The sequence below is a fragment of the Falco rusticolus genome, chromosome 2, assembly GCF_015220075.1.
Source record: "Falco rusticolus isolate bFalRus1 chromosome 2, bFalRus1.pri, whole genome shotgun sequence".
Classification (NCBI taxonomy): Eukaryota; Metazoa; Chordata; class Aves; order Falconiformes; family Falconidae; genus Falco; species Falco rusticolus.
Genome location: NC_051188.1, coordinates 15,570,268 through 15,858,625, shown reverse-complemented (window position 1 = coordinate 15,858,625; position 288,358 = coordinate 15,570,268). Strand labels below are relative to the sequence as shown.

The 288,358-nt window shown below is 37.6% G+C and overlaps 2 protein-coding genes across 7 annotated transcripts; one reads left to right on the top strand and one right to left on the bottom strand.

The window, feature by feature from the left end:
• Nucleotides 1–50,775: 50,775 nt before the first annotated feature.
• DYNC2H1 (dynein cytoplasmic 2 heavy chain 1) lies at nt 50,776–227,265 on the bottom strand. Of its 2 annotated transcripts, none has more exons than XM_037375820.1 (89): nt 227,056–227,265; nt 225,165–225,344; nt 224,024–224,159; nt 223,587–223,705; nt 222,871–223,015; nt 221,866–222,098; nt 221,470–221,604; nt 221,261–221,374; nt 220,955–221,066; nt 220,647–220,771; nt 218,683–218,858; nt 217,106–217,301; nt 215,825–215,920; nt 213,877–214,029; nt 213,668–213,766; nt 211,481–211,620; nt 211,161–211,389; nt 210,567–210,694; nt 209,181–209,296; nt 207,795–207,922; nt 204,311–204,460; nt 203,334–203,539; nt 202,281–202,436; nt 202,075–202,189; nt 201,508–201,678; nt 200,939–201,321; nt 200,042–200,174; nt 199,832–199,949; nt 199,556–199,668; nt 199,348–199,467; nt 197,033–197,183; nt 195,315–195,517; nt 194,637–194,819; nt 194,255–194,437; nt 193,873–194,096; nt 192,998–193,113; nt 191,061–191,260; nt 190,127–190,391; nt 189,586–189,793; nt 189,076–189,205; nt 187,512–187,667; nt 186,220–186,479; nt 183,765–184,011; nt 182,869–183,020; nt 182,197–182,341; nt 180,870–180,972; nt 178,734–178,880; nt 178,477–178,601; nt 177,092–177,340; nt 176,152–176,260; nt 175,025–175,138; nt 174,098–174,240; nt 171,733–171,814; nt 170,255–170,409; nt 168,430–168,567; nt 165,917–166,030; nt 164,514–164,674; nt 164,234–164,357; nt 163,299–163,420; nt 162,517–162,603; nt 161,053–161,179; nt 159,195–159,336; nt 158,558–158,667; nt 155,461–155,559; nt 154,114–154,237; nt 151,091–151,254; nt 149,716–149,835; nt 147,275–147,409; nt 146,360–146,503; nt 144,989–145,078; nt 141,308–141,373; nt 137,780–137,830; nt 135,583–135,660; nt 134,304–134,435; nt 132,301–132,373; nt 129,566–129,726; nt 124,818–124,943; nt 121,432–121,542; nt 119,857–120,012; nt 117,782–117,857; nt 115,480–115,691; nt 113,534–113,638; nt 89,847–89,963; nt 83,119–83,328; nt 80,585–80,674; nt 64,940–65,049; nt 64,518–64,599; nt 56,083–56,199; nt 50,776–51,345 (listed from the first exon to the last, which is right to left on the bottom strand). In XM_037375820.1, the coding sequence occupies exons 1-89, from the start codon at nt 227,254–227,256 to the stop codon at nt 51,187–51,189; spliced, it is 12,909 nt and encodes a 4,302-aa protein (XP_037231717.1). In that variant the 5' UTR covers nt 227,257–227,265; the 3' UTR covers nt 50,776–51,186. The 2 variants fall into 2 exon arrangements, with proteins under 2 accessions (XP_037231717.1, XP_037231716.1); XM_037375819.1 differs by having other exon boundaries at nt 178,734–178,901; nt 227,056–227,256.
• Nucleotides 227,225–246,514, top strand: DCUN1D5 (defective in cullin neddylation 1 domain containing 5). 5 transcript variants are annotated; one of them, XM_037375821.1, is made up of 8 exons: nt 227,538–227,559; nt 231,969–232,051; nt 234,603–234,673; nt 235,038–235,129; nt 241,073–241,181; nt 241,275–241,379; nt 242,396–242,498; nt 243,255–246,514. In XM_037375821.1, exons 3-8 carry the CDS (start codon nt 234,632–234,634, stop codon nt 243,308–243,310), a joined length of 507 nt encoding a protein of 168 aa, XP_037231718.1. In that variant the 5' UTR covers nt 227,538–227,559; nt 231,969–232,051; nt 234,603–234,631; the 3' UTR covers nt 243,311–246,514. The 5 variants fall into 5 exon arrangements, with proteins under 5 accessions (XP_037231722.1, XP_037231721.1, XP_037231718.1 ...); XM_037375822.1 differs by lacking the exon at nt 227,538–227,559 and adding an exon at nt 228,911–229,319; XM_037375826.1 differs by lacking the exon at nt 227,538–227,559 and adding an exon at nt 228,912–229,052.
• Nucleotides 246,515–288,358: the final 41,844 nt, after the last annotated feature.

Genomic DNA, 288,358 nt, shown 5'->3' with positions numbered 1-288,358 from the left:
AACATAATGCAGATTCTGATTAATGCAGGACCAGCACCCAAGAAACAGAGGAAGAAAAAGCAGATTTTTCTGAATTATAACAAAAACTAGCTTAATTTTATGTAAGCAGGCTGATCTGATACAAAAATAGGTAGATAAATCAGGGAAGGATATTTAATATCTCAAGAAGGGAACTTAAAATCACTTTTTGATTCTATTAGTCGAAGCAAGAGTTAGGAAGACATATACATTCAGATGGCAATGTAAGATGCCTTGAAAGAGTCTTCAGCCAAAAAAGGGGTGGTGGAGAAACCTTTGCTAACTAGAAATTAGCAAAATAACGATTTGTTCATTTTCTTACCTGTTTTTCCTTAATTGACTTCTTTGTCATGTGAAATTTACAACCCAACTTGAACCAGATCACAATAGTACGTTGTTAATGGTTCACATAAATCAGGTAAATTAGCTATTTTTACCATTTTTCTTCTTGAAAGCTTTAAGATCAATTTGTGTTGTCTGCCCAGTTGGAATTAAAATGTGTGTGCCTTTGTGTGTTGATAATGTGGGAGCTGCAGGAACTGTTGTATTAACCCGGCTGTTTCTAAACATAATGATTTTCCTAAAAGTGTTGTGATCACCTGCTCTAGAGCTACCTGACCCTGCTTTCTCATAGTACTGGGATGTGCTCAGAGCTATGCAGTGGGTATAAAATAACTTGAAAACATTGTAGTTCTCTTAAGTCTCGGAGGAAACACTGCACAAGACTTTCAAACATGGCAAAGTGTTACTGCTTCTTTCATCTTGGAGGTGCCTTGTTTCAGGATCCTTAAAAAGCCCCTGATTTTCAGAAGGAAGATGCTGACCTTGCTGTCACCTTGGACACTGGTTCCTTTGCAGTTAGTTGCTAGGTGATTTGACCATGACCACAGAAAGCAAATCCATATTCTGTTTCAGATTAGTGAATGTCCATGATCAAACCAGGAACTGAACCCTGATTAGGGGGGAATGACAGGTAACTATTATAATCACTGATCAGCCTTTCTTTTTACACTGGAATTAAACTGTTCCACCTTTGTTAAACCAAATCCTGCTCTGCTCTTTATACTTCATGTGCCTCACGTACATCATGTACTTCACCTGGCATGAAAGTCTATTTGGTAAGCAATGCTCTGAGGAACGGTCTGTCCATCTCTACTGCTTCCATCACCAGTGGTGGAGGGCATGTCATGATTTTGGGGTAAGTACTGTCAGCTTCCTCAAGTCCATAACGTGGTGTCTGTCCGCAAATGCATGGTGTCTGTGCCCAAGTTTCTCCCTGGGAAGAAGCTACCTTTTCCAGCCCAAAAGTAACTAACATATGTATGTAGTATGGACCATCAGGGCGTTGCACTTGTGGGACGGCCTGGTTATTCCTGCATACAATAAACCCTGCCATATTTTCCCACTTATTGCTTCAAAGCATGTATTATTTTTGTTTCACTAAACACTCCTCATGTTATCCCGATAACGCCAAAAAAACTTGAGCAACAAGGAGGAAATCTTAGAGACGTATTAAATCCAGCCAGCAGAATCTTCTGCTTTCCCAGTAAAGACAGCAGTGGTGTTTGTGATACAGCTGAAGAGCAAATGCTGTCCACAGGGTTGGTGCCACTGTGAGTGAGCAGGACTTCAGCCATCCCTGCAGCCAAAGAGAAAGGGCTCATGCTGCGGAGTCTCACCGACCCGCTGACCCATTGATAGGCTAGACCTACCCACTATAAACTGCATGAATCACTGATGAACAACTAGAATGGATAGCTAGGGTTGTTAACCTATGAATTTACTGCAGGAGGTTTAAATACAACATATATAGGAAAAAAGACAGCCTCTGCAGGCCACTGAGGTCGATATTCATATAGCATTCTTTCTTCAGTAGCATGAGGGCAATCATGGAACTGGAAGGCAAACTTATTGTACTGTCACACTGCATGCCACCCAGCAGAGACAAAGGTACCATACATTTCCTGTGTTGGCATCAGTTTATTGTGTTAGCACTCTTCGGGAGTTGGCTGCTGTTACAGATGCTGCTTCTCTTGACAGAGAGAAACACAGTTATAAAACACCAGACATCTCTACCATATACTGCTGTTAAGGAGAACAGTATTTGGGGGCAATAGTATGTCCGGAATTATTTCAAAATTTCATTTGACTCAAACAGTAAAGATTTTTTTCTGCGATTCTCTTGTTTTTCATGAAAATGTGGATTTTCATGTGAAAATTATGAGAATAAAGAACATAATATTTGTCATATGATCAATTTCATGGGATAAAACTTCATTGTGAATTCATCCTTGTGTTCATTCTATTGTGACCATGTTTGCGCTCCTACATTTCAGGATGCTGGTGGTCATTTCTGTTGGGACTGCATTAGATAGCATAAACTTAATAACTAAATTTCCATAAACTTAAATTCCTTGTTTCATTCAACCCTCTAACTTCATTTCTGCTGAACAATTTTAACTCTTGTTCATACAAGCAAAAGTGGATGTAAAGCCCATAGCATGTTTATGAGACCATGCAGAACATATTCAAAGCTCTTCCTTCCCTGTCTCCTTCCTCCTCTCCACACAATTGGTTCAGGAAGAGAAAAAAATGCTCAGCCTCAGAAGATGTTGGAAGGCTAGAAACATTAAAGGGAAAATATGTATGTACATGCAACTGTGAGATAAAATCTGGTTTAGATTCACCATCAAGCTGCGATCTAGGACTACCCCACCTTGCCAGATCTCTCCCCATCTCTCTGGACTCTGGAGAAGACTTCACCTTCAAGCTTTCCCTAATAGTCAATAAAGAGACACCGTCTTCAAAGGTCTAATATCTAAACATAAGAGACTAATACCAATGTTTCTTTCCATCCATTGACTTTCAGCGGCACCCTAAACATCTGCTAGATTGTTGAGGTGGTGGTTAGTTAGAAAGAGGTAGCTTCCTTAACAATGAAAAGTGGCCATTTATCATCAATTATAACATTTAATATGAATGCATGTAAAAATAATATAATTAATGCCTTCAGAAGACAAGAAAGATTCTTGTCAATATCTGGCTATCAAAATAGTCTCCAGCCTTATGCATGGGCAAAACACCGGAGTGGGATGGTGCTGCCGACAGCTCTGTCTTTGCATAATGCAAATGTGTAGAAACATGTTCTGAGGGGCAACACACAGGCCCATGACCAATTCTGGAGGCTCTCAGATGCAGAGGTGTTTGGGGATCACAGGTCTGCACCATGGGATCTTGCTGGCTTATTTTGAAAACAACAGCAGATAGCGCAGATATTTCTTGCCAAGCATTTCTGTTGGTATGTCAGCTATTTGTATGTTTACTGGAAAGTGCGCACCATTACACATGTCCTCACATCCACCGTATTCCCACCTACCTTTCCTGTATTGCAAGCTGCCCAGAGCTGGTCTTTGATATGTCTCAGCCAGGCCCCCTTCCCTCTCCTCTTTGCCTTGGGACATCCTCTGAGCTGGTATGGGGCAACTGTCTGGCATTTGTCCTTGATGTAGGAAAACTGAAAATGGGACACAAAAAACTGGCTAATGCAAACAGCAGGAAAGAGATTGTGGGTTTTTTAACTCAGTTTGAACCTTGTAAGAAATTCAGGTTTCTTCTTTCTTTTGTAAGTCAACAGGAATTTCCAGAGAACAGTGATAAGTGGTTCTGGGGGCACTTCTTAGAAAGGGCACTTAAGCCTTGCACCAGACAAGGCATTTCTAATCTGCAACCACAGGAAAATATTTCTCATCCTGCAAAACCCAGGAAAAAAATTTAGCACCAAGGATGGCTCAGAGAAATAAGGTTTTCATTGTGTGAGAAATGGCAGCATTCTGAAATGAGTTTCTGCTCTGAATTAGATTGTTTATGAAGAATGTTAAAATCTATGGAAAGAAGAATGCCTCTGCTAAAAATAGGAGATGCCAGTTAAAAATGTTGGCATTTTCAATGCAAGTGAAAGTATTCCATTTGCTGAAAGAAAATCAATTTGAACCTGACAAATGGATGGTGAGTTCCTGTGTCTTACTCATTTTTGAAATGTTGGCTCCAATTTTCCCCTTTCTGTTTTCATCATCAGATTTGTATATATATAATGGAAATTAAGATTTGGTCAGAGAAATTATTTACCTATGTTACAAAATCATGTTTGCTGAAAGGAATTTTCCTGTGTCAATAGCTTCAAGAAGCCTCAACCACAGCATGTGACACGTGCTTGGTGCGTACCTGCACGCCTCCACACACATGGACCTCATTCTTTCCTGGAGGACTCATATGACATCTCTGATTCTTAAAAAACGGCTTTGTCTTCCATTGTGTCAGGCTCCCAGCAGCATCTCTCCACCTCACTGAAGCAGATTTACTGCTCGTATTAAGCTTCGCTGCTCTGCAGTATGTATGCACTTGCAAAATTAATTCTGGCTACTGAGATACTACTGGAGCACCAGTTTAAGCATGGGAAATATAGCTAGAATTGGAAATGCTTCTGAAACAACAGTGAACTCCTGACGTGTGCCTACTGTTTTTGTAAATTACATCTGCCTGGGAAATGTAACGGTATACGCTTTGGGATTTGTTTTATTTGGCTTGTTGTTTATATAAGGCTAAGACCATAAGCAAAATAAAAGCTAAGTAACTGTAAAGTTTGACTGTGAAATAAAAAGCAAAGGAGACACATTTCTTTCTTTTAGTCTCCAGGTGGAAGGTTATTGCAATCAAGATAGTTATTTTCCTAGCTTCTTGATCATTCTTTGGAAAAAGCTAGCAAGTACAGACTTCCCAAGATACAAGCTCTCTTCTGCCCCCCAGAAAAATATAAAAATAAAAGAAAGAAACTCCCTTTCCTCTAAACCCCAAAGCTACAGGAAGCACCTTGGATTCAGATTTGTCCTCAGCTTTTTCAAAGGTTTTGTCAAATTAAATTCCCTTCATGCCCCTCAATAGTTAGCTTTCTCCTGTTTGCACAAGCTATCCACTCGCCATTAGCATGATGTGAATTTTTTTCAGATGTCAGCCTCTACTCTGAGTCACTGTGCTGCTAAAGCATCTTGACTAGGGCGTTGGATGCAGAACACAGAGTGATTTGATTAGGTTCCATTTTAAAAATCTGATATGGGCAACAGTTTTTACATTATCTCATAATGTGAAAACAAAATGAAAGCCTGAAATTAATAGGCTATGGAGAATTGCAGCAGCTGCATGAGAGATAGGCTAGCACTGCAGTGTGCTATATTTAACCTTCAGACTCTGGAAGCCTTAAGAGCATGCTGACCACATAGAGCAGGGCTAATGGTTATTATCAGGCTGGTGTTTATCAACAAGGCTCACAGTGTTTAGGCACAATAGTTTATAATACATCAAAGGCTTAAGTTGAGTGAGTGGATTAGCAAACCAGGAAGTAGGAGCAAATAGCCTGGAGAGCTATGGCAAAACAGCAAAAATGCTCAGTGCATGCCTGTTCTTCCTCCACCGGACTGACTGGCTGTGCTCCCAAGTAGTGTCAGCTCCAAGATATAGTGCGTCTCAAATGCACATCCTAGGGGTGACAGAGGAACACATTGCTTTTTTCAAACAGTGTCTGAGCAAAAAGTGATAGAGGTTTGTCAAGAGCCATGAGGAGGCAGAACACTGTCGAGGAGATTATATGGATTACTGTCAATACCATCTGAAGCACATAACGTGCTACTTGCCACTGAACAGACACCGTGTTGTGAAGCCAAAAGAAAGAAAAAATAACAGCCATCTCAGACCCACAGAAGTCATTTGGTGCTGTGATGCACATATGATGGGCCTTGGAGGGGTGATTGCAGCATGAAAAGTACCATTAACAAAACAAAACTAACATAAATTGTATTAAAAATAGACTTTTTTAGGTCACATCAGCAAGAGAGAGCATGCCAAAGGTCAATGGTGAAGCATATCTCTCTATAAAAGATAACTGCAGAAGTTCATAGATGTAGCTTTGGCACAAATTACAAGATGGATCCCATGAAATATGACCCTTGTCAATGTTGGGGACCTAAGGATGTTTAATAAAGACAATTCATTTCTGCTTTATACTTCTTAAATTTTCAGACCAAAGCCATCTTCCTAGGGAACATTACTGCTAAACATATTGATTAATTCCAGTTTTCTCACTCAACCTCCTGACATGATAAACAAGGTTCATTGGTTTGAAAAATCTTTTTATGAAAAACAAAAAAACTCATCTTATAAATCCCTCAGGAGCTGGAGCCTCACATTTGACAACTGACCTCACAGAATCTTAAAACCACAGAATCACACAGGCTGGAAAGGAGGCCTAGAAGTCATCTGGTCCAACCCTTCCATGCAAACCAGGGCTAACTGCAATGCAGATTAGATTGCTTGAGGTCTTGGCCAGCCAAGGTCTGAGTATCTCCAAGGATGGAGATTCACAGCCTCTCTGGGCAACCTGTGCAAGTACTTTACTATTATTGCTCTAAAGATTTTCTTTTCTCCTTAATGCAACTCGTATCTGTTGCTCATTGTCTTTTATAGAACACCTCTGCAGTCTGGTTTCTGCGCATCCCCTGATCAGGTATTTGTAGACACTAAATAAGATCCCTCTGAAGCTTTTCTTCCCCAGGCTAAAGAGTCTTAGCTCTCACAGCCTCTCCCCCCATGTGAGATGCTCCAGGCCCTTCATCATCTTCATGGCCCCTTCCTGGACTTGCTTCAGTATGCCCATGTCTTTCTTGTACTGGACAGCCCAGCATGGACCCAGCACTCCAGATGTGTCTCACCAGGGCTGAGCAGAGGGGAAGGATCACCTTCCGTGGCCTGCTGGCAACACTTTTGTCGATATAGCTCAGTACATGGAAGCTTCCAGGGCACATTGCTGACTCCTGTTCTGTTTGTGATGCCTCAGGTCCTTCTCTGCAGAGCTGTTTCCCAGCTGGTCAGCCCCAGTATGTCTTGGTGCCTAGAGCTGCTCTTTCCCAGGGGCAGGACTTGACATTTGCCCTGGATGAGCTTCATAAAGCTCCTTTCAGACCATTTCTCCAGCCTTTCCATGTCCCTCTGAATGGCAGATCTGCCCTGCAACTGGTTGACTGTTGCTACCAGTCAGGCAAACCATGTATTTGTACTCATTCCCAGAAAAAAAAAACCAAAACTCTCTCTGAGAGCAGATCCTAAGAAAAAAATAAGCAAAAGAACCCACAAAACCAACCCAAAACCCACCACACATCTCCCACACTCGTGCATCACCTGAAAAATACATTCCTGGAAGAAAAGTCTCTGCATAAAAGGGGTACATCCAGAAATTACCCCATATGCACAACACCTCAAATCCAATACCATCACCTGAAGGTCTCTCAAGACCTTCAGTTGTTATCACTGGCAAAGAGTGGGAACACATTCTGAAGCGGCACTAAGTGCTGAGCACTGGCTTTGCCTTTGTCATTCCCTGGTGTCCCGAGCTTCAGTTCAGCTGGGACAGGGAGCAGCCTGCACCCGTGTGTGCACCCTTGTCCTGACCTTGCTGCCTACTGGTGTTTCTCAGTAGGTCTGTGCTGATCCAGTTGTGGGCTGTGATGTAAGAGAGCTACTGAGCGGTATTTTTATACATCCAGGATGACTGTGCTTTGTGAATACCGATTTCTTTCTCATTGCATTTCTCTTTTCTTTTCCTAAGGTGTATCTGAGCAAATTCACTTTCCTGACAAATTGCTATCAGCCACTCAGCATTAAAAGTGGTAGCTTTTAGGTGACAATCAGCATATTTTTCCAAATGAATAGAACAATCAAGGTAATATAAAAAGAAAGTCATTTTTACTTACAGTACATTTACAAGCGAAGTGGGGGGTAGACATACTGAAGACCATGAAGGTTAACAATACCTGATTTTGCACTACTGGCAGAATATTTGTACTGAGGGGGGAAAATGAACATTTTTCAGCATAATGGTACTGTGATTGTGATTCAATAAAACCAAGAAAGTCATGGAACAGGGAGATAATGCTGGTTTAATCTATGACTAGCAGAGACTGATTTCCATTGAGAGCAAAAGCAGGAAAAAGGCTAATGTAATTACTTTTCTTTGGAACAATACAGTCTAAATGAAATAGCATATCTTTATTTTCCATAGTTTTTTTATGTACAACAGAATAATGTTGGAAAGCAAAATATTTTGATGGTAGGAATACGCAGATTGTATTTTATGATACAGGAGAAACCCTGCACAATGCAGAAACCTCTTTTCTACATACTGCACTTCTGAAGCTAAGGTCTGACCGCCTGCAAAGCATGGTTTTCTTGTCCCTTACAGTTTAAATACTGACCTGTGTAAGGTCTGTTACAATTCTGAGGCTCTTAATGGTGTTCCCATTTCCTACAGAAGACACAGATTTACGGGGAGAACAGATATTGTAAGAAGCAACAGCCTTAAATCAATTATTTTAACATACTGTAAATTAATTGTCATCATTTTTGTATAGTTTAGAGGTCACAAGAGAGATCCGATGAGTTAGGATGATTTGCTGCATAGCACAGGCCACAGCTCACAACCTAAAGCTGACTTCCAGACCACAGTGAGTTACATACTGAGATAAAAAATGCCCTGAATTTTCACTGGTGGTGCTCAATGTTTATTCATAGAGACAGACTTTGCAGGATTGTTTAGAAAAAAAAGATTTCACAAAATATCAGAATTTGGGAATTTACTGAGATTAGGTGCTCCATGGCAATAATGTAAGAGCAGCCGAGAAGTGCTGAAGCTGCCGGGGCCACCTGGCTTGCTGTCTCACCCCCATCTTTCAGGCCTTCCGAAACTTTCAGGTATTTTCTCAGCTAAATGGGGCAGTCCCCTTGAGCCCTGCCAGCAACTGGCACCGGGACCAGCAATGGCACTGGCAATCATCAGGCCCATTTAGGGATAGCCTCCAGATGTATGGAAATGTCAAGCTCCCCGGCAGCCCTCCAAGTGAACCAGGAATCCTACCCATGGTTTCAACACCTGAAGCCAAAGTGAACTCAATTGGATTTTGGAGTCTGTAATTTTCCATGTTTATATTTTTGAGCAAACAAGTTTAATGCACATGGGAGCGTGAACAGGCTGATATAAATAATTTACATTTGAAAACATCTTTTCAGCAGAAAAAATTCAAAGCACAGGTATTTTATCTTGGTGAGATCTTCATGGAAACAAACAGCGTAAGTCACCTGTAAGACTGCTGGCCTTGCAAGAAAATATTAACTGACTTTTCTAGCAGGGAACAGTTTTCTGATACCGAGTTTCATGCAATCTGTTGGCACAGAATGCTTCACTTTACAAATTTAAGCATCTACAGTCACATGCTTTTTTCTTCGAGCACAGCAAGAACAATGCTGTACTGCACATCAAAGGCTCTTTTGCATGCACTGTCTCATTATTTTACACCTGCTGAGCCCTCCAACGTTTTGCTTACTGTATCGAAGTTGAAAAGGCTTTTACTAGGTCTGTAAAAAGGAATATCCTCAGGCACACACCTTTTGGAGATAAAGGGAGATGTGTACCACATGATCTGCCTTTGATAATGGTAGATGAAGGTCTTAGTTAATTTTTCAAAGTGTTGATAGCAAGAAACTTTTGTTTAAAGCTCTACATGACATAGATTGAATAATGAAATACATGTTTTCTCTGTCTTCCTCATTGGTAATGATTCTAAATGTCAATTTGGTCAAAAAAAAAAAAAGTATTAATACAGGATTTCACTGGCAATTAATCTTCAAACAATGTACCTACATGAGTCAATCTTGTAAGACAGGGTGGACCAGAAAAGCTGAAAGAACTGTTCTGTAGCGGACTGTTAAGTAATTCCTCCCAAGTCGTATGGTGTAATGGGTTCAGTCTGGTAATGGCTCCTTCTGGATCAATGCTTAGAGCTAAATAATGCAACGGGTGGATTTACATGTGGTTATTGAGCAGGCTCAGGACTGATGAAGCTGATGCTTTGAGGGCTGGGCAAGAGGAAGACTGCAATTAACAGTGTGGGAAGCACCTGAACAAATAAAACCTGGGGCCTGACAAGGGTCCCTGCTTTGACTTGGGACTACATATGACAATAATCACAAAGTCAGGATGTTTCCTGAAAGGGCAGGCGGGTGGCACCAAGGGCAAGAGGTGGCAGAGCCACCCCGAGACGACAGGTTCTGGCTCACAGGGGCCAGCGGCTGGGCTGGAGGCAGGCCTGCCGGGCTTGCATGGCAGGAAAAGGCGGTGGAGAGGGGAGCGGTGGAGTACCTGCCCGGGAAAACACTCAGGGCAGCAGACACCCTCCCATGGACAATATTGTATTTCCAGGAACAATGTCCTCAGGAATGTGATCCTTGAAAAGTAACTGAGTTGTGTTCCCTCTCCCTTTCCTTTAATTTTTCCTTGCTTTCTGTATGTTCCCTCTGACTGGTCTCCCTGGAGAAGCAAGTTCACTTTACTCACAAAGGCTTTATAAAACACAAATGGCTTCTTTATACAAGTTAGAGGCCACAGACGTGCTTCTCCAAGGCTTTTAACCCTTGGAGCAAAGGGAAGCAGTGTTTACCCCCTACACAAAGCTTTTCCTAGATTGATGATTTCAATATAATGGAGCCTTAACTGAAATGCAGTAAGGCTTATTACACTTTTAAAGGTAAAAGCCAGTATTGAATTATAGAAGAAATAACAATTACCCACTCAAAAAATGATGGCCCCCAATGTATTTAGATTATTGTGCTTTTTTATTTAGTTCAAATTTTAGCATCGGTATTTGACAGTTTACACATTTTGTTGTATGGTGAAACTTCTTCATTGTTCTATTTTTCCTTTAATATAGGCCAGTTCTGAAAGGATGATGTCAACATCAGACATGAATACTGATTGTCTATGAGATAATTAAACAATTGAGTAAAATGGGAAACGTAAACATTTTAAGAAGAAAAAAAATCATCTCGCTATACTCCAAAGTTAGAAAGGAAATCAGAACAATCCACAGCTTCTCAGTTTAATCTAACACCAAGCAGGTGGTAGGACTACAGACTGTCTGCGTTATCTTTCAACCTGTATGATGTGCAATTCTATAATGACAGAAAAAACCCAGGGCTCAAATATTGTCCCAGAGTAATCTATAGGCTAAGATGATGGATGCAGATGATGGATGCAACACAGGCTGCCCTAAGTGGTAGCACACAGAAGGTATGACCTCCCCGTACAGGTGGGAAATATCTGGTGGCTCACCATTGGCACACCTTGCTGCTCCACCACTTTTCTTAGAGGTTTATCTTTTTTTAGCAGTGTTCTGCTACACTCCTGCTACGTATGATGGCCAACGGTCCAAGCTGCCAGGCTGAGCGATCACTGGAAACACAGGCCAGCTATGAAATACATATTCAGGCCAGCATATCTCTCTCAGATACCACACGCCTGCTTGGCTAACCTGCACAGCACATGGGACTAGTGAGAAGTCTCTGTGGCTGTGCAAGGTGAATTCTCGCTCCTGATGACTCCTGGGCAGCCTCTTTTTACCATGCCAGAGGAAAACATCACTAGACTATCCTTGGGCTGAAGTGTGGTTTTATCCACACTGGGTCCATACATGCTCTGTTCATTTGCTCAATTTCACATTGTGCAGGTCAGGCTTAAAGGTCATCCATGCAATATTTATGAAGAACTGAGGAAGGCTTTGCTGTGGCTTGTCTGCTGCAGATCTGATGTCCTGATGCACTGCACAGTGTTAAAGCTTGATCTTCCCCAGGAAGAAGCCCTGGAGCTCTCCTAACACTGCCCTGGGGCACAGGAAAGCAGTGTGCATAGTTCAAAGTTAAAAAGAGGTTCAGAGCCACATTTACATGATAGCATAAGGATGAACAGGAATACAGATGGCTCCTGTGGTGGGTTGACCTTGGCTGGATACCAGGTGCCCACCAAGTTGCTCTATCACTCCCCTTCCTCAGCAGAACAGCAGGGGAGAAAGTAAGATGGAAAAGTAAGTTGTGGGTCATGATGAAGGCAGTTTAAAGAAACAATAGCAAAAGTTACACATGCGGAAGCAAAGGAAAACAAAAGATGTTTTTCTTTACTTCCCATCAGCAGGCAGTGTTGGGCTACATCCTGGGAAGCAGGGCTTCAGTATGCGTACTGGTTGCTCCAGAAGACAAATATTGTAAATATCAAATGACCCTCCTTCCTTCTTCTTTTGTTTGGCTTTTATAACTGAGCAGATGCCATATGATATGGAATATCCCATTGGTCACTTTGGGTCAGCTGTCCTGTCTATGTCTCCTCCCAAGATGTTGCCCACCCCCAGCCTGCTGGTGACAGGTGGAGAAGGTTGGAGACACAGCTGATGCCATGGGAGCCCTGCTCAGCGGTAGCCAAAACACGAGTGTGTTATCACCCCCTTTCTAGCTAACAATGTAAAGCACAGCACTGGGAGGGCTGCTGTGGGGCTCAGACAGACCCGATACAGCTCCTCATGTACTGTCCTTGAGATCTGCTTCCAGACTGGTCCCTGCTTTTTGGGCCAAGCAGCATGGGGTGGCTTGTGTCCACACTGCCATCAAAGGCAGGCTGACTGCACCATCCTGCAGCGCATCTGAGAGATGCTCAATGCATATCCACACTCAACACTGTGCTGCATACCTATGACACTGTGAAAAGCATGTCACCGCATGCTTTATCTGATCAGGGTAGTTTCTCCCATGGACAGTCCTTTTTACGTGTCAAGCAGCACAGCTTGGGGCTATGCTTGAACCTTTCAGTATGAGACCACCTGCCTGTGTCCCAAGGTGGCCATGAAAGTCCCAGACACCATGAGCTCCAGCTATAATTGAGGGCACTTTTCATCCCTTTTGAGGCCCTTTGATTCAAGGACAGTTTGCCATTTAAAATGCTTTTGGAGGTCACATTGTGTTATGAAACAACGAGAGGACCAACTCTGCGGCAAACTGCTGTGTTTGTTACCACTATAACATAACACATGGGTGAAATGCCAACAGAGCGTGAAGGCATGCTGAAAGGAAAGGCATCCCGGAACAGTCATAGAATCATAGAATGGTTTGGGTTGGAAGGGACCTTAAAGACCATCTGGTCCCAACCCCCTGCCATGGGCAGGGACACCTCCCACTAGACCAGGTTGCCCAAAGCCCCATCCAGCCTGGCCTTGAGCACTGCCAGGGATGGGGCAGCCACAGCTGCTCTGTCCACCGCCTCACCACCCTCACAGTAAATAATTTCTTCCTCATATCTGATCTAAACCCACCCTCTTTCAGTTTAAAGCCATTCCCCCTTGTCCTGTCACTACAGGTCCTGGTAATAACTCCCTCTCCAGCTTTCCTGTAGGCCCCCTTTACGTACTGTCAAGCTGATCTAAGGTCTCCCTGGAGCCTTCTCTTCTCCAGGCTGAACATCCCCAACTCTCTCAGTCTGGCTTTATAGGAGAGGTGCTCCAGCCTCTGATCATCTTTGTGGCCCTTCTCTGGACTCATTCCAACAGACCAATGTCTTTCTTATGTTGGGAGCCCCAGAGCTGAATGCAGTATGCCATCCAGGTGGGGTCTCATGAGAGTGGAGTAGAGGGGCAGAATCACCTCCCTTGACCTGCTGGCCATGCTTCTTTTGATGCAGCCCAGTTTTCAAGGACCACTTTGAGCCAAGGCATCAGGATGTGGTGCAGTCCTATCCACCCTGCCAGGTGGAGCAGTCTCTGGACCCATCCAGCTACCAAACTATCCACAGCTTTAACTACCTATTTCTTCCACACTCTACGAATTTTTTGGGGGTAATACAGCATGCAGGCCATGGTCAATCAGGAAAACAAGGTCTTAGGTGAAAGGAGGAGCAGTTCAAGCCAACCATGTAAACATAGCCAACGGTTGCAACACTGGTAAAATTTTTTTCATTGTTGAAATAAACTTTGAAATTCTGGAATAGCTTTCTGAACATGAAGTATGACAGGGCTGGTGATGATCCACATACAATTGTTTCAAGCATGGTCTGAGGGCTTTATGGTTTCTGTCTTGCTGCTCAGACCAGCTCTCCTGACTGATACATGAAGTATCCTAACTCATGCCCCAGTCCATGGCTAACTAAACACAGATCATTTATTATAGAACAATATATATGGGTTCCACCAAAATTCTAGCAGAGCACAGACAGCAATAGAACCTCTCCTCCTCCCCTTTCCTAAGTTGGTTCTTTAACCTAAGGCTAAAGAAGTCTGAAAGATTACTTCTGGATGAATTTAATTTCCCTGTTCACTAGTTTTACTTGTATTAATTAAAAGCAAATTCTCAGTCACATCTTATTTGGCTGGGAGAAAATACCTTAGCATAAAAACCTTTCTGAATGAAATATTCTTTCTGGTTTGAATAAGTTCCTCCTCAAAAAACTCCAGTTAAGTTATCTAGCAACGTACATTTAATGAGCCCATCCCATTAGTATATCAGTCAATAACCTAAAATCCAGAATAAAGTGTACTTCTTGCTGAGTTTAGCAAGATTCCTGTTCCAAGGAAATGTGATCATCCTTTCCTGAGATTTTACTGTATGGGAATACATTTTAAGTGGATCTTTTGTTGCTTGCCCTAAAGGCACCTGCGAATTGCATTTTGATTTGTGGTTGTAGAGCATGACAATGTCATGGACACCTGGGATCTTCCTCCTGGTCAGTCTCAGGAGTCCTAACAAAGGAAGACAGGATCTCACAAGGAATTCAAACCTGGATTTGTCATTGTGAAAAATTCCAGTTTTACATGTTCATTTCTGGCAGTCCCTTTCATGAGGAATTCTATTTGATGAGAAAGAATGGGCCATTTTAACATGATCTTCTCTTAAAACTAACACTGTAATACACCAGACAGGACCAGTCAGACTATACTTTTTTACTAAAAAATAATTTTTTACTAAAATTTTGCATAGGGGAGTACATTTGTGTAATCACAAATTGAATCTCTTCTTAAACAGAACACAATGCCTGAGCAGCAGAAAGCTAAAAGCTCTGTACAGTTCGTTCAGACTTTGCTAAACAGCCACTGAATTTGCAAGTGTTACAGAAGCACTTAGTGACAAGCGTGGAATTTAATTTTCGTTGCAGGACTTGCTTAACACACAAATCATAAGCACAGGCAGCCTTTCAGGTGCAGACTGGAAGCCCATCAGAAGGTATACACCCCAGAGAGGTGTTCTGAGCTTCTTATCATTAATACAGTCATGGTGCTCACTCTGTTGTTTTTTAGCTCATCTTTCTACCACAACAATGTGTTTTCACACAATTGGGACCATGGTATGGACAGATTCATAGCCCCAGCTAGGTCCCTACTCTTACACCTCTCTCCCAAGTTGACAAAAATCCGTACGTTCCGTAGTGTGTCCTTATAGTCCTATTTGTCTTTTGCCAGAATAGTTAAGTTTCCATAATCGGTAACATGTCTTAACAATTTTTATTGGAAACTTTTCTGGTCATGTCAGCTCTGGTAGGAGGTATCATGGGTTTAGTCCTCCTTGCTCCCTGCAGGGGTACTTCTTGGGTGTTCAGAGGTATTTTAAATTCAGTTCACAGCTCTGTGTTCAAGATGTCGATGCCCTGAGCAGAAGGCATTGCCATCCCATACTGTGCAGATAGCGGTCATTCTCAGATTCTGTGGATTTACATACCCTGCCAAGCAACTACTACCATAAACTCGACATGGCTGGTGAACTTTTATTATGGCAGCATGTTCAACTTGTAGAAAGGCTGCCTTTGTAGTTAAATGGCTGGGGTGCTTGTTAAAGGCATCTGTCTTACTGAGAATGCCTTTCTTCCCTCCAGGACAACACTGCCAAAGTCTTTGAACATTTATTATCCAGTAAGTGAGTTATTATCATAAAATATTGTGGAAACTATCGACTGAAGAAAACTAAATCTTTCTTAACATATAATGAAGAGTCCAGAACAGCAAAAATAATTCAATAATTATGAATGGACAGAAGAGGTAATGTGCATTATATCAGTTCTCTAGTAGATACTGATCACAAAGCTTATCAGATTGAAATTCTCTTGTGTGTATAACACACCAGGACTGCAGTAGTCTCTGAGACAAGTACAGCTGAATAATCCAAGCTGACATCTGTTTGGGTGCGCTATCACAACTTGTTCCTTAAATTCCTAGATGCTGGTCTAAGATGTTTATTCACATCTGTGAGCACTGAATGAACAATTCCCTCCCAAGACAGGTGGCCATTAGCGAAATGGCATGCATCGTTTGGCCTTAAGCACGGGTGACAGCTAATAAAAGCATATGAACATGTGTTATGCATATATATGCCATAAGGCATAATCCTCTTTGCTCCATGCAGAAATATTTCCTATTGCCCCGATTATTGAGTGCTGGGAAGTATTTCAGCATGGATGATTATGTCCGTAACATCTGTGTCCAGGCTGGAAACAAGCAAATATTGCAGAGTGCTATTCACAAACATCCATTTAGAGGTTATTCAGTTCCTGCCATCTATTGACAAATACCAGCCATATAAAGACAATTCACTGACACATGTTGCTTTCCTGCCAGCTGTCACAGTAGCTGCTGCTGGTCCCTGGCAGTGAGCTAGGGCTGACAAGTGGCACAGGCAAAAGCTGATGCCCCTTCCTGGTGCAAAGTTATAGTCCAGGAAGCAGAAGTTGTTTCTCTGGGCTACTTTCTGAAGCAAGTCATAAATGGAGCATCTACCCAGTAAACCACCAAGTAGGTTTCAGCATTTGTGTCCAATTTCTTTCACAATGCTGTCAAAGGAGATGTGCAAACACCTTCTAATATCCTCCCTGGTAGGAAAGATAAATTTTGGTTTAGTTTTAAATTTTTTGTTTTACATTTTTTGTTTTAAATCTTTTATGTGACACTATGTTTCACCAAGTAGATCATAAAAATTTAAATTACTTAAGAGGAGGAAAGAAGATATGCAAGTGCTACGAAGCTTACTGAGAGCTTATACAAATGCAGCAGACTTTTCACTTTGGCAATTACAAATGCAGCAGACTTTTCACTTTGGCAATTGCTTTCTGTCTCCCAGAGAAGAACTCTTCTACCTCAAAAAGGTTCCAGCAGCGGACATTGATTTCAGCTGCATCTCTGCAATACAGCTGACTGTGATGAACGTGTCAAAACTGATATCCCCGTTGTATCTGAAAGCAAGCTGTCTCAAAGCAGCAATTGTGGACCTCCCGCTAGATGAGTTTTCCGTTACTAAGTAAGGAACTCTGTTATATAAAGCAACAAATTATTTTCTTCACAGCTGGCCAAATTAAGAAGTCTGTGGGAGTGTCTATCTTACATACTTCGACACCAAACAATTACTATTACTATAGGACACCAGCTCAGTAGGAAAAAGAAAAGCATGAGAAAACATCCTTCATATCACGAATCTGGTTAATGCACCTGACAGCCCAAGTTAACAGCCACTGAATCTCAGCTGTAAGATTTTCTAATAATCACCGTCAAGCTTCCTCCAAATATATCCTCAAAATTATGAAAAAGTTCCCTTAACCAGTCATGAATGCTCTGCGGCATTGACTTCCCACAAGTTCTTTATAGATGAATGATTACAGAAAATAAATATCCCAGCCATGCCTGTGTAGTGTTCATGATGATAAATATTCTTTCACAACTTCTTCATACTCCTTATCTGTATGCAACACTATTATACATTGCACTTTGATTGTACAGGCAGATCATCATTGCCTTCTGGGTTTGTGTGCAGCACTTATCAAAATGGTACATTAACTCACAAAGTCTTGCCAGATGAGGATTCAATAGCAGGGTGCTGCAGCTTGTATGGCTGTTAGATTGACAGATTCATAGCATCATTTAGGTTGGAAAAGACCTTTGAAATCAAGTCCAACTGTTAACCCAGCACTGCCAAGTCCACCAATAAACCATGTCTCTAAGCACCGCATCTATGTGTTTTTTAAACACCTCCAGGGATGGTGATTCCACCCCCTCCCTGGGCAGCCTCTTCCAATGCTTCACCACCCTTTCAGTGAAGAAATGTTTCCTAATACCCAATCTAAACCTCCCCTGGCACAACTTGAGGCCATTTGCTCTTGTCCTGTGGCTGGTTATCTAGGAGCAGAGATGGACCCCACCTGCCTGCAGCCTCCTGTCAGGTAGTTGTAAAGAACAATAAGCACTCCCCCACCAACCCCACCTCCCCTGAGTCTCCTCCTCTCCAGACTAAACAACCCCAGTTCCCTCAGCCACTTGTTCTTCTTCTCTAGACCCTTCACCATCTTTGTTGCCCTTCTCTGGACATGCCCCAGCACCTCCATATCTTTCCTGAAGTGAAGAGCCGAAAACTAAACACAGTATTCAAGGCACAGCCTCACCAGTGCCCAGTACAGGGGGCGGTCACTGCCCTGGCCCTGCTGGCCGCACTGTTTCTGACACCAGCCAGGACTCTGCTGGCCCCTTGGCCACCTGGGCACACTGGGGGCTCATGCCCAGCCGGCTGTCAGCCAGCACCCCCAGGCCCTTTCCCACCGGGCAGTTCCCAGCCCCCTGCCCCAGCCTGTAGCGCTGCCTGGGGCTGGTGTGACCCACGGGCAGGGCTCGGTACTGAGCCTGGTTGAACCTCATACAACTGGTCTCATCCTATTGATCCAGCTTGCCCAGATACCTTTACAGAGCCTTCCTACTCTCAACTTGGTGTTGTCAGCAAACTTACTTACTGGTGGTGTACTTGATCCCCTTGTCCAGATCATTGATAAAGATATTAAACAGGACTGGCCCCAATACTGAGCCCTGGGGAACACCACTTGTGACCAGTTGCCAGCCAGATGTAACTCCATTCACCACCACTCTTTGGACAACCAGCCACCTTTTTACCCAGCATAAAGTACACCTGTCCAAGACCTCCAGTCTTCTGGGACCCCTCGTGTTAGCCAGGACTGTTGATAAATGATGGACAGTGGCTTGGTGAGCTCCTCTACCAGCTGACTCAGTACCCTTGGGTGGATCCCATCCTGTCCCATAGACTTGTGCGTGTCTGAGTGGAGCAGCAGGTCACTGATTGTTTCTTCCTGGACTCTGGAGACTTCATGCTGCTCCTTATCCCTCTTTTCCAGTTCAGGAGGCTCAGTACCCAGAGGTACGCTAGTCTTGCTATTAAAAACTGAGGCAAAGAAAGCTTTAAGTACCTCAGCCTTTTCCTTGTGGAAACATATTTTGGACATACAAAGAGGCAGCTGATGACCAGCTCCTCCATCAGGGCTTCACAAATATGTCAAGGTCAGTGTTTCACAGCATAGTGCCCTTGAGCATATTGTAGGCCTTACTCCTTGTGCATATTGTAGGCCTTATTCCTTGTGCTGTCTTAGCTGCAGTCTTTTCCTCAGCACCTTTGTGTGCTTCTTACTTCTCTCATTTTTCATTGTTGTTTTGTTTTCTTGATCCTTGGTTTAGCTTCCAGCCATCTTTTTACCCTGCTGTGTAGACCACCGCCTACCTTGATGCCCTGATCTCAGCCTATAACCTTACATAATAAAGGAAAAGGGGAACCGAGAAGTTATTTGCACTCACTTAGTACAAGGAGATTCACAAGTGAGTATTCACAGGAAGACCAGGACTAGCCATCAGCTTGGGAGCAGAGGTCACGCTGGTCATGGTGACAACAAGGAGGTCACTGAAAAAGAGGAAGCACCAAGAAGTGCTGCCAGGAAGCTCCTCTGCCTGCAGGCAAAACACGCACAGGTGGGTGAGTGGGGATGCCTGGAGGGGACCATGTGTGGTACAAGGAGCTGGTGGTTCTAGTCTCCCAGGCCCTCACCAACACGGAAGGCAGAGCCAAGCAATGGGACCCAGCCAGACAGCAAGACTAGTGCATGCAATCTGCTGAGCAGACAACCTCTTTCCAGGAGATCATGCAGCTATATGCATATATCTCTCTGAAACTGAGGCACAGACCAGACCAGAAGTGTGTTTGTTTAGAGCACAGAAAATATAACAACCAGTATTGCGATTTGGAAGGCTTTCAAAACTGTTCTCTGAGCTGGAGGCAGATGCTGCAAACCACAGAGTTTAATAAAGCAGTCCTGACCTAAGGTTTGCAGCACTAAACTGCACACTTGAGGCCAGATTAGTAAAAACAGATGGGCAAAATATAAAGCTGCATAGACTAATTGGGCGCCCTGTTGGTGGACATTTCCAGTAATCAGGGGAGTTTTGAATGACATATGTTTATCTTTTCCCCCTCCTTGGGATACTGTTTCATTATACACAGTAATGAGACACCTGGCCCAGTGATTGCTGGGCTGAAAAGCCTTAAGAGGATTTTCACCTGCTGTGTGCAAGCTTTTCTGTTGGTAAAGCATAGATTCTCTACCCTGACCACTCCCTGGGGCCTGGCAAAGGACCGGCTGTCTGGAAATCACTGTGACTGGAGTTAGTAGCATTTGGGATGCAGCTCTGCCTTGGCTGAGAAAGGCAGCTGGAGGTCACTTTTTAGCCTCAGCGAGGAAAGGTAGAGTGGGAAAAGGAAGAAATGATGTGGAAATAATTTCAGACACATCACAGGCAGGAGAGAGAGAGCAGCAGTGAGCGATGGGGTTCACAAGACTCCAGCTATCACCCTTGTTCAGAATTGTAAGAATTGTAAGAATTCTGCCTGGTGCCTGAGCTGGCTTCAGCTGGGACAGAATTAATGTTCTTAGTAGCTGGTGCAGTGCTGTGTTTTGGATTTGGTGTGAGCACAATGTTGATAGCACACTAATGGCTTTGGTTGTTGCTGGGTGATGTTTATACTGAGCCAAGGACCTTTCAGTTTTGCAGTTCCTGCCAGCGAGAGGGCTGGAGGGGCACAAGAAATTGGGAGGGGACACAGCCAGGACAGCTGACCTGAACTGGCCAAAGGGATATTCCATACCATATGAGATCATGCTGCATATAGATAAGCTGGGGGAAGAAGAAGGAGGGGGGGATGTTTGGCATTATGATGTTTGTCTTCCCAAGTAACCATTACATGTGATAGAACCCGGCTGTCCTGGGGATGGCTGAACCTGCCTGCCCACGGGAAATGGTGAATGAATTCCTTGCTTTGCTTGTGTGTGCAGCTTTTGCTTTACTAGTTAAACTGTCTTTATCTCAACCCATGAGTTTTCCCACTTTTACCTGTCTGATCCTCTCCCTGATCCCGCTGGGGGGGGGAGTAAGTAAGCAGCTGCATGGGGCTTGGTTGCTGGCTGGGGTTAAACCACAACAGTGCCCTACAGCCCTTTGGGTGGCCCACCACTGCTTGGGGCAGCCACAACACTGAACCAAACCCCCACCGTAATCTACATGCAAACAGCAAAGCTCTTCCTCCAAGAAGGCTGCGTGCGCTGAAGCCTTGGTGTGGAGGTTTTTGATTTCTTAGTGATGCCCAGACCTTTCTGTTCATAGCCCCTGTTCTAGCAAGGGACCCTGTGATGGACATTTACAGAACTAAGTGGCCATTTCCAATACTTTAAAGGACATTTCTTTCTTCCTGTGGTACAACATCCATCCCACCAAACATCTGATGTTTTTGTATGGCAAGAAGTACAAGACAAGTCCATTTATGCTCCTGTTCATTCTACTTCTACATACATATTCATTGCACCTGGTGGACACAAGATACTGCCACCTGCCCTGGGATGTGTGTCAAAGCTGGAGCAGGGCAGGTCTGTATTGGTTCCCACCCCTGAACACCAGTGAGATTGCTGGTATCAGGCTCCAGAGGGGAGCTGGCTCTGGCCACAACAGCTAAACAAAGCTCAACACTAGCTGAGTTACTGGAGACAGCCACTGAGTAATCATGTTCCTACCTGTATAAACTGGAATCAAATGTGAGTTATTCAGTCAGTGGAAATAAATGGATTTTTCCAGCTGGTGTGGCTGGTGTGTACTGTGTATATCACATTTATATATCTTTCTTCCCCCAACCAGCTCCCCTTTCAATAATCAAGCTCTATAGCTATAACAATTCTACTGACTGGAAAGAAATGTGTGTTCACAACATGCACCAAGAGATAAATCCTGATATAGCATTGGGAACACATTCCGTGCATTACATGTGCCAAAGGAGTAGGATTTATTCGGGTCATTTATGCTCCACTGGAGTGGAAAAAGGAAAAAAAAATAGGCCTTGCTATAATGAATTGGACTCTCTGAGTCCTGCAGAGAATAATCCCTATGCATCGGCTAACAGGGATTGCCATCCATCGAGGCAGCAAAGGTGGCTTTGTAGGACAGGTCTGTTCTGGACCCACAGCCATGTGTATATATTATCTCCTTCAGGCTCCAGCTGGTGCCTACATAGACCCTGCTTCCTGCGCTGCCAGTCCCTGCCGCACACCCCCATACAACCACGGTCAGGACCATTCCCATGCTTCACAGGACCACCTCCCGCAGCCCTGTCCCACATGAAAGCCCTTGTTTCAGCTCTCTGCCCTTTCTGGACAGGCCACTCTGAGACAGTTCAATATTGCACAAGTTATTGTTCGTCCTGCAAAACTGCCTGGTGCCTGCAGAGTAGCCATTGTCCCATTCTGTAGAATTATAAAGGAATAAAGGCAGGTTAATTAACAATGATAATATACAGCTGTGGGCTGGCTTCAGGGGCGGTGCGTTGGCTGATGTAGATAAGGTGCAGCTGTGGCTGGTTCTGTAAGTAGTTAAATAGCTCTAAGGGTTACAAAAGAGGAGCACTGGATGAAGCAGCAGAGGTAGGAGAGAGTGTGCCCGCCCGCCTGCCCCAGATACAGGAGAGACAAAGAGAGGCCCCAGAAGAAGGGGGCTGAAGAGGAGCCCTGGATGAAGAGAGAATCTGGACACAGCAGAGGCAAGAAGCAGGGTGGACTGGCCTGAAGAGGATGAAGAAACAGCACAGACAACAGATGAACTGTTGAAACCTTGTGGGGGGTTGGTGGCCATGTTGGGGCAAGGCGTGGGAACTACTTATTGAAGTTAACCTGGTATGGGATGGTAAAAACCTTGTTGCAGCTGGCTAGTTTTGATACTGCTGTGACACTATTCAGCTGGGGAGCCACAGAGCCACAGGCTCTTGTGGTCTAAATAGAGCAACAAGGAGAGAAAAGGGCAGAGGAAGGGGACACAGCAGGTCAGAGCTACAGCCAAGAACAGAGTTGCCTTCAGATCCACCACCACCTCCTCTTAAGAAGAAAGAGAGACTAAATTATAAACTTCTGAGGGTTACTGCTTCCTCTTCCATCTATCCCTATAGCCATGAGCCCTCAGACCAGAAAACACCTCTTCTTTGGTGTTAAGAAAACAGCTAGCACATTGCAGCTAGTGCTGAAACTACAGGGTAACTGGGTACACACCTGCAGGCACCTTGTTGGTATTTCACAGCTGCTATGCATGCTTATGCACCAGCATGTTTTGCTTCTTCATCACACTTAAAACGTTGGTACTGGGAAGAGGAGGCCAAGGGAGAAGAACAAAGCAGGAAAAAAAGGCCAAAGTTGTGTATTTGTGCTTCATCATCAAACAAAATAGACCTGTCAGGACATCATGGGCTGCCTATCCCCACACTGGGAGAAGGGGCAGTAACTTCACCTCCTCTCTGATGGGAATAGCATCAATGGTGCTTTAACCCTTACTAGCTTCTGCTTTCCACAGGAGACACTGAATGAAGACAAAACAGCAAAAAACTATCAGGGAATGCAAATATACAGGTGGAGTGTTGTGTTCATGGGAAGTTCAAACTGCTCTGTAGTGTTTGAAAGTGAAAATTGAATGCATTTTTCTGGGTTACTATCAATGTAGTTATGTATGTACAAATCCAAAAGGACATGCTCTTTAGTGTATCATCATGATGGTATTCTAGCTAGGAAACCCTACACTAGAGTGTAGACATTTCCAGTTTTTGCGTAAAAAAACCCCTGCAGGCTTCCAGAATGACACATGTCAAAAAACTTCAGGCTACACAGGAAATCATCAGTTATGTATTTGCCATTCCAGCTGCCTACTCTACATCTGTACCAAAACGGGTAGGAAGAAACAAGAACTATTATACTGTGATTAAAACAGTCCGCTCCTGGGAAGGGACAGTGCCTTTCAAAGAGTGAGGGACATGGTTGCACAGATCCTGTGTGTCTGTGACACTAAACTTCCTGGTTAGTAAACTTTCCAGATTACAGCATTTCATACACGTGTTCTTTGCACTGAGTTCCTATGCTGCCATAACATAAGAAGTGCTGGGGAAGGGTGACCGGGTACATAGCGCCCCGCTAGGCAGAGAGAATTTTAAAACTCCTCGACTGATAAGCCAGCCCAGACCTAGTCTGGCTTGTTCTTCCATCATCCCATCAGCTTCAGTGGTCTGGCCAACTGAAATGAACAACAGATACATGGGTATGCAGAAGTGAATGGGAGGGGGAACTGTAAAAAATTTCCTTTTCTCTGCCATTTTCTCTAGAGAATGGAAGCAAGAAACCTATCTGAGAATGACATACTTTAGAAGATGTAGCACAGTATTTAGGCCACGTGATGGAGAAGGATAGTAGATGGCAGAGGATCAGCAAAGGAAGGGTGAAATACATAAGTAGCTCAGGACTTGGGGCAACCTTCTGGGTCACTGACTCTAGCTGGCAACAGTCCCTGGGGTCTACATCATGTAATCCCAGTCCTTATGTGACCACACTCCATCTTGAAATACTGAAGGATGCTCCCATTGGAGAGAAAAGGTGTCCCAGAGACCCCTTGCTCTTGCAGTCAGAAACCCACCAGTTATTCTGTCCGATCTTACCCACAACCATGTAGGTTGCTGTTTGTTCATACAGACCTTCTCTGCTCTTGTTTAAACTTCTCTTCTACTGCCCCTAAGAAATATCAGTCCTAAGACTGTTTTCTGAAAAAAATCCTACCCTGACATGCTCTATTACTGCAAGTTTCATTTTATGCTATTTCATCCTTACCTCCATGTGTTCAGTCTTTTTCTCATTCAAAAGTGGGTTTATGTTTTTAATTTGCAGGTTACTGATGTGTGTGTGTAGTTGATGGGATATGGATGCTTAGGCCACGCTTTCCCCTTTTCTTAAATGGGAACGCTGTGGGTTTTTAGTTCCTGAGAAGATACATGAAAGCAAAATGTTGTAGGAGGAAGAGAGATGAACACAGCATGATACAGTTTTGGGGTGGGAAATGCAGTTGTGTCTTTCACATGGAGGCATACATTGAACTGCAGCTCATGTTCAAATATGTATAACGTATATGTTTACCTGTAGGTGCACTCTATAACCAATGTTTTTAGAGACACAATTAGGTAAACTGTTTAGAAACACAAGGGATCTGAAATGTCTTTTCTTTCTGAAGAGAATTGGAACTCGACCTTAACGTTGAATCTGCAAAACCACACAAAAGGCAAACTGATTCACATTTTTGGGGTTGCGTGTTTATCCCTAGGACAGTAAACATATTACCCAAAACAACCTACAATGAAAATAATTAACGCAGATATTCTGAATATTTGTGAATGTCCTGGTACTTCTGCCTTGCTGAAATCGGTAGGAAAGGCAGAGCATGAACCTGGAGCTGCAGTACAGCAGTAGCTCCAGTACAGTCGGTAGAATCCAGGTGCAATGCTGGAACAGATGGCCCAAAATAAAAAGAGTTGTCAGCATCTTCAGATAGACAGATCTGAACAAGCAGTCCCTGATGTTTTTCTCACAACTCCCCTCCAAACCATGGTAAAACTTAGAAATACGCCACTGGTGAAGTAACTGCTCTGTTCTTAATTCAGTCCCAGGCACAATGGCTTTTACAGCAATCCAGACCTCTTTCCCAAGGCATTGCAATGAACGCAAAGAACCAAGAACATGCACAGGCTGGCAGGAGATCTCTGAAGTTTTCAATGGGTAACTTGTGTCCAGGCCTATATCCCACCAGGCAGTTCAAGCTCTGCTCTTAGCATGGCTGTCTCCACAGGCTGGGCTAACTTAGAAGTTTCAATGTCACTGAGTAGAGCCCAAAAAGGAGTGATAAGGCTACCACTGCTCATGCTTTGAGATCCTCCTGACAGAAAAGCAGGGCTTTCGCAGGTGAATTTTGTAATAGGATCAATAGTGAGCCACTGTAGTTTCTCTTCTGCCATATCCCTATGCATAGATTACCTAGAAAAACTATCACAGAAACAGAAGACTAACGGTGCTAATCAGGATAGCATATTAAATATTCTTGATGCTTGGGGGGTGGGGGTGGGTGTCAAAGGTAAATGTCCTGAGAAGAACATATTTCCATAACAATGAAACCTCAAAATCAGTCTCCTGTTCATTTCAGCAAAGGAAAAATTTGCATACCTCCAGATATTTTGGGTCAGTGGGGATACCATTATAACCTTCCAAATCTGCAAGAGCCGTTTCAAGCTGTATTGTTTTATGATGACACTGTCACTGCAGTGTGACAAAATGGCATGGTTCTTAGTTTAGACCAGTAGATGGGGATTAATCAAGCTGTTATTCTTGCTGTTGTATACCACCAGTGGAGGCTTTTAACTAACCAGCTGAGAGACTTATGAGTGTGGAAATTGGGTTTTTTGCATATTCATTAAGAAGGAGAATTGTTCTCCCTTAGCAGAGCAGTCTGCACAAGAGCAGAGGACCAAAACTTCCAGTGGAGTCAGGCGAACAGCCTGCTTACAACTAAACCACATGTCTGGCGTTGGGAATGAGGGGTTTGAGTGCCCTGGGAATCTGGAGTACTCTGTAAATAAGAGGGGCTTTTCCTTGCAGACAAAACCCCTGCAGAGTTCAAAGGGGCAGCAGGAAGCACTACATTTTCTCCTGAAGCCATATAAAAATTAGGTAGAAATAGAAGAATTTACTGTGCAGTCCTCTCAGCTGCACTGTCAGAGACCATTACCTGGAGACAATAAATTTGAAAGAGGCACAAACCCCCCTAATTCATCAATCTCTAGGATAACACTCAGGGAAGAAACTTTAAGCTGCTGCTGGGAATCTCTGATTGGGTTTGGGAGCAGAAGAGGGGGAGTCTGTGTCTCTAAAGGAGACAGCCTGGTAGACACAAAGTCTGGACATCTGAACCAATCACCTGAGATAGTTATCTTCATAGTCAGCCAAGGAACAGGCATCGCCAAACACAGGTCAAATCATCAAGTAGTACATCTGACACATCAGATGAACTATGCCCCAGATCAGTCTGTGTCTCTCTACCACCCCTAGCTCCCGAATGCTGCCTCCTAGCACTGGTGGGGGGCCCCACTTTGTTAAGGTCTAAAATTTGGTGAGATAAACACCACTTTACATTTAAATCCAAAAATGAGCCTTGAGATCCTCAGGCAGATGGACTTCTTGTGGTCTTTTTGCAGCCTCCTCCAAGACACTGCAAAGCCATGTGCTACATGTGCCCATAGCACACAGTGTTCCTGGGGTGAGGCGCAAACAGAAATTAGATGCCCTGGACCAAACTCTGCACAGTATTTAGACAACCATTGAATTCGGAGATAATTGATGATGAAGACAAGCTTACCGCATTTGGTAGGATTATATTTTTATAAGTCATGGCTCAGACTGGGCCTTGAGAATCTATTTTTCAATGTCAAATCCCCTAGGAGTATAATTTCCAGAAATGTTTAATGACTATTTAATAACAACTGCATAAAATACCTCAGATCATATTTTAATATTCTCCATGATAGAATTGTTCAGTGCTGAAGTATTTTGTGGTTATAAAAAATACATCACTCCTTTTTCAGAGAGCTGCCCTTAAACCTTGGCCATGCAGCGTGACCCTCTCCTCCTGGCTGGAAAGGCAGCCTGGGTATGAGCTACATGAAACGGAGGGAGGAGATGCTCTGTCTGTTCATAGAGCTCTCCATGGCAAAACCTCTGACTGGCTTTTTAGAAAGGCTAGAAATTCTTATCATGTAAACATTTGCAAGCAGGCAGGTGAAGACAAAACATGGGTAATGAGTTTCCTTGCTTGAGGGCACCAGCTGATCACCTCTGGGGTGCAAGGCAATAATTTGCCTCCCCGACAGCTGCCTGAAGAGCCCAGAGCAGATGCTGATACCAGTTACTGGAGTGCTTGTTTTTTTCCTTGAAACATAAGTTGCTGCCCAAAGGTGGGATACAAGCTCTGCAGGAGGTTTCCACACCCCAACTGCACCTAACCTCTCCCTTGTGAGCAGCCAAGGCTGAGCAGGCACAGAAGGTGCCACCAACACCTCCTGTCTGGTTTATCTGAGCCTGCCAGGGGTAAATGGGGCTCCCCGTTGTGTCTGCCAGGGTTGCTGCTGTCCTCCCAGCTCAGTCTGGCTGTCTTTCCCTTTGCTTTTGGTCGGGGAGCCAGAGCCTGCTAGCACCTTGTGGTGAAGGGCTCCCCCCCGACCTCCCCACTTAAGCCGTAACGCCCAGCGGGGTTGTGATGGCTGCATACAACTTTGGAGTCTGGGGGATGGATGGCAATGCAGTAGCCAAGGGCTGTATGAAATGGTGACCCAGACATCTTCCTGGTATGCAAATATGACTACGAGTCAATCATCTCACTCCATAAATAGTGGACAGCCCAGAGCCCACTGAGCTCTCCTGCACAGCAGCGGGCTGCACGTCAGGGTCTCCCCTTGAGCAGGGACACCTCTCGAGGTTGCTCCTGGAGGCTGAGAGATTCCTTGCCAAAACAGATTCTGAGTAAATGAATAATAGCGTGCTAAACCTTGAAATCTTAGCTAAGTGGTATGAAGGGCTGATTGTGCATATATAATCTGTTAGACAAAAACTGATGACTGAATCTGGGACTAGGCCTGGATCCAGCCACACCCAGAGTCCCCTCTGAGGGATTTAGAGCACAAGGGGGACCTTTCTGAATGATTCAGCAGGAGGGTCTCCCTGACAGTTCCATCTGACCCTGCTCTCCATGCAGTAAATAATCGTGTACTTGCCACTGAATCTTGTCACACCACTGTCGTATTTAGCACTGAACTGTGTTAACTCACTTTTCTATAGCAACAGGGTATACGGTTGCTTCTCATGAGTGAAGCACATGATTCCATCCACCACACACCTACACCTGTGAGTTAACTTGCCTTGTGAGATGTGTGCCATGTTCACGTGAACCGAGCTGCTTGCTCATGGAGATGTGATGATATGGTAATGTCTTCAGGGCCAGATCTGCCTCATTTAGCAGTTCTTATTCTTCCGTAGCTGGATATCACCTGGAGACAGCTGATGACAGCTCCCTGCTCCCAGGCTCGGAAAGGTTTGGGTATCACTACTGACCATGTACCCCATTTTGTGCAGTGGCTGTTGGGGCCCACAATTACTCATAGGGACATCTGTAATAATCCTAAATAGTCTCTGGTCCTAAACAGGACTACCTGCAGGTCAAGCATGCGAGGATGTTTGCAGCTTCAGGTGGATGAAGGAAATGCATTAAAGCAATTCCCCTGGAGTGAAATGTGTAGGTGTGTGTTTGTGTGTGCGTGTGTGTATGAAATAAACCAGAAAGGAACAGAAAATTTACATGAGTTTTCAGACCATTAAAAGCCAGTTTCTAGTAATCAGATTATCAGCCCAGTTTACTCGGATTCTCAGCTTCTGTAATTTTTTGCCAGTTTTAACAGCTTCTGCTCTTCTCACAATCAGGTTCCCGTGAGCTAGGGAAGCAAAATACATTCATAAAGCACTTAGCATTCCTAAAGGGGACTGAAGTAATCCTAGACCTTGTTACATTTCCATTTTTAACCGAATTAGTGATCCTGTTAATATGTGCAGCAATTAGACTTTTCCTTGCAAATAGAGATGATTCCAGAAAAATATTTTTTTTAATATATCTATCCTCATCTCTACAAGGAAACCATTGTATCTACATTAATTACATGTGCATTTAAATTCCATTTTGAATAGGTTTCACCAGTCTGAGACGCTTGAAGCGCAGCTACCTCTTTGGACAAAGCACCCATAAAAACTATTCAGTTCATTGCAGAGGATTCATAGAGAAAATTCTGCTGAGGGTCTTGAGTGTTTATGCCTGTTCTTGCAAGAATTCTTATAGGATATTTATGTGTATTTGGAATTGACATTTTCTAAGGCTGTCTATAAAAGAACATTCCATGGCAACCTGGAGGTTTTAGTTTATCTGTTCTGGCTGCTTTCTAAAAGGGAACCATTTCTCTTTATAATTCTAGCATTTACAGTAAATCTGAGCTTATATACAAAAAACCATTGTGAAGTTCATTGATTAGGTATAGATCATCTTATTTTTACCAAAGGAAAATGCAGAATTTCCTGTATGTAAAATATTTCTTTGTGCACTGTGTTTTTAGTACAAGTTACATATCCATTCCAGAGAATTTACCTGTACCATTCTTTTGAGTGAGGCGAGTGACTGATGCGACTGATGCATCACATGTAATCTAGACTTCTTCCTTGCTGTGTTGCATTAAGCAACAGGGCATAGAATCCTCTCGTTTCTGCATGTGGAGATGCTTGGTCAGCCAGCTGTACAAGAAAGCTGTTTTATAGATTCTTACAGTACCTTGATCTATCATCCTTTTCTAATAGCTGTCTGACGGCTTACACTTAATGAGTCTTACAGGGCAATACCAAAATGAGTACGGCTGCTGTGTCATCCTTTGAACAGCATCCAGATCACTATGAACAAGTGTTGCAGTTTAACCCCAGTAGGCAGCTAAGCCCCAAGCAGCCACTCTCTCATTCCTCCCCAGTGGGAGGGGGGAGAGAACTGGAAGGGTAAAAGTGAGAACACTCCTGAGCTGAGATAAAGACAGTTTAATGGGTAAAGCAAAAGCAGCGCATGGAAGCAAAGCAAACCCAGGAATTCATTCACCACTTCCCACGGGCAGGCAGGTGTTCAGCCATCCCCAGGAGAGCAGGGCTCCGTCACGCATTAACAGTTACTTGGGAAGACAAACACAGTAACTCCAAACACCCCGCTTCCTTCCTCTTCCCCCAGCTTTTATTGCTGAGCACAACACATGGTATGGGATATTCTTTTGGTCAGTTGGAGTCAGCTGTCATGGCTGTCCCCCCTCTCAATTTCTTGTGCACCCTCAGCCTACCTGCAGGGGCAGCATGAGAAGCAGAAAAGTCCTTGACTCTGCAAACACTGCTCAGCAATAGTTAAAACACCCGTGCTATCAACACTGTTTTCAATATAAATCCAAAACATAGCACCACACAAGCTACTATGAGGAAAATTAACTCTATCCCAGCCCAAACCAGTACAATAAGAACATTCAAACACAGCTGCAAAGAAGGATCATCACTGCCTGAATGGATGCAAGCTGGCTCTGCTTCTGTAACTGAAGAGCAAAGCCTGTCTAAACTGACCTGGCTATTGTGAGATATAAGATTAGATAAGACCAAGAGTATAAGCACACCACTTGCTTATTGATACTCCCTTTCCTTCAACATGGTGTTTCAAATGCTAAAGAAAAATATTCATTGGTTTGGAAAATAAGTTAAGTAGAATTCTGTGGTCTCAAAATTGAAAATACGAAGCCTTGCAAGACCCCTAGAGCAACAAGGACTTACAGTCTACAGATGCTGAAAAGGAAGCAGTCCCGTAAGCCTCAGGAAGCCAGAGTGGTTCTTTATTCTTGCTGTTTATGTAGAGAAATCTCTTACGTACCTTTTTGGTGGCAGAGTTAAAAACTCAAGAGAGTCTGTACAGGTATGGAGAGAAAAGGATCTCTGAAGCAAATTTGAGACAGGTCAGGCTGTATGACCAAACACTTGACTCATGACTAGTCAGAGACCAGAAAGGGAACGAGATGAAACAGTCTTTAGTACTTTGATATATCCACCACCAGATACACAAATGTAATCTTTCTTCTCCACTCCAAAAAAAAACCCCGCTAAACAACTCCAGTGATTTACTTTTTTAAAAAAAAATAATTGTATAAATTTACTATCTTGGAACACTTTACAAATTCCCAGCGGAGAGATCATAGAATCATGGAAGGGTTTGGGTTGGAAGGGACTTTTAAATATTATTTAGACCAACACCCCTGCCATGGGCAGGGACATCTTTCACTACACCAGGTTGCTCAAAGCCCCATCCAGCCTGGCCTTGGACACTTCCAACGACAGGGCATCCACAGCTTCTCTGGGAAACCTGTTCCAGTGTCCTTCTGACCTCTTCATGAAAACTTTTTTCCTTATGTCCAACTTAAATCTACCCTCTTTCAGCTTAAAACTATTCTCCCTTGTTAGGCCCTGGTAAAAAGTCTCTTTCCATCTTTCTTAAAAGCCCCCTTTATGTATTGAAAGGTCACAATAAGGTGTCCCCAGAGCCGGTGGGTCTGTATCCATGCTGTGGAGAAATGGGGCATGATGCTGTCTTTGCAGACAGAGACATTAAGAGTTTTGCCTAGGGAAGCAAAATGAATGGGCAGGGGGGTTTCACATTCTGAGCAAGACAGGCAGCCTTGCTTCTGTGCAGAGCCTAGTGCCGGGATCCCTAGGGGATCTCTTCTCCCACCCCAGACACTGGTGCTATGCTGAAGGAGACTGCTTGACCTCTTACATAGATACACTGTGGCACTGTCCCAGGCAACACACCCCTTAATGGCTGGCTACAAACCCAGATCAAAACATCTGCATCCATCCAGAACATGCCCAGCATCAGCTACACGAGGCACACAAACGTGGGGAGATGATTGTTCGGCTGTTGCTTCCTTGTGGCACTGGGAAGTGCACAGTGACTCCCTTCAAGATACCTTGTTAGGACAGAAAGAGCATTTTTGAACAGATATTTGTGAGCCAGCCCTCCTTTGGTCTGTTTGCATGAGAGACACATGGCTGTTTTGAAAGGACTCTGAAAAGGATTTATTTATTCATGGGATGTCTGAGAGGACTGGTAGGTATCTCCTGCATTGAGCCGCTGAGGACTTGTCCTGTCACATTGTCTGAATCAAAACACAGCTCCTAAACCTGCATGACTTCAATAACCTTAGTGGAGCCTTGTTGGCTTTGATGGAACAAGTGGATGTGACATCAGATGCCAAGGACTTGCTTGTCATCTCCATTGTACCTTCACTTTGGGATGCTTGCTGGGCTACAGAAATCTGTCACAGACTAATCTGCCTGGGATGTCAAGGAAGCCGGAGCTGAAGCCTTGATGTATGAATCTTCTGTGCTGATAACTCTCCGCTGAGCTTTGATGAATGCATAAAGAGTTGGCAGATGAGTGGAGTTTTTGATTAACTGTGCTAGTCTATGCACACTCAAGCTTCAGTGAGACTGTATATTGTCAGCCCGCTGTCTCCTGTGTGCTGAATTCTCATTTAATCTTTTGTATTTAACTGGAAATTCTGATTTCTCTTTCACTATGGAGTTTAAAATGAAGTTCAAATCAGACACAATTTACAGCATTATAAAGACTGTGTAATATTTTCTGTCTCTGTAAGTAGCTTTGAGATGGAATTACCTTTAATGTTGGTAACTTCTTGTATTCACATTTGCATTAATGCATTTTCTCTAACAAGATAAAAATATTTCTCCATGGAGCACATCTGTTTGGAGTTGTGCTCATGAATAATTTTGTCCCAGGTATCAAGTTCCTCCATTTCTGAAAATAAAGAAGTTAACTTCTGCTTTTTAAAGGGCAACTTGAATGTAATTGAATCATCCAGACACAGCTGAAGACTTAATGATTGCTAGGAAGATCAAAATTTAGATCACAACACGCAAAGATGAATAGATGCATCCTGAGCAAGGCAAACAAATATACAGCAAATTACGTATTCCCAAACCTATAAGCAGGAGACAAACAGTGCATCCTGCTCTTGTAATAACACTGTTGACTAAAGCAGTGCCTAGACAGCCATCGAGATGGGGAACCATTATCATAATCACAAACAAACGTAACAGGTTATACAGTTTCTGTTCTGCTTTGCTTGTGTACTAAAAGCGAAGTGAGGCTGTAGCACATGAGGACAGACATGTAATACAGAAATAGCCAACATTGCAAGGTGCAAATACGTCTCCAAGGTGCCTTGCTGGGTTTTATGTTCTTATTTCATCATTTGCAGTTTTGCTATCCTAAATATTGGATCTGTTCTTACAGTCCTTAGTTTTCATCAAGTTTCCATCTGGTCAGTGTGTCAAACTATCTGCTGGTGAAAACCAGCCTGTCTTAACTACAGTGTTTTACTGATTCATATTAGCTGGAGTACCCCCCAATACATTGCACAGAAACCTTTCCGAACCAGAACCAGATCTTACTTTTGTAGCATAACTGTGTTGACTATAGGAATTAATCCAATTTACAACCATGTAGAGGGTACCCTGCTCCTGACCCATGAACTTGTACCTCTTTATACTTGACCTCAGCTTGTCCCTATGACTGCAGTAAAGCATCTGTCTGATGAAGAACTATACGGCTTCATCTGCTGTGTTTGTATGTACAGTCTCCCTAGCTGCTACACATTTTCTCCGATAAAATCACTATGGAGCATTAACCCAGCAGTATGTGTTATTTAATAATTATTATATATTACACTTACTTAATAACTGTAATATATAGTCTCACTGCTCTGTCTTGAGACCTCTGTCTGTTGGTATTAGGCGTAACCTATTTGTAGGAATGCCATCTCTTTCAATTTTTATTTGTGTACAGGAATCCTCTAACCTATTATTTCAGTTCAGTTAAACTGAGCATAAAATCTAACTCAATACAACTTAAAACATCATAACAGAGCAATCTGTTAAGGTAAGTCATCTTCGTGGTATGATACTCCTGGAAAGGAAGGGAAAAGAAAGGAATAGCATGCACTGGGTTTTACCTGCCGTGTTTTGCATTCCTGAGTGCACGTTTCAGAGAAGCCTCTCAGCCTTTTTTCACTCCTTTTCATTATGATGGGTAATGGTAGCACTTATTGCCTCTGCCCTCTACTGCTTCTGAGCCATGTAGGACTCCAGTCAAAATTTATGATCTGGGTGTGCTACTGGGCTTTTGCTGCTGGTGTGGTTATGCAGCCTGATGCATTGACAATGTTTAAATGTGAGTGTTTACAACCTCTGTACATCCCACCAGCTGTTCTTTCTGCAGAAACCCGCAAGAGGTCTTTAGGGAGGTCACAACTGAAGAGGTTTGAAAACAGAATTTCCACTGGCCTTTGTAGGAATGGTGCCATTTACAACTGTTTCTGGCAGAATGCCCCTCTGAGCCCAACAGAACCAGGAGAAAGCAATGAAGTGTGGCTGAAATCTTTCTTTCATTGCAGTGGGGATCACCCAAGTTTTCAGCTAGAGATGAGGAATTAAAGAAAATACATTCCAAAGCCAGTTCATTTCATCTATGTTGGGATTAAAAAGGTATTAAAAGGTCTGTCTCCTACTACCAAAGCTTGATATGCATGATCCATTTGCTTTTAACAGTCAGCCTGTCTATACTGAAAGGTGTCTGAACCATTAAATGGTGCAGAAAAGAGAGTGAAAAAAGGACAACGAGTAAAAATCCCACACACTTCAAGGTAACAAAGGCTCTCATTTGCTGCTGTTGAACACCAGCTAACATTTCCAGCACGCCAGAATGCAGTGATTTTTTAGGTGTATTTCAAAGTGACTGAGCCTATTTCAGGGTGCACCCTCCAATGCTTGGGGACCCTGAACTCTGGTAACAGCTTTCTTAACTGGAGATCATCCTTTCCTACCTTACTCTTTTTAAGTTATACCATCTAGTTGAAATTTCATCACTTTTTAAAGTTTTAAATAATTTAAGTATTTGTCTACTTAGAGTTTCTCTGCAAAGTCTGTGATTTTATACTCTAAATACCTATTTTAAAAAGAAAAAAAAACACATTTGAAGACTGCATTTTCTACAGTTCCCAATACTTTGGTTACTTTGCTCAACGCACTTTGAAGAGATTGATTTTCATAAACACTTTCTTGGAGCAGCAGTCCCCTCAAAAATATCCGTCGAATTAGTAAATGACATTGAACACCATGGATGCATGCATTTTACATAAAATCTTGCTCTGAAAGTAAGGTGTCAAGACATCAAGACATCATAGCTGGCCATTTAGACTTTATCTAAAGCACTTGGAAAGAAAGAGGCATCTCTTTTCAGATTGAGAAAAAGGCCTTTAGTGAAGACTTTGTAGAGGAAAATATTGATACATTCAAAAGGTGGTGCATTCCACCTGCCTTACATACTAATGTTAGCCTAATATGAAAGGACTGCTTCCCCTTCACTTAAAATAAAATAATAATAATAAAAAAAAAAAGGCTGCAAAGCAAAGGTGAGTGAAACCCAGTCACAGAGAGTGTTTTGTGATAGCTGGTGCCAACACAAGCCGCCCTGCCACCGCTCCCAGGAGGCCAGGTCAACTGGGGCAAGACTCTCAGGGCTGACAGCTACAGAGGGATTTTAGGTCACTTTTTGACAGCTGACAGTGACTTACTAGCCCACGTGAAAGCCATATCTGGTCCAAGTTTGGACTGGTTAACTTGGCTGGAAAACACTCAGATACAGAGGAGAGTAATTTTGTGTCGAAAAAAAATGCCCTGGAAATACTCCTGAGTAAAAGCTTGTGTCAACATTGCAGTAAAACCATGGGAGATCCAAGGTTTGCTAAGTATCCAATCCTCATGAAATCCTTCAAAGCACAAGACAGGATTTCTCATAAGGTTCATAATTCCAAAGGATTAGTGAGCCTGAGGCACTTCTCAAGCCCTGTTCATAATTATCAAAATATCACATCCCATATTCTGAATTCTGAAAGGAAATGTTAGTGTCTGTGGTTTCAGAATTGTTTTCTGTACATTGTACTGTGGGACACAGTCATTTTACTAACTGAATTTGAAATTTTAGTACTCTTATTTGTCTTAAAATATATAATTTTTTGTATTTCTGTTCCAGCACCCAGAACAAACACAAAATATCGCAGTAATCTGTATGAACAAAATATATTGAAAAACCAGAGCCTAACAAATAGAATCATAGAATCATTTAGGTTAGAAAAATCCTTTAAGATCATCTAGTCCAACCGTTAACCCAGCACTGCCAAGTCCACCACTGAGCCACGTCCCTAAGTGCTACATCTACACTTCTTTTAAATACTTCCAGGGATGGTGACTCAACCACTTCCCTGTGCAGCCTGTTCCAATGCTTAACACACCTTTCAGTGAAGAAATTTTTCATAATATCCAACCTAAAACTCCCCTGGCACAGCCTGAGGCCATTTCCTTTTGTCCTGCTGTCTGTTACATGAAAAAAAGAGACCCACCTTGATACAATCTCCTCTCAGTCAGTTGTAGAGAGCAATAAGGTCTCCCTTGAGCCTTCTTTTCTCCAGACTAAACAACCCCAGTTCTCTCAGTCTCTCCTCATAAGACTTGTTACATACATACATACATAAATACAGTGAATACAACCTATATCCTATCATAAAGCCTGTTTCGCTGTACTGTATTACTCATGCTAGTATAGTCTGGGCAAAACTGTTTCAAGCACCACATGCTTTAGAGTCATAAACAGGTAGACAATTAATTCACAAGGGATCTAAAATTGTGGTCATATTTTGGAGGAAAGGCTATGATATGTACATTCAGTGTCCAGACTCTTGAAAACCAAATTCTCTAATGACAGGAATGGGTCCCTGAAGTCCACAAAAAATGTACTTATGTATCTTGGGTTAAATCAGATCTCTGTTTACAAAGCAAATAAATTATCTTGACATATAATTTTAGTGTTAAGTGCTTGAAGGCACTTTGTTTTGTGACTGGATAATATGTAAAAGAAACCAAATTAGACTCATCCTAGATGTTTAGTTTAATTTATTTTGGTATCCTTTTAGATGTGAAGAAATATGTTTAGATTTCAAAACAGAAAATTCCTTTGAGCTGAGGAATATGATCTTTTGTATTGCAGCTATCTGAGAGGGAGACACTACAGTCTTAAAAACTTCTTTTTAAATCTTTTCTTTAGGACTGGTTTCAATGTACTTTCTTTCTCTGGAACATTCTGCTTCTAATGAATCATCATTTTCCAATGGAAAAAAGAATCAGCGTTAATTTCTTAATCAGCTCCATGAAAAAACCCTAGCCAATAAGTTCCGCTGCTCACAACAGCCATGGCCCCCGCTGCACACGTTGTTTAAGGTCAGATTAATTCAGTGAGGCATTTCATCACCTGGCCTGAACCAGCAGAGTTTCCCTGCAGACAACAGGGACATACTGACTTACAGTTGCTGAGAGTGTCCATGTAAATTTTCCAAGTTTTCCATGGCACTTTTCTAGCTCCACCCCTTCTGATGATTTATGTGAATGATGCTCCCCTAGACAGGTCTTCATTGTGGTCAGAATGGAATACAAGTAACAAATAATTTCTGCGATATGAGACCCACCGTAAAATCTCACATGGATTAAACAACTCACACAATGGGTCAGACCAAAGATCTGCTTCCCAGTCCTCCCCTACCTCCAGCAACAACCCACAGCAGATGCTTTGAGCTGAGGGCAAAGATTGTCATTCAACAGATACGTATCTCCCTTCCCGGCTTTCCAAGAAAACCACCACGAGGCCTTTCTTGTGCTTTGGAAATTCCTTCCATAATGTTAAAAGCAGATGATGCATAATATGCTAAGGAAACAGATAAAATGTCTTTGCAGTTCTGACAGAAAGTGTATCTCCTGCCTGCCTTTAGTCTTTGTTTATTTCTGTTCTGTTAAAAGGCTGGAGCTTGGCAGCTGTGGCAAAAAAGTGTCTGCCTGCTCTGGGCAGCTGGAACCCCTGGGAATGGAGGGGATCTTCCACCTTGGAAACAGCCAGACCTTTGTAGCTGGAGGAACCGTTTGGAGAGTGGGGCAGAGAAAGCAGACAGAGGGCAGGGACCCTGATACACCACCAGAAACTAGGCAGCCTCTGTAAAGAGCAAAGAGCAAAGCCCAGGTCTCCAGATTTGAAGGAAAGTCAATTTTCTTGACAGGTCCAGAGAAGACTGTGTGTTACTATTGCAAAATAATTGAGAATTTAAAGTTTCTTTTACCCTGAGCATTTTTGCAGAGAAAATAAGAATTTCTCTGCAAAACACCTACCTCTGAAGCAGTTCCATCTGTAGGTGGGAATGAAATGTGATCTGTTTAAAAATAACTTTAAAATGAAAAGGTATTTTAAAGGTAGATTTGAAGCCAATGTTGCTTTAAAGTAAAATTGCAAAAATAAGAAAGTATTGGCTTAATGGAACTTGGCTAACTCCCTTCATCTAATGAAAGGTGATGGGCAACCTCTAATGTTACAATATTTGGCTTATCTCGTCAATGAAGGAGCACCGGGATAGTGCTGTTCAACAGCATGTGAACCTTCTGGGAAGCAATTCACTTGAGTATGTGGACACCAACTGAAAATAAAAGATGATATGGTGGTACCTGAAACATTTTGACCACTTGATCATAAAAAAAAAAATCCAAAAAGAAAAAAAAAAAAGGAAAAATATACTTCAGAATAAAAGAAAACTTAGCAAAATTAGTTTAAAATTATTAGATGGAAAATAGCTATTTCTTTTCTAAACCCCTCTGAAATTTTGTTTTGTTCAGGAAGAAATTATTAAGAGGGGATATCTTAAACATGTATGAAGTAAAGAATCTAGAAAGAAAATTCCAGTTCCTCACAAGCATCTCTTGGGCTCAAAATTTCAGACGACTCAAAGGTTTGTACATACATATATATGCATTACAGGAGCATTCACGGATATACTACTTAACACAGGATCCCCTGGAAAGGGAATTAAATCTTTGGAAAAACTAAGACAACCTTTAGTTTGTAGGAAAGAGAAGGAAACTTAAACAGCTTTACTGTATTCCTTTTGCCTATTGCTGGGTACACTACCATATTTTAATAATATTTCATAGTGGGCACTGGTCAACAGTGGTGTCATATGGATCGGTTGGCATAGTCCTGATCTAAACCAGCAGTTTTCACCTTCCATTCAAGACCTGATCGGGAGCTTCCTAAATTTGACTCATCTTTGCATAATTCTACTGCTTAAATATTTTCTGTATTGGAAGACAATTCTTCATCAAGTTGATATTTTTATTCTGTGGATTAAATTCTACTCTTCAAGGCAGCTGGCATGATGCCAGCGGCTGACTGGGTCTTCAGACTGCAATTGCATCACATTCGAGTAGTGAAGCACTCCCTATCATTCCTCAACAAGCACGGCACAGTCATTATTTGGGATTCCGCAAAATACGTTTTTTCTTCCATTTAATTTTTAGCTTTCTTTTTATTTATTTTTTTCTGGTTTATGAACAACTTTTTACTGGTTCCCACATTTCACTTCAATATTTGAAGTCTGCATCAGGTTTCTTGTACTTCAGTTTAGACTGGTTTCTGGTTTCACCAGTTTGGACCTTTTCATTTCCATCCAATGAAAGAGAATGAATTCAATGAATAGTAGAATAAAATACACTTCAGACATGTAGTTTGAACTATTTAAAAATGAGCTTTACATGGATTAATTACATTGGCTTCACAGACACATGACAGTATTTTTTACTCGCCTGTAGCAAAACAAATTTCACATCTCATCAGCTCATCCCCAGATGCAGCTTCATACTAGGAAGTGATCAGCCTGAAGCCTTCAGGTCTGTTCATTGTTACTTCAGGAGTCCATCAGGAAGTGCAGGCAGGGCACTTTTATTCAGATTCATTCCTATGATTATGTTGTTGCTGCTCCAGGTGATTCAGGTGTGATACAGTCCGTTCTTTTATATGCGCTGGATCATAAGTGCCAAGATAAAAGATTCTTCATTCTCTCCTAACACTTCTTTAAGTTAATTTTCCCCTCATTTTAACTTACCTTAATGGCCAACCAGATGTCAAACGAGTAGGGAGGGAGGGAGGGAGGAAGGACACGTAGATCTCTCTTCTTACTTTAATGTATCTTGGCACCAATTATTTGACAAAACAGCAGTATCTGAAAAGTAAAAATTGGTTGTTTACCTCTTCACCACGTTTCAGTATGATCAATTATTTAACATCTGAGAGAGAGGCACAGAGGGTACACAGGTTAAGAGATAACCTACCCTTGGGGACAGCATGCCTGAATATAGTAAAAGCAGTAAAATTAACACAAACTTCTCCCTGAAGAAGTATGCTGTTGTACTGAAAAGTGACAGCAAATATCCTGGCCTGGGATTCCTGCTCTGGTGAAGATCATGAAGATAGGAAACTGAGATCCTCAGCTGCTGTAAAATAGCACAATACTACTCACTGTCTCCGTCTCTCTTGCTCTCAAGCTTTCTGTTCTACCAATTAATTACTTTTTCCCAACATTCTCCCAAATTCTCCCTGTACACTGTATCAAATCATTTTCCTGACTACACCAATAAGTTTAAAGCTCTTTTAAAAGTTAGTAAATTGTTCCTTGTAAAATAAGACTTGAAATCCATACTTTTAAAATAGTTGACTATCAAATTTTATTGGTTTACAATTTCAGTAAGTTTTGCAAACATAGAAAAAAGTTTTATGGAGGACTGTTAAAAAAAAAGTGAACTTTTTATTCCCCTAGAACCACAGCCCGCTTAAACGGTGGGTTAGATGTCATACTGAGTAGTAAGGCAACATTATGCTTGACTTCCTTGAGTTCCTTTAAGACTCTTCGATGGGGACTATCTGCCCTGACAACTTGTGATTTACTAGTAATTTTCTCAGTTCCTTCTAAAACTTCTTATTTGGATGGGTGAATTTAAGATGATCCCTAAGGTTTCATCCCTTAATTAAGAAAAGGAGAGAGAGAGAGAGAAATCAGTGTGGGAACATCCCTCAGCTTTTCTGAAACAAATACTGATGTAAAGAATTTACGTTTGTGTTGTGGTCTTATCTTCCCCAAGTACTCCTTTTACACTCCAGTCATCCAATAACCCAATACTCTCCTTGGCAGGCATCCTGCTTCTGATGTGTTCAGAACATTTATTTTTGGTTTTATTGCCTTAAGTGAGGTTCTTCTAAATTGTTTTTGGCCTGCCTTATTATGGTTTTACATTTAATTCATCCATTTATTCTGTGAACTACTTCATTTTCCATTGACTTATCCCTGAACTTACTGATAGCTTATGAGGCAGCAGTAAAACCGAAGGACTTGCAGGTCATTTCTATATGCACAAAGTAGAAAAAGCAGAGTGACATTATTTTCTTACTGTAATTTATACACTTTGCTTGGAACAATAAACATGTAACTAATCTGTCATCCTTTTGTTCAGAGATAGAAGCATAGTATAATTCATCTTAGAGGAGACCCTGGGAGGTCCCCAACAGCAGGGTCAGCACTGAGGTCAGAACAGTCTGCTCAGGATTTTTGTTCAGTCAAGTTTTCAAAACTCCAAGCATGGCAACTGCACAACCTTTCTGGGCAACCTGTGCTGCTGCCTGACTGTCCTCATGATGAAAATATTTTTCCCTCTATACAGTTACAACATCCCCTGTCCCCTGTCCTCCTGTCATGGAACTTGATAACCTCCTTGTAGTCAATGGCAAGCTGCTAATATGTCCCTCCCAGCAAAACTGTCGCTTCTCCAGGCTGAATGAGTCCAGTTCCTTAAGCCTCTTCCCCTAAGGCATGTGGTCTAGCCCTTTGAGCATCTTGGTGGCCTCCACTGAACTGTCTCAAGGTTTCCAATATCTTTCTTATATTGGACAACTCAGAACTGTCCAGTCATTCTTGAACTAAGCATTCCTCTCTTGCCTCTGCAAACTGCTGGCTTCTGCCACTCTCTTTCAACAGTCAACCACAATTTTTGGTGTCTGAATGCTGTTCCCTTTCTCCCAATGCAGCTTCTAAGTATTCCACAATCTTAGCCAAAAAGAGCCATGGAATTTATGGCTATGTCTAAACTATGGGAGCTACTAGTGTGTCCAAGTTACGTTGTCAACATTCCTTTTTAATGAGAGAGATGGATTGTGCATCAGGCACTCTCTCTCATCCTGATTTCTGCAGGAAAAAGCAAGGAACACGTGGACAGTGAGTTGCTATATGATGTAGTTCAGTGGATTAGTGTAGGTACTACCCATATGATGTGAAAGGGAGTGGGGACTGTTATTCCCCCTGTGTGCAGCTGCTGAAAGTACAACTCCAAAAGGTCTAAAGAATAAAAACGTCAAAACAGGACGTTAACTACTTACTAACATCCCTGTAAAGCTTTGCAAAGCAGTCATGGCATTGTTTCCTGGTTTTATTTCAAAATTTTAATCATAGCTTTAAGGTGTGACCGCCAAAAGTGAAGTGCCTTCCCCAGACAATCCTACTGATGAGTCTGTTTCCCTTTTATTGTGAAGGGCACAAAAGCAATGATCACACTTTCTTAGGAGCTCACATGTTCCTGCTAATTCTTCACAGAACTCTGACTACAAGAGGAATTATTCGTGCAAGAGGATCTTTCTTTAGTGCAAATGTCATTTTCAACAACAAAGAACTAATTAGGGCATTTAATCTGATGCCAAAAGCAAAAGTGTAATCTCTCCTTCCCATGTTGTTTTGTGAGGATGGTGTTTCAGGAAGTCCAGTGAAGTCACTCCTAGAGAAAGGGCCTGAGGGAAAAGTTCCTAGGTCCTCTACAAAGAGGAGAAAGAAAAACTGGAAGCAAAAGATTAGAAAAGAGTAAGAGGTGATTTCATGTAGATGATACTGGAACGGAATTGGCCAGTGTCTGTTTTCATTTAAACTCCATTGAATCAGTAACAGATCACTGTGCTCTTTATGATACATACGACTTTTGCTCCTTCGTGTCCTTGCATCCCATCCCCTCCTTAACTCATCAGGACATTCTTCCCAGTGTTGATGTAACCATGAGTGAAGCTCCTCTTTCACAGGACGTAGGCTACATGTCCTAGTGCTTTACATTGTGTTCAAAGTGATGAACAAAACCTGTTTCTGGATAGATGAAAGTCAAATATGTGCTTACAAGGGACATTTTGTGTTGTCCAAATGCCTGACAGTTCCTTCCAATAAGGAAAGTTCACACTGAAAAAATCTCATCTACAAACATTTTTTTCTTGAGTATACTTTGAAAATGCTGAAATTAGAGTAAATATTGGTTGGCTTTTGACTTCCAGTTTTCTGGCTTTTTCTCTGACATTTTTCTCGTGATTTGTAGAAGTTATTTTTATAGATGCCAACTATTAGAGCAAGTGACGCAAACTGTATATATAACTAAAGTGCTGTCTTCACAGTATCAGTGAGATGTTTGCTGTATCTTTATTATGTTGGAAATGTACTGGAGTCCAAACATCCTTTTAAATTCCAATTTACTAAGTTTTTTTCCAATTTTTTATATGCAATTTTCTTACAAAAATCAGAAGAAAAGTATTTCAAAGCCAAATCACTAAGAACAAGATGGAGTGGACAGGGCAGTATCAGCAAATGATACTGGGATTTTCACTCATTTCATCCTTATTGGAACCCAAAGGATAGAAACATCACCTCCGAGACCCACCTACAATGAACTTGAAGGCTCAGTTATTTACTGGACGCTTGTCTTCCCTAAAATGGGTTTCCTGTTCTCACATCACAGTGTTCCTGATACTAGTAGCTTAAACGGCTCCTCTTTGCTTCCAGCCATTCCACAGGATTACACAAACACAGAACAGCTGAGGCTGGAAAGCACCCCTGGAGATCATCTAGTCTTACCCCACTTCTCAAAGCATAGTCATCTAGAGCACACTGCTAAGGACTGTGTCCAGTTGGGTTTTGAATATCTCCAATGATGAGACTTCACAACTTCTCTGGGCAGCGAGTGCCCATGCTTGGTCACCCTTAAGAGAAAAGAAAAAAATTATTATATTTAAATGAAATTTCACGCGTTTCAGTTTGTGCCCATCATCTCTTTTTCTTTCACTGAGCAACACTGAGAAGAGTCTGACTCCATTTTCTTTACTCCCCCTCATCAAATATTTATAGACACTGATATAACCCCCCTGAAGCTTCTCTTCTGCATGCTGAACAGTCCCTGCTCTCACACCATCTCCTTGCGTGTCAGATGCTCCAGTCCCTTCATGGTCCTTCTCTGGACTTGCTCCAGTATGCCCAGGTCTCTCTTGTACTGGGTAGCCCAGCACTGGACAGTGAAGTCCAGATGTGTCTCACCAATACCGAGCAGAGAAGGGTCACCTGCTTTGACCTGCTGGCCACGCTCTGCCTGATGCAGGCCAGGAAGCTGTTGGCCTTCCATGATGCAAGGGTATACTCCTCCTCACTGTTCCTTCCTCCCGTGCAGACACTGAAGATGTACAAAAATAACTGCAAACAGGCCAAAGTGGTGAGTCAATACCTCACCTACTTCTAGAACCAAGGCATGTCCAAGTACTGAGACATCCACTTGGTGAATCACTTATTTCTAAAAAGAACTACGTCACAAGGAACTGTAAGCATTTTTTAAAGACATAGCTGCTTATTCAGCACTGCTGATAAGAAAATTTCCTTCGGAACTGGCAGTTGATGCAATGTTACAGACACTATAAATTACCTTTACCTCCCAAACCCCCCTAGCTTTCGGTGCCAGTCTCTCACGCGGGTCTAGCCCACAGTGCCATCTAGTGGCAGAGCTGGATATGACCATGTCCATCACAAAAGCGCCCCTAGCCATCCACACTGCTCAGCAATCTCAGTAGAGATAAAATTGTATGAAACACCCTCTTATGCTTGGAAATAGTACCATGTGGGACAGCATGAGAAGAACTCACCTTGTCAGGGCCTGAGAGGAGTTAGACAGCCCTGACGATGAAATTGCCTATCCAGTATGCTTCATAAGGATGATTACTAATTACTTTTCCCAAAGATGACCCGTTCTCTGCTGCTCTGGAAAAAATAAGTGAATCTAACCGGGCAGAGTTACAAGAAACATTTCTTAAACACTTTTTGAAGACAACCAGGAGAGCCTGCTTTCTTACAAGATGCAAAACCAGCAGTAATTCTGACACAGTCTTCTTTAGAAACTGTTTCCAGAATATCTGACATTCATCTCGGGCATCTGATTATTGCTGTTTAGGTAAATTTACAGGATCACCAAACCAGAATGAACACTGGACAGTATATTCACACTGTACTCAAATTATATGTGCTCCCAGTTAATTTATGTGTTGAACAAGAACACAGTAATGTGGATGGTTTTGATGACAAAAAAGTAGAATAGTAACGTAACACAGAATGAATACCCAAATTCTTGCATTGACTAGCTTCACATATCTACAATGTCAATCTAGAATCAGCCTGTGCAAAGATTTTTGGATATTCTATTGTGATTCTTTATACATTATAAAGTGGTCAAATAAATTAAAACACATGAATTTAAATTTAAAGAAAGGAAAAAACCCACCCCAACTTCCACAAAGATCATACCCACGAACTATTCCTCAGGCAAACTGCAGTCCATATTAACAGCAATTACTGTTGTGAAGCTGTTCAAATAAGTAACACCGACTTTATTCTTTGACTTTCTAAAACACGTTAGTGAAATGTCTTTCTGATTGTATCAAACCTACTGAAAGTGAAAAAAACCCTGTCCTATTGCTTTCTAGGCATCTTACATTGAAGGTCATGAGAACTAGAAATAAGAAATCTAGATTGCAGAGAGGCATTTCTTGAAACATGTCAATTTAGTGAGCTCTGCTATAAGCAGCTTCAGTGGTTGAAATGAAAAGAATCTACAGGGAATGGTGCTGAGTTATGCAGCCTCACACTCAGAAGGCAACGTGCTGCGTTGAAGGAGGATGGCCTCTCAAGCAGCACAGTTTCCAAAGAAGCTTCTAATATGTGAAGAACTCAAGTGCACTCATGAAGTTGTACACCTTCGCAGGAGAATGCAGCATAAGGACTCACAACTTGTTTTCTCAGATGTGAACTACTCTTTATATGTCTTCAGACTCTTCTACGTCTAGTTGCTTATTCACACCTTTTGCTTTCAAAGGATTAAAAAATGTAAAAATTGAAAGTATTAAAATGTTTATGTAAACTTTCATACAAGAATTTCTAGCCCTAGTCAAGCCTGCATATTTTTAGTATGGTAATTGATATTAAGTATAATTTACGTAAACTCATTTTTGTTGGCAAAAGACAGTCAGCTTAAGAGGTCTTATAATGATTTAAATCTGATGCTTTTGAGCATGGAGTTCAGTTTTTTTACCCCCTTCAGCTCTAACAATTATCTAGCTGTTTTGGAGAGATCACTGCTCTTCTAAGTAATGTTCTCTGAAAGCTGAAATAAAGAAATGGAGGAGGAAAGACTAAATCTGCATAACCAGTTCCATTTGTACTCAGCATAACTTAGATCCCTTCCACTGCAGCATTTGGATTTCAGTGAAATTGTAAAAATATTCTGGAAAAAAACCCAACTTAAACAATTTGAGGTATTCTATCACAATCATAGGTTATGTTTCTGAAATGTAGTTTATCTCAAATGACAACTAAAAGTGAGTCTGACTCTTCAACAAACATGTGTTCTTCTGTTTTGGAACACAGTACACTTGCCCTGTGACAGTACACTTGCTGTGAACTTGCTACATGCACCAAACAGCACATCTTTGGGACAAGAGATGACAGCATCAATAGTTGGCAAGTACTTGACTGCTATAAAGTGTAAAAGGAAGAAATTGTTACTTTTTAATTATAAAGTAAATGCATTTGTAAAAAAAATAATACTATTTTAAACACTCAAGATATTACTGCACAAAGGTAATTATTTTCAAAGGTTTTGTTATTCTTTAAAGCTTTTTCACTTTGTATTCTTTCACTTTGATTTCTATTGATAACAATTTGCACTTGATCAATATTTCTCAAGCCTTCAAAAGAGGGGGTTTACAGGGTAGTAATGTGTGTTTTCTGAGATCTCTTTATAAAATATATAATTTATATATATATATATGTATATATATTATTTTTTTCCAAGTTCCTATGCCCTTGAAACTGAATTGCAGAACAGACTTGTTAAAATGCTAGTTAGACCATTAAGGTGTTTTTGATGTTTTTATTTCTTATGTTTCCTGATTCATAGTTCTGAATGGCCTATGCTTGTGATACAGCTGCACTTTGGTGGTAATAAACACTACAGTTCTGTCTTTTACTACCAAAAATATAATTCCTATGATATACAGTAGTAGTTACCTATAGTATCTTTCATTTAGATTACAACACTGTGTAGAAAGAAAGCATACTCTACAATGAATACAGCCAATAAATATCAATAAAAACATGACAAGTAATCTCTTTTTCCTCTTTAGGTCACCTGGGAGCCTTCTAAAATATCAGGGTTATGACTAGAGTCATGAGAAGGAAAGATCAGTGAATCACTTATTTTGACTAAGTATCAAACACACTGCTTAATACACTGGGAACACAACGTACAGCTCTCAAGTTTTTTATGATGATAATATTATGTCATTAAAAATCTACTGGATTTCAAGCTCTCAAACTACCTTGAGATTTACTTCAATCATTTTTTTATCCCATGCTAAAAAAAATGAGCACATCAAAGCCACCTAGGAAGAGAGCACCTTCTACATTTGTAATGTAGAACAGTCTAGATGAGCTCCCAAAGGACTTCTGCCCAAACAAAATTACAATTCAATGCTCTAGTTATAGCTAAACATTAAGAAGTTGGTTTTTTTCTTATCATTCATGGAAGGACTCAGAAAGAGCAGAAGCAAGCAGACAAGTTTGGTAATGTGGAAGGGCTCTAAACCAAGAGGTGAACCAAACAAAAGGGGATTTAATCAACGTGGCTAACAGTACTTTCTACTCACAAAAAGAAGGCTCCCTGACAGGAATACATGAATCCATGTCCTGAAGGCAAAACTCTTGATGGTGAGAGCTGAGAAATATTCTGCAATTCTGTACGTGAGGCAGTAGGAGGTGACAGATACAAGAGGTAATAAACCTCCAGAGCAGAGACAGGCCAGTTCTGATTTAAGATTAGGATATAGAGAAGTTATTAGTAAGAAATCGAATCAGTTCCTGACCCTGAAATAGAAATAAAGATAGTGTGGTAGGTCTGGAGGAGTCTGTTATATCTGCATTTTGTGATAAAGTCAGTATCTGTATATGAATAGAACCAGTAAAGACTTCCTGACTAAATATATAAAAAGAAGAGACTTGAAACCAGTGGCTCTAAATAATATTCATATTTACACTTGGCAGGATGGAAGGCATCTTTGAAGCTTACAATCAGGACAGGAAAAAAACCCTATCCATATCAAAACATGAAAATCCTTACAACATTCTACTAGTGTTTTATGTCAGGGTTTCTACAACCCATTACAGTAGATTTTTATTTCCCGTAACAAGCAAGACCGGTCAAACCCTCCTGCTACCTTTCTGGTTTCTACTTCCTATGCAAGATAGGTTAAAACATGATATCTATTTTCCAGACATTTTTCCCCTAAGGTAGTTATCTGAATATCTGTATTTCTCTACCTGTCCGCAAAAAAGAAGCTGGAATAGTAGTAGCCAGTAGATCCCTCAGTTGTGAGAAATACAGAAGCTAAAAGGCAATCTGCTTTATGGAAGCATGCTGGATCCGAAAGGGAAGGTTGCAACATGGTCTTTAAAATGTGGCTTAGGGAATTGAAAGCACAGTTGCCCTCAGTAAAACTTGTTTCCTCTTCCAGTGTTGTCTTAACAAGAAAACCTAGTATGACAGATTACTTTCTCTGGAAAAGTCATGCTTTTTATCCTCACAGAACTTGTACATGCATTTATACGAATGCTTTCTGTTCTGTTGAAACTTTGCCATTTTCTTCCAAAATTTCTTCACAGACAACTGTTTTCCAAATTTGCTACATTTTTATTCTTCATGTATCAAGAAAGATGAGACAATTATCTGAAAAGTATCCAGTATCTCTATTCTGCTTTTAGATAGGATTCAATTTGAAAAATGTACCTGCATTCGTATCAATTATTTTAGAACATCTTTCTATTACAAGAAAAACTGAAATGGGAAACTTTCCAAATAGAAGACATAAGACTAGGTTTAAGGGATGAACAATATAGTGGAACAGAGGAAAAGACTTCCTTCAGGATGCTAACCTGGAGATGTGGCTAATCTTTTCTCTGCTTTCCTTCTCCCTCCCTCAAACCACCCGTGAAAAATAGCAAGCAAGTGAAATATAGCCTTAATTTAAATACTACTTTAAAATAAACATAAAATCTATCCAAGATATCACAGCCAAGACATTTATTTTGCTTTCTAAGCACACCAAGAAAGTGTTTTTATTCTTTAGGCTTTTAAAAATATCTCAATGAGGTGACTCTGTAATTGCTGTTCAAAATTAAACATTTTCAGTTCTTATGCTGAGACTTCATTATTCTTCAGTAATGATGCTTCCTGCTGGATTTTGGGTTTCCTGCTTCTTTTGGGAGTCTTAACTGCACGCCAAAGCTACAGCAGCATCCCAACATGATACATCATGAATCAGTGAAATCTAACTTGAGTATCCTGCACTAAGAATAAGACTCCAGGGGTCATTTCACATCACAGACCAAAAGCATTGTTATATCCCGTTGTTAATCACTTAACAACTGGGTGAAACCCATTTACGTTTGTTTAAAGAATTGTCTATCTCCGGCATTTATGTGCACATTCTTACTGGAATTCAGTACAGTTTCAAAAAATTTTTTTGTCAGTAACTTCTAGATAACAGCCATGATGGTAGTCTATCTGAACTTGTAACTCCACATTAAGTTTATGAAGCTCCTATTATTGAAAAGAAATACAAAGAAATATGATTACAAGTAAGACATCATTAAAACAGACTGAAATATTTATCATGATTTTTATATTCAAGTAAAACATTCCATTTCAATTACAACAGGTAAGTTTTATCATTTTATTTTATTAAGTAATAGAGGCATAAGAACAACAGTTCAAAAAGGATAATGAAACTAACCGATTAAAGAAAAAGCACTGACTTTGATTTTATATTCAATATTTATGGGCAAAACAGAAGAGATTTCAGCAATTTTGAGAAAGAAATACAGCACTTTACAATCTAAAGCAACAGTTTGCTGAATAGTGCCATGTTAACTTTTACAATATCCCACAAAGATACTATGAAGGTCTATTCAAATAGAATTAATTTTATATATCTTAAAAAAATAAATGGGAATTTATAAACTGTTTTTTTTAAAAACGTTTAAGGAAAGAATCTAAAGTTTTCTTTTAATAAGAAACAACCGAGATGTTGAAATGGTTAACTTCAAGAGTTAATTTAATGCAGTTTCAAGTTACTGATTTTTTAAAAATAAAGCAGCACCACATTGGATCCACTGGTCTTGGTTTCCTCCACAAGGTACATCAATATTTGTCACCACACGATCTCTCTCCATGCTAGCGTAGACTGGTAACAATATGCATTCCTCTGGAGAATATGGACCATATGCGCTCTGCCAACAAACAAGTACTTCGTTATCACTTAAGCAGAAAATGAAGCATGAGGAAGGAATAATCTCCAGTGATACGGTATCTGAAGGTAGATCCTAAGACACAGTTTAGACACCGCATGCTTGAACAGGTAACTCTTGGCCCAGGCTACAAAGAAGACGGATTACTAACAAAGCAGACTTCAGAAAATTTGTTATATTACTCCATAACTAAGCCTCTACTTTTTCCCTCCAGTTTGTTAAACTGAAAACACAAGACACTATATAATAGGGGTGATCCTATGAACTACACACCAAAACCTTCATTCAGCTAAAACCCCCCAAAACTACATGTCGAAAGCTTCTGCAAACCAGGGGCAAGGGAAGTGCTGAACAGTTCCCAGAGAGGAGAAGTGACCTGTACCGCAGGGGCAGGCTGGAGCCCTGGGGCAGGCAGTGCTCAGCATGCCCTCCCTGCCGCACGACCCTGCTGCTCCTCCTGTGCCGCAGCCCCAGCTGCAACCTGCGTCTGGGATACTGGCAAGTGGGGTACTGCAGGAACCACGCCAAAGAAAAAAATCTTACCCCACACTTACCAGGCTACTTTATGGATTTAAACAGTGATTTCTAACGTAGGTGACTCCAAATATTAAAATTGTTCTCTGATACAGAGAAAGCTACTATACCGTACATTAGAGCCTCACAGGGTCCCCCCTTAATGCAGGATATTAAGAGGAACTCAGCATTAACCACAATTTAGTTAGACCAGGACTTAAAAAGCCCCAGTTCCCTAATACTTCCCATATACTTCTAGCACTTCAAGACATGCAATCATATGTAAAAAGCTATATTATTAGTAAACAAATAAGTAGGTTTGATGACTTTTTTATGTTTGGTTTTTTTTAATTATTGTTTTTATATGCCTTTTATACTAATACTGATCACAGTCCCAATTGGGTTTCTTTGCCCCTTCTGGAAAACAGGACATTTCCATTAAGTGCTTAAATAGGAAATTCTCAAGTTAACTTTAAGGATTCAGATTTGAACTGAGTGCTTTGAACTTCCAGCTGAATTAATTTAGTTTGTATTTTTCTACACATGTACCTTTCTACTGCACAATATTAGCAGTACTACTACTACAAATTACAATTGCATTGTAAACGCTGCTCAGGGAAGGCCCTTGGTTGGAACCATGGTTTTACCTCTCAGTCCGTATCCTGATGGGCAAGCAATGCTCTAGCCTGAGCACAGTAATCGCTCCTCTCTGTACTACAGTGTGTGCCTTGGACGTAGCTCCCTTCTAGGGCTTTGCACAGGGCATTGTCCCTATGTATGGCTATAGAACTGAGCTCAGACTCAGTCTAGACTTCTTAGAGCAGGTAATTTGGGTTTCAACCCATGATGTATTTATTGCGTGTAAATAATCTGGGGTTTGATTCAATTGATTTATTTTAAGCATGTTTTCTGTCACACTCAAAATATCCCTTTCTCTCAAGAGGAAAATGTCAGAAGATTTTCATGAAACAACAAACCAGCTCACTTGTCAGAAAGGAATTTGAAACAAAAACAGGGGTCTTTTTAATGCAAATCACATCAAATGTGAGTTAGGGAAGCTTCAATATTAGAAAATAACTGAAAACAGGAAAAAGGGAACATGCAAACAATAACTGTTTCAAGCACTTTGCCTTGTAATATCAAGTGTAAGCCATTTCTGAAGAATTTTGTTGTTCCTTTTGAAAATCAGCTTCCCATGTCTTTTGACCATCAGTGTTTAAATCCTTGCAGAAGGCCTGTGCACTCTACAAGTTGTATAGAACAACTTAATAATCACAAGTATGTCATCAGAACTCAGCTGTTCTCAGAAGGATTATATTTATTATCCCTTGGTTAACCCTACTGAAGAAGACAAAATGCTGGCCAATCTGTAAGGGAACTGTCAGTCAGAGAATTTAAGTTTTGCCAAAGCTGAGAGGCCAAAAGTTGGCCAGTTTGCTTTCAAGGACCTCTTTTTACACCTTTTTGGGTCAAATTAGCTGTTCTCACATCTTTCCCAACCCCACTGATGCTTTAAGGAATCACATTATTTCAGGGTTAAAACCATTCTGTGGAAGTCTTTTTGAACCACAAATCCTTATGTCCTTGGCTTGCGTACAGTCCAAAAACTCTCTTTGCCTAGACTGCCTCACACACAGCTCCACCCCCCTTAGTGACATCCTTCACAGCTTGGGATCTATCAGTGGATCAAAACTGTAAAGGATCTTCACAGGTTAATGAGAATAAGCATCATGTTAGTAGCTCAAAATACTCCAATTTGAGCACTGCAGCATTTTGAGGGGGTTCTCAGAGAAATCCTACATTTTTTGGGTTGGCTTCCCGCTGCACGCACACACAGACTCATAGACAGACAGACAGACACACACACAAGAATTCATTTTATTTTACTTTGGTTGAAAATGACGTCAAAGCATTGCATTATAAATATACAGATTTTTGCTCACTAGATTTCCTAAGAGATATTTGTGGGGAAAAGAAAACAAATTAAAAACCTGAGAATCATAAGATAATATGTTCTACTTGATGCACTCTTCTCCTAAGGAGAGGAGAATGAGATAAGGGAAGTGCATAATGTCCCGACTCTGCCTTGCTTTCTGAGTACAGCGTTTGATTTTGGTCAATTTTTACAGTGAAGCTCATAGCAAAACAACTTAAGAGCAGAAAAATTCAGAAATGCTCTCCTTAGAGATACTATATATTTTAAATCGGGGCAGCTGACAAGTTTTAGTTTGCATTTGAAAATAATTATATTTTTTCCAACACAAAGATTTCAGTTGCTATTCATTTCGAATATGAAGTTAATTGGAAGAAGTTTAATTCCCTGATCATTGAACTATCTCACTTCTATGTTTTATAAAGCTCTCTGCTGATGTCACATATAACTTGCCAATCTTACCTTTGAAATGTAAAGAACATAGACTCATTCAGAAAAAACACTTAAGAATCTGTTTTGTCTCTAACACATGATGAATGTTTTTCAGGGCAAAGAGAGGATTACTTAGCAGTCCTGATTTTCAGTGTGTGTAAGATAAGCATTTGGTGCTACCATGTAAAACTGTGTATATTACCATCCTTCCCCACCCACCACTGAGTCTATATATTAAAGATGTTTGGCAATTCAGTGTTTATCGCATGCATCACTTTTCAAGTAAACTAGAAATTATTTCTCTGAACAAAACAAATCTTGTAAAATACTAAAGAGCTGGAAAAAAAATCTCACTGGTCAACTTTGTAATACATTTTGCAGTGGTTTGGTGGTGGGGTTTATTTATTTATTTATTTGCAGTATTTTCTTAACTATCAAAGCTGGGAGCAGTAGTACAGATGCCAGCTAGTATTTACTTGAGTGTTCAAAGCCTTAATCTTGACCACTATACTCCTAATGCTGCACTATAATATAATGCTATACTTCCAGTGCTACAAATAAAAATGGGGGGGGGGGGGGGGGGGGGGGAAGAGTGATACAGTAGTGTGTTAGCAATCCTTGCACAACATCTATCACAATATACCACAGATCTCATGATTGCCATAATTTATTATAACAAATAAACTCAATTCTAACTGAAATTTCAACTACTTGGGTCCAGTGAATGTTTTAACATTCTTCGAACCAAATCTAGCCTTCTCAAAAGAACTCTGCAGAGTTCTCTACGTTGCCAAATCACAAACTCCTCCAGTTAATAAATTCATTTTCTTGATGAGTTAATGTCTACAGGACAGGATAAAAGGTGACATTATTTTTCATTTTTTATAAACCGATAATTTGAGATTTATTGTGATAAAGAAGTGGGAAAAACTGCATCCACACCTGTTTCTCATTGTCTACATTTACATTTGATTTTTGGTGTAAAATCTGTATGTGGGGGGGTTTCTCACCTGTCTGTCCCAGAGTTAGAGGTCTAGGCTTTCTCTAGAGCCACATCTAGACAGACATTTATCCCAGTTAACCTTATGATGGGGTGGACTTCCTGAGATGCCTATCTTTTACTGAGACCAAAGAAGGAGCTAAGGCAACTAAGTCATACCAGGTAAAACTTTTAGACAGCTAAATTTAGATGAGATGAACTCTACCATAACCTTTCTTTTAGCTATAAGACTGTAAGCATATGAATTTGTAATTCATACACACTCTTGGATAAGTTCTATGCAACTTTTTCCTTTATTTTTCAGAGATTGCTATTATAATTTGAGAGAAGCAGTAAGAACTTGTACTGTTCAGATTACTTCACTTTCATCTTACATAGTTCTGCAAGCATTGGCATTTTTTTAAATTAGTGTAAGTAGGGGAAAGGCCTCCTTTGTGTACAGATCACATTATGTTTGCTATCCTTTTATTGCTGTTGCATTTAAATTTAATGTTTAAAATGCGAAAAAAATATATTCTAGGAAGAAACTCCCAAACTCATGTATATATTTACTAAATAAACTTTTGAAAATACGTTAATGTTTTTTAAAAGACAGGGAAGGAAAAGTATGAGTGAAATAAAGCCCTTGTTTTAATCTAAACAATAGTAGCTAACAAATATTGAGAAAATGATAGTAAGTTTGTTTTGCATAAAAGTAGTAACTGCTTTTCCTATTAAAGACAGGGGTTTTTATTTTGAAATGAGGAGGAAAACAGGTCAGCAATATCATACTGAAATGCTACTACACAGAAAAAAGCAAATTAAGGGTCTTGAAAGTTTAGGGCTTTTAATAATTTAGTACCTGTGGAATCCAGGCCATGTAACAAGGGAGAACAGATGACACACTGGGAGAATCATGCAGATTTTCTGAAAGTCGATTTCCATCAAAACTGCAACCTTCCAGTTGTAAGCCACTGATCTGCCATGGAAATATAAAATATTCAAACATATATAACAGACTTGAAATGTCAGTAATGATTACACTATGCTTTAATAAACACTGATCCTTTTACTGTGACCAAATTTTAGAAGAACAGGAAACTAATTATTGTAATGTTCTGTGTGAGAATAGGAAACATGATTTAAAAGCAAGATCTGGACCATGATTCAATGTGAACTTCCTCTGATTTGGATTCACATTATTTTAACTGTTAGAGAAAAATACCTGTAAATGTCATCATTTATGAAACTGCAGTTGCCTGGCATTAGACTAATGGAAATACAATAGCAACAGCCAAGTACACAATCATTACAATGTCAGAAGAGAACAATCACTGAAATAAGCATGACTTTCTGCTTGGAAGTCTCAGCACAGCTTTCAAAGAATGGAATGCACAATTACACAGCTTCTGCAGTGGCAAACAAAATATATTGAAATAATACGAAAGAAGATTTTATTTAACATAACTCAAGACTTCTTACCTAAACTATTGTTTGGAAACATTAAATAAGAATCCCATATGCTTCTATATGTAACTACACAATGCTTATATGTAACGTGGTTTAAGTGCTTTTTTTTTTTTAATTAAGTACTTTCAGCCTCAGAAATCAACATTCCTTTTTTTTCTTCACTGAAGATCTGCATATATTAATGACAATGATATCTGTTCTGGATTTCTTCCAAGTAAAATTTTCAGTATCTGTTGATCATTTTATTTTCCCAGTACAAATAATTATAGTTTGCCAGTATAAATAATAATAACGATAATAATAGTCAGTTTGGCCTGCTGCAGTGAGAACTTCAATTTCAGCAATAATAAAACTGAACTCAGTAATAACTTTCATGCACCTTTTCAAAAGGCTAAATCTTAAGCTGGAGAAGATGTCTAACAAGTTACAATCTGCAAGTCATGTGCCTATTATATTATCATACTAAAGCCCTGAATTAAACACCTAATAACAACCTAGGCTTTCGCCAAACACAATGTTCATAAAGCAGCACTGGAACTAGGAAATGCAATGCTGTTGGAAACTGGATGAGTGACCACAAAACCAAAATGGAGAAAAGTACCATTTTCGAATACATTATCTCTTGCAAGAAATTTCTAAAAGTGTACTAAATTTTAAAAAGTGGTTAAAGTATGATGTTACAATGAAGACTGGTATCACAGAAGATGTAATGGAAATAAATTGTTCTAGGTAATTACAGTATTCTAAAATTATTTATTTGACAAGAAAAGTTGCAATTAAGCAGTAACACAAGGGAGGTTACTGTCATGCTCGAAAAGCAATGCTTTCTTCCAAAGTGTTGAGGTCTTTTTGTTAATACTCTACTAACTGTACAGTAGCTAAGTTTACATTTTGCATTTTTATTAACTAATTATTCCTTTGATTGTAGGCAGGCATTGCAATCTTCAAAAATTTGCTTCTCTGAAGTCATATTTCTGTTCTTACCCTGAGCTGAGGACTCTTAAAATGTGCAAGATGCGTATATACGTATCCTAACATGAAAAAAAGGTTATAAAAGATTGCATTTTAAAAAGCTACAGAAAACAGCTGTGTTTCTCCTTGAACAGACAATGACCAGAGAAGTGGCAACATTCTTCAAAGCAATATGTGCTCCATACAGACTAGGACTCACAGTAGAGCCTCCAAAACTGTGGATAACCTGAACCAAAACAACCTGAAATGGAAAGCTTAGAGTGGTATAACTTTAACTTCCACAAATTTTTATAACAAGGCCTCAGTGAAATGAATAGATTAAATTTTTCAGACTTTTGATTTGGAACTGCAAAAACTTTTTTTCTGCTTCAACCTCTTGTCAAAAGCTTAAGGTCTTTTCCTCATTATGAAAGTGTGACACTCCTCTCCCTACTCCTATTCCTTCTCCTGCCAAGTTTATTGTGATCTTTCCTTTAAATCTTCCCTAAGATTTTCAGGTCTGTTGCTTTTCAGGTACAGTGTTGACATTTGATATTTTATAGTGTTTCTTTTCAAACTCAAAATCTCTCCACATAGAGATATCTTGGAAAAAGATGGCTTTATCTAGTAAAAGAGAAGTTTGTGTGCCAGTCTTTAATGACAGCCTATACATATTCCAGTGCCACTTCTTCTGTCTTGCAAGAACAAAGAATATGAAGAAAAAAAATCATAAAAGGAACAAAGTCTTAATAATGATTATACTGAGGCTTCCCCACACACTCCTTCCTACTGCTCTCTGTTGTTAACATTGATACTTAAGACCTCAATTTATTATGTGCACAGGTCCTATATTACACTTTACCTCACTACACTTTTGATTGAATGCTTTCAAAGCTCTTACTTATCCCTATCACACAAATATTAGAAAGATTAATCTCATGTTCTTCTTTCTGCCCTTCCTGCACTCCACAGGGATTTTGCTATGGAGTTTAGTTTGATAAATATGAGAGTTTGGCAAACTTATTAAGGGAAGACTGGTCTGATGAAAAGGTTTTAAATTTTATTGTTAGGGTGTTCAAAGGCCATCTTGAACATCTCTAAAAGAAGTGGGTTGCTATTGAAAAACCTCTTTTTCCTGCACCCACATTTCTTCTTTTGATAATGGTAGTTCCTTTGACATTATAGTTATGTAAAATAAGAACATCTGATCTTCTGGAAAACTTCAACCAATCACAGAAACTCCTTTAAAGATGAAGACCAAAATTTTTACTTTGATCCAGTATTAAAAGACACTGAAAAAAATAAAACACCAGAACAATGTACTTTCAGATACTGCTTGGCTGAGTACTCCCACAGCCATGTTCTCATTTCTCTGACAAACAGTGTGAAGAAATTACAACTAATACGAAGGCCACGGATTTCACAGTATCTATAATTAGCATGCATAGCATTTTTGCAACTCAGCTCAGACTAATGGCTGGAGTTAACCATGATATTTAGAAGTTTAATTCTTACAAGGTGTTTGGCATTTTGCAACTATTGTAATAGTTTAATTTCAAAAAAGCTATTGTTACACATTACAGATTATGTTTCTTTAAAATATATTTGTAGAAAGTGTGCTGACACCATGGTCCAAAGCATCTCTGTTTCCAAAATTTCAAATTCTCTGCAATTAATTTTTCCTTACTATTTAATGTCATAATTTCCCATGATATTATATAAACTATAGCAGACTTCAGGAAGTCATATTTTCACTTCATTACCTCAACAGGCCTCCCCCATTTATTTCTTTATATTTCATGATGGAAGTATATTGTAAAAAAAGACCTCTTAGGATGCCTTATAATAGTATTTCTGTCAATTGCTGAGAGCATATCAATGTTGATATTATGTATTTGAATACAGTCATGCGATAAATTTTTGTTTTTCACTATTTATATTAAGCTCTACCAAAGCTCATAGCACTTACTACCCAGAAAGTTTCTTGCCATGTCTGTTCCTTTCTTTCACTCTTTTCTACAATAACCGAAAATGGCACATGAAGAGGAATGACTACCTGCTTTTGTACTAAAGTACAATCAGTGCACAAAGCAAAGAGTTCTATGTGCATATCAGTATGTGATTATACTGCAACAGCCATACATTTTCAGTACCTTTCACTAAAGCAATCTGAAGCTGTATTAAAGAAGGTGTAATTTTATACAGACTGATTCTAAATTAAATATTCATCGCATCAGCCTAGGAGAGACCTACTTCACATCATATAACTAAACTATCACCTGAATTAACACCGATAATTTAACATTGGATTTGATAACCCACCCAGATTAAGGTATATTGTTGGCCTGATTGAGAGCTCCTCTGCCTACTTTGTAGTTACCTTGACAGTTCTAGCATTTCGTACTTCTGATTTACAGATGATCACGGGGTATATTATTTGAAATTTTTGGCACACAGATCATTCCAACTGTCTACAATTGCTGAAGCATGATGCCATTTTTTAAAAATACAGGAAGACTGAAAAAGCATTTTCATCATACAGATCATAATGAGATTTTCACCTTCTTTTTCTTATCAGAACAAATTCTAAGCCAGGAAAAACTTCTAAAATTAAAGGTAAGAAAAAAAAATCTCAAAGAACATGTCTTCAAAACAGTCACTAACTGATAGTGTAACTAAGAAAGTTATAAAGTATGTGGTGAATCTTAGGTGTAAATTTAATGTTCATACATATTCCTAATTGTTCCAATCCTTCAATAAAGATATTCCATTTGAATAATTAAATATCCATTGATTCAGGGACTTGAGGACAACTCTGCCATATCCAAAAAAAGTGTCTCCCAATCATGTGAGTACAGAATCCAGTCTCTCAGTGGAAATAGTCACACAAAGTGAAATAGCACCATTAGCATAAATTCAGATAGATAAACATCAGAATACCATGATCTGGTTCTTGCAGGGGATGTGAGAAATCCAATTTTAAACCTGTAGTCTGAATCATGTGAAGAAGGACTATGCAGTATCAACAAATCAAATCTTCTGAAAAAAATAAATCACATTTACCACTTCTACCAATTATTTTATCACAAATTGATAGTTTGAAGATCTATCTTATGTAAGAAGAGGGTGACTTAGCAAAGAGAAATGGATGCAGGTTCATGCCACTTTGATAATATAATCTGAAAACTGGAAGTCGCCAAGGAGGGGAAAACAGTGGGATTGGGTATATCTCAGTGTATATTATAGACAAAGATGTATGATCGGGTAGGTTCTAAGCTGAAACATGATATATCATAATGAAAAGAAAATTTCCAAGGGAACTCAAAAACCTGTGACATACAGAAGTTATGTCTATGCATATATACTATTAAATAAATACATCAATAGATGCATACACAATAGGATGCCAAGAAACATTTTACATTTTTTTTTATTTATCATATTCTGCACACATCTGAAATGGAAACGGTTCTACTTTCATTTATGAACTGAATTTTTAAATGGGAAAAAATTCTTAGTAGCCTTATCTGTAGACAGAAGTATATTCAGCGAGGAAGTTACAGTTAAGCATAAGGCTGAGATACACGTCACACCTGTAGTGGCCCAGTTCACTGAGGATTGTATGTACTTAACTGGATTACGTGTAACCTATGCCAGCAAAAGCAGACTTTTTTGCTACCACTTTCCACCTTTGTTTTACAACATCCTGTAGTGATCATACTTTGTTTTCTTCTATTTTACTCCTATGTAAGATTTTCTGTTCATGGATTAGACTTTCTATAAAAGAGATCTTCTTATAAGCACTGGTGCTTTTACACAATGATGACATAATCCTTAAGCAAGTATATAACTGGTGTTCTTCATAATAGCACTATATAATCTTAACATATTACTTGCATATATTCTGGAAAATCTTTAAATAACTCTTTCCCTGAGCCCTACAGCTCCACGACACCTGTTTATTTAAACTTCCAAAATGTGAGAGGTTTTAAAAAAAACAAAACCTTTTCCCTTTGGGTAATTGAGCAAAACTACTATGGCAGGACCATACCAATTGTAGATTTCCTCCCGTCAGTGGAGAAAGACAGATAACTCCTGAAAGCTGCTTAATGATGATTAGATGTTGAAATTAAATGAATAAGTATGTAAAGATGTTGTAACCTCTCATGAAAACTGTATAAATTACCTGACTTTTTCACTGAAAACTTCAGAGCTAGTTTGCCTGGTGCAAACCAGCTAGCTCCCCAATGTTGCACAAAATAAATACCTTTGCTGCTTAAAGCCAACCATTGGTCTCTGAGCAGTTACTTTGTGCCCTTTTGGCATCATTAACTCATTTTTACTCATTTAAGATCTGAATTGGTGCATGCCTTTCTTCATTGACAAAATGAGGCTGGTAAACTCCAGTTTCTAATTTGGGTATCTGAAGTCAAGTGGGATAAAACAGGGTCTCAGCTATCTCACCACAGAATGTGTTTAAGGAGTTATCTATTCTGCTGATTGATTTTTTTTTTGAGACCCCTCTCAAAAGAGCTTTTCATTCTATAAGATTAGCCTGAATTCTTGAAACTGAACATACAATATTAACCTTACCAGTATTAAAATTCATATTGTTCATGTGAACCAAGCTTAACGTGAAATCCAGAGGATCTTTATCAAACAAGACATATTTTAGACGATGATTTTTCTGAATCACTGACATTTTTATGCTCTAGTTACAGTCCATGTGGTATTTAGCTTTACTAATGTGAAAGTTTCTCCCCCGTTCTCCATGAGCATGAGGAAGGAATCATGGAAAGGAATATAAATATTCAGCATGGCAAAGCATTCTACAGCCTTTCTGTACATCAAAGATTTAAAGGAGCAGGGAAGATGCTGATGAATACTTACTAATGCAGAATCACTGAATATTGTTTTTACTGAGGAAAGGATAATATTCAAATCAGGTGAGTAAACTTGTCAGGATTCTCACCTTTTGTTAAAAACAACCACTCACCTAACTGCTTCTACTACTCCTGTGGCAGAGAATAAATATGCTTTTCAAACAAAATTGTCCTTTTATTTTTGATTCCTCTTGGAACATAGGACTCATTCTTGTGAAGTAATAGAGAATATGTTAACCTTTTGGCCTACATATAACAGCGAGTGCTAACTAATATTACCAAAAATTACCACATAAATTTGCACATAACAAAGAATTGTAAGTTTCAATACCCCTAACTGGAGTGTTGTTATAAAACTCTTTCCTCTAATAACCCTTTGTTTCTTTAGTTTCCAAGCAGCTATTTCAGTCTAGCAACTGTAAAATATTGTAATATTTTTTAGCACATGACAGTACCTACATGATTGTATTCATGCATGAAGTTCAGGTATTTCACATTAACTTCTGACATTTTTCAAAGACAGTAGGACGGTTTTGAAGAAGTCCAGGCTTCTAGGATCTGCAGCTGATAGTTAGCCTGCTAGAATGACTGGTTTGAGATGTGAAACTCAATTTTGGCTCACTGCTATGAACATAGAATTCTTGGCTGAATTTGGAAGCTCAGAACATATGATTTACAGGCTCCAAGGTTTTTATCATATCTCAGGTTTAACCCAGGGAATCAAAGTGCCCTGAAAGTCCCTTGGTTTATTTATCTCCAGGTTCTAGACTCCCATCTGCTTGTCGTTAAATGAAGTAGGCAACCATTACTCTTATTTAAATATAAAGATTGAATAATTTTTTAAATATATTCTCTAGCTCCAACATGAATTAATTCAACAAAGTTCAAAAGACTGTATTGTGTAAAGGTCAGATTGGATTATTACAGTTCTCTTGTCTGGCTTTACAATCTATTAATATTTTAGAAATATGAATTCTTACACATTCTCTATTAATAATTTTAGATAGTGTCAGCAGCCAACCCAGAACCCTAGTAAATCCCACAGCCTTGTGTCTGCCTGCGTTATCAGCCTAGAGAAGGTGCCATGCCACTTGCTTTCCCGTTTCTAGGCTGGCAATCTTTCTGCTTTAGCTGCACATCAGTATACAGTTGCATGGGGAGTGCCCTGCATTATTCACCCGTGTTTCTCTAAGAATGCAGTCTTAAGTGCCACGCTCTGTGCTGAGCACAGCGCTGTGAGCTGTGCGGTATCATCATGGGACCAACGTACCTGTTGAAAGGCATAAGCATAGAGAACTTACTTTGCGAATTCCCTACAAAATTAAGTATGAAAAGGCTGCAAAGAGATCTGGATTCAGCCAAAGTGACAGTGCCAACTGAAATGTTAAGAAGCTAAACTAAACCATTTGAAGATTTATTTCTACTTTGCTGTCTAAGCACTCATTAGTTACTTTATGGCTGCTGGCTGTAGCCCTAAGTGCCTATTAAAAAATTGTTAGGTCTTTAGCATATCAAAAGCTAGTCATAGTATAGTTTACTTTGGCTTGCTTACTTGTTAGAAGTCTCTTTTCAGAGAGAAATTTTCTCACAAATACTAACACATGGCATTAGACTTACAGATTTACATGTGTATTTCTTCTTGCTACACGCCACAAGTCTTTCTGAACTACTTTCTGGACAACAGTTAGGTATTAACTAATCAAATTGCAGCTTCACTTTTTATCTAAGAGGTGGTTGAAGAGAATGGAGCAAGAATAATTTATATAAGCACTATGACTAGGGAGGGGTAAAAAGATAACTGCTTTCCTTCTCCCATTTCTGTGCAATTTTTGCACTATTGTTTTTGTAGCTATATACCATTAATCAGCCTTTATATCTCATGTACGCCGATGTATTTATAGCTCAGTTTTCCATAATGCTTATGGACAGATGACTTGGACTGTACTTATAAAACGTCCTCGTAAGATTCTAGTAAAACATCCTAGTAAAATACCTTAACTTGGAGTTTGCCTTCCTCTATTCGCCCTTTCCATGATGCTGTAAATTTAAGGCTGTCCACTGAACAGCTCATTACTCTGCAAGGGAAACATACACACAGTCTATCTTAGAGACATATAACAGTAGGAAATGAAAAACAAAACCAAAGCCAATGTATTTTCAATGTGCACCATATCATACTAAGTCTTACTTTGAAGAAGTATAAATTTTAAATTTCATCTATTAAAAAAATAATCATCAGCATTTAAACAAGTAACTCACAGCTATTCTACTTCAGTGCAAGTAATAAAAATGAGATGACTAATGACAGCAATTGACATAATTTGTCAAATCTGTGTCCTGAAAATGAAATAACCATCTTCATGAATAGGGAACAATGGCATATTAGCACAAATAGGTAGATTATTTTTCTCTCACCTTGCAGTCTCCTGGCGTAAGGCATTGAGAAATGTGTCTGGATGAAATAGCTCTGAAAGGTCAAGGGTGTCTGACAACAGTTTCTGTTTTTCAGCTTTTTCTACCCAGTTCTAAAAGAGGAAAAAAAAAAAAAAAAAAAAAAAAAAAAAAGAAGAAGAAGAAGAAATAAACCAACCAAAGAATCTTGGAGTTCTTGCCTGATTTTTCAACATTTTGAGATAATGTGGGTTTTTTAATTATTATGATTAATGAAAAAAAATGTTTGTGTAAATATACTGTAAAAGATTAATATTAATTTCAACTATTTCAAACTGGTCAACAGAAAATAAACACCATATAAAAGTATAAAAAACCCGAGCAGTTTGTGTGTAATGTGACGCGTCCATCCTAAATAAACATCTGTTCCATTCTTTGTACGGTGCAGCTCACTTTGTACCATGGAACTTTTATCAAGTTTCTAACATTCTGTTGCAACGGTTTCCTTTACTAACAGGAAAGTTTATGTTTTCCATCAAAACGGTTGTCATTACTGTCTTTGCTTTACCAAGTTCAGGCAAATAACTGCATTCCTTCTGAGTATGTTTTAAGATCATTCTTTTATGTAACCTGCATATTAAATTCATGAAACACTTGACTTTCAATCTGCAGTAAGAGTTTTTATAAGTACTTATCAACAATTGTTTTTTTTAAAATACCTCTTAGTATTACGTTGATGCTGTCATTTTTAGTGCATTAGTTTGAGACCTGAATTCACAGAATTTCTGATAAAAACTGGCCTCTGTTATATTTGGTAATAAATGAAACTAAGAGGTTGGGAGAATAGCCGGCCTCAATTATCCTCACAGAACACATGCCCCAACCTACTTCTTACACCTTGTCTTACATGTAGCTATGAAGCCTGTTACTAGGAGTAGCAAGCTTGGACTTTCCTATCAACACAACACATTATGTGCCAACATGAGAAGTGAGACACACCTTGCACCATGTGTCTTAAGTAATGAAATCTGAGTTTGATACTCAAAAACACTAACAAACTCAGACTAAGGAATTTATTATTTTCCAGCAAGTTATTTAGGTAACTGAGTGGTTATGTGACAGTTCACACTTAGAACCCTTTGTTTTGAAACTTTCATACTGCACTTCTGTGGTAAAATTTCTTTACACGGTATAGTCACAATCTTGACTATGGTACTGTCTTATAAACATTAAATTACTGTACAACCTACTTTATAAGTAGTTGCAAAGCATATGCTTCTGCACAGAAAGATTAGCATTAAATACTACACCAGAAAATAATCAGAGACTAAGATTCTACAAGCTATCACTAAACAGAGAAAGACAAATCATGCTCCTTTCTAAATACCAACTACTAGAAGAATATTAAATTACTCTAGTCACGGAATAAAAAACCTTGGAAGCTACACTCTCATTAAACAAAGCACCTGCCAGACATCCATATCTGTTTAAAAAGTACTTTACTGTATTCTTTGAACTGCTGACAGAGCAATAATTCCATAAGAAGCATCTTGAAAGTGACAAAATTATCCAAGATACAAGCAATTACCACTCAGTTTATTTTATTTCATCTGTGTGTCAGACATATCTCCACAATGTTTCCACCATGTTCAAACATTTAATGGGTGACCTTTCTATCTGCCACATCACTGATTATGAGCCCTCAACCCAAATGATTATGAATCAGTTAGGAGATCTTTGCTTTCCATTTTCATTAGGAAAATGTACATAGTTAATGACTCTTGTCTGCATGATTCTTTCAATGATTTTATGTAACAATCTCTTTTATCATATAGCAGTAACTGCATCCTGGTTAGGACAGATTTTATAAATTATTTTGTGTAATAAAAGTAGACACAATCATTTCAACTTGTATTTAATGTAATTATTCCATTGCTGTCATCAAATAAACTTTTAATGTAGCTGCTAAAGAGAAACACTGTCAGGAACACAGATGCTTATATTCCACCCAATTAAAAGACCAGTATGGGTGATACTAATTCTGAACTCATATAGTTAAGCAGCACTAAGAAATACACAATAACAAAAACTGTCATTAGATCACAGAAGCAAAGTTTGTAATTGCTTGCACTGCTCTACATCAAGCTGAAGACATAGCTCATTCACAACTGTTTAATAAATACTTTCAGAAATAAATGCAATAAAAATGATCATAAAACGTATTTTACAACAGAAGTGTAAAAACTATTATTATGCTTATTCTCTTTTTCATCTTATATGATGCAAGTCAGTGAAGCACTCTCTCAAAAGACGAGACCACTCTATTAACTGGATCATTTGTCACTAGTACATTCACTGCCACTGCCATAATGCTTGGAAGAGATCAGATCTTGAAGGGAAGGAAGTTTAAGGTAAGCTGTAGAAAGATGGGAGTGAGGTTTCTTGAAGAAATTTCTGGAAAAATTGAAGAAAATTTCTGGAGAATTGAAGAAATTTTCTAGAGAAATCCTGTAACAGATTAGCTATAATATCTTCATTTTCCTCCCCTATCCCAACTCCAGTAACATACAATGACTTCATTTGTCAAAGTGATGCAAAGTTGTTTTACTACTTACTGATCTTGGATGGCCAAAGCCATCACCAACTCAATAGAAAACTTTATCTTTCCTGCCTGGCAGGCCAAAATAATCCATGCATTTGTCACTTGCCAGCTGGATTACAGTGAGAAGACAACCATCAGCTCCAGGATGGTATAAAATCTACCTACTTGTCTCTTCGTGGCTCAGGCCAACACCCACGCTTTCCCAACTGTTGCCTCCCTCCTACCCCCCATAACATGGTCTTTAACATGCTTCCTGCAATTAGGATTGATTTTTCTTCTCCAAAACAGCTAATAGTCAAGATCTAAACTCGCTAAAAGCAGCTTTCAGTGTATGAATTAATGACACAGCTTTAGTTAGATATGGCAGTTATAACAACTGGGAAAACACATATGAAAGCTGAAATGGTGTATGACATTAAAAAAAAAAAATCACACTATATCAATAATTTATATTATACCAATAATGTAGTCTACAAGTCCAAATACCCTAACCCAGAAAAGATTAATATTACAAAATAAAATTAAAAATTACTCATACACTCTTTGTAACTTTAGTTCAATATTTCAATATTTCCTGAATCTTTCTTATTACAATGAAACTAGAAATCTAAGTTTGAACTATCCATGACAGATTAATTTAGCATATGATGATTATATAATATCAAAACCTATCAGCAATATCCAAAATGCTTGCAAAGCAATTCCTAGCAGGATATTTCAAAACTTCAATTAATGTCAGGTTTTGTTTGGTATAATAAAAGGATTTTTTTCTATTACAAAAATAAATCTCTAAGTGCAGTCTCAGGTGGTTCAAATACTGTTTTTTCATGTATCTTAACATCCAAGAAGCATCTATTCCGTTTTCAGAAAAAAGCCTTCCTTATTTTCTATAACCCCAAAGCAAACTAAGCACCTTGTATTGAACTGTGGAAGGAATAAAGAGGCTGCCAGATTTTCTCATTACCATTTATACAACTTTAGGATCACAGAACCCCTCTAGAATGAAGCAAGTACTTTTCCTTCACATGTTTTAATTAATTCCAAATGTATTCTCTTCTACTGTGTTTTTCTGATGGTGTGGTCCCAGAAGAGAACTTATAATCGAAAGAGAAAATCATATAAATCACTACAGAAGTGATTTCATTTCTGTGCCTAGATGGAATATTGTATTCAGTGATATATGAATATGCATAGCCAGAAACCATAGAGTACAATTCTGGTTTTCCACTAGCTTTAGAGGGATTCAAAGTTACCAGGGAAAAAAAAAATAAAGGCAGGACATAGGATAAGTCTGAGAGCAAATGATGGTAAGTAGCACTGCTAGGGAGTAAGCATTTAGTTAACCAGATTTCAGATCAAGCAAAAGTCAATCAAGCAGTTATGCTAAAGTCCTATTTCCCTCACAGTGCAGCAGCTGTTCCATAGGTCTGCTCCTAAGTCTCAGCATTCAGTGGTAAATGCCAGCAGGAGTAATAGTATTGCTCTCCAAAGAAATGAAATAGAGGTAGTTTTTTTCTGGGACTGAGCACAGAGGGGGTAACTTGTAGCTTCTAAGGAGCAACTGGTGTACAACAACTCTCTCGTGGTAATTTTTTTTTTTGTATGTGAAACCCTTGAGCTATTATTCTTTAGCTAGTTTATCCTTTATTAAATGAACATGTGAATACTGCAGTATTTCAGGTATATGATAAAGTGTTGGCACATACTATCTGTCAAATGGTAAACCACACAGTAATTCAATTTTGAGTCTTATTTTTGTTTTAAAATGTCTCCCCCTGCCCCAGCATGCAGACCAAAACTGCTGGTTAGTGCTTTAAATAAAACAGTATTATTTATTTCTTTCAGTTTGAAATGCCTCAGAAACACTCATTTATTCAGGAAGTCTGAATACTAACACAATAGCACGGTGTTGGAGCATAAAAATTCCGAGCCCATTAGCATAAACATGCTAGCTAACAATGTGCCAGAAGCAGAAGTGCAGTAAGGAATAGCTGAAGGAAGCATTAGCAAATGTGATCTAATTCCAGTTACTGTATTAATTTATTTTTAACAAAACAGGAACTTAACTTTCCATGTTTTGCTGTTTCCTACATTTAATAAGGACACCAGAATGATACTACTGCATAAGAACTGTAACATCATACTGACAAGTTCATGATTGATGTATGCCAAAAATAACCTACTGTCAGATATCTCTTACATGATCACTAAACACAGATTCTAGTTAGACAATACCCTTATGCTTCATGCCTTCTAGACTTTTCTTTCTGCACAACTAAATACAGACACTAGGTGCTAGATTGCATTTGCAGTCATGCAGCATATAACTGGGCAAGGAGGTATAAGAGCTGGTAGAACCAGAAACTACAAAATATGCAGAGCAAAGGGGACAAACGTTCAAAGATACTTCAGTGTCCTCTTCTTCTGAAAGAGATTATGGTCCTGCTTCCCACCTCCACTGGTAAAAAGTTGCAGGGGAGGGAAAAGAGTGATATGTAATATTCATTTGCAGGTAATGGACAAGACTGACTGCTGTATCCTTGGATAAAGGCAGGGCTACATCAGGCATAATTCCTTTGCAGAGCTCTGGAGCAGGGATGCTGAATTCTATGTTGTGATGATGGTGTGACTAAACAAGGGTACAGAATACTCACTATATTAGGCACTAGTAACGATGGGGTGCACTGCAGTAATTTGTTTTATAGTACCAGCTTGAAGGCTACGTTACAATAAGGAGAGCCAACAGAAAACTGCTGTGGTTCATTTTCTCTGGTCAACATCCAATGAGATCCAGATTTTCCATTAAGCATCTCCCTCACAGTCCTTGTTTCTCTTCTGAAACAATGACCCCTTGGACTGCAGTCACCAGTCTCTCCAGTCTTTCTCTTTTCCCCTTTTTCTTTATTCTTCTTCTTTTAACTGTTTACCAGTAATTTATTTTCTGCTAAAACCCTCTCTGGAGGCTGTCAAAATTCAGATAAAATCTCTCAGCCATGCCTGTGTCACAGAACACTCCTCTATGAGCAACTATTAAGGCTTAACACACATGCAATGTTTATGAAACACACTAAAGCAATCTAATGAGAAATTGTTTAACTCTGTGAGGTATATATCCCCAAATACAACACAGTGAAAAGGCAAAGAAGGAAATCTATTTTTCTATAAGGAAAAAGAGGTCACAGAATGGGAACAGTGGCCGATGCAACCCCAGTCTAAACAAAGGAACTATGTGATTGCATGGCCACGTCTGTGTCATGGCATCTTGGGACACACAACGCTAGCTCCTACTAAAGCTGCTTACACTCCATTGAACAGAACACTGCAACATGGGATTACTGCTCAGACTATCAAACGGTTTGTTCAACAAAGCATAACTTTGTGTAGACACAGAAATTAGTTTTTTTTTATTTGCTGTAATAAGCTGCTATGGATTCTTGCTTGCTCCTACACGGTAAAGCCAAGGCATTTAGAGCGAAGATACCTCAAGTACAGTAGATGAGCTATTTGAAGCCCACAAAATGTTTCTTTAAACAAAAAAGAATTTTTTTTTATTGTGGCCAACCCCAACAGAACAGTTTATCATTAAGGCCGTAGGTCTCTTTCAGATGGCCTGTCACACTTGAGGGTTAAGAGAATGGTGAGGAGCATTGCATGGCATGAGGCTTCATTCAAATCTGGTCTCACGAAGTAACCCAGAGAAACAGATATTATGGAGTAATTTGGGGAAAAAATATTGCGCATTTTATTAAACAGCAGACTTTTTCTTTTGTTTTGTATTTAAATTCATTTTCTTTTCTTTTTCTAGATACAGCAGGTTTAGTTTTAAACTTATTTGTTATAGAAATAATTTGTTAATAAAATTAAACATTTGCCAGCAATAATACCTACTGCATGAAAATTTAAAGTATCCTACACTATTATGGAATCATAGAATAATTAGAGTAGGAATTTCTGTTCTGGAGAACTTCTAGTCCAATCCCCTACCCTCAAAGAAGGGTCAGCCTACAGCAGGTTGCTCAGGGGCTTGTGCAATGGTATTTTCAATATCTCCAGTGACAAAGATTCCACAACCTTCTCTGGGCCACCTGTCTGACCACCCACAACATGATTTCTTCCTTCCAAATGCCTAATCAGAGTTTCCCTTCTTGCAACTTGTGTCTGTTTTCTCTTGGCTGATCTTCATAAGTGCCATTATGTATACCTAAGCAATACATGAAACATTTTAAACTTTCAGGGCATATAACTACATATATCATTACTCAGTTTTTAACTTCTCAGAGAGAAGTACTATGCTGAAGTGGTAAAAATCAAGTCCATATCCATTAGAGAAGATTTGACCCAATAGGTATAGTGGAGAAGTTCTAAATTACATTTGATCCCATTGCAGCTCAAAGTAGGGCCAAATTCAATGTCAGTTTAGGTTGCTCAGGGCAGTGTCTACTGTAGTTTGATGCATCTCCAAGAGTGGAGATCCCACAAACCTCTATGGGCAAACTGGGCAATGTTTTTTTTTGACCAAACAGCCAAAAACTGGTCAAATGGTTCAGATATGGCCTCAAAAGTGCAGAATAGAAATAAATAACAACTCCCTTTGTACTTTAATAAGCTCATTAAGAATTCTGTGTTTCTATAGTATCATGATATCATGGGCGACACATTTTTTTTTACAAATTCATAGCTAACAAGAAACACAATTTTATTTTTATTAACCTAGTAATATCTTACTGTATTTTTTACTTGATGGATGCTTCTGTTGATATATTCAAATCATCAGTTTTGACTTTCTCAGTCTGATGAGAATAAAATAAATGAATACACATGACTGAATATATCTTTCTTCTAGCTTCATAATCTACATATCTGAATAAAGAACAATATTTCATTTAGTTCTAAATTATTTACTGCATTTTACCTGATATGTAGGTAATTTTAGCTGGTCAGATTTTCATATAGGATCACGAAATATCAGAATGACACTGAAAATGATAATTATAAAGCACCTATAAAAAAATACATTGTATATATAAGAAAAAGCATACACAACACTATACAACGGTACATACCTGATGGGGATTTCAAAACTCAAGATCAGATATAGAGAATTGGATGATAACTCTCTTTAGTTCTGGCTGACTATGTGGAATTAACAATATAAAAATATCACTGCCTCCAAATGTGCTCTTTCACATTCTCCTCCATGTAAGGGCACATATTTCAATTAAGTTGTTATTTACAGCACTGGGTAATGTATTATAGAGCAGAAGGATATTTACCCTCCCTGCCTCTAAGCATCCCTTTGTCATCCTAATGCCTTTAAGGGCATTAACATGCCCAAAACAAGGATCTTAAGCTTCCTACCACTCTTAAGAATGCTTCACCTTTGACTCAAGATTTTGGGTTTTTTTCCTCAATTATTTACCTTGCTAAACATTTAGAGACAAAAACCACACCAAAAAGAACTCACTAAGACCAAAAAAACCCACCACAAACACCAAACCCGCATGCCTCTGTGTTTACTCCAGTTTTAAAATAGTTATGATAACAGAGTTGGTGAATGCACTTGCATCCTGCACTGATTGCTTTATTTGAATGTGACTTCCCAAGGGTAAAACTACTGCAGATACAACAGATAAACAGGATTTAGTCAAGAATTACTCTCATGAAGCTTTTCCCTCACAAACTAAATTTAAGATGACAGCTCTGAAACTTTAAATCTTTTTTTTATATTTGTACTGGAGTACAATATGAAACTATGTTATCATTTCAAATTCAGCTATATGGAATCTCCTTCAAAGAGAGAAAGATATGTCAACATGCAGCTACATTTCTGCCTTCCCCCAAAGAAATAACAAAAATATTGCTAATTATGGATGACGCTTGCTTGTGGAATAGAAAATGGGCTTACTTTTTTAACATATATCTGCAAATGCTATTTGTGGAATATCGTATTACCATTGATCTTGACCAACTAAAACTCAAATCAAGATATGAAATATTTTGTAAACTATTTCACCAAGCCAGTTCCCACCAAAACATCTACAGTTCAAAACAGAACCATGATCACATCTAGTTACTTTTTTAGTTACAAAGTTGTTTTATTACTCTAAGAAATTCATTTGTATGTATGCACATGACTATGAAATCAGAATTATAAATTAAACAATAAAGGATTTTGAATAGATTGCTTAGTATTAGCAGACACAGTATTTGTGTCGGTATAACGATGATCAGAAGAGCAAGTTACTGTAGCCAACGTGTCTAGAAAAAAGCAAAGCAGATTGATGGAATGTATCTGCAAACTGGTGTATTAGCAATTTCTAATTCCAAAAGTTCTCATTTATTAAGGGCTGAAATTTAAAATTACCAAAGTCTTTGACAGTTTACCATAAGGAGATTCACTTTCATATGCAAATGATAGCAACTCCCTTTCTACCATTTGTACTAAAATTAATCTTTTTTCGCTTGAGCTTTTGTCAGACAAGCTATCCATTTTACTCTTCTTGCTTTTGCAGAAACCTTTGTCCATGCTAGACACAATGAAAACCAAGTTATTAGAAACCAATCTACACTTTACATTTTAACAATTTAAATGCATACAGTTTATTAATATTTTATCATTGTATCTTTTCAGATTTCTTCCTTTATTGTGAAAATGTATCTTGTAGCTTACTGAGAAAAATCAATGAATGGTGATTATTTTATTACACTAAATAAAGAAATCAACTACAGCTTTAAATCTTACATAAAACATGATACAATCTCTTGTAATTTATGGAGCATATAAATACTAACTTGCATCCATACAAGAAACACAGAGCACTAAGCCTAATTCTTATAAAAATCTTTTCATGAGTGATCATCTTCTGCAATCAGCATTCTACAATCAGAGCTGAACAACTGGTTAGTGGTATGATAAAGGATGCTGCTCAAACTCCTGCTTACAAGGTAGTATATAATAATTTAAATAGAAAAGCCATTCTCACAAAACATGCTTAGAAGTCTGAGAGTTTAATCAACAGGAATTGAATTCTGTTGAAACAGATTACTTTTGAAAACATTTATAGAAAAGCCCATATCTTACGGATGCCTCTATTTAAGACAGCATCTAAACTTCATTGGGATTAAACTACAAAAACTCACAACAAAACCAAAAAAAAAAAACCCCAACGCCAAGTAGAGATATCTTTCCTTTTCCAATGCTGCTTCTTAAAAAACCTTTTTTTCCATGCATAAAACATATTGTTTTCCCAAAACTTGAGAGAATCCTTGCTCATTGACAACCAAAAATATTTCCATTGAAAACAGCAAAGTCTGCAGATTTAGTATGAAAACCTACTGTATTCATTGAAAAGTTATTTCAATACAAGAAATAGTGATTTCAGTAACTCTGGAAAGTAAAGTCTAGAATTGGTACACAAAACAGAAAAGAAAATTTAAGGTATCCTTCCACTTCAGGCAACCATGCATGAATGCAGCTTTCTGAAAGTCACAAAGAGCACACAAACTTTCTGAGTATATAAAACACTTCAGCTTGTGCTTTACCTTCCTTGGAAACCAGACCTTATTTCAGTGGATGACTCTATGACCCATAAAGTCCAATACTTTCACCTTACACTCTGGGTGGCCTCCTGTTTGGATGGTGTATCTATTTATAAAGCACTATTACTCTATAAGGGCCACTATTTAATCAATGCAATCTAAATGAAACAGTGATTAAAAAGGGGCATGATACAACACCTGGATCTATCAGAGCTTCAAATATTCCTATTACATGCCAGACACTGAAAAAAAATCTACATTTTTATAGCAGTACTTGCAAATTTCCAATTCTTACAAAGCAGTTATCACTTAGATAAAAGGTTTTGAAAGATGTATCCTGGCTGATAAATTCTGAACAAAGGGAAATCATGCTGCAACACGGTGAGAGTTGTGGGAGCCAACTGAGGCTCTGTCTCTTAGCAGATAATGTTAGGCTACAGTTATATTTTTGTTTTGATATTCGTGACAGCTGAAGAGGAGAAGCCAAGAAAAGCATCAGAAAATCAGTAATTCTTCAGAATAAGGTGGAAATTTGAATTAAAATAAAGGAATAGGTGGATTTAAACCATAGGATTTTTTTTTTATTTTTGTGCTTTGATATTAGAATACTAAATCTGAAGTATTCTGCAGTATACAGATACCTAGGTAACAGCTGTTCAAATAGAGTGCTGAAAAGAACAATGTCTAAGGTGGGGAATGCAGCCAGCCTAATCCCTCTGAATCAGCTGCTCCTAAAACCACAACAGATAAACCATTAAACTAGTGTCCCTGCTGCAAAATCTGCTAAAGCAATCTATTAGAAAAAACTCTGAAATGCTATGCAGACTAAGTGGGATTCCTTAAAGGGGTACAGGCCTTGTTATGGAGTGCCCAGACAGGTGATTTGGGAACTCAACATGACAATTCTGGGATTGTACAAGACTTATTATGGGTTATTTAGGGGAAGGACCAAGGGAGGGGAAGGACCAAAGGTGAGGAAGGGTGGGTGGGGGATGAACAAAAAAAGAGATATAAAAGGGCAGGTCACACATAGGGAGGCTGCTGGTCAGTACACTTTGGCCAACCTTGAATCTGATCCCCAGAGTTTATCCTCTCCTCCTCTTAAGCTGTATTTTTCGGGGTTTTTTTTTGGCAAGTGTGTTTTCTATGTGGGGGAAGGAATCCACTAGCAAAATTCTAGCTGTACCAGCCACCAAGAGGATGAGAAGTCTGGGAGCTGTGTGCTGCAGATTGAGCCACTGGAAGCAAGACAGTGAATAGACCAAAAATCCGTGAGACTGGTGAAGGGTGTTTTCCTTGAGCAATGAACCACAGAAAGAGGATAGAACTATTCGTGCTGTGTTTGTGCAGCTGCCTGTAAAGGTACTGACCTCTGTTAGCCTGTGTGTGGTTTGCTGTGTCTGTACAGAGTATGTATGCATGCCCATTTTTAGATTCATGCTCTGCCTCTATTTTGCAGATTTTATGTGCATTTCATGTACTGTTGCATTAAGACTGATTTATAGGCTGGTCCTCAAGAGTTCTTTAACTCAGTGAAAAGTCAGAGGACTAGACTTCCTTAGCTTTCTAAGAGCAGACTTTCTGCCTGTTATCAGTGAATGAAACTTGAACTTCTTTGCCTAGATGCTTCGTGTGTGAAGGAAGAAGCCTGTGTCTTCTATTCCCAGAATGTTTTCTAGGAGCTTCAGCAGGCAATTTCCAAGAGTTCAAACCTCTTATACCTTGAGTGTCCAATCTAAATTTCTGGAGACCCAATTGTTGAAACAGAGGAATAGCAATGATTCCAAAACAGAAAGTCATTCTACCTCAAATAGTAAAAAAGTAGTAAAATAGTAAAAATCTTATTGTAGGGGGTTAAACTGGTATTGAAATTAAATATTACTAGCCTAGATTGCACTCAGGATGGGAGGGGACAAGAGATAACAGCATCCCAGACAGATACATACAAGTCTTTTGCTAAAATATGAAATACAACTTTTTTATCTAGTATTAGGAGTACTTTATAAACACATTGTCAACAACAAACTTTCATAACTTATGCAAATAAAAACTTTCAGAATTCATAAACATTTTCTTGATCAGAACTCTGAAAGTACTGTTTATGCTTCTGAGGTTAGTCTTGATTTTCAGTGTACACTACAAGCCTTTTAGCAGCTGCCTGACGAACCAGCTATCCAACGCAGAACTGTTTTTACAGATGACTTAAAAGCAGGCGAGTCCAAAAGAATGAAATAAATGTTTTCATTTAAAAGATAAGGTCTTGTTGGAATAAGAGGGTTTTGGGGTTTTATGGAAGAAGTGGAATTAGAGCTCTTTACTTGGTTCTTGTGGAAACAAAAAGTAAATTCCAGTTTGTTGACCTCAACATTTTTTTCGATATTGATATTCATCTGACATGTGCCTGGGCTGCTGTTTTGCCTCTTAACAGTTCTTAAAAACAGTTCTGGGTCTCTTTCTCTCCTGCTAGTATCTATAGCCATCAGAAGACAACAACATCCCAGAAGACTGGGATGGACTTACATTTCATTATACACTGCTGTATTTTATTACTGAGCTGTAATCATGTACCACGAGAGAGGGAAACCACAGAACACATTTAAGATGCCACCATGAGGAAACTGAGAGTATAAAGACCAAGAATTACAACCACCAAAGATCTATCATGATTCATAAGCTTCATATCTTAATGTTGATAGCAAATAAATCACTGTAGATGGATAAACTGAACCATGATATTGTAAAGTTCAATGTCAGCATTGCTAATTGAAAGCATTCAGAACTTTCTATCTTAGAAGAACGTTCGATACACAGAATTTTTGTTTTAATTTAATGCAAAAGTTAACTTCCAAATATCAGAACTTCCACCTGGGAAGAAATATATTTCCATCAGCTCTGTTACCACAACATAATACACAGCAAAACATGGTTCTATTCCATATACTGATTTCTTCGCACTTTAAGTAGGCAGATTTAATTTTTTTATTGTGCTTTTACTGAGTCAATTCAGACCTGAGAAATGCAACACCTGTTGGTTTTCTGTCTATTGTTTTGTAATGCTCTCAGAAAATCTTTACACTTCTATAAATTCTGCTATTATTATTCTACCATCTGGCCTATATTCTGGATTCCTCCCTATCCCCATTAAATGTTTGTAACAAAACAGTTAATTTTATTATTTTCTGCACTGGCAGCAAACATTCTGACAAGTCAGCTTTTAACTAATAACCTAAGTAGAGACTTACTACATCCTTAATAGATGCAATCTTTCAGTACAGTTTTGATGTTTCAATGTCAAAATATCTAAATCAAACCTGTCTCAAAAGAGAGTATCTTACAATGAATGAGAGAGAGGGAGGTATGAGTAACTATCAAGAAATCAGGATGATTGAGTCGGGCATGTAAAATAAACCAATCCAAAACATGGCCTTTATTGAAATATAAATCTGAAGGTAATTTAAAGAGTTGAGAGAAAATCTTTATTGAAGCCTTTAATCAATTTGTGAATACTAGATCTAGAATTAACCGTTGATAAATTATGTTTATAAAATCAATAATGAAGTCATTAAAAAAAGAAAGTTAATTAAAAATTATAAAGGCTAATCAAAATATTGGTGTAATATGCAAAAACATGAATTGGAATAACTTTTAAGAAAAAAATTATTCAACTGAAATGGATTATTAGGAATAATCAAAGTTTTTCTGGTAAAGTACATACAAACCCCAAAATATATAAATTGTATTTCAGACGTGATCTGACTAGAAGCTTGAGAACCAAAACAGACTGATAATGTATTATTAAGAATTCCCACAAGTAATTCAACTCCCCCCCCCCGCCCTCGTATTACATATTTGACATTAAAAAACATATAAAAGATATAAGAAGCAGTATTTGGTCATCTGTTGCTACTTTCTATTGTGACTAACAAAAAATTAACACAATTTACTGCTTATGGATACAGTTAAATATCTACTGTAAAGCTTCACCTTAATAATCTGTCCTTCTCTTACAGTATTTAAAATTATAAATTATTTCTTCATAATACTTCATAAAATTTCATAAAAATTACTAATCCAAATGTACAATTTTGTCAGCAGTCTGAACAATGAGAAAGGAAGATTACTATGATGGTAATAAAACACAGCACATTTGTCAATAGTTGACTGGGATAATATATGGAAATAAAAACTCTTTGAATATTCTTGGTTGAAAAACATCTATTATTGTTAATACTAATTTCATCCTGTTACACTCTGCCACATTATCTCCATTTTGTATGGAGGTACATCTGCACAGAAGCTTGAAATCAAATTTCAGGCTTGCATCTAAAAAAAAAAATTGCATAAGAAAGGGAAATTGCATGCAGTTTGGTCACAACCAAATAAAGGTAGAAGTCACAAACTGCAAGGTACTCTTGAAGATTATGAACACTACTGAATCAGCCACAAATAATGCTTTTTAAATAATAATGACTATAATAGTCATAAGAGAGAAGGGACTAGGTTCAACTCTGGTTATATGACCAAACAATATCTGAACATGCATTATCACTTGTTGCTATACATATCTTTACACTTTATTGTCCATAATTTAAGCCTTTTTGTGAAGGAAAAGATAAAGAAATATTAAGCATTAGCGAAAAGAAATGGTTTGCATAACAAGGATCTTATTAACTCTGGAAATATCCATTTGACAGCTTCTTTAAAAAAGTAATGCCTAGAAGTCATGTACCACTCAAATCTTCTTTTTGAATTTGACAGAACACTAATGTTCACAGAAATCGTATCCTACTGGACGAGACTGTGTTAATCAAGGTCAAAACTAGCAGCTTTCTATTTATTGCCCGGAGGCAACAGATCTAGCCCTCCTAAAGGAACCTTCCTCTATGGAAGGTTCTTGCAGTTTCCTCTCTATGTATCCAGCACGATGAAATTTGTTTCCTTAAATACTAATTGATTTAGATAAATGACATTTTAATTTGTCTGCCTATTATCTTAAATATATTTCTTCTGTCAAACAAAGTATAGACAGATTTACACTAACTAAAAATTATCTTCTATAACAGACAGAGCTGTTGTTGGACTCTGCACCTTGTAAACCTGTAGAACGCAAATGTTTTATTTTCTTCAAAGACTAGTCTTCTATGAATTTCTACATTACCTTTATTAGAATTGATTCACTTTACCTCTTTATATGTATCTCTCTACCAGATTAAAGAGTGTGTCTTGACTTAGACGTAAAGAATCATCTGAGTAAATAAATCTTTTTTCCATACAGTTCATCAGAAAGACTAATGAGTAAAAGCTAAGAAGTAAATCTATTGTGAAGTAACATTACTGTATTTAAAGTTACTGACTTCAAATTGCTCAGTCTGCTGTCTTCGTGTTTCTCATCCATCTTTACATTTTTACATACCTTTTCACACATTTAAAGCTCTTTGGGACTTTGGTTTGGAAAGGCCTACTGCAGTGCAATTCACATAATATACATGTGACACCAGCATACTGAAGTAAAGTGACTTTAAATTTACCTGTATAGCAAGTGCTCGAGCTACAAGACTTCTAAGATATTGTAAAGGATCTTCTGGACCTTCCCACTTGCTTTGCCATGTGACAGGACACTGAAACAAAAATATATTTACTGAAAGTATCTATTTCAAAATCATCATAATGACATGTTAAGCTAGGAATTTGAATGAAATTAAATAATCTGGAGATCAAATGTATATACAAAGGAAAAAGGCAATACGAGCTATATAATGATCAAAGCATACAATAAGGATAAAACCATTAATTGTACCTACTCCACAGGAATCTGTGAAGCACACTGAAATTGACTCTGCAAGATTCTCCTACTTACGGGAAAGAGAATACATGTAAATCATTACCTGTGAAATATTGCGTAACACTGAAGATGCTGAGCAAAATAAATAGTTCATACTGTTTAACATTTACAGTTGCATTTTTAAGGAACTTAACAATCAAGTAGCGTATGGGCTGAACAGATTTTCAAAATCTGCTCACAGAAGCTCATAAGAAAAACTATCTTTCAGAGTAAATACTCTATGTGTACCTTTTGTAGATAAAAACCTGAAAATATCTGGATTCAGGAACACGAATTAATAATGAATTTAATAAACTAAAATATATACAAGATGATAAAGCACATTTACCTGCATGCTTTTTGCATAATTATGATTTTTTTGAAAACTTCTTGTATTTGAAAGTATTTTCCTTGCATTTTTTCAGACTCTTTTGCTCAATATGCATTTACAGGCAGCTCACCAATCATTTATAAGTCATTCACGTAATGTTGCTAATATATCTCTATTTATCGCTAAAACTCTATATTACTCTAAGTTGAAAATAATAGCTTAGCTAATTGTTAGTATGAAAGCATATTTCAGATGTATACTAACATACCAATTTTGCATAAATAAGGCACATTGAAACCATTAGAAGTCATACATTTATTGAGTTTTACATTTCTTTTGGTAACCTAGCAGCTTCTGCAGGTGCTATAATCTTAAAAAAACTATAATCTTGGTGTTTTTAAAACCAGTTCTTTGTTACATATTGTGTGACTACACTAAACTAAAGAAGAACTCTGTATAGAAAATACATGAAACAAATCACTTCAAGATGATAAATATAGAGAGGTTTAGCTGCCAGCAGATTTAGCTGCCATGCCAAGAGCATGGCGTTAGCCTCTCTGGAGGGCTGCTGAAAAGATTGCTTTATGGTCACAATCCAATAAAGTCATCTAAGTAAGATTCTAGGTAAGTAGGTAAGTAAGCAGACGAAATGCCAGAAACACTTTGTTCAGTACATCAGCAAGCACCGAACTGATGTCTGTGAGAGATAAAAATGCACAGAATCTTTAAGTAAATTTTTTGTGATGGTGATCAGCTTCATATTTTGGAAGCTGCTGCTTCCAATTTAAGAGTGCAGCTTAAGTGCACAAGCAAGCCATACTCTCTTGCTCAGTAACAAGAAATATAACTATAAATACTAAAAAACGGCCATTACATGTATCATTTGCATTCACTATGACTTGTACTTAGCACCAATTCCTACCACACAGTCAAAACTTGTTTAAAAAAGCAGTAAGATTGCTAACACGAAAATGTTAATTTATTCTAATTGTACTGCAATTTTGTTAACAAATGCTGCCTGTGAATCTGAAAAGACAAGAAATTTAATCATTGTTTTAATTAGCAATATGATAGATGAATAGACGCATAACAATCTTAACAGTACTTGTTCCTCACATGAAGATAAACAAGAAGTTAATAGGAATTATAGTTCATTGCAGGGCTAATCTCAGTATCTATGCATTAGCACCATTAAAATTTATCAGCTTCTGCAGGTGAAAAAAACCCACAGTTTCATGTCAATGTTTGACTATCTTTGGAATCCAATTATCTATTAATGACAGCATGTAAATTTGCAGTCACTAATGGTACCAATTTATCAAAATGCCCAGTTTACTGCTAGAAAACATGGAGAAAGTGCTTGTATAAATTCTGGTTGCTTTTTTCGTATATTAAGAATACAGGGTGAGATGATACGTTGATATGATAGGCACAGCTTGTGTGGTATGATATGGCAATAATCCATACTGGATAAATGCAGAGAGCAAATTGTGATTACAACTGCAGCAAAACTTAAATCTTAAGAAACTGTAAAAACTAAGAAAAGGGACAGATGTACATGTTCTACTGGCTAATATATTTGACTTTTCTAGCATGATTTGGCATTTGAAATGGAAATAGTATTCCACAACTTCTAATCTTATTGGATTTGTCCTTAAAGGAAAGCTTGATAAAAGTATAATATACTCAGAAGCTTCTGAAAGTACTTGAAGCAACCTTTTTCTGTGTTTTCATTTCCAGAACATGGTTCTGTTTTAGAGTCACTATCAACAAAATAACTCCATTTTAGCATCTCTATCAATAAAAGAACTTAGAACAAATGATGACTTGAAAATATGTATCAGAATTTTGTTCAGTATCCTTGGGTGTTTTCATTGTTTACAATGTAAATTTACGACAAAATCATTTACCTTCTGACTTAGCAGAGCGCTTGCTAGTCTTTGTACTTCAGAAGTCAGTAATGAGGTACCTCTGATGACTTTACTTAAAGAAGCAAGTGACTGATGGACACTTTGCACAAGGCGAATGGCACTGAATTGTTCCAGAGTAATGAATGATAAGACTGGAGATCCCTGCTGCTCCACAGGAGGAGACACCTTCTGATGAATCAGGTTAGAATTCTAAAAAAGAACATGTGATGTCCAGTTAATAAACTCAGGGAATCTATTATGTTATACAATGTATTATTTGTTTAATTCTTAATACTCCATATGAACTTATTAGCTTTTAAGTAATTCAGATATCCCCCCTTTTCTGACATGGGATTAAAACTATAATGACACTTTCAACATTGTCTGTGAGGTTTTCAATAAAGGCATCATTCTTCTGAGACAACTCTCTACCCAATTACTTCAAAAGTACTGGAATTTCTGAAAAATCTTCACTTAGCTGAATCACTACTTTTAGTATTTGTGTTAATGTGTTAGTATAAAAAGCAGTAGTCTAACTCAGCATAACAAGATTGTACTGGGTACTATAAACCATGCTGCCATATATAGCCCTTGCTTTGATAAGACTAGTTCAACCTAGCAGCAGATTAAATACAAATAAATAAAAAGTAAATATAATACTATGTGTAAATACTGAGTAACTCGGACTCTGAGAGGTACTGCTCTTCTCTCACTGATATTTTTATTACATACTTCCATTCTGTTACTGCCACTGAAAATCCAAATTTATTCAGTAATTTCAAGAGATGGTACCATTTTTTCAAATCTTAATTCATATGCAGCTTATTACATAAATATATTTTAGCATGTGCTATGAAACTACCAATCTGACATGTGACAAGATGCTGCACTGAATTCCAGTTATGAAATTTAAACCTTTACTGGAAAATTCTGCAAGGCACAAATGCAAAAAGAAGACCCTAGCCTTTGGGGAAAAAAATGTTTTGCTATTTCAATTTGTAGTAATTTATTACGGTAAAGTCAGATTTTACTCCTTCTGAAGTATCTCTTCTGAAAATATAAGTTGTTTTGACCTTTTTTTTCACATTAAATAAACTTCTAAATTGTCACATGGCATCTTGCTTCCCAGGATGTCTGGCACATCTGTCTTGCATACAGAATGTCTGCCACCACAATCATTCCCGGGCACTGTAGGTTTGTCAGAACTTTCATGTGTTTTGCATTTCAAGCTCATACTGCACTCAACTACTAGGCAAAAGTATGAAAAAAACTAACTGAAAGAGTATACTTTGGTTTATGACAAACAAAAAAGTGAAGGATAAGGTCTTCCTTCCCACGTTATTAAAAAGGTATACAACAAAGTTACTGTTGAAAGTGTAAGAAACACATAGTATTTAGACATTTTATGTTTTGTATTTTGTCTTTGCATGTATCCTGAAATCACAGTACCAGTTTCACTTTAGTATTTCTGGACTATAGTTTGTGGAGTATATATAAAATATAATGTAAAACTAGCATAAGCTAGTTGATAATTTCTTATTGGAGTGTTTAATTACACAAAAAATAAAGAACAAAGACATTGCAAAGTGCGGGCTTTGCTCAGTTTGTCACATACACAGTCTTAATTAATGAAAAACTTCTGAAAGAGAAGGCCTCCAAGTTCCTCAATACTGTCCTTTACATAACAGTCTTGTAAGAATTGCATATTCATTTCATCACTCTTTCTAATGCTTTCTCCTGAGAATTTGTTAAAACAACCCATCTGTCATTCTTATAGGAAAATTAAACATGAATACCAGTATCAGCTTATACATTTAAAGTTCTATTACATTCCCTTAAAATCCATTATGCATATAATTCACATCAGCTTTAAAAATATCCTCGTGACCTGCTTGGGAATTCAGATGAAGAACTGCTGAAGTACTGAGTGTTTTTCCAAATTGTAAGAAACTGAAGCTAGGTTATAATCTTTAATATTGAACACTATATTATGCTACCAATATTAAATTAGGTGTATTTTGAGACTTTGATAATTTTCCCTCTATCGCTTCTATACTTTTTATTATCTCAGTACAATACAAGACTTCATGTAGTCTCGCCTAAGATGCTCCAGATATTTCCTTTATTACCTTCCTAAACTCAAATGTGTTCCTAAACTTCAATATGTTGTGAAAATTGCCCCATCAGAAATGCAACAAATATAATGAAAACAAACTCATATGCCTCCACTAGTTATGCATTTTATTAAAAAATCAGGTTTGGTGGTGGTGGTGGGTTTTGGAAACCTCCATTGCCCTTTTGATGTACCTATTCTGCCTTGCCCTTCGAGTCTCTCTGCCTTTTCTTTTAGATATTAGCCTCTCTGTTTATTACACACATTATTTACTGCTGAAAATATAAGAAAGAATGACCTTATATTTCTGTTTCACTGATTTTACTTGGTGAAAAAAACACTGTTCTTTCATTAAAACTGAGGTTCCTAATGTTTTAGATAAAAAAGCAGCAACCTGTTAATTTTCAAAACTAATTTTGCAATTGTCTTGCAGCATCATGCAACTTTATGAAAATAGTTAGCCTTCAGTTTACAAACACAGCAAAAGATAAGGTAGAAGGCATCATGACAGCATATGATCATATACTCAGGAAACATAATTTTGAAGCAGTTGCTTCCGAATTTTCATTATGGGTCGGCTTTCTAACTTTCATAGAGGTACTAAAGGGTGTCTTTGAAACAAGGCAGAAAACGCATCCTACTTACAAGAAAAATACAGCACTGATTCCTGTCTCTTTCTGCTCATGACAGATAGCCATTTGGACATGATGAAACAGTTATGCAGCCCCACTGCATCCTGCCATTTTTGTGCTTCTCTGAAAACTGTCATATGATGAGCAATGGCTGAGTTCTGTTGGACAGTAATTTCCAACTGATCTAGTTATGTGACAATTAAGTGCTTATATAGGTCTTGTTCTACATTCTGTCAAGGCAGAAGGCTATGTGGGAAGAGAACGGACATCAGGACAGAGGCTGGTTCAATTATGCTGATGACCCAGCCCTGGCCATCCTTTTTTAATTTCCACATTAAGAAATATCTTTTTTTTAAATTTGTATAACCCTTGTTTGACAAGTTATTCAGTGATGGCTTCACTTTTTCAGTAAACAGTCTTTCACGAAAACTTATACTGGGCATCTGAGTATTTGGGTTTTTTTATAACTTAATGGCAGGTTCATGAGAGTTTAATTAATTTGATTAGTGTTAAGTTGTTATTAAATCATGCTGAAAGACACTGCAGAAGCAGTCTTAGGACAGTATTCATTACAAGAGTGTTTTCAAATGTCAAGAATTAAAATGTATTTTTTCAAATGAAGTTAGATAGATGAAAATGTCAAGACATTCTGTACTAGTCCAGAAGAGCTAAATAAAGAGGAAGTTTGCTTGTGTAACTTTCAACACAGGAGTGCACTGATTTGAACCAGACTTTAAGTATCTATTTCATTTAAATTAAAATTCAATTAAAAATTCTGGAGCCTGCATTCTGGCTAGACCAGGGGTCCTCAAACTTTTTAAACAGGGGGCCGGCGCGCAGATGAAGTGGCAGGCAGTCATCTGCGGCTGCTTGGTTTCCCCCCCCAACCCCCGGCGGGGGGTGGTGGGGGGGTTCTGTAAATACCACGGGCCGGATTGAGGACCCTGGGGGGCCGTATCCGGCCCGTGGGCCGTAGTTTGAGGACCCCTGAGTTAGACTAATAAACCGTGGATGAAGGAGAGGCAGTTTCCATGATTCTATTGTTATGGATAGACAAAGAATAATAAACTCTCCAGCTCAACAATTTCAAAACGTCTGAATAATTGGTAGCAACATTTAACAGAGCTTTGCAAAATGTATGCCACTGAGAAGAAAAATAAGTTCTACACATTTCCAGAAATATTTCTTAAAAAGTAATAACATGTAAGTCCTCAGTACTGTATTAATGTATAAGAAATATTTCCCATTTCAAAATGTCAAAAATGAAAAAGCTAAAATTTCCAATATATATCTGCCGTTCGGCCACAAAGACTGTGATAGCTCTAAAAACTGAGCACAAAGGACTACTATTCACAGAGCCACCAAACAGTTGAGGTTGGAAGGAACCTCTGGAGACTGTCCAGTCCAACTCTGGTCAAAGCTACAGCAGGTTCCCACAACTGTATCCAGTCAGGTTTTCAGTATCTCCAAGGATGGAGACTCTACAGCCTCTCTGGGCAACCTGTTTCAGTGTTTGATCATCCTCACAGTAAAAATAAAAAAGTTTTGTCCTGTGTTTAAATTGCATTTTCAGTATTTCAGTTTGTGCCCATGGCCTCTTGTCTTGTCACAGGACACCACTGAGAAGAGCCTGGCTCTGTCTCCTTCACTCCTTCCCATCAGCTGACACACAATGATAAGATACCCCTAAGCCTTCTCCTCCCCTGGACGAACAGTGCCTGTTCTCTCATCCTCCCCTTGTATGACAGATGCTCTTGTCCCCTAATTATCTTAATGACCTTTGGAAATCCTTGGAAATAATTTCCAGGATGATTTGCTCAATTACCTTTCCAGGTGAAGCTAACTGATCCATCATTCTCTGGATCCTCCTTTTTGCCCTTCTAAAAGAGTGACATTTGCTTTCTTTGATCCTCAGGAATCTCCCCCAACCACATGTACCTTTTAAAGATAACTGAGAGTGGTGTCACTACGGCAGCAGCTAGCTCCCTCAGCATTTAAGGGTGCATCCTGTAAGGTCCTGTGGATTTGTCTATATTGTTTAAACACTCCTTAACCTGATCCTCTTCCAAGAGTAGTCTTCCTTGCTCTGTACTTTCCTACCACTTTTGGGACCTGGGACTGGTGAAGGCCAGACTTACCAGTATGGAGAGGCAAAGAAAGCATCTAGTACTTCAGCCTGCTCCTCATCCTTTGTGGACAAGTCCTCATGTCCATTCAGTAGTGGGCCTACACTCTTCCTGGTCTTCATTTCATTGCTGATGTACCTTTAAGTTCCCGCCAAAATACCAGGTTTTGAAAAAGTGAGGCTTCTTCCAGTTGTGTCAAGAAGGTCTCATCTACTTCACAATGTTGGCCAATATTAGGTAAAATTTTTGTTTTATCACTGATTTCTGAAATTCACTGACTACATAAATTCTATAGACATTCTGACAATTTAGCTTCTTTATATACTCTAAATTATTTAGACTGATTTTTGTAGGATGAAACACTGATGTTCAATCCAGAGAAATACCCTGTCAAATGCGTCTATTATTTTATCTAAACTTGGACACTAGATTACAGAATACAAAAGTGATCATCATACAGTATTGAAAGTGTACAAATAAAAATATGTCCACACTTAAATATTATGATCAATTATTCCAGTGTAAATTCTACAGCACAAACCTATGTCGAGTGGCAAATTTTGTTATGCTTCAGAAGCATCTGCGTATTTTTTTAAACATTTTTATTCCAATGCTGAGTATGTGAATCAAGGATTAATTCAAAAAGAACTATTTTACAAATATCTTGAAAATAGTTATTGTACATCTTGTTTAGCTGCAGACTGTTTATTATAGAATCATAGAATGGTTTGGGTTGGAAGGGACCTTAAAGACCATCTAGTTCCAACCCCCCTGCCACGGGCAGGGACACCTCCCACTAGACCAGGTTGCCCAAAGCCCCATCCAGCCTGGCCTTGAGCACTGACAGGGATGGGGCAGCCACAGCTGCTCTGGGCAACCTGTGCCAGTGCCTCACCGCCCTCACGGTAAAGAATTTCTCCCTCATATCTAATCTAAACCCACCCTCTTTCAGTTTCAGTTATTTTGTATCAAAAGATTATTTTGACAAACCCACAATGTGTCATACATCTATTTATATGGATTAAATGAGAATTTAATGAGGGATTTCAAATTCCAGCATGCACCTCATGTCTCTTCTTTGTATGTAGTTATTTGAGTTAGGGAAACATTTTTCTCATTCCAGTGCTGTTGTGTACAAGATGTGTTTTTAGGACATGCTGTCTGTTATCTGTTACTTATCGCTAAGGGGAAATAATAATGCTAAATTATCTAAGTAGGCTCCTAGTGTGAGGTGAGAGGGGTCCTTCCCAAGTATGTGTAGCATCTGCTTTCAGAGAGAATTTGCACACATTACAACTGAACAGACAGTCACAAGAAGAATTCAATGGTTGGAAATCAAGCTCTACAATATATGTAAAAAAACCCCCAAAAACGTGAAACTGAACCAACCCAGAACAAGAAAGAAACAAAAAGTAAGTGAAATTGGATATTGCAAGCATTGTAGCAAGGATTTTAATAAACCTCAATTTAAAGCTAGCACCGTATTTCATTACAGGAAAAACTTAATTTAACTTTTATTATCACTCAATATTGCCTTGTGAATATTAGAGAAATTAAGAGACTAAATTCAAATCTAAAATAATTAGTGGTGTTCTTGGAAACACACACAAGATGTTAGTCTCATGTCTTGTGAGTGTGGTATCATCTCCATATGAAAAAAAAAAAGTGACAGCCTGTTATCGTACATACAGACTTCATAGCTAATCACACACATGTAAAATTGTGCATACCACCTCAAATGCATTTAATTTACTTTTTTACTTCTTATGTATCAATATGCAAGATAATTCATTAGACCTTACATTTAATAAAGTTACCTGGGAAAAAGTTATCTTTTCAAATTAGCTACTTTCCTACCTGATTAAGTTTCTTCCATAGGTTGAGAACAGGAGAAAGTTCAGTAGACCATATTTCTCTGTCAAATTTGCAGCCAGCAGTTACTGACCTGCTCAGGATCCGAAGCTGTGAAATGACCTGAGTGATGAGAATACAAATGCAGTCTTGAAGAAGGATAAACAAACTTCTTCTAGCACAAAAATGCAATACAATAGCAAATACTCTCAGATATAGATATATCTATGGACTTAACTTTTCGGCATACTTAATTACTAATCATGATCTATCCAAAACATAAAAAAATAACCATATCCAAATACAGAATATTTGAGCTTCATTCATATTAAGCCCCAAAAACCCAAACAAATACATATTTTCTTATCAGAGTAAAAGTCTTTGTTCCACTATAATTGAAAAACTAATGAGGTGTATAATTAATTAAAAAGCCTCTTTTCCACAAAATTTAAAGACAAAATTCAAGTTCTGCCTTTAACTAGGCCCCACCTGTAATTAAAAAACAAACACAAACAAATAAATAAAAAAACCCCAAAAAACAAAACCCCTGGAATATGCTACTAAATACACAGTACATATCAGGCATCAAAACTCCAAGACAACTATAATATATTCATTCTGATCTTCCACAGATCTCTTACGTGCTTAGATATACGTGCCACCACAAATTTATTAGTTTAAAGAAAGACAGAAAGCAATTAAAAGAATAATTGTAAAATTTTTAGAAAAAAAAAATGGAACTACCTGTTCATTAGATCCAACTGCCTTTGATTGTTAGTAACCCTGGTAACTCCACACATAAACCGATCAAATATATTTATACATTTACAAAGAAAGAATACCAAATTTCAAATTCTTCAGTGATATTGCAGTCTGTCCCTTAAATTGCGTATAAAACCCCTAGTATTTTTAGGTATTTTAGCTAAATTTTAGTTACTTTTCACAGTGCATTTTTTGCAAGACTTGTTAGACAACAATTTACTAATTCTCTCCTCTTTTACTTGACTATAAAGAATTAAACTTGATAATAAAAAAATTATTAATTGTTCAGAAGGACTTTATATTATTGTTAGATGGAATGAGGCAGGAAGTCAAGTTGTTTCCGCTGGGTTTTGACTTATTTTCTATTCTTGAAAGATTTGCAATAATGTAGTGTTTTCTGTTTTGTTTCTCATTTTCTTTTGCTGAAGCAAACAGCAGCTTCTTATTTATCAGCTTTGATCAGGTCTATGAAGCACTACAAGGTGACTGTATGCTGAACCATTATTTTAACTTCTATAACATTTACTATATTTTTATTCTTATATTTTTACAAGATATAAACCAATAAAGTATAAATATATAAAATATCTCTGTATATAATAAAATCATAGAATCATCTAGGTTGGAAAAGACCCTTAAGATCATTAAGTCCAACTGTTAACCCAGCTTTGCCAACTCCATCACTAAACCATGTCCCTAAGTGTCACATCCACACATCTTTAAATGCCTCCAGGGATGGTGACTCAATGCCCTCCCTGGGCAACCCTTTCAGTGAAGAATTTTTTCCAAATACCCAATCTAAACCTCTCTTGGCACAACTTAAGGCCATTTATTCTTGTCCTGTGGCTTGTTATTTAGGAGAAGATATCAACATGCACCTCGCTACAACCTCCTTTTGAGTAGCTGTAGAAAGCAGTAAGCTCTCCCCTGAGCCTCCTTTTCTTAAGGTTAAACAACCCCAGTTCCCTCAGGTGCTCCCCATAAGACCTGTGCTCCAGACCAGCTGCACTGCCTGTCTCTGGACACACTCCAGTGTGACACACTTTGGTGCCACATGGATCTCCATCCCCTACCTCCACTGAGACAGATGACCGAAGGACCTCACTAGTAAACCATCCCTCAAACACTGGTGTGTTGCCTCCAGGCTTATCTCTAATGAGCCTCATTTTATCCCCTTCCCCCTTCAAATCAAGTTTAAAGCTCTTTCAATGAGACCTGCTAACTTCTACATCAAGATCCTTTTCCCCATTCGAGACGGGTGTCTCCTGTCCTGTCTGTTGCCAGCAGGCCTTGTGTCCTGTAGACTGACCCATGATCAAAAACCCAAAAATTCTGCTGGCAACACCATGCTTGGAGCCAGGTATTCATCTGCTGGCTCTTCCTCTTTCTTTATCAACATCCCCTGCAGCTGGAAGGCTGGAGGAGAACACTACTTGTGCTCCTGATCCCTTAACCTGTTGTCCCAAGGCCCTGAAGTCTCTCTTGATTGGCCTTGATCTTCTTGTTGCAACTTCATTGCTGTCTACCTGAGAAATCAATAATGGATAATAATCTGAGGGCTAATAATGGATAATAACCTGGGGGCTGTACCAGGGTAGGAAGCTTTCTCTTCATATCTTTAATCTGGGCCACAGGGAGGCAACAGACTTCCCTAAGGAGCGGGTCCGATCTGCACATCGCGCCTTCTGTTCTGGTCAGAAGGAAGCCTCCTATGACAATGACCCGTCTTTTTGCCTCCATAGAAGCAGTTCTGATGCGAGGCTGACAACCTCTGCGACACCTCCGAGCCAGATGAACCATCGCCCTCGATATCGTTCAGTTCCGCTTGCACGGCCTCACACCTATCATGCACGGGCACCTGGGCAGGTGGGGTGCTCAAGAGGAGACGCGCCTGCTGTGCCAGGCAGGAACTTGTCACCATTGCCCCCGATCCCTCAAGTCACTGTGCTCAGCCAGGCAGAGGGAGGATAGAGAATCCGCCGTCCCACGTGTCCTGTTTGCCTGTTGGGCCTGTCTCAGGGAAGGCACAGTGCGATTGCAGCGGTCTGCCTCTCTCTTGCACTCCCCGATACTGCTCAGCCTACCCACCCCCTCCCAGAGCCCTGTCACGCAGCGGACGAGCCCCCCTACCCGGGTGCACCTCCCACAGGTGTGCTCACCGCCGCCGCCCAGGACTGGCATGAGAGCAGGGCACGGCCGGCAGCCCGGCACTGGGGTGGCAGCACGTTCCCACCAGAGCTCTGCCTGGGCAGCTGCCTCAGGCCTGGTGGGTGCAGAGCTTGGAGGCCACGGCTTTCTGCTGGGTGGGGACCACTGCCCCCTGGTCGAGCTGGCAGAGCTTCAGTGCCCTTTCTGCACGACTTTCCATGCAAACTGCCACGCAACACCCCTGCCGATGCCCCATGCCCTGTTCGCCCGCCCTGCTGGCAGCGCTCCTGGTTGCTAGCGCTCCCTCAGAGCTTCTCTTATAGGTGTGGGGGCTTGGCTGCCATTGCTCCTGGCCCCGCACAGGTCCCATCAGCCACTGTCATGCAGCTGACCTATAAACCTATATTTAGGGAAAAAAGTATAAAGGTACTTTTAATTAAGCTAAAATAGTATTCTTTTTCATTAAAAGCTGACTTCTTAATATAATCTTAATTCTGAAAAAAAATCTTTTTTAGTTCCCTCAGAAATGACGCTATTATAATCTGTTGTCCTAGAGAATTATGCATAGTCTGTGATTCCAGATCTCAAATACGATGAAAATAGAGATTTGTATTTCTCTGTTATATTTAGGGAATTAAAGGTAAATTAATTCCAAGTCCTAAAAAACAGTATTAGTTGCCCACAGTCATAGCCTATTATAATAAAGTACTTTAGCCATGACCCTGCAACTTGGTTTGCCAAGAGGAACTACATGCATACCTAATTAATATCTGGAAGAAGCATCTTACTGTATTAAACCTTTACTTTTGTCTAGTCTGAAGTAAACTGCCAGAAAGGAAAGCAAAGAGAAGTTGCAGTTCAAGGCAAAGGGGTAGCTGGAGTGAACAGAGCTTTGCCTAGGACCAGGTTATGAGCCAGCTAAGAGCTTACAGGCATAGATCAGACGACAGACCAACACATGTTGTGCTTCAGTAGGTGTGCGCTACCAACTCCTTGATCAAGAAAGCAAAGGAAGTTAGCTGTCTTCTGACAGCTTGAAGGAGCCCAAAAATCTCAGGCCTTCCTACTCATGAGAGACTTCAACCAACCCAGTATCTACTATGAGGACAATATGACAGTGCAAGGAATGCAGATTTCTAGAATTTTTTGAAGACAATTTCTTCATAGAGGCAATCGATTAGCCATCCAGTGGAAACACTCTACTGAATCTGTTGCTAATGAGCAATGAAGAACTGGTGGAAGACGTGAAGGTTGAGGGCAGCCTTGGCTGCACAAACCATGAAATTGTGGTGTTTAAACGTTGATAAGAGCAAGGCAGGCAGTAGAACAATAACCCTGGACCTCAGGAGAGCACAGATTTTAGCTTAGTCAGGGATCTTCTTGGCAGGACCCAATGGGCAACTGCCCTGAAGGGCAAAGGCGGCCAGGAGGGTTGTTTAACTTGAAGAAAAAACTCAAAGCACAAGAACAGCCCTTTCTGATGTGTAGGAAGCAAGCATGATAAGGAAGCCAAAAAACAAGCATGGCAGAAGATCAGTATGGATGAAGAGGAAGCTAGTGATCTCAAATGTAAAAAGGTAATCCACAGAATACGGGAGAAGGGATGGACAGATTTAAAGACATTGCTCAATTGTGTTAGGATGGAGTGAGGAAAGCCAAACCTCAGCTGGGTTTGAAACTAGCAATAGATGCAAAGGCCTACAAGAAGGGCTTCTGCAAGCATTCTGGTAGCTAAAGGGAGGAAAAGAAAATACGAGCCATTTCTCAGTATAGCTTCTGTTACGGAAAATACCATTTAATCCTCTCATTCTCAAAACTTAGTTGTAAACCTTAATAATTCTTTGTGTGCTTTAGCTATTGTGTATAGCAGAAAAGATTCTTGTTTAATCTAGCAAAAATTTATTTTCTCTGATTAATGTTTTGATCATAGTATCTTTATCATTCCTGTTATTCTTCCTCCTTTTTACTCTGCACACATGCAAATGTTCTGACAAACAATACAGATGACAAACACACATTTGTGCCTTCCAGATATCATTCTTTTAGCTATAGTTCTGGCTCTTACAATTTGTTTTTTGATAGTTGCTTATCATCATTTGCAAAGAAAGAAAACATTTATAGCAAATACACTTTAACTGGTAATTCAGTAAGCAGTACTTTATATATACTTGCATATTTACACTATAAAGCTGCAAAAAGTTTCTATGATTGCTTTGTGGATATGGGGGATTGAAAATATTAAGTATTGTATTCTTTTTTAAACTGCCTTCATAGGTATATATGCTTAGCTCCATAAAGCCGAAATGAGTTTGAGAAGTAGTGACTGCAAGATTAAGTAATTAAAGCATTTTATAACTCTAGTATAGGTTTAGCTGTCTATTTCTAATTATCTAATTATAGAATTTGTGAATATAATTTAAATAGAAATGCACTATCTATCCATTTTTTCAATCTCTTTTTCTTCAGTGCTCCTATATCTGTTTCTGCTTTGTGTATTTTACCAAAGTAGGTCAAAAATACTGGGATGTTTTTTATCAAAGTTAAGCATTAAAATTAAAAGTATTGAATAAAAAAAAAAAATCAAGTTTTAACTCTCAGTGTTCTAGAGTACTGTTACATACTTTATCAAATATTCATGGAAATTATTTACCTCTTTCCAGTTCATCCCATTTCCTCTCTAAAGTATAACAGGTATGATGGTAGCATAACTTACTACTAAAGTTTTTATGGCAGCACACTGTTTCCAATTGACTGTAATTTTTTTAAAATAATGGGTTGGGCTGAAACTGTGTAATGGGTGGCTGTTTCGGCCTGGATACTTTTTGAAAATTTTAGCCTAGAAGAGTCATCCACCTACAATAAACACAGGAAAATACATTTAAGTCATGTTAAAATACTCAGGTTAACCTCATTTTTTAACTGCTTCAGCATTCTAAACTTTTGCTGAGGGACTGCAAATTTGGTAGACATTTTTTTGTGTGCCATTTTTTTACACCCATTAAATCTGTCCATATTTAGGAAAGAATTAGAGTGTAAACCAGTAACTTATATTACTGCTTAAGTATGATGACAAGTTTGATTTTAGAATTTAAATGGCATAAACATTTTATTCTCACAAATCACAGAGAAGTTTCTTACAGTGCTGACCAGTCTATGCTACTCCAAATCAGCTAAAGCCTAAGAAAAGGTTTACTCAGTACTCTCAAACCAGTCTCTTTCTGAATGTTATTCAAATGAAAAGGGAAACTGTTCTTTTTTAATAGGATCATAGAACAATTCAGGTTACAAAGGACCTCAGGAAGTCTCTCGTCTAACCTCCTGGTTGAAGCATGGTGAGCTCTGAGATCAGACCAGGTTGCTCAGGACTTTATCCAGCCTGGTCTTGAAAAATCCCAAGTATAGAGACTGCACAACTTCTCTGGATGACCTGTTCCACTACCTTACCATCCTAACGATGAAAAACTTTCCCCTAATATCTAGTCTGGGCCTTTCTCATTTCAGTTTACGTCCTGTAAAAACAAGAGAGTCAAATGCACAGACTGGAACAAAGAATGTGTTAAGATTGGGAATTACCTGAATAAAACCATGAATGGGATATATTTCTCTATTAGAATTACCAGGTGTATCATAAATGCCTCCCAGGTTATGTGATATGTTTGCAGTCACTCCGTGGAAGTGTTTTCACCTCCAGGCAGGAGAAACAAGTTTGAAGTTGGAAGGGAAATTGGATTTAAAAGAATGAGGAGTATCAGGAATACATTCCCAGGGGCCATATGAAAGACAAAAATGGCCCCGTAAAGGCAGTAGGGCAAGAACAAGCACACAGATGGAATGAGTACCTAGGAGACCTTGACTCAGCTGAGAAAGAGAATATGGTTCGGGATCTGTATCTAAGGAGACAAAATAACTCTTGGGTTGAGAGGGGGAACTGTACATAGTCACTTAAATCAAACTTAATACAGACAAGCACAAATTCACTCTATCTACACTTCGGCACTTACTTAAAGCTTACTTAAAACTTACCTAAATAACCAAGATTACAACCTTAGCCTCCCTACATAATCAATAGACAGATCTTGAGCGGGCTCATTTGTCACGTGGAAGGCTCTCCTATCGAGTACATAGGAAAAATAAGTTTCTTACATTAAGTACCCCAGATAGATGCGTTTCTGTTGTGGAAATTAGTATAAGGATTTTCATTTCCTGCAAATTTAACTTCAAAACACAAGAAAAATTCAGCTTCTCTCACTGCATTATATGTATATGCTACCATCATGTCAACGTACAATTGACTTCACATATTTACTCTAGAATGAGATTAATTTTGTCTTAAACATGATAGTTCTATGACCACAAAGAGAGATTAGAAGTGCCTAGCACAGATGTAGACATCTAGGTCTGTTGAACCATATTCTTTGAACTCCACTTTGGAAAGGTACCAAGTAATGTACTTATAATACTAAGGAGACTGAAAATCTAATCATAGCTGTGTAACACAGGGTACTCAAAATAAGACTACTTTTATAATACCTAACCTTTGAATGTTCACCTTTGCTATTGCAACATATTCTTTTAACATTATACACTAACGCTCTTATATGTTGTCCTTGCCCAGTCCAAATACAAGTGTAAATATTTTGAATAATGATGAGTGAAAAAAATCTACTATATAGCAGGAAAACAGTACCATCACTGAAAATATGAGAGGGAAGGAAAGAAAGGCAATCAAAATATAAAAGCAATCAATCACTAATAATGGTATGTTTAAAACAGGGTGAGAAGATTATTCAGAACCGTAAGTCTTTGTAGAAGCTGACTGTTTTAAGTAAGGTCAACTAATTATAACAGCATTTGTATTTAAAATTCAACAGATTAATTTATTTGTGAACAGTGCATCTAATAAAAGCATACAGGAACTGCTACTGAATATTTTTTCCATTCTTAGTGGAAAATTTGTACACTATGTTTCTTTTGCATGGCAGCACAGAAAAGTATAAATTGCATATATTAATAAAGGTGAGGTAGTTAAACTGTCAATACTTATTTACCTAATTATTTATTTAATTGTGCATCTCAGCTTTTTAATCTATTGTTAACTTTATGAGTTTCTGTGGATATATGGTGCTATGATATTGACCAACACATTATAGTAAAATCCCAAGCATTTAAAGAAGTTAAGAGATAATGAGCAGAATGGAAAGCAATAAAGACAATGAATGATCCCATGTGGCTTCATCTGGAACTACTAGAAATTCATGTTTGACCTGAAAAATCAAAATAAAAATTAATGGGGAAGAAAAAAATAAGGAAATCTTAATATTTTAATTTTTCCTTCTCTGGAACTTACATAAAACCAGATTTCTAGGAACATAAAATCTATTTCTATTCTTTACTCATGAACAAGATGAGGAAAAAGTCATTCCTTTCAGTCATTCACAGCTACTTCAAAAACTGCTACTTCACAAATACAATATATAATAAACACAGGCTTATATCCAAGTACTGTATTTACTTCAGAAGCAATCTAGCCTACAAGTCATACAACAAAATAAAATTTTACACACAGTTTTACAATTTGAAAAAGAGAAAAGCAATGAAGTCAAAAATATATTGTGAAATTTAAAAAAAAATAAAAATCTAAGATCAATCATTTCTGAACTAAGTAAGATTACTGTTCAAAGAATATAAACCAGAAAAGATATGCTAGTCACAAAACTGCTATTTTTTTTCCAAGCTTATGGAACAGATAAAAGGAATTTTATTTTTGTACAAGCAGGTAACACGCTCCTCTTAGTAAATCTACAGACAATGCTAAAGCAGATACTCTATTGCCATCTACCGGTTTTAAAAAGGATGTGGTCTTAGCACAGAAACCACTTCTATGCTTCATTTCTCTGAATAAAACAATACATCCGTTTCACACAGCTGTTCAAGAAGATATTTCTGGTTTTATAAGAATTTACAGCTCAAGCTAAAAGATGAAGTTATAAAATAGTCACTTTAGTAAATATTGGGAAAGTAGTTACTCAGTGTAATGCAACTATGTGTTCATTGTGTCAAGAGAGGGCACAGGTTTAAGTTTGATATGCCTTCTGACAGAAATACATGCTTCCATACTGTTCCTCATAGTTCGGTTTCACATGCTGTGAAAGTAGTCTAAGACTGAGCTGTCCATCAGACTTCCCTGACTTTCAATCACTCCGTGTCCCTCACCTTCTCTGCAAGAATAGGGTCCCATGGAGGTTGTTAGAACGAAGGTACTTTTAATGGCATTCATAACAAAATCATGCAGACTGCATGTGGATGAGTACCAAACAATTTAAGTCTATGCTTGCTCTTTTGTTGTTCCCTCAAGCCCACATAAAGCGGCGCTCTCACCTGATAAGGATGTGAAGTAGGACTGGACTCAATACAGAGATATATGCCTTCTGTCAAAGTGCAAAGCAAATGAGGGAAAGGCGTTGACACCACCTCTATCTTCCTCTATACAGAAGAGGATCATATACCTTTGACACCAGTGAGATCCTTTGTAGAGCACATGTTCAGTGGATTAGGAAAGAAAAACTGCAGGATGCTGCAGATAGCTCAAGACCACTACTGACCCAGCCAGTATTCTAGTTGCATCTTCTCCCAAAGAATAATGAAAGGTTTTACTTCCTGGAGATCTCCAGGATACATATTACCTAGAGAACATAATGCTAAAAGGAAGGCCAGAAGAGGTGGCTGACCTTAGCTAATTATACAATACAACAAAATTTAAGAAAACCAGAAAATTGCAGCCTGTTTTTAGAAGAAAACAAACTTCTCGTAGGTAGAGCACCAACTTATTCTCATACACATAGCACCAATCCTATGGGAATTAATAAGGCTCCCTGAAGCACTGCACTGATTCACTGCAATGGTAAAGAGCTGTGTTTTCTGTTTGAGCACAGTACTGTGGCTTCCACTCCACTGTGCCGCACAACACATTTCCTTCATGCAACACCACCAGTATATACAAAACACTCCCCACATTTTAGAAGTTCTTGTTAAGCACTCAGATCGCTCAGCTGCAGGGTAATATTAAATACAGTTTGGCATAACTCATCAGTTTCTGCTAAAGCCTATTAGTCATGTATTTGTGATGTCGGATGCATTTAATGTCAGTAATTATATGCTCTGCATAGCTGATACAAGGGTTATATAGACGCTAAATTATTTTAAGAAAATAGATTTATGTTCATCTTGATATATATAGCAATAACATAACAAGTTAAAGAATAATTTCAATTGCATGCTTTTCAATAATTATACCCTTATTACTTTATGTTGCATGATTAGAATCATGGAGGAGCAGTAGATATAAAATTAGGTACAGTGCTCAGAGTCCTGTTGAGCTAGATTTTGAAAAAATAAAAAATAAAAATTAGTCTGTTGACAAACATGTAAGAAGCTACAGCTGTCATTATATTACAATCGCACCTTGAAATTTAACCACAAACTGAAGTCCCACTATTCTATATACAGCAGAAACACTGCAGGCAGATGTATGACTGTAAGTAATATCAGGTATACTTACTCACCCTAATTTTTCTTTATCTGAATTGAGTGATAACAGCAGTGGAGACTTGGTGTATAATCTCAAGCATGATCTAGCAATCAAGTTCCAGGTGTCTTTGTACACCCTCCCCTACACATGCTCTCTCTGTCATTCAAGGTAAAAACCACCAACTGGAACTGTACTACAATCATACATCTGACTACAGATACGGGAAGACAGAGCAGTTTTAACCTAAGTAAACAAGATATGCAAGGAATGGTGGGAGGAATCAGCCAGTGAGTTGCTGAAAATAAGAGCAGCTCAGCAACTAAGTTTAAAAAAAACGCTGAAGGATAAAATACTGTTTACTGAAGTCAATGATATTATTGCCATTACATTTGATGAGGCAAAACTCACTTCATGTTTCCTGATGTATGTTCGTGCTGTGTTTGCCTTATTAGATTGTCCTGCACTGTTTTCTGGTATTAGTTTACTGTTAATTTTGACTCAACAAGTATTCATCACAAAATAAAAAACAGCTATAAAAAAAAAGATAATTGCGTTTTTCTACAACATTTCTAAGTTTCAAGCACAGACAGAAGAGCAACAGTAATTATTTTAAGTGCTATATTTAGCAGCTACACTAAGGTATGATGAGCTACTCCTGTTTGACTTCTAATAGATTTCATTAAAGAAATTATTGTTTCTCTTTAAGCAACCACATCTATAAAAAGCATGCATTCAGTGTGACATTTCTGTGCTAGTATCATTTCTGTATTGTTAGATAACATGCTTTTTGCCTGATTTTGTAGACCTGACTTTGTTCAGATATTATAATTTACTTAAGTCATCCTGATATAATGTGTAAATATTATTTCTGCATGTTGAGTTCCTGCTAGAACAAACTCTTAAGTTTTAAAATTACTCAGCTGCCATTCATGACGAGTATGAAATGTTACAGTATGAATACATGAAAATAAGTATAACAGACACAGGACATTTCTATACACACTTAAAAATTCTCTATAACAATGTGCATTCTAGTCCTCTACACATCAAAATTGATATTTATAGCAGCGATCTGCAAGACTAGATTTTTACTCAGTATGACAAAAAAAACAGATAAGCGTTATACTATGTCAAAGAACTGCATCAACAAATTTTTCATGGGAATTATATCTTAAAAGCTTGAACAAAATTCATGAGACCTGCAAGCTTATAAATTTTTAAGAGTTACCTTTCAGTCACAGAAGCCCTTTTAATACCATTACTTGTAGCTGTATATCTTTATATTTCAAAATGTATATGAAAAAGCTGTATTATTAACGTAAACATTACTGAAGGAAATTTCTAAAGTGCTGGGTTAACAGCCAACATTGCAAATGCAGGCAGGAATTATAATTTATGTTTATATATACGTTGAGGATAAGCATGAGGTAAACTGCAGAGTTAAAATTTTGGACTTTAGGAACACAGACGGTGTCTATTTAGGGAACCATCAGCAGAATCCCATGAGAAGTAGGCATAATGGAGAGGGAAAGTTTGAGACAGTGTAGTGGACAGCACATTATTTTCAGCTAATTAAAAAGAACAGGGAAATAAAGGAGTATTTTTGAGTGATCTTCAGAACAAATCACCTCATTGTGCAGAAAGACCAGGATTTTCAGCAGAATGGCTGTGTAAGCAGGGAGTGCCTCAATGGGTTGAAAAGACAAAAAAAGGAACATACAAGAAGCAAAATCAAGGACAGAGAAAGAAAAAAAGATAAAAGCACTGCTTAGGCATTTCAGGCTGAAACTGGAAAAGTCACAGCCCAAATGGAGATAAGACTAGCAGGGAACATAAAGGCTGAGATGGGTTTCAACACATGCAAAAGGTCAAAGAAAACATGGGACATTTGACAAAAGCACGAGAATAGAAGTGAGGGATGGTGCATAAAATCCTGAAGTACTCAGTGGCCTCTGTGCATGGTTTAGGAAGGAAAGGAGCAGCTAATAATGGAGAAGAAACAGTCTGCTTAGACAGCACGAACATACTCATCCATGAACATGGAGTTAAACCCAGCTGGCAACCAGTCACAAGTGGTGTTCCCCAGGGCTCTCAGTACTGGGACCAGTTCTGTTTATCTCTTTGTCAATGATCTGGACGAGGTGATTGAGCGCACCCTCAGTAAGTTTGCAGATGCACCAAGTTTGGCAGGAGTGTTGATCTGCTTAGGATAGGAAGGCTCTGCAGAGGGATCTGAACAGGCTGGACTGATGGGCTGAGGCCAGTTGTATGAGGTTCACAAGAAGAAGTTCTGGGTCCTGCACTTGGGCCACAACAACCCCATGCAACACCACAGACTTGGGGCAGAGTGCCTGGAAAGCTGCCTGGTGGAAAAGGACCTTGGCGTCTGGCTGACAGCCAGCTGAACGTGAGCCAGCCGTGTGCCCAGGTGGACAAGAAGGCCAACAGCACCCTGGCTTGTATCAGAAACAGAGTGGCCAGCAGTACAAGGACAGGGATTGTCCCCCTGTACTCAGCACTGGTGAGGCTGCACCTCAAATCCTGGGGTCAGTTTTGGGCCCCTCACTGCAAGAAAGACATTGAGGTGCTGGAGCGTGTCCAGGGAAGGGCAACGGGGCTGGTGAAGGGTCTGGAGCACAAGTCTGATGGGGAGCAGCTGAGGGAGCTGGGGGTGTTTAGCCTAAAGAAAAGGAGGCTCAGGGGAGACCTTATCGCTCTCTACAACTACACAAAAGGAGGTGGTAATGAGGTGGTTGTTGAGCTCTTCTCCCAAGTAACAAGCAATAGGACAAGAGGAAACAGCCTCAAGTTGTACTAAGAGAGATTTAGATTGGATATTCGGAAAAATTTCTTCACTGAAAGGACGGTGAAGCATTGGAGCTGGCTGCTTAAGGAAGTGGTTGAGTCATCATCCCTGGAGGTATTTAAAAGACATGTAGATGTGGCATTTAGGTACATGGTGTAGTGGTAGGCTTGGCAGTGTTAGGTTTACAGTTGGACTCTGTGATCTTAAGGGTCTTTTCCAACATAAATGATTCTTTGATTCTATGATTCCATTCAAATCAATGAAATCCAGAGAAGTTCACCTGTGGCTACTAGTCAATATGATGGCAAGGCCGCTCTGTACTGCATATGAAAATTCATGGCAACAGAGAAAATCCTTACTGCTGGTAAGGGTGACACTTATACCTGCCTTAAGAAATGGAGGGAGGATTCATGGAATGATAGACTTCCCACTGAATCTCTGTCACTGGAGACATCATGGAACACATAGACATGGAATCCACTTTCAAACATCAGAAGGAAAAAGAAGGCAATTGTAAACATCCAAAATGGCTTTATCAAATGCAAAAAATGCTTGACCAATCTGATTGCCTTCTGTGACTGAACAACTAGTGGAAAGAGAGAAGAAGAGGGGATACTGCTAATAGGGGTTTTGAACACCATGTTTGATTGCTTTCCTATTTTGAAAGCTTAGGAAGTAAGGACTTGAAGCATGATCTTGAAGAATCGGCTGGTGTCCTGGTTTCAGCTGGGATGGAGTAAATTTTCTTCTTAGTAACTGGTGCAGTGCTGTGTTTTGGCTCTTGTGAGAACAATATTGATCAAGTACTGATGTTTTTAGTTGTTGCTGGGTGAGGTGATGTTTATACTAAATCAAGGATTTTCCAGTTCCTTGGGCCCTGCCAGCCAGAGGGCTGGAGGGGCACAGGAAACTGGGAGGGGACACGGCCAGGACAGGTGACCCAAGCTGGCCAAAGAGGTATTCCATACCATATGACATCATGTTGAGTATATAAACTGGGGGAAGAAGACGGAAGAGGGGACATCTGGCATTATGGCATTTGTCTTCCTGAGTAACTGTTACCCGTGCTGGAGCCCTGCTCTCCTGGGGATGGCTGAGCACCTGCCTGCCTGTGGGAGGTGGGGAATGAATTCCTTGTTTTGCTTTCCTTGTGTGCACGGCTTTTGCTTTACCTATTAAATTGTTCTTATTTCAAACCTCGCGTTTTACATCCCTTTTCGATTCTCCTCTGGGTGAGGGGGAGTGATCGAGCGGCTGCCTGGTGCTTGGTTGCCAGCTGGGGTTAAACCACGACAGCTGGTAGAAAAACTGCCTGCATTCCTGGGCTCAACTGGTAGTGAACCAGGTCTGGACATATGGCTGGCAGCTACTGAGAAGAGAAAGAAATCGGGGTTTGATACTGGGGCCCACATAGTTCCAAGAATAAGTTGGATGATGGCACACTGCACACAGACAAAGCCACAAACAGTGTTGGCAACAGTTCCACTTAGAGAAGAAGGCTGGACTACATAAACCATTGAGTTCCCTTCTAGCCAACATTTCCATAACTATGTGATCTAAGAAAACTTTCTAACCAGGATTCTAGTCTTCATGCTACCTCATATTGGTGTGCATGGCTTTCCTTCTGTTTCTCATGTGTTAAAATTAACTTAAGATGGCATTTACATTTTTAATTTGTTTTAAATTTTTTTTCTTAATCTCAAGCTGCAATCTTGAAAAGTTCCAGTCAGTGAACAAGAAACAGGTCAATCTCACAAGACATCATTAATGTGAACGATGGCCTTGCCTAAAGATGCACAATTAGTTGTAGAAACCATTCACTTGCTTTAGCAGTTGTAACATAAAACTGTAACAAACAAATTAAATTTGAAATGTGTTGGTCTTTCACTGCCCTGGAAAACAAACAAACAAACAAATATGTTTACTAATTAATAAAATCCCTTTTTCACTTCTTGGCATTTCTAAGAAAATTATGAACATTTTTGAGAGAAAGCAATGCTTTAAGATGCTTGAATTTTCACTTTGTATCGTTACAACGCTCAATGCAGAAATGGGAGAAACAACTATGTTTCAATTCCTGTCCCAATGAATACCTCATTTTTCAAATACTCCAGCTTCCAGTAGAAAAGATACCCTCCTATTCCTGCGTGACCAACCACCTGGTAGTTATGGCAATTTTCTTTCATCTCTTAAATAGTCATTAAAATGTTCAATATACAATTTTTAGAAATACCGTTGATATTATTTCAGAGCTTGACCCAAAGTTCAATGGGAAGAAATAGGTACTTCCAATTGATGATTCACCCCCCCCTTTATTTCAGATGCCTAGCTAAGAATGGCACAAATTGTTCCCTGTAGCTGCTTGCCTTTCTTTAGTAACAAAAAAATGGATAATTAGTTGAGGTGGCTAATATTCCTATCTTTCAAGTTAGATAAGAGGAATTACACTGGGGCTTTTTTTTTAAAATCCAATTGGCTTTGAATTGGCCTTATATTTTTCTTTCCCAGTACCTAGACATTTAAAAGAAATACAAATTCACATGAGATTATTCTAATATTGATCAGGGGAATTTGAAGTGGTTTCAATCATTAAATACATCACAAGTCTTTTCTAGTAGTATTTAAACAAAATATCCTTTAAGAGTTGAACTACAAATCTGACAGAACCCCTCTGTGTATTACAAAGATACACTTTCATTTCACAAAATACAATTTTTGAAATACCATTGCCTCATGGAAAATGTATTAAAGAATAACATGTAAATAAAGTATTTGGTATTAACACAGGAGATATTTTAAGAAATACTAAAATATTAACTGCAGATAGTATTAATGAAGAAAACAGGATTTCACAGGTCTATATAATTCACTCTGTGGCCGGTATGAATGTGTTATTCTTTGGAGATGGACTGTAACATACAGGAAGCCTAGATAACCATAAGATTAGGCACCTAATTCTGAGAAAAATAAAGCTTTCTTAGATTAATAGCATCCTTAGTATAGAAAATGTTTTTTTGTGTTATGTTAGTTTATCTGCCATCCTGTATTGAGCACCTGAAAGATTATGTCCATACTGGTAAATAAAAGAAGGTTGTGACTTCCAGCAAGAAGGAAAAGGCTCTTTCTCCACCTGCAGATGTGCAATTGCAGAATGAGTAGAAACAGGTGAAGAAGAAAAATTCTGCCAGGGAGGCATGTGGGCTACCTGAGTCTGACTCATGGATCAGAACCAGTGCCATTCAGAGGAAGTGGTAGATGACCCTGGCCATGGGGACTCAGGTGGTGTTCTCCCCAGTTCTGCTTGTGAAGGGAATGGGACACAAATGGATGCATATGACCATGGAACCAGGTCACAACACTTAGTTGCAGAGCTGGGCTGCTGCAGACATGACTTTGGCTGTCATGGCTGTTACACCTTGTCTGAGAGAGACTGACAAGCCAGGGGCAGACAACATCATCCATTTGACAAAATGTAAAAAGAGTATCTGCCGACAGGCTTGCTACTGGCAAGCAGAGCTTTAAACTAGGTTTGTTCAGGTCATGATGACCAAAGTCCAAAGAGAAATGGAGGGACAGAAGGTCAGAAGAGAGCACCTAGAGTATACCATGATGGGAAAGGCATTCATTTAAATATGTCAAAGAGCAAGCCAGTTCTCTTGTTAACAATAATAATAAAAAAAGCATGTTAATGTTACAGGAATTGTTTCACTCTTCATAGTTTTATGGTGCCTTCATGAATACCAGCTAGATTCAATGAAGATATTTTGAGAGTAGTTAAATGGGACAGAAAAGCAGAATCAATTACTATCAAAGAAGCTGAGATAAATATCTAGGATTAAAAGAAAAAGGAGTATTGCAAGGAACCATCCTTCTGCAATTCCTTTCAGATAATAAAAATAACGGACTTGCTAACTGGGAGAAGTGAGAGGGATTCCCATCACTCTGAGACAAAACAGGTGGAGACAAGCATGCAACTGTGTTTGAGAGAAATGTATCTGGGAAAATTAAATTGCCCTATATCCTCTACTCTGCCACAGAAAATACTAGTCTGATTTAGATTATATTCGAGACTACAAAATTTGTCTGAAACAGGTTATTAAAGCAAGTAATGCTGCTGCAAAATCTGAACCATCAGAAGTGCGGAGTATCACTGGTTCGGTTCAAAATCAAATAAAATTACAAAGGACAAAATATAGGAGAAATACTCCCAGCAACTTCAGTTGGAATGAATTGGAATCCACTTATTTGAAGTTATGAGTATTCACAGTTCAACATTTTAATTGGTATATAAAATCGATAATTAAATAATTTTATATTATTTCATTTAAAAATTGGTAAGTATAGTCTGTGGGCTCTTCAATCTGAAGCCCAAAGGATTATTTTACATCTGTGATGCTTTTAAGCACTTTGAAGATGCGGTGGGTTGACCTTGCCTGGCTGTCAGGTGCTCACCAAAGCCACTGTTTCATTCCTCCTCAGCAGGATGGTGGTGGGAGAAAATATAGCAAAAGGCTTGTAGGTCGAGTTAAGGACATGGAGATGACTCAGCAATTACTGTCACAGGAAAAACAAACTTGGCCTGGGAAATTAATTTAATTTAGTACCAATCAAATCAGAGCAGGATAATGAGAAATAAAACTAAATCTTAAAACACTGTGCCCCCATCCCTCCTTTCTTCCTGGGCTCATTTGCATTCCCAACTTTTCTGTCTCTTCCACCTGAGTGGTACAAGGGGATGGGGAATGAGGGTTGCGGTCAGTTCGTGACATGTTGTCTCTGCCACTCCTTCCTCCTCATTCTCTTCTCCTGCTCCAGTGTGGGGTCCCAGTCATAGGAGACAGTCCTCCACACAAAGTTTAAAATGCGGGTTTCAATTAGGTATGCACAATCACCCACAAGAGGTCCTAAAACGTGAACTGTAAGTCTACAGGCTTGCCTTCCACTTGCCATTACTGGCATGGTGGACACAGAAGAATCAAGATGCTGTACTAGTATGCAGAGAGACTGTAACTATCCTTTATCCTTGCGTGATATGTGTGAGAAAGCGTATTCATTTGACCATGAAAATACCAAAAAACCACATTCTCTAACCTTACTGAGACTTACCTGTGTCATACAATAGTCTCTGTGAGGCTTTATGAATCTGTATGTGTAAAAGAACACCGAGTTCCTGATGCAAGATATTATTAATTATAGACAGTATTCTATATAGAAATTAGCATTAAGCAAACTCACTGCTAGCCATACTGATTATCATCGGCAGTCATATTGAAAGAGTCTTGGATAACTTGGCAGTTACTGAATGGCTTTTTTCACAAAATGTTTACTATATTATTGGAGAATGTTTCATTTAACCAGTCAACTGATCATACATAGCTACTAGTTACAGGCTGTAGTCATTTGCAGGCATAGCCATTTGACAGGGTTTGATGGGATCACACAGCGCTAACAGAAGGCTTCAAATGTTACACTCTCTAAGGAGTGCCTGTAATGACTAAGTCTGCTGTGCAAAGAAAGGAGGGAGACAAAGCAATGGCCCTGAGTTCTCATTTCACCTTCCTAGGGTGGTTACTGGCAGTAAGACATATTAGTTGCAAGTATAATCCTGCACAGAACAAGATAGCTCTTACTGCTTATCTAAGTGTAAAAATACATACGCAGGCCTGTCTGTTTCAGTCTGTAAAAAAATCTATTTATCACATATGATAAATGTTATTTTGACTAAGACACTTTATGTATGGTTCTATTAAAAATTATAATAAAGGATGAAATTGGTTCATAGGAATTCATGAAAGAACAGAAATATGGTCCCAAGAATAAGAGACAAGTACATCAAAGCCAAAAGCCTGCTTTGCAAGAAGGTGACTGGGGAGAGATCTAAATTACAGACCCTTCTCATCCATCTGCAACCTAAAGCAAACCTCCACATATTCTGACTGCTCTTCTCATTGGTTATAGGTTAGACTGGGAGATTAAACCACCTGAACACAGGCCAGTATGCAGGCAAAAATACAGTGTTTATCAGACCAGAAGAAAGGAGCATGACTGCAACCAAATGGTGAGACCTCTTGCTGAGTGTGAGTAAACTTGGGTTGCAGCTGTACAGAAAATCTCTACCTGGTGTAAAATAGACAGGACGAGCTATGTCGACTCCGGCAGCTGCACTGTCAGCTGAGTTCTTTTCTATTTTAACTGCACTGTTCGGCAGAGAGAACAAAGCAAGAGACGGAAGGCTATTCATGACTATATTCAACCTAAGGGATGATGTATCAAAGGCTCGTTGTGAGAGTAGGTAAGGCAGAACCAAAGAGCCACAGTGAAATCTAGAAATACGACCTCTAAAAATTTACCTAGCTCTACTTACATAAAGCAACTTAGGACAAAATATAGAAAAAAACGTTGTCATGTTTCTGAAAAGATCACATTTATTCAAGTCTAATATTTCCTTAAAAACAAAACGGCTTTTACCCATATGCACGCAGCATTAATCCTCTCTGAATTACACTACAGAATATCGTAAGATGAAATTTCTATTAATTGAATTCTAGTAATTGCCAATATTAAAATAATACAGCTAGTGATATTCAGCTTTTAAATTAGAATTTAAGTTCTCTGCTGGAAAACAGAAAAGCTGTGAATATAATCAATATTTACAAGGTTACTGAAAAAAAGTCCATTTCTTTTTAGTGCTGTTTTAGGTTTAGCCAGACATCAGCAATGCAGTAGGTTACAGAAGAAATCTCTGCATGACTGCAAATTGCTGCAGTGTGCTGCAGCAAATTTCTGCTACAGCAAAGTGTTGCTGCATCAATACAAACTACCATTTCTATACATCAAATGTAAATAAAATTAATAGCAAGTCTATATAAAAATCTACATTTCTATTATCCAATTCTATCTTGTGTAGTGAAACAATGTAATAAAATATTACCAGATTTCTTTTAACAGAATTACATTAGTTTAACTCTGTGGTTAATAGAATAGATCATAGTGCTACCTGTTTCAATATTTAGGTAAAAAAATTTTGAACTGATAAAAAGATTGTTAATTAGAATTTATTTAAAGTCAATGTATATCCGAATGATTATTTTAAATCTCTGAGCCCAAACATATGACTAAAGTCAAAATTGCTATCAGTTGGTTTAGACAAGTAACTTCCAAGTATGTAAGTTTCAGAGAAAAACTACTTCCCCTAATTCTGTGTTCAGTGGTGAGGAAGATACAGTTCTGTGTATATCTGCACAAGGAAAAAGATGCTAGTAAAAATACAGACAGAGGAATGACAACAGCTAGTAGATGAGAAACTACATGGGACAGTAGACATGAATTGTAAGAGAATATACCACATACTTAGCACAGAATCAGTGAAGTAGAAGACACCGTATTAAATTTCACCTTTCTGGTGTTAGTGACACGGCGACTGAGCTGGTAGCAATTTATTTCTCACTACCTTATTCATTCAGCTTTTCTCTGCTTTAGCTTGACAATGGATTTATGAGAAACACTTCTGTTAGAAGGCAATCATTCCATTTCAGATTGTGAACCATGGCATGGGATCACCTATGGATCTAAGACAGCTGCCAAACTGTTACGAAATGGGATTCATAGCTCAGAAATAAGAAAGTAGGATTCATGGTTGGTAGAAAGACAATTTAAGAAAAATCTCCCATTTCAGTTACCTAAATTGCCTAAAGCTTAAAGAAGTACCAAAACTATTACTGGAAGGATAAGGAAATCTCTCATATGACAAAGAAGCATCTCACAAACCTGTAACTACAACAGTCTCATATTTTCAAGTTTATAATCCGTAGTTCATAGGTTATAATCAACGCTATGATGAACCAGTTCAGTAGAGTGTGAGTCTGCATGTAACTGCATTCATTACCTATTTCCTTTCACAAAGGAACTATGAATCTATTCTGATTGCATGGAGGTTAACTAAGGACTTATTTTCAAATACTAACATTTTTAACAACTGCAGCTCTTAACAAGTTATGTGAGCGTACCTGAAATAAATAAAATAATCAGCAGTCTACAGTGCATCTGACAGAAACAAAAGTGTTTAAAGTTAATGTTTACATAAAAGATATTAAGATAAAATCAGAGAGGTACATTGAGTCCTGCTGCAATTTTTGTCTTTGGAATAGAGGAGTTCTCAAGCTCAGTGTATTACCCATGCACCCTCATCCTACTGATTTGTCTTTATATAGCTTTACAGTTTTGTGTGCTACTAATAAAACAAATAAATCCATAGCTGTATTGTCAAGTTAAGTGAACAGATGTATTTAAACAGATTTACCAGTACTATATTTGATATTCAACAAAGCCAATTTTTTTTTTTTTAACAGAGCAAAGGTCTATACCAACAAATTTCTGCATGAAGCCCTTGTTAGGCGAATGTGAGCAAACAAATAGATACCTTTTTTAAAACTGTAATTCTAAGTCTTGAAATTATAGGGAATTCCAATTATAGGGAACTTCCATTTGATTTTGCCAAGAAAGGTTGGACCAGACAGTCCTTGAAGTTCCTTCCAATCTGGTATTCTATGCTTCGATTTTTTTGTTGGTTTTTTTTTTTTTTCCCCCACGTAATTTGTACTTATATAAGACACTATGCTAGGGCTGTGCAGAAAATTAAAGAAAGCCTTAATATAAAGACCAGTTCACTTCACAGCTCTGATATAAAGTTCTTAATTTCATGTTATCTGATGCAATTTACCAATCCAATAAACTATGCTGATCACTAATTAAAGATTTATGTTTAATTGCATTTATACAGTTATCGTGTGCTCTCACCCAGACTTAACTAAAAAGCAATGGGAAAAAAATGAAATACAGAATTTAAGCTTTGCCTCAAAGTCCTGAACTTGCTCCATATTTGAGCTAAAAGGTATTAGAATGCCCAGCAAACCTGAATAAACAAAAGGTGGACTTTAACTTGCCTGTGAGCATTACCAAATTTTAACTCAAGCTGAGATACAGCCACTTCTCAGTCAAACTCCTCCCTGGACTCTAGGCCTTAATGGTTCAATTCAGTTGTTACACATAATGCCATTTGAGAGTCTGTATGTTATCCAAGAAAATGTTAAGGATAGGCAGATATTACACAGGACCTACAGATCCATGCTTTTCCTGGATCAGGGTACACAAGCTGTGGGAACCAGTTATTTAAACACTGGCTTCTAGTGCCATTTTGCCCCTGCCTTCCAGTTGCTAGCCCGACAAGAAAAATTATTCACTTGGGTCCTGTATCATATGTGGCAACTGCTAGTAGGTATATTAAATACACTAGGGCATTTCCATATGATGCAAGATACCAATTTTTAGGCAACTGAATTGACACCTAAGGGAAGTGGTAAAGTATTGACTATGAAAAGCTTTGTCCAACAAACCAAACACCATATTGATGATGAAGCCATTCAGAGTTCAAATCACTTCATCTTTTCCCTTCTTAAATTGACAAAATAGAAATTATGAGGAGAATAATAGAGACACTCAGTATTTTCTGGCTACACAAATGGTGAGAAGAATAGCTTCCCAGCTGTGCCTTTAATAGTACCCGTCATAATGGGCGACCCACGTCACTTACCCAAGTCTGAGGTTTATACATACAACTCTAAAACAAGGAGGTGAATTTTTTTTTATTATTGCCTATTACTCCAGCACTAAAAGAATTGCATTCTCACATATTAAACATATATTCAAATCTGGCACTAGACTGCAATTAAATGAGAGTTGAGAATTTTTGACTATAATATAGCCATCTGCCGTATCTTACGGCTAAAGCAATAATGAAAATATTTAAATTTTTAAACTAAGATCTACATAACCCCTGGAACATACTTTTCATTATGTTGAGAATTTCATTATGACATGCCTAAGTAGTTATATGCTATTCTCCAGTAAGAAGACTTTTTTTTCTTTTTTTTTTTTCCCCAGAAGAAAATTTCACATTTTAATAGTAAAGATAGAATTCTGATTACTGGGGAATTTCTTCAGAATTTCTCCTTCAGAAAAAGCATAAAATGTTACTCATATTCTAGCTGTCAAACTACTGTATTAGAATTTGATGACCAAAACTAAAACCATAACTTGCAGTGAACAGCAGCTGTAAGAACTATACCATTAATGGGAGTTAGATCAACAGTATAAATAGAACTAGTGATACTACTTATATACATAGATACTATTCAATATGAACTGAATTATATTGCTGTAAACTTTCTGAATAATTCTTTGTTTATTTAAATCCTAAACAAATATACTTGTAACTAAATACAACTGTTATTATATTAATATATTCTACAGATAAAAGCAACATATTCCAAAACCCCCTCCATTTACTCTGACTTTCTTAAGGAAATTCATATCTATGAACAGGTGGTTGGGTTCTCTAGCTTATATTGGATGCAGAAAAGATTCAGAGGTCAATGAAAAATGAAACTTTACCTGGGAACTGATTATACGTTGTGATGAACGAGCAATATTAGCAGGCAGGCCAAAAAAGTCAGGTTTATCATCCTCTGGAAGGCTTTCAATAATATTACGATAATCCTGCATTAAAAGCAAAGAATAAATGTAATCGAGGGAACTTTTTTTTCAGCTCAAGAAATTAACAGTGTATGCTGAAAAGAATTTCATTAAGTGCACTGCATAACACAAAGATTAAAGCAAGTATATAACACATGACATATCTTGGTAACCTTATTTATAAATTTCTCAATTTTATTTAATAAAAAACTATCTTCTTTTATACAGAGTTTCCACTCTAAAAAAGCAAAAAGTAATTCTCATTACAGTGATGCTATCAACTGAAAAGAAAAATATGCTGACTGACTCTGAAAAGTATTTACAATACTTCTGTTGAAAACTTAAAAGTAAGATCAATATAACAATATAAAAAAAGATTCTGACATTTGGAATTCAAATAATAGAGTATAATACATATTTATAAAATGAAGAGCATTCACTTCTATTTAAATCTATGAATATATTACCACTCAAAGAAAGGGAAATAATTCAGGTAAAAATAGGTTTGTGTGATCACGGGAGATGCAGAATAGCATCAATAGTTGTTATAGTGTAATAGTCACTAGTGATGTCACTCTTGTACAAAACAGAAAGAGGCCTTGCAGACTAAGGTAGACTAATGGTGCTGAATGTCTCTTTTATGTGGCTTTGAAGGCAAAAATATTTATTTGAAAGTATGGCTCTTCCCTATTGCATTGTATCATGTGCCTTTTGTCCTTGGCTTGCAGGAGCATGTCCTAGGTGTGCACAATTTACTTTGACAGGGAATCTCACTTCAGAGATAACAATAGTAGCAGACTTCTACACCAAACACCAAGGGAACGCTATTTAGTAAGAGATATTATTCCAATTAACTTTGGTAATAAAAACTTAGCTTTATTATTAGTGTTCTACTAATCAAAACTAGTTGCAGAAAATTATTTAAGACATAAAAGTACGAACTCTCACATAAATAATCATACAACTAAAGGAAATATATTAAATGCATTGCAGGCAAGAAGAAAGGTTCATCTATTTGACCGTATTATCTACAAGAATAGAGACCAACTTGATTCGTTTATTCCTTCTCTCTTTATGGTATTAACTCAGCACAACTATAGAAAACAATTGTCATATTTAAAGTAAAAAAATAAAGCACCCCCAAACCTAAACACTCAGAATCCAGGTAGAGAATGCCAAACAACAGCAATTTATTTTAACTGGTATAATTCCATTTACATCAACTCGTATTGAAGATCTAGCATGGAGGCCTACATTAAAATGCAAATGAATCGTAATAGTAACAACTGTATGTGAAAGGATAGGGAGAAATCAGTTCTTTAGACTGTCGAATTCTCTCTTGTTTACACTAGAGGAATACTAAAGGAGAATCAGAATGCATATTCATCTCGAAATAAAATGTCATCCACCCTTCAGGGCATGTTAGCAGATTCTGTCAGAATGTTGATATATTTTGCAAATAAGGAGATATATTTAGATTTTCCCATATAATCTGGAAGTTATAAGAATGCTTAGTAGTCTGTACAAAAGTGCTATTATGTTAACATATTAAGTTATATATAAATGTAATGATATCTGTCTTTGCCATAAATTGACCCTATTTCTTTTACTCAGCTCTTCATAACTATGCTGCTCTGCACCGTAGTCCAATCAGGTATCATAAAATAGGAGACTGATTGAACAGACTAGCAGAACAGTTCTGGCAACTTAAAAATTAGTGCTCCACACAAAAGAAGTCTTAAATAAATGGAGGCATCCTTTGGATTGTAACGCTGGTTTTCTTTGTGGGAATACTTTCAAGAATAATCCCTGTAAATACCTTATTTTGGTTTTTCTATATTAGGTGATAGAAGATGTATACCTACCAAAATACTGCAGGAATTCGGTAAGGAGATTGCATACGGGAAACTAGTCATCTTCTTGCCTCTAGCATTTAAACTGCCAATGACTCGTGAATTGAAAAGCTGCTCCAAGTAGGACCGAAGAACCCTCATATCGAAGTAATTATCTACACGGCCTCCATAAATTGCATTTTCAAACAAACCATGCACAAATTCCCACTGAAAATCTTTGGAACCTATAAATTATTTAATTAATATTAGTTTTGCATCAATGGATAGCATTGCATCATAAGCATTTCTTCTTGTCATTGCAGTTCTTCAATGAAAAATATAAAGACATTAAATAATTAAATTCAAATTGTTTTTCTTCTATAGTACCAAATAGTAAGAGTTGAAGAAACTTCAACAGGTTTGTAAATACATGTCATTGATAAAACAAATGCTTACTGTATTTCAAAATGAGTTATTAGAAATATTAATTAGGTCTTGAAGTGCTTTTTATTGGAGATAAACCAATTGGTTATATGCATTTCAGAACTGATGCTATTAGCATTTTGTGTTCCTCTGTCATAAATAAAAACAATTTCCCTTGTTCAAAATTTTGTACACTATTTTGTGTCAAAGTACCATCTGATCTCATAAAAAACTGATTGACTGAAGCAAAATGAGGTCATGCTCAAAATAGATAACATTACTGGAAATGTCATATCTTTCACACACAAAGAGGTCCAGGACAGGTACTCTGTAAATCATTATAAATCACACAACATAGCACATAAAACTAAGACGTTACTATTAGTTTCCTGGCCAGACTGATGTTGCAATTACATTACTCTGGCTTAGTTATATCCCACAAGTTCAAATTAACTTATTTTCCCTCCCTTCTATCACAGTTTTCCAAAATAACAACATGGGACAATGATCTACTTATACTCCATAGCTTTCACACGCAGGTAAAACTTGAGCAAAAAGGTATTTCTTAAAGTCCCTTGAAAAAACGAAGCAGTAATTACTTTTTTTTTTGGGGGGGGGGGGGGCATTTATTGGTGGTAACTATTGTTTCCAAACACCTCAATCATTGCTTTCAAAGAAGAGTTATCTTCACAGCAACAGTTAATGATTAGATTAATGATTATCATTGATGGTTAATGCTCGAACTTCTTTACATGACTGCGTTTCAAGTCTGTATAACTAAGGTGCAATTCCAGAAGTATTAATCATCCATAAATCTAATTTAAGTCAATGATCATACACCATCTCTAAACATCAGTTCCTAACTTTACTTTGAAATTATATAAAATGCAAAGATTTTTTTTAATTATCTATTTCATATTAACTAGCATTAACAGACTACACTACTTAACAGAACAATGAAGTAGGCTCTATCTAACAGTGAGTTTCGTTATGAAGATTTCATTGATATTCAATTAATTTTCAATTCATTTATTCAAAATATGGGGGACAGAAGACTTCATCTTCCAGGCACTTCTGTTCATCTTCCAGGCACTTCTGCATTTCCTGTTTATTACTCTGGACTCAAGCTCAGCAGAACAGTTCTTGGCACAAAGAAACTATTAGTTTATCCAACCTCCCAAAAATGGAATTATGATTCACCCTGTGTTTCTAACTTTGCTTACTGGTGATGAGCCTTGCAGCATCTTCACTGTTACCCAAGTGTTGTAGAAAGATCAAGCTCTTCCTGCAAGTTCTCTACTAATGGTAAAATGGACAGGTCCTATTTGCAAGGTCAGATGGCACAAGGTGGCTTGCATCCATACATCTAAACTCTCTTTTGCCCTGAAATAAGGTAACATCCTACCTGCTGCCTATTGGAGAGTCCCCAGGCTCTGCTATCTGACAAACCATGCCTTGTTGCTGCCTACAAAAATACCAGTCTGTATAAGCAAATATAGGAAAAAAATAACCTGATCATGGAATAGTTTTTGAGTCTGTGTTCAGCCCTTACTCATTTACTAAAACAGCCATATCCCTCAGAGTCTGGATCTACATCCAGAAAAGTCTAATAAGCCTAAATGCAGCTGTTTGAGGGTCAGACTATTTCCCATACTGAAGTAATTACCTACCTACCTCGTCATATGTTTATATTTGTGAAAATGTTCCAATGAAGATTCAAATGCAAAATGTTCAAAGCAGCCTTTAAACAGAATGGCCCCACAGTCCAAACTCAAAACAAAACAATCAGGCAAGGAAACCAGTTTATAAAAATTACTGTGAATTTTTTTAATATTCTAAGAATTTTAAAGGAGAGACATTCAGAGGGGTAACATTACAGAGGTGAGAAATCTTTCCTTAAGAAGTGGCTTACCCTCAAAGAGTCTATCAATAATGTCAAAACCAGCACGGAGATCAGACAAAGAAAATTCATAAAACTTGGTCCAACCCTACCATTAAAAGAAATCCAAAGAATTTAATTAGTCACATGATGATGATGATGAAGTAAAATACAAATATTATGTAATTACTGAATACTGTAAAATACTTAATAATGAAAGAAGAGACAACCTATGTCCTCTAAAGTGCATCTTTGAAAACATTCAATCGAGGCAGTATAAAAAAAAAATTCAGCTCATTCAGTACGTATAAATTTACATGATTACACAAACTAGAATCCATTCAGTATGAGGAATGTAAACTTAAGATTATATTATTTCCTAACAGTATTCACTTCAACTAAAACTGGCTGACATCTGTGATTAGGTCATGCATTAAATTAAGATTTTATTACTGAGGGCTTTTTTGTATTTCAGTTTCCTTTGGATTTTCATAAATAGGTACGATTCTTCAAGCACAGTCTACATTATACTTTCATTATCTTATTCCTTAATTCATGTCACTTCTCTACTGACTTAAAAAATTATAATAAGAAAAGCAATGACTGCTACTATTACAGCACAAATGCTGACCACCACTTACATATTTTAATCACTCTCAATTTGTACCTCCCTTCTGTTCTTGGTGGCATTATTCTTTATATAGCATTCATGTGTAATGTGTGCGTAATTCTAGCAAAAAACTTTACATGTAAATGGATAAGTATAAATAAATATTGATATTGATATATGACACAGAACTCAGGAAATTCAGATCTCAAAGGTACCTCCTGTTGCTGTATCTTCTTACAGCTGTACCTTGGCATATGCACCATATTATAGGAACAGGTGTATATGATTCATGATGAAAACCGTGTAAATGTTCCAGATAATAGGCACATATCCAGTGAGATGGATACAGTCTCAGGTCAAGACTGCAGCTGCTTCAAAGATCACAATCAAACTATCACCAGTCACCCTGAAGGTCACAAATTGGAAAGATGCCGCAGTCTCCCAACAGTGTATGTTTTTTAGACAGGTTTGTACATGGACTCCAGACAACCTGAAATTCATTATAAAATACAAGAGCTTCTAGTTCAGATTAAACTGCAGTCCAGCAATGCTGGAAACTGGTAATCTTAAGTAAAATATAAAACCATCACTAAGCATGCACAGGAGACAAACAGTCACACTGGAATTATGGAGAAAGCAGTAATCCTAGTTTGCGTCACTTGGAAAGCTGGTGGTAAATGAAATTGAATTTGAAGAAAGCCAAATGAGAGTTCATGTGACAAAGAAGTACTTTCAATATTTTCACCTAGTTTACTTCTTGAACACCATATTCAAAGTCTGTTACTGGAAGAGGCAAACAACCTTATAAACCACAAAGTCAAAACTAGCAAAACACTCTCAAACATTCCAGGCTCTATGAGATCAAGTCTTTCAGATGACAGGTTAATTTCACCCCTAGTCTGAATAAAATAAACAAGACATAGAATAGTTTGTTGGCTGGGGTTTTCTTCTGTTTAATTTAAGCATCTGCAGCCAGAAAGAAATGTTTGCTTTAAAGAAAAATTTATCTAAGAAAAAAACACATTCTCTGAAACCCATTATAATCCTCACAAGAAATGAGTTCCCTCGTTCTTCTCTCCTTGAACAGGGTTTGTGTGCAGAAAGAGTAGACAAAGTCATCTCCTTCCCACCAAAATGTCTCTTTTCTCATATCTTCCATTCAATCATGTACGTTTCCAGACTATTCTTTCCTGTTCTAAACAAACTGGATTCACAGAATCTTTTCCATGGGACCTCACTCTTGCATCAGTATCAGTTAGGACACAAATCACAACATAATCCCATGTAGGCAGTAGCAGTTTTCAGAGGGACAGAATTTAGGGCACCAAGATCTTATTTTGCAATTAATTCAGAGACAATAATGAAAGCAGGCGCTAGAAGTATACAAATTTTCTCACCTCTGAACATGACCCAACACATACCTGACGAAAAATACTTCCAAATATAAAACCTAAGAAATGGGGTAAATTTTAAAAAAAGGTAGCAAAAAATTTATTACCTGAGGAATATAATTTCTTCTTTCTTGGCATATAGCGTGAAACCATGCTAAACAAAAGAGAGAATGTGCTCGAGACAAGTTTCCCTTTTTATTAATTTGCTCTGGTGTCCAGGATTCATAGGTTCGCAAGAGATTCTTTTTGAGGCCTGGAGGTGCCTGCATTGGAAAGAAAAAACACTGTTCTAAACAGAAAACTCAATACTTTTACGTACAGCTTTCTTAAATTCTAACTTACAATTTTTAAGTTAATGATATGACAAACAGTACTTCATAGAATTTAAGGAGAAAAAAAATCTGCTTGTAATAAATGGCCTAACAACAGAATGATATTATACTGAAAATAACTTAAACATACTGAAGGAAATTGTAACCAGGACTAACTGACAGGACTGACTACAGAAGAAGAACTTAGTAAAAGAACATATCAAAATATGTAAGCATAAAAGTAAATTCAATGTATTCAAGAACAAGAACCTTTCTTCTGATTTTACAAGCTCAACTACCAATTATCATTTCTTTGATCAGAGCCAACTGACCTTATGTCATCACTGCACTCTATTAGCTAGCATATAAATATGGTATATATGTACAATAATATGCCAGTTCCCTGATCTAGTGGTAGAAATGTGACAATCCTACACAGTGTTGCAGTTTCTGTACCATTGAAAACCTCAGTATAAGCAAGAAGGTACCTCAGAAGTTTAAAAACAGCTGCAGTCAATATAGAAGTGTAACAATTTTAGCTTCTTGAAAGTCAGAAGTCAGCAACGTTTGACTATAAAAGGTCAAAGCTTCTTGGTTTAGCTGTAGGCAAAATCTTCATGCTCCATAACCAATGGAAGAGTTAGTAGCACTCCTGTTCATGATTTCCATAATGAATATTAATGCATATGGATATTAATGGTTAGAGCACTTTTCAACAAGTTGGAAGAGCATGGTCGCACCTATTCCTTAGGCTGAGCCATTTTGAAAGCAAGGCTCTCAATTTCTAGTAAAGGCCTTTAACAGTATGTTCTGATGTATGGGAGAAGAGACATTTTTGTTGAAAGGGCCCAGTGAATATAAAGGTAGGGGAGTAGGCAGGGGGGTGGTGTGTGTGTGTGTAAAAGGAAAGAAAGTGTGATTCCGTGATATTCAGATGAAGATATTCATCAAGAAAGAGAAAATCCTTGTTTTTCATCCACGTTCCAGTACCTGTGTAGGTTTTTTCTTTTAAGAAAAGCTGAGTAAAGGCATAAAAGAATTTGGAGCACAAAACAGAAGAAACACTTCCCCCAGGTAAATTTATTTTCAGTTCAGACTTGTAACTGGAAAAAAATCTGCAAATAAGTTTTACAAATCTTCCCTTTAAATCACGGCTTCTGTAGATATCCACATAAAAATTAAAAATGGTCATCAAAAAATCTTTCAAGATAAATAGCAATTTTTGTATTACTTCTAATTGAAATATAAGGCAAAACCAGTTATGTAAACAATCCATCATTACCCAAATATTCTATCTAAATATATAGTTTACTATACATACAAGTTCATTCATTGTAAACATATAATAAAAGCTATCCAAACAAATCTTACCTCATAAGTGATTTTCAGACTTGATTGAAGCAAAATCGGAGTAAATTTGGGATGAACTTCAGTAGTAAGCCAAAGGCGAAAGTTTGGTTGAGGCTGTAATGCATTCAGTTCCTATTAAAGACATGTCATATAGTGAAGTAGTTTTGGGTTGTTTGTTTTTTTAAATACAGAACAGTATTTACAAAATTATAATATCCTAAATTAGAAAGTTAGGATTGTCAAAAATTTCTTCAGTAGTTTTTTTACAAGTAAGGTTATTCAAAAGGCTATATAGTTCAAGACATGTTGTCTCCACGCATTCTATATGGTCACTGTGCTCAAGTTCAAAGTTCACCCTAGCCGTGTCAAAATATTTGCACCTCAGCCCCAGATCCTAAATTCAAAACATAAAAATATATAGCAGTTCTTTACTTTACATTAAGTAAAAAAAAAACCCAACAACAAAAAAAAACCCTGAAAAGGCTACATCTCAAAAAAATGAAAGCTTGGAATGTGGGCTGCATATCAACATCAGATCTCAATGACTTTCAACTGTATACCTATATTAATTTCTTCAAGTGTTTGTTGTATGCACATTTCATGTACCATGATTCCTTAAAAAAAATGAAGATAGGAAAAAGGAGTTCTAAGAAAATAAATACTGTCAAATGCTGTATAAATTATAAAGGCTTCACAAAAAATATGTAATTACTGAATGTAAGAAAACATATTGCTGGTTCTTTATGTGCATCTGAAACAGACGTATTTTCCACTGAAAATACAAAAGTTCTTTGAACATTGACTTGAAAACGATGTCAGCAGTTTTGTGTATGTGTCTTGGAAGAAACATAGAGCTCAAAAATCTCTTAACAGATTTTCTCACAATCCTTTCATTTTGATAATCTCTAAAACATAGTAATTTTGTTTTCAGTGGTTTTAGAGAAGAAGAAAATTCTGTCAACCCATTAATTGTTCTGCTCTTTAGGCAAAATGACAGCTGTATCTGGTACCTAGGATCACAGAACACAGAGGCTGGAAGGAACCTCTGTCCAGTCCAACTCTGGTCAAAGCTACAGCAGGTTGCCCACAACTGTATCCAGTCAGGTTTTCAGTATCTCCAAAGATGGAGACTCTACAGCCTCTCTGGACAACCTGTTCCAGCGTTTGATCATCCTCACAGTAAAAAAAGTTTTGTCTTATGTTTAAATGGCATTTTCTGTATTTGAAATTCTGCCCATGGCCTCTTGTCCTGTCACAGGACACCACCGAGAAGAGCCTGGCTCTGTCTCCCTTACACCTTTCTATCTGCTGACACATGTTGATAAGATACCCCCTAAGCCTCCTCTTTCCCTGGCTGAACAGTGCCTGTTCTCTCATGCTCTTATGTCAGATGCTCCAGTCCCCTCATCACCTCTGTGGCCCTTTACTGGACTGGCTCCAGCATGCCCCTGTCTCTCTTGTACTGGGTAGCCCAGCAGACACAGCACTCTAGATGTGTCTTACCAGGGCTGACCAGAGAAGGATCACCTCCCTTGACCTGCTGGCAATGTTCTGCCTAAAGCAGCCCAGGAGGCTGGTAGCCACCTTTGCTGCAAGGGCACAGCTGTCTCATACTCAGCTTCTTACCCACCAGGACTCCCATTTTTTTTCCTGCCAAGCTGTTTTTCAGTTATTTAGCTCCCAGACTGTCTGGTTGCCTGGAGTTATGTCTTTCCATGGGAAGCACTTGGTATTCCCTTAGCTGAACTTCATGAGGATCTTGTCAGCCTACTTCTCCAGCCTATCAAAGCCCTTCTGAATGAAAGCACACCAATCTGTTGTATCAATCATTTCTCCCAGGTTTGTATCATCTGTACTTGCTGAGGATGCACGCTGTCCCATTATTCACATAATTAATTAAGATGCTAAACAATGTTGGCCACAGTATCAATGCTTAGAGCACACCACTGATGATGGTCCTCCAGCTGGATTTTTTGCCACTGACAAAACCCCTTTGAGACACAGTTACACCAGTTTTCAATCTACTTCACTGTGGTACAATCATGTCTGTTATTTCATCATTTTGTCTATGAGGATGTTACGGGAGACAAACTAAGACATAAAAATGATCCATAGCCTTGGAGATTTAACTAAAAATAACAAAAGAATTTACACGCTGGTTCAAGCACAATCACCTACAGCATGCATGCTCTGATACATTGTGTTTGGCTAGAATACAGCTAAGGGCAGTCAGCTGAAAGATGATACCTTCACATCTTACTATTGGTAAAGTTCACATTGACCAGAAGGCATATTTCATCTTCTCAAATGGAAAGACTGTGAGAACTAAATGTATATACCTGGATGGAATTGAGTTGTAACTATGCAGGTCTCTCTTAAGAGGATGTTCAAACATATGAACTGTATAGCCTCACACTGGCTAATGGTATGCTAAACAGACAAGGGGATGTGCTGAGTCAAACATCAGCAAATTTCAGTCTCTATTAAGCTCAGCAGAAGTTTAGCACATTCAGTATTATGTTCTTGTGGAAACAATAAGAAACTTCTGATACATATCCACATTTTAATATTTGCAAGATCTGGAAATTTATAATTGCTATGAGGCTTACAAACACTCCTTTACAGTTCATTACGACATTCAGAGTAGATGACACATGTCAATGTTATCTCCTTTTGCCTCTCCATTTTTTCAAAATGGTTTAGAAGAATGTTAAAGGTACTTAAATGCCACATAGCCATTACCAGACAGAAGACAGACTGCAAGCTTATGTGCATGGAGTATAGTTTATGAACAATCCCTCAATCATTAGAAACTGGAAAATTAAGACTGTAGTAACTGTTTATAGGAATTCCCCACCTTTTTTATTTTTTAGTTTGTTTGTTTTATGGATTTCAGAGTGATATACCTGTAAAGGCACTTTGATTTAGTTAGCAAGTTAACGATTTTACATGCTCTAAGTGCATTTCTATAAAACATCAGACATTTCATTTCAAATTAGCAAAAACCTCTTAGTGACTCAGACACAAGTTACACTTATCAAAAAAGAACTACTAAAAATAAAGTCCTAGAACTGAAACAAAAAAAGAACAAATTTAAGCATATATAGATGCAGAGTTCAGCAAACATGGGCACTATCCCATAAAGTATCAGAAATCCTAATGGGAACATTTGTTCACTCATTTTTCAGAAATACTCTACACTTCATGAAAATTAAAGTGCTCACACAAAGGAAGGAGCTGCTTAGGTATGAAGCATTTCACCTTATTCATGACTGAGAAACCCGCAGAAGTTTATTTTTAAATTACTGGAATTTTAAACATCACCATGGAAAAGCCTGAAATGCTTCAGAAATGGTGCATGCTAATTTTGTCAGGTTTCCAATACATTCTTCTCTAGTCACCCTCACCTTTTCCAATACAGGAAGCCAAGATGTAACAAGATGCAGGTTCTTTAAACACAGCCATTCTCCATTGTGTGCACATTCTTTTAAAGTTTGAATAGCCAGGTCAGCTTGGCCTTGGCCCATTGCAATCTGAAATGACAGACACAGTTGTATCACAAACTTATCATACCTCATTTAACAGTATAATACAAAATTGTTATTTCCAAGTTAGAGCACATATGTAAAAAAGAAGGTGTGCTAAAAGTAACCAGAATTTTCTCTAATGCGATAGGCTACTAAAGTAGGGGGGAAATTAAGGAAAACTTAGTTTTTTCTTTGCAACCTAACCAGTCTGTTAAGAAACAATATTACCTAGTCTTTTTTATGGAAAAAACATGCATCACATGGTGACAGTGATGGCACTCCCTTAGAACTCAAAAAGTAATTTCAGTATCAGTCACTAAACTGTATTACTGCAGAACTGCTGATACAACAAAAACAAGAGATAAATGAGAACAAAGTTTATTTTGACTGCAAGTTAGGAGTACTTCCTTTGAACAGAAACACTCAATTTCATACTAAGATGAGTGAAAAACTAAGGCTGCTCTTTTTCCAACTGGGAAATACGAATAGCTTAACCAACAGACTTTTCTTCATTTTTTTTATAGTACCATATTGCTGCTAAAATAAACTTGGATCTTCAAATGGATCCAAACCCACAAAGATCCAAAACTGGATTTTCAGACAAATTAGTGAAAACTGAAAATAAAGGACTTGTTCTGTGACACAATTACTGCAATACAGACTACCTGTAGAGTACATTCACCTTAGTTCTCCCTTAGAAACTCATTGGAAGCTGTATGTAACAAAAAACCCTGAACCAAACAAGTTGAAAAGAAAGTGGTTTGAGTCCATCAGAAAAGTCTTGTCTTGGCATTACTGCTACAGCAAAATAAAATATTGTGATTATTATGACTTCATCAACTATCCCCCAAGAGGAAATCCATCCTGGTTTTTTTATCCTAAAACTGTACTGAATCAAAGAAACTTGGGCCCTTAGCTTTATATGATGATACAAAGATATCATCTGCCTAAATAAAATTGAGCATATCATCTTGAAATTACTTAAAACAGCAAAAATAAGATAACTGAAAGTCACCAGACAATATGGTAGTACACTGCACAAATTCAGTGGTCAGTACTTTATCCCATATGAGAAATAATTCAACAATGAAGCAAAATTTGACCTATGTTCTCTTCAAATTACATGAGAAAGTGCAGGGAAAAAATAACAGCCAAGTATTCTCATTAGTAGCACAATTTTCAGATGATTCAGCTTTGAGTAGCACTCCTTAATCAAATACCATGTCATGTTACATTTTAAAAGTCCAACTTTTAAAGGATATTTTAGATAAACACAAAAAGCCATGTGGCAGAGTAGGAAATATGCGTTCTGAAACGTTCCCTGCTAGATAAGCTGGCAGTAGGATTTAAATCTTCACAATTTGATAGGAAAAATATACTACATCAGTGCACATTCCAGGAAAGGAACAATTTCAAGGACTATTTAAAAGCAACATTAAACTTGACATTTTCCATTTCTATGCTAACCAGTGATCACCTAGGCAGTAATTCCCCTCCCCTGAATGTTTGAAATGACAAAGGAAATAATGTTTTACAGAGAGATATAAAGTGTACTGGTACTGTGTATTAGGAATATTAGGAAATCACTTGTTTCATAGAACAATTTGAGTTGGAATGGATCTTGGAAGGTCTCTAGTCCCATCTCCTGCTCAAAGTAGGGTCAGCTGTGAAAGATCAGACTACGAGCTGAGGGCTTTGTCCAGTGGACTCTTGAGAACCACCAAGGATGGAGACTGCACTGGGAAATCTGACTGTTCTCATGGTGAAAAAGTTCCTCCTTACATCCAGTCATAACTTATCCTGTTACCATTTATACCCATTGCTTCTTTCCACCATGCCTGACTGCAAAGAGTCTGGGTCCATTTTCTCAATCACCTTCTTGTAGGTCTTGTATTGACCTGTTATTAGGTCATCACCTATAATAATTATTATATTGGCTGTTATTAGGTCATCACAAAGACTTCTCTGCTGACAGGGCACAAGGTTGACTCATGCCGTTTGTCATCTACAGAAACCCTCCAGTCCTTTTCAGCAGAGGTTCTCCCCAGACAGTCTATCTATGGCCTGCATCATTGCAAGGGTTTCTCCTTTCACAGGGAGAGGACTTCACATTTCTTGAATTATATAAGGTTCCTGTCAGCCAAGGAAAGCCAAGGACAGTTGCAAGCCCACTGCTTGGTGGGGCATGGCATATAATGACAAAACACATGGAAAAGGCTGAGGTACTCAATGCCCTTTCAGTCTGAGGTTTCACTGCTAAGGCTTATTCTCAGGCCTCCCAGGTCTCATACACCTACAAGCAGGAGTGAAGCAATACCCACAGTAGAGACAGAGATTTAGGAATCACTCAACACACTTAGAAATAAAAAAGTCCACAGGACAAGATGGGATGCATCCAAGAATGCTGAGGGATCAGCTAACGTCACTCCCTGCTCTCATCTTCAAAAGGTTATGTTGATGTGGGGTGTTTACTCATAGAAAAGGAAAATGTCACATTTATCTTCAAGAAGGACAAGGAGAAAGATCTCGTTGATTACAGGCTAGCCAGCCTCCACTCAGTCCCTGCAAAAGTTATGGAGCAAGCACTCTTAGAAGCCATTTTTAAACACATGAAGAACACAGAGGTGGTAAAGAGTAGCCAATACAGATTTGCCAAAGGCAACTCATGCCTGATTGACTTCATTGCTTTCTATGATAAGGTGACTGCCACTGTGGACAAGGACATGCCAGTGAATACTGTATTCCTTGACTTTAGTAAAGCTTTTGACAGTCTCCCATATCCTCTTTATCACCGAATCAGAGACATATGGGCCGGAGAAGTGTAAAATAAGTTATGCACAAAAATGGCGGGACTGCTGGGCTCACAGGATGGTCATTGGTGCAAAGTCCAGCTGGCAGCCAGTAACTAGCAGTATCCCTCAGAGATCAGTACCAGGACAAATACTGTTTAATATCTTCATCAGTGACATGGGTAATGTGACTGAGTGCACTCATGGATAACACCAAAGAGGTGTAAGAAGGGTGAGCAATCCATACGCTGGAAGTCAGGGTTACTACTCAGACCTGAACAACCTGGAGAAACAGGCTGGCAGCTCATGAAGTTCAACAAGGTAAATGCAAAGTCCTGCAGCTGGAATGGAATTATCCCATGCAATAGTAGAAGCTAGGGTCTGCCTAGAAGCAGCTTTGGGGAAAAGGAAACCTTAGTGGACTAGTTGGATATGAGTCAACAACGAGGCCTTGCAACAAAGGCCAATCCCATAACAGACTGTATTAGTAAAAACATTCAGCAAGTCCAGGGAAGTGATCCTTTCCCTCTCTTTGGAACTTGCGAGACCACATCTGCAGTACTGTGTCCAGTTTTGGGCTCCCCAGTACAAGACAGACGTGGTCATATTGAAGTAACTAACTCCAGAGCAGACCACCGACATGATCAGGGCACGCTTAGCAGGTTTTGTTTAGCCAAGCAATCAGGAGACCTTCTTGCTGTCTACAACTAACTTACTGAAGACTGCACAGAAGATAGAGCCAGACTCTTTCAGAGGCACGTGGTAATAGGACATGAGTCAATGCAAACAAGCTGGAACATGGGAAATACTGATGTGGTATTAGGAAAAACATTCTCCTGTGAGAGCTGTCAAATACTGGAACAAGTTGCCCAGAGATATTGTGGGATGATCCCCACCCTTGGAGGAAGGATCTCCCTGCTCTGAGCACAGAATTGAGACAGATGATATCCAGAAGTCCCTTCCAACCTAGGTTATTCTATGAATTTAACAGCTACAGTAAATTCCTTCTTAGAAAAAGAAAAGTTGTTTTCAACACCTCTGCATAGATCTAATTTTGAAACAGACATAGAAAATATAAAGTGATCTCTTAGCACTACAGCTCTTGATTAAAGTGACTTATTTTCACCCAGTTCAGTTTTGTGTCAAATGCAAAACTGGGAACAAGCTGTATACCATGACAAAAAGCAATTGTTATATTGGCTGGGCAAATATTTTTAATGTTGCATGCCTATTCCTGAAATCTGAGAGCCTTCCTGCATGGTTGATCTTAAACACTTTTTTAAAAAGACTTGAAATATAACAGTTCTGTTCAAGGACTCCCATCAGCAATTAATTGGTTAACACTTACTTGTAAAACTTCTTAAACTATCTTACAGAATTTCACAAAATACCGAAGTGTTCACAAACACTGAACATCTGATTTTATGTTTTCTGTTGAATAAAGAAATATGCAAGTCCTACAAGCAGAGAAAATTATGCAGTCTAGTTGTTGGTGGGTTTTGTTCATATTTCAATTACTCCACACTAAAACTGATAATGTTTCAGCATGTATGACAATTCTTAGTCTCTTTTGTTCTCCTCCATCTACTCATTTTTCCTTTCTCCAAGTTGGAGGAATACCTCTCGTGCTGATTCTACTTCTGTGAGGATCGTTGTGTCTCTCCAACCCATTTTGCCAATGATATCAGAAGTTCATGGCAAGATAGGTGGGAACAACAAACACATAGACACCCATGCTTTCACATACTAACTTCATTAAAAACCAAGGTACAACAGATATTACTACTGTAAAATTTTACACATTGTGGTTTTTAATCATTATGCTTATCTAAGACTGACCTGATGGTAGCACTCAGTATTTCTTTCAACACTGGCAAGTTCTTGCAACTCTTGAGAAGGATCGGCACCAGGAGAAATAATTATTAAGATGGGCTCAATTGCCAGAGTCTCTTTATACAGACGTTTCAAATGCAGAGGCGATGGAGATAATTCTTTTATTCCTAGAATTAGAATTATCATGGAAATAAAAGTGATTACACAGGATCGAGTGCATCATTAAGCACTTTAGAAATCATCTGGCTGTCAAAGTTATGTTTAATGGAGATCATAAAACTGGTCCTATACAGTATGCAGGTAGAAGGTACCCTATATTGTTAAGAAAAAGACACAAGCATCAAAATGGCGCCTGGCCTTCCAGCTTGATGAATATAAACTGCAGTCTTTACAGTAAAGTCTTCAAGAAAACATACAAAAAGAGAAGAGCTGGAATATAAGAATATGAGAGAAGCTATATGCAGCCAGGACTATGTTTAGAGAACTGAAAAAAAGGAGTCCAGTGTTTTCAGGGTAAATAAATAAGCACTCATATTCCAGATAATAACTATGCAATCAGAGTGGGAATTCCTGACATACTTTTCTGCCTCCATGTTATATTCTGACAGAATTTCTTAAATCTTAACTATCTAAACTGACATCTGGACATGAGAAGAAAAAGCATATGTGAGAGCAAGTAACTTTTCAGAAAATGTCTGAAGTGGGAAAGGGAAAACAAAGGGGAAGACAGACAGACCTGACATATAAATACAAAGTTTGGCAGAGGGTGCAAACTTCACATTTTTCATAAACAGATGAAGCTTCCAGCAACTCAATGAACAACTTTTCACAGAACTTGTCTACTAAAGACAATGCAATTAAACCAATTTACAGCAGCTGGAACTTGAACTCAAAATGCTTGTTAAAATTCCTTTAGTTGGTGATCTGTGCATAGAAAAACAATGTGCAAAAATAACCGTAGATGTATTATTACCATTAACAATGCCAATAGAGAAAGCAGGAAATATTTTTATCATTATTATTTTGCAAGCAATTTTATTTTGGCTTAGATGCAATGTGACCATGAGAACTCTGATCTACTTTATAGAAAATGGTGTGTGAGAATAAAACACTTGCTTAGCCTGCACTGATATTCTTTCTGTGTATCTTTATTGCTTTTTTTAAGAATATGAACATGTAGGTAATTAAAATTAAGCTTCCTTAAATACTACTTCTGATGTAGCCAGACTCAAAAACTAGGTTAAAGCAGATATGAAAAAAACCCAAAACAACTCAATGATCAATATGGAATGATTTGGAAGTATATTGTCAATATGATTTTTGCTAACATAGTGCATTTCAGTATAGCATGCAAAATAAAAAAACAAGCATGCTTCAGGTGCCCACAAAACACGCTTATAGAAAATTCTTATGAACTTTATCTTCAAAAGAAATTATTTTAATTTCCCTTCACCCATAAATTTAAAAATATATGTAAAAGATGAAAAAAGGAAAAAGCCATATCTGGATGGAACAGAAGCGGAAGGTTTTCTCATAGGCGATTACAACTCTTTCGGAACTCTTTTTTTCTCACAGGAAAACAGCCAAAGGAGATTGGAAACTTAATAGTTCCCTTTTGAACTAAGTGAAACAGTTTGTTTAAGAAGTTTCAGAGCAAGGACCCTGAAAAAGACATGGCAGAAAAAAATATGAAAAAAAATATTCGTACAGGCATGAACCCTTTTATTAGTTGGAAAGTGTTAGTCATGATTTATGACATGATCTCAAAATAAGATCTCACTGGTATGCACGAAAAAAATCTGTGGATGAAACTTTGCCTACAAATGGTGTGTGCCTTCCTCAGTGAGGCTGTAGTTTCATTTACCAAAAAAACATTCCCTTGTAGAATGCTTCCAAGGAACTGGTATCAAGATAGACCTAGCCAATTACATAATACAGTGCGGTCTGGAAGACAGTAAGTAGTTAATCTTCTTTTTTAATCTCACTTCTGTCCCAACACTGTACCACATTAAAACCAAAAATTTCTGCCTTGTCCCTACGTAATGCAGGGGTGACTCTTAAAACTATAGTGTCCACCCCAGTAAGGCACTCATCATTCACTATTCATCTTCCATACGCATATTGTCATTAACTGTTAAAAGCTTAAAGAAGGCTTTGGTGTGGTATATTGCAATATTAAGATTATTTGGAATTTTAAGTCCCAAACTTTGAATACAATAGACCTCAGAGAGAAAACAGACAGGCTAGAACAGGCAGACAATCACAGTATTGAAACACTCTAAATTATGTGTATTTCTAAACAGACAGTAAGAATTGTATTACAGTCCAAGAGACTGACAAAAAATTACTGCAAATATGAAACAATCTTTTGAGATTCAATTTACAAAATCTCACACCTAATGTTTTTTAAATGGTAAATTACATTAGATGAAAGTATCTTTTTGGAAAATTTTTGTCTTGAGGAAAATGATGCAGTGTAAAACTTCTAGAAAAATAGCTATCCTCCTTTCTTAATCACTTCAGTGTTCAACAATTCATTAAAATAAAGTAATAGATCTTTTATTATATTTCAAATCACTATGCAGCATAAACCAAACCATTTTAAAAGCACTTCCATGCACAGCATAAGATCAAACCCTAAAACTTAGGGATTTCATAAGAAGTATAAAATAAAAGAGAAAACATAAAACCAAAAAACAAAACATTATTGTGTAGAAACACCTGGTAAAAAATTAACTTACCTAGGGTTTTACATGCAAAAAGAGCCAAGGCACTCTGTAGCCTGTCTGGTCGGACAGCCTGGACCACAAGTACCTTAAAATAAAACATATTCAGGGGAGATGAGTTTACAAAAGTATATTGTGACAATTTAAAAAGCAACGCTCTTCTAAGAAGGCTGAATTCTTTAAACTTCTTCTCAAAACAAAGTTATTTTCTCTAAAAATATAAAGCTATCTCATCATTCTCTTCCAAAATAATCTAATGTAATTGTTCTTTTGTAAGTAGCTCATCCTACTAATAGAATCAGAAGATAGATCTACATCTAATATCTATTTGTAAGCTGGAACATTTTCTACAATGTTTTCGAAAAAAGGTAGCTACATGGGTAGCAAGAATGACAGAAAGCAAACAGTTTTATACAGGCAATCTAAATTCTATACCTGTATTTAGGCAGTAATGTCCTAACTGGAATACTGATGTTTCTGATTTCAGTGCAGTACTACAGCAAAATAATCAGTTATGAAAGAATTTCCTTTGTTTAAGCACATTTTAGAGTTTTACATCTAACTTCTTTTTCTGAGGCATTCTGACTTTCAAAAATCCTATTTCTACAGATGCTTTTACTGTTCTTCAAAAGACTACAGAACATGAAGAGCTAATCAATTCAGATACAAATTAAATTAGCAGTTCCCCGACCAGCTACCTCTTTGTCAGTTAACTTCTTGCAAGTGTTCACTGCAGGCAACTGCAGGCAACTAATTCAATTTCAGTAGAAAGGATTTGTTAAAATTGCCACCCTTTCTTCTACTCCCTTACTTGCTGACCTGCAAACCACAATACTGAACCTATCGCCACATTCTGGTTTCCAAGTCTGGAATATCTGGTTTTAGTTTTGGAGGAAAAATTGAACTTCATTAAATTTTTAAGAAAGCACTACTTTTTAAGCTTGGGATTACACTAAGTGCTACTGCACTATTTTTAAGTTTAACATACAGTTTGAAAGAAATGAAATTATGAGTGACATAAATGTAACCATGTAGTTTCAGTATATTCCATCAACAGAAACATTCTTAATACTTTCTACACAAGGAACTAGATAATATGCTGATCATTCCAGATTTACTTTCCTAGAAAAGCAGAATTTTTGACAACCCATTGCACACTTAAGAATTGCTCTTCTGCATTTCATCAAATCAAATATGACTCAGACAAATTTCTTTCCAAAATAGTTTGTTCCTAATTCCATGCATGCTATTTTAGAAATTCTCCTCCTCCACAAAAACTCCAAATAGAGAGCCCTTAAGTGCTAAATGGCATGGAATTACATTGTCTTATACCCCTTCCCTTCTTTGGACAGGCCTTCATTTTATCTGAAGTGACTTCAATGGAAAATCACTGCATCATCTGAACATAAGTGAAGTTCCATAATCACAAAAGGAATAACTTTTTTCTCTTCCAGAGGAGAAGGTTCCCTCCGTGGAGGAAGGAACTTCCCTCTCCAATAGTTCTGGCGAGTTCTTTAATCATCAGGCTTTCAGGAAGAGCAGTATTTCCTGACTATTATCCTAAAAAACAGTGGCTGCTACCGCATTTTGTGGCTTTCAGTCAGATGTGTGAGTCTGCACATTTAACAATGAACTAAACTGATGATGCTCAACAAGCTGACAAATTCTGCAGTAACAAAGCAACCAAGAAAGAATTTTAATACTTATTCATAAAATTAAATCTGTGAATATTAATAAAAAGCTTGTTTCCTTACAGGGTATACTCAGTTGCAGCCAATACACCAATACAGAAAAGACAGATAAGAGAGAACTAAATAAGCATTATAGAAAAAATATAAAATAAATAAATATTAAAAAAAATATAAATCCTTAAACTAAATAGTTAAGCTGTAAGACAATGTAGATACTGTCACTGCTTATAAATCAACCAGGCCTGAAACCTATATTCTTCAGATATAAAACTTGTTTTCAATGCTGAACTCATAATTATTTAAAAGAATTTAATATGAAAAGATTACCTGCTGAAACAATGAAATTCTTTTCACAATAGTAGATGGAAAGTCTTGTTCACACACAGAGCTCTGAGAAAAAGTGCGCCACAGACCTTCATCTTCAAAGCAAAGTGTCTGATACAGACCTGGGAGAGAAATCTACGAAACAAATAATGCATATTTAAAAATAAAGAATAGCCATTTGGACATTGTGTAATTTATTTAGTTTCCAAATATCACTGTGACCCTAAACCTGTAAATATTTGTGCATATCACATAATTCAATTTTACCCTCAGAGTTAAAGAAGAAAGGGGTAGGTATTAAAAGTAACCATTTGTTTACCTATTCCCTGCAAATGCTAAGTCTGTATTTGCTCTATTTTTTTTTTTTAAACTTCTAGGTTCTTCACTTTTATTTTTTTTCCTTTAATCATAACCAGGCTCTTTTTCTATCAGTACATGCTACTGATTCACCCAGTTACTCTCTGTTTGTTTGTTTAATCTCCTAACAATCATGCTTGCCACACCATTATTGCAATTGTTCGTGATTCTTGGTGAAGAGAAATGAAAAATAATGAACTCTGGATTCAGCAGCAAAAGTCCTTGCCAAAAGCTGGTCAAGGTCTTCCTTCTTGCCGCTGAGCTACATGCAGAAGAAGAGCCTAGGACAGAATTTCAAGGACTAGTATTTTCATTTTGTTCCCTTCAGGATCAGAGGGCTTCAACATTGATTCTTGCAAGGTAAACCAAACAAAGTCATTTTTGTTTTAGTTTGAAATTACTTGATCTGAGCAGTAACAAACTGTGAAACACCTTTAAAGATCTGCATGGAAATCTGGTAAGTAGAAAACTAGTTCCCCAGTTAACAGTTTATGGTTTTTAATACAATACGAAGCAGTTTGCAAAAGTCATTACATAGGAGATACTTGCAACTATTTAAATATTCTTTGCAATTTTTCCTCTATATATTTTTCTTTCTATAGAAATGGCACTACCTTGGGCAAGCTTACAGTATTTTCTAATCTCAGTAAGATGACATGTTCATTCACGTGCACAGAAATTCACGTTAGATGGAGTAGAGAAGAAGAAATGAAAAGGCTCAGAAAAAAAAGATTAAGAAAAAAAAAGTGGTTTTTTTTTAAGTGTGTATATATTAAGGCATGGTTTCTGAAAGATAGAATAAACAATTTAAAATAACAAAATATTTCCATCTGACAAATACATATTTGAATATTCAAGTCCAAATTAGTATTTGCTAAAACGAAAGGCCTTTTAAGTTAAATTCAACCCGCCACATGACGCATACCTTCAAAGATGCTACTGCCCAGACTTGGTCCTGTTCTATCCAAGAGGGAATCTGGTCACGAACACTTCTTTGTGAATCCTTATTGAAGCAAGTTACGTTAAACACATAAGTTATGCAAACTTTTTTTTGCAAACACTATAGTCGCTTATAAGACTGTGAAACCCATGTTCTTAACAAAAATAGCATTCACAACAGCAATCTTTCTGTGGTCTTTTGATAAGTTCATAAATGGCATAACAAAAGCTACCAATGATTTAAATCTGAGATATACTGTTCACATTAACATTTGCTTAACAACCTGAGCCTGAGAATACTTTATCTTTTAGAGTATCTGTACAAGATACTCAACTCTTAAGTAGTTTCCTTTTTTATTAAAAACAAATGACCCAAATGACTGGCTATCTGCATATGCACTTCGAGCAACTGACTTCAAAAAGTAACTCCACTGCACATATTTGTAGTCATGAAGACGACAGTTCTTCACACCAAAGTCAAATCTGTGGTAATTCATAGGCAAAGCATTGCTTCTGGACGTCTCTGTACTGGTAAAGTTTGACCACAGTTCTATTTTTCTGCTCCTTCAATGCTGGAGATGGAGGAAATTCTAAGGATGAACAACATAGCTTAAGCTCCAGTAGAATCTCTGTATTCACTGTATCATTTCTATAAAAAAATCTTACAGTACCCATTAACCACTCTGATAATCTTTGTATGGAAATGTACTTGGATCTCTCAACCACTGAACAACTTCAAGAGTAATCTTAAATGTTCAGTAGAAAAAAGGAAAGCTTTCTTGTGAAAGGATGTCTCAGCCATGAGTTATGAAGTTTGAGAAAGAACAAAAGTAGGAAACCTGGAAGCAATTCCAAAAAATAGGAATAAACTTGAGATGGGTCTGCAATATACATTCCAGTTAGAAATGGGGTTGAATCACGTATGTCCACAATATTTCCAAAATTTATGGTTGTGTGTTAGGTGAGGTAGAGGTAGGACTGGCGTTAAATTCCATTCTACAATCAGATCTCACATAGCTTGAAATGGCCTACAGCAAGAAAATACTTAACGATCACCAAGTTCACTAACATTTAATTGAATTACAAAGACTCCACAAAGGTGAAGAGGGGACTTCTATATTCACACTGAATTGCAAAACACCATAGAGTCAGCTAAGGGCTACAGAAAGGGAGAATTTAAGGATCTTTTAAGCAAACGACTGCCTAAGTAAGAAAATTATTGTGTTTTTTTAAGTGACTTGCCACTTCCAGCAGCATGCATGTGAACATGGTGTCATGGATATTCTAAAAACAAGGTACTCACACTGTTCCTTGTCTTGTACCAGGGGTGTACGAGATACCTTGATAGATATCTAAACAAGGCTAAAGGTTTAAAGTAATTCTGAATGATGAAAACTGCAGCTAAGCCTGATGGAAATGAGCTAGCCTGACACTGAATGAAGGAGGAGATTAGCAAAAGAATAGGCAAAGACTGAGCTCATGATTCCTGATCAGGCTCGTGTTTCCTAAAAGCACCTTTCAAACCCTTTGTCAAAATATTTGGTTCAAAGAGGAGCTATAATGGGTAAGACTACAGAAATCTTAGCTTTCTCTAACTTTTTTTACCAGAAGTTTATTTTCAAAGCATACAGATTCAACAGAATGGAGGGACACTTGGTAAACTACAGCATGATTGGTCAAAAATACAACTGAAGCTTTTTAAGCTAGCTCTGTCACCTAGGAAAATATAACAATACATCTCCAGATGTAGAGCTCTGAGGCTGGGGAAAAAAGCATGTCAAAGTTAGCAAAGTGTGTGGACAATCCCATCAATCCATACAAAAAGCACAACTCATATATGATACCAGGAGAGAAAGATACTCAGAAACACTGATTTTAGTTGCAGAAGAGGGCTTAAAACCTCCTCAAACATACCACCGAAAACACAAATTGTAATCCTGGTAACAGAAACAGGAAGAAAAAAAAGCAAGAAAGGCAAAAAGCTATGCAAATTAGAAAATGAGTGGGTACATTCAAAAAGCTCAAAAAATTTTAATGTTTTTATATTACTACAAGAGAAGGTTTTTTGTTCCTTTAAGGTATGTATACAATTAATTAAACAATATAGTAAGAATAAAACTTTCACTTTCCAGGATTTATCTAAATGTTCCTTATTTCAAAATACACACATAAACGTAACTTACTGATTTTCTTATGGTATCTCCAATCATCACCCCTGTAAAAGTCTCCCATTCCTAAGGGGAATAAATGAACAACTTGCTAAGTCACAAGACATCTTTAAGAATGAAGACTAATATGTAGTAGCATGTGGGCAAAGCAGGAACAAATTAAAGCCTAGATTCTGAAAGAGTTATAAGACATTTTTAAAACTCTAGGTAACACTACCAGTATACAATTCCTTTTGTTGAATCCAATCTAAATGACTGCAGTGCTTTATAAGAAGACGAAACAAAAGCAGAAGCCCTATCCTTTCTTAGCACCCACAGCTCCCACCCAGATTGCCCAACTATAAGCCAGCAAGAAGTAATGTGCGTGGCTGGCAAGGACACACGTACTGCCCGATAGGGCACCAGCAGCCCACATAGAACAGGTAACTACAGAATCCATGTGTTGATAGTGTTTCATGTTATAGTATCCAACAGGTGCAATTATTAGAACAGGAGGAATGCTTGATATAATAGATTGCTATTAGGAATACTTTGGTTGCATTAAGAAAGGGAAATTTAAGTTGCATTTATGTATGATTAAATCTTTTAGACTTGGTATTTATATCCAGGAAGACATCTTTTAATCATTTTAAGACAAATTAGGTAAGTATTTAAAAACATACTAGAAACGGCATAATCCTGTATTTGAATGTGGTAAAAAATACACTAAAAAGTCTTCATAAGTGTTTAAATTTAACATAATCAGTATCTGTAGTTCTAATATAAACATTTTTATTATTATTAAAGAGCACAGTAACATTCCAAATGAAAAAGTCAATCAATTAGTACTACTCTGATATAGACCACAGCATAGCTTTTTGCTCCCATCTAGCTAAGTCCTGAAACCACTGTCTCCTTCAATTACAAACTGATGCTCCTCTCCCAATTGCAAAGAAAATGCTCATGCACAGGATAATATACATGAAGGCTTCTCAGTTTTTAAACTAGAAATCATGTAATATTGTTGTGAAGAAAAGCAGAAGTACCATATGTAGAGACATGTAAAATTACCTCAGTAAAATCTATATGTATTGATTCAGAAAGAGAATGTCTCTACTAAGAGCCAAGGTATTTGATAGTGTAATGTTGAAGTTCTACTATAAATTTCTCATCACTACACAAAAAATTTCCAAGTGCAGAAGGTTGAACTCTTGGGACAGGGACTGAGAATACTAAATTCTCTAGCAGCATAATAAGTAACTTCTAGCCTCATCAGATTAAAAGCTTTAAAAGAAATAACTTTAAAAGAAAAAACACTTCAGCTTCATTTTCCCCAATAAATATTTTGTACAAGCACTCTTTTCTTAACAATTTAATTAAAATAACTTCTACCTTTCAGAGAAGTAAGAAAATTATTGATATTGTTTGCCTGTTTTAATTCTAGAGTACACAGATACCGCAGGAAAGTGCATTATATTTAACCTAGATTAAGCTGGTTAAGAGCTCCAATAGCTGACAGAAATGCATGCTAAACAATAGGAACCAACACATAAAGCGGTACTTAAAAAAAACTTTAGAAGCCTAGGCAGACAGGCTTTAATTTAGTCAGAAAACTATTTGCAAGTTGCTGCCTTCACCACTTTATAAACACAAAGACTAGAAATATGTTTTCAGAAGCTGAAAAGAAATAATAAAGATGAATTAGGGAGGTTCTCATAATGAAGAGTAGCCAGGGTATGCCTCTACCAACATGATTAATTTCAGTTATTTTTATTAGGCAGCTTCATTGCTGAAAGACTGTGGGGTTTCACTTGGTCAGTTCCATATGTCTGCAACAAAACTGCACTGCATTCATGATATCAAGAAGTTTCAACCAACCTTTCTCAAACCTTGTACCTTAAACCCACATCTTTCATATAATCAAGTTACATTATTTCCTTCAAATGTATTATCTGATTTTTACCTTTTACCCTATAACGGACTCTCCTCTAGTGAACTGACATCTACTATCACTTGATACTCCTTCTGGTCTCCAGCTTCTAGTACAGAAAGCCATTATCTTAGTCTCCTCATTCCATGTAGGTATTTTAGATAATTAAATGCGTCTTGATTCCTGCTAATCAGCCATGTTGAAGCAATATTTAGTCAATAGTGCATATTGTTCTACTGCAGGCAGACATTAATTTCACTACAATATAGACAAGTACAACTTCAGCGTCTACATCTCAGCCAGCTAGTCTAGTCTACCTGTAAGGGCAATGGAGAGCAGTAATCAATTTTAGTGGTGAACTATATAACCTATTTTATAAAATTCATTTATGATCAAACTAATTACTACTTTGACAGATCTGGTTTTTTCCCGTTTCCTACAAGGACAGCCTAGGATAACCTGCTCAGATTAATTTCAACAGGTGTTTAAATTTTAGTTACCAATTCAATCACTACTGAAATTAGCATTTTACCAGAAAAGTGTAAATGAACTATGAAACTCCACATTGGGCAAAAACCTAACACCCAGAGAGGAACATGCTAAAACCGAGACATGTGCTGCCCTATGGAAATAAGGATTAGCAGTACTAAAGCTCTGCTGCATTTTTGTTAGGAATAGGTTAGCATCTAAACAAGAGGTAAATTCCCCATAAATTAGACATTTGCAGATTAGGCCTCGTTCAGACCACTGTCAAAAATAACACGACACCTCTCAATTTTTTGTGAATATACCAAAAATGCAGTGCTTGCCCGAAAACGGAATGGACAGCCATTTTTATTACGTTTGAACCTGTATCAGCTGCATGCCACTACGCTATAAAAAATATAAACCATTTCAGGCTGAGTTCATCATTCCTCTCAAAGACAGGCCATTATGGTGCAAAGAATCCAATACTTATGCGGCTGGAGAAAAATATACAAGGACACTCTTTATACAGTGCACTCTTGAAGACAGTGCTGCAAATAAGGACATTAATGATCAATGGTCCAGGGATTTCTTAAGACACTGAAGAACCAATGGCTGATATGCACAAAAGGTATATTCATTATTTCACCTTTCAGAAAGATACTTTGCTTTAAGTGTCTTCAACTGCAGGTTGCAGAACCAGACTTTTATTTAATTTCTCCCTAGGTCTTGCACTCTTTTTCTGCATTTCAATATAAAGACATGATCTGCAAGAAACCCTTGGTCAGTGTGAAACAGGTCTGTATCCATCACTTTACTTATAAAGGAATATCTGTATTTAACTGAAAGGATGGATAAATGTCTAGAAACATGGTGGCAGGAAACACTGATACAGTGCCTTCAAGAAACTGGAAGAACTCTCTATAAACTTTTTCAGATCCTAGAAAATTTAAAAGGCAACTATTTACCTACCTTTCTCATGGTAATCTTCACTTTGAATCTAATAAACATAATGTTGACATCCAAAAGTAACTATCACAGAAAAATAGTAGCATATAAATCTAAAATTCTGAGTCCCACGCTTACCGGCAAAACCTTTTTATCTACTTATTTACTCTTCATATTAAGTTTAAGCAAATCACTTGGGGATTTTCTCCTTTAGCACTTACATTCTCTTGAAAAAGTTCAGGGTGCATTCCTCGTACAAAATGCAGAGCAAACATTAGCTGATCTGCCTGAAATAAAATCAGTGAAAATGTATTTATACATTCATCAAAAGTCACCTTTCTGCTTTTTTTTTATAAGTAACAACATTTCATTAATAAAATACCTCTAATTCCATAGCAATGACTTCATGACATATATCCTAAATCACCCCAATAATGTTCAAAATTGCTACATACCTCTGCAACACAAACACTAACCCCAGCCCTGTATCTAAGTGCATCTAAATTCAAGTGAAAAAGAAAAAACAGGTTTTTGCAATAAAGCAAACATACTAAATAGAATCCATTATTTTTTAAACTGTGCATAGGAAATGCTTGAAATCTTCTTACAGCCAATTTTTGAAACAGAATTTGGGGGGGGGGGCGGAAGACAACTGTAACCTCCTTGCTTTTTCCTAGGTCTGTTGCATCACCTGAATTTCAAACAGTCTCTAAGCACTGGAGCAATAAACCAGGAATAAGGATTTAATGGAGCCATGTACTAAGGCATGCAAACATTCAAGACAATATTTTTTTAAAAGAATATTAGCTTGTTAAAACTGGGATTTGCATATTATAGATGCATTTTACCAAAGCTGTGCTGGAAAGCACAGATTACTAATGAAGTCAATGTCAAAAACTGGAAGCTGGTACTCTAGAAAACCAGGATCACTCAGAAACCTAGACTGAGGCCTCCAATTTTCAAAGTCTGGCTGGAATCTGGAAGATTCATTTTACTGTACAATAGAAGATAAGCACATATTTTCTCTCATATAAAATTTTAAGTAAGCATAAGGAAGGTAGTACCTCTTCTTTTGCTTTCAAAAAAGTGAAACAACTAAATAGCATAAAGCAGAGGTGAAAAGGAAGACTAAGAAAAATCAGTGATGTACGGGATTGGATTAAATCTGCAAAGCACAGGCATCTCAGCTACCTGATAAACACAACACACCTGCACTTCTGTAAATATCAATTCTATTCTTGACAATGTTGTTTGAATTTCCCATGGTGTATTTCCCACATACATCCTTATGTATACCTCAAAATGACAGCCTGATTGTCCTTAGCGTCAGAGAATTACCAGATCTGAGGAATATTAAATTACCAAGAATATTACTGAAAAATTAATTGCATGGGACTTCTCAGAGGAGACAGGACCAAATATGAGGAAGCATACTCTAGGAAATACTATGCACACATTATAAGTTATAAGATGAACAGTTTGACTAATAATTGGCTTTCTTATCTGAATATATATTATATTTTTAAGGTCAAATTCCATGAGGGCCAAATTACTTTTTTTTATTATTACTGCTTTCTCAAACAGATGCCTTTTTACAAGCCTGACACATCAGCCAAGAAACAGATACAAGAACAAAAACATGGAGTATGGGTGTTCAAGACGTTCATCATCTTTGGGAAGTTTGCTCATGTGCAGTAAAAATAACAATTGCATCTGCATGTGTATTTTGATTAATACAGATGTATTATTTAATAGTTTACCTCGTTGATTAGGTTCCAGAATTATGACTGACTGACTAAAGGGACATATGTGACTTAGAGATCATACCCTTATTAGTTGTAATCGCCCTTGGAATGACCAACCTTGGAAACTACCAAGTTAAATATAACTTGATTCATATGAGCCACAGCTGCTTTACACTGGATTTGGGTAACTGCAGAAATGCATGATGACAGCCACAACAAACTCTTGGCATAATTTGTATCTCTATGGATACCAATATATAAAGTTGTTGCTTGCTGCTTTAAACAGTTCTGTTTTATTAATACTTTCAATTACAAAACCGTATGGTACAAAGTATCCCCAAGGATACAATTAAAAAAAATAAAAGGACATCATATTTTATTTTTGCATGCATTTACTATTGATTTTGTTACAGGGGTAGGACTCGAGGGCAACAGGCCCCAACCAGGAATCAGGGTCAAACCATGCAAAGCACTAAAGTCCTCTTTGTATCGATAAATAAAATACATCCATGAACATCATATGACACTGAGAACAATTCCACAACATTCAATTCTTCCATCCTCTCAGACAAGGTCTGCAAGCAAATCCAAATGCAAACTGCTCCCTGGATGATTTGGTATCCAAAACTCAAAAGGGAATTGTTTGGAAGAATGCTAATTGGCCCAAGCCAAATCTATGACAGCAACGATCTTGACAAATTAAGAGTACAGGTGGGCCATTTCCAGTGCTTAGGAAATTTATTGGCACCACTCCACTTACTAGCATACATGAAGTCTATGTACACACAAACATAAATATAAACCACAGATAGACAAAACCATCCTTCCTAATTCTAACATGTTTAAAAAGGCATAAATTTGTATCAGCTATACCACTTATGAAGGCACTAATAAAGCCTCAATGTCACAGCAATCTTTAAAATTTACCAGATGGACCATTAGTCTGAAGCTGCACAGTAACACCTTTCAGTATATTCCAAACTCCAATCTGATAATTCACAGTGAAAATCTTTCCTACTAGAAATTTCTCCTCTGTGCCTTGCTTTTGAAATTTTTAATCTTTTCTGATACATAAAAATAGCTGCCTTCCAATATTCAAAAGATGCGAAGACTTATTAGAAGGCTTCACATACTCATGACTTCAAACACAGACATTAAATTATTATAAGAATATTTCATGAAAATCCACTTGGAATTCAATAAACCAAAATCCTTAGAAATATCTGCTACCTCTGCATCCTCAATATAGTGTTGCTAGACTGGGGGGAGAGGGGAGGAAGTGTTGTAAAATATTCCAAGATCTCTCCATTCCGACTGATCAAACTCCAGACATGCATGATTTGTACTACTGCTCAAATCATCTATGCCAACCTACTATGCATTCTTCAGCTGGGTACTGTGAGACAAACACCTCCTGTTATGACAGTTTCATGTGAAAGTAAAAACTAAAATTGAATGTGAAAGGCATATCTGTTCTAGGTTTCCACCAAGAAAGCAAGAAGAGAAAAGCCACCTGATTCAAATACAAAGCAAACAAAAAATACATTAAGAACATTATATGGAGGAACAGGGGAACAGATAGAAACAAAGAAGCTAGCAGGTAGAGATTTGGGGCAGGATGTGAAAAGAGAAAAAAGAATATTACAATGGGTGTGTGTGTGTGTTTGCTTTTAAAAACAAAACCAAATAATACAAACCACCATATAAAACCTTATCATGACAGCTAGGTCAAACACTCATACCTAGGAATGCTAGAAATAAGAGTGAACAGAATAAGAGTGCTCAGAAGACTGCAAAGCCTGGGACTGGCCATGAGGCCAGAAAGAGGCAGAGATGAGGAGCCAGAGTTAAAGCAGAAGCAGGACTAGACTGAGAATAACTTTGTCCATCAGAAAAATGATCCGTGGAGAAATGTGCATAATCAATCTTAATTCTGTCATATCCTAATTTTCAGTCCTCCTCATTTTGCAAGTTAAATATTGCAAGTATAAATTTTTGCATGTATTATATATGTACTGCCACAATACCACTTACTTGAAGTAGATCAAGTGTTGGTTGCTGAAAGAATACTTTCAAACCCAGTGGATCAAGTGTTGGTTGCTGAAAGAATACTTTCAAACCCAGTGAACATAAAAGCCAGAATAAATACAATCTTACCTTAAACAAACAACGACAAACATATTCATACACTGTATGTTTCAATGAGCAAATAAACGACTTGATTCTTTCTTCAGTATTACTTGAATCCTATAAAGAAAATTTGGATTTCAAAAATTCATGTGGAAGTAAAAATCTTTTTATGTACCTTGTGAATTTCAGCAGAATGACAGAAATAATCTGGACTCTATGTGTCACATACTAGTTCTAAAAACACATAAAACTTGGCTGCAGCTATCAATGGGTAGATGATAAAATGAGAAGTTCATGCTGAAACATTAAGACATGAATATTTTGGCCTTGAATATTTTGACAGTGAACATTATAAAACATTATATATCAGGTAAATATGTTAAGAATGACAGAACAGTTTCTTTTAACATTAATATCCTTGAAATCTCATAGGAAGGAAGAAAGCAAAGAAGGCAAAACCAGAAGCTGAGCATGAAATAGGTAACATAATAGGCAGGAAGAAAAGAAATTATGAAAGAGTGTGAACGTAAGAACAAGAAGTTAGAAGCTCATGTTATGGAAAAGAAGTAATATGTACAGAACTTTAAAAGAGGGCAAGTTCGCATACTCAAAACCATTTCTGGTAATGATTGGAGCTGAAGAGAAGTTGTAAGGACAGATGCCAGAATAAAGAGGAATCCAAAAGCAACATGATGAAAGGCTGGTGAATGCCTTTTTAAGGTGGAAACAAAAGAGAAATAAGATAAATTTTGGAGATGCTGAATAAAAAGAAAATGCATCGTTACTCAGTGTGGGCTTTTAGATCTGAAGAGCCAGGTGACAAGGGATAAATCCATAATTCTATGCTTCAGTAACAAAATTATATCACCATTAGAATACAGAAAAGTAAAAATTACATTTTCAACAAGACAGTCTGCATGTATGCTTACAAACTGTATAAAAGTAGACAACGTGTTGATCTTCCTTTAGGAAACTGAACCATGTAGAAATATAGGTCTTTTCTTATTCTATCCCTTGTTGATACAATTAAGAGTTATTTGCAGATCAAATCATTAATGTATTTAAATAAAGCCTTCAGTAAAGTTATAATCAACCCTGGTTTTCATAATTCACCTTAGACAAAGAGCAAGCCTGAAATTACAAATAAGAGGGTTGTGTTTTTTTCAGATGGCACGGCAATTTTACAATTCATATGTAACGTAAGATCATTAAAAATTCCCTGTGTCTGTATTCTGAATATCTAAAGTACAACAGCTCAGCATCACTACTTGTTATACATTTTATCATCACTGATTGTACATTATTTTCTAAAAATCTCCAGAGCAACTAAAAAATTCTAAGGATGAAAGCAGATTGATTCTTCCTCAGCATTAACAGCTTCAGGAAAAGAGAAAATACCTGTTCGCTTTGCAGAGCCCTTTGGAAAAGCCGCAGGAAAGATGCCAAACTAAAACGGTACATATTATTAATTTTGGACAAGTCAGAGATAATAAAGTACATCTTGCTAGCACTCTTAGCTAAGGGGAGGTAAGCATCCCTCTCCTGTGGATAAAAAAAAATATATATTAAAAAAACAGTACATTACTGCCATCTACTGATTATTGCACAAACATTTATTCAACCCTTTTAAAAAACATTTGGATGAGCTCCCACTGCTTTAGAAAACTGAATCCTTCCCCAGTCTTCAAATTGAGGGGCATGCACTCAAGACTTCAACACTATTTTTAGTTTTCAAAATTGGAAGAAACCATTTTTAGTAATTTTTTTCTTAAAATTTATGAAGAACATTTTGGGAATTAAACCCTAGGGCACTGAGGTCTCTTCGCACCGCAGAACACATCCCAAAATTCAGTAGAACATTTTAAATTAAACAAATAAGAACACAGAGATAAAGCTCTGTAACGTGTTACAAAAACAGTATGCCAGATGAATAGCATCACCAACGACCTAAATTTTTGCAAACACAAGGGATATATTAAGTAAGAACATCATACAAGCCATACTGTTTGCAACCAGAGATAGCAAAAATAAAGGCAAAACCCATTACTTGCCAATAAGTCCTTGGGGAAAATTGCACTAATTCAAACTGGTAGAATTAGAACTGTGTAGCTATAAAGCATGTGTAAAACAAATTAATTTTATTACTGAAAATACCTTCTGTACTTGCATATCCCAAATATCTTTTACTCAAAAAAAATTATTTAGTGTGTTACCAATCTTATACTCCTTTGGATGTATATAACCTCTCTATATAGAGAAATTGCCTTTTAGTAGGGAAAAAAACAGCAATAAAAGATTAAGATATTATCCTACCTTATCAAGGAAACTCTGAAGTTTGTGAGATTCAGCAAGCGATTCTTGGATCAGTGCACTACTTGCTTTAGTCTGATTCAAAGATTCAATCAGATCCTTATTTTCTAGAATATTGCCTTGTGATGTTGCAAGCGTCTGTTAAAAAAAAGTAATCTATGTTAGATTGAAAAAACCCAAACATGTAAATAACCATTTGGAAGTTTTGGAAGTTGTCCTTCTTTCTGACCTGTATGTATTTCTGAAACACTGAATGCATCAAGAGTACTAGAAAGCAGGTGGTTACTCCGAAAACTGGGATGTTCCTTTAAAGAAGCATACAAACCCAAGCACAAACTCCAAAAATGCAGACTGCCAGGTTCTGAAACTTATTGTCAGAAAGCTTTTGACAATGATTTCTATGACCAGAGTCTTACGCACTAACATCCCTGTGATAAATATAAATTAGGTTAATTTTTTCTTCTGTTTAACTACCAATTTAAAATGAAATTGGTCACTTGTAATGAATTCCTGTACCCAGTAATTCATAAATTCATTTTCCTTCAAAAACATCCCAATATTCCCTACAGAATTCAGTTCTTATTTAAAAGTGAGATGAATATTCACAATTGCAACAATTTCAGTTTTGTAATTAGAGATCCCTTTAAAATCTCTGAGATCACCCCACATTTTCCCTGAGTTCTACTATGCAAACAATGTCACTTCTAATAAGAAGTGAGAAAAGCTTGAATGATTATTTAAGGGGGTTTACTAACCTTCAATAAATACACTTCAATACAATTTTTTAGCCAAACACCACAAAATTGGCTTCTTATCAGTTAAGTCAGTTCCGAACAAATACCTGTAGGACAGCGTTTCAGGATATTTGGAGGCAAAGGTTCACCAGTTGGAATAGTAGAATATACTTAGATCTCTAGTTGAAAAGAGTTTAGGACAAGGACAAGATCACCTGTTTTTTCAAGGAGTCCAGTTTTGCTATGAGGAATCATAGTGTGAGCTATGAGATAGCCACAGCATGTATGTCTTTACTCCAAGGCTTTCGGAAGAAAATGAGTACATACTTCAGATGGAATGCTAACGTTGCTTTAGGATCGACTTGAATTTAGCTAGACCACCTCCAGCAGTGACAACTTTGTTGACAAAGTCCATGTAGCACCTGTCAGTTTCCACTGAGCTTTAGGTTTCTTCAGGTCAAAGTAGATTCTGATTTCAGTGCTAACAAGACCAAAGTTTAAACCAACCTTGGTGTTAATACTTGGCCACTTTGTTGCAGGTATCTTCGTCATCAATTATTTGAAATTTTTTACTTGACAATTCAGATTGGACAGATGTGTAAGATTTTGGAGTTCCAAGATCACACAAAAAGTCTGTTCTAAATAGTGGATATTTTTGTGTTGCATTTCTGAAGTCTGAGCTTTTGGTAGACATTAAGATGCTAAACAATGATCAACTTTGAATATTTTTGCAATTTTTTTAGAAAACAAGTTTCCCTCTGTCTGTCAGAGAAATCTGCACCATCACAGTTTTATAAAAGGTTTGAGCTTAGCATTCAAGATTTAATAGGGACAGTAAACATGGAAATGCAAATCACAATAGATAATTATGTGCAAAATTCTAAAATTCAGCTATTAATGGCCAGATAATAAAGTTCAGTTTATTACTTTTTGAGGAATCTGTAAAAACTATTAATTTCTGCTCAAGTCCATTGTGCTGGATACTGCAAAGTTCTATGTCTCAGCTATGAACTGAGGGTTTTGAGGCAGCAGGTCAGTCCTCTTCCTTGGAAGCTACCTTTACTTACAGGTGTACAACTGTTTCTGAGCATGATTACTTTCATTAAAAGGTGAACTGAAAATTGAGTATATCAATTTTAAATATGAGAAAGGAAAATTTTAATTATGAAGACTATTACAGTTCATTCTTAATAAGAAACAACTGAGGAAGTATAAAGTTTTAAATGTCTCTCAACAAATCTTTCCATTTTCTACTGAGAATTTTTCTCTCTTTTTTTTTTCCTTTCACAACATAGAATCATTTCTCAACTTGAGAAAGTATCATTTGACATGAGTCACAAGCTTAGAACTGTGGCTTTCTTTAAAACTCTATTTGAAAAAGAAATAGTATAATTTTAAACAAAGTTTTCTCTTTTTTTAATGGATTAAAATTAATGAAATTTCTAATCAATCTAAACCAGTCTATATCTAGCCAACAATTCATACACTTAACTTTGATAATGCTTAATCTATTGAAATACTACCATTTCATGACAGATGTACATTATTTATCTACTTTACTCTCCCAACAGCCCCCAGGCAAAAAATGCTTTTATTCTCAAATCAAAAATTCTGAGGGCTCATTCCAACACTTTCACCATCTTCGTTCAAATACCTAACAATATGAATGTTATCTTATTGATAAATATAAAACAGTTAAGTTTATTTCACCTCCAAAAGAGACTCCTCAAGCTTAGCTAACTGTATCTTCTTCTCTTCTTCTTGTTGTAACAATTTTGTCTTCTGCTCTTCCAAATCAGGCTTTTCATGCTGAATTGTTAAAGCCAAAAGCTAAAAAGAAAGAAGATTATTCAACAGGATAAAAAAATACTCTAATATTTCATAATATATATCCATTATTTATATAGCATAATATATATTCATTAATAATACTTTTTTTCAAGTAGATTTCTGAGGGTTTACTCAATTGCACCACACATCCAAGAGCTTTAAATCTATGTAGACATCCAGGATATCCTGCAGTGGCAAGTATAACTCAGGAACCACTGTGAACCATGCCCTTGTGTATAACAACAGATGCAAGCCAGGGGAGACATTTAAGGACATCCCAAAAGGCACTGGATCACTTTATTAAGGACAGTGATTCATACCCTTTTTATGCTGAGACCTAAACCTTTGCACCTCAATCTGAATCACATCTGTATTTAAATGATTGGCAGTCTGCATTAGTGTATATATTGTTATCAGATATTAAAAAAAGTAGGTGATAAAAAGCACAAACTGGCAAGAATGGCAGCAAATTTCTTTCCAGCAAACCTACAAAAAGTCAAACCCCCCTCCCATCAACAAAGAGAGGAAACAAAAAAACAAAACTATTTTTTCTGTATTTCCACTTAAAGAAGGAGTAATTCACTTGGTTACATTGTATGATGTATGATGTCAATTCCCTATCTCCAGTGGAGAGAGGAAATCCATATAGTTATTGTGCATTTTGCATTATATCTTACTTATCAACAACTTATTTACATCCCATTCTAAGCCTCTTATTTGTTTGGAAAAACTTCTTTCATACCAAATAAAGAGGGTTTTTTCTTCCCTTAATTTATCTCTTTTTTTTTTTTCCTCTCTTCCATCTGCACCCTATATTTTGATCATAGAAAAAAACTCAAAAGCTGCTAGCATTTTGGGGGAAGTAAAATATACAGCTTTTTGGTTTCCTTATTTTTTTCCTGTACACAAAGTATCTCGATGCTAGGATTACTCTCTAACTAGAACAATAACAAAAATGTTTCCACTATACCATAAAGGCATCTTGAACATAAAACAGAAGCTTATCAATTAATCTGATGCAAATGAATTCAGTAAGACAGTTTCCATTTTCTCTATTGGACTCACTACTTGGTTTCAAACTGCATAAAACCAAGATTTTAAAATTTAAATTTAGTTTCAGCATCAATTTTACAATTTATATTTGTGTGCTAGAAAATATCTCTGTGACCATTAATGCAAACTGGGCTTCTTCCAGAAGCTGAATGTAGCTATGAATGTCTGTTATACATACATTGGTTTTATTCTAAATGCCTACCTGTCCTCTTAACCCACTTGCTGTTGTGGTAAAGTTTACTTCTGTAACAATAGAAGAAGCATCAGGTGGAATGAAGGGATCCGGGTTCCTTGTTGATAGAAAAAGACGGAACTCTTCATTATAATCTATCATTTTTTCACCTATTTGTATAGCATAACGGGGACCTGTAAATAATAAATAGACATTATATTTACTCTGATTAGAACATTGTAGAATTATCTGAAAATAATGGTATTTGCATAATACTTTATGACCAACAGATTCAAATATATTTTATAAAATTTATTTACAATTTTTTAGAAGGAAAAATAAATTTTAACAAATTTAAGGAAGATAACCTATCCTGCATTGTTAGACCAAAAAAAAGCAATAGCATAGCACCAGCATAAGAAAGTTACATAGTGAGAATATTTATTATAACAGGGTAGTTTAATTATCCTTACCCAGTACAAAAAGCATAAATGGGAAAAGAATACACTTGAAGTAAAAGTAAATACTAATGAAACTTTGAAATCTTCAATCAATAAATAGGAGAGCAAACACCACAGAAGATGCACTGGAGAATTTCCCTTTTTGTGTAAGAATCCCATCATAATTTAAACATACTAATTCACATTTCCACATAGGTATACCATTCTACTGAAACACACTAGTAATTAGTGGCTTACTAAGATGGCTCAACGTTTTCTGAATGTGATCCAAAACCATTAGATTTCATCTCTGGATCTCTTACATTTATTTGCAAACAGTTGATGTTGCTGTATAATCATTGCTACTTTCTATGATAATTGTTACAGAGAAAGTCTATGAAATGAAAGATGCTGGAATATCTAGTCATTAGATTGAAAGTAAAAAATCCATTAAGAAATACCCCATCAATTTGTCTTATTATAAATACATTTAATTTAATAACAGTATGAAAGAAACAATAATTAAAGTTCTGCTGTCATGTTTTCAATCTCTGTTTATATTCCAATTAATCTGACATTTCTCAATGTGCCTTTCACAGAATGAAACTGAATGTATTGGCCTATCACCACTATCCTTCCGACACAGGTTTCCATTCTAGGAGGGTCAGAAAATAGACTCAGTCAATCACATGACTAGAGCAAGATTTTGCCTCCTGATGCTAAAAAAAAAAGGAAGAACAGAATTGTATGATGAAGAGTTTCAAAGTGAAAATACCCTTTCCACAGAAATTTCTGAGGTGACATAGTTAGATGCTTCTCTATTTTTAGCACTAGAAGCAGATCAGAAATGCTCGAAGTATAAATCTCTTGCTAAAACACTGGTAGAGATGAAAATCACATAACAATTTTGCTTCTGTGCCAAGGATCAGAATAAATTTTAGGCTTATGCTGTAAAAACATCAAACAGAAAATGGAAGCTGTACAAAGACAAATTTATTGCAGTATATATATTCACATTTTTCTTAACGTTTCATTCCAAGTAATGAAAAGACGTACAGCCACTGCAAGCAAAGTAATGCAGACAGGCCCCAACCTTAATGTTTTGACAAAGAGGTGTGCGTGCTTGCTTATGAAGTGACTGAAAGGACTCAAATAGTGGTTCTCCCTTTTCAAAAAGCAGCTCCCTAGTTTGGACTTGCACAAACCTAGCATTAACATAGCTCATTAACATGCAAAAGAGAATTCCTGAGTGTTATGAGCAGTTTCTCTGAACAAACTGGTATATTTTAATTTGTCTACTTTCTCCACAGTTATGCAGACATATTCATGTCTTAATCTGATTCCTTGAGTAAAATCAGTTAAGATGCCTGAATACCATATCTCTGCTTTCCAAAGTTCAGCAGAAGCTAGTGAAAACAAAAAAGTTGTTAAGAGGTTCTACCTAGACTTCGGCAGACCCCTGAAGTCACCACTTTGGTGGTGCTCTCAACTTTTACTGAAGATAAAAAAGCAAGTGCATCTGTAATGGAAGAATGATTTAAGCTAACATTTTCTTTTCACTAAACAGACCTTTACGATATAGGAGATAAATGTATAGAAGAACTCTACAACATTTGCATTTATTTTCACCATGTATTTACATTTAAAGAATTACTGCTACCTCACCGACTACTAGATCTCAATATTAGATCAAATGACAACAAAAGGAGTCTTGAGCTGTTTTCAGTGCCCAAAGTTCATACTGCGAATTACATGAACAGGCTGTGGTACATGCTGAGAGATTAAAACTTGAGGCAGAAATATAATTACTAAGGATAATGTAAATATACTTTAATAACTTAGAAAGTATTTACAACATACATTGTTATATTTTTTTTAATCCACTCGGTTCTTTTGATATAATTTCAAAATACGCAACACAATTCAACATAATATGTGCTGAGATACTCATATAATTACTATTTACCCTTGGCAAACTTTCAACATATCACTCTTTTTAAAGCAACTAAATCCAAAGCAGTTACAAATAGTTATATAGAGTATATTATCTCTCCAAAGCAGAGATAGTGTAAAATGTTTCTTTTTTTTCTCTCCTTTCATTGCATCAGTTAGGGAGACTCACTGAATTCCACCATTTTGCTGATGTCTATGCCCCCTCCATCCAAAGTCACACCAGGGACAGACCTGTGTGCCTTCTGTAGTTTCAGACAAATAAAAGAGAAACAGCAACACCACCGTTCTAAAAGTGATTTCTAACTGCACAACCAGTTGTATAATTTCTGGTCTGTTTAAGGTCCAAGTTCCTAAGTAAAACTATGCGTTTAATATTACCACTAGAAATTAATTTAACATTTAAATTGTGAAGAGTTGATAAAAACACTTTATTCTAATTCCATATTTTTTAAAAATTAAATACTTTTCAATATTTTCCCACTTACTAAACAGGAACGTATCTCCAATGTATTGCATGCACTGAAGTGTTAGCAGCAGGTTAAAGAGGAAAAATATACACAATAGCCATGTATTCAGAAAAATCAAGTTTTATGTGATTTATATATAAATCTAACCTACAAAAGTTTTGAGCAAGTGTTTGTAAGGATCTTGGTCATTTACCTTGAGCAACAAGATCTTTTCTCAGCAAAGGGTAAAGTACAGGCTCCACTCCATCCATTTCCTGTATAATAAGTGTTTTCCCAAATCTCACTGCCAGCTCAAGAGCTGTTAAGAAGTTGGTGTCCTGGGCAAATAAAACCAAAATCCTTTGATTCGTGTTTTTTTGACGTATTAACACTTTGTAATGAACATGAAGGCACTATCCCAGAAGTCTAAATCTAAAAATCGGTAGTATGGCTGAAAAATTCCATTACAAGCATCATATGATATTTCAGAGTTTAGCCACAAGTGTTTAAGTTTGATCTATTCAGCTACTGACAAACAGGCAACTTATTTAATACACCTAGTCCCCCAAGTGCTGCACCAGAAGAAAGCAGATCTACCATAGGTTTTGTGTCATGTCTGTCAGGTGTACTTGGAAGTCTTGGCATCAGGAAATCTCAACATAACACATATCAAATGTTAGTAGGTAGCTATGTCTCAAAACTGAATGAAGATCTAAGGTCAGAATTCACATTCATATTAAGATAACTAAATACAGTCTTTCACGTGTAGATGTCTAAACATGCACACCGTGTTTAAGATTCCGTTACAGTCAACGGAGATACTAGACAATGCAAACAGAGCCTAAAAGTTAATCAAGGCAATCCGCTAGCAGGGAAAGCATTCAGTCACCCAAAGATATGTATCTAGTGGCACAGAGAGTATCTAAAAGGCCTGCGCAGAGCTAGCAGGGATCTGTGAAAGACCTACATTCTGTTGAAGCCATATCTTGAAGCCAGGTGGGGTTCCATAAAGGACTTCTGAATGGCACTAGATGCCTGCCTGTGTGTGTCTGCCACTGAGCCACACCTCACCACCCATGTAAACAGTGACACGTAGCAGTTAATCTTAGATACCTTAATCTCAAACTGAAATCCAACTTCCAATGTAGATAATACAACACAAAAATCACAGGGAAGAAGTGTATAGATACCCCCTGAAATCCAGTGAACTGCAACCAAAAATACAAAAGACCTCTCTGTTTACAAATCTTTTACTACTTCCCTCTCAGCAGGAAATACTGATATTCTTGGAGAGGGCAGCATGAAGAGGCAAAATGTACAAGTAACACCAGATGTTGACTCTCCACCTTTAAATACTCTGATCTCCTCCCTGAGTAAACAAACTTTCAGTACCATTTAAGAAGCATTGTAACCTAGAACTATGTAAGAAATTATATATATCATGTAATATCACCCAATTTTGGTGAGTGCTATTATACCCCTTTAAAAATTGCTCTCTAAATTCTAGAACACAGTGAGCTCAGGCAGAGCAGATTTGTAAGACCAAGAGTAAATACTGCACCTGTTGGTTAATAACTTCCAAACGTGAGTCCTTCAAATGTGTCTTCAACCACTCAGTAGCCCGGAAAGAAGGGTCTATCAAAAATGGGCAAACTTTACTCTAGGGGAAAAAGATAATTTTTAATATTATTTACTGAAATCTGTCTTGTTAAAGAATAAAGTCCTTTTTTATCTCCCCAAACTAATGGTATAGTAATTTTAAAATATTTTTCATTAACAAACTCTTTAAAGAAAAAATAAGAGCCTAAGAACAAAATGACAAAAAACCCAAACAACCAGTAGAAAGAATTTTCTTCAGTTTTACTTCTTCAGTTTTTTTAAATAAAAGAAGAAAAAACCCAAACAACTAAACCTAAGATTCTCAGATGTTTATCCTGCTAAAGTTAGGCAGTTCTTCACCTTCTCTTAAAAACAGGACTCTATTCAGTAACACACAGCTTTTTGTTATTCATAACTGCTTTGAAACTTAGAAGAGGTATTTATTATTTTTCCTTTTTCTTCCTGTAGTGGGCAAAGGAACAGCACTTCTGGTTTTTGACCTCAGTGCATTTTAGAAAGAGTAGTGAATGTAAGTATTTTGCCAGCATAAAGATACAAGTATTGTTTTACTTATAATGGCAAACAAATATAGATCTCAAACTTGCAAACACTACAATGTAGAATATTTTGGTGATATTGCCTAGTAACATGTATACTGACGAGACAGCAGGTTTTCATTTTAATAAAACCTTTATTAATGTGTGGTTCCCATATTGGTACTATGCAAAGCTTTACTATTTTATTATATAAGATACGTTATGCTATACATATTGCTTTCCAAACGCTGAGATTTTAACCATCAATATACTAATTATGTCAGTGCTCAGAACTTACGCAATGGTCACAACAAAGAGTGACCACAGAGATAACAGTAAGTGAGGCAAGTGAAAAGAGACCTATTCACAGTTGACATGTGCATTTAAGATTTCACAGAATCACAGAATGGTTGAGATTCGAAGGGAACTCTGGAGGTCATCTTGCCAACACCCCCACTTGAGCAGGGCCACTATAGCCAATGGCCCAGGACCATGTCCAGATGGCTTTTGAGTATCTCCAGGGATCGAGACTGCACCACTTCCATGGGCAAACTATGCCAGCGTTCAGTCATACTTGCTGCAAACAAGTGCTTCCCGATGTTCAGACGGAGCCTCCTGTGTGTCAGTTTGTGCCTCTTGCCTCTGGCTCTGTCACTAGGTACCAGTGAAAACAGCCTGGCTCCGCTGCCTTTGCACCCTCCATTCAGGTACAGAAATTGAGAAGCTCCCCCTGAGCCTTCTCTTCTCCAAGCTACACAATCCCAGCTCTTCCAGCCCTTCCTCACAGGAGAGATGCTCCACTGCCTTCATCGTATTTGTGTCCCTTCATTGGACTGTCTCCAGTACATCTATGTCTCCCTTGGGCTGAGGAGCCCAGAGCTGGACACAATTCTCCAGGTGTGGCCTTACCAGTGTTGAGTAGAGGGAGGGGAAGAGTCAGCTCCCTTCACCTGCTACCAATACTTTGCCTAATGCAGCCCAGGATAGCATTGGCCTTCTACTCAGCAAGGGCCCATCACCAGCTCAGGTACAATCTGCTGTCCACTAGGACTCCCAGGTCCTCTTCTGCAAAGCTGCTTTGCAGCTGGGTGGCCCCCAGCATACATTGGTACATGGGGTTATTCTTCCCCAGGAGCAGAACTTTGCAATCCCCCTTGTTGAACTTCATGAGATTACTGTCATCCCATTTCTCCAGCCTGTCAAGAACCCTCTGGGAGACAGCTTGACCCTCTGGTGTTATCAGCCACTCTTCCCAATTTTGTGTCATCAGCAAACTTGCTGTGAGTTTAAATGTGTATTTTCAGCAATCCTCCGGTTCAGTCTGATAGAATCTAAAAAAACCCCAAACCCTGAAACTGTTCTGAGTCCTACTATTCAAGACTGACTGACTACACAGATCTCAAACTGAACAACAGGGAAACACAGACAATATCCAAGAATCAAAAGCTGATGAGCACAAAAGCTTGAGAACTGTACTGTAGATGACATTGGTAAAATACCATGTCCAATTCCAGTTTTAAAAGGATGTGGGGAAAAAAACCTGTGTACAAAGAAAATCATTTGAGCAGAGGGCGGGCTTGAAAAAGCTCTTCATACACAGTAAGATTGTTAAGAGCTCAATCTATTCAACTAAGGAAAGAGATGAAAATAAGATTTGATTATAGCATGTAAGTAGCTTTAAGTGTACAAGTTCATATTTATTGGAGAGCTTTCCAATCAAACTGAGAAAGGAATAACTAGATCTAGTATAAAGATGATAAATTTTAATTGGAGAAATGGCTGTAAATCATTTGACAGAAACATCAATCATCAAAGCAAACTACCTGTGGCAAAAGCAAATTCTCCTCATGGCATTACATCTTTACTTTCTAGCAGATCTAGTAACTACCTACATTATAACTACAATATTATGTACATAACTGTGCAGTTGTGTATGTATATTTATTATATGTTATATATCTTTATATAATTATATGATAGAACTGAATCATGATTATAAGCATAGTATTATCATTCTTTTCCCAAATATTAGTAGCTACTGGCCTTAAGTGAATGGCATTTTGTATCCTATATGACAGAGCTAACCTGATGAAATTCGAACGTTTAAAATCTAGATGTTTTGAAAGGTATCTGTATATAGACTTTTCTTTTTACTGACAAAAAAAGTATTAGAAATGATAAGTCAAAATGAACATAGATGGGACATCATCTTCCACTGATTATACTGGTGTTAATGATGATTCACACTTCTAGCCTCAATAGACTGACATCAGGTTTTGTCTGTTTGACGTCTGGAAGAAAACTTTAAAGCAAAAAAAGAAAACATGTATTTTGTTTAACTGCTTTTTTCCTTTTGCTACAGAATACCCAGAGTTACATAAGTATTTTTTTCTCTGTGTGTGTTCTGTGCTGCTAATAAAATAACACAAATGAAATAGTTCAAAATTCCAGAAAGATGCTATATTACTGAAATCTGTAGAAGTTTAAATACTTCCAAGACAAGACAAAACCCCCAAAATTTACCTGCAAGATGACAAGAGCATTTTCGATTGAAAGATCATCTGAAGGTAAACCTTCACTTTTCCAGACTAACTCCTCACTTTCTGTACACAGGAACCGATGCAAATCGAACTCTGATAAACGAAAGGGAGTAAGTTCGTGCTAGAATTTATAGTCTTCATAATTTTTACGGACTTACCACCCTATACACAGTGCAAATCTATAGATTTCCCTGAAATGTATTATTTTATTGCTTAAACTTATTACTATTAACTAGCTGATGTTATAAAAATATTTAATGGCGTTATTAGCATACTTAAATAAAAATCATTACTGAAAAAGCAGACCAATTCAGAATGCATTGGCAAATTTACAACAGTTAATGTGAATACATTCATTCATGTAAACTGTTCTTTTTTAAACAAGGACTATGGAGCTAAATCATAAAAATTTAGAAGTATTTATAATCTTAATAATTAATAGAATAATCCCAAGAAATAGTCTGTCTGTACATGCAAATATTTCTTGAGTATGAAAATGTTGCTACTTTTCATTTGGGAACACCAAGACAATTGAGACTGTTCACTGGAATTCACTGGCATTTTTCATTTCCTCAATCAAGCTGAATTACTTACACACAAACACACACACACAAAATTACTTTCAAGGCCTGCTGATTTGGTCCATTCATCCAAGCTGGTTTTCCTCTGATCCTCAGGAGCAGCAGAAAGATAGGTAATAAATGCAGCTGCTAACTGAGCCCTTTTAGGTAACGTAGCCAGTTCATCTGTTATCTCCGACACCTTCAAAAAAAAAAAAAAAGTGTATTGCACAGAAAAACTATGTTAATATTTTGCATCAGTTACTAAAAAGTCAGAATTAAATTTGCCTGTTGTTAAAACTACAGTTGGGACAGTCTCTCTTTTGCATTTTGGGTATCTATACCTAGCTAACCCACAGCAACACACATGAAAATATAGGAGAAGTTCTTTCTATCTCTGGGCTAGAGCATGGACAGATGTTTCTGAGAATTTAGCCACTAAAATCTATGAATTTGACTAACAGTTCACCTTGTTACTTATAAGTAGCTGGATATATAGTATTTATAGTAAGAAAAATAAGAAATACATGACCCTAGTCACATTCAGCTAGTGAGCAACACTTACAATATGCATACATATACCAAATACTACATGTACCTATTACACTTAAAAATGTGATTCACTACACACTTGATAAAATACATAGATCATACATCTTCAAATAATTTATCTGAACTACATCATCTCTGCTTTGAAATGTTCTGGTGTTTTGGAGAAAATATCTCTGTTTAAAAGTATTGTCAGTTTTTTACTTTAATCAAACTGACATTACCAAAAAACCCCCAACTTTTTATTACTTCCTCCTTAATTTAAAGAGAGAGGAATACTTCTTTTTCACTGTCTTCAATATGGGATGACTTCCTGACTAATGTATCTACATTATTCCAGACTAATGTGTCTACAGCATACCATTAACAGATAGTTCGAACTTTCTAAAGACGAGGATAATGTACCCGAGTGAAAAACTGTCAAGAATCACTTTTAGAAGCGTTTAAACTCTGAGGTTAAAATATACCAAATCCTTATTACAGCAGATAGAATAGCTGTAAAGCTACTTTCAGAGGAAAATCTTCCTTGTTTTTTCATTATGCTGGTCAACCTACAGAAGGATTCATCTAACGCTAACTTTGGTTCTTCAAAATGCAGGCAATTAGTCTAATTATTTAGTCTTTTTTCAGTGTCAATGGAGAGACAGGACTATGTCTCTAACCAAGAGGAGTTTTTCCATTTTAAGATACCCAAGAAAGTTTGGTATTGCTTTCTGGAGGTGACAGCTATTTTCAGCTTGTCTATATCTTGAAATTTTCCTTTCTTTTTCAGACTGAAGAAGGGCCTGCATGTCCAAAGGCTTGCCAGCTTCTTCCAAATGTACCACTTGAGCAAGTAAGATATGTTCACTTCCCTACTTTAGAATCAAAAAAATTTCAAACACGTAAGTGAAGACTTCAATAGCAACCCAACATTTTGGGTAGGTCGACATTTGCATTTCCAGTATTGATCCCACAAAGGAGATATGGTTTAAGACTGTGATTGCGTAATGCTTTCCCAAAATCTGTCCCTTTTGATTGTATCTCAACTTGGAGGGTCCAACTGCTGACATGTTCAGCCATCACAGCAATTACATTATTATTGTGATTGAAAAACATCCATCAAAGAACACTGTATGTTCTGTATTAAATGGGGGGCAGAGCAGGAGCTTACACATTCTGTAGCTATGTGATATAGGTAAGGTAACTTGTACAGTGAAGTAAATGTAAGTTTCAGAAGGAAGAAAAGCTTTTATTTCTAATGAGAAATCAGATAAATGTACACTTAGTAGACATGCAGAATGGCAATAACTCACATTCTCCTAACAGTGCAAAACCTGTATTTTCAAATTATCAGCTAGAAAAGGTATTAATGAAAATTTTCACTAACCTGCGTGCTCCATCTTTTGTGTTCCCTATCGAGTTGATTTATCAGTACCTCTGCAGCTTTCAATGTTTTCTGAGCTTTACTTAGTTCTGCTTCAAGTTTTGCTGCTTCTGTCGTTCTGCTCTGGAATCTGTAAAATAACTACTGTTTGTAATTGCTATCATGAACTACTAAACTTATGGACAGTTATTTTCAAGGCAGCTTAACTGCCTGAATTTATAATTAATTCCTTCCTTATGGTTTGTTCATGAAGAACACAACTGCGTATTTTTTTTTATACCTTCTGGTTCTAACTGACAGATGAGCTTATTAGACTTTTAACTAACAAAATTTAGATAGATGCACACATGAGATTTAAAAATACATTTGCAATATAGACTATAATGTCTGAAAATCATTCCTTCTTCTACTTAAACAGTATGACTTGATCTTAGTGATTGTGTTGAGTCTTGTTCCACACCTAGTCAGGACAATAGCAGGCTCAACACCATGCTATTTGTTTGTAACTTTTTGGTAAATTTAATCTATGAAACCTTAAAAGGAGAATATTGCTAATTCACTCAGATGACACCAGTTCAATGCACGGTACTCTTATTTCCTAAACTACTTCAAAGTAACAGCATGCCCTAAATAACAGGCAAGGTTTAGGTATTATTTTGTAATGTTTAATAACTAAATAGCTTATATTTTATTAAAATAATGTATTTAATAATCCACCTTTAAAAGGTAATATATTTAACTGTAATACATAGTATATAATATAAAGTTAAGCTAAAACATCACTATATAGCTGAATGACAAGAAGAATACTCCAATTATTTTTTTTTTGCAGACTACAAAACACACCTTTTAGTAATATGCACATATGTCAGGTTGTAATGTATCTCCTATACTAACTACATAATAGAAACATCAGGCTAAAAGACTTGGATTAAACTGAATTTGGAGAAAGTTTAAAGGTTCACTACAGCAATTTTTATGCCATTGTGAGTCACATACATGATGAGATGCTAAGAAAAAAGGAGATGGCTAACTGTCAGAAAAGTAGGCCATCCTAAAAGAAACAGAACTGCTGTTATTCAAGTTGTAATCAATAGAAGTCTTGTATAGGAATGTTTCCAAAGTCTTAAGCAGACAGTAAAGTCCTCTTGGATTTAAAAAGTGAGACACATACTGCTATACTGCTTATCTTTGACATCTACAATGTCTGCACTGAAGGCTTCCAACACAGTCAGTAGTGATAAGCAGGTACTTTTAAGGAGCATTTAATCTGATCGATGAGATGAACTGTATTCTAACAGTATTTATTTACCTCCACCGAGTGTATAGACAGCCTAATTATCACTACTTCTGATGTAAATGTTTTTCAGACTAGGGAATTACATTTGGTTAGATAAATTTCATTATTCATACTATAAAACCATCAATATTTTTATTTATATCTTGAAATAAACAAACCCAACTTACTTATCTTTCAGTTCTGATACTCTTTGACCAACAGAATTCAGAAGATCTTCTAACTTCTGTCTTCTACTTTCAGTTTTCTTGAGATTACTACAAAAATGTAATATTTATTTTAAGACTATGGATCCAAAGGGAAAAAAACAGTAAAAGTAATAAAAAAGTCATTTACATAGAGATAGTTCAGAGACAGTTCTTTATTGTGATTTATATTAATAAAAATCTGGGTTTATATGTAAAAGTCTTGACTATTTCTCATGATATAGCTTTAAAAATGGAAACCAAACACACCATTCAAATGTATTCCTAAAGATCAGAACAAATTCTTCCAATACAGAATTTTAAGACCTGGCAAAACAATTATTACAGATTCCTCAGGCTATGGAAGGTCCTGAAACTATGTCATATCTTTTTGATCCTAAGTAGAAACTGATTATGCTTGGTAGATGACCAAGAAAAGTCAAACAATTCATCTCAAAACAGCATGGGTTTCACTGACAGGATACATTTTAAGCATAACTGTGATGTTCATTCCTCCCTGATACATTTCAGCTAGGACAGGTAACTTGTGACAGGCCAAAAATTATCCAAGACACACCTTCCAGGGGAAACAACATATTGCACACTTACTTCTTCTGTCTAAGCATGAACATTTTATCACCTATGGATGAGATACAGTTCCTTGTATCTTTTGTTTTTAATAAACCTCAATTCCTCCTTGACAACTTTAGTTTCACCTATCACCATTGGAATTAAGAACATTTACTTTGTAACAGTGGGTAACTTACACTTCCAAGCCAGCCTTTTCTTTTTCCAAAGGCTGAATTCGTTCTAGGACGTGGGAATACTGGACATTGGCATTCACCCAAGCCGCTAATGGAGCAGCTGCAGCACTAGCTCGTTTAGCATTCTGAAAAAATCAGAAACGCTTACAAGAAAGTCCTTGAAGTATAATGTAGATAAGATTAATACAGAATAAATAACTGCAACAGATTTATGAGTTATCAACTCAAATATGCCAGTTAGCCACCTAACTGGCACTACTAAGGACTGCTCCTCTGAATTGTTACCAAGAGACTATATTATAGGTCATCAACCCATGTTAAAAAAAAAAAAAAAAAAAAAAAGAAAAAAAAAAGAAAAAAAAAAGAAAAAAAAAAAGGGTGTCTTTAGAACTATGAAGCTTCACTGAAGTTAAGAAGTTTTAAATTAATGCATAATTTATCAGTGCTCCTTCTCAGGGAGCTACCACCTTCCTTTTAAAAATAAGGAACTAGTATACAAGAATTCTTTTTTATAGCTACTGCAAAATCAGTTCTCAAAGATCACCCATACATTTAATCATCATTAATCCTCCTTTTTCTACTTAAGTGTGCTGTTAAGACTCTTAGTGCTACAAGGAGGCCAAAAAGGAGCCAGTTAAAATTGCTTGATCTGAGTTCTAATTTATACCAGTGACAAAAACCTCTGAGGACTCGACTCCGTAGCGACTTATCATCCCACCACTCCTCAGTCACCCACAAAATTTTCACTGCTGGAGGCAGTACGCAACAGAGTAATCTCTGCTACACAAAGATCTCTTATACTGACAAATTCATCAATTTTTCTCTAATTTAAGTTAATTCTAAAAATTATGTTGGCAAATTAGACCATCATGGAGGTTTTCTTTCTTTTTTTTCCTTTTTGTCTTTTTTTCATTTTATATAATGCAATCAGGAATTACCTTTGGATCAAAAGATGTTCTGTTTTTAGAAAGAAGTTCTTCAACACTCTCTCGTATTTCTTTTGGAATATTACGGGCATCAAAGGTTGCTATGTCCTCCCTCACACCCCTTTTTGCCAGGAAACTGTAAAAAGAATTAAATAAGAAACAAATGTTAAAGAGGTTATTTCCATATGAAACAAAAGAATCCTTCACACATGCTTTTCCTGAATATAACAGAAAGTATTTGATATTATAAATTACTGTTTAAGTTTAAAGCTTTATTAAAAAAAATCCTCACCTCTTCATGCTCACCCATGATGTATCAAAAATCCCCATCAGCCGTAACACTCCTTCTAGTATGTCTCTGATTATGTCAGGGGGCATCCGTAGTGACCGGATTTCTGACAAAGACTCTGGCTTTATATTTCCAACTGCTAATTTAGCTTCATTAACCAATGGCTTAAAACATAAAAACATATTAAAGGAGAGGTGATGATACAAGAAACTGAATATTTGCCATTTCAGTTTTAATACAATTCCTTGTTCTTTTTACATATTTTATTAACTAACCATCATTGATGCATATTCATGTGCACAAATAATTAAAAAATTGCCATGTGTTTAAGTGACAATAAATATATTTCCATATAAAACAGCATATTATAATCCTGACATTCCCTAACTCTTCATTCAGCACATAATTATTTAGATAGTATCAATCATGTTTGTTTGCTCTTTCATTGCTTAGAAGTTCATTGTGATAAAGATATGTTCTAATAATGATGCTAATTACTATTTATAGGCATGCTTGAGGATATCTTTGTAAAGATATGTGGAAGAAGAGGTCACAAAACCTTTCTATTTTCAGTAGCTAAAAAAATCCAGACAGACTTTGCCCTTATCAACAAAGCAACAAAATTATAAGAAAACAGAAGAAAGTTAAAGATTATCATTAAAAACTGTGCACCCTTGCACATCCTTCATATTTGTCAAAGACCACAGAGAGGGATGTACCCTAATCCTGTAGTTCTATCACTTTCGATACAGTGATATAATTCCTTGGCACCTATGATATTTAAAAGGATAAAAATTAAGTTACTTGCTTCCTCCTTAGTACAATTTTAAAATGGATGAGATGAAAAATAGAGATTAAAAGCAATGTTTGAACACACATACCTCCCCAAAAAATCATGGTTAATAGCTTGAAGTTTCTTGAACAAGCAGTTTGCTATGGCACAATTAGGATATATAATTTTCAGGATATACTAATAAATGGAAATGTATCTCCTAATAAACTATTTCCATTCAGCTCATAGAACCAAGCCCTATGATATTACCAGCTTGACCAAGGCAGAGGAATGTAGTTGGTCTATATAAGATATTAGTAATTGAAAAACATTCCGTAATATCTGCAGAACTCAGCTGCAGACCATGGCAGAATAGAAATAGCAACTGGAGGTAAGATTTGGCCTGAAAATTCTTTCTGTAATTAAGGTCTAATAGAATATAAATGCCAAAATGACAATCTAAATCTGGCAAATAGAATACTGTTTTCTAACGCATAAAAGTTTTAATATCAAGATAAATCAGAGCAAAATTTAAGAAATACAGGGATAAATTTTGCACAACCATTTTGCATGGCAGGACTTAAGTCAAATAAAATCAGACTGAAATATATTACATTTCCTTATCAGCTCTTACCTGAACCTCTTTTAGTTCATCTTCAATTTTTCTTTTTCTTTCTTCTATTTCTGCAGCCTCTTCTGCTATCCGGTGTTTTATTTTTTCCATTTCTGTTTTTTGCTCACTAGCACTCTGTAAAAAAATACCTTTAGTTTTCAAATTTACACAGGTTTTATACCTTTAGTTCTCTTATTTATTTTAATCTTGATTATAACACAATTCGCACAATATCATATGATAAAATATCTGAGACTTTTTGATACTAGACAGGTTGACTAGGTAACTAAATTATATGAAATAAACATCTTTCGCTTTTACTGTGTCTCCTTCCCTTTCTTTGCCACAGACAAGACCTGTACCTCTATTTTTGAGGCACATTATGATTTCTTTTGTCCTTGCCTTTGATTTTCCATTCCTTATCAAGATGTTAGTCCCCCTCTAAAAGGGTAAGAGTGACAGCCCCTATAACATTCTTACTACATTTGAAAGTAGTATCTTCCTGTCATTGTCTTTGTAGCTGCTCACTTTTCTGTTTCTTTCATGACACCATTAAAACGCTCCTTTTCTATAACGTTCATAAAAGCGCCAGTTGTGTTGGAACTACAACCTATTAGCCTAAAAATATTAATACAATATTTACTTCTAAATTTGCTCCCATCTGTCGGTAAAGATACCTGTCCTACAGATACACTGTAAGCTGTTTGGGTTTACAGCTTTTTTTCCCCTGGATTTGTATTGTGCCTACCATATAGCAGACAGTAGCTACCAAGTACCTCCAGGACTCCTAAGCACTTCAGTACAACAAAAAATACCTAGTATATAAAATGACAATAAAAAGGACCTTACATATCCTGAAGTTAACAAAAACAATCCCAAACAAAACAGGGACTACTAATACCATTACAAAAGCAAGTAATTGAGGATAAATGCATAAAATGTATAACATAAAAGAAGACTAATTTCTAGACTCGGTTCAACTAAAAGATACAAGATAACAAAGCCCAGAGTTTCCATTTTGCCAGTACAAAACGCATTATTGCAACCAGCAGATGGAGCTGCGTTGAATTTGTAGCAGAAGATAACATGTATATAAGCAGAGAAAACTTTGAGATTAACAATCTTCCTAAGCACTTAACCCAAGCTAAAGACCAGCATGTCATTGAAGATTACATTCAAATTCATAAAACTTTAGCCACATAAAACTAGATTAGACATTTCATGCAAATGTACATGTACTGAGTGATAGCTCTGAATAAGAAAACCTTAAAATTCAGTTGTAGGTCAAAAGCCTTGCTCTGTAAGAAGATTAAAAGAGCCTGTATGTATTAGAGTCATCTCTCTTACATGAACTAGAACATTTGAAGTGACATTAAAATGTTAGAGGGCACCTATACTTTATGCTAATGGAAATAATCAAGAGTTCTACTGAAATTTTTCTGATATCAGTGGCCCCATCATGTTTCATTACTTTTGGCCTATTTGACTTTGTCCTACAGTGTAGTATGTGCTGGCCACACAATCTGTAACTCTACTGGACAACAGCAGACACACATTGAAAACAGAAATCAGGGAAAATGTCAAAATATATTCTTTGAGGCCAGCAGTGAACACACCAAGCCGATCATTACTCAAATCCATGTACAGTAGGCAGATAGCGCCTAATAAGTATAAAAAATTGCCAACAGAAGTAGACTTACAAAAATGAGAAGTAATGCTCCTTTAAAGCACTGTGAACCAAACTCTTTGAAAGAGCAGGCACCTACTTTAAGCATGCAGGAAATGTCTTTGACGTTGAGCTTCTTTACTGAAGTTTACTTCAGACTGACCAGACTACACCAGTGACAAAACAAAGAGTGTAATGACAGCAGACTCATTACAGCTTATCTACATTTATGATTCCTGGAAGTATCAATGTAGAGATGTATTTTCTGCGCAATTATTTTACTTAACTGAGAAAACACTACTAAAGAAAATGACCTCCTCAAAAAAACCCCCATCCATCCACCTCTGAGCTGAAGAATAAAAATTCAAGGAGTGATGAGCACAGAAGCACTATTTAACCTTCTTTGAGGTTAGCTTCAGAGGATCGGACCTCATGAAATACAACCTTTCAGTAGTCCACAAATTTAATTCCTGGTATCTGTTACTCAAAATAGTTCTACTTGTCAGTATTTTGTTTAAAGTTCCTCTCTGTAATAAATGTTAGAAAATGGATCAGTTTGGATTTATGAAGTTCTAGGAAAACCTTCAGACTTAACTACAACAGTAAATACTACTCAGGTGCAAAACTTGCACTGGTCTCTTCCTACTCAATCAGTTCAAATATGATTTAAATTACATAGTCCTCTGCTGGTTGCACACTTATTCAAACCTCAGGGCTCATGCATTCCTTTAAGTAAATTCTTGTAAAAGCATCAGGTTTTGTATCCCTTGAAAGGAATACAAAGCACAGACAGTGATGGAGACCAAAACTAGAAAAACATCTCTTTCCCCCCACCCCACCCCACTTTTGATGCAATTGTATACAACACCTGCATGGATACTGTAATTTCTTGAAGGGCAGCATCAGCCTCATCCTGCTTTGTTTTGAGTAAAATGCTTTGTTCTCCAGCTTTTCTGTTCAGTTCATCTACCAGGGCTTTAGCTTCATTCAGCTTTGAAACACCTGCCTATAAAAGTTTACAAGAAGCAGTTATTTAGCAATTAATTTTAAATGGATTTAAATGAAGTTTAGCTACAAAAAGTATGCACAAACTAAGAATGATGTAGACTAATACTGTTGTATATTCCACATATGCTCGATATTATTTAATTTTCTTAGTATTATTTAACATAAAAATGAGATTTGACACTTCTAGATGTGTCACTGCAAGATTTATTACTACATAAAAAACCTGAAAACAAAAATCTCAAAATAATAAACTTTTAATGGAACAGCAGCTAGTACATAGTATTTTCCTCGTTGATTCAATAGCATTTTAGTTAACTGATACCAACTCCACATATTCTCATCTAAAAGCAAGTCTACAAAAATTAAACAAATTGAAAGATTATCCTATTTCTACATATTTTTACATTCTCTAAAGAATATAGATGTACACAATACAAAGCCTCGATTATGTTTAAGATTATTTTCCTTATTCACATTTTTAAAATTATTTATTTTATAATACTCAGATTATCAGAATTATTTCAAGATATATTTGAAAAAAAATACTACCTGGAAGATATTTCGATTTAGCGTAAACATCTTTAACTTTCATGTAAATTATGACTTTTATTTAACCAGAGCATTTAACAAGTAAATGAGTGTTTGTCACAAACAAACCACAACTACTTTCTAAATAAATAAAAAGGCAATTTCTATCATTACAAACTTAAATCTTCTTAAATTGCTTACTACAGTGATAGAAAACGATTCACTGGCAGAATAAAAACAGTGTAGAATACAAGGCAAGGAAGCAATGTGGTTTTGACAGATGCTTTAAGAAGAAATACAGCTTTGCAAATGTGGTCTCAGATTAGCAGCAACAGTCACTGGGAAAAGGAACTGAAAGGGGAGATAGAAGGGTAAAGACAAAAGTTACATGTCCTAAAGGATCATACAGATCTTTCCAGAAATATTCTGGGGGTTGTGGAGAGGGGAGGAACTGGAAAGATAACAAATAGGTTTCAAAAATAAGCATGTTATGCATACGTAACAGGAGTAAAGTGAATCTGTGAGATTAATTGGATTTGGTCTAGAACCATGTAAAGGTTTGATGTGTGGAAAATGAATTCAAAATCAATTCCAAACACAAAATGAGAGAAAATCACAACAAAGGGAATCTTGGCCAAAGCTCTACAAGACTTGACACGTGTCCTGTCACTTAAAGATAACAGCTTAAACTAGAAGGACACAAGGATCACACAAAGAAGGAAGTTATTGCAGAAATACAAAGAAAAGGACAGAATACCAAGCCACATGGGGAAAATTTATACAAGCAGAGGCAGGACTTAAATTGATGGAAAGATGATGGGTTGTTCGCCATACAATTCCAATACATATGGGTGAAAAAATTTAAAGCACTTTGAAGTAACTTACTCTTCGAAGAGAACATACCCAGTCCTATATATTCTTGAGGAAAAATACTAATGAAAACAAGAAACCGCTATTCACTCTTTGAGGCATCTGAACAGAGCCTCAACGTGCATTAAGATTCACCCTATTCCTCTCCTGAAACCGCAGCATGAGCATATGTCAACAGAGGACCTCACACTGCCATGTTAGCAGCTACTGCCCATTAATGCACAAGGCATTTCCAAATGTGAGAGTATTTTGAAAAGCCGTATGTTAAAAATGTTTTAAATACATACCTGCAAGTGGTTTTGCCGTTTTATTAGCTCTCTTCTTTTACTGTTATTGATGGTACTGTACATATGAAGGAATGTCATATATCGGCTAGGTGTTGCTCCATACATTTTACATGATTCATGGATTGCCAGAAATGACTTCAGAAAATCAGAATCACCTGTACAGTATAATTCGTTACACAGATAATAATATACTCATTCTTATCTCACATTAAAATAACTAAGGAAGACCAACAGAACACATTTTTTGAGATATGAATTAAGGACATTCAAAATATCAAAACGAATGTTTTTTCCAAAGTACTGTCAGGGAAACAACATATAATTTGAAAAACATTTGAAATACATATTCCTCAAAAAGAAATATACTGAAATTGTTCCAAAGCTGTTAAATATGTAATTGTTTCAAAAAGGAAGCAACATTAACTGCACATTACTGAGCACTAACCATAAAAGAAACTTTACTTCCACAGAAATTAAATTTGAAAATACTTGGGACTTTTTTAGAAAGGAACCCCATGTGGTTTTGTCTTCTTCCTTGTCTCGGATGACAGGTAGACTAAATGGTTTTTCTGAACAGTCCAGGTCCTTCAGTTTGTTGAACAGTTTCTCAAAAGAAACCAAATAATACTGTAAAATAAATTGCATTACCCTACAAAATGAAAAATTGCTAAAACATATCTACATATAAATGGATGCCTTTAATAGGTACTGAGGCATAGATTCCATACCATGATCTAGGATGAAGATAGATGGTAGCAAGAACACTAAATCCTAAATTTGGCCATTATTCTTATGGGCCGGAATGTCTATTTAAAAAGCAATACAAAACAAGAAACCCCAAATGAACCACGTGGCATGTTATATTCAGTTGGCTCCATGACTTCTAAGTGCTACTTAGACTAATGCTTTACACAAAGCAACTAAAAGCAGTACTATGCAAATGAGTGCTGGCACTGGTCTCCAAGATTATGTCTGACACCCTATTTTTAAAACGCTTAAATTTGAAGTTTTATTACAAAAACAAACTATTCTGAAAAAGGGGCATTACTTACAAGGAATTAGTTATTGGAGATAAAGAATTACTAAAATAAAATGAACAAGCCTAGGACAAAAATAATGAAAAAATATAGACTGAAAAATTCTCAAAATATCAGATTTTGAGGTTGTGAAATAACATCCACATAGAAGGAAGACAAAGAGCAAACCAAACCAAGATGCAGCTTTATCAGTCTATGAAACTGTATATAAGTAGTGATTGCTTGTGATAGAAGAGATGGGGTTTGATCAGCCAGGGTGTATGTTCCAGACCAATGTTCCCTTCTGCAAAATGCCTGCCAAGTGAACAACACTAAAGTCTGTGAATATGCTGGCGAAAACATACTCAAAGTATACATCTATGCTTTTATCTATGCCCAACAGAGGACTGAATAAATGTTTAATAGTAAGTAATAATAACTCGTGGTCCATCTAAGAATTACCTGAATGTTTTTTCTTAAGTTCTTTATGTGATTTTCCAGTCTTTTCCTGTTCATCTGAATCATACAGAAGCATTTCAGGTATCTAAAAAAATGAACATGAGTTTTTGTATAAAACTTACAAAAAATGAAAATTTGAGTTTAAAATGAAAGAAACCCTTCAGTCTATATTCTCATTTGAAAAGACTGAATATGATAGCTTTATTCAGAATAAAGTATTCACAAAATATGTATAGCATTAAAAAGATCAGATTTGCCTTTCCCTGTCACTGAAACTTCCTGTTCTTTCAAGCAGAGGAGCTTTTGCTGGCTGTAAGAAAGAGCAACTTATTCTCAAAGGACTCTTACAATAAAACAAAAGTCAAAGATATAAAAAGATATACAACTCAACAGGAAATCAGACAGTCTTAAGTACAACCGTTGCAGATACAACACTGGAATGAAACAATACCTAAGTAAATCTTTGACGTCTTTTTCATGGTATAAGAGTGGGCTTACCTTTATATGTTTACAACTCTACAACGTACAGTGGTAAAAATAAAGTATTTTCAAATGATAAGACTCCACTTAAAAAGAAATAATCCCTACTGAAGTGAATGTGAAAATACTGTGAAAAACATTTTTTAAGGTGTGGACAGAGCTGGTCCAAACGTTTTTGCCAATAGAAACTTCCAATACAACCTGCTGTTGAAACTGAAACACAGTGGCCAGTGGAAGAGCCCCAGTAACCCAGGCAGAAACGGATACTCTGCACCATCTGCTCCCATGGCTTTCCCAGGAGAGCGACCAAGCCCGTGGCCCAGGTGTGAAACACATCATGAGGCAACAGGACAGGACAGACCACCTTACAGACCAGACTGAGGGAGTTACTGCATAGAGGTCTTGGGACATGCTATGGGATGCAGTAGAAGAGCATTTCAAATTGCACAAGACTTACTATGGTTTGGTGAGGCACCCACAGGAGCTCACTGAAGAGGGACTAGAGGGTCTAGGCCAACTCCTGAGACACAGGGGAAGAGGACGATGCCAACGGTGCTGTTAGTGTTTGTGCAGAGGGTTTCTGTTTGTGCTGTTCTGTGTGGCCCACCACATGTACGTGTGTGCTATATATGTGTGTTTGTGTGTGTGCCTACTGGGAATACACGCTCAGCTTCACCACTGCTTCAAGTTGGGGCCATGAAGCTGTGGCAGCCTTGCATCTATCAGGGTACTGGGTTTGGCAATCTCTTAACATATAGCAGTGCAGGTGGATGGGGAATGGGGGCTGCGGTCAGTTCATCACACACTGTCTCTGCCCCTCCTTCCTCCTCAGGGGGAAGCTCCTCACACTCCTCGTGCTCCACTGTGGGGTCTCTTCCACAGGAAACAGTCCTCTGTGAACTTCCCCAATGTGGGTCCTTCCCACGGGCTGCAGTTCTTCATGAACTGTTCCAGTGTGGGTCCCTTCCATGGGGTGCAGTCCTTCAGGAACAGACTGCTCCAGCATGGGTCCCCCACAGGGTCACAAGTCTTGCCAGGAGCCTGCTCCAGCCTGGGTTACTCCCTCCACAGGGCTACAGGTTCTGCCAGGAGTCTGCTCCAGCACGGAGCAATCCACAAGGTCACAGCCTCTTTCAGGCATCCCCCTCCTCTGGCATTGGGTCCTCCATGGCCTGCAGGTGGTTGCAGGGGGACAGCCTGCCTCACCATGGTCTTCACTACAGGCTGCAATGGAATCTGTGCTCCAGAACCTGGAGCATCTCCTGCCCCTCCTTCTGCACCGACCTGGGGGTCTGCGGAGTTGTTTCTCTCACATATTCTCACTTCTCTCTTTGGCTGCACTTGCTGTCGTGTAGTAACCTTTTCTCCTCCTTAATTACGTTACCCCAGAGATGCTACCACCATTGCTGGTGGGCTTGGGCTTGGCCTGGGCCTTGGCCTTGGCCAGCAGTACGTCCGTCTTGGAGCTGGCTGGCATTGGCTCTGTTGGACACCAGGGAAGCTGCTAGCAGCTGCTCACAGAAGCCATCCCTGTAGCCCCCCCGCTACAAAAATCTTGCCACACAAACCCAATACAGTTGGCTTTAACATTCTGTTTGCAATCTATTTCTATTTTGTTCTTAAATTCTGTGTTTGTTGAGAGCCATAATAGTCAGCATTTTGTTCAAGTCAGCCCACAGAGAAAGCAAAATATAATGTTACTGGTAAAATAACAATGCTAACTGTTCTGCAGAATTTTCTGTCTTTGTACAACTACACTAATGTACTAAATAAGCACAGTGACAATAACTCCTTCACAACTTTAAATATTTTGCTCTTATTCACCAAAACTCAGTTATTTTTGGAGGTACTAGTTTAAACAAATCAGTTTTTAATTAATGCAATTTACCTTTTTCATACTGTTTTCTGACCAGGTTTCCATCCACAAAACCTGACACTTCTTATACAGTGCTGGATTACTTTCACAGTTTATTGTGAAATTTAAATTGGTAGAATCCATGATCAAGACAACATGCAGATTTTGTTGGATCCCTAAGAAAATGAAACATATTAAATATTTACTAGATAACAATCTGACTACATGACAGTAGATTTATTGCAAATCCAACATAATTTACTTCAAATGTCATAAGTAATTTCTGAAAAAAAGATACTATTACACCACATCACACTATGGCAGGAATGTTTATAAACAGGACTTAAACAAATTGTGTATTTTTTTAATTTAGAAGAGCTGACAGTATTTAAATAGATATCGTGAGTTCTCATTCTAATCAATACAGAACCATAGAACCAATTAGAAGTAGTTCCAAGGCCCATAAGTATGACTGCCAACATCTGTTTTCTCTCAGTCACATTCTTCTATTTATTTGTAAACTATCTAATCTTCTTGTTGGCCCAAGGGAGAAACACAAATAATTAAGAAACCTATCTGTAAACTTGCTTATGATTACTCAGAATCCAAAGTGATTTATAGGTATAATTAAAAAATAGAAGGAAACTTCTATTACTAGATACATAAGCTAAACAAACCAGAAAACAATGGGGACAAAACCTTTCTCCATTCTAATTACTTTCAACAGCAGATTTCATAACAGCTTTGTAGAACGTTCATCAATACAAAATTTCAGCTAGAAGAAAGAATTTTAAGTTGAGGGTTCTGTGCCCTCAAATATCACACACTATAATCATTATTCCTGCCTGGTTTTAACTAATTGTTAAAAATACAGACAAAACAAGGACCATGTTAGAAATTATTTTTCCATTATTGTACCACTTTTGCAACAAATTATAATTTATAATTCTCTTCACATACGGTATGTGAAATAGTTGAAAATTGGTCCTGTAAATCCATCCTGTGAAGCTTGATCCTTCAGAGGAGATAGCAGTGGTTCTAATTCTTCTATTTTATATAGCCCAGGAACCTCTCCTATTTCAAGAATGAAATTAAAATGTTAGATCAAATATACTACAATTCTTCCAATTCCTTTGAAGTGCTCCCTTGCATCCCCTGTATAGAGAATTTGAATATGGCAGTGTTTACCTCCATACTTTCATGAGTATCATGCCATGCACTTCATAATTCTTTTCATGATATAGAAACTACAAACCAAATTATAGTGATTGAATTTACCTTAAACAGCCTACTTGGTTTTTATTACTAAAATAAACTTCAAAATCTCATTCAAATCTACCCAAATACAGAGATGCAATACTGCATACAAAATAAATCAAACCAGACTGTTATACACCAGAAAACAGAAACATCAAAGAGTAGTATCTTGGTCCTCAGACACTGAGGTTAAACACTGGATGACAAGAATCTTGAACTGTAAAGAGACTTTGCACCTAGGAGACAGGTAAATCTGGTGCTCTTATCAATCAGCTCTTAAACTACTGCAGTTCCAAAAAAAAAAAAAAAAATCTAGTAAGTTAGACTCAGTCTTTCAATAATCTCTCTGATTGAGGAACAAAGCTAGATAACAAGTGAAGTCACTTTATTTTTTGTTATTATACATCACCTCATTACTTTCAGAAAACTGGGCTTTTCTGGTGTTCACTTAAGTAAAGGACTCCGTCTACACAATCTAGTAAAACATTAGGACACCTCTCAATTTTGAATTTTATTAGAAAAGGGAAGCTGTAGAGTAGAATACATTATCATTTTGTTGTTACACTGTTATAAAGAACTCCTTTGAAGTAAGTTACTTAACTTGCAACTTCGAAGAACTGAAAGCACCCATATTGTAGGGCAGGTTAAGAGATAGCTAAATGAACTTCAAGTCAATTTCTCACGTACAAGCACTTCAGCTACAACAGTGTAGAAATCTAACTCACTCTTCTGGTATGGATATAAAGTTAGAAAACATCATCCAATTCTGCCTCATTGAGTTAAGTCTGTGTGGTAAAAGTAATGCTATAATCTTTTTGGACTTGTCTCACCTGAAGACAGTAAACTGTTGATCATTTCAAGGAATGTGGAATGAACAAACTGATAGTCTTCAAGCAGCAATACCACCTGCTGTGCTTCAATGCCTGCAAGCTCCATCACCTAGAAGCAGGGAAGACACTTAAATCTCAATATATGGAATACATGTATTGTTCATAAGAGAATGACAATCTTTTCTTGATTATATTTTACCTACATTTTTTCTTCACAGCATCTACACTACTATATATTTACAAAAGATTACTAGGTGATTCAGTAATATGAGATATATAGAAATATAAAGAACATTCTACCTAGGTGTAGAGCTTGGTAATGAAAATTACCAATATTACATAATTAAATAAATTAATTAAATAAATAATTTAACCAGACTCTTTCATAAAGTATATTTATGTTCCAGATGTGACTCAACTATAGAGTTATATTGCTCTTTTTTATGGGCTCTAGGTCTAGAATTTTCTTTAGAATTTGAAGGTACTAGGAAACTCCTGATTCAAGTTTTGCATTTGTTTTTAAATAAATGTACACATCACTAAATCACTAAAATTTTACTTGATTCAGCTACTATTCTATTAACTGGCAGACCACAGAAGAGACAGAAAATAAAAATATATATAAATATGAAAATATACACATGAAAAACACCTTTCCAATATTCACAAACTCAGAATTTATGAAGTCCACAACACTCATAAAAACAGGTCTGGTATTCAAAAAAGTAGAGTTTCAGGTAATTACTATAAAGAACAGCATAACACACATCTAAACACTGAGAATTTCTAAAAGTCTACTTGTTTCATTGAGACTGTTGACATTTTGCTTTTCTTAAAATACCTCTTCACGCAACACTCTGTTGTCCTTCAAAATTCCCCATATTCTTTTTTTTAATACACATCTACAACACTGAAAAATGGAAGACACTGAGTGACTTACATATTTAAGATCATTTTTGAACTGCTTCATCTCATAGCCTCTGGAAATTTTGGGAGTAATCAGAACAGCTCCATGCATATGACTAACTAAAGAGGTAACTGTTCGACGACCTATACCACTCCGTCCTGCCAAAAGAAGTGATCCTCCAGGAAAGCTTAGTACTCTGTCCACTTTAGACATATAACTGAGGACTTCTTGGAACAGTAAAATCTCTATCTGTTTTTTGTCTCTGCCATAATGAATAATGCCCTTTAAAAAAACCAAAAAGAAATGTTTTCAGCAATAATCAATAATAAATAAAAGTAGTAAGATATGAAAACATCCAACATTTAAGTTTAGAAAAGAAGGGCTTGAAAGCTTAAGAGACCATGTTGGTATTCATTATAAATAAATTATTTATATGACAGAATTTAAATACCTTGCATACCTTTTCCCAGTAATGAACAGATCCCATTATCCCCAGCACCAGGATGCTCTAGAATTTTTGATATATTGAAATAGAAATCTACCACTGAATAAATTAAAATTAAACAATGGACTAGAACAAAGTCTGAGCTGCGTCTCTGACTACAGATAATTAATACATAACTTAGAAGAGTGGTTTAGGCAGCTAATTGCTGCATAATTGCAGATTATGGAATTTCCTAGTGAAACACACATAACAACAGATCCTAAGATCAAATTCTGGCCTTGTTGTATTTAATAAAACCTCATCTTTGAAGCCTACTGTAATTGTGTAGTCAGGAAAAAAACTGATTACTACGGCTACTGAACTTCATCATTTCCCATGTTGTCTCTTGTTCACAAATTGACAGTTAAGGAAAGGGAGTAGATTCACATCTACGACAGCAGTCCATCAAACACTACTAATAAAGGGAGATGATCTCAAAGCTCTCATCCTGAAGATCAGTCAGCCTAGCAGAGTTAACATATTTGCATTTCCTCATTAGGTTCATTTTTGTACTTTACTGTTTAAAGCATGCCAGATCTCCAAACAATCCATTTGTATTTCTTGAAATAAAAATTACATTAGACAATTACAAATTCAGAAGATAAATGTCTAATAAAACACTTTGGTACTCAAACAATACACAGACATATATGCACATCAATGTTTCTTAAAATGTTGTTCATCAAACTCTTATAAATCACCAGGAAATGTGACTGATGCCCTTTCATTAAAATAACCTTGCTGCATGATACTTCCTACTGCCTGCCACATAGCACCACAAATCTTCCCTCACTTGAGCAAATGCAAAAGATCATTCCTTGAACAAGCAGCAGATCTCACCCTAAACCTGGTGCTAGCCTGTTACTTCCTGCAAAGAATGTCTACAATAATTGCTGTGAATCCTTGCTGTGTTTATTCCTTAATCTCGTCTCACTTTTTGAATAATATCTTTCAGGTCTGTCGAGTTTAGTCTGCCAAGTGGCCGCCCATGTGGTGGTAGTGCTTGTCCTGAGGTGATGAAGGCCTCTTGACTAGCTCCCCAAGTTACGTAGAAAATATCTGTGAAAATAAAAGGAAACATTCAAAAGTTCAGGTTCTCAGTTCACATGCTATCTGACTTGATCAGACTGATTTGATTAGGCAGTTAAAAAAAATATTTCAAATTTGTGTAGTATGCCTGAAGTGGTTTACCTGCCATATTGTCCAGAACATCTGAGCCCCAATCACCTTGAAACACTTTTATCAAAACATTATCAAATACATTAAGTTCTTTGACGCCAACAATTTTGTCACGGAACAAACGATGTGCTTCATAAACAACAATTTCCAAAATATAGTCTGCAGTTTGGATCGATGATCCTACAAAATTTAAGGAGAGATGTAACTTTATATATTTATAATAAATCTTACATTTCTCAAATTTTCCATTTCAAATTATGAAATTGAAAATGAGTAAGTGAAATTACATACCAGCAGGACAGCACCAGTAAGGAAGAAATAAAAAAAAAAGTAAACATTATGAAGTGTTTTTTTAATAATATCTTTATGAATCATTACAAGATAAAATGAAACATATTATATTAAAACATTCTATTCTCCAGTTTAGTGTCAGCATTCTAATGAAAATGAAGAAGGTGTTGCACACAAAAATTAGAAGCAAAATTCCAGGCAATGAACCCAAAAAAATCCAGAAGACTGTTTTAAAGGGGAAGACTGGTAACAAATACTAAAATAACAACGAATACTCTAAACAGTCTGTATTACAAAATGCTAGAGAATACAAAGCTTCAATATTGTTCACAAAAGTAAGAAGGAAGATGAGTAAATGACATGCCATATTGTTCACCACTGAAAAAGCATATGCGTATGTCATCCTCAAATACAGCAATGGAGTACTTAAATGGGTGGATATCACCCATTCATTGATGGTCAGTGTAGCTTTTCTGACCTCATTCCAGCTGCATTTATACTATCTGATGATGCCAGAAAACAAATGGAAAGTGAGCACAACATTCTTATCTCTTTTATACTCTTTAAGCAGCCCTCTAAGTGACCCTTTAATTAATGTAAGAGCTAAAACACAATAAGGAGTAATTGCTAATGATCTAGTAATAATAGCAATTTCAGAGACAAAAACAAGAGTAAAGAGAAGTCTATGCTGTCTATTTGGAAAAGCACACAAAACTGAATACCATTACAAATTTCACCACTTCCAAATTCGGAAGAGGGAAAGTGAGAAAACTCATGGGTTGAGATAAAGAGGGTTTAAAGCCGAGCACACAAACAAAGCAGAACACGGAATTCATTCACCACTTCCCATTAGCAGGCAGGTGCTCAGCCATCCCCAGGGCAGCAGGGCTCCCTCCATCACACACAATGGTTACTTGGGAAGACAAACACCATAACTCTGAACGTATTTCCCCCCCCGCCCCCCCCCCTTTCTTCTTCCCCCAGCTTACATACTTAGCATGATGTTCAATGGTATGGAAAACCCTTCTGGCTAGTTTGGGTAAGTACCAGCTGTGTCCCTCCCAATTTCTTGTGCCCCTGCAGCCTTCTTGCTGGCAGGGCCTGAGAAACTGAAAAGTCTTTGACTCAATATAAACATTACATAGCAACAACCAAATAGTGTGCTATCAGCCTTGTTCTCACACCAAATCCAAACCACAGCACTACACCAGCTACTATGAAAATTAACTCTGTCCCAGCTGAAAACAGGACAACTAATTATCACGCATTCCCCAATTGTGAGAATACTTAGACTGTTATATAGATATTTGTAAACTTTTACACAGATGAGATAGAAATCACCTAGAAAACTATGTGTTTAAGGGTAGTCATATTCTTCTTTTGTTAAGTAGGTCGTAGATAATGTGGATCAGTTGTAGTTCCACAATCACCTGACTGGGTTTATACAACCACGTATAAAAAGACAAGCATGAGAGGCAAGTCTCTGGGAATTGAGAAAAAAAGGCTTACGCTCAAGAAAAGCCCAACCCAAAACCTAAAAACCCAGAAAAAAAAATTGCAGAAACTATGGGGTATACTTCAAGTTCCCATAGTAGAGAATGCAGTCCCAACCTACTAACTTCTCTTAATCTATAAATAGCTCCCACACATATTTTAAAACATCATTGGAATTCTTTAAACTTGTTTACTATAAGTTATGGAATAAACTGTCAGGCATTTGTTACAGACATTTGACAGTTTAGGAAGAGTACCATAGGTGAATTAGTTGCATGTGGAGTCGACAGTAAGACTGATATCAATAATAATTCAGGACATTTTAGAACTGCTTTATCAATGAAAATCAAGTAAGTGACTTACCACCTGCTAATTCATATCTGAATAAACCAAGAACCCACTGAGTAAGAATACGTGGTGTAAAAAGATAATGACTGTGATCATCAACTGTGAATTTCATTCGTACCTAAAAATGGAAGTTGGGAGGGAAGGAAAATGATGTTTTAAAATGGAAAGCACTTGGGAATGTATCTTTAAATTTTTCTACAAGAACAGATAAATTAGTGTTCTATTTGGTCTATATATTTAGATATTTTATTAATGCACTCTTTAGTTTGTTTGCAAAGTACAGAGCTGAATTGTTTAAAACTTGTTTCTGACCCCAGAAGATTTTCTCATAATTAGAACATTTCCTTTATACATTTTTGATGCAAACAACTGCACATCACCTAGGTCTCTTAGTACGGTATTATTAGACAAAACATATATTTTAAAGCAATAACAAATTTAAAATGCAAAGGAAATACAAAAGTATCATAAAAATCTACCTAAATCAGTAACACTTAATCACTGCAAGACTCACAGAAATGCTAACTCTCTTTAATTCAAAGAATAACTGCCTTACATCAGTCACTTGGCCCTAGTGTGATGAAATTTAAACTTAGATTTCCTAGAATAAATTTATAATATCATATGAAACTCCTGCTAACCAGCACATGCTAGCCAGTGACTATACCCACATCCCAGTCATAAAGACCAGGTTTACATCATGGTTCTACCTAGATGGGGACATGCACACATTCTTGGAACATACATTGAGCACTTACATCCCCACAGTACCTGCCTCTGTAAGGCTATTTACATGATTAAGAAAAGCAAGTACTTGTTTTGCTACATAGAAGTTAGTAAAATCGTAACTGGGAGAATAAAATAAACTTTTGTGTCTAAACACCTATTTTTAATAGTGTAAAATTTTAATAGGTAGTCCTTGATGTAAAGGACTATACTCTCATATATCTCTCTTCTCTATTCATAACAGCATCCATAACATTTAAGCACATAACAATCTTTAAAGTACACTGTTTCCTCATCCATTAGGTAGGAAAACACTAGTATCCACATTTTATAAATCAGCAACTGAAAGCATAGATGGGTTAAGATACTTGTCAAAATCATAAAATAAGCCCGTGGGAAAGCAAGAGCATTTACCACTTCCTAAGTTTGCCTCTAATACGTAGGATTCTCTGCAAATAAGTAGCTCTAAAATTGATATCAACATTACGAAAAGGATATAAACCTGGTTTTTAAAACTGATAAACCCTTTTATTATCTTAATATCAAAAGCTATTTATTTAAAAAAATAAAATCTGAATTCTCCATCTCCTTCAAACAAGAAATTAAATTTCCATACCTGTTCATATACATGAACCATAGATCCTGCTAGCTGATGTATTTTTGGTAAAGAACCCCAAACAGGGTGATTCTTTAGGGTTTTTTGTAATACAGGTTCCAAGTAGGCACTATAAATAGTTTGCAGTTGGTCTCTTTCTGGATAGCTACAATAGAAAAAAGAAGTAATCGCTATGGACTATTATTGTTAGGTTTTTTATTGAAAAAAGATTCAAAGTTATATACACAACTACTGAGAAATTTCAATGAATAGTATCTACATCTAGCAGCTAACTAAAATTATAATTTTATTACAATAGGCCACCCTCAGAAATTTTCTAAATTCATCTGTAAATGTGTTCAAACTTAAAAACAAACAAACAAACTTCTTTCCAATTTATCTAATTTTGTAACCAAACAGCACCTTAATATAAAGCTACAGAATACAGTTTAATGAAAGCAAAATCATCTAACAGGAAACATATTTCCAACACTACACTATCAAGTGGTTGCTCCTTAGCTGGTTTCTCTTGCCAAGAGGCACCAAACAGTACCAAATCTTAAGATCTCAAGCTGTTACAAAACATGAAACACTAGAACAGCAACATCTTCATAAAGACTGAATTGATCAAGGGCCCTATAAACACAGGCTAAATCGGAGTTCTGACAGTCAAAACAATTTCCACATACTTACTCAATTGCACAGAGACGAACAATAGAAGTAAATCTGGAGCTAAGTTTATGTCTTCCTAATGTTCCTCCAGCAGACATGGAAGCCACAATTTGGATGTTTTCTAAACCAACCCATTCTAGATTTTCATCATAAAATCCTTGATATGTAAGAACCTTTAATAATTAAATAAAAAAATCATTAAAAGAAAGCCAACAGAATATTGTACAAAAAAAAAAAATAGTAAGAAGTATACCATTATTACTGTTATCTTAATTGCAAGAGGTATACTACTACCCCCAGTTTGGTATCAGCTGCAAACTGACTGAAGGTACACCCTGCCCCATTGTCCAGATCATTATGAAGATGTTAAACTTGTACTGCCTTCCAGCTAGGCTTTGTGCCACTGATCTGGGCCTGGCTGTTCAGCTAGTTTTCAACCCACCTCACTATCTGCTTACCCAGCCTGCACGTCAACAGCTTTTCTGTGAGGATCTTTTGCGAAACAGCATCAACAGCCTTAGAGAAGTCCAGGTAGACTATATCCACTGCTCTCCCCTCAACTACCAGCTCCTTCACTTCATCATAAAGTTTATCAAGTTGGTCAAACATGACTTGCCCTTGTTGAATCCATGCTGACTACTCCTGATGATTCGTGTAACTAATTATATTTATATAACTAATAACATTATAACTGAGGTGAACACCGTCTTTATTTACTTATGCATATACACCAAATAAAACCAGTATCTTATTTTTGGCTGACACCTACATATTCTATCAAAATACAAACAAAACTCATGTCAATACAGGTGCAGGATTTTAATTCTGAAAATAATCAATACAGGTATTTACTACTTACGCAAAATTATTTCCATTATACATAAGTCTCTCTATAGTTAACAGACATAAGTGTTCACCTGCTGCAGAAAAGCCACAAGAGTGCTTGTTCCCCATTTATCAGGTTTGGGTAGATTGATGTCCTTTAAGTACAAAACAAGCCTTTCACAGTCCTTTGGTCTGTATACTCGTCCAGTGTTTGTACTGATTACAATGCAAGTTTGACTTAATTTTTGTAGAAGATGTTGAGAAGTAGTTTGTGCACTGCAGTGAATGGTAGCAATCTGAGTGGATCGGAGTTGAGAAAACGCATAATGAAGCAGCATCCTAGAAAAGCAAATGTGTACATACATATATGCACAAGTAATACATAAATGCATTAAAATACTGTGTATCCAAAGATATTGTATAGCTTTTGAATGAAAAAGCATATACTACATCCTGTATTAATGTAATAAGTGATGCATGAGGTTTGCTGAATTATAACATCCTTATGTTTAAAATTATAACATTTTTCCGTTCAAAAAGTTCAACAGAAGTGCAGTATACAGCTACACAAAACAAACACCTGTCCTAAGTGGAGCAGCAGGAAACTGTCAGTGACCTGTTGCTCCACTTTGACATGCACAAATGGGATCCACCCAAGGGTACTGAGGCAGCTGGCAGAGGAGCTTGCCAAGCAACTCTCCATCATTTATCAATAGTCCTGGCTAACTGAGGAGGTCCCAGAAGACTGGAGGTTAGCCAGTGTGATGACCATCTACAAGCAGGGCTTAAAGCAGAATCTGGGGAATTAGAGGCCTGTCAGCCTGACCCCGGTGCCAGGGAAGGTTACAGAGCAGATCATCCTGAGTGCCATCATGTAGCGTGTACAGGACAACCAGTGGACCAGACACAGCCAGCATGGTTCTGCTTGATGAACCTGATCTCCTTCTATGACAAGATGACCTGCCTAGTGAACAAGGGAAAGGCTATGGATGATATCTATCTGCACCTTAGTAAATCCTTTGACTCTCTCTCCCACAGCATTCTCTTGGAGAAAGTAGCTGCTCATGGCTTGGACAGGTGTGCTCCATAATGGATAAAAAGCCAGTTGGATGGCAAGCCCAAAGAGTGGTGGTGAAGCAAGTTACATCCAGCTGGCAGTTGGTCACAAGTGGTGTTCCCAAACACTCAGTATTGGGACCAGTCCTGTTTAATACATTTAACGATGATCTGGACAAGGGGATTGAGTGCACCCTCAGTCAGTTTGCAGATGACACCAAGCTGGGCAGGAATGTTGATCCACTTGAGCGCAGGAAGGCTCTGCAGAGGGATCTGGACAGGCTGGACTGTTGGGCCGAGGTCAATTGTTTGAGGCTCAACAAAGCTCAGTGCCAGGTCCTGCACTTGGGTCACACCAGCTCCACACAACGCTACAGGCCTGGGGAAGGGTGGCTGGAAAGCTGCCTGGTGGAAAAGGACCTAGAAGTGTTGGTTGACAACCAGCTGAACATGAGCCAGCAGTGTGCCCAGGTGGCCAAGAAGGCCAACAGCATCCTGGCTTGCAAACAAAATAGTGTGGGCAGCAGGACAAGGGGAGTGATCACTTCCCCATACTCAGCACTGGTGAGGCCGCACCTCGAATCCTGTGTTCAGTTTTGGGCCCCTCACTGCAAGAGTGGTATTGAGGTGCTGGAGCATGTCCAGGGAAGGGCAACGGAGCTGGTGAAGGGTCTGGAGCACAAGTCTTATGAGGAGTGACTAAGGCAACTGGGGGTGTTTAGTCTGGAGGGGAGGAAACTCAGAGGGGACCTTATTGCTCTCTACAACTACCTGAAAGGAGGTTGTAAACAGGTGGCAGTCAGTCTCTTCTCCCAGATAACAAGTGGCAGAACTAGATGAAACGGCCTCAATTTGTGCCAGGGGAGGTTTACATTGGATATTGGGAAACATTTCTTCACTGAAAGGTGGTGAAACATTGGAAGAGGCTGCCCAGGGAGGGGGTGGAATCACCATTCCAGGAGGTATTTGAAAAATGCATAGATGTGGTGCTTAGGGACATCTCTACTGACGAACTTGGCAGTGCTGGGTTAACAATGGGACCTGATGATCTTCAAGGTCTTTTTCAACCTAAATGACTCTATGAATCTAAATACCTCATACAATATGATCCAACCTTCTAAATAAGGACCCTAAGACAGGCAACAGGATGAGGTAAATTCAGTTGCCTGCACACAGGCACATAGTGCCTCTTGAGATGATATCAGATACCTCATGTGCCTTTCAGCTGTTGCTCCATGACAACACAGGTTTTCCAAAGGTCCCATTTCATATGTAAAAGACTCATTCAGATGTCTTAAATGCATAGTGGAAGCCTGAACTTTCCCTGTAGATCTTCATAAGTATTTACTTATTTACCACTACAGAAAGTTTGTTTCATTAGTAGCCTAAACAAGTGATATTCTAGCAGAAAGTTGTATGATAAAATCATTATAACAAACTTTATCAAATAGCTAGAAGTATATTTTGCTTAAAATAGGAAATACTCTTTACCCCTTTCCACATCCTTCAGGACCCACAAGAAGAAATGGCTGTTTTTTGTTAAAGTCTAGCCAGGGTCTAAAGTAATCTAAACCTCTCTGCATGTCAGGGGTTTGGATGACGGGAAGTGTTTGGAGATTATTGAAGTCCTCAGCTGTCAGATTTTCAGGTTTTTTCAGCTGATATAGCATTAGCTGTCCAGTGTTTGTGTCATAATATGTGTCCAGGGGCTTCCTCGGATCTGGTGGAGATTCTCCTGCCCAACTGAAGATCTTTAAAAAAAATAAAGCTTCAGTTAAATCCATACTCCTAATGACAAGATCTACAATTTTGAGATAATCTAAAGGATGCTCAAAGAATAATTCTTTAAATTTAAACATTCAGTTCTTTGATTTGATAGTTTTAATGCTGTCTTTGAAAATTCAATCATTATGTATACACTTTATGATTAAGTCCTTAACTAAACAATAACATATTACTCTTCTACATATTACTGTTTCATAATATAAAGTGCAAAAAATAAATTGTATTTAGCAAAGCTTTATATAAACTGTCTTTCATATTAGGCAATGTACATAAAAATTATCATGAGAACGAGATAACTCTTTCACATGCATCAATAGCTAATTCCAGAAGCTGAATCTAAACCTTTACCATCTGCTCTGTATATATGGTTTAGCTTCAGGCTGTGTTTTGGAAGGAACTATTTCCTTCTCTCCAACACAAAACTCAAGTGTGATTGTGGAGATAATTATCTCCAGGGACAGACTTTTGTAGACCCTATGGACAAGTATACCCACAGTTTTCCAACACTAACCCCTAGTCCTTATGCCCTCAAGTATCTACACAAAGATAGAACCACATCCCAGTGCATACAATACCTAACTTCAAAATAATGCTTTAAGAACACCTCCCTGATGAGGTGCAACAAAGCCCTCACATTACTATTTCAAGCATTCTGAAGAGGAAAAAACACACAAAATAAATCTGTATTACATATACAGACTCAGAAACTGCTATAGTGGGTCCTTGCATAAAAGAGTGTGGACAGAGGCCATTCCATATCTCTTGGTGCATCACCAAAGGATTGCTGTCTGGGCTGGATGCACTTAGCAGCCTATCACTGAAATAAGAAACATTCCTCCACTTCTCAGCTATTTCCCTACAGACAACACAGATTGCAAATAAATTAGAGCACAGATATTCCATTACTGTAAATCTGCATTGGTTAGAAGACAGAAAATCACTACTCCTATTACATATATTGAGAAGTTCTTAAAAAACTTGCTGAAAAAGATTATTACCTCTTTTGCAAATTCTTGTCGTGATTTCATGTTGAGATTGCCACCAAGACCACGTAACAAGTTAATAATAAACTCTCCACGATCTGTACACCCATGAAGATGAGACAGTCCATTCATCACAGTTCCAACTAAACTTGTTTCTACCACAAAGTCATTCTGTAAATTGCAAGTTGTAAGTTGTAGTAGATGTAAATATATTCCTAAAAATAAATGTGATTTATTGCTAGCAGCCTATCACTCATTGCTCTTTGACACTTCCACAAACAATTAAAGATCTCAGCACTGAAGTTGTTCTACAAAATTCACTTAACAAGCAATTATTTTTAAGCATTGATTTGGAAGTTTTAATTCCAGACCAAGTATTGATGCATTTTAGGATAAGCAATCAGAACTTTCCTTATAGATTTTCAGAATCTATAAGAAATCAGCATAACTGTACACTGAAAACCCCTCTCCTGTACAGATTCTTTATGGATTTTGCCCTTCAGCACCAACGGGGATTTGCAGCCTCAGGATCAGTGTCATGGTTTTTCCTCTGCATCTCCCTGAAGATACTTTTAAAAGTCTAAAAAATCTCCATGGGTGAAAGAACCAAGAGAGGAAATAATATTAAAAACACAACACGACCATATACGTTCCCCAAGGGGAAGTAATGCAAGTCTCCCAAACACTAGCTCACTAGCCACAGCAGTGGGGATGTCTCCTAAATAATGTTTTGTGCATCACAAGCCATTTGTTCAATGCAAATGCAACTCCAGAAGCAGAAGTGGAGGTAGGGAAACATGTAGAATCCTTAAGAAAATCTAGCACATGCAAAACAATTATCTTGATGTAGACCCCAGAATCACAGAATTCAGATAATGTATAAGGTTTTGGACTATGCTTTTTTAATATTGTAATTACACATTACCTTTTGTCTATTAAAACATCTTTCAGTTAAGGTTTTGAGTAGAAACCTAAAGAGCTAAAGTTATATATTAAATCCAGGACAGATTAGTGGAAGCCATTAATATTTAGCATTCTGAACAATCAGACTACTTTTTTAGATATGCCTTTACCAATCATTTTAGGTTTCTAGCATTACATTTCTCCCCAGCCTTTTACAAGCTTCAGTCTACATTGTGCATCTTTTCAAATTTTAGGGTTGGTTGTTTGGGGTTTTTTTGTTATAGACAATAACTTATATCTAGAAAAACAATTTCTTTACTTTTCCATTTTTTAGTTTAGACATTTGTACCTTTCAGATCTTTGAAAACATATAGAAAAATGTCTGGTATGGAACATTAGAGACAGATCTCAAGTTTCATAGAAATATATGCAGTTAATTAATTAAAACTCTATTAAATGTTTCAAAAATTTCAGTACAGCAATTAGGTTTTGGAAATTGATTAGAATAGTTCCAGTATTAATCTTATTAAGAAAACAGCTATCAAAAAAGCACTGAGGTTTGTTGTTTGGGTTTTTTTACTTAAAATTTAAAAATATTAATAATCTCTTCAGTGTTACACTAGAAAAATGGATTGCTAACAGAAGCTGAAATTTGATTAAATATTCAGTTACTAACCTTCTTCACAACCCAGTTTAAAGCCTTTTCAAAACAGTCCCCAATCCAGTTTTCAAGGTTGTATCTGCATTTTTCAGGCTGACTTCTTAGCCAAGATTTTATCAGAGAATTAAGATCTGTATCTTCATCACTAAGTCAAAACAAAACAAGATTCAGACAAATACAAGGCATCCACATCTGCACATAGACAGGTTCAAAGGAACAACAAAATTCCACGAAAAGTTCAGGAAAATACCTTAGCAAGAATTTCTAACCAATATTTGGGCTCTCTAAGGGTCAAACACAGACAAAGAATCCACCATGTCTTTTTCAAAAAATCTGATATATATTAGCCAAAAGATTATAATATGACAGAGCAGAGGGGACATGCAACCTAAAGCAAACTTCCCTAGTGATTTGTTTTCTAAGTGTAAGCAAGTAATTAAATTGCTCCATCTACTTCAGACTACCTTTCAAGAAAAGTAAGTACATTTGCTTACTTTAAAAGTACATAATACTCCTGTGACTTACCTCAGAAAGATCATTCCCATTCGAGATATTGTAGCAGGAGAGGCACAGCTAAGGTCATGGGTTTCAAATATAAAATTGACATTTGAGCCAAATTGAATTCTTTCTCCACTGGGCATAGTCAACAATCTGTTGTCATCCAAAACGGAATTCAAAGATTCAATCCATTCAGGATCAATATCACCATCACAAATTATCCATGAAGTAACATCTATTTCCAGACACAAAAATAAAATATCAAATCCTAGAAAAACACTGAGAACATCGTCTCTTGCTATTTTAACACTAGTTAATACTCTTCCTTCATTATAACTTAAACGTAAGTTCTATGAAGATATTCCTTACATGCTTTACCTGCTGCTCTTTTTGCTTTCTTATCATAAAATTTGGAATGTATATATCAGTGTTCTTGAATATGATTGTCACCAAAAGTTTTTCTTACCTTACGCTGTCCACAAACAATAACATAATATAAAAATGTATCTCAAAATCAACAATTTCAGTAATTTAAGCATAATGATGTATAACTCCCTCACAGACATACCTCGAGGCTCTCGTACCACCTGTCGAGCACTATTTGTAAGCACACCATCAGACCATTCTCTGGTATCCATGTCAATATGGCCTAGTAACTGATGTCGAGGCATAGCTTTAGGATTCATAGTATACTGTTTCACTACTTTCCCAGTTTTACCAAGTGCTGTCTTTAACATCCGCCAGAGCGTTGATTTACCTCCACCACTTGGACCTACAATAACTACACCCATTCTTTGACGTAATTGTTCATATAATTCCAAAGCCTTCTTGATCTAGATAATAAAAGAGATAATGGCTATGTGAAGTTGCAAAGCAAAAAAAATCAATCATGTTTTTTTAATGTTTTTCCAATTTACTTTACATGCAGTCATTTTGTTTCTAGAGTTTTATTTTTTTAAACACTACACTAGATATTTGCTTAAGTCATTAAAGTTATGATACTAAAGAATATCAAGAAATTTAATTTTGCATGTTAGAAGCCTTTCACTAAATTACTGATACAAAAATATTAGCCCCCTTTAAGCACATTTTTAATGAGAAATTAATGAAAATTTAGTCACAAAAGTTTATCCAGCTCTACATTAAATAAATATGAGAGACAAAATTGACTGATAAAAACAAGTTTTCACATGTTTAATTCTTTCACTGTCCAAAACATTCATTGGTGTTTGTACCTGGCTTGAACGAAACTGTGTCACATGTTCACATCTTAATTTTCCTTGCACTATTTTTCTTTCAGTTATACAACTGATCTACCATTCTTCAAACACACACATCTGTTTTTTATATACATGCAATTAGAATCTAACTATCAGTTATTCTTGCTTTTTTATAAAAGATTTGTTTCAAAAGTAAACTGAAATGAGTCAAATGAATGCAATATTAATCAGGTCTAAATCAGACTAACTCATATATCTTTTGTTGCTGTAGTTGATGTTTACCTGGGTGCTTATAATTTCCAAGTTTGCTTCTTCAAAGACTTGTTGTAAAGCTGTAGTTAACTCAGCATACTCTACATCTTTAAAGTCAATGCCAGGAAATACATCTTTAACCAGTGCATCAAAACGGGCGCAGTCCGCAAAGGTAAGCTTTGACATGGTATTAAGCCGCAAAGCTTGAACCACCATGTGACTTTCATTAACTGGAAATAAAAGCAAAGAAGTCAGATCAATTTTAAGCCGTTTGATGGGATTTTTTTTCCATGGAATGTATCAGCACTTGAGCCCATACTGCTAAGACACTGAAGGTGGAATCAGGGAGCAGACTATATTCTAGTTCATGTACTGCTCTACTTGGAAGCTAGACGAGTGCCTTACTATAAGTATCACATATGTTTACAAATGCATTCTATACAGATATGAGATGGTTATGATGCTGGCCAGATAGTGCATAATAACCTATACATTAAAGTGGGCTGAAGAGTAGCAGTGCACAATATCTTACTTGTTAAAGGCACTCATAAAAGAAATTAAGGACCCGGATTCTAGACCTTAACTGTCAGAGGCGGAGTTGAAGTCCCATCTCAAGTGCATCCTAATTAGCTAAGAATATTCCAGAAGTCAACACTCCACAACTCCTCTTGAATCTGAATTACCATGCAAATGTAAGTGTTTTGGGACCAGAATGAAAACAGCCACAAGAAAGCCTTACTCTGCCAGAAAAATAAAGATGCTCATAATGGGAAAGGCACAGGGAAATTTGGAAAAAGTTCAAGGATTTTAGTCCTGAACAATGTCTTAAATGCAAATGCTTCTACAGACAAATTTTTTAAACACCATGATAAATGATTAAGAGGAAATACATTGACATTGAGGAACCTGATTTAGAATGGTTGAACTGCTTTACTAAAAGAAGCAATATACAGTTTAAGCAACATTTAAGAACACAGCCAATACACCAAAGGATTTTGATTCAAGACAAGCAAAATAAAATCCAGGCAAACGTAAGGGAACAGGAAACCATATTTGTTGGGAATATCTTGAACTTCCCAAGCTAAGAGATTAAAAAAATAAAACCAAAAAACATCACACACACAAAGAAAAAATGGGTTTAAAACATAGGTAAATCCATCCACCATGCCTTTCACAGGGTTATTGAAAAATATATTTTAAACCAGACCACACAAATTTCAGCAAATTTCACATATCTAAATATGAAGCTAAAATGGCATAGCAAGAAACAGTGATACTAATGTGCCCTAAAACACAGCACTGGTAATCCTTCTTTGGCAAATCCAAACTCAAGTCACTAACAAATTCTTTAAAGTTGTTATGCCAAGATTTGTAAACCAAGCCTGTCTCTAAAAACTTTCAGATATATGCTATTTAAGTGAGCAAGAAGCAGCAGTATCCTAAAGATGTAAAACGCTCATTCATCCCACACTTTTAATTCCTACTCGTTTACCATCTAAACAACAATTTCAAAAATCTTGAAAAAAATAGTGACCCAGTCTAGTCCAATACATTTCTATCATTTCTACCTGTCCTCATATTTGTCTCTGTCTACCAATCTGAATCTAATGCCATGTGACAATTTTAGCAAACCTCAAATAGAATCAAAATGATCTGATCTCTCATGAATAATGACAGCATCAAAGGATCAACTTTCCTGCCCTAAGCCAAGTGAAAACAAAGAATCTTTGAGAACCCCTCAAACCCAACCCAAAATAAAGCCCTATATCTATATTCTTGTCATATAAAAGCTCAATCTAGAATATGACAACAGTCTTTTGTGATCTTTCACAGGTACTTTTTTCTTTTCTAAATTGCCTCCAGATACAAGCCATAGCTTCTTGAAATTCCAGCGAACAAGAAAGCTGTAATGAATGATACCTGTACGATATGCTAAACAATCAGAAGTTTAGCATGGTTAACCTTACTTTCTTGCTTTGCTTCACTTTTCTTCAGCTGATGAAGAAGACTGCCACAGCCTCTCAAAACAGTCTTCAATGCTCGTAAACCCCAATCATAGTGCTGCTGTGGTGTCAGAAGCTCCCTAAATTAAAAACAGCAATACTGTAATAAGCTTTAGGCAACAGCACCTGAAGTTTTTGTTTGGTGAATGAATACGCTCATAATATAGTTTTGGACAAAAGAGAAACTGGCGAGTAGCACCATCTGAAATTCATTTGAAAGATATAAGCAATGACACTCTGAAATTTTCAGAGGGAGTATACTCAATAGGCAATGTATTTATTATTGCCCCTAACAGCATTAATTACAACCTCTGAACTTTGTTCTTCCTAATATGCATACTTATAACCAAAAAGCCGTTTGAGTCTAAATTCAACACAATCCTTGTGAGTATTCATATACTCACATTCATATTTAGTAAGTGTGATGGGGGGCAATACTTTGCCACCTTGAGATTATAACTGCATTCCAGGTATTTTCACACCTGAACCTCCCAATATATTCCAATATTTTTATTTTATAATTTAAATTAGTATCTACAGAGATTTAAGAGCTGTATTGAATGTAAAATTTTGGATGACTGAGTACCGGCAGTTTCATGTCTAGTTTTGTTTCCAACACATAGCTTTCTGCAATACCCAAATCATAAAATATTATAGAAAAATAACAAAAAGTATGCATAAATTGTATCCCTACAGTCATGCTTTGGCATGGACTAGACGGAGAAGAAACAAGATGGCAGTGAGATAAATAAAAAGATCAATGCTGAAATAAAAGCAGGAGGGGAGAGAATTACAAAGGTAACATGACAAGGGGGACAAAAAAAAATAAGCAAGCTCACCTTGCCAGACTGAAAATAGCCACTAATTTTCTACCAAGTATTTTGGCATCCTTAAAGCCTTCTGAATACAAAATCACTTCTGCAATAAGTTCGTTGTCTGGATGAGTCATAGCAACTGGCCTGAAAAGTTGTTTGAGGTTATCAGGAAGCTTTTGTCTTCCTCCATAACCTTTTCCAGCAGGATTCAGAGTGATAAAAATTCCAGAATTATGATCCATTTCAACCTAGCATTAGAAGTGCATTGTAATAGTATATTGTCATATGAAGCAGTATTGAGAAAAGTGGGGTAGACTATGTTTAGTTACAGTAGTCAAGTTTTTAAGCTTGACGCAGTCATTTATGGAGTATTTTATAGGAAAAAAATAAGTAAGTTTTGCTGTACCTTTTTGCCAAGCATCTCACATACAGGACTATGATTCTTCAATGCATGTTGAATTGTCTGAATCTGCATGGATACTGCAGACAATACAGCTTCCTCAAGTCTATTGAATTCATCAAAACAGCCCCAGGCACCACACTTCACTAGGCCCACAAATATGCGCCCCATCGACTGCACATCAATGCCCTTAAAGTTAAAAAGAATACTATCAAAATAAGAAAATAATAAAAGACTGCCTTCCCATCTATTAAAAAACATGCCATTGGAAAGAGCCATAAATTCTAATGGAAATTGACAAATTATCAAAAGTATTTCCAGAATATAAAATTGTTTTATGATATGTGAGCATAGACATCCAATTCCTGAATTATACAGAAACATTCACCTCATCACAATTAAAGACTAATACTTGTCTTCCAAGAAGTCCACCCAAGGCCTTTACTGATTCTGTCTTTCCAGTTCCAGCTGGACCATAGGGATTTCCTCCAAGGCCCATCTTCATAGCCTGAGTAAGAGTTAGGTAACACTTATCTGTCAAAGGTGTATAAACAAGTCTAGGGGAATTACCCTGCAGAAACAAAAAAAAATTATATTGATTGGTAGACAGAAATCATTGATGATGTAATTTCATTAATTTCATTCAGAAGTCATTAACTTGAAAATATAACACAATGGTCAAGATTACTGTTTTATTAAGTCTACGCATTTGTTTACAGCTATGAAGTTTTCCTGATTTTATAATCAAGTTTCAAAGCATTGTGCAATTTTTTTTAAAATTACAGAAAAGGGGACAACATAGATGAAACTGCACTCTCATATAAAAAAGTAGAAAATATTTATGTGATGTTACTGCTTTCCATCTAACTTACATTTACCCCATCAATATCACAAGAATGAAAACAACTACCCTAACTTTTAGCATTTTCTGTGAAACAGCATTCTAAGGACACAAGAAACTTGAAAAAAATGGTAACAGTTGGGAGGCAACCAGCATCATGTATGAAATGGGAAAGTGTTTGACACATTTATGAAAGCCACCATGTAGAAATTAAAGATACCACACCTGATATTCGTATGTATACTGGAGTTCAGCATCTACCATCTGAATGTAACATTTTTGGTCTTTCATATAAAATCTCAGCTGCTTCTTCCAAGCCCAGTCTTCAGCATTGTGAACCTGAGCTTGATTCAGTTGCTTCACCACATCAATGTTATGAATGATATCAAGAATCAAAGCTTTAAGCTTGAGCTCAAGGATTCCTGATTCTGCAAATAACCACACACACCCCCCAAAAAAAAAAAAAGAAACAAAAACAAAACACAACAGTGTAGTAAGGTACATTACCCATTTTCAAGTTCATTGTGCTGCTTTCTATTTACCAGCAGACTTTATTCAGATCACATTTCAATTAAGTATAGAAATATTTACTATCTAAAGCAAGCAGCATAAAATGAGATCCTGACAGAGAATGTGAATCATATGTAAATTCAGTCCATTAGAACTGATTTTGTCTGCCTCTACAGTCAACAGAGAGATAGAGGTTTTTCTGGAAAGCATTTTATTCCAGGAGTATTTACAGCTATGTCGACTTCAGTACTTAGCGCGGGACAATCTGTTAATTGATCTGCTAAGGATCTGAAAAACATACTATGCGCTCTCTGGAAATTTTACTCAAGACTAATTAGGGCGATGTGCAATTAATGTTCATTAGCAGATTGAGTGCATTAGGTGTACTCTGAGAACATATTGTTTAATCTAGTTCAATTTGAAAGAAATCCAGTTTATGTGCTATAGTATACCATTCCACGATGGGAATTAAACCAAAGCAAGTGGGGATAATCAGGCAACTCCCTTCAAAAATTACACTTATTACCCAAATGAAAAAGTTACTGTGGAATGAACACTTTTCTATATCTGATGACATTTCTCCAATGGCTACATAAAGAGCACAGAAAGGGAGCTTTGATAAAGAACAACACTAACAGACTGCTGAAGGTAGGTGATACGAAACTTATTCCTAATTAATATATCAGATGTTAACAGTTCATAAATTCTAAAGTAGAATTTAATACAGTAAGCAGCTATATAAATGTGGTAGAAGATTGTCAACTACATGTCAAATTTAGTCTTTTTATACACATAGGGTAAGGGCCATCTCACCTAACCTACGCTACAGAATTTCACATCTTAGGTAGTCAATTCAAAGCCCCCCTTCTGGTCAAAACAGAGGAATAAGCACTCAAAGGCATAACTATTCTGACCCAGTTGGACTACGTAGGATTCAGAACAATCATGTCTTGAGAATAACTAGTTTATTGGTTTTGCTACAGAAGTACTCAAGAATTATTAGTTCAACTGCAGGTGTATACATCTAAGATAGAAAAAGAATCACATACAGAATATAGGCATGACATAATGTACCTCAACTGCTGTTTGGCCATTTCCTGTGAAACATAACACTAGTGCACAGTTCAGTAGCTCAGGACCAGTTATTAGCAAATAAATAAACCAAAAAAATATTAGAAGATATTAAAAAATAATTAAATATGTTTTAAAATATGTAAGTGCTCCAAGACAATTTTTAATTAAATAAAAATCCATTGTACAATCTGAAATAGTAAATACACTAATCTTGGCAGTAATAGGTGGGTAACACTATGTAACAACTTCATGAACTCAAACCGGGACAGATTTATATAATATCCTGTTTAAACAGGGTTCAATACTACACAACTACATAGTCATTATGAAGAATTACATATTAATTATAATTTTTATACCTGTACTCCCAGAATCTTCCATACGACTATCAATACTAGTATAATGTTCCAGTTTAGCCATGAGTTCTAATTCTAACTGTTGCAGATTATGGTCTTTAATAGCACTTTCAACATCTTCAGTGAACTTAATTTGTTCTGCTAAGGAAAGAATCTTTAGAAGAAAAAGTTCAAATTACATTTTATAAATACAGAAGACATAAAGAAAAGAAGGTTTTCAATTAATTTGTAATTTCTTATTATGTTTGATATTTAAAATATATTACTGTATCTTTTTTATACAAAGCCACATATTTGCTACGCTTTTACGAACAAATGTAGCCACCTTAAAATCTGACAAAATTTCGCAAAAACTTGCAATGTAATACAGCAAACGCTTTAGTTGTTCTACAGCATGTCATAACAAAACTTCTAAAGCACCTTTTCCCATTAAATGATATGTCAGATGAAAACTACCATACTGTAGGCATCCTGAGCCCATACTCAACAGGCTCAGGAAAACCTCTGCCTTTTTGCGTCACTGATCTGCTAATACAGTATTTTGCATTCAGGTTTCTAACAGTCCACTTATGTTCTAATTACTTTACGTTCACTAGAAAAGCCCTGTCTAAGCTATGAAGGTTTAGTCAAACTTGGAACTGCAAAGATCAGTAACAAAAAAATTCCACCAATTATGCCAGTCTGAAGATTTGTAACAGTAACTACACTCTGGTGGAAGGAAAGAGTAACCCACAGTCCTGTGCGGGAGTGACAGGATCACTGAGCAAAGGGCACGAGGTGATGCGACAGGAAGGGACCACAAAAAACAACAACATCGTGCTTAAGCAGGGTCACCTCCAGCACTTGCACAGCAGCAAGGAAGCACCTGCAAGGCACCACTATGGACAAATTCCCCAGACCCTCTCCAGAAACTCAACATGCTGGGGTGCCTCTCTGAAGTGCCTGTACACTAGTGCAAGCACTACGGGTAATAAACATAATGAATTGGAGATCTGTGTGCAGCTGGGGTGGCTCCCGTGACTGCAGTGCTGCTGTGGAGAGATACAGGCATGTTAGGAAGAACAGGCAGGGAAGATGAGGAGGGGGAGTTGCACTTTACATAGAAGAGCAGCTGGAGTGCATGGAGCTCTGCCTAGGGATGGATAAGGAGCCAGTTGAGAGCTTACAGGTTAGGATTAAAGAGAGGACAGGTCAAGGTGCCATTATAGTGGGTGCCTCTTTCGGGCCATCTGACTAAGAAGAACGAGTGGATCAGGCCCTCTTGACAGATAGGAGCAGCCTCACATTCACTGGGTCCTGGGTCCCCACAGGGGACTTCCACCACTCCAATAATATCTGGAAGGGCAACACAGCAGGACATAAGCAATCCAGGATGTTCCTGGAGTCCATGTATGACAACCTGCTCTTCCAAGTGACAGAGGAGCCAACGAGGACACGTGTTTTATTGGACACAGTCCCGCGAAGGCTCACAAAGCTGATTAAGGGACTGAAGCATCTCTCCTGTGAGAACAGGCTAAGAGAGCTGGGACTGTTCAGCCTAGAGAAGGCCCAGGAGGGCATCTTATCACTTTCTACAAAATTCTGAAGAGGTGGTGCTAGGAAGACAGAGCCAGGCTCTTTTTGGAGATGCCCAGGACAAGAGGCAAAGGGCATAAACTGAAACAAAGGAGGCTCTGTCTGAACATCAGGAAACACTTTTGTACTGTGAGAGCGACCGAGCACTGGAACAGGCTGCCCAGGGAGGCGGTGGAGTCTCCATTCCTGGCAAGATTCAAAAGCTGTCCAGACATGGCCCTAGGAGAACCAGCTACAGGCAGACCTGCTTGAGCAGGGGTGTTGGACTAGATGACCCCTAGAGGTCTCCTCCCACCACAACTATTCATTTTGTGATTCTGTGTGATTCTCTGTGCTACTGGTCAAAATTGCGTAAAAGAATTTCATGTTCATGACTGTTTCTGCTTATACAGCTAAACTTTACAAACTATATTTTAATCAGATTCAAAAAGGGCTTTTTTATGTTACTAAGTCTTAGCAGCCCTGCATGTAACATTCACTAAGATCAAGATTTATATAAAATTCAATAAATAGATGAATGTTAAGTCAGGTGCCATGTAAAAGACTTGAGTATTTAAAATGTTTACAAAACAATTATAAGAACACCTATTTTTAAGAATTTCTCTATACTATAAACGAATAAAATGGATTTGTTTGGGTTATTTTCTTCCAAATCCATAGGTATACTTCTTTATGAGACTTCAAATAATAACTTATTTGTTAAATCTAGGACTACACAGTGACATTACTGGATTGACTACTACCTGGGAAGGAAAGAGTGATGGATCAATTGAACCTTGTGATTTTTTTCCAGCATCAACACAGTCAATTAACATTTTTTTCAGGGTCTCCTTCATCTCCAAAGCCAAACTGTTTAGCCACACCTGACAAAGAGATGAGAAAACCTCAAAAGTTACAGTACAAAATAATTTCTCAAAGATACTTGAACATACTTGGATGTGATTTTCCTACCTCTACATCATTTGACAGAAGAACTTTATTTCTAAGTGGCACAGTTTCTCCTTCTACAGACTTCATGGCAACTATGTATTTAAATTCTTCATCAAAGTTCACGCTATTAATGCCTATTAATCAGAAAATGTCAATGAAGTTACATATTGTTAAACTCAAACATTAATTCTTTAGTGTCTAGTAGTGGAAAGAAAAAAAGTCTGCAACATATTACTTAGCTTTGAAGAACCCAATTTCTAAATAAGTACATTACACAAATGAAGATTAATAGATTACCAGCAAAAAGCTTCTTCAGATGAGACTGGATAACCATAGGATTTGTCGACTGTCCTAAAATTTCTAGTAAGTCATCATCTCCAATGAAATAAAGTCTTGGAAATGCTGAGCGTTTTTCCTATATAAAAAAAATAAATAAATCAGTTTTGTTGATTTAAATTCAAACTTACTTCCTTTCTTTTTAGAAAACTATATTAATGTCAACTGTACCTCCAAAAACTCATTCAAAGATCTCTGACATCTCTGAAGCTGGTCAAGTATAGTAGTTAAGGTACTTCTTATTCCTGTCCGGGCATTCAGTGACGTTATCCTATTGTCACTCTTGATATCCAACATAATGGATCTTGACAGAAAAAATATGGAATCATTCATAAAAAAAAACTACAATTGTAATCTGAGTATGATATACAAGTAGTTACGTAAATAAAAATTAAAGGACAGGGAAGTCATATAAATAACTGATATATAACTTTCAGTTTTCAGTATTAATGATGAAACATTTCAGAATTTGTATCAATGTCTCTCCAATGTAATTTTATAACAACTGTTTGATAAAATTTCTCTACCCAAAACCAAGACAATGCCATTCTTTACTTTTATTTCCTTTTAAGAAGTTATTTTAACTGAAATTAAGACAGATAATGGTACATATCTTTCTACAGTTCAAAAAACCCATCCTTTTTTATCTCCTTGACTTGTTTGAATCAAATAAACTATCTAATTCTCCCAAAAGTCCATCTGTGCACCTTCTTAGTGAACAAAGTGCTTGTCTTCAACAAGAAATGATTCTTGAAAACACAATTTCATCACCTCAGCTTCTGTTGACAAGATTGATCTTGTGTTTGCCTGCCTTGTGATCTTTGACATTTCATGTGATTCACATGTACTCCATAAAATACCCCTTATTCACATGTACTCCATTAAATGAAACCTACATTACCACCTTTATTCAGACATATGTCACTGCCACACATCTCTGTCTATTGAATTTCTGCTGCTGACCTTCATCATACTTAAATTGTTCCATACATTTTCACCCTGAAGAATGTTCTAGCTTATATGGCTCAAAGCTATTACAAAAAATAAGTCGCATTCCATAACACTAACCTAAAGTCTTCATCAACCCTGTTAAAACGAGCCTGTTCTTTGGGCAGAGCTCCACGACCAAATATTGGTTCCAAGTAGACCCATTTCCTCTGAATTTGGTTTAAATTCTGCAGATACTCATCCAACTCAGCTAGCTTTTTCTCCCAGATGGACACTTTATCTTCAAAACCTTTGTAATAGGGAGAGTCCTTGAGGGACTGTAGAAGACAGCGATGATCTCCAACTTGGTTGACTATGTCCTTCCAGTCTTTAATAAGCCTGTGTGTCTTGCCCTGGCTGTCTTCATAATCTGTTAATGTAAAGACAGCTCCAACTCCCCAGAGTTCAAGCTCACGTAATGCTTCTCTGATTGTGACTTCACCTTGGGCCTGACAATTCAAATCCTATTTAAAAACATAAATAGATTTAACTTGAAACTACAGAGCTTGCAATAAAATTTCCATTCAAAAATATGACATAAATTCTATTTCTATAGTGATAAAAATATAAAAATGCATTCAGAACAAAACATACTACAAAAAATACACCACAAAATAAAATATAGTACCTTTATTTTAAATGATTCATACCTTAAGTTCCATTGCTTTTTCTATAATGGCATCTGACACTTTTAGCAGATCTCCAAATAACAAACCCTCAAGTGTAGTGCCTCGGGGAAGACCCAGAAGACGAAAGAGATCCAGCCAATGGTCTGAAGAAAGATGTTCTCCTCTAATATATTTTAGGAGTGGGATTATCATCTATAGGAAAAACGCATATGTGAATCCATCTAGTCTTTATGAAAACTGTACTGTTTGAGCATAGAGCGACATGCTATTCAAACAAAACAAAAATTTACATTCTTAAACTACAGCACGTATTTTTCAATGGCTGCATTTAATATTTAGGAATATAACTCTGAGGAAAATTCTTTGCTAAATGTGTGTCTGTGTAAACTGTAATGACCCTCCTGTTCACTGTAAGGAACTAAAAGGTTCTCAGTAGTGAAATGTTCCAAACAGTATCAGAAGATATTTTGTTAAATCATAACTGATTTTATTACAAGAATTGAACAATGAGTTACAGAATGAAGTATATTACCCAGTAATACCAAAATATTTTTTGTTTTGTACCGTTCTTTGTAGCTAGCATCTTACTTTATATTTGTCCACTTCTTTTTGCAACTTTACTGTCATTACAGTATGTTCTTCCATCTTCCTTATTTTGTCATGCCAGTTAAACAAAAATTCTTCAAATAGGTATGTTTTACTCCTACATGAAAATCAAATATAAAAAGGTCACAATAACACAGTACTACAACCTCACATATACGTTGATGAAAAATAAAATAATAAAATCATACCTAAAAGTAATCCAGTCTTCTTTGGCTTTTTCCTGAAAACCTTGATGAAACTCTTCATACAATGCCCAGACTTCTGCACAACTCTTAATATCCTGACGTACAACTTCAGACAATGAGAAGTCAGGCTCTTCCAATTTAAAATGAAGGCATTCTTCACTGAATAAAAAGATCACTGTATTATACATTACATTATTATGCTTTTATGGTTTAAAAGATGTTATCACATGGAAATAATTATTTTTTTTAAGAAAAGCCATTAGTTTCATTAAAAAACATTACTGCCAAATGCTATTTCCTTATAGCATCCTTCTTGAATAGAAATAATAAAGGAATATGACAAATAACTCTCCTACACAGCAATCTTCTCCAATATTCATAACTATTTTCCATAAACTTTCATTTCTTTCTCATTTATGAGAAAAGTGCATTACTTTATGCCCCCAAAAACAAAACGTGAAAGAAAATATTTTTTAATTGATTGTTTCTTCCTGTTAGTGGAAAGAATATGCTGATTTTATTTACTATCATATTTAAGTGCCAAGCTAAGAATTTAAACAGAAAATTTTGTCCACTCAAGATTTACAATAAACTGAAAATAGGCACACAGAGCAAAAATCCTTTTCTTTTGCACAACAGTCCATCATAGGGAACACTTACTCAAGAAATGGCAGACCTCAGCTCTTGCCCTCTTAAGTTACAAGAGGATTGAAGTAATAACTCCCTCTTCTTGGACAAGTATTCTCAAACCTTCTGTTAGTGAGAATTTCAGAAGTGAGAATCAAGCCAAGCCCTTAGCGTACAGACTCCCTTTACATGAAAGTCTAAGAGATTTCTCCAGTTTTTCATTCCAAGAAATTATAGAAAAACTTCACTATAGAAATTCGTGTTACATAAAATCAATAAAAAGGACATGAAAAACATATAATATGAATAAAATGAAATTTCTTATATTATCTGTCGTGATAAAAAATAGTTAACATTTTCTGAGACACTGTTGCTGCAAAAGATCAATACATTAATTAAAAGTGTATACAGGGAAATAAACATGCATACATGAGCTTTTCTTTCACCGTTTCAAGTTCATCAAATTCTTTCTTTTTTTCCTTTATGATCTGAGCACTTTTCTCAAGCACATCTTGATCATCTGTTTCAATGACATCATCACTTGGCTTTAGCTGATCCCAACGAGCTTTAAACTTTTCCAGGTCTTGAAGATATATATTAATACGTGAAATCACATTCCCCTTCATCATTTCAATCTGTAAAGTAAGACTTAAAATTAAATCCTTTCAACGGTTTGTAACTACAACTATGATCGAAATCAAAGTAGCAACTTAAAACTTGATCAGAACTTGGTAACTACAACTTGATCAAAATCAAACTCAAAAAACTTCTTGTGTAATACCCTAAAAACCAGTTCATCTTTATTCTGTTGTTCTTGTTTTTTTTAAAAGGGGCACTTTGGGTTTTTTAAATATGCTGGTATTTAAGACCTGTTCATTTGGCACATGCTACTCATTTAGCCTGCACCTTATGGCACATAGAAAAATTGTTATATCTATGTAGCATACTGATATCTTCAGTAGAACTGCAAATTAGTTCAGCAATTTGCCTATGGACTGGAATTACAGGACTGCACATAGTTCAATAAAGTTCTATGAAAAGAAAACAAACATCAATACTAAAAATATGATAAAGTAATAAAAATGCTACTTTTTAACTGTTACCCTGTTTTCCTCAGTTAACCACTGCATTCATTAAGCTATCTCTCACCAAGAAATTGTTTGAGACAAAAGTACAATAACGTAACATTCACTTCAGCATCAGTTCAACTGAAGTTTCACCTAGTTACCCTCTAAACAGTTCAAGTATTCTTCCTTTAAGGGACCTCCCTCAACTCAGTATCATTGGTGTTAACACTGAACTAAGAACACTTAGGAATCTATTTAATCTAAGGAAAACGTATTTCTCCAGACCTATTCAAAATAATCTCAAAATTTTTAGGTAAAGTATTAAGCTTTCATTGTTACCTGTTCTGTAATCATAAGCTGATGGCTTTCCATCATTAATTCAAATTTATCCCATGTAGCTTTTAGGTTACTGATAGTGTCCAAGCCTGCACCAGCCACAGTTCGCAAAAGCTTGTTTTTATCTTCAGCCTCTTGAAACAGGAGGAAAATCTAAATTCAAACAGATTAAAGATATGTGTATGTAAAAATTCAGCAAATCCTGTTTACCCAAACTACAAACAAATACATTAGAATCAACTCTGTATGCACAGCTTATATGCTTATATACAGCTGCTTTTTTAATACTGTTTAATATTAAAACACTAGAAAAAATAATATCTGAGGTATTTAAAGAAATTCTAAATCTTGATCCTGACAAGTGAATGTTTACTATGAAACAGATAAGTGTCTCTTTATATATTGCAGAAATCCACAATCAGAATCAAGAACAGCAGCAGAACTGAATTAAGGAAATATGTATGTATGTGTGCTGGGTCTGGCTGGGATGGACTTAATTTTCTTCATAGCAGCTCATATGGTGCTATGTTTTGGATCTGTGACAAAACCAATACTGACAACACACTAATGTTTCACCTGTTGCTGAACAGTGTTTGCACAGCATCAGTGCTTCCCCCCGCCCATCCTCAGTGAATAGATTGGGGGTGTGCATGAAGTTGAAAGGGGACACAGCCAGGTAGATATATTCCATGCCACATAATGACATGCTTAGCAATAAAATGGGGTAGAGTGGGGTTTCGGTAGATTAGACATCTTTTCTTCAGGAACAGCCAGGGTATCAGTCAATCCATGTTCTATATTTTCTTTCTCTCTTACTTCACTTATTGAACTACTTTGATATCAATCCATGAAGTTTCTCGCTTTCACGCTTCCCCTCCTCTTCTCCTGTCCCATCAGGGGTGGGGGAGGCTGTTCAAATGAGTGAGGAAGTGAGCAAACAGCTGTGCGATACTTAGCTGCCTACCAGGGTTAACCCACAAAAATACAGAATAACAAAAAGTAGGAATAGAGACACTTCAAATAAACAGAAATTTTATTCACATGAAAGAGCACTTTTTTTTTACCTGATAATGGGGAAAAAATCCAGGTTTTTTCCCACATACCAAATCAACCTATTTTTTTTTAAAAACAACTCTTTTAAACTCTGTAAGTCAGAAGAAACTGAAATAAACACATACAGTTTTACACATTTACCAAAATGTCCTGTTATGTATGTTTTCCTTTAAAAATTAAGAGGTGAAAACAGGCACTAATGCTAAGGCGAGATACTGTTCAGTAAGTTATAGAGAATTAACTCTCTTCAACATCTAACAATTCTCCAAGAGTTGCTACAAAATGTACTTATACCCAAACTAACACAGTCCTTCCTGAGTCAGCAGCCAAACAGTGAAACTGTTTGATAAATGACATGAAAGATAAAGATAAAACTAGATGTCTGTACATGGGCTTATCAAGTAGGCATCTAAAACTCCATTATCACCAAAGAGGATCGTTGAAACCAAGGTCTCAGTCATTTAATGACAGAGGCTTCCATCATTACTTGAGATCCCCTACTCTATCCCATCTGCCTTATATCCACCATCCCAAAAGAGTGGGTGTTACACGTGTCCTGTGTCATAGCAGCCAGCTCTTGTATGGAGCTCTCAGACATGCCAGGACACCCCCAAAACAGCAGACACCTATGTATAAACAACTACAGTAAGCTCTTAACTGAGCTAAGAAATCAGCTCAGGAGAATCAGCCACAAGGTATCTACTTTAGGGTGAAACGGACTGCTCTAGGCTACAGTTGATTGCATTCACTCAGAACTGGATTCAGTTTCTCACAAACCCTGTCTAGGGTCATTTGAGATGCCCTAGAGCACTTGCCTGGCCTCCAGTTGCAACTGGAAAGGTCGAGGCCTCCCAGAACTTCTCTGTTAGGTCTGCCAGTTTTCTGTGGATGTTGAATATACATCTCTGGGACTCTAGAACTGCATCTGTGAGCAACTGAACCAGACTTCTACTGAGTGTATTAACAGCACACACACTGCAGATGTGCACATATACACCCAAACTCAGATGCATTCGTTTACAACTGAATTCTTTTCTGCATAAATAGTGTCTGGTTGGGAGGAGTTAATAGGGCTTTTGTAGAATTCCACAATTCTGTAGAATCAGAGTTCTTTAAAGGCATCAGTAAGGGTATGGATGAAGGAAATTAAAATTATATATTCCAATTTGGATTCCAAAAAGCTTTTAAAACAAACCCTCACCAAAGGCTTTTAATGAAATCTAGTAACCTTGAGATAAGAACAAAGGTCCTTGCAGAAATAATTAATGAGATACAAAATAGAAAACAGAGATAGGAGGAAATTACCAGTTCCTGCAATAGGAAAAGGTCACCCATGGAGTTCTGTAGGTACCATGCTGAACTGCTCAAGGTGTTTATAAAAGAGTTGGAAATGGAGAGTAAGCTGTGAGATGACAAAGTTTACCGATGATACTGTTATTCCAGGCATTAAAACAGTTCACCTATGAAGAACTGCAGAATGAACTTAGAAGAAATAGTGACTGACAATACTGGTGACAAACAAAATTCAAGTAGATAACCATGAAGTGACATCTATGTGAAAAAATAAATTTCACACATACAAGTTGAGTTCTGAGGTAACAGCTGGAGCTCAGGACTGATAGCTTGGGGTTACAACAGCCAGTTTTACAAAAATGCCGGCTTAACGTGAGCAGTAGAAAGTAAATCAAATGTTAGAAGTCACAAGGATCAAAAAGAGAATAAAAGAGATAATACTGATATTTCATCATATAAATCAATGGTTTGTTTGTATCTTAAAAATTGTACAAAATTCCGTTCGTCCCACCGCAAAAGATTATTACAAAACTAGAAAAGACTTACTTAAGAGCAACAAGGATGATCACAGTTCTGAGTGGGCTTATGTATAAGGAAATATTAGGTGAAGTAAAACTCCTCAATTTAGAAAAGAGATGGCTGATACAGGACCCACCTAAGAAGAATAGGGGCTGATTGGTCCATATCTCTTCCAATGTAAGACTTAAATGGCGTAAAGTTAACAGATGGTGTGTAAGAGGTGAAAAAATAAAAGGAGGGAGTCCTTCATGTAACATGAAATCAATCTACACTTTACCAGAAGATATTCTGCATGTCAAATGTATTTGCTTTCAAGAGGAAACAAGGTAAGATTGTGGAAGAGAAATCCACCAAGTGTTACTATAGGCTCAGGAACGACATAAAACTCAAAAACATTCTGGTTGGAGGCTAGAAGTGTGGGAAAGCATCAGATATGCTACTCTGATTTTATATTTTCCCCTAGACACCCACTTTATTCTACTGCTGGATACAAAACACTGTGCTAACCCTATATGGCCACTGCATGTTCTAAACTAGTTATATTAAATATCAGTTTCCATACTAAAAAGGAATTACATTTTTTGATAGCTGTTTTTCTGGATATGATGAAATAGTATCTTACCCCTTCTTTTCGTTCATGTAGGTTTAAATATTTTACATTGTCTGCTGCTATTTCCTCCACAGTCTGGGGCCTAATCACTAGTGTTTCCATGGCATCAGTGAGAAATGAAGAAACATCACTTAGGTGAGCTATATAAAGATGGAAAACAAAGTTATCATCGAGAAAATATTTGAATAAATGTACAAATCACAAATGTACTGCGATACAACATTGTCATAACATATGACAATATGCACAAAGCATTTGCTTAAAAAATTGCAGACCCCAATCTTATATGCTGCTTCAAAAAAACCTGCACGTTTGTATTTACATGTAGCTTTTTTAATGTAATTCACTCTATTCAGTGTATGATTTAGACTACAAGTATAAGAGCCCCTTCTGAGAATTAAACATAAATACTCAAGGTATTTATTTATACACTTTCAAAATCTGTATATGTAGGTCTTTTTTGGGTAAATGGAGAAAACCAAGATGTTAAAGTTGCTTTGGGGGTTTGGGTATGAAGTTTCTTTTGTTGGTTTTGTTTGGGTTTTTTTTAAGAAACTGACTAACTAAAGCCACCTTGCTTTAAATATTGAAAAGATTCCCAAACAAAAGCCTGATTAAGGTATAATGATGTATTTTCCTACCAAGGTACATCTTTTTGGTACTGAGAAAGGAGCTGTACAATTCCAGGGAATAATACATCTTCCAGGAAACAATCTTTCAGGCTATGGAAATAATTCACTTCCTGCACAATTCCTGTTCTGTGTTTCCTGTGCTGATCGTTACATTTAAAGCACAAAGCACTGGTACTTCTCATCATCTACACCTTACTCCATTTTGCCTACCTGCTCCAGATACAGAAATATATACACCCAAAAATAGGGAAATAATTTGCACTCTTTAATACTCTGTATTTTGACAATCTAAGTGACAAGTAACTCTATGGAATAACTCTAAATTATTTAAGACTCTTCATGAAGTATTTCAATTTGTGAAATAAAAACCAAATAATATTTTTAAATTATATTTCATGATGCCTCCTTCCATTACCCTCAAATGCCCAAGACATTTGCCTCCCTCAAACATTAAAGGAATTTTCCTCCCTGAAATAATAAAGTATTTTTATTTCAGACAAAAGAAAAAAGAATAATGTTCATATGTATTCTACAACTGGAACAGATGTGGCCAGAATAAGTGAATGGGAAAGATGCATATGGACATCAAGGGATCTTAGGTTAGGCCTGTTGTGAAAAATAGTAACAGATTACTTTCTCTGCATGGTGATTTCTGCAGCTCACTGTGCCCAAGAGTAAAACATTTCTTAAAAGGAGTATTTACATTAACAGAAATGTCCCCAACTACAACAGAAACAAAAAAATAATACTCATTAAAATTATTTACCTTGAATAGATTTTCTCAAAGAAATGACAAGAACGTCATACAACTTCTGGATGAAATCATCAACTACATTTTTCACAGGATTGCAATTAACAGTTATACAATCTATCTTGATGGTGCTTCAAGACAAAAGATTAAAAAATAGCAAATATTCAGTAGTACACTTAGGTGTCAATATCTCCAAGATCTACATATATCTATAGGCTACAAAATCAGGGTAAACTAGTAAGACACAAACCCCCTCATAATGCTACAAATAAAAGTAAGGTTTTATTGGGAAAATTACTCACAGTATTGAAATAATTATAACCACTGCATACATATGCAGTTTTGTGGAGACTAAGGTCTCTGCTCTGCTCCTTCAAATAATTAGAAAATTGCTTGATTTTATATAACCAATGTCACTGAATTCAAAAGGAGTATTTCTATACTTAAGTAGAAAATATTTTAATTCTTTGTACAGTCATGTCTTTAAATCTCTAATTTCCATGAGTATTTAGCAATCCAAGCTTCAATAGCCCTAAGAAGATAAGAAAAGCTATAGTGAGTCGTTTCAAGGCCCCATATCTAATATCTCACAGTGACCATAAGTAGATACCTAAAGAACACCAAAAAAAGGGCTACCTTATTTGATACTTTCCTGAGTATCCTCCCTCAACACCAATTATTTTCACCTCCTGGCCACTTCATAGCCACGTGTGATTCCTGGCTATAAGACACGTCAGCCAATTTCTGTTCACCCCAGCCTGTCCCTGAACTCACGAAAATCTGTAGTTCTCAGAACATCACTTAGCCAACAAGCTCTACCAGTCCATCCTCCTGCATGAAATGTCACCTCTTCCTTGTTCTGAACATTGATTCCTATCAGTTTCATTTGAGAACTCTAACCACACAATATACTAAATTTCATGTGAATATCTGTAAGAATTAAAGCTAAGGTAGCATATCTTAAACTATAAGTTGTAAGAAGTAATCAAATATTTCAATACAGGAATTATTTAATGTATGAATATTTACTAAATCTGTTCCTAAATGCCACATATACTCCAGATATACAGGACTTAGCTAAAAGAATTGTTAAAATATCACCGTGTTTTGTAGTATTTCAGAATCAGCCCTAAATTTTGAGGGGGTTTCCCCATCATATAAAAAGGAAGAAATGAAGTTTTCAGAGAAGGCTGTGCAGATGAAAGGGAATAAGCATCTAGAAATAAAACTGAAAAACAAAAATCTAAACATTTAAAAAGTACATCAATAGTTTAAAACCACTTCAAATTCTATCTGTATCTCCACATAAAAGTATTTCTTTGAGTATTTCTATTTTACTTTTACCTTTAAAGTATCAGGTAGAATACATTATTCAAACAAAAGAATAGAATTACACTATACCTTGGAAGGCGTTCTGCTTCTTTCCCTCTCATTTTTAATGCTTTGAAGTTTTTTTCCCAGTCCTGTTTGCTAGAAAGATTTGTCTTCACCAGAGTATCAACATCTACTTGGCCAATTACGATCCATTCCTTTTCAACATTATTTTTGATTTCATGGAAAAGAAATATTTTCCAGACTAAAAAACTATAATAATGTCTTCAAGCTATATTCTCTAACTTTTGTGCTCCTACTTGTGCTCCTACAATTACCTACAGATTATCTTAGTGCAAAAATCAGGAGATATAAAATGATTTGACATATTCATACATTTAAGGATAATCAAAACAGATATTGAATAAGAGTAAAAAAACAGCTCTAATACTGTAGTTTAGATTCTAAGTTTCAATGGGAACTGTACATATGATTCAAGTTAGGTATGTGCTTAAGTGGTTGGCTTAATGTGAATGGACTTACTAAGCTTTTGCTTATATGCCTTGCAAAAAAGGACAATAAAGCACAAATGTCACTGTTTAGTTACTTCTAGAATGTCTGAAGCCTAAACTGATACAAATCTATGGGGGGAAAAAAAAAGCATGAGTCAAGTATTGAAAATACCTTGAACAGATTAGAAACGTCTGTCAGCCTTCTGAACAAATCCTCTGCTTTACTGAAAGCAGTCAGAAATCCATTTGCATTTCTTTCAGTCATATGAGTGAATATAGACTCTTCCTCTGCTTCACTTACACCCCTAAACTGATTTGGAATGGAAATGAATCTCTTCATTTCTCTGTAATATCTAGCTCGTACTTCTTCAAAAGGAGGTCTGAATTGCAACCGGCCTTGCCTAAAAAGTGAAACAAATCATACAAAACCTATTATTTGAATGTAATCTGAGCCAGAATATTTTCTTAATAGGAAAAAAGAAAATATCTTACTTGAATGTTAGATCAATATTTATTTCTGGTAAATTTTCATTGAGTGCTTCTAAGCCCATTTGATATTGATGCTCCAGAGCTTTGTAAAGTTGATGGTTCCAGTGCTGTCTCCAAGCTTTCATATCACATGATTTGAAACCCTAAAATTTAACAATGTTTATTTTTATTTTATTTTATTCCTCAAACTATAAGCTGGAACTGAGCACAGTACAATGCCTGAAAACCAGGATTTTAGTAAAGTTCAACGAAGTACCACACATCGCTGGAACAGGTTCCACAAGGAAGTGGTCAAGGCACCAAGCCTGCCAGAGTTCAAGGAGCATCTGGACAACGCTCTTAGTCATATGGTTTAGTTTTAAGTAGTCCTGTGAGAAGCAACAAGTTGGACTTGATGATCCTTTTGGGTCCCTCCTAACTCAAGATATTCTGTGATTCTATGACCAGTTTGAATATTAAGAAGATCTAGAGCTATTATTTATTTCAAATTAATATAGGAATAAAAGAAAAATATTCAAATCAACCCAGTCTCTATGGCAGTTCAGCATAAGAAATTCACTGAAATTCATTACCTATTGATTTACTATGAGATTCTTCAAGGTTACTCTGCAATGCACGAGACTCTGCTAGAAATAAGATACAGAGCTGGCTGAATGACAGATCTAAACCTGTATCATACCCTTTGTTTTCTTATAATATATAAGCTACCTTTTAAAAGAGTATTTCAGAAAATTCTTGTGTGTTTCCACAGATCAACATTAACTAATAAGTAGATATAAGATTTTATCTTAAGGAATTCAGCTTTTCATTGGAATCTGCTACATTGCGCTGTAAGAATATGTAAAGCCGTACCATAACACTCAAGCCTGTAAATGGTCACTTCTAAGCCATCCAGGGATTTCCAAAAGGGCAACAAAAGGTAAAGAAATTGGAAACTTCCAGCTTATTAGGCTCTCATCTTATGTAATCGGATAGAGATTTTTCAGCCAGAGATTTGGAGGTGGTCCAGGGTTGCTTCAGGAAGCTACACAGTTCAAGGTCTGCCCTACAATTCAAGGCTCGCCAGAGGAACTCTTTCAACAGAAAGATTCCAGAGATGAAGAAAACCTGAAATTGTCTCAATTAAGCCTTAAGACAATTATAAATAGGGTTCTTAAAGAAATATGTAAAATCTTGATAACAGTAGCAGTAAGACTACACCATCTTGTAATTTTGGATGGTAAAAACAGGATACACTTGGTTAAGTTTTATCTCTTTTATTCAAGGGTAAAAAAAAAAAAAAGTGACTGAATAGAATTTAGTTAATTTTCCTCATAAAATATTCTGTAGTACCAAAACAATTTTCAACCAGATGTTAAAGCTAATATAGACTATTAATTTTGACAAAGTATACTGACTTCAAGATAAAAATTTGCAGACTACATTTCAAAAGAAATTACAAACCTAAAGCTAAATCTATGCACTCACTTATTACCCATATTATCTTCAGAAAATGGAAAAAATTGCAAGAAAAATACAGAAAAAATACTGCATTTATTTGACTGTTTATTTGACCATTATTGCTGAAGGCTATAGAAAAAATTAAACTGACTTGAATGCTAACTCAAAATAGCTTAGGTGATAGCAAGATCACCTAGTTAATTCAATAAGATGATATTTTTAATCAAAATCTTTTTCATCTTACCCAATGATCTTAAGAGTCTTTTCCAACTTAAACAATTCTGTGATACTATTCTAAAAGTTGACAGTAAAAAAGTGAACAAATAAAAATGTGGCTTTTAAATTACTTTAGGCAGAAATGCATCTTAATTCTAGATTTTATACGTATGTTCTATTCTGCCTGGGGATCACTCACGTCTGTACCAATTCCTTTATTCTACCTTGCATTAATGGCTCAGACACAACTGATATACATGACCTACGGTTTTCCCATTTCTTCATCTAACCCCTGTCATCTGACCAACTGTTGTTCCCCCATTACTACTATGTCATTAAAAAAATTATCCTTTTTATCCTCATCTGAGGTTTTACCTCACATCTGGCATCATCTAGTACACAGTCAGTTCTCCTGAGCTACCTAGTAATTCCTTAATGAAAATTAATTCAATCGTGCTATGTTTCAGTCTCAAATCTTGATTACTGTTGAAAAGTCAAATGTACACAGTCTGCAATATGATCGTGAAAACCTGCCTGTGACTCGAGGCTCGCAAAACCAGTTCTGAGCTCCTGGAGTCCATCCTTCCAACGCTGCTGCTGTCGAAGTAGATCAATATTCATGAGCGATACAACCTGTCAGAAGAATTTTAAAGGATAATAAACATATTTATCACCACTTAAATGAAAGAAAGGGTAAAGTAAGCTATAAGAGACGTGATTTCAGTTTCACCTGGAAAACATACCTTTTCGATGAAATTTGTGTGCCACTTCCTTAGTTTTCTATTTTCAGTGGAAAGCCGTTCAGCAGCAGCTTGGAGTTTTTGGATATAAGCTTCCAGTTCTCTAGGATTCTCCCATGTTATTTGAGCTTTTCCTCCAGGACCAGATTTTGAATGCTTGAAAAACATACAAACTTTGTAAGATTTTATGACAAATACAGCCCACCGGCTAGCATACAGGACACAATAATAGGAGAAATATGGTTTTACTCCTAGTAAAAATAGAGTACCTGCCTCTCACTACTGCACTAGAGACATAATAATGTGGCAAGTCACAGATGGCATATTATAGCTACAGCGACACACTGGGAAAGGATTAATGCCAGACTCTTAACAGAGCTTGAAATAAATTCACTGACGTTGAGACTCCTGCCCCACACACATAAAAAGATACCTCAAGCTAGGATGACACCTTAAACTCCTCCCTTCCTCTTTGGCCTGCACAGACCAAAACCCAAAATGTGACGCTTACAATTGCTATCCAACTTCGCCTGTTTAAAATGAAATAATTTTTTTTTAATTATACTGTGAAATATTGACTCATCAGCAACTTCGGGCAGTTCCATTTCTCTGAGCTTTTTATCAAGATTCTGGGGGGTTTATGCATTTTGCTAAGTTTACAGCAGAAAATCAGAAGGCAAAAGCATCTGAAGTTCCACAGCTGGACCTATTCTAAAAGATGTAGGGCAGAAATCATATCAAATAGGAGATTACGTTGTGGTTTTGAACATTTCTGCACCATCACTGTCTTAGAGTCTGCACACTAAAGGAACCTGTGGCATAATCTGCAGCCAGCCCAAGAAAAATTTAAAAGACAATTTGGGAACTTTTGCCAGGACATTTTTGAACCTACAGTTTGGTCTTGAGTCTCCACCATTCTGTTTGAAGTAATCCCAACCCCAAACATCCCTTTCTTTCAGCCCTGCTCCTATATTCCATCTTGCAAAATGGTTCTCAGGAGTGAATTTCCAATTGTTTCTGTAATGCTTGCTCTGGAGGCATCATTTTATTGCCCAGTACAGATTTTATAGACATGTTATGATTCTCACATTGTAAGGGTGTTGGAAGAGGATGGAGTGCTTCAAACTGATCGAAACCAATAAACTGAAATTCATTATATAAATGTTTCTCCAGACAGAAAAAGAGATAAAGTATTAAAAAACTGTAGATAGTACTATCATTTTTAAGTTCATATTGCCCCTTCAAAGGAGAAAAATGAAAATAAATTGCTCTAAATTCCTTAAAAGACTCTAAAATTTCTATAAGTATAATGAAATTCCTAGCAATTGCAAAAAAAAAAAACCCAAAACAACTCTTCTCAGAGCAACTATATTATGTCTGATCATCAACCCTCTGTAACAAACTGCAGACATAGACCAATAATCAGGTAGATCCACAGATTCTTTGTTCTTAACCTAAAACAGAAACAATCTGCTTTCAACCTGCCCAAAACATGAATTAGAAGTATTCAAGATAATTATAAAATCCATAGCAAAACAGTGAAACCATTCCTTAATACTAATTTATCTCCAGAATAAAGTATATGATATTTTTACTAAAATAGACCAAAATAATACTATTTAGAACCATTGATACAGGAGTTATTTTCCCAACTATTAAAGAATTGACCATGCTGTGGTTCAAGTTTCAGTTCAAAGACTAAAAATAATCCCTGAGAGAGCATATTACTCTAATATCCAAAGTAAAAATGAGTAAGCAGCTGTTTAGATGACAACATATTAAAAAAAAAAAGCAAGCCTATGGATTTCATTAGATGCTAATTAAACAGATGCTATTACTTGTACGGGAAGGCTGCAGGTAAAAAGTTCAGCAATAAATACAGAAAAAGCAGCACAGAATATGCACAAGTATCCTTAGAACTCAAAATACAAAGAGAAGGGAATTCTTTCACCTTAATTATCTGTTCAAATGCTAAAGCAGATTGTAACATCATTGGTTTCTGACTTTCAATCATTTGTTGATCGATAGAATTATAAAAATGCGCCACCTGTAAAAGTGGAGAGATTAAAGTAACAGATAAAAATATTTATAGGCCAATAAATGTAATGCAGGATATTTCTGAAAGTATTGCCCAATCAATACCATTAAGAAATGAGAATTAACTACACTAGTAAAATGTTTACAAAGATAAAGTACCTATGTAACGCTAACGTGATCCCATTTTCTTGTAGTGATGAATACTAATGGCAAAACAGATGGCTACTTACACATTTCAGGTGATTATACTTCACCTTAAGTGAATTAGGTTCAGTCAATAATTTATTATAAGTGGAACACTTTCACTATTTTATGCAAATGTAGACATCTAGTGCCATTTCAGAGGCCTTCAAGTATCTACGACATCCACCAGGATATGACACAAGATCTAAAAAACATCTGCCTACTTCCAGATTGGCAGCTGGTGTAAAAGGGATACCCTACAACTCTGTTTAGTTGTCCATATATAGACATCTAGTGCCTTTTGAGATAAGTAAGGTTTCCACTTTGGCACCTGTCAATGATCCAGATGCATGGCTATCTTGTAGGTCTTGTGTCATCTCTGCCTTAGCTGTGCAGATATCCGAGATACCAATGACACCTCAATGTGAAACTGAATTAAGCCTGTGTATCTACATAAGAATTTTTATCAATATAAACATATCTATTGTTGCATCTTAGACTAACAGAAGAAAACTTGACATTGTCTTTCACCTGAAATATAAGCCAAATAAAAACTTATGCAGCATTAAGTCCTATCTAAAAGTAATCCCCAAATAACCAAAACCACACTTCCATTAAAATACTTATTATTCTAAATTGAAAACTAGCAAAGGTGAAAAAAAGCTGGTCCATTTTATGACATTTTCATTCAGTTATAATAATCAGAAACTGAGACTAAAACCAGGAATCAATCAATTAATTGTCTTATTTTTGTATATTCATACAATACCTTCACATGGCTTTAATACCACAATTCATTTGGTTTCAAAAGACACCTTCCAAAATTGCAAAGCATTTCTTTACTTCTGTTTTAAGGACTTAGCTAATTTGTTCAAGAAACAAGTCACTTTCGTACAGACAAACACAGCAAAAAGCTTAACCACACAGTCAGAAAAGATAACAGTCTAGAAAAGTTCTACTACTAAAACTGGTAAGTCAGAACAGGAAGTTATCATGGCATTTAATCTTATACCTGTTTGAGGATGACCGCCTGCTTACAGAACTTTTGTGCAGTGTTTGCAACATGCTGTATTTTAGCTGGTATAGCAAAACCAAGCGCTGATAGCTGGCGTACTTCTCTTAGGAGAGTCACTAAACGATCTGAATAAAGTATGTTCAATGTTCCAGAAATGTGATCCAACTCCATTACAGGACTATTATCTTGGATGCTAAACCAAAATCAAATAAAACATATTAATTAATATAATTTGATATTGATCCTTTCTTTAGGTGCATTTTATAATACTATAATAAACACTTGTAAAAACCTCATTGTCCTTCTATTAAGTTTTTCTATGTTCATTAATGTTTTAATTTACTCAGAAATTATTCCAGTAACCTTTTACTTAATTCAAAGCCAGTGACAACGAGAAGAAATGAATAATGCCTACTGGTTTTCTCACAAAGTGTTTTCTGGCTTGTTACAACAGTTAACATGTAACTCACAGCTAGGCAGTATTTCTCAAATACGCTGAATCCATCATACTCTCTCACGCAGGCACTTTACAGGCCCTAGCCTTCAGCACTGCAAAGGGAAGAAATTCTCTGAGGGAATCAGTCCAAGAACCAGGACTCGGAACAGTGGAACATTTTGGTATACACAATCAGATGCTAACGAAAACATCAGCCTATCTTTTAGATTTTACTCCAATATTTTTTCCCTACTGTAGTAATGCTTCTACCACCATCCTTCTAGGCTTCTTTCATAAAAACTTCAGCTTTACTCATTTTTTCACTTTTTTCTCATCTTTTTCTAGTTCCCATATCCATTGCATTGCCCTTTGCAGTGAACTACCTATTTTATTTTCCTATTAATTACTCTCTTCACATCTTTTAAACGATAAATGATAAAATTCTATGGTACTAAGAAATTAGATGCCTATTGTATATTGGAGTGCCGAATCTGCTTATTTCTTACAGTCTAGTGTTTTTCACAAAATAAAAGCTTACACATAACTATCAACTCCTGCATCCTCTAAAACTCGGACAAACTTTTTTCCAAAGAAAGTTTGCAACACTCGGAGATGCAGACTGAAGCTATGTGGCCATTAAATTAGGAAAAATAATTCTTAAGATATATTTTAATAGCCCTTAAAGTAATTTCATTATTTTGGGGAACACAATTCATGAGGTTTAAATTGGTTTTCTTAGCCTTCTTTCACCTGCTTTATTTAGACTGCAGCATTTCTTATAATTAACAGTTCATTTGTTACTCTACATGTCCCATCTGTATACCACAGCTGTACTCTAATCTCAACTGGTTTCTAGACATTATGACTATTACAATGGATAACAACTAGTGAAAACATGCAAACCAAACATGTCTTTCATTCCAGGTGTTAATAGAAACTGCAAGATGACTTACTAACACTGTCCTGTACACCTCACCTTATCAACCAAGCCTGGCAGGATGATGAAATTATACTAAACTCTTCCATTTTGTTTCTCCACTCAGTCTCAACTCTGTAAATTTTTTTCTTTCGTCAAATTCTATTCAATAACACACTACAGATTTCAGCGTAAACATTACTTAAACAAGAATGTACTTACCAAAGTCCTGACTTGGGATTTGATAATTCTGACTGGATATTCCTAGACCAATCATCAAATTGGTCTTGTTCATATATTTTCAACTGTTCCAGAAAAGAATCTGCACTTCGATGAAAAGTTTGAAATCCAGGCAAGTCAGACAAAAGAGCCTCTGCCAGCTTGACAGCATCATCCACCTTAAACACAATCACAAAGAAAAGCTTAACTTCCCCGTATTCAATCAGAGAAGAAAAATCACCACAATAAAAATCAGTATTACAAAACATCCAAGCAGGATTAAAAAATGGGGGGGGGGGGGGGGGGGGGGGAAGAAGTTAATCCAGATGTCCAACTTCGTATTATAGTAAATTGAGTCTGAATAAGTTGTCCACCAGTATTATGATACCCCAGAGCATCCCACCTGGTCTTTAATCTCCATAAAGATACAGATCTCCCATGTGCCCGTTGTTATATCTATAAGATCCAATGCCAACACTCAAAGGCATTTCAAATGGGATTTCACACCCACATGTGGACAAATTAATCAAAATCCTAGTCAATACAATCAGTGGAGATTTGAGAGCAATTAAAAATTTAGCACAGTCTTAAGGAGACACCTAACTGACACACAACAGCTGAACTGAACTGCTCTCTAAGCCTTCAGCAGACCCAGCAGAAGAAAGAATTGTGAAACCTGCGCTGCAGCTGTTCTCTCTGCAGGACACGTTAACACCGCCACACTCCCTCACATTCAGCTGAAATGGGCCCTTGAGATTTCTGCAAATCACAGGTGAATGCAGATAAAAAAATACTGGGCTAACAGTTATTCTGGGAAAGTACCTTCTATTCTCATTCAAATCTACAGTTATTGTAAATGGCGCTTATGTTTACAGAAAACATTTTACTTTTCACTAGTCAATACTTTCCAAAAAGAATTCCAGGGTTTCCAACTGAAGCATAAATGCAAACTAAAGCAACTAACATAAGTTAAAATAGAGTCAAATATGTTTTAAACTCATTCTGTTGTAAAAGAACTCAAAATTGTTTGACATTAACTATTACTACAGTCTCTGTAGTAAATTCCCTGGCAGACACTGACTCAAAAAAGTACTGCCAGAGTCCCTTTAATGTCAAGGGCATACTACACAGCTCAGTAATAACAAGCGAGAATTAGGATGTCAGAATCTGGCTATCTTTAAATCTTAAATACAATTTAAGAAGCCCAGAGGAGGGCTAATAAGATGATCAGAGGCTGGAGCACCTCTCCTATGAAGCCAGGCTGAGAGAGTTGGGGTTGTTCAGCCTGGAGAAGAGAAGGCTCCAGGGAGACCTTACAGCAGCCTGACAGTGCCTAACGGGGATTTATAAGACAGGTGGGGACAGACTTTGTAGTAAAGTATGTTGCAATAGGACAAGGGGTAATGGTTTTAATCTAAAAGAGAATAGATTTAGCTTAGATATGCGGAAAAAATTCTTTACTGTGAGGGTTGCAAAACACTGGCACAGGTTGCCCAGAGCAGCTGTGGCTGCCCCATCCCTGGCAGTGCTCAAGGCCAGGCTGGATGGGCTGTGAGCAACCTGGTCTGGTGGAAGGTGTCCCTGCCCGTGGCAGGGAGGTTGGAATTAGGATGATCTTTAATGTCCCTTCCAACCCAAACCATTCTATGCGTTCATAATTTTGAAATGCAAACTGGAAGGTAAAATTTATTAAAACATCCTCTCAGAATTCTGGTGTTTTGTTTGTTTGCTTTTTTAAAAAAAATTAATTCATACAAGCACGCAGTTCAGTGTATTACAAAAAGACTGTCTTCTGGGTCAGTTAATAAAATTCAACTTAGCAAGAGGCACCACTGACAAGGAATCTTGCTTATAGGACTCTTGGGAAGTCCACTATTTTTCTGTGGAGAACTGCCCACAAAAATCTCGAGTACCATGTTTTACATTCCATGATTATACTGTGTCTAAACAGTAACAAAATCCGTTACCTTCAGCTCCAGCTGCCGTACCCATACAATATTATTGACAACTTCAGAAAGGTTTTTGGCTGCCAGCGGTCCAGAAACATCACCAGGAACACCATGGCATCGAGTTTCAAAGTCTGTCCGATTGTCTAACAAAAGCAAAAGATTCATGTTAGACCAGAAATCTAGTAGAACAAGCTTAAAATCATTATTGTACTTATAAGAATATACTAGGAATATTAACATAATTCTAAAAGTAAATAAAGAATTCTAATACAAAATAATATTCTAATATAAAAAAATTAATTAAATACTTCTAAATCCATTTTTACCTTTGACATAATCTTGAAGTCTTGCTAGCAGTGTTTCCCTTTCAAAAAGCAATTCTTTGCTTATATTTGGATGCTTTATCAGTTCCTTATACTTCTGGAATGTTTGAAGAAGCTGGAATTTGAAGTTTAAAAAGTTATCTCTTTTTCCTGAAAAAAAATTAAACATGTTCTGACACTGCTTGTTAGTGCTGTTCAGAAGTGCTGTCTTTGGCCCCAAGTAGTTATTCCTGTGTTCTAAACCAACTACTTAAAATTCTTTACTTAAAATTCTTTAGGAAAGCTTTCAGACTACAAAAATATCCATACCTGCTGAGGATTGTCGTGAATTTCTGAAATAAATTTCTTCATTTTGCTTGCTATTTTTTGTTCCGCTGGTGCAATAATTCTTTCATACTGAGAGACTGCTGCTTTCCATAATGGCTAGAAATAATGAGTCCGTATGTTAGTTTAGGACTATCCATACAAACCATAAAAAGTCACAGAAAGAATGAATAAATTAAAAATAAACATTATACCTCTGTGTAAGGATTATAGTGTACAGGATTTAGGCCAGCAAAGGGTTCAAACACTTGGGCAAGATGTAAAGCATTTTGTTCTCCAGCTGGCAAAAAGAATGTAAGTTTTTCATGCAGTGTTCTAACAGTTAACACCTATAACAGAAAAAAATATGTTATATATCCAACATATTTTTTACATAAAACTTATATATAGATGCAAAAAGCACAAGTGGCACATCCCATTCCTCCCCTTTTTACAATAAACTTTTGAAAGGCTCAAGCAAACATGGATTATGGAACACTATTTGACTCTATAAAAGGCTATGAAAGTGTTTTAATTCCCTTTTTTACCTTAAAACGATGCAGTTTAATTCTGTGTCTAATGAAATAAAAACTTACAATTCAAATCTCTACCTCATCAAGTCGTTTGCCAAGTCTGGCTAACGATTCGGGGAAATATTTTTCATTTTTCCATGGATGTAGAGTATAATGTTGCCACAGTTGTCCAGTTAGGTATTCACAAGCTGACACCCATTGCTCACAAATCAAGATGCCAGCCTTTAGATTTTCTTTAACACTGTGAAAAGCATCTTCCCACAGATTCAAAGCTGCTAATTTTCTCTGAACATATCTACCTAATGAACCACCTAGAAAACAAAAAAGTATCCAAAAGCAGTATGTTATGTTTGTTTAAAATAACTCCTTTAAACAATACACCATATTCCAAACACATTTTTAAAAAATTAGTGTAATGTCTTGATTTCAAACCGCACAAATGTATCAGTAACTGATGATTTTGTTTCAGATTCAACAAATCTCTTAAACATCTCCAAGTTAAACTGAGGTTGGTCTAACATCAGAAGCTGATGGATTTGGATTCTGGCATCCACACAAAAGCACCAGCAATAATAGCAGTAGCTGGCTGCTCCCAGCAATCCTTCCCCTCATGCACAGCCACATCTGGCAGCAGCAGATAAACTCACTGCTTGATGCCTGTCCCAGAACGTGGGACTGCTGTTGAGAGAACGAGAAGCAACCTCTCCGCATCTCCTGCTCTCGCTTCCACATAGATTGAATCAACCTTCAAGTGGGGGGTTATGTAAATAAATTTTCTTCTGCCAGAGAAAGACAAGGAGTCAAACAGAAGCTAGACAAATCCAGACCACAGACTGAAAGGTCCATCTTAGTGTTATTAATTATCATCTTCCCAAGTAAAGCACGTGTGCAGGCATCTACCAGAACTGACTGAATTATTGGATACTATAAGGGAAATAATACTGATGGAACATAATTACAAGAGGAAAGCATCTTAATGCTTTAGGTTATCACTGGTGCCTTTAGGAGGAAGAAGATCTCTGCTCAAGGATCATTCTACTTTTTCTCAACTGTTTATTTCATAAAAACTGCATAAAGGTTTACCTATTACATCCAAGAGATTATGCATGCGTGGCTGTGAATAAGGATCATGTTCTGTTTGTCTCCACACACCATCAACAGTATCCTTAGTAGTCTCCACCAAATCCACAACTTCAAATAATGAGAGACTATCCAAGTTGTAATAATCCTAGGAAAAAAATATCCTTAATACAGTAACTTTGCAACTAGTATTGTAGAAACATTTATACTTTTCTGAAGCTGGCAATTGCTATAGTTTCCTAAACTTTCCTAAGTTTCTTGCTTAACAGAACGTGGCATAATCCTTTCAAAAAACAAGCATTTGCATACGTTTATTCATGTCAAGGATGCATTGATATCTGAAGTGCTATTAAAGCAAGAACTTTACAGGTGCCAAAAATTTTGCATGATAGCATTCGTTATTATCCATCTTCATTTTCAGTTTTCCTTTATATGATTTTATGAGTCAATTTCTAGTTCACAAACTGTAGCATACTGTTGTATTTCTGCAGCAGCTCTTAGTATTCAATGATTAAATCTGCTCCCAATTAAATGCTGGCATTCACCTCCACCATTGTCACTAGAAACTACATGAATGTCATTTAAAGTAAAATTCTGCCTAAAAAAAAACACCCTAAATATTTAAATATTTGAAAAAAGTGTACATATGCTGACATATATTTCATGAGTATTTTTACTAGTTTACAAATACATCACTAATCACACAAAAGAAAACATACTTTTGCAATGTCCTCAAATAGGTCTTTAAAATGAGCAGCTCTCTCTTTAGTACACCATTTACTTCCATGATGAGCACATTCTATCCAGAACTGAAATTCATCTGTTGGTGTAAGTATAGCTGCAAATAATAATGGGAAATGTTTAAATATGAAATACACAAATGGTCACAAAATATTTTCAGTCAGAACATACCTCCTAAAGAAAATTTTTACTATATCATTATGCAACTATCCTTCAACTTCTGAGTCTGCCTAGATGGAGGGCCAAGTTCATACCAAGAGACCACAGTTTAGCATCACTGATTCCAATCTACTCACCACAACCTGTTCAGTTTCACACTCTGCAGTCACTGGAATAATGAAGACTGAAAACGTGGAAACAAATTATTTATTCCTAATTTAAAATTAACTGTGAAAGATGTAACTGCAAAACAAACCTCGTACATCATCTTCACTGAATTTTGTTCCTGTGTAATTAGGATCTGATCTTCTGAGAACAGTACTCAAGCCAGCTTCAAGCTCACTTAAAAGTTTCTGGAGTTTGGGATCCAATGTTTTACTCCATCTCTCATCCTGCAATGAAAGTTTCAAAAACTGTCAGTCACAGGATAGAAAGACTATCGTTTTCCTCCCACTAATCTTAAAAAAACAAAAAATTATTTAGATTAGTGGCAGTAACCAACCACACAGCGGGACAACGTAACAATTTTTCTTGAAGTCAAGGAAAAGGACTTCATTTTTTTTTTACTTAATTCAGAATAATACTGTAAAAAAAATTTAGCACGAACTCAAAAGTCCGTTGTTTGGTCTATAAAGGCACTCTGAAAATGTGTTCAAAATTCTTTATTAATGAATTCTTTTAAGTTAAATTTGAAATCTACTTCTAAAGTAGAATCTGGAAATTGTTGGAATCAAATATTAGAAGTGATCATGTTTTTCTGAAATTATTTTATTGATATTATGACATAAAAGATACTAAAAATACTTAAAATGCTGAAACCCTGCTTTTTCAGTTTATGTAATACAGCCATAGTTGTTGGTTTTGACAACAAAACCCACAAGGGAAATATATTCTTTAACAGAACAGACTCAGAACATTGAAAAAAAGCAAACCTATGAAAAATGTAGCTGTATAAATAAATCTAGAGTCTAGCACATCCATCTGCCACACATTAAAGAATCAAAGTTTTCATTGTACAGACCTATGCATATATCAATGTGTATATATATATGTGTGTGTAAAATAAAAATATCTAAAATAAGAAAACCACTCAAGATGGGAATTACTGGTGGAAAGGAGGTAAGGAGATGGTGTCTCCATTAACCACCACTGCCCAGTGGTGTATTCCACATTTCTAGTTCAGACATATGTATGACTAGATTCCTCGTCCCATCCTTAATGATAGGAGGTGAAGTACCTTCTTTAACTTAGAAATTAGAACTACCATCTATTATTTAAGCTCTTAAAATATTTTATTTTAAAAACATAAAATATTTATCTCAGAATAGTTAACACACTATAGAATTTCAGTGTTTCAATATAAAACTACAGAACATTTAAACCGGTATATTGCTCACCTTCAGTAATACTGGTGCAAAAACTTGTCGTACAGCTTGATAAAGGGTGTTAATTGGTGAATCTAGCATAGATGACACAAGAATATTACTATGAAGATTATCTTCAGTAATTACATCAGGTCGCAGCTTAAAGAACACCAACACATTATTCTTTGATTCAGTAGCTTCAATCACTTCAATCTGTAATAATCAAGAAGACAGGATTTGTTTAGAAAACTTCATTGACTGAATATTATACTGAATTTATGTACACCATTTACACAAATTATTTTCATTAAAAAAAAAATAAAATATGTCACTCCCTATGGGCTCTGATAAAATTCTGGTAGTATCTAATTTGCACAGAAAATGAAAACATTTATTATACTCATTCCTAAGTTCATAGGAACCTGAATTCCAACATCAAATACGTAATGGCTTTTTCATTATAAATATCTGTACACACCATAACTACTTGCACTGTTTTGATTTTGAAAACTTCACTTACCACTTTCTGGGGACAAACCAGAAACTCCATCTTGTGCCTAGAGAAAACTAAGCATGAAGTCTCTCTTTTTTTATTGCATTTTTATGCTACATAACCTTGGGAATATTTTTCCAAATATTCATTATTGTTCTCCTGAGTCTGTAAATACATAACTCTACTGCAATTCGTAAATTTCTCAAGCACAGAGAAAGGCATGCTGCTTCATCACTGAAATCATAAGTTGTAACACGACTCTTGTTTTCTTCAAAGTCCAACTTATGGGTAAATTTCCAAAAACTGACATTAAATCAATCATATAATTTAAACTATTTGTGGCTGAGGAGAATTCATAAAACAGGAGAACATTATTAAACATTTGATAAAATAACAGCAAAAAGATACACTAGCTGAAATCCCAAATTAGGTGCAATTGTAAACATCTGTGATCTTTTTTTCCCTATTAAAAGGAACAGAGGGCTAGTAAAGAAAGCTTTCAGTTTCACTGGATGGTATCAGAATTACTTTTTTATCCAGACTTTAGCCCAATGCCTACATTGTTTCACTGAGACAACAGGTACACATTATAGCCCCCATATGCATTTTTCCCACAGCTGCTGATGGTGGCTTTGCATGTTAGAGAGTGGCTTAGCAGCACACCCCAAAAAACCGGTACACACAAATATTCACTCTTGCATGAATATAGCACGCGCTAGAACTTCACCGAGCACCCAGAGGATTACACAAGGAGGTATGTAAGTTTCTGGTCGCCATAGCAGTTTGTATGGTAAGGACCCATTCAGCGTGGAAACAAAAGGTAACTGACACAAGACAGCAGAAGGATGCCAAGGCGCAGGCTTTGCCTGTACACTCCGTGTAGCAGGCGCCGCGCCACGTCCTGGTGGCCTGGTGGCATTCAGTGGCGAGTCACTTGCTGAACACACTCAGAGCAGGACACGGCACGCAACGAACTCTGATTATGGCTGGACACATCAGTCTGCGAAATACATGATACGGCTAAACGCCCACCCTGGGACTTGCCAAACCAGCCGATGTGCCACATCTCGGGAACAACCCGAACGTGGCTCCACCTGGCACCTGCGGCCAGGTAGCACGCCATTCCCCAGCCTGCATCGCACTCGCACAGCGACAATACGCAGCACTGAAACCACCCGCCTGCCCGGGCACAGCCCGCTAACGGCGCCGCACAGCTGGCCCTGGTGGCCCTCGCAAAGCGCCTGGGCCAGTAATTTCCGTGGCAGGCACCGGGAACAGCACGGGTGGGAAGCAGCCGTGGGAAGACGCCTCCCAAACCAGGCACCGGCCCTTTATGACCACTGAACCCGGGCTCTGCGCCCCAAGGCGTGCACCGGGAGGCGGTGGGCACGCCGGAGCCGCCGGTGCCCGCCCCCCCGCCCCCGGCCGTACCCTGTTGGATGCGGTGAGCTGGGCGCCCGCGAGCTGCACGGCGAGCAGGAACTCATTCCCGTCGTCCAGGAAGCTGGCCAGCTCCGGGCGGGCATGGAGCCCCGCGGCCAGCGCCTCGCCGCCCGCAGCCGGCGCCAGGCCGAAGTAGTTCGCAGCCGTGGCCGAAATAAAGCGCTTCCTCTTGTCTCCCTCCCCGGCCATGCTGGCAGGCGGCGCCCCCCGCCCGCAGGAACAAGGCGGGGATGGATCCCGAGCCCCGCGGGAGCGCGCGGAGGGGTGGCGGAGGCAGAGCCGCTGGGCGGGCGGGACGGCGGCTCGCGCCGGGGTGCACGCCGAGGCCCGAGGGCTCCCGGCGTCCCCGCGTTGCCAGGCCCCGTCGCTGTGGCGACCGAAAATGGCGGCGCCGGCACGCTTGCGAGCTTGGTCCGCGTCGCGACGGGCAAACGCCGCGCCGCTGCGCCAGCGGGGCGAAAGGGGGAGGTCGACGCGCTCGGCAATCGGCAGGTAGGCCGGGCTGGGGGCGGGGCGGCGGTGGCCGGGGCGCCCCCAGGCCGCCTGAGGCGGGCCGGCGTCCCTCGCTCTCCGCACGGCCGCAGCCGGGCTCGCCTCCGGGAGTCACCGAAGCGTTTCTCCCGCCGCCAGCCGCGTTACGGTGTCACGGGCACCGCCGTGCTTCCTGTGATGTAAAGAATCAGTCACCACTATTCAAGTGAGCGGAGGTTATCTTTATTCGGCAGCGCTGGGTGCATGGGGGATCGCTCCACCAAAGTCAAGCGCACCGAGAGGATTTTTCAGTCCCCTCTTTATACAAGCTACTCATACCTATTCATTAACTTTCCAGGAAATCGTTTACATATTCATTACAATTTCAGGAACTCATTTACATATCTCACTAAACTAGTGACCATGATTTAAGTCCTTGTCTTTGCCACGTTGTATAAACAACAGGAACTTAGGACCAGATAGCCTTTGTAAAGATGACAGATCCAAGGACTTAGCAATTAGTACATCCGTCATGTTAGCAATAAGGGTCCTTGGACGTTTCCCAACTTTTAGCTAAACATAAGTACATCATCCTATAGATAAGTGGTACATCATTCATCATTCACCTGCCCGCTTCCGTTACCGCTCAGTTTCCGCTAACGAACCTGCGGGCTGGTTCATTACCACAAAGCGGCGAGGGGCGGCAGCCCCCCGGCAGGCCTGGCCCCAGGGGGCGGCGGGTGCGTGACCGGGGCTCCCTGACACCGGCCAGCAGCAGCGGGGAACCGCGGAGGAACGCGGTCCCGCCAGCGATACCCTCCCGCCTGAGGGACACCCTCCCCGCCGCCCCCGGCTTCCTGAGCCACACCGGGCTTGGAGGGCGGCAGGCGGCGGGCCAGGAGCGTGCGGTGGCGATACCAACAGCCAACGCTGCAGGGGAGTCGGGGTAGAAAAACACCGCTTCCTCCCCCAGCAGCTGCTCTTTAACTCGGCCCCCAGCCACGCCGCCGCCCGCTACCCGCACCTGCGGCTCCCGCAAGCGGCCGCCCCACCTCACGCCGGCCCCCAGCACTGCCGCCCGGCCCGGCGTTCGCGCTTCCCTGGTTTTATTTTACTGTGAACACCCACCGTAACCACCATGCGGCCTCAGTGCTCTGCTACCGCCCCACTCCCCCCCCGCCGCCCATTAAGCGCCCTCGGAGCCGCCGGTCACGCAGCGGGTCGGCCCGTGCCCCGGTGGCGCAGAGGGGCCGAGAAAGGCACGTGGGTGAGGCGAAGGCGGGGCGCGGCCGCCCGGCGGGAAGGGCACGTGCCTGGCTCCCCCCCTGCGGGGCGGGGCCATAGCGGCGGGCCCGCCCCGGCGGCGCTCTCACTTCCTGTTCGGCGGTGTCTGTGTCCGGGTCGCTCGCCGTTCCCTGAGCAGCTGTTACCGGCCGGTCCCGCGCCCCCGCCCCGGGCGCGACACCCACTTCTGGCACCGGCGTGGCGGCGGGGCCTACCCGCGCGGCGAGCGGGTGGGTGGCAGGGCCCGGCCGGGACGGGGAGGAGCAGGGCGGGACGGGGCTCCTCTCGTCTCCTCGCCACCGGTCTCGGGAAGCGGCAGCGGCGGCGGCAGGGGCCGGGGGGGCGGTGAGGCCGAGGGGGCCTCGGCTGCGGGCCCCGGCAGTGGGGCGGCGCCCACCCCGAGGCAGGACGATGCCGGTGAAGAAGAAGAGGAAGTCCTCGGGGTCGGCGGGTGCAGCGCCGGAGGACGCCGGCCCCAGGAAGCGTAAACTCGGCAGGTACCGTTTCGCGGCGCGGTGCTGCCCGGCGGGCACGGTGTGCGGGGCGGGCCGGGCAGGGCCCGCGGCGGCGGTTGCTGCCGGCTGTCAACGTCCCCGGGCGGGCGGGCGCGGCGCGGGCCGCTTGTCCGCCGGCGGGGGGGCCGGAGGCGGCCCCGCTCCGCACCGCGGGGCCCGGGGTGCCGGGGGTTCGCACCGGGGGCGGTGGGCGCGATGAGGCGGTGCGGGGCCCGGCCGGCTTTGCGCAGCGCCTGGGTCCTGCCGGCGGGCACGTCCCGGTGGCGGGGGTGCTGGTGCGGGCGCCCGCCGTGCAGGGCACACCTTGGGGAACAGGGGATCTGCGCCCGCTCCTCCCGGCTTTGGCTTTCCCTGCACCAGCGGGGCCTGTTCCAGAGTCTGTCCCCGTGTTCGTTCTAACCTCTGACCTGCCCCACGTAGCTCCCTTAATTTTAAGGTTGCCAGTGCTCAGGGTGTCTGCGTTAAATCGTCTCTTTTCTGGTTTGTTTTGGTTTGTTGGTGGGGTTTTTTTTAGTGAAACGGAGGGAATGGTCAGCACACTCCAAAACAAAATCAGGGAATCTGTAATAAATTCAGGAGTCTGAATCATCCTGTTCATTAACAGCCATAAAAAGACCACTTATACCATGATACCCAAAAATTACCATTAGAATGATAAACCATGGTGTAGAGCTTCCAGTGTGGCTTCCCTAAAGTAACTGTATGCCGCCTTCATCTATTACAGCTTGTTAAGTATGTCGCTAAACCAGTAGTTATGACAGTCGTGACTTACGAAATCAATGCTACTGGAATGGCTATTGCAAGAAACTGACATACAGTCGTCCCCATAGGTTGACCAAGCTTAAGCTTAGAAGTACCTAGGCTTTTATTTTGTTATGACCATTCATTTCGGATAACTGTTCCACAGCTTCCTTTTCTGCAGTCATTTATGATCTTTTAGATTCAGTCTAAATTTCTTCATAACCAGTTAATAATTGTTCTTGTGCTTGCATTATATTTTATATAACACTCCTCCCTTATGGTCCTGCCTCATAGTGTGTTTGGAGTGAGCACTTATGTTTTCTCATATTTCATTTTGTTAAATTAAACACGCTAAATTTTTCTAGATTGTAATACTGATTTTCATTCTCCTTGCTCATCATAGCTCATCTCAGCATTTGTTCCAGTTTCAGTTCATCTTTCTTGAACACTGCTGACCAAAATTTTATGGTCTTAATTTCTTTAAAAAACCTCAATCTTTTGAAAGCTCCTTAAAAAACAGCCCAATATACCAGACTCTATAGGGAGCTGGTAGCCGTTAGGCAAAAACTATGATGTAAATGAGAATTCATGCTAGCTAGTCACTAAGTGTTTGATACATGAGCATATTTGACACAGCATTCTTTATATAGTAATATATTGGTGATATTCTTTAATAAAACCAGTAATTACAAATGGATATATGTTAAACTAGATAAAGCTGGCAAGTAATAGCATACTGTAGGGCTCTGTTTCATTCTGGTGACTTGAATTTTTAATGGCACTTTGATGGATATTTGTATGTAGTACATCTTTAATTCTAGCTTTCAGCACATATGGCTTCATCTTGGAGAGCATTGCTTTCTTTTCCAGTGAAGCTTAAAGTGATATATGGGAGATAAAAGTTGTTCAACACCTCTCAGAATTGAAGTATTCTTTTCCTGCTTGACGTTTTCATTTTAAAATTGCAATGTAGGAGCTGCATAATTTCAAATCCTCTCATGTGATTAATTTTCACCTCATTCTTAGAAATAATCTTAGCTCGTTCGAAGAGTCTGTAACTTGTATTTGAAAGGAGTGTGCATTGAAAAGGTGCTGCAATTCCTTACTACTAAAGATGCTTTCAAATGGTTAGTGATTTTGCTGGAAGAAATCAGTTATTTTATGTGTTCTTTTAAAGAATGATAAATTATGAAAATTCACTTCCTAGGCAAATTGAGTTGTGTGCCACATAATGAAGACAATGGTGTGGGGTGGGGTGAGCTGTGTGTGCATAGATTGCATATTACTATTCTGGTATGTGTACCAAACATCTGTAGAAATTACAGATATGTAGTTACATGTTTAATGTAAACAAATTGACCAAGTTTTCTTCCCAAATTTGGCTGCTTCACTATAAATAGCCTGACTTTTAAATATGTCAAACTCTGCAGCTCCTGTTGACCTAAATGGGATCTGTGCATATTCAGCACTCCTGAAGATCATACTGCTTATTAGAGACCTAACTTTAAATGCCTATATGTATAAATATAAGTAGATAATAAGGCATTTGAATTACTGAGTAGTGATACTTTGACCATCTGTGTGTGGGTTTTTTGGTTTCATATCTGCACAAGATAACAGTACTTTTGCATTTCAGGATAAATAATAGTTGTAATAAATTGGGCTATGAGAGGGTTGTATTTCAAGGTAATTTTATGTTCCAACAGCTGCTGAAGTAGGATGACAGTTGCCCATTAACAAATTCAGCTTCACTGTTGATGTATATTGACTTCATGAAACAGTTTATATAGTTTGAACTAATAATTAACAATTTGGAATTAAATTTTAAAGTATTTCTCATTTCTCTTATTTTAATAACACTTATCCTTGTATTACTATAACCTATTGCAGATCACAAGCCTCTGGTAAAGTACTAAGTGGAGAGGAACATTTTTCAAGCAAAAGGTGCCTGGCTTGGTTTTATGAATATGCAGGTAATACACAATGGATTCATCTTTAAAACTATACAGTTTTGTTTAAAATAAACGCATATATCAAATATCATTTGCATTATGCTGAGGCAGACATAAAAAATATGTCCATAGTTGCTTCCTTATAACATGCACATGAATTAGTATAGCTTTTACTACCACTTTTTCAGTATTTGTTTTTTGATTTTTTTTTTCTTCTTTACTCTGTGCTTTGTAACTTACTATGGCATTCTTTAAAGTGAAATGAATGAGTTGGACAGTGCAGTGTTGAATCAGGATATACTTCTTATTTTGAAATGGACAAGTAGAAGCCAGGAAATTGAGAGACAGTGGAAGTTTATTTAATCTAACTAGACCTTGTTTATGATCAAATTGGAACAATAATGAAATAGTACATAATTTAAGCCTTTGGGTTTCTCTTTTACAAAGCAAAATAATAGATACTTACACAGTTTTTCGTATCTGGGAATCTGTCCTAACATTTTTGATATTCTAAATAACGATTGTTGCATTCAGAAGTGTTAAAAGTAGCCTCTTTCAAATAAATCAAAATTGCTATCCAAGTAACAGTTGCTTTCAGTGAATATGCAGTGTATCTTAGAGAATTTCTTAGACTGTTGCTGCCATTTGTTTACCAATTATGTTTAGAACCTCAGGATCTGTAAACTATTACTGATTTCTTGTCTAGTCACTGCTTTAAGTCCATCATAACTAGTTGATTAAAACTCATTAATTCCCATTTCTTGGTACAAAATAAGCTGATGATTTACCTGCCAGCAATTGCTTTGAGTATATTTATCAGAACTGGTGTTTTCCTTGCAGTCTTTCCACAGTAATGAACTATTCCTGATTCTAGTAGTCTGCTTTCTAATTTAGGTTTGAGACATACTGTTTTGGAGTATTTTCTGAGGAAAATAATAATTCTCAGTTAATTTTCTTCTGATAAATGCGCCTGCACACAAGGCCTGTAAATTTTGTTTCTGTTGTTAAGTCTGAGTGTAGGTTATACTTTGTTAGTTAACCCGTAATCAAAATATGCCATGTTTCTAGCATAAAAAAGAATTCCAGTGAAATTATACAGTGTAGGAAATTAAATGTTTCCATTAAAGAGAAAAGTACACACATATATGTGAATTGTACGTATGAAATCTGGGCGAAAAACACTGATTCAAGTTTATACTTGTCATTACCAGTGAACCCTTGTATCTGTTTCTCTTCGTAACTTAGAATGTGCTAAAAAAATTGCAAGTTTATGTACAGGCTTCCCAAAACCTGACGGCAGTGTTTTGCCTTGCTTACCTAGGTGAGCTGTTCTTTGCAACATTTTTCAAGAGGTGGGAGTTCATGGTCTTAAATGCCAGTTGCATTTTATTTTCCTGTAAAGTAGCCATTCTCAGGTTTTGGCTATGTTCTTATCTCACAGTGAGTATTCGAAGTACATAATCCAAACTCTTAAAAAGACTTCTGCTGCAGTAACAGCAGCAGATACAGATGAAGTGGAGACAGGTATCATCAGGGCAGGGGGACGGGGAAGGGACTCTCTGCCTATGTACAAATAGCAAAATTTGCAAAAAAAAAAAAAGGCTAAAATGGCATGTTGCTTTGGAAGATAAAGCCTTTACCTTTTACATGGGTTCATATTAACTAAAGCAATGTTAACATAATGATCCAAGACACATCAGAATAGTGTTATCAACAGGCCTTCTAAGAATATTTGGTTACCTAGTAGGAGTAGTTTTTGGAACAGGCTTACTAGAAGTAACTGAAACTAGAGGGATATTCAGAGAAACAAAGTGTTGTAGAGTGTGTCTGTATGTGTTCTTTAAATATGCTATTTTGCTGCTTTTTAGAGGCTTTTGTTGTGTTGAAAAGTGACAGCGTAACACTAACTTTTGTGGTCCTGATCAACTTATTTTCATTGCAGTCATAAACGTTTTTCTGCTTTCTACATGCCTAACACTCTTAGCATTTTTCTGATTTATTATTATCACTCTCATATTACTCAGCATCACAAAACTAACCTTACATTATTTGAAGACTCATCTTCATCGTTGGTGCAAACCCACAAAGTTAACAACATTGAAATAGTAATATCTGTAATAGTAGCTCAGGTGGAACTAATTTTTTCATTGTTGATAAAAACTCTTTGAAGAATGTTTTTCATAGAGTAACTTCAGCGCAGAGTAACAGTACACAAAGTTATCTTTAAAAACAATTGACTGCCACAATTACTGGAGTTGAGCTATGTAAATGGGAAACTCTGTGGAGACTTTTGAAAACTCACAGATGCAAACTGAAATAGCTTGTCTGCTGTTGTAGGGAGGCAGTGCACAACATGAAAGTTCTGGTTTAGTTTTACTTTTAGTTTGTAGTGTTACTTTGTATGTAATATACATGTCTCCTCACTGGAATTGATAGAATGGTTCTAACATAAAAGCTACTTAATAGTGTTTCTAAAGATAGCTTGTATGCAATATAGTCTAATTATTGTTGTGTCTAACCCTTGTGAAAAGAGAATGTTAGATTTTAGTCTGGTTTCTTTTTGGTTTTGAAGGTCCCGATGAAGTTGTGGGGCCCGAAGGAATGGAAAAGTTCTGTGAAGACATCGGTGTTGAGCCTGAAAATGTAGGTTTCTTGCACAATACTAACACTTTAAAAGCAGGTATTGGATAAGATTAGGTTCTGTGTAAAACAAATTCAGTAGGCAAGGAGTTGTTTATCCTCCTGATTTTAGGGACTGTTCTAGATATTTCATCAATTTTGTGTGGCTGGTGTGAGGTTTGTTTTATTATAGTAATACTTCATTTTCAGAAATAGGAATTAAGGGAAAGATTGCACATAGCTGAATTATTAAATGGTAACACATACAAAGTACAAGCGTGTACAACAATTGCAAGAATGTTTGAATGCTTGGAGTTTCTTGGACATCCAGAAATCAGTCTTTCCTTACATACTTATTGCTTTTTCTCCCTTGTTTTTTTCCCCATAGATTATTATGTTAGTTTTGGCCTGGAAACTAGAGGCTGAAAGCATGGGATTTTTTACCAAGGAAGAATGGTTAAAAGGAATGACCTCTTTACAGTAAGAGTGTTTTCACATATATAAGAGAATGTTCCAATTTTATGTTTTTACCAGTAGCTTAATCATTCTTGCCCTCCATTTCTTGTACATTGGCAATAAGAAACATAAACTCTTGCTTTTAGGTCTGGTCTCGGGCAACAACTGGAAGTAGCTACTGTTGTTCAGGTTGTGAATTTGTTGAGTTCACTCCAGTTACATAGTTTTGTCTAAAAAGTCAGGTTTTGGTGGCTTCTTTTTCTTACCAAAAACATGTTAAAATACCATTCCAGTTAGCAGACATCAATAAGTAGATCAGGAGATACCAATTAGCATATCTCAGCTCTGGTATTCTAGAAAGTTTTTACTGATTTCTAAGCTGTGTAGGTGAGGCCTACGTTGATAATAATTTAGGTTATTAGTGTTACTTATTAGGTGTGGATCAGAAGCCATCCTTAATGCTTAGATTAAATAATTTTTCAATTTATAAACTTCTCACTCCTGTTTGTAAGACTTTTTTGGTGAGATAATGCTCTGCCTAAAGGGATTGTTTGTTTCATGAAACTAATCAGCTTTTTGTGAGGCTTAGTTCACTTGTCACTTTTTGTTCTTCATGAAACTACTTCCAGTACATGGATGTTTTAAGTGTGACTTGTTATGGTGCTGCATTCAATATTAAAAATGTCAGGGAGCTACTGTTGCAGCATGGTGGGAAGGAGGGGCTGATTTGACCCTTGGAGTTGGCACAGTCGCCGTATCAGCTGTGATTTGGTTTGGGAAATTGTATTGGGCAGATACCCTCTGGTTATTCAAAACTATGACCTGACTGTCTTGTGCAAATCTTATTTGATTTGGGATCATGCTTCCAACAGATGCCTTGATTGTTTTGTGACTATCACAGGCTCTTAAATTTAGTAAGAGCTGCAATGATTAAATAGCCTGAAATTCAGGATGGCAAAGATTAAGTTCCGGGTGCATAAATTTTTAGATGCAGTGAATGGGTATAATTTGGTCACTTCTCTGAAGTACTTAATTTTTGTGTCCAAGTGGAGGCTCTCAAGAGTTAGCCAGTCTAGCAGTACACAAGCACAAAGATGTATGAAATCAGACACCTCTTCAGAGGCAATATTCTGGAGTTTGTTTCTAATAATCTTCTGTGATTAGGAGTCTTCTGGTTCTTTTAAGAATAGAGCTGGTCATGCTGTAGGCTATATGTGTTGAAAACAGAAAATATGGTACTGCTGGTATTTTTATATAAAGAGACTTGTGATTGGACCACTTGCCTAAGCCTAAACCAGTTAACCTGTATGTTCTGCTTCCCTTGGGTGTGCTCTGATAGCAGGCTGTAGGCTAAGCAGCAGGGTGAAGCAGTGACACTCGCATAAAGGAATTCAAGATTTGTTAGCTTATAAAGATGTGCTAGTTTTGGCTGGGAGTGGAGTGAACAAGCGACTGATTGGTGCTTAGTTGCTGGCTGGGGTTAAAACACAACAAAAGATAATATAAATCTGTAGACTTGTGCTGTTTGTGGGAAGGAAGAATCATATTATGGGGATTCCCTTTGGAATGGGGGAATCTAGTTTCTCTTGAAAGATTAGACAAAAGTTTTGAAGGATTTTACACTCTTAAAGCAATAGAATATTATTAAATTCTTGCACAGCATTTTTTGCATGAAGAAATGACATTAAAATGCATTAAAACCCCAGAGTGTATTCTAAGTCAGAGTTATATTACAGAATCCTTTTTTCAAAATATGAGAAATGTCACATACGGTAATTGCATGAACAGGATTGAGTGGAGTTCAGCTCCATAGTAAGACACCTAAATGTGTGGTTTACGTGCAAGAGCTGGATTTCTTTAATTGTTACTGCAATCTCCGGAGATCTAGCCAATGTAGTGGAGCCTGAGGAGGTATTCAGTTTGCCCTAAGACCTAGTGGCTGATCACCTGAATTGCTCTTACACGTTGGTTGGCTAGACCTCTGATGGGCAACACCTAAAGCTAATACTCAGTTAGATGCCAACGTTTGAGTGCCTGAATCTTGGAGTCACATTCTTTTTGTGTGGTTTTGTGATATGCTGATGAAGAGATTGTGATTTGCTCGTCAGAGAGGAGAACAATAAATATGTGATAAGGTATACACTTTAAAAATTTAGGTGAGTTAAGCATTAAGTTGTGAGACTTAAACAACTTAAGCTGTGAAAGCGAATGTTTGTAGTATATCGTGATGGAGGGGTAAATTCTGCCCTATATATTTGTGTATGTGTGTATATATGTATGCATGTATATATATATATATATGAAAGCTGGGTGCCTGAATCTAAAATAATCACTGGAAGTTCTTTTCATAGTCAGCAGAGAGAAACGGTTCTCTCTGCTGGGCCATTCATTTCAGCTATTTTAAACACCTCCTTAGGATGAAATGAATAGCCCTCAGGAAGTGACTGTTCAGCTGCATTTGCTTTAAAGCCACTAGGGGGTGGATAACTTAGCGTTGGGCATTTAACTTTATATATCTGAGTTACAGAAGAAGCATACTCATATATTTGTCAATTGTGGGCTTTACAGACCTATAAATAAACAAAAAAATCTAGTCAAAAAATCAAGGTGAAGAAAAAAGGATTACAATTAATGATTTTGTAAAACTCCATAGAAGTAATTGTTTCAACTAGGTAAGTAAATACAAACAATTTTGTTTTTAAGGAAGTGAGGCATAAGCAGCTGTATTGTCTGAGTACTTCCCTCTGGCTGGTTTTTTAACGTTAGAATCTGAGCCAAATTTTGCATTAAAGTTGAGCTTTTGAAAATGAGTGGCCGGGTAATGGGGGAAGAGTCAGATTAGATTCTGAGGGAAAGATAAGGTAATGATCTCTCTAGGTACAAAAGAAGCCACATGGGAGAGAGGGAGAGGCAGGAAAGGCCAGGTAACTTCTTGCTGTTTGCAGAATTGTTAGTAAAGCCAACTTATTTGTGCTGGATTTAATGATAGCCTAATATCAGCTGCTTTTCCAGTGAACTTTTTGCTCATTGTTATTGTCTCTCTGCTAATGTTTGTGAGGCAAACACAAAGCATAGTGTAAATATATTTTTTTATGGCCATATAGCATTCAATCTGTACTGGAATCTAAACAATTTCTGGTCTCCAGACCAGTAAATAGTTGACATAGTGAAACTATAGCATTGTCAAGTTAAGGAAAAAATGTCCCTTTGCTCTCTTAAGCTATTACTTCCTTGGACCTCTGTATTGCTCCAGTTAAAACATTGAACCTAAATCTCAAAAGATCCTATTTCAGTGTTTGAAGAGAGTGGATGGGCTAGATGGATATAATTTCCTTTTGTCCATCTAGAGGGCATCCTACTCATATGTAGATTAAAAGACCATCAAAGTACTTCATATACTACTATTAAATGCTTTTGGTTTAATGTTTGTATACATCCTACTGATCTTTGTTTTTACTAAAAGACAAGCATGTGTGACTAATTATGAAGTATGAAACACTGGAATATATGGGTAGGAGTTACTTTGTCCCTGTTAGCTATGCTTCAAATGAACTCTCTGCCTCAGTAGAAATTAAAGTAGGACTGCTTTGTGATGCTAATTTAAGTTTTGTTATAAATATGATGTAGGGGTGTGAAGAGAATGCCGAAAGATAACATTCTGTTCTGTTGATCTTGAGGTAACCTCATTTAATGCTGTCTTTCAGTAAAGGCAATTCAAGAAATCACATTTTCTTTTCTAGCCTTTGCATGGGAGTTTGATGTTAATTCAGCTGTGCTAATCAGAAGGTTGTTCTGACTGTTAGGAAGATTATTCTAAGTGTGGGTGACCTCAGTCATCTTGTGTATCCTGTAGCCACACAAGCAGCTGTATCGCTATAAAAGAGGAGTCTGACAGCTCCTTACCTCACTAGCGTGAAGAAAATCGTTGCCCCGGTGTGGAAATGCCTAAAATGGCTTTAACAGAGATGTGTCCCTGCATCAGTCTTCAGAGGGTGGTGCCTGTCTGTTTCAGTGTGATCCATTTGACAGTTTGGTTTTAAATTGTTTGACAGTAATTCTGAAGTCTTGAGGTGTAATAATTGCACATTTTCATACTCATTTTCAAGAGAATCACTTCTGCATTAAAATATGTATAGCCAGTAGTACAGTAGACAATAACAGCAATTTTACTTTGTACTTAAATTTGTGATTACTTGAACAATTTTAACAAGATGTTTTGTAAGAAATTTAAACATGGTGTAATTTGTGTTTATCCATGGTATGGTAAATAATCTCAATCAAATTATATTTAACAAAATGTGTGGTAAACCCGCTTTAAGTAGTTTCTATATAGTGTCATTAGTACACTAACAACATGAGCATTTAGTTACGTGTTAAATGGGTAGGTTTGTCCTCAAATGTAGAGGACAGTATTATTGCAGTGTGAAGGTTCGAATATAGAAAGAAGAGTTATAAATATAAAATGAGATGGCTTTGTAGCATAGCATAATCCTGTTTTAAGGATTAAACAATAGAATACATAGGCCAGTTAGATGGCTGAAGACCAAAGTAATTTTATCTTTAAATTTACCAAAGTTTGTTGTTTTTTTTTTTAACAGAACTTGTTTTCAACTTAATGCGTGGTTTATTGCAAAATATATTAGTTCTAGTCATCTCAGTATGCAAACTGATTAGCTAACACTTTTATTTATTTAGCATTGGTCTTGACTGGGACTTAGTGCTGCTTTGGGTAGATGCTGTTAGAGACAAAAAATAACAAAAGGCTCCAGCAGCTGAAATTGCTACATTTCTGCTGTGGCAGCCTGAGAGGGGCAGACGGGCAGGCTAGCAAACATGAGGAACAGAAGTATGGGCTGGGGGCAAAGAACAGTATCAAAGCACAGCATCTCAGCAACCTGCTGCAGTACTCCGGAAGGGCCCTTGCTCAGGGGTGCTGTGGCAAGTCCGTAAGGAGCGGTTAAAGATACAAACGTATTATCTGAGAGGCAGGCTGCCAGAAGGGGGACACGTTATGAAGGGAAGTATTTATGTACATCTGCATTTCTGAAAGTATTTCTCTCACATAGGATACAGGGCAAGGTGGATGTTTTTGTTTTGATTTGTTGTTTTTTTGTTGTTTTTTTTTTTTATCAAGGCAGTTGTTCTTTTGTAAGAATACTATACAATATAATATAACAACTGTTCTTTTGAGTGCATCTTTCCTGGAGGTTTACCATGTGTAAATTACATTCTCCTCTGCCATTGTTGGTGAATCTAATCCTTTTTCTATTTGGAAACAAAAGTCCTTGCTAAGTAAAATACATGGAGATCATCTTTTCTGCCAAAGGGGGTTTTTTGCCAAAGGGTTATCCTGTCAAGTGTCACACCTGTACATTCTTGTACAGCCTGTGAGTTTCAGTTGAATAGCTGCTGACTAATCCAGGTGTAACACTTATCAGAGCTTGCATGTATCAGTCATAAAACATGAGCAGACTAGTGTGTTTCGCAAAGTACCTGCTTAATCCTGCCACTCGTAAATATGCAGTTGTGAAGTGTGTGTTCAGGGTTTTGTTTTTTTCCAAAGAAATACGGCGTAAAGCCCTTATTTACAGCTGGGTTTTAGTACCTTAATGCACACTGTTTTCTCCAAACTTTCATAGTGATTGAAAGATAAAGTAGTGCTGGGTATGAATGTAAATTGCAGAGTATGGCATAAGAAGACTACTATTTGAGAAGTAAAGCAGAAACTGTATATTATGTTGCTGATAAGTTTTTTAAAAACTGGCTTACAGAAGCCAGATGTTCATCATTTCAATATGCTGCAAATGTTGAGCATGTTCAGCCTTAAGTCACTTTCATAGTATTACACCTGTACATCTGATGATTGAATTTTGGTGATTTTAATTTTTTATGTTTGCTGGCATTTTTTTCATTGTCCAAATGTTTTGTTTTGAACTTCTAACGTCATTTGGTTTTCTTTATTTTAAGGTGTGACTGTACAGAAAAATTACAGAGTAAATTTGACTTCTTGCAGTCACAATTGAATGACTTTTCATCCTTTAAGAATATCTACAGATATGCCTTTGATTTTGCAAGGGTAAGACTACTGGAATGTTAGAGAAGTTCTTATTTTAATTATTCAATGAGCTTGTACTTGAGTGTTTTTTATGCTTTCTTTATTCAACCTTAGGATAAAGACCAGCGAAGTCTTGATATTGATACTGCAAAATCCATGTTAGCTCTTCTGCTTGGAAGAACTTGGCCACTGTTTTCAGTATTTTATCAATACTTGGAGGTACAAGTTTCCTTGACTTTCTGAATGATGGCATAGTAGTTGGGCTGTTCTGTGAAAAGATTTCAGGGTTTGTGTTGTTTTGCTCAAGACTGTACATGGTGGAATCACCATCCCTGGAGGTATTTAAAAGGTGTGAAGATGTGGTGCTTAGGGACATGGTTTAGTGGTGGAGCTGGCAGTCCTGGGTTAACAGTTGGACTTGATGATCTTAAAGGTCTTTTCCAACCTAAATGGTTCTTTGATGCTAAGATTCTGTGTTGCTCCTCTTCCCTTTCTCGATGTGCTTATGAAACAGAGATGTTCTTGTATACATTACAGATCCTTTTCTCCATTCCTGTGTCCCACCCCCCTTCTCTTATCAAAGTAAATTAAAATTCAGTCTTGATTAGACTATAAAGGTAAATTTAAAATTAAATAATAGAGCCCCAGTAGTCTTTTCAGCTTCATCGGTGCTGAATTCCAAGTGTGCTTTGTGTGGATACAGTGTGTAGGTACCTAGAGCTCTGGCTGTCTGTGGAAGATTTTGGTCAGCTCAGCTATGACTTAGTAATGTGGACGTGTGTAGGCCGTGGAGCATACTAGGCTGAAGACTATTCACTGGCTTCAAATCAGTACTAACGTTGCAAAGTAGATGTCCTTATGATGATACTGTGTTGTACCCAGGAGAGAACAAGATTTTTGTAATTGTTCATTCTGGAAATATATCTGAGCTAGATACGCCACGCCTCAGGGCAAGATGAAAATTTACCACTTTTTGAAGCTCAAGAGTGATGACTTCCTGATTCCCTGGTATTCTGATTTTGCTCTGATCTTTCAAGAAACCAGTTTATGTAGTTTCAGAACTACGAAATATGTACATGTATAGTATTCTAAAAACTGGAAAAACAAGGAAATAGTAGACACTGATACCAGTTAAATTGTTTGTTAGGAACTGATTTAAGATAAAATGAGATAAATGAGATGCGGCATTACCAAATATCACTTGACATTTTAATGTTCTGAAATATTTTCCCTAGCAATCGAAGTACAGAGTTATGAACAAGGATCAGTGGTACAATGTGCTCGAGTTTAGCAGAACTGTCCATGCAGATCTTAGCAACTATGATGAAGATGGTGCATGTAAGTATTCATAACTTTTTGCTTATTCAACTATTACTTCAGTATTTTCAACTTGCATGAAAAAAGTTTCTGTAATGGAAACAATACTGTGAGGTATAAAATATTTCTTTTCCAGCAATGCATAGAAAAACTATCCTGATAACCATCCCTCTTCAAACTGCAGATATTAATTGTAGTAGTATGTCAGGGGTATGATGGTGTACTTGATCTAACTTATATTCAGTTGAGGATCTAATGAAGCTGCTTGCTACATGAAACTATGGATTTGCAAATAAAGTTATGAACAGCAAACTCTCATTTTGTACTAATATATAATAAACTCTAGTTTATAAAATAGCCTAGCTGCTGATTCAGCTGGGACTGAACTGTATGCCTGGCTGATAGTCAATCATGCCATGACTGAATTGCATTAGGCATCCCATTTTGATCTCTAATTACGTGCAATTTTGAAAACTCTAGGAGAAGGACCTAGTTGTGCCTATTTCCAATATAACCTTATTTTTATGCTTTCTCTTTAGTTCAGTGTTCCTGTCAGATGTCAGCAATGCTTTTTTAACATAGTTCAGTGTAGTGTTATTTGTGCACTTTTTGCTACACCTGGATTGAAATGATTGTGGTCGTCTCTGAGCCTTAATCAATATTTGACTGTAGGATTGGCATGGGTGTTGCCTAGACTAATAGTTTTAACTCCATATGTTAAGAGAAAGTGTTTGAAAGACCGTGGCAAATATAACTCCAAGTTTCATCCATTTGCAGGGCCTGTGCTTCTGGATGAATTTGTTGAATGGCAAAAAGTTCGTCAAGCGTCCTAGCAAGAATTCAAAAGAAAATGCAAAAGTTGTTTTGATGCCCACCTCTACACAAGCTAATGAGAAAAACAAAGGATTGCATTTTCATTCTTAAGAAAGACTTTAAGATTTTTTTTTTCCTTTTTTAAGGAAACTTTGTTACATGTGATATGGGCATTGAACCACACCTCTTCTGAGACTGAAAGCTGGAGTTCTTGTTTTGAGTCTTATGTTTATAGCCTTTATTTCAGAACAATAAAGATTCAGATTTGTGACAAAAGCCTAAAAGTGAAGAATGTCCCTTGAATGTGAGTGTGGTGTCTATTTTTAAAACCAAATCTTTAAGATTATCTTTCTCAGAAGTGCCCTTTGCTATGAATTTTTTAAGACCTTAAAATTGCTTAACTGGCACTGTTGCTTGCTGATGGTATGATTGTCTTGTGTGACAAACATTAGAAAGAATGACTGCTTTTTTTGGAGCCCTGGGTGGGAGTGTGCTAATTTTATATTAAGTATTGGTCATGGGTTGTGCCACAGTTTTCAGCTCCTTTTGGAGATAAAGGCCTTAAACTCTTTTTTTCATTTGTTTTTGGGGTTTTTTGTTTTGTTTTGTTTTTGTTCAAAACCCACCCAGTGGCATGGCATTTAATGGCAAGCCCTTTTAAAGCAGAAAGGTGTAGACCATATGGCTCTATATGCGGAACGGCTGAAAACTATTTGCCTCACTTCGGATGGTGAGCACAGATACTCTTTGGTACAGTAAGGCAGCTTCAAATTTTTACTACAATTTAGACTTTGGATTGCTTTGTATAAAAAGTGCAATTTATATTTTAAAAGGGAAAGCTGGAAAGACCTGGTTTCAAGCTTTGCTTCTTACATGTTTTAGACTGGAAGCATTCACAACATGACTCTTTTTTTTTTTTTTTTTTTTTTTTTATCTCTTTGGATCCTTTTCATAGTGTAATTAAGGAAGAGACTATTACATCACCTACCTTTGACCTGTATATAACAGACGATTAATTTTTACCCTGTTACTCTGTGTATTGAGTCCAATAACTACTGCAGTTGCCCTTTTAGGCGCTCAGTGTTCGTGGCAGTGTTTAAATAAAGTAGAAGTTTGTCACTCTACCTTCCTGCCCAGGAGGCCCAATGCCACTCTTGAGAAGGAAAGGGACTGTAATGAGTAAATGTGAGAAACCAAAACAGAATGAGAGAATGAAGCATTTGCAACTTCTACTTTATTCTATAAATATATTATGTGGACTGTGATAATGCCATGAGACTCAGTCAATGATCAAGGCCTCGTGCCAAATATTTCAACAGCTTGAAATAAGAATAGACAATTGTAAGCTAGGCATGACTTGAAGATCTTTGCCTCAGGGAAATGACTTCTGTTTTGCACATCCCTTATTCAGACTAACAAGCATGAGTTTTCCTATCCTTAAGGAAGGCTTTATTCCCAAGATTAATTTATTTTTTTTTTTTACAAGGAGAGGGTGGAAGAAAAAACTTATGAAGAGAAAGAGTAAGTGGGACAGACAAGTAGTGTGTGCCTGTGCTCTTGTCCTACTACAGAGGAACACTCTTGCAGCTTACTTTCCAGACCTGCTTGCTGTGGGCTGCAGGAAGCAATGTAGTGGTGGTCCATGGGCTTTTCTGCAAGTCACCTCGTAGTCTGGTTGAATCTTAGAAACTTGGTTCTGCCCAAGTGAAAAAAAGCATTGGGGGGAACCAAACCAAACAACGGTCGAGATACTTGGAAAATCTCTGCTTACACAGTGACTAGTGTCTGTGCACATGCAAACACATGCACTACAGCTGTTCTAAGTATTTCTACACCCTTAAGGGAAGTACTTAATTTTAGACCTCATGCAGGCTACAGCAGTCCTCTTCAATATATTACAAGGTGTCCATTTGCATTGCTGATAATTCTGATTTCACTCATAAGAGTGTCTTTCATTTGGAAATTACCCTTCCCCACAGAAGGTTAGTGCCATAATGAGATTAACTTCGAGAGACCCAGAATCTACTGGTAGAGTAAGGTCCTGAGATGTGCAGATGAACATACATCTATTAACTTACGTCAAGGGAAGTACTGCTGTGTACTAAATCTCTGCAGGGGCACTGATTCTGAAATTGCTTTCTTAAATTCACTACAATGATTCTCCTTGCTTAGTATGTTTAGTCCCCATTATAACTGGGAAATTCTCTTTCCAGAAGTTTTGAAATATTGGTTAGAAGATTAATATTTTATAGTGTGATTAAAAAAAAAAAAAGGCATCTTTTTTAGGTAACTGCGAACTGTTGTGAATTCAGTTTAAACCTAGAGGATGGTATTAGAGTATAACGGTAGGAGTGAAGCATCTACCAATCCAAGGTGATCAAGTACTTACCGTTAAGGTGTGAGACACTATGTGATGTATCATTTGTATCTCTGTTAAGGTTTTATCAGTATTCCTATAATAAATCCATGTTTCAGGGATTTATAACTTGGTTGTGCGTGTGATTGAAAACCATCAGTTGCTGTAAAACTTTGACTAGGAATGAATGTATTTAATCTACTTAAAATCAATATAGTTTTTCAAATTTGAATAAAATAGGATTTTAAGTTATGTTTTTGTGCTCAAAACTGCAATCAGATTTATTATTTAAATGTGAACTAATGGCTTGTACAGTTTCATTGTGAGCTGATCACTTTTTATTAGCTGTCTTTTATTAAATCACCTTACTGCTTACTGTGGAGAAGTGCCAAAAGCTGTTTATTTATTTTACTTTTTTAATTTTGTGCATGTCCACAAGCCAAAACTGAATTCAGCTAAATGGTTTCTTTAGTCTTTGAACTTTAATTTTGCTTTGCTCAGGTGCATTTCAGTCTATTGAATTAATAAAAAAGACACCTTCTTTTTCAGTATTCTGAGATGAAAGTTCAGAGGTCAATTATGTGCCACAGTTGTGACAAATAGTAAAATCGAAGGTAAAATGTCTTCCAAAACTAAATCATAGTGATGTCTATCTTGATGTTCTAAACTTCACTCTACTCTCACTTTCATTTCTTGATATTAATTCTTCCTAAGATAACTAACTTTTTCTAGTTCTCTTAGACTAATAGTTTTGGGTTTTAAATCCGAAAACGCCCACCTGTTCATGGAAAAAGCCATACTGGTCGATTGGAATGTAATATTTCACCTATGTAAAAATGTGATCTTGAATTAAACAGTTATGTATATTACCTATGTCTTTAACTGTATATGTAGTTTTGATCCAGTTTATCTTCACTGTTTAAACGTCTAATTCTTTACTAATGGCTGTAATCTCACATTTCTATATAGCAGAATTTGAATTTTGCCTTTGAGATTACTGGGGACAGGAGCCTGGTGCCAATCCCAGATGGTCCGCCAGGGGGCGCTGCGGTCCGCGCGGCCGTCAGTCAGGGGCTTTCGCGCTGGTACATGGATGCTGACTGCACAAAAATTGCAAAGGGGACCAGAAGTTTGTGTCTGATGTTTTGTTCATTTCTTAAGCCAGTGAACAGTTCTTTCAATGCAATATGTACAAACTTGTACAGGTTAGCCTTGTTAAGTATGATGAATAAAATGGTATGTAACAGGCCAGAAACCTTTTCTTTTTGTCATGCTGCCTCTTAGTTTCTTTTGCGTATGTGTAACTGTTCTTAAAATCACTGAGAGACTTGATTCCAGCAAGATGGATCAGTCTAATTTCTAACTTAACCTTACTGAATGATGGTTTTGCTCCTGTGTGCACATACAGAAAACAGAACTTGATCTCAACTGGGATCTCAACTCAAATCAAACACCATTCTTGATTATATCCAACATTATTAGGTGCTGACAGAACATAATGGTCCTGGTAATTAGGAACTATTCATCGGAGGAACACTGTTCCAACAACCTGTTGCAATGCATTTGAATGAAAAGAGAACGAGCTTTTCTGTCTTCCCTGAATACTTCCCTCACCCTGCCCCTGCCACCACCCCAGTTGCCCCTCCACATATGTCTCGGGTCACTCGTCTGTTTTTAGGAAAGGACTTGGTGTTTTCTACTGTACTTTTCCATAAGGTCTTCCAGAACCTGTTCCAGAAAGGGCCAAAGCCAGCATCCTGTCAAGCATTGGCATTAGTGATACTGCTTTCCTTGCAGATACAGCTTGTTCCACTCTTGACACTTTGTAGTTGTTGAGGTCTGATGCTGTACCTGGCTCAGGACCACCTTCTCTCCCAAAGACCAGCAGTCTCTCTCAGACTTAAGGCAATGCCCATTTGTTGTCTCCACGGTTCCAGTTCTATCTTCTTTTGATAATCAATTTCCCAGTGTCTTTCCTGAGTCAGTAGGATGCTCAGAGGTGCGCAAACCAGGCATCTCGTGTCTTAGCAATGGCAACAGTTCTGTTACTTCTCTTTATGCTTGTCTTCTATGTTATTCTGTGTTTCTTTCTGTCTCTGGGAGAGGACACTGTAATGCTAAGTAGGCATATTAAAGACTGAATGTGTACTGCAAGATGCTGCTGCCTAGTGTTACCTTAAATTTTATTTTTAAACCACAGCTAGGATTCTCACAGAAATGGAATTAGTTTCTTAGATTTGTATAATCACTTCATCCAGACTCTAAACTTTAATCTTGCCTCTATTTTTATCTTAGCTAATCAGAATATGGCATTCCCGATATATTGGGACCTTCTTAGCCTTTTTTTCCTGAATAGTAATCATAACATACAAACAATCATAATCATAACATGACCATAATAACAGTAACAGAAGATGCAAGTTCCTGACTTTGTCTGTTTTATAGGACTTAAGAGTAGACAGATTTTTATCTTAATGAGCCAAGTACTATTTCTTAATCTGTTAATTCCAACATAATTCTATTTAATACCTTAATACTTTATAAGTTATTAAAATGTTACGGTTGTGTCCTGTCCTGTTCTCTAAAAACTATGCCTATTGATAAAGATGCTTCTCAAATTAAATTTCTTCCCTAATTCCAACAATTTAAGAAAAAAAAAATCACTCCATGTTTCAGGGGTTTTGTTCATGTAATTTTTTCAGCTCAGTATTGTATTACTGCTGATTATAAAATGATTTAAAGGCATTTTTGGTTGAATTAAATGCTAGCTAATATACAACTTAGTTTTTTTTCTTATTGTTTTCTGAATTACTTTACTTTCACTAAACATTTTATTATAGCGAGCATAGTATTTCCAGCTAGTCTGATTTTTCCTGGTAATAGCACGGAGGTGATTCCTTTTAATCTTTTAAATACTAGAATATTTGGGGAAGACTTACTATACCTATTGTAGTAACTTAAATTACAATAAAATGAAATTGTAGATGTGATTTGTGGCTTGCTAACTATTATAGGCTTAACGTGAAATTATTTTTTGCATTCAAAATCAGTTAACTCTAAATCAATTTTTCTAATGAAAGAGGAGAGATTATCCTGTGATGTAATGCCTCTCAATTAAAACTTAAGAAAATATGATTAACTTCAACAGCTAATACTACATCCTCTTCTAGCTGCTCAATGTACTTCAATTTGAACATAGAAAAGTGTTAGTCAGGACACCTGAGTGAATGAATTGGAACACATCTGAAATAAATCACATTTAATACATGAGAAATGTAATCACTTTAATTTTTTGCAGATTACGGCAACAGTGGGAAGAAGAGCATTAGTTATATAAATAGTAGGTCCTCTGGGTATCTGGCACTTGCTTCTGAGTTGTGCTTTTGTGTAGTAATTTGGGTTATTGGTTCTGCGTGCATAGATCTACAAAACAAACACTTTATTCTCATACGTGTTTGATTTTTATATCAGGGCTTGAGTTGTAATACAGTTTGCTGAGTATTTGTATGAGCAGTGCTGGCATTCCAAGGGCTGGGCATGGATCGTGACACTGTGATTTTGCCATGATGTGAAACAGAAATATTCATGGCGCATAGGGGAAAGAACAGGAAATATATCTGCAAATAAAAAAGCCATATCCTACCATTTTCCCCTTTATTTCTATACTTATTTGTTTTACCAGGGGAATATTCTGTCTATTTCAGACTTGTAGTCTGTATACATGCACACACTTTTTTTATATATAAAAACAAATCTATAGATGTTTACAGTCTGATGTTCAACCTAGTGGAAACTGCCCAGAAAGACTTTGAAGGTGAAAGGAGAATTATGAAAGGACTTGTAGTTCTCCTTTAGCTTTCCTATAACATATGTAAATTTGTGGGGCTGTGGAGGTAGGCGGTACGAAAATCTCCCTCAGTGGTGTTTTTTCTGTATTTGAATAGGTCTGTCTTAGGTGCCAGTTTAAAGTTTTAACAGTGAAATGCTGTTCCCTTCCTGAATCTTCGGTAGGCTTATTCAAGACCCATTGACTGTAATTGTATGTTTGGGGGTTGTTTTGTTTTGTTGGGTTCCGCTACCGCCACCACCCCACCCCCAATATGGTGATTACTCACAGAATGAATCCTCAGCTGTGGAAAAATCATGGTAGAATTGCAGGAGCCAAACCTAACAATGTTCATGGGAAGACAATAATTATTACTGATACTTGGGTGAACCACCAGCATATGTGTGTGCCAAGTGTGCCCTTTGCCAGTGCCTCTGACTTTTTTTGCTTTGCTTATGGAACTGTGATTTTAGGCCTTGTATTAAATCACACAAGGATATTGCTGTTCCTGTGCAATACAACTGAGTTCATTACAATGTGTAAATCTTAAATGCTTATGACTTTAATGCTGTAGGTTGTTACAGTATGTGGAGCTTCTTCATGTATTTTTGCAACATAATGAATATGATGTATAGCTGAATGGAAAACCACTGGTTTCTGAAGTCATGGGGAAGCATCTTAAGTGTCAGTAGCTATTTGTAAGCAGCAAATAATAAGCTTCAAAACACAATTTTATTTGCTATTTTATTTTTTATGCTTATTTTAATTTCCTAAAGGATCCTATTTATCAGGGTACATGTTCATATCTTTGTTTAATAACAGAAAGAATATAATTTTTCTATTAATTTGAGGGGGGGGCAGCTAGTGTACTAGCATGTAAGGCTTCAGTTTCATTGTACTAGGTACTGTGTTGTTAATAAGAATTTTGTCCCAACCTAATGGTGTTACTGTCCTACAAATAAGTACTGTGCTTACGCTTTGCATAGTGCTTGTCTCTTAACTAGAATATTCCTACAATCGATATTATTTTTCCATTCAACTGCATCATCTATAGTTGCTCAGAATTCCTTAAAAATACTAGAAACCAAAAACTTGTTTTCTAGTATTATGTTTACCAATGCAAGATAGAAAAATCACCCTATATCCATTTATTACTTTGTTAATATGTTTGATGAATTTTTTGACCTCCTTCACCTCAAAGATTTGATTTGTGTTAGCATAGTTTGAGTTCACCAATGATTCTCATCAAGTTATACAATTATTTTGGTTAAATTTTGCCTTTTGGAAGGAAGTAACAGGGGCCCAGTTCACCAAACATCATTAAGATTTCATCCTTACAGAAATTAGGTTCCTAATGATTGACAAGGCATTTATTTTAGGCTCTTTGAGCTTAGATTTTATAATGGTTCATCCCTGAAATTTCTGCCATCCCTAAAATAGTGGCTGTCTCAAGTACAACAGAAGCAGTAAATGCTAATTGCTAAGCTTCTGCTGCTTTGAAATGCCAGGTGGAAGACAGAGGAAGCATTTAGGTTGGATTGCAGGCTGGGTGAATGTCACTTGGGCTACAGTTTGAAACAGATGTGAAGGTGGCTATGTTTCTTTTAAGTACGTTCTTTTTGTTATATTGCAGTGAGAAATAAGTATCACCATGCTACATTGTAAACATCTTCATAGGTGTAGGAATGATAGGGCACAGTAAGGCACAGAGAAACAGAAGGAAGCATCAGGCAGTGTCTGAGATACATACTTGGCTTCTGGTTGGTACAGTGCATTACACAAACAAATCTGTCTGGTCTGAATTTTCAGGTTTTTGGATGTTTCCTTATGCAGATGCCTAACATGCAACGCAGAGGGCCTGTTTTTAAGAAGCTTTGAATATCCCAAAATTTTGGCACTTTTCCTTTGCAACAATGTAACCCCTTGATAGTATTCTGGTGGCTGCTAGGAAGAGGAAATCATTGGATTACTGGATGTTTCCTAACTGTAAGAGAGTCCACAGGAGACATAGGACCAGTGGACTCCTATTCCTCTCTTGTACGTTGGTTAGAGATGTCATACTGGACATCAGGAGCAGATGCACTTTGGCTGTCCCCAGCCATATGTGATGCCACCACCCCTACCTGACGATCAGCTTCTGACAGATTTCATCTGGAGTACAGAACTGGTAAGCAGTGCTCCCAACAGAAGTTTCCTGAATATCCATGTGTTACGGAAATGTGACACATCACTGCTTGGTAGCTAATTTGAAAGGAAAAACATTACAACAGCCATTTCAAATCTAAGCAAAGCAGGACTAGATTTAACCAGCTTTAATAGATTTAATTTGTGGGCTGAAATTGCCTTTATGCAGTTCAGAAAGCCCCAAGTTACTTTGGTTTTGCTGAGTTAGCTCTATGGGGTTTCAGCTGAAATTATTTCCATGCAATATACAACACATTTTGTAAACAAGGAAGTGATTGTGGTTTTACATGACAATGTAGTGCCAGTAAAATATGGTTAGGAATAGGTAGAATTTCTGGACATAAAAATGTATCATTTTTTATCAGAGGATGGCTTACATGGTTGCTTTATTTAACATTGCTAATCTGGTTTTAGAAGGACTTCTTGCATTACTGTGTTGAATTTTGCAAGTGCTCATCAGCATGGACAAGAGTTGCACAGGTGTGTCCTTTGAAATGAGTTGATCTTTTATGTCCCACCAACACAGAGGGGGAGCAACTGGTATTGACTGAAATGTTAGAGCATCAGTGTATAAATGGACACAGAAATTTGCATGTAACTATTTTCTTCTGCTCTTCCATTGCTGGTGGTAAAGCTGGCAGTACTGTTGATGCCCGTGGCAGCACTGCACTAGGAATGCAGCAGTGAAAAGCTCACTGCTGGCTCGGCCAACGTTGTTCTTCTAGCCGCTTGCACAGGCTTCACAGTATGCACAGAGGTGGAGACCATCACAGCCAAACAGCTGGAGAACTCTGTCATGGGAGCTGTGTGATGGAAGATAGTTTAAGTCTGCCTGCACTATCCGTCAGTCACAGTGACTGCAGCCTAGAGATGCCATACCAGTTCTGGGAACAGCTTTCTGGTGCATGTGGTTTCCATTTCAAAAGCAATTATGAATTGGTTCCTGCTAAAACATGATTAGATAATATTATCTCATTGTTTTCTTCTTATTCTAAAGATATTAGATAGATGTTTTGAATGTTTTTACTTGCTAATACAAATGCTAAGCACATCAATACTAGAAGATACTCAGAATACCTCACACTAAACAAAGTAAGTTACTAATTCCATCCAAACAAGAAGTCTGATAAATCTACGACAAACTGTGAGGTATGATGTGTTTCATCATTTAAATGCATATTTTCTGTTTGTATAAAATAGAACTTTATAGACACAGAAGAAAATAAACAGATTTCTGCCAAAGGTTACTATATTTTGAATTTAGATGAGCACTTACAGAATGCCTTCATGTACTTATCTAAAAGCACTTTATTAATGAGTGAAACTTCACTGTGCTCATTGTTTGTATTTATTTATATATATATAAATATATATATATATATATAACAATATGGCTACAGTATTGTAGCTACAAAATTATTTTCCATTTAACAGACTGATGTGCCAGAGGTTACAGGGCAAGTGACTGGCATATCAGGAAACTGTACTGCTGACCTGTTTTACTAACCTTTACAGTCCCGCCAAAGCTGCGGGGTTTATGCCTGCAGGAAGGAGAAATTAATGGGCTTTGATCCAGTTGTACGGTTGGAATTAGTGGTGCACGTGTATCTGCTACTCTGTAGCCCTCATCACCCTTCAGCATGATTTTACCTAAGTACAGAGTAGCAATTTTTGCTAGGAATTTGTTTATTTGCTTACCTTTTCAACAAGCAGAGGAGAGCTTTACGTCTTGCGTATTTGCCAGTGCATTTTGCCCCCAGATTGTATGTGCTTACTGTTGTTACTAAATATTCCTTATGTAACACGTTGCCACTGTTTGCTCTGTATGGCCAAACTATAGTGAATTAGCAATATGTTAAAAAAGTAAATTTATAGTTTTATACAAACACGACTTTATACAAATTTGTAGACAAAGGTTAGAAATTACACCCGCAAATAAGAAATCTATGGTCCCTCTGTCCCTTCCAACCCGGCTTCCCTCCTCTGTAATTGTGTATCTTTCCAGTATATGAATGGAAAAATCCTGAAGAAAAATTTCAGAAGAATGAAATTAAGAGAAACTATGACTAGAGGCAAGAGAGTTTTATTTTAATTATCATTTTATTGAATAACTTGGTTTGAAAATTATGTAGTTGGATGCTAAGCTTCAGAAAAAAAGTGCAATGAAATAAAGCTACAGTATTGCTCTGCATAGTATTGTTGAGTGTTGTAAACATCTTGGAGAAGTTATGCTTGCATAGTTAAAATATTTTTTTTTTTCTTCCTAGTTTCAATAAAAGACATTAAAGGTTCAACTGTCTTTCAAGGAAATACTTGAATTTGACTGCTATCAAAGTCAAATGTTTCTGTTTCAGCAGAACTACACCTTGGATCTAATCTTTCTCCATCTTAGTCTACATAAAGAATTGAATGGAGAAAAGGTTGTACAAAACAAGAACAAAGTAGTAGTTTCTCACCTAGGTAATATGAAGGAACCTAACTGGAAATCTGCTAGATCTACTTCAAGCAAAATTATCTGGTGCAAGAAACTGAGAGCAGAGAGAGTACTAATAATCCAGTATTTGGAAGAATATTGAAACAATTGCTTTCTAGCTACAACATTTTTAAATAAAGAAAAAATCCCACAAAAAATTTTGAACTAAAACTCCACATTATAAATGCGTTTAAAGTATTTCATGCTTCCACTAGTGGCATTAACTTGAAACAGTCTTTTCAAAATTACTTTTAAAAATGAAATGAGGTATGTTAAGCTGACCCAAAATGGAATGTTTTCTTTTGAAATAATGGCTTTCCCTCTTTTTAAACTATGAACTGAAAGTATGCTTCTGGGCAAAATATGGGAGGAATCCCAGATTATACGTCATTGTATGAGCCACACGCAAAAGACAGTCCTGAAAAGAGATACTGGTCTTCCTTTTGTCCAGTAACCTTGTAAGCTTACAGGACTTTCAGGAAAACTCAGATAAATGTTATAAACTTGAATATTCATTTCAGTAGGGATTGTATTTCTGATAAGTACCTGCTCCACCAAATAAGGTGTAGGCACAGTCTAAATCAACTCTTTGGAAATTTTCTTAAAATCACTTTTGACTTTGACTCATAAGTGCGGTTCAACAGAAGAAATGAGGTTTATAACTGAATATATTTAGTGTAGCCTGTCAGCTGAGTAAACAGGTTGGATGTAAATCAGAGACACTGAATGAGTTCATCAGACTGCTGGAAGCTGGAGCAGATGGGTCACTGGCCATTTCCTGTGGGAGATGGCATCGCTAGCTATCTTGCAACCAAATCTAAGCAGGGGATACAGCATCAGCTCTGCTACAGAAGAGTGAGCTGCTAAAACTGCTCTGTTCAGCACTTGGAATTTCCTTGGAGATCTGGCCCAGTCCATCTCAGTTTAATGTTTATGAAATAAATGTCCAAGGTCTGCAGAAATTCAGTAACTGTAATACAAATTGCATAAATAGATTAAAGGAACTGTCACAGGTAGGAGAATGAACTGAGAAGCTAAGCCATCAGGGAGAAAGACACGATGCTTTTAACAACAGTAAAGAGAGTATGATCAAACACATTTCCATTCATTTTTGTATTCTCTTGCATTTTTTTTTGTCTATTTTAGGAGACCTACAGACATAGAAACTTTTAATAACATGTTGGGGTTTTTTTCCTATGGTTTGTAGAAAAACAGAGTATAATAAAAGCAGGGGAATTGAAGAATCAGATCAGCCCACTTCTGCTACTCAGACTAGCCTATTTTGGGTTAAGTTGGGTTTCTTAATACTGCTGCAGAGTGAATATTGCTTGGGTGTGATTTTTACTTGCCATCTATGTAGGACAAAGTGTTAAATGCTCCTGTGGCTTCATCTGATATCTGTAAAAAGCTGATTTCAAAGAAAATTGGAACTTTACTTTGATTGCTTCTCCATCTATAATTTGAAAAGTTTAAGAAGTATTTAACTTGTTTCCCAATAAATAAAAAATACAAATAGTTTGTCCTCTACAATAGTAGTAGTTCCTTTATCTTGTGCAGATTTTTCTTTCTGAAGTAAACTCATTATTAGAAAGGTTCTTACTTTTCTGTTCAGAAGGCGTTTTTCCACTGTTAAAGGGACCGCTGCATGGACTAGGTAGGTAGGTCAGCATCCCTGCACAGACTCTTTGGGCCAGAGTTATTGTTCGAGCTATAAGGGTAAAGGGAAACCATGGAAGTTTTGTTCTTGAGGTCTATGGCATGTTCTGGAGGGAATTTCTTCCCCTCTGTTTCTATATCCTTTTGTTCCTCTAGAAACCACCTTTACAACTTCAGACTTCATCTGAAGTGGACTTGATGCCAGAAAGGTCATAAAAGTTATCAGTTGTTTATTAGATTTTAAGTAAGGAATGCAGTCCTGTTTGAAATTCATAACTCATTTGGAAATGCTTGCTGACAAACGTTTAATATTTTTCCCAGCCTTGATGTGTCACTGGCATACTGCATCAGTCTTTGTTTTGACTAAGCATTATGTAATGGTAAGTGTTTGTAGTACATCAGCTCTATAATAGGCAAGCCCAGAAAACTCAGAAGGCTGCGGTTCTTTGGGGATTTTTGAAAGGAGACTTCTAGAGCAAATACTGCAAAATTTGTTTCATTTACCAATGTACTCTATCTATTTCCTAATGTGTGTTCTTTATTACCAAATATGCACATCTCCTGGAAAAAAGGCACTCCTCTCTTTTTTTTTTTTTTTTGTAACTGAGGCTTTGATGCAGAAGTCACAGTGTAACATCATGGGGCCCAGGCAATGTAGAAATAAACTGGAACAACATTAGTCCCACCCTGTCTTAAAAAACCCCGTATCTATGAATGCAGTACTACCATGGTTTTGACCTACATGGGTGCTGCACAGTTTTATTTATTCTTGTGGTAGCTGCCAACTCCTTCACTTCAGGAGTGGGTGATGTCTGTATACAACTTGGTTTACAAGAGCATTGGTTTAAGAAAGCCCAGTTACTCATGTCAAATTACTATCGGTAGCAAGGCTGTGATTTGATATTCAGCATTATCCCGTACTGGATCATAAGTATTTGTTTTGTTTTAAGAATGAATATAGTTGCAAGCTTAACCAAATACAGAAATATTTTATATCTTTGTGGTGGTTTTGTTTCAGGAACAAGTTGATATATGGCACTTGATGCCATCAAACTTTGACCTTACCTGTTCTACACTGATCCATTTTCTCCACCAGAGAAGGGCCTGCGGCCTCCTTTCTGTCCAGCTTTTGTCTGCTGTTCCATCCCTCTTCTAATCCATACTTACTTTGAGTCCAGCAGTTGAGACCCAGGTAGATTCATCTATCAGCAGCGCCCCTTGTCTTTATTTAAACCTCGTATGAAATTCTTCCATCGCTCCCAGAGAGTTCAGGCTGCTGTAGTGAGTTTGTAAGCTTGTACAACTTCAGGGCCATGTTTAACCATAGAAATAGCCATACCTTCTCTGTGGCACTGGGAAACACAGAAGCTCTGCTGTCCTTTGCTAAATATTGTCTGCCTGAAAAGCATGAACTTTATGGTTGGGTTTTGGGGTGTGGGGGTGCCTTTTCTTTGTGTGTGTGTGTGTGTGATTTCTTCATTTGTTCATGTAATTTGCTTCTGTGAGTGGGTCACATATTTTAAGGACAGGAGCAACCAAAATAACTACCTAGTTTTAATCTCTGGGTAATGCTGACCATAGAGTTTTACCTAGTGATTCTAGCTATGGAGATAGATGTTCTTTTACCTAGTTCTCCAACAGCAGTATCTGATGCTGAACAGATTAATTTTTTATATATTGGCACAGCATTGAAGTGCTGTAAACCTTCTCAACAAATTCATTTTTCCATTGTAAAAACAATAAGATTGTCATAACAGCGGAAAGAAACCGAAGCACCCTCCCTCCTCCCCGACCTAACGAGCAGCAGCGGCGGGGGTGGCACTGAGCCGTAAGGCGGAGGGCGAGCGGCCATGCCGGGGGGCCACCGCCGCCGCTAGGGGTCGCCCTGCCGTCGCCGCCCGGGTCCCACTGGCCGAGCGCCCGGCACGGCCCCGGGGAGGCGGCGCGGGCGCTGCCGGCAGAGGGCGCCAGCGAGACGATCGCCCCCGGCGTCCGTCCGAGCTGCGGGTTCTCCCCGCGCGGGGTCCAGCCTGATCAGGAACGGGCGCAGCAAAGCTGGGCACGGCGGGGCTGCCCGTGGGTCGACTTCTGCCTGTGTTTGGTGTGGTATTTATTTCGGCACAAGGACAAAGTGAACCAGAAGAGCCCTCTAAGTAACGTTTCTGTGTAGGGCAAGCCTTGCTCCCTCACTTAGGTGAGTTACTGGATTAGGTCTCATTTTGGAATGTGGACTAGGGACATGGCATTCGCAACCATGTGAAAGCATCTGATTCTGATAAACCTCATCAGATAACCCAGTTTTATGGTTTCTTTGAGTTACTGAAGGATACATATTACACGAATCTATCATTTTTGCTGTTTCCAGTGTATAGCCTTGACTGAAAGTCAACAGAAAGCAGTCTCCTGTGACCCAAAATATTTAGAAAACAGGACACAGAAGTGGAGGTTTCTCAAAGCATCTTGGGTGCGTAACTCTTTAAACACAAATCTGACCCTGAAAACCAAAAGTTGAAAATACAGTTTAGAATGGAAGTCAATATCCACTTTACCTATAACTGAATGATGACCAGATAAGAAGGAATAAAACTTACAGTTCCTTATCTGGAGACAAATAATAGGGTCTTGTCCCATGGAACTGGGATTTGCTTCATACCAGTACCTAGAAATGCCGAGAATGCAACAAGAAAAAACAAAAAAAAAACCCCAAAAAAAACCCCAACCAACCAAAAAAACATACCAAAACCATACCAAAAGTGGTTTATTACTCTTGCACTTTTTTTCATGTGGAATATCAATGTGCACTAGGCTTTTATAACAAAACAAAGTATAAAAAAATACTTAATGATCTTAAATATCTAATGTTAAGGTCCTATGATTCTTGTAGAACTCCACCACGGCTGCTAAAATAAAATAATAATTCAAAACAATTGGAAATTTGAACACTTTACACACACACTGCATTCTTGCATATAGTAGGCTAACTGTGCCACTGTACTGTAGGGACTGAAATAAACCATAAATCCAGCTTGACAGGCCCGTTAAACCACTTTTCTGTTCCTATCCATGTAGCCAAATTTTCCTGTTGACTTCCATCCTACATATTTTAATATGGCATGGCTGATGCAAGAATATCATCAAAATATAGTCAACAATCATCTGGGTACTTTAAAACTCTAGCACCTCTGCAAACTTCCTTGCAGAGTAGGGATGACATTTAAGGATTTTATTGTTTTAGAAAACACTTCATAATATACTGAATTGTGAACTGATTTAAGTGGTCAAACCATGCTGCAGTAGACAGAATTTCAAAGGAAATGGAATATATTTCTTTCCCTTGCTGATGCTGTGCAGCTTCCGATAAATATGCAACTGATTCCCAATGGAAATGAGAAACAGATAGGAAATCTACGTAGATTTGTGCTTTAGGGATGTTTCTGAAAAATAATCAAAACATCCAACTTGTATCTGGCTAGAGCTTGGGTGATGATTGTGATTGAGCAGGATTGAGAGCAGCCCTGAAAAGAAAGACTTGAGGATCTTGATGGATGAAAAACTGAATATAACCTGCCAGTGCGCGCTTGCAACCCAGAAAGCCAACCATACCCTAGGCTGCATCAAAAGAAGCATGACCAGAAGGTCAAAGGAGGTGATTTTCTCCCTCTACTCCACTCTCATGAGACCCCACCTGGAGTACTGCATCCAGCTCAGGGGGTCCCAGCACAAGACAGACCAGACGTGGACCTGTTGGAACAAGTCCAGAGAAAGGCCACAAAGATGATCAGAGGGCTGGAGCACCTTGCATACGAGGACAAGCTGAAAGAGTTGGGGTAATTCAGCCTAGAGAAGAGAAAGCTCCAGAGAGACCTTATTGTGGCCTTTCAATAATTAAAAGGAGACCTAGAGGAAAGATGGGAACAACTCTTTATCGGGAAGTACAGTGATAAGATGAGGTAATGGTTTTAAACTGAAAGAGGGTAGATGTAGATGAGATATGAGGAAGAAATTTACTGTGAGGGCGCTGAGGCACTGGCACAGGTTGCCCAGAGCAGCTGTGGCTGCCCCATCCCTGGCAGTGCTCAAGGCCAGGCTGGATGGGGCTGTGAGCAACCTGGTCTAGTGGGAGGTGTCCCTGCCCGTGGCAGCAGGTGTGACTAGATGATCTCTAAGAGTCCCTTCCAACACAAAACATTCTATGATAACAAAGAAAAGGCCCAGGAGGTTTCCCCCAAAAGACTGCACAAAGGAGAAGAAACAGCCAATAGCTCAGGAATCAGAAAAATAATTCCAAGGTCAGTTTCAGAGAGAGAGGGCAGGTGGTGCAGAACTCCCCTCGTCCACGGCTGTGAGGAGCCTCCAGCAGGCTGTGGGACCACGCGTGGTGCAGACTGTGTGTGTGTGCTTCCTGGGCCTTGGTCAATGGCTTGTTGAAAGCTGCAGACAACTCTGGCTGAATGGCTGCAGAGAGAGGGGATGGGAGTGTGCCATGGTCTGGTCCTGGGCCTGCAACTGTAAAACGCATGATTACAAACAAAGGAGCAGCCACCCTTGCTCCCCATGGGCAAGCCTGGCCCAGGGCTCTGCCAGACAATTGGTGCCTTAACTTAGTGTCAACATCCCTGTACAAGGTAGCAAACCTCTCTGGCTGAGTGGCTGTGGAGGGAAGGTGTGGGAGTGCACCATGCTCTGGTCCTGTCCTGGTACGAGCCTCCAGCTCAGGAAAAGAAGAAGCAGCCACCACGTCATGCCATGGGCAACCCCTTCCTGCCAGCCCAGGCCCAGCAGCCCTGCGCTCCGCTCCCTGCCCGCCTCGCTGCCCTCCCACCTCAGCCCTGGCTCACCCGCCTGCTCGCCTCCAGCTGCCTCACCGCGCAGCCCTTTCCGTGCCTGTCCTGGGATGCCCTGACACCAGCCCCCTGTGACATGGCCACCACATCACCGCGTGAGCCAGGGCTGATGGAAGGCCCAGCCCTGGGCTGCTCGGGGAAAAACGGGCTGTAGCTCTTCAGCCATGTTAAATGCAGTGGGATGGACAAACCCCACAACTCAGGCCCATGGGGAAAATGGCCGACACGCAGAGCTGGCTGTCACTCCTGTCTGCACGGGGACAGCCTCCTGACCCAGGGCTGTGGCCACCTCAGAGCCCCTCACCGTCCTGTCCCACCCCACGTGCCCTGGGCCTCAGCCTTGCTGCCAGGGCCGGGGCAGGGCGAGGTGGAGCTCAGCATGAGGGTGCACACAGACAAAGGGGAAGTCTCAACACCCGGGAGCAATTCAGTGTTTAACAGACTGGCCTAGGGCCACTTGGGCTGTCTTACAGCCTGGTGTCGTATGGATACACGTGAAACTGGCAGATAGGACAAGGGACCTGGGGAAAATACACTAAATGCTTACTTCAATAAGCACCTAGAAGGCGGCTGTCCCCATGCACGGACAGTCAGCTCACAGCCGGCCGCACAGAGCAGGGCCCAGGTGCCTGGGAACAGGCCCCGCAATGTCACCTCAGGCGCTGCCAGGAGCCTCCCCTGGCCTGTACCCGCTGCGCCGGGGCCGGGCAGGGCTGGTGTAAACGGCACCGTGCGGCTCAGCTCGGCTCGGCTCTGCCCGGGGGTCTCGGGCACTATGGAGGCCTCCCAAATGGCACTGGGCATTTATCTTTTAGGAACTGAACACCCTGTACAGATACAGAATAGTTCAGGTGTATAAAGCTGCTCAGGTGGATTTTATAATCAGGCACATTTTTTCTCTTTTTCCCCAGACATCATCCGTGTCTACTGTCACCTAAAAATCTAACCCTCACCTTGGTTACTCGTGAGGCTAGCATAACGTCTCAAAGAACATACTGCTACAACTGTTCATGATCAAACTGGTAAAACGCAGAGATTCATTGAGGGATATTCTCACCCAAAAGAGCAGGCTGATGCAGTTGATTAGACCTGAGTCTAAACCCCAGAGTTCATTAATCCTGATGTTGGCTTTCCAGAGGATAATTTCCTTTCCCTAGCTATAGCAAAAAACACTTTAGATTTATATGTGTATGTATGTTTGGAAAGTGTTTGGATAACGTATATGCATAGCATAACAGAACAATACCATAATTATTTTTCCCTGACAATTCTAGATTTGGTCCACTAAGAATTTTAGCATGGGTATAGCTTTATGTACATATAACCTCACTATACATATATGAAGTGTTTTCAGACTTGAGGCTTAAGAAAAGACGGAACACGTTTACAAGAGTTTAGGTGATTGAAAAACCTTAGTATAGAGAATAAATATTCTATTAATAACTCGAAGTGCAAAACTAGCTGTAATGAAGAGTTCTTAATTATCATAAGAACCACAAATTAAAACTATATTATTTTAAGGCATATTAGCAAATAAGTTCCAAATGTGAGATTTGTTTTACTGATAAATAGTCTCCCAAGGGCAGTCACAGAAGCAACCTTAAAACATTTAAAAATAGACTGAATAAAGGTTAATTAAAAAATCACACTAAGAAATCCTAATGACCTGGTAATAAAAGGGACCAGAAATTTAATAATGTGTCTTACAATTCTCACTACATTCTATCTTCATAGATAGCTATCTACTGTCAGGCAACTGTCATGTCTACTTACTAATTTGTGCTCATACGCCTAGATTTGTTTTATTAAAACCAAACTTCTAAAATAATCTATTTTCATATCAGTTGCATTTTCTCTGTTATTGTCATAGCAATATGACAGCATTGTCTGGGAGACTTATTCTTACACAAAAATAGACAACTAAGTTAGGTAAGTATAAAGACCATGGAAAGTTACAAGTCAGTATACCAGGGGACTCTTACACTAACAGGGTATTCAGGTAGCAAGAAAGGCATAATGTGGAGCTGGTTGCTAGTGAAGTCACTAGCAGTTAAGGTAGTCTTTCAGATGTAAGAAATATTATTGCAGACTTTCAGAGCTGTTGTAATTCCATATAGACATTCCAGCCACAAACATCAGTCTTTCCTGGAAGTTTCTGTTCAGTATTTGACTTAATTTGATAGTTGAACATGACTGGTCTTAAAAATATGCCAGTGGTTACCTTGCAGCTTGGAGTCAAATACATAAAGAACGTGAGTACCCAGCTCCCATTGCTGCCTCCACATTTTTTAAAATCCAGTTATATGCATGCCTGAATTGTTAGATACCTTTGACAAGGTGGGTCCTTATCCTGTATTAGAAAAAAAAATAGAAAATTGATCTGTGTGCAGGAAGTCCTATAATTCCCAATGAACCAAAGTTCTTAGCCTATATGTCACTGCTCAGTAATTCTTACCATGTCTGTCTTGAGGCTTGGAGCATCCAACCAAGAGCACAAGTTTTGGTCAGAGCTGGCTAATCAGCTTATTTTCATGCCATCAAGAACAATGAGAGTATTTGGACATTTTACAGGTGATCAGCGTAGGCATAATTAACAGTGACATTACACAGTTGAAAATTTAAGCACAAAAGGAAAATAAATATGGTGCTTTTCCAGAGAAATTTCTACAAAGCACAGGCTTCCTAAAAACTACTCGGCACAAAGCTCTAATCTGGGCATGGTAGGTAATAATTGTGTGTTGGCAGGGAGGATTATCAGCTAACTCATGACAATAGCCCTCCCCATCTCTTATTTTTATGATTTCCATTATGATTCTAGCAGAGGGCTACCTCTTTGATGGCAGACAAGAGCATTGACTCAAGTGCAGCTTATCACAGTTTCTGTATCTCTAGGTACTCTTTAGGAACAAAAGGGATTGGCAAAAGCAAAGTGAAGTAAAACCACTTGCCCCTTCTTGGCAGGCAGCTGGGCTGGGCTCTGATTTGCAGCCAGGGAATTTCTGTCTAGTCCCATGTTTGCTATTCACAATCACTCAACCATGAGCTCTCCTAAACTGCAACCACTGTAGTTCATGTTTTCTTTTTGCTTTTAGAGCCAAGGGTAATCTGGAGCACAAATCAGAGCAATGAGCAGACAAAATTAGCTCTATATTGTAAAAGAACTACAGTTGTATTATTCTGTTACATTTCTGTGCTAAGTAATGGGCACTAATCGATGCTGGAGGTTAAAAGAGTTCCTGTTCAATTCAGCACAGAGCTATGTGACAAACCCCCAATTTCCATGTCGGCTGGTGCTTGGCAGCCCATTCCAGAACGGTTATAGCAGTGTTTCATGACTGGTTTGGCTCTCCATCTCTAATTGGAAAAATCCTTTTCTTCTGAATTCCAAGAAACAGCAAAGTCACAGCTCTGTTCGGGGATAAACAGTCAGGATCCAAGATTGACTCCTCATTTTACTACTCATTCCCTTTTTTTGTAGGATGTATCATCACTTTTCTTAATACCTGAATGGAATAGATAAAGTAACTACTTCTATTATCACTTCTACTACTTTTTATTACACCCTGTCTCCTCATCCTTTGCTTGTTTGTTCTTTTGGGACCTGGAACTGCAAATGATGTCAATATGGGTACACAAAATACTGTGAAGGACTTTGAATTTGTGAAGCTCATAGAGAAGGATTGCACCCTCTTGCATGATTGTATAGCTGTGATGACACTCAATTTTCTCCTAGAAACACATTCATAATATTTATTATTTTTCAGATGTTGGCATTGCATCAAGGTCTACCAAACTTACCCAAAATAAGCTAATTCTGGGAACAGCCAAGAACAAAATTCTCTTGTTTCCATCTAGAAGTATTAAAGCCAAAGTGGATCCTGCAAATAGAACAACACATTAGATCCTTCTTGGCTCCCATTGATGGTTTCCCAAAGCAGAGCAGACTTAATTAATAGCAGAACCACGAGGCAGCTCAAAAGACAGTGGTAAACACAAATTTTAAGATTTTTTTACAGTTATTCTTACATCGTAATTTAGCGAAGGTTTGGTTTTTTAATATAATGCCTGAACTTGCTTTGAAAGTAAGTATGTGATGGGAAAAGACTCCAAGAAAAGAGCACAGTGGATGCTTTCAGCCCTGATGGGCTAAAGCTAAGGTAAAATCTATGTGCAATACCCACTGCTAAGAAATTAAGTGTTTGGCATGACTCTCATTTATCAAATATCGTTATAGGTTGATAACTGAGGAGAAAAACATTCCATTCTGTGCTTCTGCCCTTTGTATTAACTAGTTGAATCACAGTGCATTTAGGAAGGTGGTTTAAGGATTGACCATTGGACCTACATTATATCCTATATACAGTATTCATCATCAAGTACACCACAAGGATAAAAGGCAAAGCTACTGCACAAAACTGTGAGCCTTATCAGTCCTTCCTCTGAGCAGCATGGTTGTCAGCTTCATTATCTCACAACTCTGAATCAGTCTGTGTATTATGAGGGGCAAATGATCTGAAATCCTAGGAAGTCCAAAGATATTTTTTTTTTACTTATATATTTTTGACCCGAAACCATTGACATGATCAGATTGTTAGTGTTACTAGTTTGATTCATATAAATATTTGCATTTTCTGTGCCACCTGGGCAAAGACGTTTATTCTCAAATGAAGTAGCAGTACTTCTTGCTGCTATATTAGCTGTACTGCGGTATATATATAACTAAAAAAGAAAACTAAGCACCAGTGGCTTCCATAGCACATTGAGAGAATGCTGAAATCATCAATAATAGAGCTGACTTGCAAGTACTACTCAGCACGCCAGAAAACAGAAGCTAATAGCTCTTTTTTACAAGTACAAAGGCCCTGGATCCAAAACGGCTTCATTTGACTATGACTGGGAGTTTCTGAGAATAATCATTTCATGTAGTCATTAGTTTATTCTGGCACAATAAGTAACTGCATTTTTCTAAGTGAAGTGAGAGCTTGTGATCTTAGAGGTGATGTAAGCAATCTGGACCAGTATAGATGTAAGAAATCCAATAAATCAAAGTTCACCTCTACATTATTTCATAAAACAAAACCCTCAAAATGCCTTTTTGAATATTTATAAATTGCAACATAAGGGAATTTTTACCATCTGTAATACACAGGAGAGGAAGCAGCAGCTGCTCACAAGTTGAAAGTCTTCCTAGCAAGAAGACACACAGCTCATCTCTCCTTTGCCTGTGACTCCAACTTTGACTTCAGAGCTGTGGTGGAAGAAGTGTCCAGAGGCCTGTGGTCACCCTTTCAGTATTCCAGTATTGTCACTAACTTGAGTCACCTACTACAGGCCTGCTTTCAGTTCAACAGCTCTGTACTATGGATCTAGCTCATTCTATCTCATCTGAATGCACATATTTTATGAGCCTGACTGAGAGTAACTGGTATTTGAAGCATACAGTCACTGGTAAAATTAAAACTTGCTTGTTGATTGCTTTTCTCATTAGTTATGTGATGCTATTTATCAGCCAGAGATCTATAGTGCCTTACTCATGTTTACATTCATATTAATTAAAATTGTACCAACTGTGGTTTAGGTTCTATCAGAGAAAAACAAAGACAGCATTTTCCAGGAGTAGCTGAAACAACATGGATGGTGCTGTAGCCTGCTCATCTTTGCTTAGTTACTGTATGTTGCAAAATGCAGAAGCTTAGACACAAACGTGCTCATCAGTTTGCCAAATCCTGCAGCACGTCAACTATTTACTATGCACTGGCTTCTGCACCTTTAACAGCAAAGACACACACCTAAAAAAAGAAGTTTTAAAAAGAAAAAACAACAAAAAACAAACAACAGAAAAAGATGGTCAAGTTACTTGATAAAGAAAGCTGTCCAGGACACGTGTAAGCACATGTGGTAACACATTCTGTCATACTCTCCATTCACCCATCCAGCCTTTGGAGAAAATGTTGAATAACACCAGATCCAGGAGGTAGGCTACTGCATGAACTTTGTAGTCTCACTGAGAACCCATTGTGCTCCCACCTGATGATGTTCACACACTGATGATCCACTTCCCCACCTGGCTCCTTCACCTGCTAAGCAACAAAGCCGTTTCCTTTGTCTTTCTTTTATTTCTAATCTTACTGTATGGCCTACACTTGTTGCTTTATGTTACCTTCAACAATCAAAAGTGATTTATTGTCTTAATCTTTCTCACTTTGTGCCCACATGCTACTGTCATTACTTTATGTTCATACTTAATAGTGTTTCCACATTTTATTCAGTTCCCTCCTATTCTCAGGTATCTTCAAGTATAATGGTATCTTCCTTTGACCTTTCTCTTGCTTCAGAAGAGTTTGCCTTTACACAGTTTATGCACTTTATTTGGTTCTCTTATTCTGTCCTACACTCGGGGGTTATTTTCTTAGACTGTTTTCTTAAAAGATTGCACCTACCACTTCCCTGATTTTCTTGTGGTCTGCATTCCTGAAACCAATCATTCTTATTCCAACTGCTCTTATCCCTTCTTCCTTTCCAAAAGCAAGCATTATCTATAAAGCAAAGAGAAAAGCTGTGGCAAACAATATACAGTAGCTACAGTTGCTAGGTAATGACCTAGATGGGTGATAAGATCTGTGAGTAATTTTGTAGCTTTATTTTAATCTGAAGCTTTTGTTTCTTATTAATTTTCATTTGCATATAAGTGGATGAGACAGTACATTATCATTAATTTCTCTTGACACTTATAATCATGGTCTTTTATTTTCACTTCCAAGGGTCTCGAAAACATTTAAAGGTAAACAGAAGATCCTTGTAAAATTTAGCAGGGAAGAAACCATGAGAGTTCTATGAAAATAATACAACTGAGACGTAGATAAATAATTATTTACTCAAATCTGTATGAAAAAACACAGAGGGATATTTTCTACTTCATTTGAAAAACAACCAGTGATTTACATTAAATAACTGAATTCCTTTTATAGAATGCTAATGCTTCTATAGGATGCTAAACAGCAGATTAAAATTATGAAAGGGATGAAGTTTATACACTAAAGATTTATTGGAATTTAACAGTCAAATGAAGTGTCTGAGTGATACACACTAAAAGAGAAGAAGGAAATATGTTGAGCAAGAAAGCCAAAAGTAATCTGTGTTCTCATGAAGGTTTTTGCGGGATTTTTAAGGATCAGAGGCAACTTCAGTTCTGAAGAGCTCAAGTAAACGAAGAAAAGAAGAAAGAAACTGCAGAGGATGTACTTTATATGTCATGGAAAACTGAAGGGCTAAAAATGTGCTTTGCTGATTAAGCAATATAAAGGTGCTGGATCCTTTGGCTTTAATACAATGGGTGAAGAAACAGTTATGGTTGACTTGAAGTCAGTCTCTCCAGCATGGTCAGAGAGTTGTTGCAAGCACAGCGCTCAGCTCTGAAGTGAAGAATGCTGTGGCCCTGCTCCTAGCATCTGCAGGAGGTCTATTGGCACTCTGCAAGCTCTGCTGCTCAGCACCATGGCAGGATTGAACCCGAAACAAAGTGTTTCTACAAATCTGCTTTCTCCCCAGCAGTATTGTGCATCTTAAACACGAACAGATAATCACACAAATTTGAAGAAATGTTTAGAGGCATGTGCTGGTTCCTCCTGCCTGCTTTTTAATGCTTTGTGTGTTAGCATGTTTTTCCACATTCCCACAAAGCTGATTTCTTTGTTATTGGTTCAGATTACTGTCAGTAGCTACTGTCAGTTCTCCTGTTTGTAATCACTATGATGATCAAACTGGGCAAAGTTTATCTGGAGAAGGGAGGTGTATTTTTTGTTTAAACGTTAGTGTGTAACAACAAAAAAGAGCCAAGAAATGCTCTGTTCTGTAGCACTCTGCAGTCCTTACTGGCAACAGCAAAACCACTGCTAGTGTCATGTTCCTTGTGGTGGATTCTTCCCACGCCAGCTCAGATGGCCAGTCACCTCCCCGCTAAGGTAACCTGAGGCCTCAAGCTTCTTTTCCTCTCTACTCTGACAAGAGGGAGACTTGCTGTCTGCTGCCTCTGAATTTGTGATGTAAACAACAATTTTTGTGGTTACCATTCTTGGCAAAAGTGGTGCTTCTAGGAATGAAAACCCCTTTGCTTGGTAAACAGGAAAAAGCAGTGTGAGCCACTCAGAAGTTTGTATTACAGCACCCATCCTGTGTGGACTTGAAACCAATGAAGAACTGCCATTACAAAAAAGTCTGCTGATTACCCAATACTTAAGAATGAGAAAAAAATTTAGATGGCCTAATGTCAGGTCTCTGCCCCAACCCCTCTTTGCCACCCCAGCATGCAAACTGAGTTTTTAGCTACCTTATACAGATTAGGAATTGATCTTGCAGCAAGCTAGTGGGACAAGATTTTGAGATGTCAGTTAGCAGTGAAACAGGGAAGAGCACATGAAGGGATTATTGCAATTTATTTTGTGGAGGGGTGCCACCCTGCCTCAGGGCTGCCAGGTGAGTTACAACAGGATGGGCAGCTCCAGAGAGAGCAGATCATGAAAGTTTCCAATTTAATGGTTGGTGTCAAGCCAGAGTATGCTGGCATTGTATTTCTTCCCATCCCATGCTGTGGTCTCCGAGCCAGCCTTCTCAAACTTACAGTCATGACTGTTTCCTCTGCCTCTCTCAATCTTTTCTGATGTACCCCCATAGGTCTGTACAGAAAACATGATTCCAGACCATACCCCTGCTATATGTCTGCTGTGCAGCCTTAGGTACAAGACTGATCCCAAAGGATCATTCCCACAGAAAACGCAGGAGAGCCATACTGCTGCATTAACGCAGCCTAGAACGGCACGTCTGCTGCTCTGCACTGAGCAGCGCGCAACACAGGTGTGCCCACATGGCAATGGAGCTTCACCCGTCCTACCCTCGTGCTCCAGTACCTCCCTTTCGCTTCACTTTGCTTTACTTGGCTTCACATCAGTTCACTTCAACACCACATGATTATGTTCAGGTCTTTGCTAAGGCTTATTCCACAGCCTGCAGGGCCTAACTGTAACTGTGATTCTGGGGCTGTGAGAGCCCTCCAAGGCAATTTTTATGACTGATTTATTCAAATCAGTTGTTTGGCAAGATGCATAATCAGAAGTCCAGTTGGACTATCCAGATATTACTATTGACAAAAAAATCAGGCCTGAAAGACACAAACTGGAGCAGAGGTCTCAGCAAAAGCATGATATCCTCCAAGAAGATTGGAGATAGCCCCAGAAGAGATTGGAGATGCCCTCAGAGGAGGCTGGAGAAAGAAGGCTATGTTCAACAGTAGAAGATGATGAAGAAAAAAAACCCTCTATGGAAAATTAAACACTCCATGGGAATTTAACTTCCCTTGTTTAGGACATTTTCCATGGTCCTTTACAAGAAAAATTGGTGTACATGGTTTTATGTTTTTATTTTGCATGGCTTTCACTGCATTCGGGTAGTAGAGTTCATGTTTTATTATACCACATGATCAAACCTGCAGACAATACAGCTGATAACGCTTCATGTCAAAATTTATCCCTGACTAGTGCAATGACTCTACTATGCAAACCAGAACAATTAGCTATCATTAAAGAAATGTGTATTTGCCGATTTCCTTCTAAGACAACATCTTAGATAATAAATAATAATTTATTTCTTAATAATAAATGTCTTAATAATAAAACAAGGTTAAGCTCCATTCTGCTCCCTTCCCTGAGCTCACCCTCAGGGGCACCGCAGGTGCCCGGTGGCCACAGTGGAAATTCCTGTTAGCACATGGGGCTTTGTTGGAACCCCTGGCACTGTCCCCCCATCTCCAGGTTTCCCTCTCCATCACAGGCTCTCCAGGAGCAGGCTGTCTCTCACTCCTCTGGGTGTGAGAAGAAAAACACTGAGGCATCCCATAAAGAAATCCTGCCAGACCCTGCTGCAGGAAGCTGGGTAATTTAGAAAGCCTCTTATTGTCTAGGGGGAAGTGCCAGGGAGAGAAGTGTATGAATATAAATATCATAGTGCATTTAGATGAGTGATTGGATTATATCCCCTTCACCTTTAATTGTGAGAAATCTGGCTTTTCTGCTTACATTCTCTCTGAGATGGAGTTCAGCCCAGCTGGGAAGGAACAGGGACGTACAAACTGGTCATCAGGCCAGCCAGCACGAGAGAGGAAAGAAAAGGGGAAATCAAGTTGGAAATATTAAGAAATGATTCTTGGAAGTTAATCCAGAGTTCAGGTAGGGAGGTATGTTTATGTGCTGGGATGTGGCAAGAAGTAGGTCACAGACTTCCATACAGGCTGGCCGGGAAGTCATTCTAATAGCTGTGGTTTGGCTCAGGTTTGCAGATGCACTGTGATGTGTCCCAGGGATTGCAGCACCTTCTGGAAACTTCTGCCAGCCTGTGCTGGGCCTGACGGGGGCTGAGCCACCCTGACCCTCCTTGCTGTAGGGCCCAAGCCACCCCAACCCTCCTCGCTGTGGGGCTGAGTTTGCCTACAGCTGGCCATAACTTTAGCCCTGTTTTTCTGCTAAGATTGCATAGCTCCCAAATTGTCTCACTCCTCTCACAAGATGAATAATTTTTATTGAACTGGCTGAATTATTTCAAGGCAAATATTTTATTTACAACTGACTTGGTAAAACTTCTATAATTTCCACTTCCCAAGGACAATGCAGGGGGAAGGCCGGGATGTTCAGTGACAATGACTTTCTCAATCATTACAGTTCTTCCTGAGTAGTTTTATCAACAAAAATGTAGCAAATCAAGTTAGAATAAAGGAAAGGTTTACTAACGTGCCTAATGACATCCCCTTCCTCCTTTGACCCTGCAGGGAAACACAATAAAATTTGCTGATACCTCAATGAAGACTGAATTAATGGAAAAGCCACATATTGGCTTCTCATTCTTGTCACACTCCACAATTGCACGTAGCAACATCAGCAGCAGACAGGCAGAAACCCACAGTGGTGCCGTTCTGCAGCAACTGCTGGAATTACACCGGGAATTAACATGCCCTAAAAATCTTATGATCTCTTTGTTCAGTGCTCATGATCATAGTCTTCCCCTTTGTTCCAGAAAAATAAGTCACCAGTATGTGATGGGGAAGATATTATCCTGATAGGACTCTAAAGTGGTTACTGCAAATAGATTTGTGGCATTACAAACAGATTGATGGAATTCTTCTGTTTTATTTCAGCAGACTACAATAACAAGTTTGTAATTCATCTGTTCTTTTTCTAATATTTTTTTCCAAGATACAGATCTGAAAATGTAGTTCTAAATCCCACTTCAAATATTTTAATAGCAAATGGGAGATTAAAGACAAAAAGACTAACAAACCATGTTAGTCAAGAAAGATTATATGTATCTAACGGCTCTTTGTTGGTTGCTTACAGAAGTGAGCTGTGATATGACAGAAATATAAGATCATATATGTACAAAATATATTTTTAAATCCAACAGACCAAGTACTGATCTAAAGAGAGATTATTTAATACTTAATAAAGGTTCTCCTGTGCAGCTTTTGATGCTAATTCTCTGTAGAATTTCATCACTCTGAAAAACCTCCCTCCTATTTCAGACTATCACCTTTTTCCACTTCCAGGTTTTCACATGATACCCATTGAAACCATCCAGAGCTTTGCCCTGTAACTCACATATATAGGGGTAGCAGTGGTGACACTGGGTATCTTAAATTCTTTGTGGGCTTCCATTCAGGACTGATTTAGAACAACACAAATATTAGTAATAGTATGTGCAAGTATTATCTTTTGCTGAAAAGAAATATCACCTCCAATACCCAGAACAATTAAATGTCCTCCATAACTATCATTAATTAAGCCCAGGGACTCAAAACATAGCCTATATTTTTAAAATAATCTGGTAATCAAATAGAAAAATAATCTTTGAAATCTCTGTTGTTGCTCGTATCATTAGTTCAAAAGCATTGTCAAAGGTACTAGTACTTAATGCAGTTTTTCAACTCCATCATGTTTCAGCTTCTGCATTACAGAGTGGAAGCTTGAGACATCATTCCCTTGATTTGGTGAATGCCTATAAGGACCCATCCTGGAACATTTGTAACTTCTGGCAAGAACTTCTGACTTAGCTAGTGACCACTTCTATTATCCAAAGAAACTGCGGGATAATTAACCTATATTTGTGGCCAAGCTACCACAGGCTGAGGACAGCATACCATCCTGACTCAGTAATTTTACATTCCCTTTGGTCACAAAAGCTCATCCTTGATGTCAGTATTTATGCTGCTCAAGTCCCTATATTTATAGGTAAATATTTTTCAACAGGCATTGATTCTTGCACACTTGGATTTTAACTATGGGCTTTATATAATAAACATGGATCCGCAGTTCTGATGTTTTTCAGTCTTCTTCATAAGCTATAGACCTGGAGAGAGCACTTCGTGCACTTACAACACATGCCTCAGTAAGTACATCTCTAGCCTGACAATGTAGGAACTGCCATGTACTGTTTAACAGCTGCTGTGCTGCTATATTCGGCTGTTATGCTCCTTTCTTTATCAATAATTTGTGATGACGAGTGCTGTATATGAGATAAGGGCTTTTCATATCCAATGGTTTTGAATATCTTTGTTTTGCAATAGGCAATAAACATTTCCTCCTTGGAATGCAAAAACTCATTCCAGTGGAGAACAAAACAAAGCAAGTTCAAGGTACCTAATAAATCAGGGTTTGCTGTTTTCATTTTTGCTTATTCTACTTATTCCTAGGCATTTTGAGTTCAGTACTAGGATATGAATCATGTGTTGTGTTTACCAGAGTTTTTATTTCATTTTGTGACATAATATAGACCATCAGCTCCAGGACACCTGGGATTACAGATGTTTCACCTTTCCAAACTTTGGACTATAGTTTCCTCCACTCCCTTACTTTGCTTACTCTTTAATTTTAATAGTTACACACTAATACGACTATTATTTGTTCTTGATAGAAGCTTCAAATAAAGGACACAGTTGCACTGTGTTTTGTTATGATTGTTTTATTTATGTCTATGTAGAAGTTGGGTTTTTTTTATCAAGAACAGGTTAATTGTGAAGCTACCTCCAGACGTTTAACTAAGCAAATTTTCTTAAGCCATATTTTTCTCAAAGAAAGTTCCATTTTTAACATGCTTCTCCACAGTGAATTGCAACTAGAATGTACATAATTTCACATAACTAAAGCTAGTCCTTCAAGAGAAATGGAGAGGGGAAAACATGAATATGTGAGGAAAAAGTCTGAACCCATAAATCAGCTTTTCTTCTATGTTTCCTTTTCATGTGAAAAATAAATACATCCACTAGCAAGACTGCTGCTTGATCAGCTTTGCTTGAGTCTGTGACTATACTTGGGACAACTTGCAGCATCTTTTACGTGAGGAGGATAAAGAACTAATCCCATCAAATCTTTTCTGCTTGGTTTCATGACAATCTTCCTCCCAAATGAATCGGCCTACTCACCTTTATGAAAGGCTTACACTGTTATCCTGCCTTTTTTTTCACTGCTTCATCTGAATGCCCTGTGCTTTTAATGCCTAAATCATAGGATATTTTCTAGTTTGCAAATATGGTCTCTCTTATTGCATCTTTGTACATTTTTCAGACCCCAGGCCTGTCTAGAATCCAAGTTCATGTAAAGTGGGGTAATCTTGAAAATTTTTGTTCTACATTAGAGGATTTCATATATTTGTAAATACAGTGTGGAGGGCAGATCAATATATATTAGGAAAGTTCCTTGTACTCCCATTTAGTTGGATGTTACAGTCTAAGGACTGTAATCACTGTTCTGTTCATAACCGTTGCATAACTGGCTTTTATTAAAAAGAATGTTTGACTGACCTCTCGAATACCGCCGTCAAAATTTTCATTAACTCAGGATGAGTAGGAGTAAATAATTCCAGTTTGTATTATGCATTCTCTGTGCCATGACCATTCTAAAAGTATGTGGATCTGTTCTAGCATCTCAGGTTTGGGATTTAGCCTAGAGCTGTAGGGGTTCAACATTTTACCACTGGAAGTCTGCCCCTTGTTAATCAAGATAAGGGTCATTACATTGGAATTTCACCACCTACTCCTACAAAGATGACTGTCAAGTAAGGTTACCCCTTGTGATGTCTTGGTTTGGTTTGGTGTGGTTTGGTTTCAGTCTGAGTCAGACAATACTCAAACTTTTCTTGACGAAGAGCCCCTGATACTTAGCAGCTACTCAGGGAGATCAACAACTCTGTAGCTTCATTGCTATCAGCAAAGAATGTCCGTTTAAGGTATTCTGCAGTTTATGCGATCAATAATGTCAGGGCTGAATCACCAGATTCTGTTGTAGAAACAGAAAACGCTTACTCTAAACAGAATGTCCAAGAAATTTTTTGGAGCAATCTGAGCAGGCTTCTCCCTATGACACATTTTCAATTTCTGCATAGCCTGGTCTAATGACAGGGAGAGGTATCCAAGTCCTTAACAAGAAAGTTCTGAATAAATGTCTGAATATCTGAATATTTGAATAAATATTATATTAGTATTACTGTCCACATAGGATTGTATTTAAACAAAAAATATTTTATTTAATCAGAAAGATCTTCAACTTATCAGGATCCTAGCACTCTGGAGCAATTTTGATAGTGAGAAAATTGCTTGCATTTATAGATTGTTAATAAATTAACTGTAAATTTCGGACATTTTTAACACAGTTTTTTGACTCTGCAGAGATTTAGAAGTTGTTTGGAGTAGTGTCTGTCCTTGAAAAAGAGGACTAACATAAAGTAGTATGTCAAATTAATCTTTTGCCTAAAGGAGTTGAGAAAATGACAACACACTCTTGTACCTGGGCAACGTTTAGCTCTGTATTTCTTCAAACAGAAAGACTTAGCATATAGAAGAGATTAATTTGAGTCTTCCTTAACATGCAGCACATTTAAGAATCCATCTATTTGTTGTTATGCTTCTAGTTATTTAATAGCAGTTGTGGAAAATCCGCTAGTGATTCACGGGAAAGACCTCTACTTTCAAATGTCTGTGAAACACCTTACTCTACTCCCTAGGTAAACAAGACAGAGGAGTTCCCTGCTTCAATTGTCTCTTCATTTTTTAATAACCTAAAAATACTGTCTGAGTTTCAGACTCAGACTTGAGTCATAGTTTTATGTGACTCAGATAACCATCAACCAAGTCTTATCAAATCACAGGTGAACAGCTTCAGTTCTCTGAGGTTAAAGTGGGCACAATAATAATTAATCTTGCCTGACTGCATGCTAGCTTTGGCAACTGAACTACTCATTTTATGTTCCCAGGCATTTTGTAACCCTCATATACACGGTGCTCACTCACATGTCTAAACTCCATAATGAAAGAATTAAGAACAGTCTATTTTGAACACTTAGTCCTCTTACAAAGCGTTTGTAGACAGCATTTTTGTGAAATTTTTATCCAGCCACTTTGACATTTTATTTTCCTTCTCAAATGAATGGGCTAAGCTTATGAATCAATAGAGAGCCTGACACAGAATTTAAAGGGAGAAATCTACCAAAGTTCTATGTAGTTTTGGGTTGTCAACTTGATTTCTTTTTTGAAGTTGAATACCAACAGACTGATTACATGGAGACTGGACTGGGAAACCATTAGCAGTGGATACACTTTTGTTGGAATTATTGGTTGAAGAATTAATTTGCAAACCTCATTTTAGCATCATGCACTAGAATTTGGACTTTCAAATCTGCAACCACCTTTAATGAGTTTCTGATATTACTTGTCTGTAAATTAATATTTATTGATGATTTAACCACTATTTTTAGGATCCTCCTCTATATGCATACTACTAATTTTTCATTTTTTAAATTAATTTTTCATTTCAATCAAAGAGTCCTCATGATTTGAGGACTAAAATTAGATGCTTAACAAACTGCCAGAAATAAATGCAATTAATTTGGCAGACACTGTTTAAGTTTGCGACCAATCTTTCTCAATTTAATGTACACCTTGCAAGAAACTGCTTAGTTAGGTAATAGGTACATATGATGGTTAATCACCTATTGCTTGTGAAAGACTTTGAAGCTAGAAGACTGATTTTCAGAATTTTATTGTTGACTTACTACTATTAAATCTGAGAAAACTCAGAGTTAAAAAAACCCCAACATTTTAGACAAATATTTTGTTCACCAAAAAAAATGCCATTTCAAAGCACCTGAAAATGTTCACAAATCTGAACTAGGTGGAAGAAACATCATTCAGACTTAGGACAACAAAAATCAACAAACCAAGAGCAGTGTGCAGAGTATCGTTTCTCAGCAGCTCAGGTCTTAAATTACTTAGGTTCCTTCTGAAAGACCTTCCAGTGACCTACTGGATCAAGAACAGCCTTCATTCAAAGAACTAAATAAACATAGATTAATTTAGGTTGGAAGGGACCTTCAGAGGTCACATGGGAACCTTTGCTTGTGTTTAATTAGACCACGTTGCTTAGGGACTTGACTATTTGAGTTTTGAACACCTGCAAGGATGAAGATCCAAAATGTCTCTGGGCAGCCCATTCAAATGTTTTACCCCCCTCATGATAAAAAAAAATATCCTAATATTTAAGTGGAATTTCTGATGTTCCAGTTGGTGTTCATTGCCTCTTGTCCATTCTTTGTGCATGTCCAAGAAAAGTCTGTCTCCATCTCCTCTGCATTTTCTTGTCAGCTACTTGTAGATAACAGTAAAGTTTCCCCTTTGCCTTCTCTTCTCCAGAAAGAACAAACCCAACTTTACCAGCCTGTCCTCCTATGCCCTGTGTTCCAGCCCCTGACTGTCTTAGTAGCCTTTTCTGTGTATCAGGGAGTCCAAACCTGGACACACCACTCCAGATGTGGTCTCACAAGTGCCAAACAAAGGGGGTGATCACTTCCCTGGATCTTACGGCTGTACTTGCTAATACTACCCATGGGTTTTAAACAGGTTTTGCTTAAGCCTTAGCTCTCATTAAATATACATTAAATGTGTTTTATTTTTTCCTTCTGACAAGAAAGACAAACACAAAAAACTTCAGATCAAATAAATCTTCTTATAAAATGAATTTTGTCTTCTCCTGACTGAACAAAAATATCAGCTATTCACACAGCTTTAGAAAAAAAACCCACACATTTATCTGCTGCACAGCACATTGTATATCCTATAATTTAACTTACATTTTGTTTAGCCACATGAGGGTTTTTTGTCATGTCAGCTTTGAATGGGAAATTGATCTTTTCTTACTGTTATTCTTTTCCTGTAAATGATAATGAAGGAATGCAGCTAAAATTGCACAATAAGATAAAATAATTCTTACGTTTTGATAATGTTAGAGCACAGTGTGCACTTCTAGAGTTGTTTTGGGTTTGGGGTTTTTTTTGCTACCACTAAGACAGTAGTAGCAAAAACTCTACAGTCATGTCAACTTTTATTCTTTAAAGTTGGTTGACATTCTTTCTGCCTTCTGGATTTGGAAGGTAAAGAGCCTGCTGTATAAGAGCAAAAGTGAAAACTCCAGAAGAATAAATCTTCACTCAGTAATCAATGGCTTAATATTCTGTGGCAGCCAAAAGTAGTCAACAAAGTGCTCAGCATCACCAGTATAAGGGCTGAGAAAGTGAATGATGGAGAGCGTAATTTTGCCACTATAGAAGACCTTCCTGTGTCCAGTCCTTGAGTACTTTGTGCAGTTTTGGTCTCCAAATCTCAGAAAGGATATACTGACAGTGACAAAAGTACCCAGAAAGGCATTTTAAATTATTAAGTGAATGGACAAGCTACCAAGTTAGCAGTTTGGAGAAGAGATCGAGAACTTGATATAACTAAGATTTGTAAAATCGTAAGATAATCCTAGGCTGAATGTAAAGCTTTTATGTTCCAGATTCTACAGTATTAGAACTAGAGGGCTTTACATCAGGCTTGCAGGAGTCTGATTTCAGACAGAGAAATGAAAACATCTCTTACAGAGTGGTAAGTGAATATCTGGAACTTGCTATTACAGAAAACCATGAAAGCAGCCAGCATCAGTCAAAAACTCATCAGACTCATGTTCTCCCTAGATACTGTCTCTTATTACAATTGCTGAGACAGAATACTGACTTAGATGGATCATATAGTCATCTGCATGTTACATGGAGAAATTGAAGCAATTCAGCAAAACCGAATGAAGGTATTTGTATTTAATGGTACAATCAGAGTTTTGTGCTCTGGGAATTAGGTGCTCCAAGAAACAGGATTAAAAACTGGATTGATCCCTTTGCACACAAAGGCAGGAGGAACTGATTCAGCCCTTTAGTACAGCAACAAAGGCATTCATCTGGGATGTAGGTGAACCTCAAGTTCCTCCTTTGCTAGGTGCATGGATGTGAAATTTTGTCTCCTAGTCAAATTCCCTAATAACCAAAAGTAGATCTGTCATGTTGTAACATCCTCTTCAAGTCTGAAGTCTTCCATTACTGGAAGTCAACTGGATTAATTTTGTTGTAAGTCAGTAGTTGATACATGTGATGTTTCCTAAACAGAAGTGGTAAAAAAATTTTCAGTTATTCCAATACTTTCAAATAATTCTTTATAGAAAAGCAAGCTTCAGAGAAAATCTTGGCGTGTCATAATATTTTGCTGGGTTTTAGACAAAGCTAAAATATATTGCTTCAATGCTCCTCTTTCCTCATCCAGAACTAAAGAAAAACAAAAATACACAGACCTTATTTCTAACCATTTATCTAAGGCTGAAATGTAAATAGTCTTGTTATTTGCTAGTAATGGAAGCATTTTTAGTAGTCAGTTTTCCATGTCAGTTTTGAGCAAATTTTATAAATTATTTTGCACTGAAAAGAAATAAAGCAATAGCAAAACTTAATGCATAAGCTCTTTGAAACTTCCAATGAACATTTTTCATGGTTTGCTTTTAGTCGGGGATTTCCACATTATGTGCTAAGGGAACCAAAAGGCACATGGTACCAGATTTTTTATTAACTTGAAAGATTCTGGTACAACTATGGGCAGATACTTCCTAACCTGTGTATATGATAAACTACATTTCACATCTGGCTAGTGAAAAGTGGACTAAACAGACTGGAAGATAATTAAACTTTGGGAGTACGTGACTTGAAATCTTCCCAAGACCTTGATGTGACTGTCTCATGGGTGTGATAATATCATGATTGTTTTCAGCACAAAAGCTGGTGAAGAGAAGATGCTCTAACCATTTTAAAATAGACAGGGATAGAATCTATTCTGTCTTAAACCTTGTATCATTTTAGTGATGCTTTTAATAGTTATGAAACTGCAAGTATGAACTATCACACAGTATTTCACATTTATGACACACATGAATATTGCTTGCATTTTGTGTATTCTTTACACAGGTAACATTTCTTTCTTTTTCTAGATCTCCCAATAAATGGAACCATGCTTGCCCACCTGGAGAAAATACATACTGGTGACTCCCAGCAGCCTCTAGTCTCCCACTGGTGCACCCTCAATTGCTGGGAAAGACAGTAGGAAATTTAGGTTGATTAAACAACTCTGAGCCTTTATTGGGAGGTTAATCACTGGTTTAAGTCATGGAATGGTAACTACCTGGTAAGATGCATACATACTTAACAGTGGGAGTGATTCCTAGCAGCAGTTTCATATGCCTAGTCCTTGTGAAACATCAGAACTTAGTTAACTATAGAGATGGGGGAAAAGTAGACATCTGTACTGGATTTGAGACAAAAAAATCCAATTGGTTTAGCACTTTGGTAACAAGTATGACTGTCTTCAGATAATATTCATTAGGGCAATGAAATAAACCCAATAAGCCACTGTATGCAGTTGTTGGACAGCTGAAGTCTACATGGAAATCAACAGCGATGAGCCACAGAAAATGTCTGACCAACTATTATCTGTAACAAGCAATTTTTTGTTGTGATGTTTTAGGTCTAGCTGAACTAGCTAAAGCAGTGACTTCTCTGCTGTATTTTCCTTAGGTGTTTTACAGATATAAACTCCTGTATGTTTCCTTACGCAGGTATTGACTAATAACCAGAGAAGTTCATTTTTTCCCTCTAGTGCTCTTTAGCAAAAGAAGGACTTGCTTATTTTATTGTGTCTATAAGGTGTCTAAAACTTCTAATGGTTAGCCTTTCTTTTGGTAAAGGGCAGATTTCAATATGCATCTAGCTGAAAACTAACTGTGGAATAGTATGTCGGGTTTTGGCATGTATTGACAATTAAAAAGAATTATTTTTTATTAAGAGATTTGGCAGCAGTTCTAAAAAGCACTGTGACAGATAAACACAGAGAGGGAATGCAGGAAATAACTTAAATCACTAAAAAAAACCCTTAACTCTGTGAAATAGGAAGCTCCATTGGAAGCTAATAGGATTATTCAACACTGGTGGGGCTACACCTGCTGTATTGTGTCCAGTTCTGGGCTTCCCAATACAAGGGGGACATGGACATACTGGAGAGAGCACAACGGTGTCATGATGGTGATGAAGGGACTGAAGCATCTTTCCTGTGAGGAAAGTCTGAGACAGCTGGGACTGTTCAGCCTGGAGAAGAGAAGGTTCAGGGGAATCTTATGTATATAAAGACCTGATGGAAGGGTGCAAAGAGGATGGGGCCAGGCTCTTTTCAGTGGTGCCCCAGGACAGGACCAGAGGCAATGGGCACAAACTGAAATACAGGAGGTTCAGGATAATCAGGAAAGACTTTTTTTTTTCCTGTGAAGATGACTGAGCACTGGCACAGGTTGCCCAGGGAGGTGGTAGAGTCTCTACCCTTGGAAATATTTAAAAGATGTCTGGAGATGGTAATAGAACCATAGAATCATAGAACAGTTTGGGTTGGAAGGGACTTTTAGAGGTCATCTATTTCAGTCCCCTGCAATGAGCAGGACATCTTCAACTGGATCACGATGCTCAGAGCCCTGTCCAACCTGACTTTGAATGTTTCCAGGGGTGAGGCATCTACAGCCTCCCTGGGCAACCTATCCCAGTGTTTCACTACCCTCATTGTAAAAATAATCTTCCTTATATCTAGTCTAAATCTACCCTCTTCTAGTTTAAAACCACTGCCCCTTGTCCTATTGCAACAGGCCCTGCAAAATGTCCCCATTAAGTACTTGAAAGATCACAATAAAGCCTCCCCGGAGCCTCCTCTTCTCCAGTCTGAACAACCCAACCCTCTCAGCCTGTCCTCATAGTAGAGGTATTCCATCCCTCTGATCATTTTTGGTCTGGGTAACTGGCTGTAGCAAGGGAGTTGAATAAGATGACCTCCAGAGGTCTGTTCCAGCCTCTAAGCTATTGAAGTTCAGTTTTTCAGCATGAATATGAACAAGCATTTCTAACAGAAGTCACAGCCTTGGCAAGTCTTCTGTTAACCAATAATATTCCTAATTTTACTTTTTTATAATCCTTTAACCCACTAACCTGTTTGAATTACTAGTAGATGGTCTTTACCACTGCAGTGAATCAGAGCACATTGCCTGCTGAGGAAAGAAGAAAAAGTAAGTAGAAAATACCACTTTATATTTGCTGGTACAGAAAAGAAAATGGTGAATGTCAAGGCTAGGAAACACACGATTGGAACTTTTCAGCAGATATAAGAACAGAGATATTGTGATGAGGAATTAATTTCTAAGGACTTGGAAAAACACTGCAGAAATTCCTTCTTTTCATTCTCATTTCATCCCACAGCTACCATGTTCCAAGTGCTCAGTGTTTAGAGCCACATGACAAGGAGACTGAATACGTTTTACCAGGGACTCTGTGTGAGAAAACATCATCATCTCTTCCCCATCCTGTGTACTTGCAATTGAATGCTGGTCATTTTATGCTAAGTCTTGTGAAAAAGAGGAATGGAAGCTGTTATCTTTTTTTTGAAAGTGGATATAGAAGGGTATCTATATAGCAGAGGATGGGGTGAAAATGGTAGAATATTAGAGAATGGCTGAAAGAGAAATGAGGAAATCTGTAGTAATGGTTGAAAATGCTCTGTTAACATGATTCATATAGAGCACTGTTAGCTTGTAGGGTATTTTGTGGCATTAGATAGGCTAATAAGATGTTCAAAATATCGAAATTACATATCTGGAGAACTACCTTTGAATCACATTAGAGTTAATCTGCATTTGCAAACTATATTGGGTAGTTAATTTTTCTGTATCAGTATATAATGGTGGACTTGGCAGTCCTGGGTTAACTGGGTTGAAATGATTTTATGATTCTATACATCCGACCAGTATTTTGCAGTAACTGAAGACCCACTAATATCAGGAAGACATTAATAAATAAATTTGAATATGATAACCCTTTAAAGATAGTTTTCAAATGACAGCCAGCATTTGCAAGCCTGTTTTTGTGGGGTTTTTTTTACCAAGACTAATTCGTTCTCAAAAATCTGTGATGTATGGAATTTGAGTATGTCTTCAGTGTCACATATCAGTATATCCACTGAAATGTTTTCAAAATATCTAATTTTGATATTTGGTTACTGATATTAAGGTATAGAATCACAGAATAACTCAGCCTGGAAGAGACCTCAGAAGGCCTCTGGTCCAACCTCCTGCTCACAGCAGGTCAGCTCTGAGGCCAGACTACTCAAGGCTCAGGACCTCACTCAGTCGGGGTTGAAACCCTCAAAGAACAGAGACTGTTTAATCTCCCTGGGCATAATCTCTCTGTCCTCATTGCAAAACCTGTCCTCATGGCGAAAAGTCTTCTCCTTATATCCAGGATGAACCTGTCTTGTTTCAGTTAATGCCCACTGTCTCTCATCCTCCTGCCCTCCACCACAGTGACATGCCCAGCTCCAGCTCCTCGAAGACCTCCCCATAGGCAGTGGGAGCTGCTGTTAGGTCCCCCGAAGCCATATCTGCATCTTCATAGGGCAGGTGCTCCAGCCCCCACCATCTCAGTGGCCTCCCCTGAATTTGATCCATATGGGGGAGTGATTTTTTTAATTAAATGTACAGCCACTTTTCTATTATATTTCTTTGTAAAGGAGAAAGAGGAGGCATTTATTTCTGTGCCATTTATCTTTATAGTTGAAAACATGCACTTTACTAGGTATCACGAGGAATTTTCTTAAATCCTCCGTTAGTAATCTCTTACCAGTAATTCAGACCTTAATTTTAAACTTACTACTTGCTTGTGGTACTTCCTATAAAACTGTATGCATCAGACATCTAGTTTTTTTCCCCCTTATTCTCAAAAGCTTTTGCAATAGAGTTGAGAAACTGGTTTTTAAAGAGCCCAGCTGTATAAACAACATGAATGTGGTTGGCAAGCAAAAGCCAAGGCTTTAAAAATTATACTTCCTTTCCTAAATGTTTTTAAAATGTATGGTCTTACTCCTAAAAGTCCTTACAAATCAAAAATTTACAGTAAGCTTCACTTAAAGAGGTTTTTTCCTATGCATTTCTGTGAAGGACAAGCACCTGTCCTTAGGGTTTGTGATGATACCTCTTTTCAGTAATTTCAGTGCTACTTTTTAAATTGATGTTATTCTGAACAATTTGTGTGCATATATGGGAGGCTTTGATCCTGAAAAGAAATCTGAGGTAGACACACAGGTGGAAATTCCAGTAGGTATTGACTCGGAAAAAGAAAAGTCATCAGGCATACAGTTCAATTAGGCTGTACTTTTAATGATTGACGCATCTGGAAAGTGTCAGGTAGTACCTAATTCACTATAGATCATTATCTTGTGAACAGTGGCCACAACTCTCATATTTTTCACTGGTGCTGAAGAGAGGATTTCTCTCCACTCCTCTATTCCTCTGCTGCATTTCTTCTTACAATACCTGGACTACCTAATACCTACAAAGCATTCATGGGGTTAGGTACTAGAGCCAGCAGTGGTTCGAAATGTCTGGATTCAGTAATAGTACTTGTTCTGGTTTGTTATTACTTAAGAGGTATAGAAGATATAGTGCTCTTAAGTAGCGATCATTAGAAAGCTGAGTCAGAAGTTATGAGGGTCTTCATTACCAATAGTAACTGTTAACATACATCAGAGAAAAGAGCTTGTGAGGACAGGAGAAGGATGTTATGTGTTTCTGTTAGGGTCTTAGCTCCAATTTTCATAAATAATAAATAGTCTGAACCAAAACATTTCAGAAGACATTATACCACTTTTTATTTCACATTCCTAAAGGGGCTATTTGTCCTTCCTGAAGGTGTGTAATGCACTAATTTAAAGTTGAAACTCCACTTAGGCATTTAACATGCAAAATTTGTTTCACCCAAACAATTTCTTTAAAACCTTGACTGTCTAAACTTTTAGAAGGAGATGTTGAATCATTATATAAATAAACCTGGAAATATTTTTTTCTTCTTAATGTTGAGGGTTTTTATGTCTACAATGAACTATGTCTTTCTATGAACAATGGCTATTCATTCATAGCGGAGGTCTTAAGATTTGAGAATAAAGCTGTTATAGCATATTATTAAAGCAAATTGGCAGACAGCAAACATATTTTTCCATGGTGGAAGAGCTAAAATTAAAATGGTTTAAAGATATATGTATTTTTGAGTTGACATGAGAAATAGAATACATCAAAACATACCAAGACCTAATTATGAGTGTCCAAGAGCCACAGTGCTACTGAGGTAGTCTTTAAATATATTTTTGTAAGTGTTTGCAAACATAAACATCAGCATTTAAAAAATAGAAACATAAGGTGCTGGATGTCTCAAAAAACAAAGTTAAAAAATTAAGTTTTTACTTAATTGGATTTTTATTTAATTAATTAATTAAATTTAATTTACTTAACTGGATTTCTGGGTTTCATTTTCTATTCTTTGTACTGTTGACCAGCTTCTTCCCATTAAGAGCAAAATTATGTTGGCTAGACACAAACTCATCATTTACCTACAGTTTGCTAGCAATAGAGATAACAGGTTATTTTGTACTTGATTTGAACAATCAATGAACCCTTACAGTGGAAGAAGGCTCTGAGGACATGGATAAGGGTGACGTTCTCATAAATCTTGGGGAAGAATATAAGGAGGGACTGTCCATGGGTGTTGCAAAGAAAGCTGAAATTGTCTCAACACAAATGGGACTGAAGGCTACATCTACTGGGTGAATCAGCCAGCTGTGTAAGTGTTCATCCCTGAGTCAATCAAGAGTTGAAAATATATTCCTGAGTTAGCCAGAGCAGCACGGGCAGTGTATGTGTGGGGGCAGTGTATATGTGGCTCAGGCCCACACTGAATATAAAAACCAGCCAAAGACCTCTGAAGAAGGAAAGAGTCTTGAGCTGGGTTCTTTCCAGGGATTGTGGACACCTAGTGTCATTACAGTGAGCATATAATAGAGACTGGTAATCACATTTGTATTGTGATTCAGCTGTATGTTGCAATTGCTATATTTTGCCAGATGTAATTTTACTTATATTGTGAGTTATGTACATTGCTGCATCACTGTGCTAATTCAAAATCCCATGTCACTTCAAATAACTTCAAGTAAGTAAACTTTGTACTAAGCATTAAACCCTACGCATGTGGAATATCTGAAAAAGCCCAGTCAAGAGAGTACTGGACTTTGACAGTTGGGTACCACATTTTACAAAGTAATAAAGTAACTGTAATGAAAGAATAAAACATGTCTACAATCTCAGAATATAATGGCTACAGTCAGTCTTCAAATAATTATAATTTTTTTTTAGTTCCATCTATTTCTTTCAAGAATCAATAAAATTCAGTTACCAAAAAAAAAAAAAAAAGACACAATAAATATCTACCTCAAAAGGTTAGTGCGGCCTGGATACAGAGGCACTATCCTGATTGCAATATGAAGCACAACAAATAAGCAGGTCTTGAGCAGATTAGCATTGGTACATACCACTGCAGATGTAAAAAAATTGCCATTAAAAAGGCAACAACTGCCACATGATAACAGATAGTTTAGCATCGTATGTTTATCCTGAAGCAGAAAAAGTTGTGGGTGGCTCATATAGAATGGCTAGACCAAAACTGGAAGCCAGTGACAGTCCTTGGGAGCATTTACAGTAGTAAGGAGAAGAAAAGCACGGTCTGACCTCCACAGGACTTTACAGCTGATGCTTTGCATGGAGCAGCTGACTGGGGCACACTCACTTCTCTGGAGCAGTTTTCCTGAATCTGACAAGGAGTTGTTTGGACAGAGAAAACCTGTATTCTCACATCTCTTTGAGGCATTTTTCTCTATTTCAGTTTGGCTGTCAGCATGAGGTAGGAACCCCTCCTTTCCCCAAGGCCAGATGTAGCTGTGAGCAGGAGCACTGTTCTGACAGGAGGTGCACGGCATCCCACTGCCTTCCAGCTGCAAAGCTGCCACCTTGCACAGCGACACAAGAAACTCTGCAACATCATGGCCGCTGGCTTGTTCAGGCATCAGCAGAAAACAGGCCTGAAGTTCAGCTCTAGGGTAGGTCACCTAAATTGAAGTGTCTCTGTGTGCACCAGATGGTGGGGCTCTGTAGAGGAGTTATAGAGGACTGTATGAAAAATTTATTTGTATAAAGGTTGTAATGATTGTTAAAAACATTTAAAAAAAAAGGGAAGTGTAGTGGAATGAAGCTGGGTTAATTATCATTGATTATATACAGCTGTGGGCTGGCTTCAGGGGCGGTGGGTTGGCTGATGTAGATAAGGTGCAGCTGTGGCTGGTTCTGTTAAGGGGTTGAGAGCCAATGAAGGGAGAGCAGCCCAGGAAGATGTGGAGAGAGGGAGAAGCAAGAGAAACAGAACACGCACCCTGGGTGAGGTGGGATGAGAAGAAGGCAGCAGAGGGACTGTATGAAGAATATGTTGGTATGAGGTGGTGAAAGACCTTGTTGCAGCTTGATAGTTTGGAGAGTGCTGTGACAGGTCTCCGCTGCAGTCAGCTGCCTTCGTCAGCGCAGCACGGCTCTGAGGGACTCGCACAGCAGCCTGGAGAAAGGCATCTAGTGCCATTTGAGATACAGGAGGGAAATGTCTCAGATATGACATAGGACTGATAAGAGCTCTCTGTCCTTCAAACAACATCAGATATCTATATGTAGGGTGCTGAAATAATCTGAAGGTGTCCACCTCAGTATAAACTGAACTGCTGTCTAGGGTTTAGTAAGTGTATTGGCTTCATTACATACAATGACAGTTTAGACACGCAGCACCCAGGAAGGTGCCCAGATTTAGTTCTTTTAATCTACAGTTGAACCTTACCTTGGAACTCGGTGAGTCCAGAAGAAAGGTACTGCTGATCAGCAGCTCCTAGTGTGGCAGCAGCCCCCACCCAGGTCCTGCCAGGCTTCTGCAGGTGCTGCACTGCAAGCTGTCTCATTCTACAGGCAGACAGCCACTCCACGGTGCCTTAGCCTCTGTATGACCTAGTGGTCCACAGGATCTGCAGAGACTCATTCTAACAAGAGGCATTACCTCTTCGAGACTTGTTTATATATTTCTTGCTTCTGGCACTGGAACCTGCTGAACACCTCTGGGTACCCCAATTGCATCTTTTTTTCCCAGAAAATGCCACAGGGATGCTGCTGTTTAATATAAAAAGGAGTCAGGTTGGTGTAAAATTCTTTGCTATCCCAGCTTAAGAGCTGCTTGTGGAAACCATTCTTAGTTGTCTTTTGACTCTTTTCTTGCGAAAGGTCCCACAGATAGAGTCCCACTCTGGAGAGGCAGAGCCAGAGTGTGTGTTTTTAGCTATTTTGGGACTCCATTTACCCACTTGCACAACGGGTCTCAGAATATTGTCTTTCTTCCTAGAGGAACCTGATC

Excerpts from the sequence above, each read along its gene's own strand:
- DYNC2H1 (XM_037375819.1), bottom strand. The coding sequence starts at position 227,256 with ATGGCCGGGGAGGGAGACAAGAGGAAGCGCTTTATTTCGGCCACGGCT. Across the intron at positions 163,421-164,233 it reads GAACATCTTTTGATCCAAAG|AATGCTAAACGAGCTAGTGC; the intron begins GTAATTCCTGAT and ends TGATTTTTTCAG. Across the intron at positions 162,604-163,298 it reads GAAAAGGCTGGCTTGGAAGT|TAATCTCAAGAAAACTGAAA; the intron begins GTAAGTTACCCA and ends ACATTTTTGTAG.
- DCUN1D5 (XM_037375822.1), top strand. The coding sequence starts at position 229,234 with ATGCCGGTGAAGAAGAAGAGGAAGTCCTCGGGGTCGGCGGGTGCAGCG. Across the intron at positions 241,182-241,274 it reads ATGCCTTTGATTTTGCAAGG|GATAAAGACCAGCGAAGTCT; the intron begins GTAAGACTACTG and ends ATTCAACCTTAG. Across the intron at positions 241,380-242,395 it reads TATTTTATCAATACTTGGAG|CAATCGAAGTACAGAGTTAT; the intron begins GTACAAGTTTCC and ends TATTTTCCCTAG.